Here is a 288,358-nt window from a genome sequence, read left to right on the forward strand (position 1 = left end):
GACAAAAGTTATTTATATAATAACCAAACGTTTCACAGTGCAATCGATAAAAACCTGCATTAAGTTATCATCATCTTCCTAGCGTTGTCTCGGTTTTTCGAAATAAGAGGTATGCTGCAGTAATCCCAAGAACTGGCTTAAGCACTAGTTTTTACGTAAGCCTCTGCCGTCTGCCCTTCCAATGCAGAGGGGAAACTAGGTCTTGTCTAGGTCCAGGTCTAGGACAAAGTGCCAAAAATATGTATACACTGCCTTAATACATGGACAATAAGGTCGTGTATACATATTTTTGGCACTTTGTCCGTATCGATATTTTTATACGTGACTGTACTACGTACCGGGATTTGAAATACGGTACATTTTATAATAAAGTATATTCTTAAGGTAATCCTTACGTTTGCCCTCATAGTTTTCTAATATATTATAGGATTATCACCCACATTCAACAACAGGTCTTACGATATGAAAAAATAAGTTATATTCGATAGAAAATCCCCAAAGGATTGTATTTATTTCTGTTAATACAGGGTGATTCGGGAGACGTTCGAGTCGGTTACTTTACTAGTTAGTTGCTTTACGTGTTCATTTTTGGATTGAAAACAAAGTTTTAAATTATTATGGTTAATTGTGTCGAAACTTCAAGTTCTATTAAAAAAACCATGTTTACTAAAAAAAAAAACCGTACAAGTGCGAGTCAGACCGCCGGAGTCGCTCACCGAGAGTTCCGTACTTTTTAGTATTTGTTGTTATAGGGGTAACAAAAATACATCATCTGTGAAAATTTCAACTGTCTAGCTATCACAGTTCATGAGATACAGCCTGGTGACAGACGGACGGACGGACAGCGGAGTCTTAGTAATAGGGTCCCGTTTTACCTTTTGGGTACTGAACCCTAAAAATACATAAACTAGACAAATTAATTCTTAAACAAAAAAAATTGAATGAAAAAATAAGTACTAAAACACAACTATCATCTAAATCCATAACACAGCCTTCGTCACAAGCATAGGTATTAAACGGAATCCGCAACAAACTTCGTCCAATCTACATCAGTGATAATCCTCCACAGGCTTCGGCAAACATGAACTTCATGTTAATCCCCGAGACGACACATCCCTGGCGTAAAAATTCCAAAAATACTGGCCGCATTACCGCGCTGTGCTGCCAGTGATATTTGCTGGACGTTATGAGCCAGAACGGGGACCCTAACCTCGCTCTCTTAACCGCTGTCCCAAAAAAGAAACAAAAATATCCGCTATGCGCGCCGTGTCCAAGACTACCGTCTTCTCCATCGCTTGATCCAACCACCTAGCGAGAGTCTCTCAAGGTGTTTGCTCGAGACTCTTCGCTATGAGACCGTTCGCTGACACGACTATCGGGACAATGATCTTCGAATCCGAGGACAATCAAGGGTTCTTCAAAAAAGGAGTGTACAGTTTCTTTAAAGGGTCGGCAACGCGCATGTAATACCTCTGGTGTTGCAGGCGTCCATAGGCTACGGTGACTGCTTACCATCAGGCGGGCCGTATGCTTGTTTGCCACCGTCGTGGTATTAAAAAAAAAAAACAACATCCCCATGGCGGTTATCTCGTGAGCCAAGTCTAGGTACTTACTGGACTTGTCCTTCTCGGCTTTTACGAGATTATGAGCTGTGTTATTATTATTATTCTGTCCCACGCTTAATATATACCTGAATTAAATCTATAATTAGATCTTTGGAGCTACAGCATAATTGTTATCCACGTTCAGGTTTCAAGTTGATGAATATATTATATATTTAAGTCTTTAAGACCCCCACATTGTGTACTGTTTATTACGTAGCTATTTCTCGGTAACGGCGGCCTTGCCTAGTCGGTACTCACCCGAGCCTAATCTGGGTTTGAATCCCGGACATTTATTTGCGTGTTTAATTAAGTATCACTAGTATTTGTTCCTGGGTAATGGACAAAACATATATTTATGTCAGAAGCACATGGTTATACATAGTTATAGGCTAGGGTTTCCTAATTAACCTAGAAAACTTTAATGACACAGCAAATAAGTGGCTTCAGTTTTATGTGACATATGTTTTGATTGTAAGTTATTTTAATTTTTTTAATGCAAGAAAAATACGAATGAATGGGTACTATAAGACCCAAGAAATATTTAATGAGTATAGAATTAGAATAATTTACTGTATACATCAAAATTTAATACATTTATTTTGGATCAGATCAGAGACTATTAATAAGAATGCCATTAATAATGTCCTCGTTTCGTCTGTTCCATACCAATTTTCATATAATTTATTCTAACGACTACTTTATAAAAGTGTTATTGTTACTGACATTTTTTTATGAATAAATAAAATAAAATACTTAAATAAATATTATAGAACATTAATACACAAATTGACTAAGCCCCGCAGTAAGCTCAAGAAGGCTTATTTTGTGGGCACTCAGACAACGATATATTACATTATATATTTATTATAACGAGCCTATTGTGTCCCACTGCTGGGCAAAGGCCTCCCCCCTCTTCTTCAACTCATCCCGGTTTTGAGCTACGACCGGCCAGTCCCTCAAAAAGGAGTCTAAGTTATCCCGCCATCGCCGACGAGGTCTGCCAGATCCCCGGTTTGACTCGTGGGGCACCCAAATATACACACCCAAAACTCAGGAACAAATATCCGTGCTCATCGCACAAATAAATGTCTATATTTACCGGGATTTGAACCCAGAACCATCGGCTTCATAGGCAGGGTCACTGGGCCAGGAAATGGTCATCAATTTTTTCCGTTAATTTCTGCAGCTCTTCTATTTCTTTCACAGCCTAGAAACTTCTTAAAACATCTAGATTCCACTATTCTTAGAAAAATAGTTCCATATTTGAAGTGAAATAACTTATATTTAGCGGTGCGTGGAAGTTCACGTGCAGATATAAGCGCGGGCCGCAGTGCGCGGCGGCAGTCGGGTCGTGCCGGGCGCGAGTGTGACGCGAGTCGTGAAAACGCTGGTAAGTTTTTACGAACTTTGCTAAGCATTTTCCGGTCATAGAACTTAATTATAATCAGTACAGATAGTGTGTAGTAAAATCAGATGACAAAGCATATCAATATTTACGGAGAATTGTGGTTTGAGCTTTTATCAAGTTTTTTCTTGAATAAAATTTCGACGAAGATTAAATTAGAGTAGTTATGAAATATAAAAACAACTTTGTATTTTAATTTGTAAATAGGATCTGGAAAACGATTTTTAGAATTTATATATGGTATTAAAAAGTTTTTTAGTTCTTCCATACGTATTTTGACCCAGAAATTAAGAAACGCTTAGCACGATTTATTTAAAATATATATTTTTTAACATTTCAAACTTGAGCAACTCAGAGTATATTAATACCTTGTTTTAACAATATAGGTAATCGTATTTTCCAAGTAGCGATTTCTGCCATTCGCCATTTTTACCACTTTTTTTCTCAATAGCTTCCTTTCCCGAAAGTATTTATAATGATTCGAATATTTTGCTATTATATTTATTTTTCAACAGGTTATTTTTCTGCTCGGATTCGTGAAATACTCCCACTACATTATATTTGTTTAAAATCATATATTTTATTGTACGATTTTCATCCACATAACATTAAAATAAGAAAAGTTACCCGAAATTATGCGAATCACTAGTTAGAAAACCTATAAGAAAAATAAGCTATTGAAAAATAAATATACATAATAGGAAAAAAACTAATGGTTATATAGAAATACTTTGGGAAAGAAGCTATTGTGGCAAAATTTTATTGATGTTTGCGAATGGAAAAATCGCTTGCAGTAAAATTAGATTTTCAGGAAATATCTTGATTATTTTGTTACTAACCATGCTATGGAATGTAAAATTTCTGAAATAAATAAATCGGATAACCGCCACACCCCTGTCGTTTTGTCATTTTATTATAATATTTTCCTATTTTGGGTATCTAAACTGCATTATTGACCGAGCTAGCGCGAAGAGCGAGCGCAACATCTCCGTTTCAGCTTGGCAAACATGTTTTCTTACGTCCGGCCGTTTTCCTCCACAGGTCTTATTCCTCAACCGATTCTCGTGAAATTTTGTGAGTAGGTTCGGGAATTAGCTAACTAGAATTATTACTCGATTTAATTTTTTTCCAAATGGCGGTGCCATGGAGTCTTGCCTGTCGTACAGATGAACCGAATAATTCGGCCGAATATTCGGTTCGGTAAGATCTGAACCAAACATTTGTCCGAATAGACAGTTTCGTCAAACTCCATATACGGCCCATCTCTAGTTTTCACCAAGTGCTCTATCGGCTACAATTTACATTTACAATTATACACGTTTTGATTGGTCTGGCTGTCAAATTAACCTGTAAAGAGTTTGATGACTTAGATAGTTCGCAAAATACGATGTTCGCCGATATGTTAAACAAGCGGCTATAAAAATAATGCAATACATAAAATTGTTAATAAAAATAGTGTGTACGTAATGTGGCTTTACAGGCCAATTCGAACATACACTAATATTAGAATGATCTTTGAATCATGTTATTTATTTACCGTGCGTCTGGCCCCGCCAGTATACATATACATACGGACAAATACAGTCGACGTCAAAGATAAGTGTACGTTTTTCGCCATATTTACAAAGCAGTAAGGTCTTCTTATTCGTGTACAGGGATCAAACTTTTTAATTAAATTTTTGTCTGCCAATGCTTTGCCACTTCTAGCCCTCTGGGTGTAGCCCTCGGGAGATCTTCCTCAATTCACATAGTTGAGCACAAGGAACATTCGATCATGTGTTTTGTTGTTTGGAGGACTCCACACTTGCAGAATAGAAGCAGGTGTTCCGCAGCTGGTATGCGTAACAATGTGCTGTTGAGTTGTGAGTTCCATGATTTGAGGCGAGCCTCCTAGGGAGTTTGGTGCTGCAGAGCTGAAAGAGAGGAGTAAGGTGCAAAAGTGTAAACATATCTTTGACGTCAACTGTAGTCGTACGAGCGAAATGCACGATAACTGAATCAGTTCAGTTAGATGTCATTCTGATATCGACGTAAGTTCAAATTGGCATTTTGGAATAGTCACCTGAAAAATAATTTGATTTTTCAAAGGATATCAGGTTTTAACATAATGCCATATAAAGTCTGAGAAGCTGCTGAACTGCACATTCGTTTATTTAGAAATGTAATATTTTAGTAATAAAATATGGTAAAAACATATCTTCAATTATTTTTAAATTAAGCCCAAACGAAATAGATTTGAAGGGATCGTCATTCGACGCGACAAGTATAACGACCATAGTGCTAGGTTAGACATTTGTCTGACATAAATATTTAATCATTAGGTACCTATTATAAATGATATGTTTATGAAAGTTAGCACCTAGCTAACTTTCATAAACATATCATTTTAATGGCATCTCCTCAAATACTCGTAGTTATTTCATGAATATAATTTTACTCAATTAATTTTCACTTTGATATACTTCTTAATACCTACTAACAAGTATATCAAAGTTTGTGCTGGACAGATGGATAAAAGCCTTAAATTGACACAAAAACACCCCCGCGCTCTATTTATATCGTAGAGGATAAAATGCAAAAAGAGGGTCAAAGGATAACATTTTAGCATTTTATGCAAAAAGTCTAGTATTCTGGACGTCGCTGTGGATTTAATATCTGTACCATCGCCTGCACAATATCTTCCACAACAAAGCGCACAAAAATAGGCACCAGATATGTGTGACACCCCGCGTCCTAACTAGCTCTACAATAGTATTTTGTGCAACATATACATAATAGGGGTTTTTTTTTTAATTGATGGGCATAAGTCGATTTTTGTAAATAGAGGCCCGAATAATATAAATACCTAATAATGTGCTGATGCATACAATATTCTTTTTCTACTCGTCGACTATCATGGTTGAGTTAAGGTTTCGTATACCAAACTATAATTGCGTACCTTTCATGGATGGGCTCCCAACTCAACTATAAAATATCACGTGCCGTCGCGCTCCCATAAAATGAGGGACGGGCGGGCGGGGGCTCGCGCGTATATGTATTTTTGTCCACTTAGTTACTTACCTATTCTCATTGCTTTAGGTTTTATAGTAAAAAAATATTATTATTGATGACTCGTAGAAAAAGTATTGTATACGATAGTGATATAATAAAGCTTTTCAATCTCGTACCTCACGGTGCTCGACTGAAAAGCTCTCTATTATATCACGATTATATAAAATACAACACTTAAAATGATAAATAAATTAAAATTAAAAGCTACCAGTACAATAATAAATTAATTTGGTTTCGTAGATCTTTGCCTAGAAGGAAGCATTGCAAAAATACAACAGTTGTGAGTTGTACTATATTGTATGAATATTCATAATAACACTGCTATTAGAACAGCGCCGGGGGGGTCTCATAGCCTAATGGGTTAGTGTCCTGCCTACAAAGCAGGAGGTCCCGGGTTCGAATTCTAGTAAGTGCATTTATTTATGTGTTTATCATAAATACTTGTTCCTAAGTTATAGATATTTTCTGTACATATAAGTACATATTTAATATACCTACCTATGTATTATTATATTTATCGTCGTCTAGTATCCACAACCGTCCTTATAATATTTATTTATTTATTATGATGAGACGCGCCGCGCTTCTAACGTAGTTGATTTAGGGCGTCCGCAAGCTCGCACGCGTGCACGGAGCGGGTGGGCGGGTTGACGAAAAAAATTTACTTACAATTCCACCCGCGCGCGGGCGCTCGCTCCGGGTCCAGCGTCCGCACAAGCTGACGGACGCCCTTAGATATCACTGGTAGTCATTCAATTGACAAATAGAAGTGCTGGAGTACAAAAAAGAGTCAAAATAAGATTACGTTACATAATTTTGCGAGCTATTGCAGGTGACTGTACCCGGAACTTCCATCTTTAATTTTATTCGGAGTTCGGAAACTATTTTCGTTTCTTGGGTTGTAATTTCGTAATATTGCAGTAATTGGAACAAACAACTCATATTGTTATCATTATTTCTATTTTTATTCCCAAACTTGTCGATCGTAATGGGATTAATTTATGTACTTTTACTAGACTTTGACATTTTGCATATACTAAATAAAATAATAAATAAGTATTGGAGATTCTTACACAAATTGATTAAGACCCACAGTAAGCTCAAGGTTTGTGTTGTGGGTTCCTTGGACATTGTGAAACAGACCCCTAATCTCTCAAGTCTCAATGATATCCGAGCAAGCGAAAGATTTTAAAATTTAATCAACTCTACCAGCCAACAATTCATAATTTGTCATTTTTGTGGATAAAATCCATTTATTTTTAGTACCGCTTTTTTATAGCAAATTAATTATTGCGTAGGTATAATCTTATACCTTTAAATGAGCAATTCTTGTATATATATATATATATTTCTGTGATCTCGGAAACTGCTCTAACGATTTCGCTGAAATTTGGTATATGGGGGTTTTTGGGGGTATACAATCGATCTACATTAGTCGTATGTTTGGGAAAACGCGTGTTTTCGAGTTTTCATGCGCTTTTATTTCGACTCAGAATATGGTCGCTAATTTCGTATTGCCGGCCACTGGCCGTCTGGTCCAGCGGGTTAAGACGCGGACGGCTAGAAACGAGTGTTACGGGTTCGAATCTCGCCCGGTGACTAACTTTTGTTTTTTTTTTATATTCAAGTTTATATATATTTTTTAATTTTTATTGTTTTAGACAAGTTTAATTTAGTAAAAAATGTACCTAGTTAAGATTATCACCTATACACCACCATATTACAATAAATAGTTATAATCGAGCAAAGCTCGGTCGCCCAGGTACTTATAAATAATATAAATAAGGACATCTTACAACAATACATTCTTTTCTATTTCCAACAAGATCTAATTTAGCAGGTTCGAAGCTACCTAATATACTTATTTGCTTAACTTTGACCTTTAAAAGCTCCTTCATTGGATTCTTAAGGAAACAAAATTACCTACGACCTGCACGCCAACCTGATCTCGAGTAATCTTCTTACTCCGACCAAGATTTTTCACTTTTAGAGGGATCGGATTGGTAGGACCGACGGGATAGTTCTTTTAAATTTTTTATGTAAACGTGGAAGACATGGACAGTCGCCATCAGATAAACACGGTGTTTATAAAGTCCGTTAATTTCAAGGGGTACATTCCCGAGCTTAATAAAAAAAAAAAAAAAAATAATAATAAATATCTTTATTCAGTAATAAAGGACAAATATTTGCTTACGTTTTTGTTTACAATTACATACATATAGTTATTAATTAACTTAGCAAGTAGATATAGCACAGTACAGTTACATGGCCAACTCCAGTCCCTAAGTCAATAGAATAAGGTGTTCAATTGGTCAATTAACTGCACTGTTTAGATTACAATAAAATAATATATGAACAACATTTCATGAATAAAGTAAGCTACATCAGTGCCCCTAGTGTAAATTTTGTCGATAGCGAAACGTGACATACGCGTTTGCGTTAAGTCTCATTTTGTATGGGTTTTTGAACAGCGCGCCAAGCGGGACGTTTTGGAAAGTCAAAAATCTCATACAAAATGACACTTAACGCAAACGCGTACGTAACGTTTCGCTGTCGAAAATATTTACACTAGGGGTACTGTTCCCCGTACTAGTATTAAACTGTATCACGGTGGAAACAGGATTCGCCATCCTCTATTTTCAATATGTTACCAATCAATAAGCAACATCATGTTATCAGTTAAGTTAAATGTTACCCGTAAACGTGGGTCGCTTGACAAAAAACCGGATTCCGATGCTAGTTGCAGTAAGTGTAAACATGTAGTATATGCAAAAGAATCACAGTAATCTTAAATTAAATAATAGGCACATATGTAGGCAACTTTCTTAAAGAAAACGGTATTCTAATTAATTCAATTTCTTCGCAATGATTTATTTTTATCTGATATGGCCTTCACGAGCGTGTACATTTGCCTTAGGGCCTGTTTACATATTGATTAGTGTTTAGTATGAGTTTATACATTTGCTACTAAACGCAAGTATTATCTCGGACGATCGATATTCGAAGTGTCTTTATATGTAAATATAATGTCCGTGTTAAAATAAAGAAATTAACTACTTTTTACAAAAAAAAAACTCGATTCGTAACCTAATTTCTTGACTTTCACTAAATAGAAAATATCAAAACGCAGCTTAAAAATCTATAGCATTTTTGTTACAAAAAGTTAAAATATGAAAATTGCTAAAAGGCGCAATTTTATTTATGATAGAACTCTTCGATTACTTCTTTGTTAAAACACTAAAAATCTCTCTGTTTCTGTTTATTGGTTCTGTCTGGCCCGATGGTTGACTGGTATAGAATGCCTTAAGGCATTAAGTCCGCTATTTGTACTATTTTTGTATTGTGCAATAAAGGTTAAATAAATAAATAAAATATAGATTCAAAAACATGATATCCGCGATCCCGGGCACGCGCCGCCTTCTCGCTCTCGCTTGCGCCCAGTGAGGGAGAGAAGAACCAGAACCCACGCGGCCTACACGTTACCTATATTTAGATTTCTTACATTGAAATGTTAATTAACCATTTCACCCAGAAACCTTAGAAACAAACCAAGTGGTCTATTTAAAACGTCGTGAGACCCATACTACGTAGTATGGGTATTTTTATTATATACACCTACTAGTAGGTCAGTAAAAATTGAAACTACTCTTTTGCTGTAAATTTATTTATTTATTAAGAGGCTGTCAATACCTAAAACGTGCACACTGTCTATTTGTATCGGAGTAAATGAGATAGCACTGTCGCATGTTACTGGGCCTGAGCAAGGGTATAATAAGAATTATTTAAATAAAAAAAGTGGATTATTATTTATTAGTGAAATATTTTACTCGTTAGCGGTTTAGATATAAATGTTTTGAACTTGTGATTTTAATTGCAGACCCATAAGTCAAAACAATAAAGACATAGAACCGTTTAATTGTGATTTTAAGACCAATCTTTGCACTTATTTTCTATCGAGCTGATTTCGTTCAATCATGTATCGAGTACAACCACGGTCTTTGAAATATAATTAATATGAACATATATTTTTCTTACTTGACTAAAACAAATAGTCTTTCTTAAAAAAACTGTTTAAGTAACATCAATTTCAAGGACATTGGGTGTTGACAGCCTCTTAAGTCCGCCCCTTGTCACTGTATATTTTTTACTGTGCAATAAAGTTTAAATAAATAAATAAATTTCAATAATTATTGTTATTTAAAGGCCTCGGCCTAGTCTGTAACTCTGTAATGATTCCGCCTTACGGCCTAGCATAACTGCAGCCTATCCTTATATCCTCCTGATGTAAGACCGAGCCTTAAAATTCAAAATTTGTCAGTGACGTTTGAATTTACAGTGTAATAGTTATTTGTTTTACAAGGTTGCCCCCTTGTAGAACAAATTGTTGTTGTTGTTGTTGTTTGAACGCTCGTGCTAATATTGATACCCGAGCAAGTGAAAGATTCCAAAATTGAACCACGACCGTAGCGAGTGGTTCGAAAAGTGGAATGTTGGAATCTTGAGCGTTGCAAGTATTCCAAGGCACGAGGGTTAAACTTTGCCTCTGAGTGAAACACTAAATTTTTCACCACACCAACGCGTGGAAACTACTAACTACGAAATACCAAAAAAATCTAAATAAATCAGATCCAAATGAATGTAAAAAAAAACATTCATAATCATCAGTTAAAAGTAAATTCTACTAAGTAACATAAGGAAACAACTAAAAATGTACATCTGACTACTTTGCCTCACATGTGGATAAAGTGCAACTTTCTCATTCGTTTTTGAACAATCAAGAGGGCCAGGGGAGGGAGGGTGTGACCAGTTGGTGCGGTAAAAAGAGTTGATTTTTTTTTTGAAAATGGAACGAAACAAAACAAATGCAACTCTGTTCCTATACTCTTCTATTACTTGTACTTTACTCTTCTATTGAAAATGATATAATTTTCGTCGCACTTAAAAAGTTATTTAGGTAGGACCGTTCGCCTTATAATACTAATATACTTATTAATTTTATCAAGGGCGCTAGCCAGGAACGCTTACAGATAAAAAAATAATTCATCAATAAACAAGATAATAAGCAAGTAGGTACTGTCAGAGAACAAATATCATGTGTATTATTATTAATGCTGGTGTTTTAAGTGTTATTTAACTCAAATGCTTACTTTACAAGGATTTAGTTTCTTCGTATTTTACCGATTTTGGGAAAACCTTTATACAGGACGTTAAATAATAAGTATACAACTATGTCTGTAATCGTTTTTGATTCATATTATAATTGCTTGTCTATAACACTTTTTTAGCTTTCTGGCTTATCTGTTTTATATCAATGAAATTATACGGATGGTAATTGGCTTTTCTTCTTCTTCTTTCCATCCTGTTACCTCTGCTGAGGTGTAGCGCTCGAACCATTTTCTTCCACTAACTCCGGTCCTGGGCAGCTTGGGTAACCTCCTCCCACCCCATCCCCAATACACCCAACTCTTGCTCCACGGAACGGCGCCAAGTAAATTTAGGGCGACCATGTTTCCGTTTTCCGGGCATCTTCCAGGTCAGGGCCACTTTGGATAGGTGGGTGTCAGGCTTCCTGAAGATATGGCCAATCCAATGCCATTGGCGCGTTTGGATCTCCTCGTGTACGGGTGCTTGTCCGGTAATTCTCCATAAGTGAGCGTTTGTGATCCAGTTTGGCCAAAAGATGCGTAGAATTTGCTTTAAGCATTTGTTCACAAACACTTGGAGTTTTATTGTTAGATCTTTGCGGACAAACCAGGTTTCGCACCCGTAAAGTAACACGGCTTTTACATTTCAATTAAAGATTAAAGATCCTCACTTTGGTTTTCTAGTCAGGGTAGAGGAGTTCCACACTGGTTTAAGCTGGCTGAATGCGGCTGGGGCTTTGTTTATCCGAGTTTCAATGTCGGCTTCCGTTCCTCCGCTCTGGTCGACAATACTACCCAGATAGCAAAAGCTAGCCACCTGGTCAATCTCAATCAATCCTGGTCGATTGGCTTTTAGGAAATATTTAACTGCCACATGAAACTCAATATTATATCTGTGACTGTGAGTTATCGCTTTCCTTAGTGGAGGAAACACGAGAGATATTAGAAATTAGAAATGAAAGTTATCCTCACATTTGTTGTTGATTATGATTACTTTAGTTGCCTCATTATTGTTTGACAGTTATCAGTTATCACTAAGTTGTTCGTTTCGGAATGAAGCTGTAGAAGTCTTAGCGTCTGGTTCACTAAGTCTGAGTAAAGTATTGCATAGCTAATTAACAAATAAATTAACTGCCAGATAAACCTTACTGCAAAACTTATCACTTTTTGTATCAGTTAAGCTTATTTGAAGATTGTACGATGACTTTATTCTTCAGATAAGTGGCAAGTAGCTTATTCGGGACTTTACTTTGACATTGTGAAACAGACCCTTACTAATGCTGAAATAATTAACTAAGTTAGTACTAAAATTGGTACATGCAACATGAGATAAAAAATTGCTGATGAATTTGACATACCTACTAAACATCAAATTATTTTAATAAGAACAGGTTTAGGTCAGAATATAATAGAAACAATGATTTGCTTACATTATTTTGAGGCCATTGTTAATAATTGTGATTATGTGTACTTATGTGGAGGTATGATTATGTTTTAATAAGAAATGTTATATGTTATTTAAAAGTACCTAATGAAAGTGAATAAGATGATGAGTACGTAGCGTAGTTATGTGAAAACAACTAGATGGTAGAAGGTTACTTTATATATTTCCGATTTCAAATAAACAATGCAACAGTTTGATAGACTAGGACTAGAAGGCTATGTCAGAAATGTTTACTGATTTCTATTAATTGCCATAAAATAAATTGTCAAGACTTCAGGTAACGATGTTGCCTTTGTTTTATTGTGTCTACTTTCTTGGTTTAATATATCAAATATTTTGAGCTGATAATGTTTGTTAGTAGGTCAGTTTCATAATCCAAGATCAAAATAATGTTTCTAAAATGTTGTTTTTTTTCTAAACACGAATCTTAAATTTCAGTAACACGTTGTATTAGCAACATTCTTAACCATCGGTGTACCTTATGCATTTCCCATAAGGTTTAAAATTGCATGTTAACAGTGTACACGAGTTGAGTGTTTGTCAAACTTTCGCAGCGATAGGGGTTGGCAGGTGCAAAAGGGTGCGCGAACATGACGAACATGAGTCATTTACCCTCATCAACCTTAACTTGGAAAGGCAACGCTTGTCGTCGATTTTATAAAAACAAAAGCTTAATAAGTTCAATGAAAACTATAGCGAACATCATGACCAGTACAGTCAGCGTCAAATACTTTGTAGCAGTCAAAGTAGCCAAATAGTTCGGTACACCATACTAAATATATGGTGTACCGAACTATTTGGCTACTTTGGTTGCTACAAAGTATTTGACGCTGACTGTACATGCGTTTTTGAGTTGTTGCAAAACATCTTTTCTTAGTAAAAACACGTACAAAGCGGTGCGAAGTTAGTCACTTATGCTTGTAATGTACATGATACTTACTAATAGCCCCCGTTTAGCCTATTCTGAGAGAATGGTAAAGGTATTGGAAACCCCATTACTGAGCATGGCCTGACATGCTCTTGGCCGATTTATGGTGTCTCCGGTTTGCGGTTTCCAATACAATTTAAATCGCTAAAGACTATAATTATGGTACGATAAACACGCAAAACTAAGCCCAGATGCGGCGATAGCCATTAAAATTTAACCATTTGGTTTCCTCTGAAACCGTTAATAATCGCTGGACATACATAACATACATATAAATTTAAATAGCTCAGCTTGAAAACTAAACATAAAAGCAAGTTTGTGCTAATTTTGAACTCGCCGGCTTCGTAGCTTTAGCTACCGACTGTGCGTCCAGTTTCTGATTGACCGAGCTAACCGCGAGGTTGATCGATACGAGGAAGCTGTCAGTAAATTATGAAGCGGCAAACATTCATTGAGTTAAGGTTACATTCGTATTGTGACGGTTACTGTTGCAGCATTGCGACTGCAGGAAACGTTAAATTTATTATCAATATTAGCTTCTGCCTGTCAAAAATTTGCCCTAGATACGATATGGATTAGGTATCTATGCCAGTGTCGAAAGTGACGTTTCTTCAAACAAAAACGTAACTTTTGAGACCGACACATCCGATCCATATCGTATCTAGTGCAGATGACGTATCTTAAAGTTCGAATCGGGCAGACAGTCTGTAACATCGCTTTGTTTTGTAGCATTGCTACATTTGCTACCGAATGTTTTGTAGCATTATTACCGAATGTTTTGCTGCCAAATTTCAAAATCGATGTCCGGATTTTTGACATATACAGCAGCAATGCAGTCGGCAGCAATGTCACGCTGCAACTCTGGAGCAGTGATGCTGGTGCAGTTATTTTAGTTATTCGCATTACGAACGGTACCCGTCTCAATCCGAATGTAGCCTTTAGCTGCAGGCCCTCGGGATGGCTGCATTCAAATACATAACTGTAATTAACTAAACAAATAGGCTATTTAAAGTTAAACCTAATTTGCAGTTGCTAGTTGTTATACTATAGATATACTTAGGAAAATGTTTCATACAAAACTATCTTCTGCCCACAACTTGGTCTGCGTGGAATACCTAGTGATGATGATTGTAAAAATTATCCCATATCCCTCCCTGAACAGCACACTATCTCCGTCACTTTCATCTCATCGGTTCAGCGGTTTAAGGGGCTATGTCATTTTCGGCGGTTTTCAACCAAGTGTTTGGTGAAAAATCAACAACAAAGTTCGAATCATGAACCACTTAGTAAACTCTGCGACGATCATCATCTTATAGAAAAGTTTTTTTTTCTGGATGACATAATGCTTTGATTGGAAATAATAGGCAAAATACTAAATTACAACTATAGTACAAATTATATTTTTTTCGTAGGGTTTTACGTTGTTATAATAATTTCCGCGAATTATTAAAAAAAAGGCCGGTTTTCATGATTATTATTGTTACTTCCAATATTATTTTGTTGCGAATGCAACTTATTATTGTATAATAATCAATGCAGTAGCTAAACGCGGCCGTCGGGCTCGGCTAGTATTCGGAGGTTTTTCAAAAGCACCAATAAGAACGCTCCACATATTCTAACGCGGCCAATTAAAGGCACCTAAATTTAAACCACCTTTTGTACTGATCAAATATTGCAAATCACTCTTTCATCATCCTCCATACTATCAACACCCACTTTCTACATTTAACCGTTTTGGCAAGAACCCTTGTAAACCAGTACCTTTTGGAAGATTATACTTCACTTTATTATCAATCGAAGTTTTATTTGAGTCGTCGACATCCTGACCTGCACGGCGGCCAAATTTTTTAGTCAAAGTTACAGATAATTTTCAAACAATGTCAAGTAATGCAGAAGAATTATATAAAAATATCCAATATAATTGATCTACAGTTATAGTTTTCCTCTAATTTTCATTATCTTATTGACTGCTATTATATTGCGCACAACTGTAATTACATTTACAGTACAGTCAGCGTCAAATAGTTTGTAGCAACCAAAGTAGCCAAATAGTTCGGTACACCATATATTTAGTATGGTGCACCGAACTATTTGGCCACTTTGACTGCTACAGAGTATTTGACGCTGACTGTACATATGGTGCTACTTTATAGCACTAGTGCGAAAATTAGCATATTACGTTACTGTGACGAACATTTAAAGGGTCATATGTGCTGTAAAACGTTGTACGATACATGTGCGAATAGGTAATTCGCAACTCGTGTCGATTTAAAACACTTCCTTCGGTCGTGTTTTAATTTATCGCCACTCGTTTCGAATTTCCTATTTTTCGCACTTGTATCGTAATGTACTATTCCCACCCACTGCCACTGTCTTCAAAATACTTCTTGTAATTTAACTATATTAAAACAATTAAATAAATACAAAATGTATTGTTGTTTTAAATTGGGTAATTAAGGGTTCACCATATTATAAAAGGTTTGACAATAAAGGTGAGGTCGCCTTTCGTATTCGTAGTATACATTGTTGGGTAATTATAACTCCACTTCAATGAGGTTCCTACGAAAACATGAAATAAATTAATAACGTTTCAACATGAAAGAAAACATATTGTACCCTTTTAACCGTATAATTTTAAGGGCGTTAATAAACCGTGTAATTGTATAACAGCCATAGACATAAAGAGCTACACTACGTTTTTTTAGCATTACAAATAATTCCGTAGAAATAGACATTCAGGCTTTTATTAGGGTACCTACCGTATTAACAATGAAATGTAATCATAGATTATTTATTTTACATAAATAAATAATAATAATTTCAAACCTTAAAACCACATGCTTACGTCTGCTGAGTTCTTTTCAATGCTAAGAAATCCTAAGTTATTGAGTCACTTAATATTTCTCTAGTGACTTCATCGATTCAAATCATGATTTTTTAGGGTCCCGTACCCAAAGGGTCAAACGGGACCCTATTACTGAGACTCCGGTGTCCGTCCGTCCGTCCGTCCGTCTGTCACCAGGCTGTATCTCATAAACCGTGATAGTTAGCCAGTTGAAATTTCTACAGATTATGTATTTCTGTTGCCGCTATATCAACAAATACTAAAAACAGAATAAAATAAATAATTTTTCCCAATCTCGAGGTTCGTCAGGCAGCCCCGTCGGGCGGGTCAATACTTGGATGGGTGACCGTTTTTTTATAGATAATGGTACGGAACCCTTCCTGTGCGAGTCCGACTCGCACTTAGCCGGTTTTTTTTACTTTCGCTCCACAGACATAAAGTACGAGTGTATGTGAAATTAATCTGATCAGTTCAAATAACTTAGAAAATTATGTCTTAAAAAGAGCTAGGCGCCATGTAAAAAAATTCCTTCTAAGAAAAAATTTCACAAGAAAACATTTCATGTACTGAAATTTTCGTTTTCCATTGATTGTTGGTGATATATAATGGTATATAAATCTATCATAAAATATTAGCCATGTCATAATAATAAAGAAAATATAGATAAACAATAAGCGTTTCCAGAATACGAGAAATGAAAAATTTAAATGGAATGGCTAAGTGTAATAGTGTGGTGGTAAATGAAATGGCTTTCTTTCAATATTTCTCAGTATTGTTTCAATATTGGACGCAATTGCGAAGAGCACGCGATCAAAATAACTATTGTCTTGAAATAAGTTGTGATCAACTATTGTCATAGAGGAGCGAAAATAAGCAGCATTTATTAGCATTTATCAGCTATTTATTATCTCCGTTTCACAGTATTTCCATTTTGTGTGCAAATCTATTTTTCTTTCTCTAGCTTTCAGGTGCTGAAATGAGAACAAACTCTTCATATAACATATTTCATGAATATTTTAACCTGAAATTACTTTTGTAATTTTGAATATTGCCTGAAGGCCGTGCCTCTGTGGGATATTGCGTACTAATGGTGTTTATGTATGGAAATGGATGGATAATTTATATAAGCAAGGAAAGATGCAAAGAGGCTTTTTACGCGGTTATCACATTATGTACTATGTATACATTCACATAATTATGTGTGTATAGCAATGTGAATATGTGATGTAGTACTCTCACATTTACTACGTCATACATAAATATATATATGGAAGGTAGAGGTAAGGTATGCGATCTCCATAGGCAGAACTGATGCAAAAGTGTCCAGTTATTAGCTATAAATAATAGTTCCAAATCTCTCCAGAGTAGCGCTAGAGTAGCTAAAAACCGAGACATTAGGATGCCTTTCGATCAGAGATGTGCTATGCTGTGCTATGCTATGTTTTCATACATTTGAAACGCAGGTCCAGCTACAGCTACGTTAACGCGCGCAGCTACGTACCAGCGTAAGCATAGCACATCTCTGGTCGAAAGGGACTCTTATTGACGGACTGAAGTGCGCTGTCTATGATTTGTTTTTTTTTTTCAAGCCACCTATTTAAGGTTTTTTGATGACACTTTTAGGTATATGGAGATTCCATTCCTTACCTCACCTTCCATAATATATATATATATATATATAGCACTGTGAAATCGTTTTATGGTGCGTCACAAATTAGTGAGTATTTGGATTTATTTCCAGCCAGATGTGTTTTAGATTAGCATATTTTTACGCGCGTATACGGTCGTTTCGGCGGTACGAGCTTAACTATACTCCACGCGTTACATTTTACTACATTTGGTCTTTACAAACATACGCCTACGCTCGTATAAATCGCTAGTCTGAAACCGCTCTTAGGGCGATTCGCCAGAATGACAACTTTTGTCGGTGATGTGACTTGGACAAATCGGAAGATTATACCGTGGAACTTAATGCCAAGTTACTAAATGTTATCATGCCAAATACCGCCTTTTTATGTAGATAATAGCGTCACGTACGTAGCGTAGACAATACACTCCTGTTTTGGGGCAGTCGTGTAAAAATAACGATATTTTCCCGATTCGCCGGATTCTTGTTCCGTTAGGTTCTCGTCTAGTCGGATCGTGACGTACTAAACTAAATCTAGCAAAACTGGAATCCAGCAAAATAAGAATCCAGCGGATCGGGAACCCATCAACATAGCGTCGCGTATAAATAAAATAATCTTTCTCGCGTCGTCCCGGCATTATGCCACGGCTCATGGGAGCCTGGGATCCGCTTGACAACTAATCCCCAGAATAACCGTTGGCACTAGTTTTTACGAACTTTGCAAATTCACAAGATTATAATGTGTTAGTCAATTAGTGGTAACCCGTACTAGCACGTTATAATTTCGCGGTTTTTTTCTGACAGGTGATTAGTGATCACGTGTCTATAGAAAACTGAAGTGTCAGACGCCCCGGCCCCGTCCCGGACTGTTGTAGCGCGAGTCATCCTTTAGTTCCTTTACACTTTGCTTTATTTAGCATTAGAAAGAGGGTTTATTGTTATTATTATAACCTGATTGGCGATTGGCCCTAGTCACATCTGATGGAAAGTGAAGATCGAGCCTACGATGGAGCTCACCGGTTCAGTAGTAGCCTAGGTATTCATTCTTGCTTTAAGGAGACCGAGGTCATATTTCTCAGGGAATACAGATGGCGGGAGCGCATTCCATTCTTTAGCCGTCCGCAGCATGAAAAACGAGACAAATCTTTTCGTTCGGACAAATGGACCATTTACCTACAACGAAAGGGTGCATTCGCTCCCCGCGCCTGGACATCCGATGATGGGAAGGCTAGGGGGATAGTCGTGTCCCAAGCCCTTTATTCGAAAAAATTGCGCCACTTATTTTACTTAACCGAAAACTTTTTTTTTAATATGCCTAGACTTTATTTCGTCAGTATGGCTTAAAAGAGAGGGATCTCTTTGTCATATATACTACTCTTTGTGCAAAGGGGAAGATGGGATCACGTCGTAAAGTTCTTGTGCACGCTCTCCGGAATATATCGATATAACAAGTGACTCGACGGCGATGTTAGAGGGTACCTAAACAATCTTCATGTGTCTTTTTATTAAAAACGCTATTAACGCTAGTAAAGAAAAATAGTACGACGGCCCGATTCATTTTTTTCCTATTTTCTAAAGATATATTTTCTAATTTCCTAAAGATATCGTATCTGTAGGGCTAAGATGGTTGGCTCTTTATCATTAGTCACCATGCCTGTCACGTTCTAACAAGTATGCAAGTGCGAGAGTGACGCATAATATGACAAGTGATAAAAATGCGACCATGATACCGCCGCTGGATTGGATATATGTCAGTGTCAAAAGTTACGGGTTTGTTTGAAGAAGCGTTTACACAATAAAAGTATGATTGCGAACTACCTGCAAGTTGACACTCCGTTGTCCAGTGCCGGGGCGAGCAGCTGGGTCGCACCGCATACGATCACAATCTGTATTTTATTTACCACCTTGTCATACAACGGAGCCAAGACGTCACAATATCGTAACTTTAGCAAATGTTTGACGTATCTTAAAGTTCGAATCCGGCCGCGAGTAACACACGTATGAAACCAAAAGAATGTAAATGATTATATATGCTATATAATTGTTACATATTAGCAAAAACTTATTTAAAAAAATTATAAAAGTCACGACAAGATCGCTTGCCTATTTTCTAATGTTAAAAAACGAAGTATAGCGAAGTAATATTTTTGTTTTAATTAATTTGGATTTCCGCAAAGTAACGCCTGATTCTATTAATTTCATTTTCGTCCCCGACACTTTGAAGGTTCGAAATATTGACTGTTAACGCGAGGAATGCCGAAGGACCAGAGGAAAAGCGCAGTCCAAGAAATACAGAGGGACTATGGCTATGAGAAAACTAAAAATGAGAATAAAATTAAAAAGATGTTAATTATGAGGCCGACCGTACCTGGGTATAGATTCCGATTTGTTAACGGCGGCCGCCGTATTTAATTTTTGGTTCGTTCTTCTCTCTCCTTACTCCTTCACACTCACGTTTATCACTCTCGTTTATAATAATTATTTCATCGTATTATTTTATTCATATTATCAGGAAAAAAGTATATTGATTTTTCCCTTCATTGACGTTGTCCAACCATTGACATGTATTTAAATTTTTAGCTTCTTTGTTTTGCGTTTAAGTAGGTCGGCAAAAAGGCGGGTGATATGAGAATAAAAATGAGGTTGAATAGAGTAGATAGTATGAAAGAAAAGCGAGCGAGATGGATGAATATGAATGATAATGAATGAAAAAGGGCGCGAACATTTCCCCCCGACCTTAAAGGGTTCCTTTAAAGGAAAGAAAAACTAAATATAATAAATAATAACCCTTATCATCAAATTAAACGAACATTCACAATAATATAGCGAAATAATGAACTAAAGAAAAAGTATTATTCTAACGAAGTATACTCCTATTAATTATTGGTTAGGCAGAGGGCATAATCGCACGACAGGACGGACGAAACTTCCTTTATTTGTCCTGACAGTGACAACGCGGGTTGAGCCGTCCTTCGAAGGATGTACTGCCTCTACGACGCCTAAAGGCCATGAAAATGGCGGCGCATTATCTACTTTTATGACAACCACTGTACCAGTTACGATAGGAACTGATGGCGTGGTCCATTTAGCTCGAGACTGCAACTGATGCAGATATTCTGCACGCCAACGTTGCCAGAAGGACTGCACTATCTTATCCAGAAGTGCATGTCGGTCACGCAAATTACCTGACTCGACCAATGGAGCAGGTAAGGACAACAGCGGAGCAGTGTTGAGGAAATGAGCCGGGGTGAGAGCTGAAGGCTCAGCGGGATCACTACTCAGAGCTGTCAGTGGTCGCGAATTTACAAGGGCCTCTATCTGCGCAAGCGTAGTCAGAAGCTCCTCATATGACAGTATTTGCGTACCGATTACCTTGAAAAGGTGATTTTTTACTATTTTCACCATGCTTTCCCATGCGCCTCCGAAGTGTGGAGAAGCGGGAGGAATGAACTTCCAATCAATGCGGTTCTCCGCGAGCTCCATCTCCAAATGTGGACGATGACCGTCTAAAAACTTGTAGAGGTCACGCATGTAAGAGTTGGCACCGGTAAAATTAGTCCCATTGTCCGAATATATGCATTGTACGGGGCCACGCCGCGCCAAGAAGCGCTTTAAAGCAGCCAAAAAATTGGCGGTACTCAATTCCGTCGCTATCTCGATATGAAGGCAGCGCGTCGTGAGGCAAGTGAAAATGCATAACCAAGCCTTGCGACTCTTGACTCCTCTGCCTCGAGTAGGAGTGTACTGCAAGGGACCTGCATAATCACACCCCGTATGTGTAAACGGTTTATTCACTTGATTCACGCGACAGCTCGGTAGGTCTGCCATGAGCGGGAGAGACGATTGTGGATTCGCTCTGAAACACGTGTTGCATTTGGCAACGCGGTCGCGAATGACACGACGAGCCGACAGTATCCAATACTGAAGCCTAAGTATAGTCATTAATGACTCAGGACCAGCGTGCAAATGCTTTCTGTGGAAATAGTCGACGATCATATTGACTACATGATCACGTCGTGGAAGCACAATTGGGTGTTTCTGCGAATATTTCATGTCAGCATTTGACAGCCTGCCTCCAACACGAATCAGCCCGTCTTTATCTAAGAATGGTTTAAGCTTTTGCAAGGCAGGTGAGCAATACCTTTTGCTCTTTATTTTATCAATGTCGTCGCTAAAGTGTTCACTTTGCAACGATGAAATAATTTTACCCTCAGCGAACTCTAGGTCATTTCGGGAAAGTGCTGAGAAGCGCGGTTTCGGTTTAAGAATGCGGTACACGTATACCACGATGCGCAATAATCGAGACCACGACGATATTCGCTGAGCGAGTGAATAAAGTGGTGACTCTGACACATCCGTAGTTGCAGCGTGTGCAAGAGGCTTAAGCTCCGGCACTTCACCGATGGACTCTCGATCGAGCTCCCTTAAAGGCCATTCCGATGGATGCTTGGAAGCCCAAGCCGGTCCCGTGAACCACAAAGGATGGTCCACGAGCTTAGAAGGCGTCAAGCCACGGGACAAGCAATCCGCGGGATTTTCTAAGCCCGCCACATGATGGAAGCAGTTGGCCGGAATAGCTTCGATAATCTTAACTACCCGGTTGGCAACAAACGTTTGCCAGCGGTGGGGGGATGACTGAATCCAGCAGAGAGCAACTTTCGAGTCTGTAAACGCGTAGACCTCGTTAATGTTATAACGAGGTTCGAAGTTATCTTGCACCTTCCGCATGAGCTTTGCCAGGAGGACCGCAGCACACAGTTCCAATCTCGCGACGGAGACTGTTTTAAGGGGACAGACCTTCGACTTGGAACACACCAGCCGAACTGCCACTTCGTCTCCCTTTAGAACCTGAAGGTATACGACGCCTCCATATGCACGCTCGGATGCATCACCGAAGCCTAAAAGGTTTATAGTACAACCCTGTGCTACTCCAAGATGGCGCGGTATTTGGATTCCATTGAGCTTTGGCAACTCCGAACAGAATCGTTCCCATAAATCCACAATATGGGGTGGGGGAGTCTCATCCCAGTCGCATTTGATCAACCAAAGCTCCTGGATGAGGAGTTTTGCGTATAAGACAACTGGAGCTACTAAGCCCACGTTATCCCATAGACGTGCGGACAAGATCGTCCTTTTAGTGCACGTTGAGTCTGGCTCTGTCACCTTGAAATGAAAGTAATCACCAGATTTATTCCAACATAAGCCAAGGACCTTTTGGGAGACCCCTGGGTCGATTTCAATGTCTACGGAAGCCCGATGCGAAGCAGGTATTTCGCGTAGCACGGCGTCTGAATTGCAGGTCCATTTCACAAGATCAAATTGACCGCATTTGAATAAATCAATCAGCTCCTTAGCCGCGGCGATAGCAACAGACTCATCCTGCTGCTGCGAGTCATCTGACATAATGCTAAAGCATACGTCATCCATGTATGTACAAGAGGACGCGATCGCCGCTGCCGTTGGGTACTTATGCCCGTCGTCTGCAATTAGCTGACGGACGACGCGGAGCGCGTGATAGGGACTCGACTTCATACCAAAACACACGCGATTAAATTCGTATGTGGTAATGGGATCTGCCGGGCGGAATCTATATAAGATTCGTTGAAACTTGCGTTCCGCTTCGCGAACACCAATCTGTAAAAACATTTGGCGACAATCGGCCGAAAGCGCTATTTTGAATAAGCGAAAGTTCAGAAGGATTGAAAACAAATCCCCTTGAAGATTGGGCCCTGAGTGCAAAACGTCATTCAGCGACAGACCTGTGCTTGTCTTGCTACTCGAATCCAGGACCATGCGCACTTTGGTCGTTGATTTGTCCTCGCGTATGACAGCATGGTGAGGAATTATGTATGCGACAGCTGGAGAGGCCTTCATGGAGATAGTTACCTCCGATATGTAACCCTTACTGACGTATTCACGAATGATATCGTCATAGGCGGCACGTAACACACTCGATGACTCTAGCTTTCTTTCAAGGCAAAGAAAGCGCCTCTTAGCAGCAGAATGCGACTCTCCGAGCTTGAACACGTCATCTCGGAAAGGCAATGCGACAGTATATCTACCATTAGCGTCGCGCGTAGTGGTGGCGCGAAAATAATCCTCGCATTCAAGGTCATCTTGACTTTGAGCGGGCGGAGCGGATATTTCCTCAAGTTCCCAAAACCTTTTGAGAAGGTTGTCTGTGGAGTCTTGAATAGAAGTACAACATGCTGAAGTATATTTACGCGGTGACTGTAAAGCAGGGACCGAACCCATTAAAATATACCCCAATACTGTCTGAATAGCCGGTGGCAGATAGTCCACATCGCTTTTAACAATGTGCGGCAGTAACAAATGTGGAAATATAGTTGCACCCACCAGTACATCAATTGCGACGGGCGTATCCAACGTGTCGTCAGCCAAAGGGAGGCCATGAACATGTGTGAGGGTTGACATGTCAACCGGCACTGATGGCAAATCGTCGGTGATGCGATCGACCACAAAACTCGAAACGTCAAAGTTGACGTTTTCGTCGAATCGCGAAAATATTTTAATATCTGCGTTACCCATAACAATTTTTTTAGTTTTTCCAATGCCAAATACAGCGCTTGGCTTTTTATCAAAATTCAAACCTAAGCGCTTACAACACTCCTCAGTAATGAAGTTACTTTGTGACGCGGTGTCAAGTAAACATTTGACGACTTGCGTGCCACCCTTATTATCGCGGACGATAACCTTTGCGGTGGACAGCAATACCGTATCACACGAAGATGTTGAGTTTTGTTTTGACATCTTATTGTTAGAGGCCGCTAGTGCTTGAGTCACGATAGACGTGTTACAAGATGTGCTTTCCGGCGGCGGTGAAGACGACTTAGCTACGGCGCTCGCAGATACACTTGACACATCAGACGTCGTAGCTCTTTCATCCTTGTCTTTGTCAAAATGCAACAGAGTATGATGCTTTTGATGACAAACTCGACATTTCACCTCGGAATTGCACTCGCGGGTGCGGTGTTTGATACTTAGGCAGTTAACACATGCCTTAAGCTCTTTAGCGCGTTTGAAGCGTTCGGAAGGCGTTAAACTGTTGAGGGACGGACATTTAAATAAATGTTCATGAACAATATTGTCACAAATACATTTAGTAGTGCTCGCGCAAGCAACATAACTTTGTAGTTTTGGTGCGGCACTACGCGGCTGAGACGACTTAACACCTTTTTCGCGCGATGGATTTGCTGCGGCGGAGACGACGACGGTGCTTGGTTGCACATTTTGATAAATCCTAAACTGACTCTTCATAAAATCTGTCAAATTGCGGAAGGTAGGCAATTTCGTATCTCGGTGTAACATTTCAAATGCTCGAAGAGTTTCCTGGTCTAGCTTCTTTAATGCCATATGAAGGAGCATGAAATCGCATAAATCATCGAGCTTAAGCGACTTAAGCGCATTCGCAGCTGTGACAAACTTATCGATGAATGTTTGAAAATTAGACGAGGAAGCGGGACCATTAATCTTTAAATTGAGCATTTGATCCATGTAGGTCGAGGCAAGAGTGCGCTTGTCTTGAAATCTGTCAATTAGACTATCGATGATAAGCTGATAGTTTTCAGCGCTCGGAGTTATACCCGCGATGACGGCTTGAGCTTTTGGTGACAATTTCCCAATAAGATAGAAGAGCTTCTCTTCATCAGTAAGCGACAGATTTTCGTGCACTCTGGATTTAAAACTAGCGTAGAAAAGCGGCCAGTTACGTATATCTCCATCGAACGCTACCAGTTCCATCGTTGGCAAAGAAGGTCTGGCTCTCTCCACTATAGAAGGCAGCGAAGAGGCCGGCGGTGCGGCTGGTTGCAGCCGCTTAACCACTCTCCTGATGCGGCAGTACAAATCTTCGAAGGCTATAATCGGCTGATAATTAGGGACAGCAGCCGCCCTAGCTCTTAGCAACGTACGATTATACTCATTAACCACCTCTTTGAACTCTGATCGGAGTTCGTCGATAGTGTCAGCAGCATCAAGGAAACTCTCGCGACTGGCTAAATCGGTATCGACAACTAGCGATTTTTTGTAAATACCCTGGACGAGTTCAAAGAAGATATTGCGTTTTGCTTCAAGCATCGACAGCTCGTCTTCATAATACGCGCTGTCGACGCTTTCGATATTTCTTGTATCTTTCGCCATAATGCAGGAGACGGGTTAAGTAGTTTAATTTTATTTATGCGGTAAAACAATTTATGTTCCTATGAATAAGGATTAACTCTTATAAACGTATACCTAAATTGCGGGTGCGATTAAGAAATTATATTTAGGTAATTAATTTATAAGGGCGGCGCGGCGAATAGTAATACTCATATAAATAAATACCTAAACTGCGGGAGCGATTAATATAGAATAATTTAGGTAATATTTATAAGGGCGGTGCGGTGCGGGAGGAGAACGATTAGCAATGAATGTATGAGGAGAGAAGAGGGAAAAGAAAAGAGAATCCGGTTCGAAGACCAGAAATGTTAACGCGAGGAATGCCGAAGGACCAGAGGAAAAGCGCAGTCCAAGAAATACAGAGGGACTATGGCTATGAGAAAACTAAAAATGAGAATAAAATTAAAAAGATGTTAATTATGAGGCCGACCGTACCTGGGTATAGATTCCGATTTGTTAACGGCGGCCGCCGTATTTAATTTTTGGTTCGTTCTTCTCTCTCCTTACTCCTTCACACTCACGTTTATCACTCTCGTTTATAATAATTATTTCATCGTATTATTTTATTCATATTATCAGGAAAAAAGTATATTGATTTTTCCCTTCATTGACGTTGTCCAACCATTGACATGTATTTAAATTTTTAGCTTCTTTGTTTTGCGTTTAAGTAGGTCGGCAAAAAGGCGGGTGATATGAGAATAAAAATGAGGTTGAATAGAGTAGATAGTATGAAAGAAAAGCGAGCGAGATGGATGAATATGAATGATAATGAATGAAAAAGGGCGCGAACATTGACATTACGAGTCCGTCTTACAACGCATCTCTTGGAAAACTCATTCCATTTTTTTACCATACTTTCGTGCAATAAAGTCCAAAATTACACGATACACGATTTTATAAGGCTCACTCGGCAGAAATTTAATATACATTATAATATTGTCCTGTTTTCGTGTTTCGCTGTGTAACAATTAATTTTTCATCACACTTGCTCGAAAAATATCTTATTTCATGCAGGTGTGCTGAAGGATAAAGGCCTATTTTGTTCCCGCGGGAGTTATGGATGGTGAAAAAAAAGCTGTAACTCCCTAGGAAGTTATAGTTTTTTTATTTTATCTCACTTATTCATACAAACCAAGTAGCATAAATGAGTTTACTTTTAAAATATTGACGTTTATAATTTAATATTTTTGTTTATGTTTAAAATGATTTAATTTGATTAATTTAACAGCCGTTTAAATATTTTTACATAATTTTCAATCGTGGCTGAATGCCGATAAGGTCTATGCCTTCGATGCCTCACCTGCCAAGAAATTACAAAATGGCGGACGAATGTTTGATATGTCACCGTATTTAAGAATTATTTCGCTTAAAATTTAGTTTTTTCTTCGCAAGTGTGATGAAAAACATTGTGTGGAACTCCGGGGGTAAGAATATTGCAAACTCGGATCTTTAATTCCCTCGTATCCGAAATTTCTCTTATCCCCTATATTATTTATACATAAGAAAGAATACAGCCCCAACAGTAACCTGTCTAATAATAGACAGGTTACTGTTGGGCCGTCTTGCGTGGGACGATATTTCTCCACAAACAAAAGTAATCCTAATCTTTTCGTCACGAGCAATTAACATAAAGGGGATGATCTTAAAGGGGATGCTTACCGTCAAGGGCTCTAACTGACGACTTTTCTCGCGTAAAGTGGCATATACTGACGACAGTTTTATTTAGTGAGTCATCATCATCCTCTAGTGAGTAACAGGAGCAAATAAAAGACATTAGTTAAATCAAATTTATAAAGTTATTTCGACGACCGGTCTGGCCTAGTAGGTAGTAACCGTGCCTATGAAGCCGATGGTCCCGGATTCGAATCCCGGTATGGGCATTTATTTGTGATAAACACAGATATTCGGTCTTGAGTTATGGGTGTTTTCTACATATGTAAACTTAAATGCCATACAAAGTTTTTTGTAATCGGTCTTGTTTTAGAGATAATGGCAACTCTTGTGAAAATTTGTTTCTGTAATAACTTAGTGATTTTTTTGCTAACGCTCCCACTATGTGACTTGGTTTAGATATACCTACTGACACACATTAAAATTTTAAGATAACCCAATTATTATCTGTTAATAAAAAAACTATTGATTCGTTCTAATGTATTTTTTTCAATAAAAATAATTCTACGGATTACACTCACGTATTCCGAAACACGTCGCGCGAGTGACTAAAAATACGTGAATGTAATCCATTTTTGCTACTTATGTCCTCAGGAATGCGTGGTTAAAATCGATCGGCTTTTACCAACCCACGGTGTATAAGTATGTATTGTATTAAATATATATAACGTATGTATATCGTAGCCTAGTACCCATAGTACAAGCTTTGCCTAGTTTGGGGGTAGGTCGATCTATGTACGATTGTCCCCAAATACCAATTGCTTTATTAAAGGCTGACCAGTAATATATGATCACGCGCCATATTGCAGAATTTCATTGGAACTAAAATTTTCATACTAGAGATATAACTATACCTCCGCTGTACCGCCGCACTCCTACCTACAATTATTTCACTAAACTTAATCCAGTAATATAACTATATCACTAAACTAAAGACGTATTATAGTTATATTCCTAGTAAGATAGTAATGAATCGCTTTCGTATAACTATGTTACGACATATAATTATATCCCTAGGGTTATAACTATATCCACTGATTTCTTTACATTTTACTATGTTTTTGTGTTCAGGTACCATCGCCCACACTGTTAACTGCCCATCGGTGGACCTTATTACAAAAGGCATAAGGTCCACCGATGGACAGTTAAGTGTTTCTATTTGTACCGCATAATGTTACGTCCGCCGCACAGTTACGGCATTTGAACTCATTGAATAGCTTTACGCAGTCACATTTGATGTCTATTTATAGCATTATAATTATATTTGTTTCCAGTTCTTAAGTTTCGTGACAGCTGTTAATCAGCAGAATTACGACTTCAAAACTTGTCACAGAACAGGAAACATGTTTCGACTTTCGGATTACGAAACGGATCAAATAATCCTTGTCGTGCGATGATCGACTGAAATAAAAGCAACTAGAGAACATAATCATATTATTTTATTAAATATTTTTTTGATTTGGATTTCTAAATAGTCACACAACTATACATAAATCGTGAACTGAAATAGATGTCATATACTCCCTCCGGTCGCCGAGGCCGGGATCGAACGTGGCTAACGTCTTTTCCACTCAGTCATTTTTTAGGGTTCCGTAGCCAAATGGCATAAAACGGAACCCTTATAGTTTCGCCATGTCCGTCTGTCTGTCTGTCTGTCCGAGGCTTTGCTCCGTGGTCGTTAGTGCTAGCAAGCTGAAATTTGGCATGGATATATAAATCAATAAAGCTGACAAAGTCGTACAATAAAATCTAAAAAATTAATTTTTTTTAGGGTACCTCCCCTACACGTAAAGTGGGGGTGAATGTTTTTTTTCGCTTCAACCCTAGAGTGTGGGGTATCGTTGGAAAGGTCTTTCAAAACTAATAGGGGTTTCCAAGAAACATTTTTTGATAAAGTGAATATATTCGGAGATAATCGCTCCGAAAGAAAAAAAAAATGTGTCCCCCCCCTTTAACTTTTGAACCATAGTTCCAAAAAATATGAAAAATATCGTGGAAGTAGAGCTTAAGAAAGACATTAAATGAAAACTATAGCGGACATGATCAGTTTAGCTGTTTTTGAGTTATCGCAAAAAGTTTTCCCTTCATAGTAAAAAGACTTACTTTAATTAGGTACTGATTATGCAAATTTGCCTATTTGTTTAACTCGGGTGAAAGGTACCGTTTCATCCCTTGGTTAACAATTTACTATACTTTAAGCTCCAGTTTAGCTTATTGTGACGGAAGAGTAACTACGGAACCCTACACTGAGCGTGGCCCGACATGCTCTTGGCCGGTTTTTATTCTTTATATGTCGCAGGCAAATTGTATGATTCCGCCTTTTACAAACGGCTTTTACAAATGCCCTACCCGAGTCTGTGTTTCCGCATGAGTACAATCTGTGTCTCTTCAAGTCAAGGCTAGAGTAAATAGGTATCTCATAGGTAAGCGTGCTCCACCGTAGACCGCATCATCACTTACCATCAGGTGAGATCGTGGTCAAACGCCTGCCTATCGTTATATAAAAAAAAAACGGCATCATCATTTTACAAACATGAAACGTTATACAAATTACCGAAGGTAAATTGTAAGAAGCCCGCAGTTTGTAAAGTACCTTATTTATTTCTTTAAACTTTATTGCACAAATTTACAAAAAAAAGAATACGAATGGCGGACTTAACGCCTTGAGGCATGCTCTACCAGTCAACTATTGGGCTAAACAGAAACAGTTAGTATGGTGCAGGATTGTGAAGAGTTGATATGGAAATAGACACAAGTGATACCTTACCTAGTGACATTAACAGCACCGTTTGCAATTTGCCACGGCATTTTGGTCGAATTAGTTCTTTATGTTGCCACGCGTGGCGCTGTACCTCAAAACAATGAATAACGCTGGGGGTCCATCAAATCTGGAATTCGTCTTACTTATTCGGGGCGCGGGGAGTGGTGTAGGCTTTTGGATCTAGGTGGCTCTGGAAATGCACAAGAGTACCCTCGTGTAACGAAGCACGGTCACTACACTCGGCTCCGCAGCTTCGGCTTACAGCCGCTCTCCTCGCTCGTTCCCGCGCTCCGTCATAGCGGGCGAGGGCTGCTCTACCTCCGCGCCTCCAATTTTGCAATTGCTCTCTAGAGGTAGGACAGACAAGACCACGGTTGGTGGAGATATAAGATCTATTTCAGTTTACGAAATTAAGTCAGTTAAAAGAATGTTACCCTGGAAAACTGAACACCTCTATAACCTTTACCTTTTGAGCGGACTAACCGAAATAAGGAGGTACTCAATTCGCTAAGCGAACTCGATGTTGTTCTGACATTGGCTTTATTTATTAACAACAAACTGTAGTATAAATATGCATAGTAAATTGTTACAGTATAAAAATATATGAAGCTCTTGATAAATAACAACGTTAATCATTAGGTAGGTACAGACAAAAAAACAGTACCATTTCGTACCTACAGTGACAGTCAAAATGAAAGTCACTAGGAATAGGGACCTCATACATTACATAGGTACTATTTTCACTATGACAAGGTACGACATGGTGCTGAAATTAAAGTCCTTGACCGCATGCGAGGATTGTTTTAGAATTTTAATTTGTTTCGTTATTAAAAATTAAAAATGATTGCTCAATCTAGTATTTCAATGACGTAGGATCTAACAAAAAACCGGATGAAAAATGATGATTTATCGTTTTAAATCGATCACAGCGCATCCCACACCGCTTACACCGGAGCTCGCTAAATGGACGTATCATTTCCATCCCACTACATTAATTACTACGGAGTTTTACAATTTACATACGTGTGTTGCAATTAGTAATGCGATGAAACACCTGGGTAGCAGGATTAGCTTTTAAACCATATTTATTAAAATGCTTACATGGATAAATAAGCCTGGTAAATAACTAAATATACTGGATGTAAACCATGATCTCATCCATAAATGTACCTAGTTATACTTCTTGTATCTACACAGTTTATACAATGAATATTTCTGATTTCTAAAACTGTGTCGTGTCAGTCGTGTGCATAATTATTAGGCCAGGTTTGACTTCTGATCATATAGTTATACTCCTAGGCGAGTAATCCAATCCTAGAAATCGCTGAAATCGCAAACTGACGGCTAGTTCAGATTTTTTGATATGTTGTTTGGACCACTGCCAGCACTTGCAGTACTCGAAAAACCGCGAAATTTTCGCATCCGTTTTGGTTTTCTAATAAGCGGTGGTGGCCCAAAAAGCGGTGGTGGCGGAATGGATATGATGTCCGACTTTCAATCCGGAGGTCGCGGGTTCAAATCCTCGTGTCAATGAGTTTTTCGGAACTTATGTACGAAATATCATTTGATATTTACCACTAGCTTTTCAGCGCAATAAAACATCGTGGGGAAACCTGCATACATCTCCGACGAAATTTAAATGTGTATGTGAAGTCCCCAATCCGCATTGGGCTAGCGTGGGGACTATAGCCCGAGCCCTCTCGCACATGAGAGGAGGCCTGTGCCCAGCAGTGGGCCTTATATAGGCTGAATTATTATTATTCTCAATATAAATCCTAAACTATGCGGTTTAGTGCTACATTTTACGGCTGATTTTTGGACATACGTGTTTGAGAAAATAATTTAAGCAATAGGAAATTGGATATTGAATTCAAGTTAAGCAAAATTAACGTCAATCCATCCTGTATAACATACCTGCTCAATTTAAAACCTCATTAGCGATCACGATATTGCAAATATGAATATATAATACTGCAATATCCGCGCCTTTGAAACTTTGGGACACAATTTTAAAATGATTGTCACTGAAAGTGAAAATATGTATAATTAATTAAAACTTTGATTAACTGGATGTCATGGTTATTAAGTAAACAAGTTGTTTGAAATAAATAACACTTTTTTTAACGAAAACTTTCTGAAAACGGAAGGAAGGAAGATTTTTAATTGTTTTTTTTAAGGAAATGAAATGACTTGATGTCAGGTGACATTGCATTTTTATTTTTTAGCAAGAAAATTATCGAGAGCTAGAAGAAACAAAAACATTATGTTCACTGTGTTTTTAAATAAAAAATGGTCGGATTTCTGAAGTTACACTACGCATCCTTCTGGATACTTTTGTTTTCAATGCAGTCCACTTTTAAAAAGCAATTTATCTCACTTATTGCTCTTTTTTTAATAAATTAGGTTCCATACCGAAGCACCAATGGGCAAATTGCTAAATATTCTCAAAAATGCAAGGGAAGTTTCAGGAAACTACACAAGAATTTAAAGCAGGAAACTTGCGTTCCAAAAATTCTTGCGGGAATATTTAAAAAAAGTATTATTAATATAAGTACTTGTAATACTAACAATGTTATGGACCTATGAAATAAATATATTGAAATTAATTAGATAGGTAGATGAAATATCTTCTATTTCCTGTATCTAAAAAGGTCGTGATATGTTAACATTGTTTGCTAAATCAAAATTTCTTAGAACTTATCCTATAAAAAATTGTCAGCTTCGGAAACTTCTCCTTGGTAGATATAGTGCATAACTAATTGCCATCGTGTTCACAGACACGTACGAACGTGTATTGCTCCATTTCAGTCAGTCTCAGCGCAAAAAAGTACTGAGGTTGACTGAAGTAGCATGAAAAATACGAACGTTTCCGAGAAAATACGATGGAAAACAATTATGCACTATATCTGTTTACCGAGGGGAATTCGGTCGGCAGTCTGCACTAACAATGTTCATCGCTTTGATGTCCGTCAGCAGTAATGGTCGCAGATACCATCTCCGCCCACTTCGTGACGTCTAGCGGTCATGACCTACGTTGTTTTGCGTCTGTATGTTGGGAAAATGACAAAAATAACTTGTGTTTTAGTAATTAAACGATTTTGGCGCTTTGTGCGATCTCGATAAAAAACGTCTACGACTACTTACTACTTAATATCGCTTAGGTACTTAAATCAAGTAACTAAGACTAGGAATAAAAAATAAAATCGGAATAAAAATTAATATAAAATAGAATCGGGCAATGCCCAGTGAAGGGTCCCGTATTTACCATTCTGTAAGATTAGGCTAAGCGGGGGGTTAAGAGAGGTACTCTGAGGTACCGCGTCTAACTAGAGAAGACTTTTTGCAATAACTCAAACACGGATGTTCGCTATAGTTTTCATTGAGAGTATGTAGTAAGCTCTTGTTTTACGATTTTTTCGTATTTTTTCTTTGCTTTTAAAGTTATTGCTTTTTATTTTCTTTCAGAGCGTATATTTCCAAAAATATTTACTTTATCAAAATATGATTGTTTGAGACCCGTATTCGTTTATTCAAGGATATCATTGGAATGAAACGAAAATAAAGATAATAGGAAGTTATTTTCGTACGCCAAAAGGCACATCATAGCTGTTCCTTGGAATACTGAGTTACCACCTATTTATGTACTTGTGATGAACGAATAAAGCATTTAAATTGAAACATTTTGCATGGGAGGTACCCTAAAAAAAAATTGCAGCTTTCTAGCACTGACGATCACGGAGCAAAGGCGTGGACGAACAGACAGGCGAAACTACATTATAAGAGTTCCTAGTTCATTACTATATGAACCCTGAGAAGGAAAGTCAGGAGAGATTTTGTGTAATAATCTTGTTGACACATAATTTGCGATGAAATTTATGATTTTTAAGTAAATATTATTACCAGATCGAATTTGTTTCATCTGTATTTGTTGACTGATGAATTTGATTTCCATAATCTTTCACGGTCGTCGCTTGAAAAAAACCTATATTAGGTAAAAGCTAACGCCTATTTTTATACCTAAGATTTATTTAACATTAAATTATAAGCTTTACGTGTAATTTTATTGATTCAAACTTATAGGTTGGTTTTTTTTTGTATTCACATGGAACTTTCTTTCCTTATTTCTAGGTATATAATAATTAAAACTATCAAATGCATTCAGCCCCTGCAATCGAATTTCTCATATAAAAAAATAAAGTAACAAAAAAGGCCCGTAGGAGGAGGTACGAGAACATTGGGAAATATTAATAATTAATAAGTAGATACAATTTGAGCAAACTACATCTACACGTAAAGGTCTTTTGGTAAATAAGTAAACTGTAGGCAAGGAAAATAACATGTGTGTTTGCAGGAAAAATGTTACTTACATACTTAAGTATACATACATATATACAATTATATAAAAAATACTTCTGAATTGTATCCCTACAGTACCTACACGATAATATGGTACCATCGAGATGATCTGATGATGGAGACAGGAGGTAGTCGAACTCTTTGTTGAAACAACGCAACGTAATTGTCTTTGGGGTTTTTAGAATTGTCCGCGGTAAGAAAAGTACAGTCAGCGATAAAAGCTTGTACCAAAACTGAATTTTTTGCCAAAAACGTATTGTATTTTCCAGTCCACTAACCTTACGTGTTGTGGATTCAAGCCGGCCATTGTTATATTAAGCTCAAAAGTGCCCATGTTTTTTAGGGTTCCTTACCGGCCTGTCCGTCCGTCCATCTGTCTGTTTGTCTGTCCGTCTGTCACCAGGCTGTACCGTGAACCGTACTAGTTAGAAAGTTGAAATTTTCACAGATAATGTATTTCTGTTGCCGCTATAACAACAAATACTAAAAAGTACGGAACCCTCGGTGGGCGAGTCCGACTCGCACTTGTCCGGTTTTATCAATTTGTAGTCTGTCCATTTCTCACACAAAATGTTCATATACATGATGGCTTCCCTTTTGCGCTCTTCAATTATCATTAAGCGTCATTCTAGACATGTGATTAAAATATACAATGGTCTTAATTACAATTGTTTATTTTGCTTAATTATCTCCGCTGCTTTGAGCTGTGCTAAAATGTGTACAAAAGACTTCACCCATTCGCGATTCTGTCTCAAGTAATATTACAACTTAATGGTTTTCACATTTAATTGTTTGTATGAATTATTTATTTTATTTGAATCACTCATAAACACTAACTTAACCTAACAAGTGTTATACTTATCTCATTAAAATAACTACTAGATATTATGGCCCGTAACTTTATTCGTCTAGAGGCGATGAAAAGCGTTAAGTATTTAACCTCAGGGGGCTACATTTAAAAAAAATCCTTTCATATTGGAACATATTTGAATAAAAAATGTTTTAATGTGTATGTCGTGCGCTATTTGTCAGTAGGTATAGGTATCTATTTTTTATTATTATATAGGATCAATGCATTTTCCCTAAGCTAAGCCCCTCAATTAAGCCGCATGCTTTTAAAATAATCAAAAGTGTTTAAGTTTTAATTTATCCCATATTTTAGGCTTCACATGGTTATCCTAACATAATGATTAACAAAGAAGTTAGAGAATTTCAAATGAACACTTTCCTCTTTGGTTATCAATCGCCTGCCAGCTACACGAGTGTCACTCATAGTGATATCGATAATTATTAACTTACATTGATAATATCGAGTGGCAGCTATGACAATTCAAGGAGAAGCTGAAAAAAATTGTGGCTTTCCGATACTTTGGTTACGACTTCCTAGTTCCATTGAGTACTTCTACTTTTTTAATTTCCTTTACTTATCTGGTTCGAATTCATATCTATTTATATTATATATTGAATATTTATTTGTTTTTATTTATATATATATGTATGCATTATTTTATGGTTATTTTTCTATGTATATTTGTATCAATGTGTATTCAAAACGTGCATTTCATTAATTTCAGTGATTGTATACTTTGGTTTGTTTGTCATTCATTTACCGTTACTTCTGTTTTACTCATTTCCTCAAAGGTTAACTGGAAGAGATCCCATACAGGGATAAGTTCGCTTTTGTTGTATTTAATTTACTCTGTAACTGTGTTTTTCGTGTTTTTATTTCTATGTACAATAAAGTATATACATACATACAATTAGGTATTTATTGTGGGGTAACCACACTTCGGGCCTTTATTTGTTTTATTAGAAAAATTGCAATAATTAAATACAGCTAATTTTAACAATGAGGCTAATGTAGTATACTATCTGGCATGAACTGAGCCACCCGCAATCAAGTGTTTTGACCCTGTATATTTGGAACATTAAATATTGTAGTAGATACAGAAAGCCAATTTAGGAACTCACAGTTAGTGGCATAAGTACATATATATATGTAATACTTAAATAATGGACCCTAAGGTTACGCACTCTCGCCACCACATATTACCATGAAAACAAAACTCATACAAATTATAGATTACTTATAGTGTTTTGCTGAAGCTGGAGTTTTTACTAATGCTGTTACATATAAATAGTTTTTTTTTTAAATATTTATTATTATTATTATTAATAAATGAGATAGCTTAACCCTCTAATCTTTTAAAGCCCTAAATCTATAGGTACAGTATTTGACATTATTATCCAATGTTTAAGTATATATTTATACAATTTGAGAAGCTATGCTTAGAAAAGATTTTACCACTGAACCCAATCTTATTCGTCGCATTGTTATGTCTATGATTTTTATTTGCAACTCCAGATAGTTAATTTTGGCTATTTTCTTTTCTCCCTTTCTATTCCACCCACCTTTCTTATAAGTTATTATACTGCCGTCTCAATTACAATTTAAAATATTGATTAAAAATGAACCTAACCACTTTTGTTATAGAGTCGAAATTCCCAGAGACGCTCAAAAAGCTCATTCACGAGAGGATTACGGAAACAATTACGCAAACTTATCATCTGATGAGGCGTCTATATGTCCCTTCTAGAGTTATGGACCTTACAGCGTGGGTGTAAGGTCGGAAGTTGCTTGATTGGTGTAATTTCTTGGCTACCACACGGGATTAGATAGACACGGTTCGGGTGACGACACAATGCATAACACCTTTCATTTAGACGGTGCGAGAATTCGCATGCGTTTCATTACATTGCGGTGTTTGATCGGTCGGCTGAATTGGTTGTAAGTTGTAACCTCAATAGTCCGCAATGTAACTAAAATCGCATGCTTGTTCGCGTGCCGTCTAAATCAGCCCTTAGTGTGGGTGTCAGGTTACTTTTAGCACGTCACTAGGGGTGTTACCGCGGCCATTGAAATCCAAAAATAAGTTTTTGGCACAAGTTTCATTTTTGGTACAAGCTTTTATCGCCGACTGTACTTTTCTTTCCACAGACAATTCTAACAAGTAACAATCCCAAACACAATTTGCGTTGTGTTGTCACGGAGTTCCCATGTCCACCTCCTGTCTTTATCATCAGATCAGCTCCATGTTATCATAATATTGCATTAACATATCATAATATAGCATAATATGTATGTAAAATTTCAGTTAAATCGGAAACCGGGAAGTGGGTCAAATTTAGCTTACAAGATATAACCCACACAAACATACATAATACTTACCTACTGTGTGAAAATTTTAATGCGGTTCACAGAATACAAATTTACTTACCAAGTTTCAACAGTATAGTTCTTATAGTTTCGGAAAAAAGTGGCTGTGACAGACATGACGAATCCATAAGGGTTTTTTGCCATTTGGCTACGGAACCCTAAAAAGGTGGGTTGTTGTTGATATTCAAGATGGCGAAGACGTGTCGAGTATATTTTTTTGTGTTTTGCTCATTAATGTTGTTTAAAGTGTAGTATTGATAGCTTATTATGCAGTGAACTATCATGGAAATGTGCAGCTAATGAAAAACTAATCTTGAAACGCGTTCCATGTTTTAATCAACTCCCGGCAATCCATCGTGGATTTTAGTAAAGTCCAGCTATCTTTTGACTAAAAGCTACTACCGAACAACGTCATGCTCTACGAGCACACTTTAAAAGTTACTACTGAACAACGAACTTGACATTGGCAAAATCATCACAGATTTGATGGAGGCCATATTTTAATTTAATTAATTTTAATTTATTTATTTAAGAAACAAACAGTCTTTTATAGTTACATATAACACAGGAACTTTTCTTAAAACTAGACTTACAGTTTCCTTAATGAAAATATTTTAACATCATGCTTATTAAGTAGTTTCTACATAGTAAAACAGAGCTATTTGTGCGCGCAAAAACAAAACACAAAAACTGAAAAGAAAAAAAAAATTTAAAAGAAGAAGAATAGAAAAAGGTATTTAATATAACTTATACTCATCATAAGTACTTCCTTTATTCAGACAACAGTACCCCTAGTGTAAATTTGATCGACATCATAACGTGACGAACGCGTTTGCGTTAAGTCTCATTTTGTATAGGATTTTGAGTTTCCAAACCGTCCCGCTTGGCGCGCTCTTTCTAAATCCAATACAAAATGAGACTAAACTCAAACGCGTAGTCACGTTTCGAAATCGAATTTATTTACACTAGGGGTACAGATCCAATATTTGTTAGTACCTTAACTACTTACAAGTATGGATGGTATTCATCATCATCATCCATAACTCAGGAACAAATAATTGGGATAAACGATTCCAAACCCGGGACCCCCTGCTTCGTAGGCTACCATAACGACTATATACATTTTTAACAAGTAGAAACACATCTGCGAACGATGCTATTAAGTTAAGAATAAATTTAAAAGTGGAAAAAATACTGTCTTGGATGAGACTTGACGGCTTCTGGATCCAGCGCTCTGCCAACTGATCCACCTTAGTCAGCGAATCTTTCCACCATATGGGTCTAGGGGACCTTAGCGACTCAAGACAGTAATTTATTCACTTTTAAATTTATTCTAACCATAATAACATCTTACGAACCCCTCAATTAACCGGTAGGTTTGTAGGTAACAAATGACCTGAACAAAGTTGAGAGTCTGTCCCAAAAAGTTCTGAATAGGGAAGGTTATTCCGGTCTTAAACTTTACTTTTATAGAAACTATCCGCTAAGGCCTAAGGGCGTCGTGTCGCGACCCTTGGATTTGCATAGTGGAGCAGTTGCGGACCATCCAATTAAATTACAATCAGTGTTTAGGTGCAGATGTTAACGAGACTGTATTACGTCAAACGGACTTCCGACCGAAGGGTGACACCCTTTGTCGCACCCACCATGTGTCGGAGGTTTTTTTTTCTTTCGGAGCGAAAATTTTCTAAAATCTAAAAATAGTTATTGGAGACCCCTATTTGTATTAAAAGACCTATCCAACGACACTACACAGTAGTATACGCCATTGGATTAAAACGATAAAAAAATACGATTTTTGTAGGTTTTGTAAAAAAAAGACTTTATTTTACCATTTTGTCGCCATATTTGATTTATGTATCCATGCCAAATTGCAGCATCCGAGCACTAACGCCACTAACCATCACGGAGCAAAGCCGCGGACGGACAGACAGACGGACATGGCGAAACTATAAGGCTTCCCAGTTGACTACGGAACTCTAATAATAATTCCTCACATCAGACCACGGCACGGGTCTCGGAATAATCAGTGAACATACCTAGCACATGTAATGATTAAATCGTCGATCACTCATAATGACAGATCGTTCGGACAAATTGGGGCAATCGAACTGTATATTAGTATCTATGCTAAAAACATCTTATTATTTATATAGGTAGATAGGTACGCGAGTAGGAGACGAAGGAACGAGTCTTTGCCAAGAAACGACGCTTCTAAGCTCGCTTCAAAATAATTCAAAGCCCTGCCCTTCAGCTTCATCATCCGACATATGGAGATATTGGAGGGTCAAACAAGCTCTTGAGTAGGCGGAAATAGGCTTCCCAAATCTCTAACAAGGAAAGGTACCCAACTGTCCGGTTCCGATTTGATTTATATTTATTTATGTTATAGTGTAGTCTAAAATAACAGACACGTATTTTTAGCTGTCCAAACTCAACCTATTGGGAGAAATTGTCCTCCAAAGTACTAAAAATTTACTAAATCTTCTAACTCCTATACATAGAAAGTGATGCTCAAGCAAGTTGCTTAGTTAATGGCTGGTTTGAGTATATGTTTGAAAGCAGCAAAAAATAATGAGCACGTGTTTTGTTATATCGGCTAAAACTCATTTTTTCCTAAAAAAATCGACATTCGAAGTTTTATAATATCTTATTGCTAAAGTTACACATAAAGACGGGTGTTTTTTTTAGGAAAACTTGAGTTTAAGCAGATATAACAAAACACGTGTACATTATTTTTTCCTGTTCTTAAACATATACTCAAACAAGCCATTAACTAGCAAGTTGCTTGAGCATCACTTTCTATAGGAGTTAGAAGATTTAGTAACTTTTTAGTACTTTGGAGGACAATTTCTCCCAATAGGTTGAGTTTGGGTAGCTATAAAAAAAAATACGTGTCCGTTATTTTAGACTACTATATAACATATATAAATATAAATCAAATCGGAACTGGACAGTTGGGTACCTTTCCTTGTAAGATAAATTAATATATGAGTCGCGTAATTAATAAATCTGATAATGTACGAGAAAAGAACTCAATAAAAATGGCCTCCGAAAAAAACGCAAATTAACACCGTGCCGCTCTGCTGCTTTGCTGCCATCCTTTAAGATTACGACAGAGCGTTCGGCAGGCCGTGCAACGTAGCTTCAAGCTTCCAAGTGTTTTGAACCGCGTGCACTGAGTGAGACCACTCACATACGGTTGTATTTGTTTGCTATGGACGTCGTGGACGTAAGGTTACAATCAGATGGTGACTACTCTGCTGCAGCCTAGCATTGATCCTTAATAAAATGAGTGACAGAAAAATTGAGTTGATATGCGTCTCGCATTACTGTCGCGATTAGACCGTTTACACACATCAACACAATTTTTCAGTAACATCTCCCGCGTCAACGCTGTTACAACGTTGTAAATGTAACGCAGCTGCAGTCGCCATCTGAATATAGTAAAATTAATCAAGAGTTAAATATAAAGAAAAGACGCTTACTGCGAGGAATTTCGCAGATTGACCCGCCTTTTCCAGTCTAACAGGACAGATCACTACAATATTTAAATGTATAGTAGACGAATTGAATCGGATCAGACTAAAAATCTGTTGATATTCAAAATATTTCTTATGACTAATTAATCAATAGTATTATGTTGTTTGTTAAGTCAATTGTGTTCCAGAAAATGATGTGCCACAGCCGACTGGGCGCCGTGTGGGTGTTGCTGGCGGCCGCTGCCGCTGTCGATCTGTACGAGTTGGCGCCAGAATTCGACAACGAGCTCATGTACCAGGTACTAGAACTTAATTAACCTATATAACCCTTTGATCGCCAAAGACGTAAACTGACGCGTGGCTGCAGCCAAATATCAACCTTCGTGCATTCCGGCACGCGCACGATAGGCGTGGCGTTCAGAGGGTTAACATCTAATCCTAATATTATACACCATGCTCACCTCGGTGTTACAATCGGATGACACCCACGATGTTAGACTACCACACATATATGAAAGGTTAAGCACGATAGTAGAGCGTGATGCGTATTAGAGCAAAAAAAATCATTGTCGAAATAAAAGATAAATAAAAGGTCGGTCGGGATTCTTATCATACACATACAACAGGTTAAGGCAGTGTCTTACCTGAGCGAATAACTCGCGACCGCGAAGCAGCGCGGCGCGGCGCGGCGCGGGTGAATTCAATCCTTTGATACCTATGGAAGTGTCCTACGTGGGCGATCTCCGAATGCCGTTGGGCCGCCGCGCCGCGCCGCGCTGCGTCGCATTCGCTGTCACGCTCTTACCGCTAGGCCACCGCTCTTACATCGTAAAGATAAAGAGGTAACAGAAAGACAGAGTTTGCATTTATTTTGATAGGGATTTAACTTTCAATTTAGTTGTATAATATTAAATATGTTCAGTCCTTAATGGTTATAAATAATTAGTTATCAAACTAATCTAAGGTAACTCATTACTCCCATTAGCAACAACTTCACCAAACTCAAGTTATAAATGAGCAAGAAGTTATCATAACTCTTTCCTAAGTAAAAGCTGTTTGGATTAATAATATTAATATAGTTAAGTGGTAAGACGCATTCCGCATGAGAATATAGTGGAAAATTGAGTTAGTATACGGTAAATAAATATCACTCTAAGTAGAGCCAAAGAGAATTTGAAATAGAGGTGGATTGTCAAAGAAAACTTTGTAGCAACAGTAAATTTACTGCCATCTTTCGACGCATGATTAGGACGCCATTTGACTTTGATTCTTATTCTTTCACTGATATGTGTTAAAGGGTCTAGCAGGCTAAGCGAACAAGAAGTGCCCCTAACGACGGATTTTGTCGATATTTCTGGTAGTGTACTGTTAGGTCCTAAGTACCCTCCATGCTTAACATCAGACCTCGATTCTCTTTTGTTTGCGAGTTATTCAGGATAACGTAAAATAATTAGGGTATCATTGAAAGTGTCATATTTTATAAACGATTCAAGTTACGTGAACCAAACAAAATTATATTTGATAACAATAAAAAAAACTACAAAATGCATATTTTTTACCAGCATCCTGTCCTTAAACTTCATTGCAAAAAATAAAAATATTTTTTTCCTTTCTATTTTTTTTTACTTTTCGCGGAGGTACACCTCCAAAAAAAATATGCATGAGTAGCCACTAATTCCCACTACATACACATATAAAAATATTTGCACAAATGTTCGTGCTTCATGTCAAAAAAAAAAACGATTCTCCAATAAGTAGTCACTGGCATTATATGTACAGATAGAAGTACATCAACGATGACGTGTCAGCTTTGATAACATCTGACACATAATATTATCTGCATTTGTTTTTTGCATTTTGTAGTGGAAAATGGAAAACATTAAATGCAAGTCTTGTAAAAAAACATTAAAAAATATCCGTGGCAAACAAAAATGCATAGAAACAGAGCAAGAGGCTGATTTATATAGCAAATGCAGTAATATGTTAATTTGCATAAATGATTTATTGTGTGGTAAGTGTCGACTTTTAGTGTATAAACATAAAGCAGTAGGTTGCAGACGAAGAGCCAGCATCGCCAATTGTTGTGCATGTACTCACAGAAGTTGATGCTACTGCTTTATGTTTATACACTAAAAGTCGACACTTACCACACAATAAATCATTTATGCAAATTAACATATTACTGCATTTGCTATATAAATCAGCCTCTTGCTCTGTTTCTATGCATTTTTGTTTCCCACGGATATTTTTTAATTTTTTTTACAAAACTTGCACTTAATGTTTTCCATTTTCCACTACAAAATGCAAAAAACAAATGCAGATAATATTATGTGTCAGATGTTATCAAAGCTGACACGTCATCGTTGATGTACTTCTATCTGTACATATAATGCCAGTGACTACTTATTGGAGAATCGTTTTTTTTTTGACATGAAGCACGAACATTTGTGCAAATATTTTTATATGTGTATGTAGTGGGAATTAGTGGCTACTCATGCATATTTTTTTTGGAGGTGTACCTCCGCGAAAAGTAAAAAAAAAATTGGAAGGAAAAAAATATTTTTATTTTTTGCAATGAAGTTTAAGGACAGGATGCTGGTAATAAATATGCATTTTGTAGTTTTTTTTATTGTTATCAATTATAATTTTGTTTGGTTCACGTAACTTGAATCGTTTATAAAATATGACACTTTCAATGATACCCTAATTATTTTACGTTATCCTGAATAACTCGCAAACAAAAGAGAATCGAGGTCTGATGTTAAGCATGGAGGGTACTTAGGACCTAACAGTACACTACCAGAAATATCGACAAAATCCGTCGTTGGGGGCACTTCTTGTTCGCTTAGCCTGCTAGACCCTTTGTGAACAGAATGGCGGTTACTCCACCGACAAGAGCCAGGCTCTTAAGAATTATGATGATGACCTTATAGTTAAAAATAAAATAGCTGTGATATACGGACAGACAGACGGACTGACATACACATGGACCTAACGAAACTATAACGTTTTGTCAGTTTGGCTACGGAACCCTATGATGAAGGTGAAACACAAGTTTTTTTTTCAATCGTTTAGTATTAAAACGATTAATAACAATTAGGTAACAATTTAAGCAACGATGACGAAGATGAGACGGAAGGGTATAATGCTCGAGCGACTGAAAAAGTTAATATAAGCTAATTAATTGAAAAAGATGAGCTCGATAAAATGTTGTTTTCTAAGTGGGACTTCTATTTATACGTAAGTTATCCTTTAGGTAGCCGGGCGCTTCAGTTGACGTTTAAGGCAGTCAAAGGGTTAAAAGCTTATGATTTATTTTGCAAAATTCTTCATTGTGTCATAAAATCATCAAATATCAAACATTTATTCAGCAAATAGGCCACAGGGGCACTTTTACATGTCCATTTTTACAAACAATAAAAATTACAAAAAACAATTACAAATATGGAATCGATGAAATAATAAATACTTTATTAGAGATGTATACTGTCTCTAATTACACATTGTCAAATTACACAAAAAAAAACTATAAAAAAAAATTACACAAAAAAAATAAAACCAACAAATACTAAAATTCTTTAGAGATGTATAAGTCTCTAAGTGTCAAAGATAAAATATAAAAAAAGATATTAAATTATCCTTAGAGATGTAGAGGCTTGGCTCCAAGGCTTGAATTCTTATAAAAATAATTAAAAGACAAAAAATTAAATCAGACAAGAACCGAATGAAGTGTCTCACGTTAATGTCACTCAAAAGTAAAGTTACATACTTTAACATAACCTGTACCCCGTGTAAGCTTAAACAGACCGGTCTCCACAAACAGCACCCGTTCACGAGTATGACGTGTATCTCAGCCATCGCATCCCTCAACCTTCATTCGGGAAAGTGGCGACCCGATCAACGACGCCACCGTAAGTAAAGACTTTTAAGCGAGCATGATATAACATCTCTATTATTATGAGTATACCAATATACCATCCCATCTCAAAAATCTAGCATGTAATTCATAATTTTTTTGTATCAGTTACTCATATTGCATGTCCTGTAGATGGTCGGTTTTTTATCATCTATCATCATGCCTGTCACGTTCTAACAAGTATGTAAGTGCTATAGTGACGCATGACAATTTTACTTTACTTTATTTTACTTTGCTTTACTTTACACGACAAGTAATAAAACTGCGACCATGATACCCTCGCTGGCCGGTTTTGCCCACGGCGACGTTCGTGAGCTCTCAGGTAGCTGACATAACCGATTTTAGAGATCTTTTTAGTATGTACATATTTTAATATTAAATATTAACTACCGTCGATAGTAATGACAGTAGACAATAGTAAACGAAAGTTTATGAGTACTTAATGCCGCATCAATTTGTGAACACCGCGGCCGCTCCGATAATTCCAATATATCTGATGGCGACAAACTCACTGAGCAAACCGGAGTTAAGGATGACTCATGCTACAACGATCCGGGCTCGGGCCCGAGGTGCCCGACACTTCAGTTTTCTATAGAAACGTGATCACCGATCTGTCATAGAATACTAAGTGTCGGAAGCATTGTTGGCCGAACGTTAGTTGCAATTAAAAGTAGATTTTTTGATATTATAATAACCAAAGTTATTATAATATGTAAAGCCTACTGTTAACACTAGACACTTTCAGGAATTAACAGTGTCGATGTCTACAAAATGCCACCTACACTTTTTTATGACAAGTGAAAGGTCAGCTAGAAATACCTAATCTAAATATAAAATCCGATAAGTACGAAAATCACGTTTGGATTTGGGAGGGATAGTCCGGTTTCCTGACGATGTTGTCCTTCACCGAAAAGCAGCTGGTGAATATCAAATGATATTTCGAACATAAGTTCCTAAAAACTCATTGGTACGAGCCGGGGTTTGAACCCGCGACCTCCGGGTTGCAAGTTGCACGCTCTTACCGGCGGGCCACCAGCGCTTCCCCAATACCCAATATTATTATTATTCATATTCATTTATTTCATTATAATTAATTTGTACATTTTTGTTTTACATTTGGTCAAGTAGGTACATGATACCCTGCTAAGTTGTACAATATAGGATTTTAAACTATAATTTACATTAATTTCGAGAAAATAATTAAATGTCTATTACCCGTATTGACCTTAACAAATACCTACAAACATATCCTTTCCCATAATACTTATACATCCAATTAATGTTAGTCCACAAAGGAGTTCTCGTAAGAATTTTACCAATATTCGCTGGGTAACTTCAAACAATAATTATAATGGGTAACAAGTCGGTAGGCTTACCGAGTTACATGGACAATAGCATATTTATTTTCACCACACCAACTGGTAAAGGCCCTCTTGATTGTTCAAAAAACTAATGAGAAAGTTGCATTTTATCCACATGTGGGGCAAAGTAATCAGATGCAAATTTTGAATCGTTTCCTTATGTTAGCTGGTGGAATTGACTTTTAAATGATGACTTTGGAATCTTTGGATGATAAATATTTAATTAAGTACGTACATTTTGATTTGATTTGGTTTGTTTTTTTTTGGTATTTCATAGTTATTATTTTCCTCGCGTTGGTGTGTTGAAAAATGTTGTGTTTCACTCGGAGGCAAAGTTTGTTTAACCCTCGTGCCTTGAAACCCTCGTAACGCTCAAGATTCCACTTCTAGAATCACTCGCTACGCTCGTGGTTCAATTTTGGAATCTTTCGCTCGCTCGGGTATCAATATTAGCACGAGCGGTTAAACAACAACTTTGCCCCCTTGTAAAACAAATAACTATTATTTATTTAATCTTTATTGCACAATACATGAAAGTACCAATGGCGGACTTAATGCCTCCTTAAGGCATTGCCTTAACCATAACACTTATGTAACAGGCAACGTGGGTTACCTAGGTACTTGTCGAATGGGAGCTTGGAAACTGTATTGAAATACCTGTTAATGTCGTTCCAAAACAGTTATATTACTTCGTTAATAAATGTCTGTGGCTGTCCGTAGATTGATAGACGGACATGATGACAGACGGGCATCAGGGTTTCATCGCGCCTAAAATAACTTTACATATACTTTTTGTACACCCGTAAAAATTTGCGCGCCCTGCATTTCACGTCAAAATCATAGTGTACCAACCAAGTACAGTCAAGGTATTAAATATCGATACGGACAAAGTGCCAAAAATATGTATACATCACCTTAAAATTGCCTATATAATAAGGTAGTGTGTATTTATTTTTGTCACTTTGTCCGTATCGATATTTAATACCATGATTGTATCAACCAACCTACGTGTTTTCTTTTCACATTGATTATTGGATTACCTGTGTTAATGTGTGCTATCTCTTTTACAGGACTCCAAAGACATAGACACGGGCCCGCTCAGACACCTTCGCCGGGATGACACGGAGACGACACGACTCAACGACCTGCTGTTGTTCAGACTGATCAAGTCGCATCTGCGAGGGTTACGGACGGACCACAGGTTTAGATATTTTTTGGCCATCAATAACAGATAAGGTGCCGCTCAGACACCTGCACCCGGACGACACGGAGACGACACGACTCAACGACTTGCTGTTGTTCAGACTGATCAAGTAGGATCTGCGAGGGTTACGAACGGACCACAGGGTCCACAGGTTTGGATATTTTTTGGCCATCAATAACAGATATGGTGCCGATCCGATACCTGCACCCGGACGACACGGAGACGACACGACTCAACAACCTGCTGTTGTTCAGACTGATCAAGTCGCATCTGCGAGGGTTACGGACGGACCACAGGTTTGGATATTTTTTACCTGAGAACCTACCGCGACCCACGTTCGACGTGTTGCCTCTATGTCGCACTTGTAAACTCGTACGTCAGTGTGACGGGGACGCAACACGTCGAACTTGGTTCGCGGTAGGCCCTCTGCACCCGGACGACACGGGAACGAACGACACACGTAAGTATTATAACTAAGGTGATGCATTAACTATATTAATCTAAATAAACTAGTTTGGACTTACTGTTGAGACTCTGCTGCCGCCGAAGTGCAAAGCTTAAGCTAGCTTCTTGTTTCATTCACAATAATAATTGAGAAAACGATAATGACAGCGTGATTTCTTTGTTCGTTAAAGCGGCCAGTGGCCGCACCTATTTAAAATTATTTATATGTTTATTACTATAAACAAAGTCATAGCCATACCATATACCTATTTCTAGGTATCGTATCGGTAATTCAATTCAAATTCAAAAAATAAATCGTTTGTGATATACTTACTCGTAATTTATGGATGACCGCTTACATATCTGTTTCAGAATACACAAAGACGCGCCGACGGGAGACATCCCAATGCTGGGCGACTCGAACATGGCGAAGAGATTCTTTTTAAGCGGGAGGCCGCAGCAGCGGTGGAAATCTAAAAAGGGGAAGGTTATAGGTAAGTGTGCAAACCAAAGAAATTAATACATACTAGGAGAAAAACGTTAACTCTATACAACTTACAAGATTTTTTTTTTTTTTTTTTAATTTATTTAGAAACCAAACAGTCGTATAAACATATCAACAATGCAATACAAACGATGTACCACAACATAAGGAAAATACAACAAAAAGACCTGGAGGTTCATAAATTATAAATTATGTTAACTGATATAAATATAGTTATATAGCTACTTAATGCAAATTTTTGAATCTGATAGAAAAAATAACTGATATCTGTACTTATATATTAAAACAACTTACTTTTAACTATATCTTTTAGACTAGCCAACGAATTTTGAAAACAATCTACTTCGAATAGATTTTGATTATAGTAACTAGGAATTCGTCTGAAAAAGGTATGCCTGGAATAGTTTTTGACCGAAAAACTAATATGAACTGTTTCATATTATAAATTTAATGTCCCTTTCAAAAGTTTGTTTATACTACTAGCGCTCTAGTTGTATACCAATGGAATTAAAATTGACAACCGATTTAGCTTGGCGGATGGAAGGTGGAGGTAAGGAATACAATCTTCATAGGCAGAACTGTTGCAAAAGTGTCCAGCTGTCAGCTATAAATAATAGTCCCAAATCTCTCCAGAGTAGCTAAGAACCTAGGCGTTATTGATGGAGTGAAGTGCGCTGTCTATGATTTGAAATTTTTATCAAATATTCGAGGTTTTGTAGCGCCACCTATTTAAGGTTTTTTTGACGGACACTTTTTGGTACATGGAGAATGTTTATTATATAGCCTGACGTTTCGAACGTGACGTTACGTTCGTGGTCACAAACAAAGCGAGGCGTGGCGAGGAATTGTATCAAAATCTTGCTGCGCGTGTTTTGTGAATTACCCGCACTTGATCTTGATTAATATTCACTTGTACGCTAGGGTTGTCACTTTGCCTACACACAACACCCACGACATCCGATGGTATGTGTTGAAATGTTTTTTCACCATTATATTTGCTAATCACTGGATTCCACGAAGAGGAAATTCCGCGTCCCTCATTTTGATTGAAATATCTGTGTTTTCTGATTTCAATTGCTTCACGTACTTTTCTGCTGTAGTAAAGACGTTCCGTATTAGTTTTAAAATTATAAAAATGAATGAAAATCGTGTTGGTTTAAATGAATATCCTTCTTCTTGCTCGCGTTGTCCCGGCATATTGCCACGGCTTATGGGAGCCTGGGGTCCGCTTGACAACTAATCCCAAGATTTGGCGTAAGGCACTAGTTTTTACGAAAGCGACTGCCATCTGACCTTCCAAACCAGAGGGTAAAACTAGACCTTGTGGGGATGTTTTCCTTCACCGAAAAGCGACTGGTAAATATCAAATTACATTTCATACATAAGTTTCTAAAAACTCATTGGTACGAGCCGGGGTTTGAACCCGCGACCTCTGGATTGCAAGTCATACGGTCTTACCGCTAGGCCACCAGTGCTTTGTAACCACCACACCAGCGGTTTAAATCAATATATGGAGATTGTATTCCTTACCTCCACCTTCCATAGCCTGGCGGACATTGATAGTAATCCATATCAGGAAGCTAATAATCGTGGGATCGAATCCCGGTGAAGGGATTCCTTTTTGTTATTTTTTATGTTATGTTTATTGGATTAAGGTTTTCCAAGACATTTATTTTTCATTTCAACAAACGAATAACGGAAAAAATATTATTTAGTTATTCAAGAGGATTTTATTAATTTAGTTAGACATACGTTCCATATTTTTAACTAAAAATGTAATATTTTATTTTTCACCCCAAGTTACTGAAATTACTAGGTACATATAAAAATCTATATTTGTTCACAGGATCGCAAATGGTGTGCTACTTCAAGCTGTGTGCGTTCAGAAATCCCGCATAAGACGACCTCATGACATCGATTATCTATTAAATCAAATCTTAAATTTATGTATGCATTATGTACGTATCTACGAGGATATTTTGTAAATCGTCAATTCGTATCTTTCATCGATATGTGATTAAGCAAATGAAGATAAATAATAAGTATTAATAAAGTGATTTAATGATCTCAATCATTGTATACGTGCAATTTCAATTTCTATAGAAAGGATAAACGATAAGAAAATTTGTAGGTACCTAAAAAGGCAACTAATATGAAATGAAGGGCTTGACTTTGAACATGAGCCTTATTACTGACTTTTATAAGTAGACCCTGAATTTCAAAGTCACCCCATATCACACGGGCAACCAATTGAAATACAGAATAGATTTTTCACCACACCAGCTCGTAAAGGCTCTCTTTATTACCTATATTATTAACTTGCATTTTATCCCCAAGAGTGGCAAAGTAATTACAAGATGCCAATTTTGGGTTGTTTTCTCATGTTGGCTGAGAACCGACTTTAAAGTGATGATTTTGAATGATAAATATTTAATAGCATTCATTTGGATTTGATTTGTAATGTTATACAGTTAGTATTTTCCTTGTGTTGGTGAATAATCCTCGCCTCGTACCTCGTGGTTTGTTTAACCCTCGTACCTAGAAACTCTCGCAACCTTCAAGATAGTAAAGATTCCACTTTTTGCACACATACACAGTGAAATATCGATTCGATTTTGGAATCTTTCGGTTGCTTGGGTAACAATGTTAGCACGAGGGGTTAAAGAACAACTTTACTCCTTTCCGACTATTGATTTATAGTCATTTTGATCTAAGAAAGAGAAATCTAATTGTAAAAAGTGAATCTTAGTATTTTAATGAATGTAGATAAAATAATAGGTATAATCAGTATATATATTTAACATTCGTTAATGTTGTGTTTAAGTGTTAATTTTATTCAATTTATAAAAGCAAAGGAATTGTATGTCTTGTTCGTTAATAAAGGTGGTGAACAAGCTATTCCATTTTTTTTAATACATATTTATTATTTTCCTCATACATAGTTGTAGCTCATGAAATACGGCGTTTTGTGAACAAAAGATTGTCTTTGGTAGGATTAATCCTTAGGACCCAATGATGAATATATATAAGAAGTGGAGTCACCAAGATTTTTCGGGAGTGGGAGGGAGTGCTCAACTTTATTTTATAGTTTACCTATATCGTTTAAGCAAAATCATCCAATCATCCAAACGGGAGGTGGAAGTGTGTATGGGGAATCGATAACTGCTGAACCGGTTTAGATGAAATTTGGCATAGAGATAGTTTGAGTCCCCGGGAAGAACATAGGATAGTTTTTATCCCAAAAAATATCCCTTAGAAGTGAAAAGGTAGGTCACTAGGTGGAAATCTGTATGAGAAATCTACGTCGAAATCTTTTGAAAACGATACCAAACTTGACTCAGAACCTAAACTTAAACAATTATTAACCTCAGACGTCACCGACGCTGAAAACAGGCTTGATGCTAAAGCTAAAATGCTTACCACAAAGAATTTCGTACATAGACCCGCCTATTGGTATCTCTATTGCACGTGCATACTTACTTATATTGCTGTCCCGCTCGCACAGTTAACAGGTGAAACAGAAATATAATTAGGTACGCGCGTGCGATAGAGACAGAAACAGACGGGTCGGTGGACGAAATTACTCGTGCTAAGCTTCCTTTCTATTGGGCTATACTTGCCGCCAAAACTAAGTGGCGAGTCAGGTCATAATGCCGTCTCTTTCACTTTTGATTGGTCTCAACAAGGGTAAAGGAGATAGCATTGTGATCTCAGTCGCCATTTAGTTTTTGCGGCAAGTATAGCTAGGTGAGGTTGCGGCCCGCGCGGTCGAATGCCGATGGCAACACTAGCGACTCCGCGGCGCTCCACTACAAGGAGCAATCGGTATTCGTTGGTGGTTTCAGACAGTAGTCCTAATACTGGTTAGTCCGACATCCTTCCTGGTTCTCCGGACCAAATTGGAATGCGTAAACAAACGCATTTTCCCCGAAGTTAAATTTCGAATTTGGCGCTAGAACCCCACCGCTTTTAATAGCACGAAAGGGCTCCATATCCATTACAACAAATCGCATGCGTTTTTCCGTTCGATTGCCGACTAAAGTAGGTGTAGGTAATAAATTCTGTCATGCGGCAAATGATCGAATTCCACGAACAGCGCTGGTCGCAGCTAATTTCCACTATTTCCAGTAAATTTGAACGCAACCCATGATGCAACGTAATCAGCAGGTTGCATTTGAGACTTAACACTCGTAGAGCTGTTGTGAGTTCATGTTATCGATATCTATAGAAAAAAGACAACTTAATTCAGTACTTAGATGTTATTTATGCTTTCCAGTGCTATCTATTTAAAACTGAAGTTTTTCTTCCATATTATTGGCTGAATTATACCATTTGTCATTTAATTACATAAAAATATAAATATTAATTGATTGACTATTCCAAAAACATTGAATTAAAATGTTGGTTTTAATATATTGTGAATATTAGGTTTTCCATCAAATTTTTTGTATATAGAGTTAAGACCTTGGGGCTCATGGCAAAAGACATCCTTCAAAATTACTTTTTTTTATAAATATTGCAAATTCCTATTATGTTTAACGCCAATTGTTTTCTTTTTTTGCCAGTATTTGACCCCCTTGAAAATAAAAATATGCTGGCCCCATCCCCCCTGTTTATTATTTATTACTTAAAAATCTAAACTAACTTTAATTTGTTGGTAATGATTTATTTTGATTTTATTCTGTAGTTTTTATTAATAATTCAGGCTAAAAACCCACTTTCCGAGTCTGACACGAGTTTTGGACTGGTTAAAAGCTGACTGTATCAATAGGTTTTCAAAGTATATATAATTTGTGCATCTTTGTGATCTTGCGTAGTAACTACCACTCAAAACTCCCACCCACCTCTTGTAAGAAAAAAATAAGACATCGTTAAATTTATCAAAAAAAAAACCTGCGGAGTGGAAAAATGTAAAGTAATATTTTAAACCATATTACTTATAAATAAACCTACAATATATAAACCTTTATATAAAGGTTTATATATATATATATATATATAGGTTTATATATTGTAGGTTTATTTATATGTAATATGGTTTAAAATTTGACAAAAGTGTCGATATCGATACCGCTGTATCGATTGCTTGTCATGCTCTTGCATCAGCATCACTAGCTAGAGCTACTAGAGCTAGTATTGTCAAAGTTGCAGTCACGGTTGGTAGTGTTAGTAGCTAAAATGTTTTACAATTATTAAAATACGCGTTGTTACTTAATGATAACCAAGTATTCGATGTCTTAGAATAGAAAATACCCTCCCGTCATAGTAAGATTATTTATGTCGCGCGTTTCTTCAGTGATATTACTAAATTAGGTTAGGTGCGGTGGTGTCAAGTTCTAAAGGTTACGAAAACTACGAAAATGACTTTTCCCGAAGGTCCCGGGTTCGCTAATTACGAAGCCGTGCAGCCTAGGGCCGAACCGGCCAACGGAGTTCGTCAGGCCTATAAAGTTGGTAAGTTTTTTTAAAATTTTATTGATAAAAATTTAGACTGCGGTTTACCGCGCCGCGCTAGATTTTTTGGTCAAGGTTTTTGTCGCATTAGTGACACGTTGCCTTAGATATAACTGTAAAATTGTCTAGAAATGAGAACCATGTGCTTTTCTTATTGAGGTTATACTTTTTATATTTTCGCGCAAAAATATTGTGGTCTCAAGATAAGTTAAACAACACCGATTTAATCTTTCACGATTTTAATACATTATTACGTATTAACACGCGATTAAGACTCGTTTCTTTAATGTAATAATGGTTAATAAGTTAATAATATTAAGATAAGTTACAGTTTACAAATGACATAGATATTGGTATGGTGGGACTCTAAAACCTAGGCATAGGTATCATTAATACTCTTGATATTGTTACAATTTAACAGCATATAAAGTTTGCTCAAGACACCTGCCACAAGTTTGTCATAGAACTGAAGTTCTAATTTGTTGCTATGTCATCCAATTGCTGGGTCCATTGGGTGACATTGTTGTCTAGGGTGAACAAGTATAAATGATTTATCTATCTATCTAAATATGCTGGGTTGCACTGATATTTGGTGAGGGGGCATTCATGCTGGTGACTTTCCAGCCACACCTATGCAGAAAGTCTGGATGTCTACCCCAACTGGTTTATAGTTGATTTTGCTGGCCCCAACTTTGCCTGGGTTTGCCTGCCACAGATGTCAACTGACACGCACAGCCCAATATCAACCATTTTGCATTCCGTTAAGGTTCACAATGTTGTGTTGCACACAACACAAGCATTAATGATAAAATGAACATAATAAACTGACATTTATCCCATAATCCAAGGCACAATATATCTTAACAACTTCAATCAATGGGAAATACTATAGTTCTCATTAACCTTGGTAAGATAACATATCGCTTAATTGTGGGTTTCCATATTGAAAAGTACCTTATACAGTTGCCATAAGACACTTTTTGATTCTATAATAACCATTTTATGTGACTTCCTTCCTAGTGTTTAGTTAAGTTTTTTTTTTAAGTTAATGTTCTCACTCTGTAGTTCCTGACTTTGTAATATGAATTAAAATATGTATTTACATATTATAAATATTTGGAGACAATCCTACACACATCACCCTCGCCCCACAGCCACACTAGGAGACAATATATATATTGTTATAGTGTCTCCTATATGTACATAATAAACACACAAACTATAGCCTTTACTAGAATTTGAACTTGGGAACTCCTGCTACATCAGCAGGGGACTACTGACTAGGCTATGACGCCATTATAATTTACTTTGTGACAGAAACATGTAACATGCCCCAATAGTATATGAAAAGATTTTTCTAGTTGGTGTGTATTTTTTTACAAAACACAAATAAAAACTAAATTAGCGATAAATACAGCAATCTACTTAAAAATGAAATTAATCTTAAATAAAACTATATTATAACTAAATTATAGCTAGCAGGCAAGTAAACAAGTAAAAAAGGGGGGGAAACGTGCACACAGTCGCACTTCACACTGACTACTTACAAAATCCAATCTGTAATGACGACACAAATACGTACATAGAAAATGACACATGTCAAAGACAAATCTTGCACACCTCGATCTCTTTTTGTGTACGGATGAGTCACGACATGCACCGCCATAGGAACAGTTGTGCCAATGCTTTGGCAGAGGGGAAATAGTATGAATGCCGTCTCCCTTTCCTGTGTTGCTCGAAGGTACATATATTTTTAAAACACAAAAATGACTACTGAAGTTATAAAAAGAACAGCCTGTCTAAAAGGTCTACCTGTGGATGCCATAATGTTGGCTGTATTACCACTTAGTATTGTCATAGTTTTAGTTCTTGTTTTCATCATCATCATTTAGTATTGTATGAATTTTGGACTTTACATTAAGGTCCATTTTTGGAATTTAATTACCCAACATCTTAAATTATTTAATATTACCTCGGTAAATACAATTCACGTAGGTAAATACAGGTCAGTGGAAGAAAATGGTTCGAGCCCTACACTCTAGCAGGGGGTAACAGGATGGAAAGAAGAAGAGATGTAAATATAAAGTAGATTTACTTTTAACATGGACTAAAACTATGTAAACGGATTATATTGCATAAAATTTATTTAAATTTATTGTATAATAATTATCATTTTATTTCTTGAATAACTATCTTGTTAACCAAAGACAATATTATCACAATTAAATCTTATAATACGGAACCCTAAAATTTATGCTCAGTCATAGTAAGTCATAGTCAAAACTCCTAAGTCATCATTCATTAAGACATGCACCCAAATATAATATGCATAAGCAGCATATATGATTTGCCTGCAACATATTGGTGTCAAGTGAAACTAACAACAACTGATTATCAATGTACATTATATTATTGCAATAAGGTTTAGAATCGTTAGTTATCTACATACCCTAACCTAGGTCTTAGCTAAATCAGCAATAGTTTAGAATAGATGCATGCTCTAGCTGCTAGATAGTCTAGATTTAGATTGTACTTATAGATAGGTCTAATATAAGTCAGTTGCATTGTAAAAGGTTTTAAGTTTAGTAGAAATGCTATGAGAGAGACTTTGGATACTGAGTTATCAATTCACTTTTGGATTAATTTGTCTTGATACTAATTTAGGCATAAATAAATTTTAAAGGTATTACTAATAATTATTCCTCTTGTACTTATCGCAGAACTTTTCAGTGGACCTTAATCTGACCTTAATTATATATTATCAATGAGGTTTAGAAATTGCCAGTGAACATTAAGGAAGATAGTACAAAGAGGGTACTGTGTCCAACAGTGTACTTATAGAGATTTAATAACTGATAGTAATTACAGCTTCCAAATCAACAATGATTTCAGTGAACATCTCAAGGTTGTGTTGTATTGTATAGGTTGTTACTTCGGTAGTGTTGAGTAGTGTTTGAAGTCCTAGCACAATGTGTGAGTGTGACAGTTGTGTCAGCGATGCTTCTGCTATTATCTGTGATGATACTAGTCCCACTGGTAAGTGTTCATGCTGGTTACTTGGTTCAGCCAGCAGTTTTATGGGTTCCCTACCAAAAAGGTACGAAAGGAACCCTTATGGTGCGATTCTGTCCTTCCGTCTGTCTGTCTGTCTGTCACATCACTAAATATCTGGAGAACCACTTAAGCTATCAATTTGAAATTTGGAATAGTTATGAACAACGGTAACCTAGAAAGCCTTTAAACAAAATTCGCTCGATAAAAACATCTCGAACGTAGATCCACAAATACTATTAAAAGCGTTCGGAAAAGGACCTGAACTAACTGCACCTTAACATGTTTTCTTCAGATATTTTTACTAGTTCTCCAATGACCTTAAAACTTTAGTCTTTTGAAATAGTTTGTGCATTCGTTTTTGCCCAAGACTTCGTTAAACTGCTATGCTATACCAGCTCTTTTAGTAATCTTCCCTACTCTCAGTCGGCCCCTGTTTTTCAAACCGGTTTTATTTCGTCCTTCTGGCCCTACATACTATTCGCTATTATAATACAGCCCTTGTATTTCGATAGTACGGTCATTTCTGATAATATCGATACGGACAACGTGTCAAAAATATATATACACTAACTTAATATATGGGCAATAAGGTCGTGTATTCATATTTTCGGCACTTTTTTCGTATCGATATTTTCAGACCTGACTGTACATTTTTGGCGAATTTTTGTAACAGCGCTGTGGCGCGAGTTTCGATTTTATTGATCCAAGTAATAATAATGGGTTAAGTTTATTGGAGTCTTTAAAGCAAATACACTGTTAACGACCACGAATTATGAAAACTTCAGACCAAATCTCGAATGCCTAGAATTCTCGGAACAATTTAAGTTGTAAGTTGTTGCGTTGGAAACCGACATTCTGTTGGTAGGCTGGTATGGCTTATAAAAATTAAAACAAACTTCTCCACTGTAGGTACAGTCGAGCTCATAAATACATTTCTTCGCCTTAATCCACGGCAATAGGGTAAAAAAATGTATTCATATTCAATGAGCATTACAAAATTACAAATGCTGTGGTAAGTATCGTTAAAATGATGGCATTTTAACGATAATAATGGTAATAACGATTATTAATGGTAATAATTCGATGCAAACCAATTAAATCTCGAACCGAGCGGGCTCCGTCCGTAGGCAGTTAAAATCGGTTGTCTCATTGAGTTGATTAGCCGCCGATTCTGCCGAATTGGCGACGGGAGCCCGATCGAAACGCTCGTGGCGTGTGTTACAGACATGTGGCTCATGTGGTTCATATGTAAGTGGAATTGGAAATACGGTTTAATACGGTGTTAGTACGTTATTTATAAGTGGAAATCGGTTTTAGTTAGTTGTGAGTTAAGATAATACTGAAATGAAATTTTGTAGAGTTCTAAAAGAATCGTTGGTTGTTTAAAATCTGATGGTGCCAGGGTGAATCTTCCGTTCCACTTAACCTGCAGCTTGCTATCTTAACCCATATGTAGAGTTCTAGTACCTACTGTAAAATATGACGGAGTGACGATAGTAATGATACACTGAAAAAAATAGATAGCCGAACTGGTTTTGTAACTTTACTAAATAACTAAATTACGGTTATAAGAAAATAAACTTTGCATAAATTTACAAACTTATTTTGTAGTGTATACCCAGTACCTGAACACTGATAGCCAAACACGGTTTTGTAACATATAACACATAGTTCGCAAGTCCCAATTTTTGTGTAAACAGTAACCAAAATTTTGTTACAGTTATGCAAACGTTTCTTTCAGTGTATTATTCGTGTTTATAATGTGGATTAACATACAGTCATAGGGACAATGCCGGATTTAGAGGTCTGGAGGCCTCGGGCAATAAAGGAGTGGAGGCCCCCTGGCCCCAAATTTTTTCCAAATAAAATGGTAATTTTACCGAATTCTCTATTGTGGGGGGCCCCTCTTTGTGGAGGCCCCGGGCAGTAGCCCCGGTTGCCCTCCCCTAAATTCGGCCCTGCTGATAGGGAGTTCGAAATTTACTCACGCATTACTATTATTATTATTACAAACACACGCACGCTAAAATCTACGCCACGGAACGCCACGTTTCGCACCTGAAATAGTGGCACACTTCCTCAGCTCGAAGTTCCGCAGACTTGGTGCGCGAAAGGTAGTCCTTTCTCCTATAGTCTGCAGGCTAATGATGACAATGTTTTTCAGGTGGCGTCAAAGCGGGCGCAAGCCGCGCCTTCCGCCTCGCCTATGGAGTCCTATCCCGCCGAAAAGCCGCAGAAGAGGGCGCAGCGCGCCTTGCCCGTGTTCTGTCTGCCTTGGACCTGACTGCACTGGGTGTCGGCAGTACCCTGGGTGTCGGCGTCTACGTGTTAGCCGGAGATGTTGCTAAGAACTACGCGGGGCCGGCGGTGATACTGTCCTTCCTGTTAGCCGCAGTGGCGAGTGTTTTTGCTGGTGAGTTAGTACCTGAATATCCTTTAGATGTTTTTCTTAAAAGTATTTGTAAAGGACTTAAAATCACAGAACGCATTAGCTAGGTTACTCTGCCTTGCTGCTCTGTGGTGTCCGCCCGTGTTCTGTCTGCCTTGGACCTGACTGCACTGGGTGTCGGCAGTACCGTGGATGTCGACGTCTACGTGTTAACTGGAGATGTTGCCAAGAACTTTGCGGGACCGTCGGTCATACTCACACCTCTGGAGTTGCAGGCGTCCATAGGCTACGGTGACTGCTTAATACCATCAGGCGGGCCGTATGCTAGTTTGCCACCGTCGTGGTATACTGTCCTTTCTACTATCTACTGTCTGCAGGCATTTCTGTTTTTTGTAACCTACGTCATGACTCTGTAACACAGCTGTGTTTACAATGTTTTCATGCGCTGCGCTTGTACAGTACCAGAAACGTCAGTAATTGGCGTACATAGGAAAACACTCTGTATATGTTACCGTTGGACAAACATTAATTGGTAATTCAATGTAATTATTAAACTGCATCTAAAACTGAAAATGGTATTGCAGTAAATATAAGATCTAAAGTATTCTGAACAGTTACGACTTCTATTCGTTTAGAATTCTAGTTTGACCTCTTTCTTATATTAAAAACGTGACGAAATGTTCACGTTTCACTCCAAAACTAGCTGGTCGACTCAGCAAAAAATCTGAAACGTTAAGCTTTATTGAAATGAACAAGTCAGCGCACACGACAGACAGCGAGGCAAAGATGTGATTTGATTTCTATGCAATATATTTCACCAACACTTTCGCCGAAATCGAGCAACACAGAATTACCTATTTACCTTTAGGTACCGATATCGTCTGTTTATAGTAAAGTGAGCTTTAATAGAGTGCAGATAAGTTTCACTTCTCCGAGAGCGATGTTCGACGCATAATATGTAAGACTTTTGAAGTCACAGATCGTTATCGCCATAGAGCGTTTTTACGATCAAGAATTTTTAACAATGTTGCTGTTTCCAATTAATTACTGAACATAGTTACAATTCGCTGTTTGCAAAACAAATATTCTTTGCATCTGTGTGAATGTATGGCAAAAACAACGTAAAGGTAGTATGTACAAGCCGATGTTTGTCAAATTGCACTTTCACTTTCAGCTTTCCGGGAATGCTAGGCTGAATTCGAATTCTTCCACGGGTAGGCGTAATCTATAACTGTGTCTATCTAATCGATTTGCACATTTACACGAGATCAACTTGTGCTTTATTGCGCGTGGACAAGGTACACAGTTAATAGTAGATTGTTAATCAAGGGATGAAATGGGATGCCTTTCACCCGAGTTAAACACTCTACATTTCGAATACGAGGAAAGTAAAACACATGTGCATTAAAAATACACGGTTAAGTATAAACTTCAGTAGTATTTCTCGAGGGTAGTTTCAATTAACAATTTAGGTAAAAATCGTTAGGTATTTATGGAATGGGGAATTAATTATCAGAATGGAAATTGTACAAAAGACCTTAAAACTAGCATGCATATTATACAATATTATCTTAAAACGAAAACTTATGGCTGCTTTGCATTTCGCAACCCCGCTGCGTCAGAGAGCCGGCCGCGGATTCGCCGGAACTAAACATCCTTCGGCCAAAACTCCTCCTTGGTGAAGGTCGCCAGACGCAACGAATTCATGTAACGAACGTGCGTCTGTTTCAGGTCTGTGCTACGCCGAATTCGGCGCTCGCGTGCCTAAAGCTGGCTCGGCGTATGTGTACAGCTATGTGTGTGTGGGCGAGTTCATCGCCTTCATCATCGGGTGGAATCTTATACTGGAGTATATTATAGGTAAATTAAATATGCCTGTTTGAATGTACTTTTGTACCTAGTAATGCTTAACTACTTTAGCGATGTTTTGATTCACAAGTGGTGGTGCAAATGCCTATGACAATATTGGAAATTAGTAAATATCGCCTACCGAACGTGAGAAAATACGAACTTACGAAACCCACTTCAGAAAAGCATGTAATTAAGTAAATAATTAGCCGCGTGCATTTGGCTGACGCAATTTTAGCGTTGTAAGTGTTTCTGTAGGCTGGTGGCCTAGCGGTAAGAGCGTGCGACTTGCAATCCGGAGGTCGCGGGTTCAAACCCCGGCTCGTACCAATGAGTTTTTCGGAACTTATGTACGAAATGTTACTTGATATTTACCAGTCGCTTTTCGGTGAAGGAAAACATCGTGAGGAAACCGGACTAATCCCAACAAGGCCTAATTTTACCCTCTGGGTTGGAAGGTCAGATGGCAGTCGCTTTCGTAAAAACTAGTGCCTACGCCAAATCTTGGGATTAGTTGTGAAAGCGGACCCCAGGCTCTCTTGAGCCGTGGCAATATGCCGGGACAACGCTAGGAAGAAAAAAAAAGTGTTTCTGTAGGCGTCATGTTAAGAATGAATCAGAGATCTAATAGCATCTCGGATTGCAAACTTCTTTTAGGGTGTGAAAATATATTACTATTAATGTGCAGGACCCTAATTGTACATATAAAAAGAATAAATGAGGAAAATAGTTAATTAAATACAATAAAAGCGATGCTATACTCTTTGAGCGAAATTATAATTCATAAAACAAATTGGTTTTAAAACATAAAACAAACAAACAAAAATGATTTTGGAATCTCACCGACATTTTTTTTGTCCAGGCGCCGCTTCGGTAGTGAAAGCCCTCAGCGAATACTTGGACTCGCTGCTGGATAAAGCTATCTCCACCAACCTGCAGGCGATGATGCCTTTGGATTCTCCACACTTAGCGCGATATCCGGACCTCTTCGCATTCTCCGTCATCATGCTGTTCTCAGGTGTGTTAATGTCTCCTATTGTGAGCGAATACTTGGACTCATCACTGGATAAATCTATCTCCACCAACCTGCAGGCGATGATGCCTTTGGATTCTCCACACTTAGCGCGATATCCGGACCTCTTCGCATTCTCCGTCATCATGCTGTTCTCAGGTGTGTTAATGTCTCCTATTGTGAGCGAATACTTGGACTCATCACTGGATAAAGTCATCTCCACCAACCTGAAAGTGATGATGCCCATGGATTCTCCACATTTACCGCAATATCCGGACCTTTTGGCGTTCTCCGTCAGCATGCTGTTCTCAGGTGTGTTAATGTCTCTTATTGTGAGCGAATACTTGGACTCCCTGCTAGATAAAGCCATCTCCACCAACCTGTAGGCAATGTTGCCCATGGATTCTCCACATTTTGTGCGATATCCCATTGTCAATGCCTCCCTAACTGGGAGAAAACTGGTACTTGCTGCTGAATAAATTATTCGTATCTATTGGATAAAGCCCTCTCTGTCCTCAGACAACCTATCCGCTTACGTATACATAAGTTGAAGTCAATGTTCGTAACTCATTTTGTTACAATGTTCCTTATTCTTATAAATATATTTCTATTTCTACATTACTTTTGGTCATGGAAATAAGCACAAAAGCCGTTAAATGTTTTAATGGAGTTGTTTAATATCTTACAGGATAACGTTTCCCCTGGTCTTTACAGTTACATTGACTTGTCAATGTTGTATTTAGAGATCGTGAACCACTGTACTGATATTGACTGTTTAACAACGACATAATTTACGAGTTCGAGTCAATAAAATGGCGGCTAACAATTAGAGCTCGTTGCCTCAATTGAAATGAACCCGCCTGATTAACCGTTGCTGGGTCTGATTCTTGCAGATTTAACCGACGTACGTAGAAGGTTATATGAAAGTGAATCTGTTATTGACTGTTACCGTTAATTGGGTTATAATATAACTGCAATGTATCACAGGAGTAATCAAATCTTTGCGAAAATACACGACAGAAAATTACCAAGAACGTTTTGATCGATTTTAACATAAACCCATAACAAGGTGGTGGATTCATAATGACGTTACTTGGTGCATTATACTAAATTCATACTAAGAGATCGTGGTGACCTGTCAGAAATAGTTGCTGTGGATACTGGATCAACGTTGGTTACTTTCGTAGATCAATATATTTGAAGGTTTTCATTGTTAAAGCGAGGTGATTAGTATTTTATATCGAGTAATCAAGGTTCCTTGGCGTTGAAACTCTTAAGTCCATGAGGTCCCAGCGCGCACAAGTTGTCTGCAGAAATCGCGAAGCGCCTGGTTGAAGTAACTGATGACTGTAGAGCTGGCGGCTTCCTCGCACAACGTATCAGCATTGCGATACAACGAGGAAATGCCGCCAGCATCCTTGGTACAATGCTTCAAGGGCTTATTTTAGATTTAAGCTAGTTATAGTAATACCATTGTATATATCTATTATGCATTATGTAATAATTTACTTTGTATAAATATTTAAAGTTTTTTTTGTTTACAGTGGGTCTCGCATTCGGCGTGAAGGAGTCTACCAAGTTCAATAACTTCTGTACCGGTGTCAATCTATGCGTCGTACTGTTCGTTATAATCTCTGGCTCTTTCAAAGGTAGATTAGCATTTTAGTAGACAAGTTTATGGGTTTACTTTTAAGATAAAATTTCAAACTCAAGCTAGCAAATATAATTTTTTCGAGGCTTAAAAGTTAATTTTTGACCGGGCTAATAGTTTGTGGGGTATTTTTATTTTATTTCTGTATTCATTTATAATAGCGCTGGTGGCCTAGTGGTAAGAACGTGCGACTTGCAATCCGAAGGTCGCGAGTTCAAACCCCGGCTCGTACCAATGAGTTTTTCGCAACTTATGTACGAAATATCATTTGATACTTACCAGTCTCTTTTCGGTGAAGGAAAACATCGTGAGGAAACCGGACTAATCCCAACAGGGCCTAGTTTACCCTCTGGGTTGGAAGGTCAGATGGCAATCACTTTCATAAAAACTAGTGCCTACGCCAAATCTTGGGATTAGTTGTCAAGCGGACCCCAGGCTCCCATGAGCCGTGGCAAAATGCCGGGACAACGCGAGGAAGAAGAGATTCATTTATAATAATCTAGTATTAACATTTTTATTTTTAGTCAGCTTTATTTTAATCTACCGTTTCTGTACAATATTATATTGTAAATCATTATCAAGAATTATTTTTCTCAGATATTTTATGCGTAAGTATATTATGTTTTAGGAAACAATCAGTCACTCCAGATTCCAGTTAAGGCATACATATTACTATTTTATGCTAAACAATTTCATTAATCACATATAATGTTCCGTAGCTGACAGCAAGAACTGGCGTATCCCCGAATCCGAGGTGCCTAAAGGAGGCAAAGATTTCGGCGCCGGCGGGTTCGCGCCCTACGGCGTCGCCGGCATCATCAAGGGTGCTGCCGTGTGCTTCTACGGCTTTATTGGTGAGTAGTATTTCTTTTCAATTACCAAAATTGGCGTAGCCCTTCCTATGCTATGATCTTTAAAGGAGGCAGATTTTGGTGGCTTCGCGGACATTGTCACAGGTGCTGATGTGTGTTTTGGCTTTATCGGCGAGTACAAGTCTTATTTTTAGTAACCGTCTCATCTTCCTCGCGTTGTCCATTTTGCCACGGCTCATAGAAGCCTGGGGTTCGTTAGATAACTAATAAAAAAAAACACGGCATTTTTTAATAGTTTTTACGAAAGCGACTGCCACATGACCTTCCAATCCAGATGGGAAACTAGGTTAATAATTTTAGTAACCAAAAATTAAATATGAAATAACTTGGTACCTGATTGGCGCATTTACCTACGATACGATACGATCATGATACGTCGGCTTCATGAACATTACCTATTGTTTTTTAACTGCGTACGTTATTTTAATGTAATTTTAATCATTTTATTGTAATATGGATCATTTGTTAACTGCAATAAAGAATTGAATATGAATAATATGAATATTAAAAGCTGGGTCGACATCGAATCTTATAAATTACAATTAATGTTTCCAGCTTGTTTTTTTGTTTATTTTTTTAATACTACGTCGGTGGCAAATAAGCATACGGCCCGCCTGATGGTAAACAGTCACCGTAGCCTATGGACTCCTGCGACTCCAGAGGTGTTACATGCGCGTTGCCGACCCTTTAAAAACCTGTACACTCCTTTTTTGAGGAACCACATACTGTAGATCCTCGGGAAAACCTCGGCACTTCGGCAGGTAGCTAATTCCACAGCCGGAGGAGCGTTCGCGGGAGGAAATTCCTCTTAAACCGCACAGTGCGTGACCATTTAGGTTCTAGGGTGTAAGGATGAACACCCTGCCGACGGCGAGCGGTGCGGTGATAGAAAGTAGCCGTGGGCATCATGTCAAACAATTCTTCAGAGCACAGCCCATTGTACAAGCGGTAGAACACACACAAGGAGGCAAAGTCTCTCCTTAGACTTAAAGGTTCAATGCCGCTTGTGAGTTTGGGATCGTCGATTCGTAATGATAATGTATGATTTTCCACCCAGGCTTTGACTGCGTGGCGACGGCGGGCGAGGAAGCGAGACGACCACAGAAGACCATCCCGTTTGCCGTCGTGGCTTCTCTACTGGTTGTGTTCCTGGCGTATTGTGGAGTATCTTCCGTGCTCACGCTCATGATGCCGTATTACATGCAGGTCGGTTGAAAGCAGGGTCTGCATAACCGAAAAATAACGATACCTTTATATAACGGTATGACGTCATACCGGTTTAATCCGAAACATTTAGGTAGCCGAATAAATTTATTTCGCTACCGAAAAATAACGGTACCGTAATTTTTTCCGATACATTAACCGCTTTCATAAAGGTACCCTATCAGCTTAGGCGTTGTTGCCAAGCCGCCCGCGACTTGCGCCTACTTGGTTCCTATTGGATGAAGCTGTCTATGTAAGTGTAAGCCCGTAACCCCTTTTGATTTTATTTAATACTATCAGTTTGGCTATAATAACGGTTAAGGTATATACCGGAAAATATATCGGTACCGTTATTTTAAAACGGTAGCGATACCTTTATATCGGAGCCGCGCGGCCTACCGGTATAATGTATTGGTATCGTAATTTTATACCGCTACCATACCGTTATACTGTAACCGAAATCAGTCTCTGGTTGAAAGAGGGCTACCATTTTAGTGCTCACCAGATGGTGCCACTGTAGATGGTGGTCTAAGTTTGCCGTTTTTAAAACCTGTTTAATTTTGCATAAGTATATTTGATTTGGCAGTTTTAACATTTTACTTATTGAAATACGGTGGCGAAACGTCCAAGGCACATATTTTGACTAAGGTGTAGAGTTTGTGAAGTTAGGGCTTGTAGAGTTAGAAGCTTGGCTCTAAAAGAAATCTGATAACTTTTTGACAGTGCGAGCCTTATGGTTTCGTGTTGGCAATATTTTACATGAAAATGTTTTTGATGGGATAAATTATTAACTGGAATAGATGTCAGGACATTCCATAGCGTAAATTGAACAACCAATTTAGCTAGGACCCTGGCTCAACAATCGCGGAACGTGAATGTACAGAAATCTTCATACTAACGTAGTCACCATTTTTCTCTCTGAATATTAACATTATTGAAAACGTTTTGACACAATTGGACGTACAGTCAGCATCAACAGTAGCGGATGAAACAACGCGCCAAAAGTATCTGACATCCCGGATAACTTTTCCAAATATAGATAAATCTCTAAAATTTACATTCAAAAGTAAATCTTTTACAGTCATTGTTCTACATACAGAACCACCACATTTTGTTAAGCTGTTACAGAATGGTAGATATGTACTTTTGAAACCTTGTTTGATCCGCTACTTTTTATGCTGACTGTACATCAAATTGTGTCAAAACGTTTTCAATAATGTTAATATCCAGAGAGGAAAATGGGGACTAAGTTAGTATGAATATTTCGGCCGGTTGTCCTCTTTCGTCGGCGATGGATTGCCAGGCAAACCTAGTTCAGTTCAGTGTCTTTATTGGTAAAAAAATAATATTTTAAAAACACTAGAAAAACACGCTTATGATACGATATTCCATCATGCCAGTGCCTATCTTCCGGCTTCATCATCAGACCTTGAAACCTAATCGTGGTCAAAGTTAATTACAAGACTTCTAACAAATCCAAACACAGCTATGATACGATGTTCCATCATGAAGTTCCAGTTCATATCTTCCAGCTCCATCATCAGATCAGTTCGACAGTACCATATTATTGTATTTCAATTTTCATGACGCTACGATCCTTGGAAGATGGTTAAATTTGTTACCATAGTTAGTTACATACAGGCCTAATAAAAGCGTGTTAAAAATATTTAACAAGTCACACAATTAATCGTAATTGTGTTTTCAGGACGAAAAAGCGCCCTTCCCGTTCGTGTACGACCAGCTGGGCTGGCCGTGGGCCAAGTACGCCGTCAGCGTGGGCGCCATCTGCGCGCTCTGCTCCAGGTACATACGTTACACAAGACGTACACAGGATGGATTTTTAATCATGCGATGTCTCTTCTTTTCAGCTTGGGTGTTCTGCAGGTCGCATTACATATCTGATTTTCGTGAAATGTTGTGAAGAGATTCGAAATTTTCGCGACAAATCAAAATACTGTCGTAATACGCTGTATCTTTAGGTATTTAAATAAAAGTAAACAAAATCTACCCTCAAATGGCTCCTTAAGCCAGTTGAGGGTAGATGAAAACATTACATGATCAAATAATGTAGGTTAAAGTCAGGTCGTTCAGTGACAGATCCAGGCGGTTTTGTACTTGGTTGGTTTACCAATATATGTTATAACTACCCGAAAATATACAAATTGTTTGTTTAATTTTATTTAAGTACCTAAAGATACGGAGAACTATCGATATCGATAAATAAATGATTCTAACCCTAGCTAGATTACGACAGGATTTTGATTTGTCGCGTACCTTATAGAAAACCGCAGCCAAATAACACTAGACCCTACTCATAGTGTTGTGTTCCTGCCGGTGAGTAAGGTTGCCAGCTTCGAGCAACACCGGCTTCCGACACGTCGGAAGGGAGGAGCCTAAGCGATATCTGACCGAACAAATCATTCTGTCATTTTGGGGGGGGGGGGGGGGGGGGGGAACGTGCACACAGTCGCACTTCTCACTCGCTACATACAAAATCCAATCTGTAATGACGACACAAATACGTAGAAAATGACACACGTCAAAAACAAATCTTGCACACCTCAAATCTCTTTTTGTGTACGGACGAGTCGCAACATGCACCGCCATAGGTACAGTTGTACCTATGCTTCGGCAGAGGAGAAATAGTATGAATGCCGTGTCTCCCGGTGTTGCTCGAAGGTTGCCAGAGCTCACGAGGGTGTGGAGTGTTAGGGTCGGCAACGCGCATGTAACTCCTCTGGAGCTGCAGGCGTACATAGGCTACGGAGACTGCTTACCATCAGGCGGACCGTATGCTTGTTTGTCACCGACGTACTTTTTTCGCCAATCCAATTGTTTTGGATAAGAAATAAACCGAAAAAATAATGCTAAGCATGAAGTGTTTGCATAAGTTTGGACATCGGCTTTAAACTATTCTTGATATTTTGTTTTCATGTCATGTTTCAGTTTACTGGGTGCAGTGTTCCCTCTACCCCGCATCATCTACGCCATGTCCTCAGACGGTCTACTGTACCGCTTCATGGGCCGCGTCAGCGAGAGGTTCCAGACCCCACTAGTGGGCACCATGGTCGCTGGGCTGTTCACAGGTACCCACACATACATTCCAAGCTGGTATAGTCGTTCGTTTTGTTGTTAGCCCCAAACGGCTAATCCTTTGTCTATAGTGTTGTATAGTGTGTTTGACGACCGGTTTGGTCTAGTGGGTAGTGACCTTGCCTACGAAGCTGATGGTCCCGGTTTCAAATCCTGGTAAGGGCATTTGTTCGTGTGATGAGCATGGATATTTGTTCCTGAGTCATGGGTGTTTTCTATGTATTTAAGTATTTATAAATATCTATATATTATATATATCGTTGTCTAAGTACCCTCAACACAAGCCTTATTGAGCTTATTGTGGGACTTAGTCAATTTGTGTAATAATGTCCTATAATATGTATTTATTTATATATTGTATGTAAAACCGCACGTGCTACTGCGAAAAATAATTCTAATTAGCACCTGAGCGAGGGCTAGTATAGCGCTCAAATAACCACTATAAGTGCGCTCCCCGATAACGCGCCTTTGTGACGCATCCTGAGGACACATTTTAGACTGGTTCTGTAGCGTACCACTCGCCTGCACTCTGTAACCGTAGTGGTACCACACACAGCCTCGCAACATATTTTTCCATGAGTACATTTTGAATCTTATTGCAATTCTCATAGAGTCGTAATTCAATAACCGGTTAAAGCGAACGAAACTTTTTTATGCAGGTAAGTAGCACGTGCTGTTTTACTTACAATAGACAAAGGTTTAGCCGTTAGGGGCCAGCTACAAAACGAACGACTATAGTCGAAACGAATCTATACACAATACAGAGCGTGCATGAACTGTAGGGGGCAGCACAGGAGCCCCATGTTTATTGGCGTGAAGTGTAAATATCAAGTTTAGGTTTCAATGTACGCCACAAGATGACAGACCCTCCGACGGGCATGGTCCCTATAGCCAATTCCCCGAATGGAATTTCCTCACGCCGAAGCTCTGCATCCCCATCACGATCTGTCAGATTTTCCTTGACTATAAACGTCAAGATTTGAATTTGAAAGGTTTGGAACTGGTATTGAAGTACCTGTTAATAATAATATCTTACCCAAACCGTTATATTATTTCGTTAATTAAAAACCGGTCAATTTGTTGAACGCGAATTAAATAAATTGTTCTCTCTCCTTACCGGTAAGAAGAGGGAACGATTTTTTTTGGTACGCGGCGAACGATATAATACCGGTTATTGTCGGCTCCCGGACACTCGGTCACTCGTTTGCACATGTAAAAGAGATAGCGACACTTACTCGTTCTATCTTGCTTCGATATTTTAAATTTAAACAGTTATTTTTTTTTATACCACGACGGTGGCAAACGAGCATACGGCCTGCCTGATGGTAAGCAGTCACCGTAGCCTATGGACGCCTGCAACACCAGAGGTATACATGCGCGTTGCCGACCCTAAAATCTTCCACAAACAAACGAATTTAGAATCAATTTGTATCTCAATAGAACAGATATTCAACCGGTAACCGCAAACGGAAACGAAATCCATCTAGTTTCCGGGTGAATGAATGAGAACGGTTAGAAAAATAAAACGGCTTCCGAATCTTGCCTCTCCAGTCGGCTGACGTGTCTTTTCTCTTCTTCCTCGCGTTGTCCCGGCATTTTGCCACGGCTCATGGGAGCCTGGGGTCCGCTTGACAACTAATCCCAAGATTTGGCGTAGGCACTAGTTTTTACGAAAGCGACTGCCATCTGCCTTTCCAACCCAGAGGGTAAACTAAGGCCTTGTTGGGATTAGTCCGGTTTCCTCACGATGTTTTCTTTCACCGAAAAGCGACTGGTAAATATCAAATGATATTTCGTACATAAGTTCCGAAAAACTCATTGGTACGAGCCGGGGTTTGAACCCGCGACCTCCGGATTGCAAGTCGCACGCTCTTACCGCTAGGCCACCAGCGCTTTTTTTGTCGGCTGACGTGTATGAGAACGAATTATAATTTGCAGGCACACTGGCTATGATCTTCGAGCTGGAACAGCTGATCCACATGATGTCCATCGGGACTTTGCTGGCGTACTCCATGGTTGCCTCCTGTGTGCTATTGCTCAGGTAAATCAAACACGCAATTGACAAACGGTCTACCTATGAAGCTGATGGTTCTGGGTTCAAATCCCAGTAAGGTGTGAGATGAGCACGGCTATTTGTTCCTGAGTGAGGCCGGTTGTAGATGTCCGGTGTTTTCGCCGGAAACCGGACCGTGTTACGCGACTACGTCCGGTTTTGTACATGGCTACCGACAGCTACACCCAAGCAAACCAGACATCGTCGCCTAACCCGGACAATTGTCCGGCGAAAACACCGGACATCTACAACCGGCCTCATGGGTTTTTTCTATGTATTTAAGTATTTAGGGCTTGTGCACAAATCACGCGATGTTTTTTCGGCTACTTTTTTGAGAATTGTCTCGATGTGTATTAGTTACTCGTGGAAAGAAAAGTACAGTCAGCGATAAAAGCTTGTACTAAAAATGAATTTTTTGCCAAAAACTTATTTTGCTGCTATTTTCTACTGACTGAAATAGCTTGCCTAACCATACTTTTTTATTTTATTTATTAGGAGAACAAACAGAGTAAAATGTACATAAGGTTCTATTAAAACTAACTTATACATAAAACATGCATTTTCCTCCACGACAGTTCTCAACGAGATACACAGTCCAGTTCAGTTTACTTATTCTAATTATGATATGAATATCTATTTTCTATCGGCACAAACTATTGCATGTTGGTAAACAAAAACAAACACATTATAGCATCTTATGTGTAAAGGCTATATTTACAAATAACAATTTAACACAATAATAGTACATTACGATACAAGTGCGAAAAATAGGAAATTCGAAACGAGTGGCGATAAATTAAAACACGACCGAAGGGAGTGTTTTAAATCCACACGAGTTGCGAATTACCTATTCGCACATGTATCGTACAACGTTTTACAGTACATATGGCTCTTTAAAGTTTCGACATAGTTACATAATGTGCTACTTTACGCACTAGTGCGGAAAAGTAGCACCATATGTACTGTAAAGAATATTTACTTACTTACTTACAATTTGTTGCAGGTACTCGCGCAGCGTGCCCGCCCACAAGGCCGCGGAGCCGCTGCAGCTGTCGGCGCGCGCGGCGCTGCGCCAGCTCGTCAACGCGGACGGCCGCGCCGCGCCCACCCGGCTCAGCGCGCTCACTGTCAGCGTGTTGGTTACCCTATATGGTAAGATATTAAACATACTTTTTTTTTTCTTTTTTTTTGTGACATGTAAATTGGCTTTGTTTTTAATTTTACTTATTGATTATCCTGATACTAATTGATTGTAATTTTTATCTCATTGCATTGTTAATTTTATTTTTATGTATATTTTGATACTGATTCTAATTTCTGATCTTAATTTTAAATGTAAATAGGCTTTGTATTAATTTTTATTGTAATTTTAATTTTAAGTTAGTTTTAACTTTAATCTAGTTTTATTTTGACATGTAAATTGACTTTATGAATAAATGAGTATGAGTATGAGTATGAGTATGAGTAAGGCTGTAGCCACTAAATCTGCCTAAAGCAACATTAAAATACAATAAATAAATTAATAGTTTAAAAAACTATAAAAAAACCGGGTAAGTGCGAGTCGGACTCGCGCACAAAGGGTTCCGTACCATTATTTATAAAAAACGGCAAAAAAAATATGGGTGTTATATGGGAGCCCCCCTTAAATATTAATTTTATTCTATTTTTAGTATTTGTTGTTATAGCGGCAACAGAAATACATCACGGTTCATGAGATACAGCCTGGTAACAGACGGACAGCGAAGTCTCAGTAATAGGGTCCCGTTTGACCCTTTGGGCACGGGAACCCTAAAAACACGCTTTTATAAATGTACGTAAAAACCAAATAAAGTGGCCTTTCTCACAAGTGCAAACACGTCTATGATACGATATTCCATCATGGAATGCCAGTGCCTATCTTCCGGCTTCATCATCAGACCTTGAAACCTAATCGTGGTCAAAGTTCATTACAAGACTTTTCTAACAAATCCAAACACAGCTATGACACGATGTTCCATCATGAAGTTCCAGTTCATATCTTCCGGCTCCATCATCAGATCAGTTCGACAGTACCATATTATTGTATTGTCATCAGAACTACATACAGCTGCCGATTTTCATGACGCTACGATCCTTGGAAGATGGTTAAATTAGTTACCTTAGATTCCATTATATACTCGTAGTTAGTTACATACATTTTGACGACCGGTTTGGCCTAGTGGGTAGTGACCCTGCCTACGATCAATTTGTGTACTAATGTCCTATAATATTTATTTATTTATACAGGTCGACCTAATAAAAGCGTGTTAATTTTTAAAAAGCCATGAATATTAGGAGCAGATGAAGTCAAAATGTTATTAATTTGTAAATACGAATCGGCATCTAGGGGGTCACCCATTAATTACATCAAACGTTTAGGGGGTGGGAGGGGTCAAGAAAATGTGACGGGGGGGGGGGGGGGTCACAAACTTTGTGATGTCACTTTGACTTCATCAGTAACCGAAAATTTATTTAAATTGTTTTATTGGCTGCACAGTTAAATAACAAGTTTTTGGAACAGTAATCGTTTTTATGCCTCTAAGTTTTATTTCCGAATCAGTTTTGGGTTCAAAATTTCTAATACATATTTCTTTAATTAAAAAATATGTTGATATAATTATAATAATACCTAATTCGATTTGCGGACATCGTTAAAAAAAAATGCGAAAAATGTGGCGTCACACCAAGGTTGCCAAATGTGACCAAGTGACAAGGAGGGGGAGGGGTAAAAAAACCTAGAAATTCGTGTGATGTAATTAATGGATGACCCCTAGTTCGTACCAACCAACGAACACCTAAAATTGTTCAAAAAATGAGTAGAAATTAATTTCAAATTGTCTTCCTCAGGTATCTGGTGCTTCATAATGATGTCGTGTGTGAACCACTACGGCACTAGAGTATGGTCGGAGCCGGGCCCGCTGGCCATGTTCACCGTCGGGACCATACTAGTGCTCGCCACACTCTTCGCCATCTCACGACAGCCCGTATCAGAGAAGAAACTCGCTTTTTCGGTAACTATGAATAGATATTACATTTATAGAAACACACATACACAACGACATACACACACACACACACACACACACACACACACACACACACACACACACACACCCACACACACACACACACACACACACACGCGCACATACACACACGCGCGCACACACACACGCACACACACGCACACGCACACGCAATTGTCCAAAATTTAGACAGTGTCCGAACAGGTTTGCTTTAAAAAAATCCTTAAGTGAGCACTTTGCTGGCAGTAGTGGAAAATCTTAGTGTTTCTGCTTTGTAAGTTCATCTGATTTCATACATATGTAAGTATATATATTTGTCTCAATATGTTCTTGTAATAGTGTTCGTACAGGTACCTAATTGTATCATCTATACCTCATGTTTTTGCACCGCCTACAACTTTGCCTAAAGGTTGACTGCTAGAGAATGCCTTATGGCCTTAAGTTCGCCTTTTGTACAGTGTGTTTTCTTTTGTGCAATAAAGATTAAATAAATAAGCTCATTAACGCTTGCGTTGATTTCACCACAATCCTCTATTAAGACGACGATTCTCTTTATTCAGAATCACTCTTTGTGAATTAAGTTATATTTGATGCCTCACCATGGCGCCCTATATGAAGATAGCATTTAAGTTATTGGTCGAGTTGTTATTGACGGCCGCAATATGATAGAAGGTTCTTGTAGGCATAACTTTTGTCAATTTTAGCTGTTTTTATTTTCTTATCTCTGACCGCGCAATGTCACAGATTTAGATGAAACTTACTTTGTCTTCGTATTGGGCGTAGTGCAAGAAAATAGTCGTCAATTTTTAAAATGGTTGTCCTAATTCTTTTCCATGGCGCAAGGGAGCCTGGGGCCCAATACCTTGTCTGGCCTTCAAAACCAAAAGAAAACTGTTTTCTCCTTTTTAGTTTTTTTTTTTGCCTAAAAGCGAGTAGAAAATAATATTTTGTACGCAAGCTGCCTTAGTAACTCTTTTAAACTATTACAAATCCCTCAGGTTCCGCTGGTCCCATGGCTGCCAGGTCTTAGCATCCTTATCAACGTTTACCTCATGTTGAACCTGGACTACATGACGTGGCTGCGTTTTGCTGTTTGGATCGCTGCTGGTAAGGCTATAGAAAACATATATGTAATGACATAAAATACATATGTATCAGAAAAGAAACTGAATATTTATAACTACTTTTCTAAACTACAAACCCTTTTTTTAGGGTTCCGTAGTCAACTAGGAATCCTTAAGTTTCGCCATGTCCGTCTGTCTGTCCGAGGCTTTGCTCCGTGGTCGTTAGTGCTAAAAAGCTGAAAAGTGACATGGAAATATAAATCAATAAACTTTGTTGAATAAAATCATTTTTTTAGGGTACCTGCACGTCTTTACGTCAGGGTCTTTACGTTTAGGGGGGGGGGGGGGGGTGTTTTTTTTGTTTGAACCCTATAATGTGGGATATCGTTTGAAAGGTCTTTCAAAACTAATAGGGGTCTTCAACAAACATTTTTTGATAAAGTGAATATATTCGGAGATAATCGTTCCGAAAAAAAAGTGTCCCCCCCCCTCTAACTTTTGAACCATAGGTCAAAAAAATATGAAAAAAAACGTGGAAGTAGAGCTTAAGAAAGATATTAAATGAAAACTATAGCAGACATGATCAGTTTAGCTGTTTTTGAGTTATCGCAAAAAGTTTTCCCTTCATAGTAAAAAGATGTACTATCCACAGTTCATCCCTTGGTTAATAATCTACTAAACTTTAAGCTCCAGTTTAGCTTATTGTGACGGAAGAGTAACTACGGAACCCTACTCTGAGCATGGCTCGATATGCTCTTGGTCGATTTTTTTTATCTTTTTCTTGCTATAACTTGCAAGCTGTCTATAGTCAGGGTTTGAATAAAACCAAGTAAATTGTAGTATAAACTAAACTGATTTTTAAATGAAAAAATTACATTGCCTTCCAGTCGCCCAGAGACCTATAAAAGGGTATTTCGTTCTATTCTATGTTGATTCATAATGTTAACAAATCTAAATTACGTGTGTCTTTTAAAATTTTGATGTATGGGCGGCTAGAGTATATTTTCAAAGATGCCCATTTGTCTGTCTTGTGCTACTTTTCAATATGTATTGTTGGCGACAAGCTCGCCGCCGAATCGAATTAACTCCACAGCAACAGAGATGACGTCCACCGTCACGTCACCGGACCGGTTAGCCAGCGACGAGGACCGGGGCCGGTCCGCTGGGGGACGGTCAGAATCGAAATAACGGCTCGCGGAACGCACACATATCGCGTCGCGCCGAAAATAACTATTAAAATACCTTTGTAACTACCAGTAATTAAAATAGTGTTTACAGTCCGCTCTAGTTTTATTCAGCAGTCTAGATATCCTAGATTCAATGTACTACACGAATTAGGCACTGGACGCAACATGTATAATGAAATATCTGTAAATATTTGTAGGTCTTCTAATCTACGTGACGTACGGCGCGTGGCACAGCTCGGAGCGCAAGCGCAGCGCCGACGTGCAGCTGGCGGCGCTGCACGCGGACAGCCGCGCCGCGCTGCTGGCGCACGGCGCGCTCGGCTGACCGCGCGCCGCCGCCGTCGCCAGCCCCACCGGTACCGTGCTGTCATTTGTATCCAGTATTTAATATCTGTAAACGGCCTGTATCCTATATTTCTAGTTAGGGCTTGTGCACAAATCACGCGAGGTTTTTTCGGCTATTTTTTGACCCCCCCTCCCCCTTGGTGATATTTGGTGAGGTTCTTGGCGAACCCCCCCTCCCCCACATAACCTCGCGTGTATTTTTTTGTTTCATCTTTATTTTAAGATAAATAGTATTGTATAGAGCAAATCTTGTTTAGACTGGCTATTTTGAAATTCCAATTGAAGATTTACGTTTAACAAAAACGAGAAAGTATGTGGTAGAGAGGTATTTTTTTCTTACTTTCGTTCACCATAAAAAAAAATGATTTTTTTCGTGCCCCCCCCCCCTATCGAACTTCGCATAACTTGTGCACAAGCCCTTATCAAAAAGCGATCGGTAATTTATACAAACGAAGCGTTGCTAGTGACTTCTTTCTAAAAATATTTTTATTAGGTACTTCTTGAATGTTGAGTAGAGGAAGTTAGTATAACTGAAGTAAGACACGTTAATGTTAAAACGGTAAACCATGAAACTACTCTAAGATATGTAGTTTTAATTTTATGTTGATTCAGTTCAGTTAATCTCAGTTAAATCTCACACGTTATACTCGTTTATTGTTCCTAAAACGAACAGCGAAAGTATTTTTCGTTATTTCCTATCTATGGCTGTTTAGTTAGATATCGCAATGCTTCAATCTTGTTTTTTTTAAATCCAATTTTTTTGGTACAGTTTCTATGTAAGTTTAGTTTTTGACATAAAAAGTAATGTTTACCTTCTTATTTAAATCTGTAAGTTAGTTTCAGATTTTGTCATATTACAGCATATTTTAAAAAGATTCGCTGTATAAAATATATGTTAACAAATTTTAATTATGGCCTACAAATACAAATTCTTTCGTGAATCTCTTGATGTTTAAATGGCTGGCGTTTATGGAAATAACATTTGTGATTAAAAACTATTAATTATTCGGATTAGCACTTCTGTGAACGGATCTTAATATTCTTGAGGCGCGAAATGTAGGCAGTGCATTTAAAATAGGTATTATTTTAATGTCGCTTTTAGATGAGTTGCTGTTATGACCTAAACTAAGTAATATATAATTATAGACTAAGCCTCATATATCATTGTTTATGCTTAAATCAAGTTTTGCGAGTCCCACTGCTGAAGGAGGATTATGGTTTTTCAAGCTTATGTATGTATGCATGGAAGGCTAATTCTTTGCCACGACCTACAGCCTACCTTTGATGCGGGCTGTACACACTCGTTGAGACACCCAGAGACAGGCCGAGAACGAGTGTGTACATACTGCTCCCTTCTCGTCTCGCTCTTCCTCGTCTCATCTCGCGGTTCTCGGATTGGATCGGAGCGTTGCCGAGACTCTCGGCAAGAGGCTCTCGACGAGTGTGTACAGTCGGCATGAAGAATACGATGTTATTACATTTGTCTATTTTGTGTGAAATAGGCTGTGAAAAAAGAAAGACTTTGGCGTCAAAATGAATGTATAAAAAAATTGCATTTGGGTTTTTAAATTTTTAATTCGACTTGTTTTTGTAGCGGCTTATTGAACATATTAAACCTAGCTAGTAAAGCAAAGGTGAGTTATTTCAGTATTACGTAGAATGTGGCTGTGAAACAGCGTTATTTATTATATAATTATTTTATTTATAATGCTTATGATGTAAAACATGTCTCAAGTTGATCTTGAAGGGCTGTTTCTTAAATAATAGTTTGTAAGTTTTATTTAAGATCATTACGGGGATGTGTGGCTTAGGGTGGTATTCGACCTGTCCAATTTCTTGGTCCAATGTGTATTTGTATCTCGCATTTTGCTCAATGAGAGAGTGAGACGCAATGCACATTGGACAAAGAAATTGGACAGGTCGAATACTATCCAATATGGGTAAGTGTGGCTGGCTTTCACATTTCGGCCTGTTTGCAAATTGATTAATACACATTAACTTGCGTTTGATAGCAAATGAATGACCTCGCATTAAACACTAATCAATGCGTAAATAAGCCCCAATATGAAGGCCAGCCGCACTTACCCGTATGCCACACTTAGCCGTATTGACCTTATATGTTACTTTTAAAATTTAAATATGTAGTTAAGACATATGAAGTTATTTTTGGTACAGTAAGTCAGATATTTCTGCGCAAGATGTTATTGCAAGCGACTGTACAATTAATGACTACAACATACTCCTGTCAACGTTCTGATCTGTTAATTGTACTTAAAATGTATCATTGTACTTACTCCACCTTAGAGTTTCTGCGATTCAGTGCTATTTCAAGGTCATACATTTTAATAAAATTATTTCTAGTATCATAATTTTCTGTTGACATTGATATTCGCTTCCTCTTAGTTTTAATTCGCAATTGTTTATGCGTGTGTATTGACATTGAATACAATATTGCTGCAACATTTTGTCGTTTCACTTACACGCCTGCGGTTCATTCACCTTGTATTGTATGCACGACCGGTCTGGCCTAGTGGGTAGTGACCCTGCCTATAGGGACCCTTGAGGGTCGTGTCATCTTGTGGCCTGAATCGGAAACATAAACATGTACGGTCGCGGTCGGTTCCCTAACTTAAGTAACCAAGTAGCCATACTAAGTTGTATAGAAAAGTGGATACTTATGTTAGGGAACCGACTGTACATTGACACTTCACGCCAAAGCAAGTGCTGCCACCTACCGTTCAAGTACATTTTCTTGGCTCAAATACATGAAGAGTACAAATGACGGACTCAATGCCAGAAGGCATTCTCTACCAGTCAACCATGAGCCAAACCGCAAGGTCCTAATTGGTGCAGGGTCAGAACACAAAGTAAAATGACAAAAAATATCACAAAATTGTATAAAATTATACGTACATAAATAATATGATACATAAATATGCATACATACATACATAAATACATACCCATTGTGAAACATCATGAGGACGACCTTTGAACCTTGTCAAACAGATGCTTGCGCAACATGCGCTTGAAGGAGAATTTGTTCTGGACTTGTCTCATAGAGAGAGGAAGATCATTCCACAGCCGGATTGCCTGAATGTTGAAGGAATTCGACATGAAACCTGTACGATGTCGAGGGACAATAAGTTGAAGGCTACGGGAGGTTCGGAGATCGGTGCCGGGGCGTGGAGTAACTAATTTGAATTTGGAACGAAGGTAATCAGGGGCTGAAGGATCAAATAAAATTCAAAACAAAGTGCAGAGAATACGCAAGGATCGACGTTCACGAATAGGGATATATTTATGAGGCCAAAAAAGGAAAAGGTGAGTTTAGATCAATTTCAAATATATTTTTTTTATATATTTGTACAAAAAAATCAAATGTTATTAGTAAACTTCAAACATAAATTGACAGAAGCAGCTCGATTCAGGCAACCAATGTCACTGACGGTGGAAATATCGTAGATAGATCTTATTGGGATCATAGCGGAATCGAAATAAACGTCAATTTTGACATGCTGTTTAGTTATCGATCTTTTAAATATCTTTCCAAGATCTTAAACGTGTCTTAATTATTCGAATCGGGCCGTTGATCTTATATTACCGTAGGACATGTCAATTTGTGTAAGAATTTTGCACATGGAACGAGCAAAAATATATGATCTATGGCTTTACTAAAATATTATCTCAGATATTTTTCGTACTTGCCGTTGATATCCAGAAATAAATAAAAACATTCAATTCACATAATATTTATTAATTTTCGACTTTATCAAATCACAGTTTGTTAAATTATTCTAGTTAATTATTATCATTATAATTTAATGATCACATGATTCTTACCATTACTATCACAAACACACTTACGATCACAACACATTTTTATAAAATATATAATTAAGTAATTAAAATATAAAGTCATTTAATGACTATTATTGTCACAGAATAGTTGATGTCCAAAGCTAGGAGCAACTAATCTCATAATTATATTAAGGTCCAATATTAATTAATAAAAAAAAAATACTACCTACAACTACATTAATAAATAGTGACGTAATTTGTATGAACCTTTTTTTAAGTGTTCAATTTAATGTATGATATTAATTTATCTTTAATGCGTTTCATGTCAGCATTTATTCAAAGCACTTGTAATACCGACATATTACAGAAGAAAAATTGTGCCACAATTTCGATACAATGTTTCCATGTTTTTCGGAATTAAATGCGAAAAAATTAGAATGCTGACGATAATGTACATGAGAAATCCAGTACGTTGAATGGCAAGACTTGAATGAAATGAACTTTAACGCTATGGATACAATTAAGGACCACTAGTAATAATTATACTTATTTCGCGTGAGTCTATTCCTGAAGAAGTGTAGACAAAAAGCGATCCATAATATCAAAGAGAATTTGAAATAGAGGTCGATTGTCAAAGAAAACTTTGTATCCACAGTAAATTTACTGCCCTTTTTTCGACACATTATTAACACTTCTAGAACTCCATTTGAGTTTTATCTTTATTCTGCATAATCTCAGGATTACCTCAAGTTACCAAAGGAAAAGCGGTGTCTCCCAACACAAGCATTTCTTTTGCTTACAGGGAGACTCCATCCCTTTGATTATAATTTACGTGTTTTTGTTGAATAAAGAATTTTGTATTTTTTTATTGTATTTGTATTCTTTCACTGATATTACCGGGCATCGGCTAAAGGTTGTGGCGTCATACCTTTGGCCTTTGATCTATTAAATGGCGCAACCTTTTGACACATCAGTGAAAGAATAAGGATCAAAGTCAAATGGTGTTCTAAAAGTTTTAATCATGTGTCGAAAGATGGCAGTAAATTTACTGTGGCTACAAAGTTTCTTTGACAATCCACCTCTATTTCAAATTCTCTTTGATAATATGAATGGATCTACTGATTGATAAGATATTCTTATACGATTTTTATGCGAGGGTTATTTCCAAGATCCTAATATTATAAAGGCATATTTACTTGCGTTTTTATTCCCTTTTCGAAAGTTAAACTGATATGGTATGTACAGTCGAGGAAATTGATTCTTTAGCAGTTAACGTGTCACGTTACAATGGACAGTTCTTACCATAAGTATGTACAGCCAAATTTACTTGAACCGCAAGTTGCTAAGGAATCAATTTCCGCGACCGTACCTGAGAACTAGAACTAATATACCTAATTATTAAGCTGATTCATTCATATTGTCACAGTTTCAATTTAAAACAGTATCTATTCTAAATTCCTTAGAAATACTTAATCATCCCTTGTCAAGCACTGTTAATAATTCACTTAAGGTAACGGCACCAATGTTGGACACTACAACAAATGTTAAATTATGAGTGTTTTATTTTCATTCCTGTACAATAAAGAGTTTTACTACTATTACTACTACTACTATAAATTTATTGCAAGGAAAGATGTTACGGACAAGTAATTATGAGGAGCTTGTAAGGCACTTTATCCGGGATAATAATGAAATAATCTCAAGTAACACGATTTATTATTTACTTTCAAATATTACTGCATAAAGTGCCTGATTTTTAACATCGTGCTTACTTCTGTAATTCTTTCTAATCCTACAAAAAACCAAATTACACAGCAGTTCAATGATTATCAATTAATTCAAGACGTTATTTTATTTTGTTTTACAAATGAATTGTGCTTTAAAATAAGAACTAATGGTTTTTTTTAAATACAATCCTTGTCCATTACTGGTGCCGTTAAGGCAGGATTCCACCAGTGTGCAGTACAAGCATATTCAGTATAAAAAAGCTCGTGCCGCACACTGGTGGAATCCCGCCTTTACGTTATATTATAGTAATTTATGTTTATTCACCCTTTAACACATTTAGGGCCATTTGCACCATCCCACTAACCCGGTTAACTGGTTAAACCTGGAGTGACCATGGTTACCCGTACAAATTGACACTGGGTTAACGGTTTAACCGGTTAACTCCGGGTTAGTGGGATGGTGCAAGTGGCGCTTACATTACTAACATACCTACAGGTATGCATATCTTTTCCAACCTTGTAGAAACAGGATAGAAAACTTCTACATTATTATCCTAAAAAGTCTACGTGAAAAGGTCCCAAAAGTATAAAGTCCTAAGTAGTCCCTCGATCAGAACTTGGTGGTCACCTGTTTGTCCTCGGATTTCCCGTTGCTCGTGGGCACACTAGTCTCGTTCAGAGAACTGTTCCTCACGCCGTAGAAGAAATATATTGCGTATCCTGGAAAAAAGTTAAATGTCAAATGGACCCGGAAACTGATTTCTAGTTCGTTCATAGAATCTAGACGCCGTTTAGAATTTGAGGACTACAGGCCGAAGAGTTAATAATTAAGCTATAAAATTAAATTAAGATATGAATAACGAGAAAATATAAACTTGATATTAAAAGTTGATGCCAATAAGAAGCGCTCTGACGTCCGACTATCAATCCAGAGGTCACGGATCCAAATCCTGACGGAGTCAAATTCGGAACTTATGTACGAAATATCATTTGATATTTACCACTGGCTTTACGGTGAAGGAAAACGTCGTGAGGAATCCTGCATAAATTCAAAGGTGTATGTGAAGTCCACAACCCGCATTGGGCCTGCGTGGGGATTATAGCACAAGCCCTTTTGCGCATTTATATAACGCTGTCTTGCACGTCATGAGTCTGCCAAATGTGGTCTAAATAAAACTTAAAGTTGTCATTTAAACTTGCAACTGACAGGGGGCATCTGTCTCTACAGTTCATGCACGCTTTCTATATCTATTATATACAACTCACCTATAACCAGCCACACGATGAAGCGCACCCAGGTCTGATAGTCCAACTGCACCATCAGATACACGTTCATACACACGCTCAGGTACGGAACCAGCGGTACGAGGGGCACCTGATAAACAGTAAAAAAATAACAATCATATATAAGCAAAAACCTTATAAAGTACTCATTACAATTGGTGACCCACTGAGAGGCTTGACTATTCCTTACCAAAATAAACCTATCTTGTATGAAAAAATCCCTTGTATGATATCAAAAAGACGAGCGACCAAAAGAAGATCACTTGCTTCGAAATAGCACTATATAATTTATGAGAATGAATGAAGGTTTAAATTGCATTCATAAATACTAAAAGAGGGTTAATCACGTTGAAAGTGAAAATTAAGTCTTTTATTCTTTAATTTAGCCATAGTAAATGTAGCTTATATTGATAATGCGTAGGTATTTTGGTAAAGTAGTTACGTAATGCGTAGTTCTTTTAGTAAAGTAGTTACGTAATGCGTAGTTCTTCCAGAAAAGCAGCGTAAGAAAGAAGGGCGTTAGAAGCTGTTATAGGACTTACTTTGAAGCTAAGATGCGCTGTACTCTGTCTCGGCTGTCGATACAGAATTATTAGCAGCACTAGAAGGGCAGCTCCTAAAGCTCCCAGCGCCGCGTCCAGCGCGCCTCCGTGCTCGTAAGTTAGAAGACTGCACGTTATCAGAGCTAGGACGACTGTAACAAACAATAGATTGTGATTTATTATCCATTGGAATATCTCTAGCAAAACAAGTAAATAGCGAGCTGCAGAATTGAATTTTGCGACTATATTTGTCGGTACATTAGGGAAAATAATCTAACAAACGTATGTAGGTTTAATGGATTTGTGGAGAAATACATATTGAGACTTAAAAACTGGGCCGCGAAGATTTACTTATATGGTATAATAATGGATTTGGCGATGTAGATTGAGATGGAGAGGCTGATAAGTTTTAAATGCCTCTTGAGGCCGAGAAGGTTGAAGCCTCTGATTGGCCTCGATGTTACTAACACAGTATAATGATGGAGGATGTAGCAAAACAAGCCAACAAGTAAAGTGAAGGTTGAATCTCTGTTTGGAGTAAGTAGTACTCACATAGTATAATAATGGAAGACTTGGCGATGGAGGATGACAAGTTTGTAGGCCTCTTGAGACCGAGCAGGTTGAAGCTCTGCTTGGCCACGGAGTACGGCGTCTCTGGCACGGGCTTCATGCTGGTGATGGAGAGGTCTGGCTCCTGTTCATATCTGGAATACGTCATTAATACGAAAGTTAGTAAATGAGTCACACAGCCGATCTATGCACCTAATAACCGTGTAATGAAAGGACTTGTGGAAGTAATCGCTCATGTGCGGTGTAATCGTAAAGTTTGGGCTGTCACCACGCGCGTCAGTACACGTCTTTTCTTCACAGAGCTAATGAAGGAAATAAGCACAAGGGCGTAGCTAGCTTGTGAACTAGGGGGGGGGGGTGGCAAGCTGATATCGCCGGAGGCCTAGGGGGCGGAGGGCGACGCCGCTGAGGGGCATGTAAAATTTTAACTCTAGGGGGGCAGACCCCCTGCCTGTACTTGCCCACGCCCATGAATAAGCACTCATAGCATCAGTGCAAGTTTAAGGATTACCTTAGAATGAGGACACTGGTGGCAACGATGGTGTAAGCCAGCAGGGTGCCGATAGACATCATGTCGATTAGCTGGTTGAGGTTGAACAACGCTGCCATCACCGCTGCAATAAACAAGTTGATAATACGTATTTAGTAGGTACAATACCTATACAGGTATAGTATGTGTGTGAAGACACCCAACGAAATAGATTGGAAAAAAACACACATGAATAGAAGATACATCCCAAAAAACTTGCAAACCTCAAGAGAGAGAGCATACTAATAGTAAAATATAAGTAGGTATTATAATTTCAAGTAGGAGATCTTTGAATCAACTATACCCGCTCAGGAATGTAGCAAGAAGGGATATCTTAGTCCAATTCGTGGATGTCACCAAAGGCCTGAACCCCATCGCGGCCCATGACATACAGACCTCTTGGTAGAGGAAACATGGCGTCATGTGTAGCGCCAATTGACGAATATTATGCTTACCTGACAATAAGCCACTGAGGAAAGTCGCCAATAAAGGTGTTTTGGTCCACCCATGGATGGTCGCTAAAGGCCTGAACAGCACACCATCGCTACCCATAGCATACAGTACTCTTGGCAAGGGAAACATGGCACCGAGCAGGCTGGTGCAGAGAGCAAAGATGGCACCGATGGTCACGATCCATTTGATGACGGGGAGGCCGGCCTCGGTGAACACGTGAGGGAAGGGCGCGTCCGCATCCTGGAAAGAACATAATTTTATAGGTTACATATTTATGAGTAAAACGACGCCAACTCCCTTCCCACGTGTTGTGGCATAAAGCCGGAACAACGCTAGGAAGATGATGGTTTGGTTTGGCTAGGAAAACGGCGTCAGTATTACTATTACAGGCATTTCAGCTACAAGTATTTTTTGTAAGTTGCCATCGCTTTACATCTGCTCTACAAAACTTGAGTTTTAGAATTTAAATAGGGAGTGTGTATGAATTTTAGGAGACAGCAGCAAAAGTTATTTAAGTGTCTAATTTAAGCCAAAAACCTACAACGTGCAAGGGAGCGTTCTTGAACTGTAGGCAGCACAGTAAAGATATTGGCGTGAAGTGTCAATGTCAAGTTTAAGCTTACATTTTAGGTCACAATGTGGGATTGGTCGTTCAGAGAATTGGACGTTCGAGGCCAGAACCGGCAGAGGAGCATTCGAGAAAAGTGTTGGGTACGTGACGCAATTTTTTTACACTTCTGACAAAGCTAAGAAGCCAATATTTGGCACGATAACGTTGGATAACTTGGCTTTAAATTGAACGGTATGTATAGATCGTGTTATTCACCATGACGCGAACCTTGACTCGTATTGTTATATTATTAAAGGTTAGATTTGACAAATTTGCGCGTCATCGTGGATGACACGAAGGAGTTCTGCTGGTTATTAAGGTAGCTGCCATACGTGTCACGTCTCCAACAAAGACTTTTTTGTGGAAGGCCCCCAGGCCTTCAAAACTGCACGTTCTCTACAAATACTCGCAAGAAAGAGCCATAATAAGTCATTAAGTCCTTTTACGGTCAAAAAAATGGGCAGTCCCAGTTATTGCCTTACAAAAACAAATGACAACTGTCGAGTCATAAAAACGGTTACCTTGAGGAAATAAAAACATCGTTAATGTAGATCATCTCGTTTGTCACGGTTGCGATAAAAAACGTTCATCTCTGAACAAGGTCGTCTGTGCTAACTACCTTATTGGAATTTCAGAGATCGCCAATTAATTTTGTACTCTGTATTAATGTAGAAAAAGCCATTATGCCTTTCTTTCACACTTACCAAGACCAGTAGAAAAATACGGACTCAGTTATCAACTCATCGTCTTGTTTGACGAATACCTACATGATTGGAACTGCAGATATCACACGTGATATATGATCAACTGATGATATGTGTAGTTTCTTGTATATTTTTAGACAACTAACCTGCAGGTAATACGGCCACATCATAGTCAATACGGTCGCGATGCTGAAGTAAGACACGAAAATCACCACCAGCGACATGACAATTGACAGCGGTATATCCCTTTTCGGATTTTTCGCTTCTTCGCCAGTCGTAGCCACGCAGTCGAAGCCAACGAAACCGAAGAAGCATTTAGCAGCGCCGGCCATGACGCCGGCAATGCCCCAGGGCATGAAGCCGCCCGCGCCGGCCTTGTCGCGGTATTCCTCGGGGATGTCTTCCAGCTTGATGCGCCAGTTGGCTATGTCGCCTGTGAGAATGGGATGTTGAGTATTTTACGTTTTATAAATCAGCCATTTAATCTTAACCTCTACACGTCTAGACGCAAATAAAAATGACAATTTAAAATTTAGTTGGTTTTGACTAAAATTACTATGAATGCGCTCCAAAGGTCTGTAAGCCGGATTGTTACTTACTGTACGGAGTATTCGTTGACTTCCGAATCTTCGGATTAAAAAACAGATAACATAATAGTACAGTCAGCATCAAAAGTAACTGATACGACTACGCGTCGAAAATATATACGTATCAGCTTAAAAAAAATATATGTCTCTTTCTTTTTTTATTCGCCTACTTTGGTGTCCTACTTTCTCCACTCGACCCTGTCATCGGTATTATATGTCTTTATATGAAAAAAAAAACAGGGTGGCAGATACTTTTGGAGCGTGGTTTCTTCTACGACGTCAGGTTCATCTCTTTTTAGGGTTCCGTAGCCAAATGGCAAAAAAACGGAACCCTTATAGATTCGTCATGTCCGTCTGTCTGTCCGATTATGTCACCGCCACTTTTTTCCGAAACTATAAGAGCTATACTGTTCAAACTTGGTAAGTAGATATATTCTATGAACCGCATTAGGATGTTTACACAAAATTAGAAAAAAAACAATAAATTTTGGGGGTTCCCCATATTTAGAACTGAAACTCAAAAAATCTTTTTTCATCAAACCCATACGTGTGGGGTATCTATGGATAGGTCTTTAAAAATGATATTGAGGTTTCTAATATCATTTTTTTGTAAGCTGAATAGTTTGCGCGAGAGACACTTCCAAAGTGGTAAAATGTGTCCCCCCCCCCCCCCGTAACTTCTAAAATAACAGAATGAAAAATCTAAAAAAAATATATGATATACTCTTCTTCCTCGCGTTGTCCCGGCATTTTGCCACGGCTCATGGGAGCCTGGGGTCCGCTTGACAACTAATCCCAAGATTTGGCGTAGGCACTAGTTTTTACGAAAGCGACTGCCATCTGACCTTCCAACCCAGAGGGGTAAACTAGGCCTTGTTGGGATTAGTCCGGTTTCCTCACGATGTTTTCCTTCACCGAAAAGCGACTGGTAAATATCAAATGATATTTCGTACGTAAGTTCCGAAAAACTCATTGGTACGAGCCAGGGTTTGAACCCGCGACCTCCGGATTGCAAGTCGCACGCTCTTACCGCTAGGCCACCAGCGCTTTTTTTTTTTTTATATATGATATACATTACCATGCAAACTTCCACCGAAAATTGGTTTGAACGAGATCTAGTAAGTAGTTTTTTTTAATATGCCATAAATGGTACGGAACCCTTCATGGGCGAGTCCGACTCGCACTTGGCCGCTTTTTTTCTCATTTTTGTGCTAATCATACACGACGTTATATATATGTATATTGCGTAATACAGTCAACAACCCTACTGGACTTATAAGTACACCCTATTGTCCTTATTGTGCGTGTGTTATGTTGCTGTATGTTCTATTTTTTTGCGACAGTAAATTACTTTTGATTTATTTATTTCATTATACTAATATACAACGGGTGCGATCATTATACAACGGCATTAAGGTTCTAGTGAACACTAGATAAAGTTTCGTCTGTATGGTATAGCGTTAGGAAATTAATATCTATCTAGGTATACTTACTCTTGACGGCTCCAGCAACGATGACAATTATGACAGTCAGCATATTGAGAGCCGTGAACACGTTGTTGAGTTTCGTAGACTCTTTCACTCCCACTGCCAGCAGTACTGTAACAAAATACCATCATTGAAATCTAATTAAGTAATTATAGGACCCAGGAAGATAGCAATTGCGTGTGTATGAATACCATAAAACATTTCTGGAGCAGAATATGTCTTTAAGTCACAGACTACAAGAGAGGTAGACTACAGCGGAGTGTTATATCGTGATAAAAAAATATAGAGGATTTTCCTTCCACTCTGACATCAGTCATCGCCCGCGCCATGCTGTTATTCGTCAGGCTGTTCATGTACTTCGCCATGCCTTTTAACATTAAATGTACTTACAAGTAATCATCAGAACCAGCGCAAACGCGAAGAAGTCCGGATACTCTCCCATGAACCCGACGTGCATGGGTGCCCACTCAGTCATCGCCCGCGCCATGCTGTTGTTCGTCAGGCTGTCAATGTAGTTTGCCATGCCCTGAAATATTAAACACCGCTTTAAAATCACAGTAATAAAAAGTATATCTTATACTTTAAAAAACCAGGTATGTCACACTGCTTCTCAAAAGTTGAAACGCAGTAACTCTGTATGCATTTCATACATATTAGTTACCTCATTTCTCTTTTAAGTTTTACAGTAATAGGTTCATTTATCTAATTCTAAGGAGGCTCCAAACTTTTAGAATCAACGGCCAAACTGCACTTTACACTGGACAAAACTTTAACCACTGTCGCTAACGTAAATCACGCCTGTCCGTCCTCTGTCTTTCTGAGGGCCGGATTCAGCATGTGACCAGCTTGCCATATTTTGAAGACCCCTGGCCTAATCATCAAGATATTCACGACATATTTACCTTATTTAAGTACAATGTTGAGAGTTGCTTACCTTTGCCACGCTAGCGGTTCCTATCACGTACTCCAAAATGAGGTTCCATCCAATGGTGAAGCCAACGAACTCGCCGACGCTGACGTAGCTATACACATATGCGGAGCCCGCTTTGGGCACTCGGGACGCGAACTCGGCGTAGCAAAGACCTGTTGGAAAGAGGAGTTATATAGTGTAAAGATGGAGTCTCTTAACTGAGAGATTCGGCTGTATTACCGTAGCGTAGCCCGTACTTTTGGAATACGGAAAGGACGCGGAAGAGTCTAAGGCTTAAAATCTTAGTTATATCGTTCCATTTCTCGGCCCTGATCGTATGGCCTTAATACAATGACGGCCGCGAAATGGAGCTACCTATATAACTAAGATTTCCAGGTTATGGTGTATGCATAACATATTCGGGTGCATAATACAGGGTTATTCAGGAGACGTGAGCAGGATCAAGCTTGAGCATTCAGTATGTTATAAGCAACTGTTTCGTACCAGTATTTGTGAGATTAACGTTCTTTTATTTTTTACTGTTAAAAAAAATGCTTTGATTTATTTACGCCATGTATGGTCACCCTCTTTGTTTTATCCATAACAAGTGACAAATTGAATGTCATCTGCAGGGCTAAGATGGACGGTTGTCTATCATTTGTCACCATACCTGTCACGCTCTAACAAATATGTAAGTGCGAAAGTGACGTATGATATGACAAGTGACAAAAACACGACCATGATACCGCTGCTGGTTACTTTAGAAAAATTGTATCTCACTAAAGTGTGACATTTTGTTTTCTTCATAATCAAACTGCTGTCATAACGGTTAAAGAGGTTTTATCTTTCTTAATTAAGTGTTGTAGGGTGTCCATGATTGTAGATTATCAAATTTGTCCTTCCCAAAAAGTTAAATAACAGAAATAAAGCGAGATTGTTTTACTTAAATATGATGATTAACGGTTCATTAACATTTACTGATTGTGTATGCTTAGTCCTGCTCACGTCTCATGAATCACCCTGTATATTCTTTTGTTTCACGCTCAATGAAATATTTAGAAAAATCTGTACAACCTGTCTTATAGACAAGTGCAAGTGCTCTACGTAGACAGGCAACTTTTGAATCCGATGTAAAACATATCCAGCTACGAGATTACTTTGTAACTAATTCTTAAAATTATCTTAATTGACTGTGTTTATGGTATTTAAGACGCAATAACATTATTTTGTGAAGTATCTGCATTACTGTAAGCCTTTTAAGCCGCTACGCACTTTCCGTTATTAAGATAGCGGTTTGTTTGGTATGATATCACTTTTAAGATTTATATTACTGCTTGCACTGTTATATTAAGCGTTTAAGGTAGGTGGTGAAAGATTAAGTATACCCGGGTAAGATCGGATGGAAGGTTAGATCGTATGATCGTAATTGCAAAAGTTAGTTTTTAATGATAAAAAACCGTACGTTTTCAACATATCCAACTTATTCTCTTTGCTTTAGATCTGGAATTAGCTATAATTATATTGTTTTTTTTTGTGACGTCCTTCTAACTCTCCGAAAAATAGACCGGTCTTACCCGGATGTACCTTAAATTCTTGAAACCTTAAAAAAACTTACTTTACTCGTATTAACTGAAAGTAATACTCCTTACTTAGGGCACCAACTGTCGCAACTGGCTTGACTATCATATCATATCATGACCACTTTCTCTTTAAAAATGCGACATCTAGGGCTTTTAATCACGTTACATTTTGGGCTTTTTTTTTTTTTTTTTTAATATAGGACATTATTACACAAATTGACCAAGTCCCACAGTAAGCTCAATAAGGCTTGTGTTGAGGGTACTTAGACAACGATATATATAATATATAAATATTTATAAATACTTAAATACATAGAAAACACCCATGACTCAGGAACAAATATCCATGCTCATCACACGAATAAATGCCCTTACCAGGATTTGAACCCGGGACCATCAGCTTCGTAGGCAGGGTCACTACCCACTAGGCCAAACCGGTCGGTCAAATTTTTAATTTGAGGAACTTCATCAAATGGAAACTTACCAGCAAAAGCTGACGCTATAGCAGCGACCAAAAAGCTTAACGTCACAGCGGGCCCGGCGACCGTCTTGGCCACTGCCCCAGCTAGCACGTAAACGCCAAGACCCAACGTACTGCCTACACCCAGGGCAGTAAGGTCTAGAAGCCCTAAACACCGGGCGAGTTTCGTCGAGTTGTCACCATCGTCGAGACGCTTGCACCGGCGGAGGACGTGGAGGATGCGCGCGCAGCCCATCTGGAGAAAGAAGAAATGTCTATTAAATCACGTTGAAAGGCTTGATCTTTATAGGAAAAAATCGTCGCTTTAGGTGAGATTCGAACTTGAGAATCTAAGACAGCCAACAGGCATTTGAAAACCATTATAACTTAAAGTTTACGCGAGGATACGGTAAGCAATTTAATGAGGTTTGAGATGAATTGTGTTGTTAGGGCTATTATGTGTCTTGTCTTGAGGCAGATTTTGCGATACACTGAAGGTATTTAGGTACGGTCACAGACTTTTATTGTTGATGGTCACTCCTTCAAGAACGAATTGAGTTCATATTATTAAATAGGTACATTTAAAATAAATAGAATAAGTGTAGTGTGTATATATGTACCTAATAAATGTTACATTGTTCTCTATGAGTGTCTCAAGAAGCATGTTTCTAAGTGGTTTAAGGCTGTTTCCACCGGTCGGCGCGTCTTCAATTCGCGTGTAAACTTGAAGATAGCGAAAAGATTAAATCATATCTAAAGAACGCACTTCACATCAAACATCAATGTTAGAAAATCACGACTGGTTTATTGACCTGGAGGCCACTTAAAAATTTTGAAATTAAAATGATAAATTTACACCATTTAGACGGTGTCTGTTTGTTATCATTCGCCTGGTTAGATTCACTTTTGTACAAATTTTCTATCGATATTCAGAGACAAATACTTATTTCTCTTTTTTTTTTTCAAATTAGTACGCAGCGTGTGCTATTAATGCTTGAAAATGGAGACCTAGGCTTTCCGAGACATTTTTTTTTTAATTCAAAAAATGACATGTCGCGCGGGTTTTATTATTCTAAATTTACAGTAGGTGGCGGTATGACCGCGGGCCAGGAGCGTATTTCGTCAGTCATCGCCTCCCGGCTGATACTTTGTCAGATGATAGTTTAGATGTTGTTTTAAATTAATAAACCGGTTGTATCGCGGTGGAAAGACCGTCAGCTGTAAAATGAACATGTAAAAAATATGCCCCTTCCCACTTTATGTGCGGCAAAGTATGCGTAATGTGTAAATTGCGTAATCCATTGATGGCTTTTCAGGCGTTAATGCAAAGTTCCATGAAGATTTGTTATTGCTAACATTAAAAGGTATAGCGCTTATTTTTACATGTAGCATCACTCACAGCATCAGTATACGTCCGTGATAAATATACACTATATATGTAAACAAATCCTAATTCCTGATGACTCAACGTCATGGTATAGTAGCGTGACATATTAAGGTGCCGTAGGTTCAGAGAGCAAAGTTTTTGAAAAATCGTACCGCTTTTTTAGCTGATTATATGGTTGCCATACATTTAATATTTAGCTAATTATATTTCTGCGATTCAAATCCTGATTTTTTGACTTTCGCGCGATGGAAAAAAAAACACGATCATAGGTCTAAAACGCACTTTAAAAATTTGTAACAATTTATGCACAAAAGCTTAAAATATGAAAATTGCTTCTAAAAATTCGAGGTAATTCAGCAATTCCTTTATTATTTTTACGCTTCCGTACCTCGAAAGGAAAAAACGGAACCCTTATAGGATCACTTTGTTGTCCGTCCGTCTGTCTGTCTGTCAAGGCCCTTTTTCTCGGGAACGCGTAGAGGCATCAAGCTGAAATTTATATCAAATCTCCAGGTCTACTCTCCCTTGGGGCTGTGAAAAAATCAAACTTCTAAGCCAACGCAATCAAAAGATACAGCCGTTTATGCCGCAAATTTTCGACACTCGCAAGGGAATCAAAACTTACAGGGTACTTCCCGTGAACTCAGAATCTTGAAATTTGGTACGAAGCTACGTCTTATAGCACAGATAAATGAAAAATTGCGAAAACCGTAACTTTTTGCACGGAACCCTCGCCCTTGGCCGGTTTTTTAAAACTTACAACAAATTAAAATTCAAAAACATGATATCCGCGGTCTTGAGCATGCACATCCATCTCGCTTACGCTTGCGCTCAGTGAGAGTGAGAAAACACGAAGCTACGGGGGCTTAACATAAGTACTTATCACGCCACGGTAAATAATGCCCCGCGCATGGTAGCGGTTACTGATGTCTTTATTCTTGCAACTTCGATACTTTCACACTGTCACATGTGTGTTGCCGATCTTATTTTTATTAAGAGTCTTATTAATGTCTTTCCCATCACGGAACAATGGTGTTCCGGACCTTTGGGAGGCGTGCGCGAAGCCGAAACCAACACGTAGAGGCCCTTTTGACACTTTAATGAAATGTAAGGGGTACACCTTGCGGATGTTGCAATTAATGTCATGTTTACTAAAGCGAAATAATCAAAACCAATATCGGGCTGCATTTAGGTACCATCGTCGGTATAAATGTCGTCGATAGTTAGTTGAATTTTCTTAAGCTTTATTACAATGACATATAGCCTACCAACAGTCAGTTGCCTATACACAGATAATTGTATAATACATAAATATAGCACTACATCAAACATATTTTCTAAAATTCGATGAGCTACCTACACATATCGGCATTTTATACCTATTTGATAAAAATAAACACTTTGAAATAGTGTTTCTTTATATCAAAAACCAATAAAAAATAACATAACACGTTTACCTTCGTATTTAGTGCATTGGCGCGAGGACTTACCTAACTACAGCAGGTACCACATTTATAAATATTTATAAAGCTGTCCTGTCTATAAATACATGTTTGCAGTGGGTTTGACCTAATCGCAAAACCAATTTTTTATCTATTATAATACCTATACGAATCCTGGGTAGTCTAGGAAACTTGTCCAGGTAGGAGACGAACCATTTTATAAAAATACCGACCAAGTGCGAGTTGGACTCGCCCACCGAGGGTTCCGTACTTTTTAGTATTTGTTGTTATAGCGGCAACAGAAATACATCATCTGTGAAAATTTCAACTGTCTAACTATCACGGTTCATGAGATACAGCCTGGTGACAGACGGACGGACGGACAGACAGCGGAGTCTCAGTAATAGGGTCCCGTTTGACCCTTTGTAACCTAAGTGTCTTATAAATATTATATATTTACGAAAAAATGATCTGATTTCTGAAATTTCAAGAAAATATTATTACGAGCTGGGGTCGAACCCACAGCCTCAGGTATAGACGGGACGACGCGACGCATATAGGATGCCTTACCGCTAGGCAGTGCCACGTAATTTACTGCTCATTACATAATATGCAAACTAATTATAACATTACTGTATTTTTGGTTATAATCGTGTTGTCTTGAAAAAGTTAGTTGGTACCTAATTAAGTAGTAGGCAATTGACGCAGTTTTAAAAATATAGGAAAGATTGTGTAAATTTTACTCTAATTAAGAGGCTGTCAATACCTAAAGCGCGCACACTGTCTATTTCTATCGGAGTAAATGAGATAGCACTGTCGCATGTTACTGGGCCTGGGCAAGGGAATAATAAGAAAAATATTTAAATAAAAAAAAGTGGATTATTAGTGTAATATTTTACTCAACCACGGTTTAGATATAAATGTTTTGAAATTGTGATTTTAATTGCAGACCCATAAGTCAAAACAATAAAGACATAGAACCGTTTAATTGTGAGTTTAAGACCAATCTTTGCAATTATTTTCTATCGAGCCGATTTCGTTCAATCATGTATCGAGTACAACCACGGTCTTTGAAATATAATTAATATGAACATATATTTTTCTTACTTGACTAAAACAAATAGTCTTTCTTAAAAAACTGTTTAAGTAACATCAATTTCAAGGACATTGGGTCAGTTGACAGCTTCTTAAGCTTTTACTTATTTCTATAAATTATAAATGTTAGAAAATACTTACGCCTAAATAAGAATTTTCACTAAAACAATCTCCTGAACTCATTAATTACCGATTAACAAAAATTAAAATAAATAAATAAGGAATGTACAAATCACAGTGACAATTCACCAAACAGTGACAAGAACAAATGAAATGTGTCTCGTCATGAGCTGTTTGTTTCCACAATCTCATCGCCTTATCCCATAGCAAATACTATTTCTTAGCAAAATTTATAATGATTTCACTGTCTGCTTTGCGTTATGTCTGTTAAAACGTCTTTAGGAACTGTATTTGTTCTCTAACATAAACTTTCCCCTATTTTTTTATACTACAGCGGTGACAAACAAGCATTTGGCCCGCCTAATAGTGAGCAGTCTCCGTAGCCTATAAACGACTGCAACTCCAGAGCTATAGACCCCTGATTGCGAATGGGAAAACCACTACAAGGATGACGTCCTCGTAAAGCTAGGTTATGGCGTCGGTCGTAAGACCCGAAAATGCTGGCGCTGGTAAGATCTCAGCGGAACTGGAAGCATTGAAGCATTGGCAATTTTCCTTACTTAAATGACGTCTATTTCAGTTTATATTTTTTAAAGTAGGTAGGCAGTGGAGCGAATAAAAAATATTAAATAACATAATTTGTTTTTTTTGCCAAGTTATTTCAGAAAACCACTTCAACTGATGGTTGAATGCGCAGACTCATATAATATTAACCAATATCAGGGCTCGGACGGGTCTACCAAAATGTATTTCAATGCATTCCTCTATTCCCCTGGCACAGGCAATATTAAAGCTTAAAAGGAGGTTCCAATCACTAACTTGAAGATGATTTATTTTTATTTATAAACACTTCCAAAAAATTGTTTGCCAAAGTTTTGTTTTGTATGATTAGCGCAGTAATTTAACAGCACAGCGATTTTCGATGATTCATAATAAGTATAATAACACTGTCCTGTGTATAAAAACTCACGCCATTGTATTGTATTGTATTTTTACGCAATAAAGTACAAATTCAAACTAATTTTCCGAACGCTGATACGGCTGTTTCGCTTGATGCAGAAAACTGCGGCATCATTACTTCGGTTGCATGTGGCTCGTATAACCCTATTATTACAAGTTTTCTGTAATAGAGACCCATTATCACGCCCAAGGTCGTCCATACATTTAGCATCATTACATGCCAATACGCACATTACCTTGTATAATAAACTATAACTTGAGTCCTTGACATAATAGGCCCTCGAACTTTAAAATCGTAACTTAATTTGATAATGATTTGGCATGCCTTACACTACACTCAAACCCACCAGATAACTTAAAAATTCGCGCACTGAACAGTTCCAGAAGAATTTCCTACCACAAACTCACCACTTAAACAGTTAGATGGTTGGGTTGGCAGTCCTCAACTGAGCGTTTCTTCAGAAACTTCCTGTCTCACACAGCTAAACTGAGGAATGAACTGTCGCCTGCGGTATTTCCGAACCGACACGACCTTCAGGAAAAGACCGTACCCACCTTAAATGCGGCAACGCACTTATAACCCCTCTGGTGTTGCGGTTGTCCATGGGCGGCGGTAATCGCGTACCATTATGCCACCTATATCATAAAAAAAACGCTACGCCTGTGGGCTGTGTAATGAAATCAAACCTCTGCCGGGGTTTTTTTCGAAGGGCTACAGTATGAGGTACTTCAAAAAGGAAGTCTGCACGTGCAGGTTCTTAAAACGTCGACATTCCTAGAGTTTATGTTTTTTTTAACCAGACTTGGGCTGTATACTTCTAGAGCAGTAGAGCGATTAGGCTGTATAGGGGAAGGTAGCCTGAGGATAATCCAGGACCAGGATACTCCTTCCGCGTCACACTGGAATACTCCTCTTGAGTCAGCTCCAACAAGATCAGTTGAGCGACTCAACCCGATCTGGTCGTGGACAGCGAATCGAGTTGAGCCCGCGGTTGTTTTGTGTGATATAAACGCAGCGTGGAAGTTTTGTCGCTGGTTCGCTATATATCCTAGCCGAGAAGACTCCTGCAAGAAACTAAGCGAGGCCCTACCGCTGTCGGAGTGATGAATGGTTTATGATGTTGCACGGAGCTTGTTTGTCACTGACGTGATTTTACATACAATATGAAATCTATATAGTGCGAACATTGTCAAATCAAGTTAATATGTTCAGTTTGAATGCTACCAGGACTACCCAAGCATGACCACTGACAAATTGAATTAGCTCCAGCTAAATCACAATTGGATATGTGTGACAAATTGCTTCAAATTAACAATGAACCTATTCGACTCGAGTCATGGTATATTTAGGATGTTCATTCTATAATGAACGCGCGGTTGAGTTAGGTAAAATATTTTTCAAAATGTTTATATTAACTACTGGCAGACTAAGCCTTGCTATTGCACGCATCCACAGATTCATAAAAGGTGTCTCAGGAGGATAAAAGAACAAAAATATCCAATCTGAAATTTGATTCGGCAGAGTTTAAAAAAAAAACTTTTATAGTATTTTTTTTATATACCATGACCAAAACCACAGCATTTTCTAGTTTTGACATATCTACATTATCATTATACAAACTAACCAAGCTAATAAAACAATAAAGAAAGTATAAAGAAAGTCGTGTTTCATTGTTGGATCACAGGATTTTGCCTAGCAAACATCGCTTACCAACTTACCTATGCCATCATCGCAGACTTGTTGCCACGAATAGAGGTAATGTTCAACTCGCTTCTTTAACTAATTGTAGATTTAATCTCTTTGTAATAAGCTGTATGCATGTTCAATTGACTGTATCACAGCCTGTTAGATTTGTCATCTTGTGGTATACATTTATAAAATTGCCAGAGACAGGAACATCGACCTATGAATGTAGGTATTGTAGGTACGTCAATACGTACGTACGGTACTTTATTGTAGAGGGAGACAGTGTCTGTTCTACATTACAGGTACTTGTGTGGCAACTTTGTTTAATAAGGTTTTAGCAGATGTTCATTTTCTAGTACATACGGTGAAATTGCGCATACCGGTTGTGGCCTGTGACACGGGCAAATAATTAAAACATGTATTGTACTCCTCAAACGACATAACTATTGAAAATTATGATGTCTTTAGATATTCTCTTTTTTATACAAATTAAATATTATTTTCAATGTAAGCTATCATCAGTGTTTTTGACGTTGCTTGTCACGCTTTAAACATAACAAAATTGGCAATACATTGCGTCTTAGAATAACATTTAAAGTGTAATTAAAATCAAAACAAGTTATTTTTAAAAGTCGCTGAATAAATGTTGTACAGTTGAGGAGTAAGTGCAGTTAAATCACACCCAGTATATTGTACAGATAGGGAACTTTATCTAATTATTTACAAAATGTTATCAAAATCTAACGAAAAGAAACGACAGCATGATAACAAATGAGTTAAATACCAATTTCATAATTTAAGAAGTGCCGGTTCTTGATTTGGTTGAATCCTTTTGTTCTTGACATGATGAGTTGAGGTTCCAGACGCCTGGATCAATTTACTCAGGTGTAAGTAAAAAAACTGATCTTCTAATTCAGTTGAGTAGTATGTAATTGTTTCGTGTAGTCGTTTTTCGGTGTAGGAAAACATCGTGAGGTAACCGGGCTAATCCCAATAAGGCCTAGTTTACCGTCTGGGTTGAAAGGTTAGATGGCAGTCGCTTTCGTAAAAACTATTGCCTGCGCCAATTCTCAGGATTAGTTGCCAAGCGGACCCCAGACTCCCATGACCCGTGGCAAAATGCCGAGACAACGCGAGGAAGTAGAAGAAGAGTATGTAACCGTTCAGTGCTAAAGGGACCATTCGACAAAAAATTTTTTGAGGGTCGACCAACTGTTTAGAACTTAATTTAAATTTTTAAGCTAATCGCGGGGGCTTACAGAGTCATTACTTAGTCCTACCTAACCATATTCGATAGGTTAATAGTACGTACAGTCGGCATCAGATATATCGGAGCGGCCAAAGTGCTCACAAATATCTAAACACGCCATATTGTCAAGGCGTTAGGGTGCGTTTTAATATATAATTGAGCACCTCTGCAGCTCCGATATATCTGATGGCGACTGTACACCGCTTACGAGCTATAATAGTAAAAATAATGAGAATGAAGCATTGAAATTTGAAATGTTTGTCGTTGAATACCTTTATACTTCTAAACGAGGTAATATTTTACCTGACGACCAAGGCAAACGACATGCATTGTCGATCCAATTGACTTTAATCTCAGAATTATCCTGTTTACGAGGCTTTGACCCCAATATTAACCTGATACTCGTTCTGTTTGTACCTACCTTGATTTTGATATTTTTTTTTTGTAAAACTTTCTTAAGTTGCTGGCTTTAAGAAAGGATGCTATCGCTATTAAATATGACTGTCCCGCGAGGCCCGCCAATGATGACGGCGGTCAATGACACTGTGCGCGAGGGATAGTAATATATTTATACGCGTGCGATAGAGAAAGGAACTGGCGAGTCAACGTACGAAATTCCTGGTGCTAAGCGTTCTGTCGTAAGAGTTGCTGTTTCATTGTACGAGTATGTGTTTTATTTCTTGAGGTGATGTGTAATAGAGTTGTAAATTCCTAGAGCCGAACCAATCTGACTCTGTACAGTCACGTCTGAAAATATCGATACGAACAAAGTTCCAAAAACATGTATACACGACCTTATTTCCCATATATTGAGGTGTATACATATCTTTGGCACTTTATCGTCAATAACTATATTTTCAGACGTGAACGTACATACTTTTCAATAATAAAGTGACATATCAACATAAACGACATTTTTTTTTTCTTTCAAATTGATATATAAATACATGACGTTTATAATGAGGCTACCATACTAGTCAGGTCAAAGTGGGGGCGAGGTTAGCCTGGTCCAACATATACACTTTAATGAAATAACATCATCATCATCTTCCTCGCGTTGTCCCGGCATTTTTGCCACGGCTCATGGGAGCCTGGGGTCCAATTGGCAACTAATCCCAAGAATTGGCGCAGGCACTGGTTTCTTGAAAATAAGTTTAATGAAATAACAATTCTTTAAAATAAAACTCTCTGTCTTTATTTAACAAATAGCTCTCACAACAGTGAGGTAAGATTGATAGATCACGTCACGTTAAATTTGTACATAACACGCACTCATTGAATTAGATAACTATGAGGCAATCGTCTAGCAAAAAATACCGACTATTACAATGATAGTTATGAGTATTCAACGTTTTCAGTGTAGGCTTATAAAAAGTAGTACATTATTTAGTAGTAGTTATTTTGACGACCGGTCTGGCTTCGTGGATAGTGACCCTGCCTATGAAGCCGATGGTCCCGGGTTCAAATCCTGGTAAGGGCATTTATTCGTGTGATGAGCATGGATATTTGTTCCTGAGTCTTGGGTGTTTTCTATGTATTTAAGTATTTATAAATATTTATATATTATATATATCGTTGTCTAAGTACCTTTTTAAGCTCAATGAGGCTTGTGTCAACACAAGCCTCATTGAGCTTACTGTGGGACTTAGTCAATTTGTGTAATAATGTCCTATAATATTTATTTATTTATTTATATTTCCAAATAAAGGTGCACGACACACCATTACATATGCATGAGTTAGACGTAAAAAAGACAATGGTCTAAGGTATATTATAAGGAATCCTCGCCTGTTATTTATTTCTGATAAGGATTATCTATGAGCATTCTATTATTCAATAAAAAAACTTAAAAACTAAATCTAAAAAAATTACAATATTATACACTAGGGTCGACAGGTACCCGGGTAAATGTGCCCAGCACGCTGCTGGCGTTACCTCTTTGGACGGCCAACGAAATATGCTGGACCAAATATGCGCCGGACCTGGGGTCGCCACTTTTTTCTTGGAGGCATTGACCCAACTTTCTTATGAATCTTTTAGCATCCGCGCACCAAGGGCCACTGGTCTCAACGGCTACTGGTACAAAATCGAAGGTTGGCTCCAGATTTGAGTATTTAGCCCGTTTTAATTTGGCGGCGTATAATATAATCATTTTCTTAGATTTAGTTTTTAAGTTTGTTAACTACTATACAAACACATGTAAATAATTTTTTAAGTCTTTTGTTAAATTATAATAGCAAAAAACTTGGTAATCCATTAGTAACCCAAGAATTTCATTTGGCAGAATAATCTGTTCGTTTAAACAACTTTTACTCGAGTAAAGTTTTTTTACGTTTAATTTCGAATAAAGTAACAGTTCAATAAAATGTTGAATATGTAAGACATAATATACTCAGAGCCTCACGAGCTTAGCGCAACAGTCGCAACACATACCGAAATTGCAACAATATTGAAGAAGTATTATTAAACATGGAGGCTGATTCTCTTTTAGCAATTTGATAAAAGTTTTTCTTATTTTGACACGACCGTGACCGCGAGCATAAATCAGCGTTAGCGGCTATCGCTGATTGGTGCTGACAAAATAAAATTACGAATCGTCAATTAGTAATTTCACTCCCACTTATTGGTAGTGGCCTTGACATTGCAAATATGAACGTAGGTAATATATGATCGTTATCATGTAATCAACTGCAGCTGGAAATATCCTCGCGCCCATATCCTGCGTCTCAGACATCGCTATTTTTAGATTACGGTCATGTTCATTTGATGTAGTGCTAGGGGACGGGTTTGTGGGGTCAATGGAAATATTTATGGATTTAATTTTTATGGCACAAATAAAAAATCTTAGAAAAGGTGGAAATTATGCTAATGAAAATATCTTCACGTTTAATAAAGCAATGAGCGAATCCTTAATTTGTAATGGTACATAGTTTTATAGTCTTACTAGCATAAATTAATTTTTAATCGTGTAAAAAAAAGAGTTATGCATTAATCCATAGTTAAATTCATTTTAATCATTTTATATATAATTTGTAATACATTTGAAAATTAATTGTATTATTTAATCAAGGTCGACGGTGAATGATCAGTAGGTACCAATAAATAAATCTACCGATCAATCTATCACCTTATTATAAATGCAATATTAATAACTCTACCTGTCTGTCTTTTTATGTGTTTTTCTTTTTTTGTTTTTCACGGTCAAGCTGTAGGTTTTCATTAAATTGTATGGACAAAGACAACTTTCGTTTTGAAAATTTACTTTTGTTTAAACTGACACAGTATCCCTACGCGGGCGGAGCCACTGTACCAACTAGTATGTGAAAGTAGCTAAAATCGTCACATATCTTCTAACATGTATAAAGATTATCATAATACCTATTACGATCAATGGCATGGTTTATGCCAATACACAGCTTCCTTAAATAAGAAAAATATGCAAATCACATTCATAAAAATGTGGGTTTAGCAAAGATCACTAGGTCAAGTTTGTTTGTGTACTTACACTCGGTTTGTTAACTTATTTGCATATGACCATTAGTTAACGTGTTTAATGAGGTACCTGATATTAAAGACATTATTGGTCAGTGGCTACATACTTTTTGTGTGGTCAAAAAGAATAGGTCAGTGAAAAGCTTGCCATACACATAAGGATATGCCTGCGCAGTTTTGCCAGTACAGCAACTGCACAGGCAAAACTGCAACTGCACAGGTAAAGCTGGCTAGAAAACTGCACAGTCGAATGCCACATACGCTCCTTTTTACCTGTACAGTTGGCAAAACTGCGCAGGCAAACCCTAGTGTATATGGCCAGCTTAAATGCCATGGAATCTGCGAAATCTGCTTTTGATTTTGACCTGACTACGGCTAAGAGCGTTTTCACAAGTCTGATCCGATATCGGATGTAGGATACGACTACAAAGAAATAAAAAGTGCCTTTTATATTTTTTATACATTTAATTATTGTTTGTTGTTCAAAAGAAAGCGTTAATGCAAACATAAAAGGTCTTAATGCCATAGGGCGTTTTTTGGCAGCTGTTTTTTTCCATAGGTCATCCGATATGGACAAAGTGAAAACGCTCTAAGGCAAAAGAAAGCGTGAATTTTAAGAACCAGTGTATGAACATTGAGTAGGTTTATATAAATGTCCACCGTAGTGTCATATCTACTTATACTGAACCAACTTAAAGGGACACTATGGTTGCCATACGTTCCTGTACGCCGGGAAATGTCCACGTTTGAAACATGGTTACTTTCTTACACGGAACGTGCGACGAATAATTACACACCAATTGTTTTTATGGTCCAGCCGACTTCCAAAAAGGAAGATTTTTTATACGAAAAAAAAAATATTGTATTACTTGTTTCTTGCAGACTTTTCGATAACATGTATTTTTCAAAGTTTGTGATTAATATCCAATAAAAATGCAATTTGTATCAGGCAGGATGGACTATCTGTTCATTCGTTATGGGACAAAGAGACATTACCACATCCATAGGTACTAAAAGATACTCAATAAGGGGACAATTAAAAGGACTTTGGCATTGAAACATTTTTTTTTACACATTGATACCTTGATACATATGGACTTCCAATTGAAACTCTCGTGGCGTATAACTAAATTAAACGACGTGTTTTCCGTAAAATGGTCCTACTTTGCTCCCCTGGCGGTAGCTATATGATCTTGTTCAAAAAAGGACTTAACGTCTAATATATTCAATCATAATATTTCTATATTGTTATTAATTTATATACTCAGATAAACAAAATTGTATATATATTTTTTAGTTGGCGGGGCCTATTAATTAAGCTTACAATAGGGTGACTTTCCGCCTTTAAGTAAACTATAGGTTGGAGCAAAAATTCCCCAAGCAATGCGTATCTTTTGCTCCTTATTCATTGCTTCAGATAATATATAAAACAATATTTCATAACGTTGATTTACCGATAAAAATATGTTACATAAAATGTTCTTCTTCATATCAATTCGTTTGAATATTTAATAATAAATAGTTTAAGAATATTCAAAATTTCCTTAAAGTGGAGCAAATATTGGAGCAAAGTAAGAACATTTTACAGTAACTAATATCTACTTTTTTTTAGGAATAACCCCTGTCGTAACTAATAACTAATTTGTATAGATGCTGTAATGTTAACATTCTCATTCATCAATCAGTACCCCTAGTGTAAATATTTTCGACAGCGAAACGTGACGTACGCGTTTGCGTTAAGTGTCATTTTGTATGAGATTTTTGACTTTCCAAAACGTCCCGCTTGGCGCGCTGTTCAAAAACCCATACAAAATGAGACTTAACGCAAACGCGTACGTCACGTTTCGAAATCGAAATTATTTACACTAGGGGTACTGATAAATATTGGGATAATTATAAATACAATTAGTTATTGAACTATATAAGTATACAGTGCACTCGTGTCGGCGCCATGAGAGCCGAGCCGTGTTACATTTATTTGGACACTACATACCAACGGCCCGATTCAAGTTCTGGTTTAGTTAAATTCTCATTTAGATATCGTTTGTATGTAGTATAATTGACAGAAGCAGCTCGATTCGGGTAACCAATGTCACTTTGACGTTAGAAATATTGTAGAATTGTAGATACTCGTAGATCTTATTGGGATCACAGCGGAATCGAAATAAACGTCAATTTTCACAAAGTTGTCGATCGTTTTAATATTTTTCCAAGATTTTAAACGTGTCTTAATCATTCTTCGAATTGGGCCGCAATTATTTTATTAGTACAACAATTTTATTATTGTACCTATTTCAAGAAATTTCAGTTTACGTCAGCCATTACCTTGAAGATGCCAATTTTGAGTTATTGAAAGGTTGTTGTATAGCTGAAGAGTTATTTAATTAGTAATTGTACCAATATTTAATCAGCAGCCATCAAGTGGTAAGTAAACAAAATGGTTTTGTAGAAGGCAAATTGTAATACTTTGGATGTAGGATAACTTATAAAACTAATTTTATTGAACAATGTAAGTAATATGTAAATAAAAAAATCAGTTTTCTTTTTACTTTATACAGTGGTCGTAGCACAGTCACGGACTTCTTGCTTGTCAATACTTCTTCCTCACGTTGTCCCGGCATTTTGCCACGGCTCATGGGAGCCTGATGGGGGTCCGCATGACAATATGTATGAAATGTCCAATGTCAAGTAAACCCTAAATGGCTTAACAATTAAAGTCCGTGATCCTTCTACTACATGATACTAAACCTTCTAATATTATACATGCGAAAGTAAATCTGTCTGTCTGTTACCTCTTCACGCTTAAACCACTGAACCGATTAAGATATAATTTGGTAAAGACATGTCGTAGTTTTTATTAACCTTCATCAATTGACATATATGTAAGGACACGTCTTACGGGCAATAATAATAGGGCCAGTACACCGGTGTCACGCACACGAATTCGAGCCAATCGTGCAGTCTAACGCCACAACGCGATTGGTTGATGAGTTCGCATCACGCGCGCGGTTCATCGCAACTAGTTGCTTTAGACTGCACCATTGGCTTGAATTCGTGAGTGACACTACTGAACTATTTAGCGCCATTCTTAGTGCCCGTAGGGCCCTTCCTTAGATATATGTCAATGCCTTCATCATTATTCCACACAAAACCCAATATACTATATAAAACAGTTATGTAGATGCTTAAAGCTGCGTTTCCACTGGAGATGTGCGAGGATGCGTAGTGAGGGATATGTTTGTTAAGAACCAATGGAATCATTTCATTTGTTTTCTTCGTTAAGAGTGCAAGTTTTTCTTAGCTTTACCTGATGTTTAGAAAAGTTTCGATAATTTTTAGTACCTACAAGCTTTTATCGCTGACTGTACCTACTTTTCTTTCCACAGGCAAATAATACTCAATACAAGCACAATAAGGTTGCGTTGTTTTATCACAGAGTTCCTATGGCTAGCTCCTGTCTCCATCATCAGATCAGCTCGATGGTACCATAATATTGCATTGTCACCCGACTTACATGTATGTGTCGCAGGCGGATTGTATAATCCGCCGTATTACGTACATTATGGCTAGCCGTTATCAAAAACAGGGCCGTTTTGAAATGCGGTAGTTCAACTATTAACCGAATTGAATGCGGCCGAATGAAAATCCGCCGGAATGTATTCGGCGCCAAACGTTCTTTCAGCCGCCTCTTTGACAGTTTTCATTTCCCATTTTTAACACTCGTGACGCTGCCTGACATAACAACAACTTTTTATTTAGTAGGTACCTATAGTAACTATGATAATTCTTGATTAGTTGATTTCCTTGCCAATGTGCGTGTGTTGCCAAAGTGTGAATATCGTTAGTAGAAATCTGTTAGCAATTTGATTTTCATTTAAACATTGTTTTATTTGTGGGCCGTATTTACGAACGTATCACAATGAGAATCTGGCGAATCGTGGAGCCGCCGCATTTCCAAGTGGCCCTATTTTTGATAAAAGCTAGCCGTAATATAATACGGCGGATTATACGATCCGAATACGACATATGCAAATTTTCTGCCTCATCGGAAACCGGGAAGTGGGTCAAATTTATCATGCAAGATTTGACCCGTACAACCCGTACATGCAAGTAAAAGTTTGTCAAAATAGCAGGACGCAATTCATTCAGAAAAATATCTGCTTTTAAAGGCCTCTTTATATTTAAATATTATTATAATTCTTTCTAACATTAAACATTAGCATACCAGTTTCCATTGTTCCGGTGTTATTCACTAATAATAGTTTTTTTCTTATACAAGCGTATCATAATAACACTACGAACGAATATAATAATAATTCAGCCTATATACGTCCCACTGCTGGGCACAGGCCTCCTCTCATGTGCGAGAGGGCTCGGGCTAGTCCCCACGCTAGCCCAATGCGGATTGGAGACTTCACATACACCTTTGAATTTCTTCGCAGATGTGTGCAGGTTTCCTCACGATGTTTTCCTTCACCGAAAAGCTAGTGGTAAATATCAAATGACTTTTCGTACATAAGTTCCGAAAAACTCATTGGTACGAGCCAGGATTTGAACCCGCGACCTCCGGATTCAAAGTAGGACGTCATATCCACTCGGCTACCGCCGCTTTCGCTTCGGCACGAACGAAAATTAAACAAATTCCTAGTTTAGGAATTCACATTGATATTCTTTGGCTCTTCTTCTTTAATTAATAATCAAACGAACTTACCTGTGAAGTTTGATTACAATTATGCGAGTATCCAAATCCAAGACAACAAATATAATTTACTAGCAGCAGTACACGTTATCGTGCAGTCCAAGTCACACATTTTAGAGATTATAGTATTTAAAAAACAAGTTCGCGCTGTCCCTCTCACTCGCTACGCTGCGTTCCTGCTTCGACATCGCTCCTCCAGTACTCATTATTTCAGAGTTATTTTTGTGTTATTAACAGAGACTATTTTATTTTCATTTTTGGGGGTGGGGGGGCGGGTCTTTGTTGTCTTGGATTTGGATACTCGCATAATTGTAATCAAACTTCACAGGTAAGTTCGTTTGATTATTAATTATACTTCGTATCCAAATCCAAGACAACAAATATAATTTACTAGCAGATGTTCAGAGCTTTGTATTTAAATTCAAATCCTGAATGCGAAAATAAAATAAAATATCGATATCAAATCAGTATGTTACGAACATACTGATATTATTGATTTTGACTAAAGAGAACAACGTACCACCTAGAAGTTATTAATTTATATCCAATTTAAATAATTATTTATGTATCCACATAGTATAAATGTAAAATGTATGTATAGCATAATAAAATTAAGGAGTGAAATTGCTCTTGGTATTTAATTTCGTTAATATTAAAAAAGTATAAAACTTTCTTTGATTTCACTGTAGTATATTGATAAAGTTGTATATATCTTAATATTCACAAGGTACAACTATTTTTATGTCATTTACAAGCCAGGACGCCATTAAGTGTAAATGTGTTTTCAAGCTTTAGTTGGCTCTAAATAAGTTTTAGATGGGCATTTTCTGTCTGTAACCATATAAACAAACCATTTTGTATAATTTAGAATTTACCAACCATTCTCTGGATGTAATTACAACGGAGACAAACAAGCATACGGCCTGCCTGATGGTAAACAATCACCGTAGCCTATGAATGCCCGCTACTGCAGAGGTATATTACATGCGCGTTACTGACCCTAAAATATAATCTAATTTTATGTTACGACACTTTAAAGTTAATTTTGAATACAGCAATCAATACTTTCCTCGGTAAATAGCCTTTGAGTGAGATAGATAAAGGAGAATTTTTTTTTTTTTTTTTTCATTGTAAAGCTACCATAAATATCAAGGCTATATGTAAGTAATTTAAAACTAAGTCTGGACAATTACTAGTAGAGTATCCTGTAGGTATTAAGTATTTGAAACTTATCACTTTGAAAATATAGATGGACTAATTTTAGTTATTACCACAGATCAAGAAATAGTAATATGATATTATTTATAACTAAATAGCTAATCTCATCTGCTTATGCGTATCTGAACGATGATGGCTACTACTCTAACAAGTGGCAAGGAACTTAGGTAGATTATGTGTTGAGTTATGATATATTTGTGAACAAAATATCTGGCATGACTTGTAACTTGTACTTCATTTTAAGGAGTAACATTTTTTAACGTTACCTACAATAAAACTGTACAGTGTGCATTGCGACGAAAAATGAAAACTATTTAAGCTTTCTTTTACAGCAAGACAATATGACAACCCGAGCATTTACATTTCAGACAATAATAATGTTATTGTTAAAGGATTTCAACCCTTTATTGCGATTATTAATCTAGCTACTTAGCGCAAGCAACTGCAACACGTGGCAGCATAACTCTAGTTGCATGGTTGCACAATTTACAGCACTTATTTCGCGTCGCGGGATAGTGCATCAACGGCGGTTCACCTCTTGTTGATGCGGCGATGTTCCCCTGAAGTTTGGAGCTGAGAATCCGTAAGTAAATTGTACCGGATTTATTACATTAGGCTCGTTGATATGGTATATTCTTGACAGCATATCAAAGCTGACGTTTGAAGTTATTAGGAGTATATAACAGCGTGATATGAGTACGAATCATAAATTTGGGTTAAAGGGTTTACAGATATATTTTTTCCTATATGTTGTTTACATACAGCATTTCTTTGTCAGTAAGGGCAATGACATTGCGTACATTTTGTTTAAGGTATTTTAGGCCGCATTAACACCTATTAAATTACCTCAGCGTAACAAGAACCTCCTATATATTTCATTATTTTTACAAGTCCTGTAAATTTTAGCTCAACCTTAAATATTTTTGCTCTTTAGTCCCTTATATTTACATGCGTAAAGCTACTTCCAATACTATTAAAGTCTTCAATCATTACATTGGCATCAACACTGTTATAGTAGAGCAACGTTATATATCTTTGACGATATCATTTTGAGATATGTATAATGACCGACTGTAGACCGAAGAGCGAAGTGACCGAAGAGCGTAGCGACCGAAGTGCAAAACGACCGAAGAGCGAAGCGACCAAAAGGAGCAAAGCAACCGAAGAACCAAATGACCGAAGCATTATAACCTCGACACTTAAAATGAAGCACATATAGCCTCGACGCTGCGGAAATGGAGGCCTCGATACGATTATTGTGGAATTGTATAGTACATATAACTTAAAGTGCGGCATATATCTTCGTCACTGTGACAGCTGCGACAGCGGACCCCTTGACACAATTATTGTGGAGTAATGATAGCATCCTCACTATGACATGGGGCAAACTTAGCCTCAACACTACGACAGCAGAGCCCTCGACACAATGATTGTGGAGTAATGATAGCCTCCTCACTATTAAAGTGGGGTACATATAGCCTCGGCGCTGTGAAAGCGAAGCCCTCGACACAATATTGTGGAGTAATGATAGCCTCTTCACTATTAAAGTGGGGCAAATATGGCTTCAACGCTGTGAAAGCGGCGCCCTCGATACAATGACTGTGGAGTAATGATAGCCTCTTCACTATTAAAGTGGGGCAAATATAGCTTCGACGCTGTGAAAGCGGAGCACTCGACACAATGGTTGTGGAGTAATGATAGCCTCATCACTATTAAAGTGGGGCAAATATAGCTTCAACGCTGTTAAAGCGGAGCCCTCGACACAGTGATTGTGGAGTAATGATAGCCTCATCACTATTAAAGTGGGGCAAATATAGCTTCGACGCTGTTAAAGCGGAGCCCTCGACACAATGGTTGTGGAGTAATGATAGCCTCATCACTATTAAAGTGGGGCAAATATAGCTTCAACGCTGTTAAAGCGGAGCCCTCGACACAGTGATTGTGGAGTAATGATAGCCTCATCACTATTAAAGTGGGGCAAATATAGCTTCGACGCTGTTAAAGCGGAGCCCTCGACACAATGGTTGTGGAGTAATGAAAGCCACATCACTATTAAAGTGGGGCAAATATAGCTTCAACGCTGTTAAAGCGGAGCCCTCGACACAATGATTGTGGAGAAATGATAGCCTCTTCACTATTAAAGTGGGGCAAATATAGCTTCGACGCTGTTAAAGCGGAGCCCTCGACACAATGATTGTGGAGTAATGATAGCCTCATCACTATTAAAGTGGGGCAAATATAGCTTCGACGCTGTTAAAGCGGAGCCCTCGACACAATGATTGTGGAGTAATGATAGCCTCATCACTATTAAAGTGGGGCAAATATAGCTTCAACGCTGTTAAAGCGGAGCCCTCGACACAATGATTGTGGAGTAATGATAGCCTCATCACTATTAAAGTGGGGCAAATATAGCTTCGACGCTGTGAAAGCGGAGCCCTCGACACAATGGTTGTGGAGTAATGATAGCCTCTTCACTATTAAAGTGGGGCAAATATAGTACCATGTCGACATCTCATTTATAAGAAAATATCTATTTAATATGTGTTTTAATTTTGAACTATTAATTAATGTGCATTATAAAATTACATTAAAACTTTAATCAACACAGTTAATACCGATTTTCTGTTTGATGAATATCTTGTTGCACAGTAAACCTAAGCTTCTAAGTACTCACGGAAAGGAGAATTATTATTAGACGGAGTCCACAATATTACACAAGTCAAGTATATCTTTCCATAATATATTTCATTTTAAAATTATATTATATTATGTTAATCAAAGCAGTCTAATAATAACAAAGCGGGTAACTAACTGATGATCAAATTTAGGAGGCGACCACATCGATTGGACCCAAGACTCGACGATACCGCGATGTCCGATTAAAGCCTACTACCTAATCCGTCATGATCCATACGATAGATTCACTATGGCCCTCATATGGGGCATGGGGCGCACGGTATCGGAGCACGCATAGCACGTCCCGTTTGTATACGTCGATTAATGGCATTAAACACTTTAAACTGTCAGTCAGACTAAATAGTCTTCCAATGTCTTATAGATTGTGTATTGATTGACATTACTCCTGTATATTTATACCTATAGGTATCCTCATAAGACGCTCATTAAACTTGTTGGTACTGTGTATGTACATTTGCATAAAGACGCGTTTTGTTATCATTCATAGGCACTTATTACCAATCGGCAAGGATTACCATTGTTATCTGTTTTATTGTATGGTAGGGTAGATCGGACATGGTAAAAGCCGCTTTCGTGAAACAATTACCTAGTATATATTAACTTTATTCAGATATGGTTTGTATATTTAAATCTGTACGCGAAAGCATCTCGTAAAAAAAAATTGTGAGTGAACATTGCATTTTATGCAATCATAAAATGAAATCTAAATAATATTATATTAGTAAATAATACTATAATAGTACGTATTACAATTATTTAAAGTTCAAATTGTAATCTATTTGTAGCCCCATACTTATTTTTTCCGTAATTTATTTATTCAAAAAAGAAGGTAGTTGTAGTAAGTGATTTCGTATGAACGTAAAAATTACTTACTTGATTTCTTAGGTAATAAGTTTATTACGCTAAACGAATATACCTACAATTTCAAATTGAAAGTTTAACTGCCATGTAAGTATGGCAAACGAGACTAGACTTGCCGAGCTGAATAAACATCAATTTTTCGTTCGAGGGTACGGCGGTCGGCAGTTCAAATAATGTTTTGATTCTATACTTCTTATTCAGCGCACAATAAACATTAATCGAAACACAATTAGGTACACATATTTAGAGGAACACTATTTTGGCGAAAATACGTGTGACTCGGACTAACACAAAAACATGTAATGAGTACTGGAGGAGCGATGTCGAAGCAGGAACGCAGCGTAGCGAGTGAGAGGGACAGCGCGAACTTGTTTTTTAAATACTATAATCTCTAAAATGTGTGACTTGGACTGCACGATAACGTGTACTGCTGCTAGTAAATTATATTTGTTGTCTTGGATTTGGATACGAAGTATAATTTAAGAGCAGGGCTGCAGCTGTGGGTGCAGCTTGATGAAGTTGTGGAGACAACAGAAGGTGGAGACCTTGGTCGATCTGAAGCCAGCCCTTTAGTGTCCTGGTACGACACGGCTCATACATGTTTCTTTACTTGGCTCATATAACTCTTTCTTGGTCTTCCCCTCCCTCTCCTTCCATTTATTTTCCCTTCTATGATGTTTCGGATGAATTGGTCGTGTCGTAACAGGTGGCCGATCATTTCTCCTCTTCTATTTTTAATAATGCTCATTAAGTTTCTCTTTTCCTTCACTCTTTTTAGGACGGCTTCATTGGTTATTCATATTCTTTATTTGTACTGATCATATATTGTCATAATTTACATTCATATATACAATGGGTACTTATGTCAGAAATACATAAAATTAAAATCATTGTAAACATCGAGAAAAACTAATAATAATTAAATTAACAATAAAATAACACTACGCCCCGTTCCAATACGTTAGGCTAAAGTATATTCATTGATTAAGGTATTTAAATAATAATACTAGCCTTCCAGGAACTCCTTAACTGAATAAAACGCCTTTTGGATCAGGAAACGCTTGAGTTTTTTTATAAAAATTAAATCTGAGCCAACATCCTTTATATCAGACGGTAACCTGTTATAGATGCGTGGTTACTATTTTTGTCCAACTTATTCCTTCCATCCTTCGCCGACACCACATCTCAAATTCTTTGGCTACGAAAGCGAACTACCCGATATTGTTTGTTGACACAGCTAGTTTGTAAAACAGTATTTACAAACACGAGATTGCTTTCGATCTTACGAATGTGATTCCGTTCTGATTAAGTGTTGGAAACTAGGTTTTTTGTTACCGTGTACTATATGTATAGAAGAAGCACATTTTTATTTATTACAAGCACATTTTTATATTTCGGCGAAAGTTGTTTAAGACAATCAAGTTTCGAATCGATTAAGTTAAAGGAGAAAGGCCTCAAAATTGCCATTCGTATTTTTGGCAACATTATTATGACCTAAAAATGCGCCACGATTTTTTTAAACTTGCTGACTGAACCCACGGCTACACAAATTTGCCGTAGTTGGGTAAAGGATGACTCACGCTGTCACTCTAGACCGGGCCGGGGCCGAGCCGGAGCGTCCGACACGTCATTTTCTATGACGGCTGATCGGTGATCACGTGGTGATTTCCATAGATAACGAAGCCGGAAGCTCCGGGGCCTCGGCCGGGAGGTAAAATTGGGAGAAGTGTTTCTACTTCTACTTTTATACAAGGTGTAACAAAAATAATGGGGATCCGTTTAAGAGCATAATCAGTATCATGTTCTGATTAGGAAATAGTAAAAAAATTTTTTTGATGCGACCTATTTTTGGTCTTTGTATGGATAGTTCACCGAGATTGACGATCTGCACCATAAAAAAAAATGTTCGTGTCAAAAAAAATTTCTTCTATTTTTTTCCTAAATAGAAGATACCGGAGGGAATTATACCTCGTGATCGACCACACAAAAGGAGAAAACGTTTTCACGTCAGCAGCTGGAACAAGGGTAATTTGCTACTTAAAACAGTGAGCAAAGTCGCATTTTGCTCACTGAGTGAGACAAAATAACATTCATGTGACCTTCATATTCGAATGTCATTTCAACGTGCGGGGCCTAATACAAGTTCGAAGTATTCGGATTCTATTGTCTTTGTCCCCTTCACGTCATTAGCAAAAAGAAAGAGACAAAAAAGTGCATACGTAATTCAACGATATATTGACGGTTTATAATAGACCCCCGAAATAAGTCAGACCGCATCGTTCCAAAACACCCTACGAGTCTTCATTCGTAATAATTAATTAATGAAATAAAAGTTTAAAATTTAATAAAAATACCATATTTTACGTATTTTATTATACAATCAAAACAATATACTTATACAAATTTACGCAATTGTTACGCAGTAAATAATTCTAGGTACTTAACGATTTTTAACGATCCCTACTATAGTTGACAAATAGTAGTATCCGCAATTCGGACCGTAACTTACAAAGTTTTTTTTAACAAAAAAAAGTTGACGATTGAACTGTCAATTGATGTTCGTTAATTCATTATTTTCGTATCATTTTATTGAAATCTCCTTCGTTTTGTTTTATTGCGGTAATTAAAGTTAATTGTTAGAATACCTTCAGAAAACATGAGTGAAATAGTGATGAAGACGGATTACATTTTTTCAGGTTGTATTTTTTGATGGCTGACTGACGTGAAAAATTTTGTGTACTACACGAGATCAAAGTTATTTACATCTCGTGCGCTTTTGAGTCCCTTACTGCGCTCAAGATTCTAAATTAGATAGATCTATTATAGAATCTTTCGCTTGCACGGGACTCAAAACAAGCACTCGAAGAAATATCAAACTTTGCTATCTTGTTGTACAAATAACTATTTTCTACTTCTAAAAATTTTCCATTCTTCATGATTTTTAGTATGTTATTGACACAATTAAAAACTAGGTTTATAGGTTTTTCCTTTTTTCTGAAATTTGCAAAACATTTTTTTTTAAAGCGAAACCTATAAACCTAGCGCATATTATGATGAAGCGATCGACATCAAAATCAAAGTGATTTGTTAAGATTTAGTTAGTGTAAACCGTTTTCTCCCGAAATGGAATTTCATAGAAAAATTACCGTTATTTAATTAGATTACAAAAACTATTCTTTCCTCTTAAACGCATCGCATCCCCACTAATTTTCTTACACCTTGCATAGAAAAGTTGCAAAACAGAAAATCAGGAAAATTGTCTACACTAAATGATTTCCTTGAACTATAATATGGCTTTGCTTGCTTCGATAAGATGGAAATACCCTAGGCTCAGTTTGGCAGCCTAGGTGCGACCAGTTCTGCCCTCCTAGAATCTAGAAACATCGATGATCTAGAAAGTAGTTATGTTAATATAATATTACCAATCGTTGAAAAGCCTATACTGTGTTAAGACGATGTTACTATTCAAATAGGTTAAATACATTAAAGTCTCCAACGGTTATGATTGCTTCAAACTTTTTTTATAGTATCAAGGTAAAAATATGAAATTCAATAACTGACTTACATAAATGTATTTTAAACGTTTGTACAGTCACGAACTTTAATTGCTGAGCCATTTTGAAGCTGATAGCCCTGGGTTCGAAACCCGATTAGGGCATTCATAGGTATAAATGTTAGGTAAATGTCAGGTATAAATGTTAGGTAAATGTCAGGTATAAATGTTAGGTAAATGTCAGGTGTAAATGGTAGGCATCTTACAGATTGTCCCCAAATATTTGTTTATTTATTCTATTTATCTTTTATTTAAGCACAGTTTCGTAAAACTGATATGGGTTTCATTTTCTGATAAAATCTATCCTATCTGTGGACAGATACGGTTACAATTATGAAATGGTGTTAATGATGTCCATTTCAAAACATTCCATAATCGACGAAATAAGTCCTTCATGCAAGATTATCAATCTGTAACAAATAACCTGTGAAAACTTGTCAAATAACTGTTGACGGCATAGAGTATATTTAAGATACTCTAAGGTTTAAGGTTTTTGCTAGTCCTGGTGGCAGAACACTGCAGTAGTACTACCTTTGTTTAAAGCAATAATAAGGACTATTGTGGACGTGCTATTATGGTTTCGATAAGTCACAGAATCTATTGTTGAACTACATGGTGAGTTGAGCCATGTACACGGTGAGCCTCAGTTACCCGACAGATTAACCACGTACGGTCAAGGAATTTGATTTATGTGCCACTTCGAGCAGATTACCGTCGCCTATCGACATCTGGACTGCAAAACCAGAAGGTTACTTGCAATATTTCCTGCTTTAAAGGTGGTCTTTTTTGGAAAGTTTCCTTCAAAATTACACTGTAAAAAAATATTATCTATCGAGCACACATTAAAGTGATTTTCATTAAGATTAAATGCTTTATAAAATTCAACAAATGTTTGAAAAACAGTAAAATACATAACAGTTACGGTACCTGTTTGAACATTCTAAGTATTGAAAAACAATAAAAATAAACGAACAGTCACTACATTTAAGCTACTCAAAACAGTAAAATTTACTGTCTTTTCGGAACAGTAAAATGAACTGCTTTATTCGATAGGCTCATATGTAACTGTTTAATGCAATGTCAATTGTTTTAAATTGTTTTTTTTTCTCAGTGTAGCTTAATATTTTTGTACACTTTGCTCTTCTCTAAAGCCAAAGCGAGGTTGCTATCGTTTTCCTCGTCGGGAAGACCCCGCACCAATTTAGATGCTTTATCACGAACACGTGTACTTTGTAAACTATGTTGTTTTAATTTACGAGTTATATGACATCAGTTTAGTTGTAAAATGTACTTTTTATTTACCCATTCTATTACACATAAAGTGAAAGACACACAAACATATGTTATACCGGTAATGAAAGGAAGTCATCCGTAATAACTTGTGTGTCTATTCTCCGACCGAAAGCCGTTTTTTTTGCTGTACCTGAAGGTTTAGTTTTGGTCCAGTTTATAGTGATTTTTATTCCCAAAATCAGCAGAGACCGAAATTTCGGTTAGTCAATATTACTTATGTATCTCACGTGTCAAAAATGAACTCTTCCACCCCCCTCTAATTTTTAAATTGTGAGTTCAAAGAAGACATGATTGGTTAAGCCGTTTGTGAATTTTTAAAACCCTTTTATGAGGCGGATGATTGTGGCGCGAAGGCACTGCTTTCGATAAATAAATGCTTGGTATGTATGGAAACACTGCATATACGTTACAATTCCACTAAGAACATATTTTTGAAAGAATGAAAGAAAATACATTTTGGATAAGTACTTATGGGTGTGGAAAATCAAGATAAAACACTTGCGAATTCCACGCCGATGAAATTAAATAAATCTCTGTTTATTCTTAAGCTCAATGGGATTGGGCGGGACACATCTGTAGGATGCACCCGGACAGATGGGCAAAAATAGCGACCGTATGGGCACCACAGATCACCCGAGGCAGAGGAAGGCCAAAAACGAGATGGCGAGACGATCTGGACTGATTTCGTGGCGACTGGCGGGTGCATGCACAAAGCCGTGACGAGTGGCGGAAAACAGGGAAGGCCTTTGCCCAGCAGTGGGACACAATGTAGGCTATTAAAAAAAAAACCTAAACTAGAAATGCTCGTAGTATATTACGAGCTTACAACTAGTTAGCATGCGGCGTGCGTTTGGATAGAAAGGAAAAGACGCTTGGTCGGCCTTCGTTTCGGTTCCGCTAGGCATTGTCACACTCGAGGCTATAGTCTGTTCAAGTATCAAGTTGCATGGAGACAATCAGTCGTCATTCTATATTATGTGTTAACCTCTTATGTGTGTATAATAATGATTCTGACCGTAATTTTTGTCGTCTGTATACTTTTTCTTCGAGAACTATTTTTTCTGCTCTAGACAGCACAAACAAAGTTCGAACTGACGGTTTTTCACCACCACACACATGAAAGGTTAACATAATAACCAGTGTAAATAACCAAACATTTACTTCTTTATGCGATAGCAAACGAGCAGACGAGCCGCCTGATGGGAAGCAGTCATCGTCGCCCATGGAGAGAAGCAACATCACAGGAGCCACCTAAGCGTTGCCGAAACTTGAGAACCTTAAATACCTGCTTCTTGAAGAATCCCATGTCGTAGCGCAAAAGGAAATACCTCAGGAGGCAAGTAATTCCACAATCTACACGTTCTAGGATGAAACGAGCGAGATGCTACTTGAGGGCCACCTAAGATAGTTAGCTTTTTATCGTCTATCACATGACCTTCGCTTTCTAACAAAGCGAGAAAGATGAGACAATAGACGATAATATACAACCATAATATCTGTACAGAACTCATTTGGAAGAAAGTTCTTCATCATCATCATTTGCTTGCCCTTATCACTTGGGGTCGGCTCGGCGCAGCATGTCTTTTTCTTCCATACCTCTCTCTCGCCCGTCATCTCATCATTCACTTGCGTTCGTTTCATATCATCTCTCTCACAGTCCATCCACAATTTCCTTGGTTTCCTTTCCTCTTACTTCCCTCCTCATTCATTCGTAATACCTTCTCGTCACATGACTTTCATCTCTCCTTTATCTACTATGGGTGCAACTTTCAAACTTCCTCACCTGTGCTTATTCCTTATGCTAGGTATCCATTCTCGTTAGGACACACAACCAGTTTAAAAAGGCTCGCATCTCGTAACTTTTGTGTTGCTTTACATTGCGAGCCGAATTATTTTGTATTGGGTAATATTTTCATCGGACACATCGGATCTCAAGCTGACCCCAGGATCCCATGAGCCGTGACAAAATGCCGGGACAACGCGAGGGAGAAGAAGGGTAATATTTTCATTGTAATTCTAAGCAAAAATTACCTTAATAATATAGATAATTCTTAGGTCCTAAGCCAACTAACGTTTAAATATTCGCCTGTATTGAATTTACACATAGATATATCTCTTTTTGTTCAAATTAGACCTAGACCCTACTACTACTACTATTACTAGACCCTACTCATAGTGTTCTGTTCCTGCCGGTGAGTAAGGTTGCCAGAGCTCATCGAGGGGGGCCGGGTTTAGGGTCGGCAACGCGCATGTAACTCCTCTGGAGTTGCAGGTTTACATAGGCTACGGAGACTGCTTACCATCAGGCGGGCCGTATGCTTGTTTGCCACCGATGTAGTATATAAAAAAAAAGTGAGAAATCAACTGCGTTAGCACAATGTAAAATTAATGGCACATACAATCGTATAAAATAGCTACTTATATTAAAATTAAAAACTAATATAAATTAAAATATATCGAAATAAGGCCCCCGCGGCATTGTGCCAAAGATGCTGGCAGGATTCCCTCGCTGAATGGCAATACTTATGCGCTGTGAGAGAAAGCTGCCAGCTCTCTGGTCACCGGTAGAATCGATGAGCCTTTTACTTAATTCCTTGAATATTACCTTGGCGCTTGGACCCCATGGCCCTAGTGTCTCTTTTTGTTAAGTTACAAGAGGTAGATACTTTTAACGCGTAATCCGATCCGCTACTTTTGATGCTGACTGTACTAAAAAGTGCAAAAAAATATGTTGAAAACGTATTACGTGTTACGCGTTATATATTACGACTTAAATTTCAATAAGTGTTGATAGTTTTATGCAATCGCCAATGTTGTGTGGCTCTCACTTAAGGAAACGTGCATTTGGTGTTGCAACGACAACTAAAATGGAGCGAAGTTTAATTATTCCTTCATTCATCGGTAGAATACAGTGTTTGATAGTTGAAATAGATAGTTGCGGCAGTGGGTTGCCAATTTTGAAATATAGTAATTGGAAATTGATTTGGCAACCCAGCTTCTACGCGCGACTTAATCTGCGTGGATTTATTAATATATAATATTATGTAGTGATATTGAATAAGTTTTTGATAAAAAAATAATTTTTGGTACGCTTTTGTCGCTGACTGTACTTTTCTTACCACAGGCAACTAATACTCATAGAGACAATTCTAAAAATCCCCAAACACAATTAGGTTGCGTTGTTTCATCTCAGAGTTCCTATGGCCACCTCCTGTCTCCATCTTCAGATCAGCTCGATGGTCCCATAATATTACGTTGTCATGTCACCCGACTTATGTAGGTGGGTATATAAATTTTCAGCTCAATCAGAAATCGGGAAGTGTGTCAAATATAGCTTCCAAGATTGAACACTAACAAAATAATATACTACTAACAGGGCATGTTAAATAAAAGCTTGTAAAAAAGAACGGGGATCAATATGTAGGTAGAGTTGAACTAAGTTATAACTGTTATAAGAAACAGAGCCCCTAGTGTAAATTTATTCGATTTCGTGACGTGACGAACGCGTTTGCGTTAAGTCTCATTTAGTATGGGATTTAGAAACAGCGCGCCAAGCGGAACGTTTTGGAAACTCAAAATCCCATACAAAATGAGACTTAACTCAAACGCGTACGAGTTACGCCATCGAATAAATTTACACTATGGGTACAGATTAATAGCATATTAATTATTAACTCACACTTTATACCTACTGTTCAAAAGAAAATGATTTACGGATTATATTACATTCTTTATTTTTTCTATAAATTTTTGTCAATGTTATCAATGAAACAGTGATCGTCAACATTATTAAATGTTTGATTGTGTTAATCATTTGCGAGGCACTGGGAATATTATTAATAAACCTTAATAATATTCTCATTATTATTAAACCTTAATTATTATTAATAAACCTTAATAATATTCTCATTATTATTGAACCTTAATTATTATTAATAAACCTTAATAATATTCTCATTATTATTAAACCTTAATTATTATTAATAAACCTTAATAATATTCTCATTTATAAACTGAAATAAATATCATACACTAAAAAATATATTTTAGTTGAATATTCTCAGTGTCTCTACGTACAATTTAATCAATGAAATTAAAAAGTTAACCGTTTGTTAATTTAAGAATTAAATCGTTACATCAAAATATTTAATTTAATTTCCATTTTCACCACCTATAAATTAAAACGTCGAAGCGCTTCGAGAAAAGATAGGTAGTGCCTTTGCGCTTCGCTTTACTCGGCTCGGCGGAGATTATAGATAGTTGGCACTCCTCAACTATGCGCCGGCCCCATACTACCTTTATATTCATATTCATATTCATATATTTTATTGCGTCCATGTTCATTTGTACATAGGATGGTATTAAAACATAAAATAGTCGGTACATGACACCCTGTTAGGGCATGGCAATAATCTTAATACTAGTGGTGACTATTTACAAATAATAAACTAAACCCTTTGAGACAAGAGCGTATTCCTATTTACTTGTAGAAGGCAGCTAAGTCGTTTGCAACTTCTTTGGTATTGCAGGTGTCCATGGACGAAGCTAATTGCTTAGTCACTTCGTTTGCTCGTTTGCCTTCTACGTCATAAAAAAAAAACTGAAGCTAAAGTATCAGCTTTTATTTTATCAGTAGCTCTCTTATTATTCTTATAATTTTAATTGAAGTTACACTTAAATCTACAAAGCCTTATTACGTTTCAATAAGGTTTATAATGTTGATTAACTGTGCCCACCATTTCCCACGTGAGTGTTGCGGTCAGCTAAAACAATCAAATCGTGTGAATGTATCAAATATCATTAGAACTGAAGCGATACAGAATAAACTTCCCATCAGTTATTGCAATTTATACCTTAAATTGATTATAGAAAGTTGCTTATCGTATGTGATCATTTTGATTTGAAACAATAGGCAACGATTAAGTCATTATGTGGTTAGAGTTAAGATAAATCATTGTATTATGTACTTGTGTATGTGTAATTTTATTCAGTCCATTAGAAGATTATTGTAAATATCTATGACTATTAATATAAATAGCGTTGAGTAAAAATAACATTAGAGTTTTACCATTAATGGTGAATAAACTTCATTTTAGATGTTACCATAGTTACGTTCGCCTGGGTCACACATTAAACCCTTTTATGGCATTTAAGTGGTGTATTGCCATGTGTTTACTACGTGACCACCGACATATACCGGGTGTGGCATGTAACACGAGCAAAAAAATTAAATGTAGGCATGTACTCCTCAAACTAACCAACATTTGTTCAGCGACTTTTAAAAATGAAGTGTTTAGACTTCCTATTTTACATACAAAATAAATATTACCTTTCAATGTACACTGTCATCAGTGGAATTGACGTTGATTGTCTCGCTTTAAACATAACAAAATTCGCAATAAATTGCGTCTTAGAATAAAGTTTAAAACGTTCTAATAATCAATATACAATTTTTGCTCGTGTTACAGGCTACACCCGGTATAAGGCGAAGACAAGCGGAAATTATTGATATCAGGCACCTAAGTATTCCCATCTGTGCCCAGCGGGGACCATTTAAATTAACAGATATGCATTTATTCCACTAAACATAGTCTGTCAATAAAAATCTACTTGCCTAGTAAGTAGTTGATTTTACTTAGTAATAGGTTAGTAATAAACCACGCATATAATATATGAATATTTTGAAAATTGTCTACGTTACAATTGTCGTCTTCAGTATCCTTATCACGTTCCCAATGTCCTTACCACGAGTTTGACACTGACATATTTGCTAGAGACTGCGTAAACTAAGTCACAATGTATAACTGACGCTCTCTCGTAGTGACATTAGTGCAAGCGAGATGCACTGCGTTTGAGTTGAGTCGCTAGCGTTTAAGGCCGCGCAAAACTCATGCTAAGGCGAGGGTACTGTACCCCTAGTGTAAATAAATTCGATTTCGAAACGTGACGTACGCGTTTGCGTTTAGTCTCATTTTGTATTGGATTTAGAAAGAGCGCGCCAAGCGGGACGTTTTGGAAACTCAAAAGCCTATACAAAATGAGACTTAACGCAAACGCGTTCGTCACGTTATGATGTCGATCAAATTTACACTAGGGGTACTGGTCTCTGATAAATTGTATTGCCAAGTTTTTGATTATCATGTCATTATATTTATTAAAAATAAAAATACGTAATATTGCTACCGTCACCGTACGTACCTGTTCTAGTGTAACATGTTGTTATTAAAGTAACAATTTATACATGATCAATAAACCCCTAAATTACAAAATTAAAAACGTTTTCTACTCAAAAAAATATTCATACAAATAATACTGACGTATTTTTAAAGTTACTCATCAATTATCTGAATGAATAAAAACCTTAGCGAATGCTAATTATTTAAGATTATAATTGTGATGATTTATGAATTCTGTTACAAAGAAGACATTACCTAAGATTCGCAGAAACAATAGGATAGAAGCAAAATAATGCGCAGGCGACGCCAAAGATAAAAATATGTTTTTGTCGTTTTACTACAGATTAAAGTACTACAGTTATTTATTCTACAAGGAGGCAAATATGCTAATATTGATACCTGAGCAAGCGGAAGAATCCGAAATTTTACGTAGTGTGTGGTTCGAAAAGTGGAATCTTGCGCATTACGAGGGCCGTAAGGCACGAGGGTTAATTGCTCCGGAGTGAAACTCAATTTTATTCACTCCGTAGTAAAGTTTGTAAAACATGCTAAGAATAAGAATGAGAATTGTTTATTTAAATGCTATTAAATATGTTTCAAAATCTTCATCTTTCAAAGTCATTTCCACCAGCCAACATGAGGAAACAACTCAAAATTTGCATCACATTACTTTGCCACTCTTGTGGATAAAATGCAACATTCTCGAAGATTAAAGAGAGGTTTTACGAGCTGGTGTGGTGAAAATATTTCCCACTGCCATACTTTACTATGAAACTGCCCAACTTTGCATTGGATGCTAAACGTTGACACCGTTAAAACATCTATGAAGAGCAAAATGAAACTTTGCAAGCTAGAGTCAGACCAAGATAAGTTGGCAGCGATTTTGGCAACCCAGACAGTGCAGTGTTATTTTAAACGTCAAACTTTTATGAAATTATGATGTTTTATGAACACTGGCACAAGCTAGGCTATCTAAATCGCTGCCAACAAGTATAATCTATAGGTAAACTATGTATGGGCAATTTCTCAGTAGCCATCTTTACCCACTAAGGTAAATTGATATCCATTAGTCAGTAAATATTTACTAACTATAATTTGTTTCCAGACGTTGTAAACCAGCAGTGGCAGTATGGTTCCACTTTTATTGCTTGTCACTATGCCCGTCACTTCGCACTTACATACTTGTTAGAACGTGACAGGCATGGTGATAAATGATAAAGAGCCGACCATCTTAGCCCTACAGCTATAGTTAACCAAAGTTAACAAGCTAGTAATAGCACTAGGGAGATGGCTATCTCCCATCGCGATTCGTTAAAATTACTAGTTTCAAAAGTTTGACAGTTCTCTAAGTATACATCGATATTTAATGATACCTAAAAATAATATAAATCGTCATAATACGACGTATAATATGATAATTTTAAATCACAAAGCAATAAATGTCGCGTGCGTGTTGAGTTTCTACAATTCATCAAATAAATTTACTCAGGCATTTGATTTTTAGAACGAATTGCGATTCGATTCAATGATTTCACTGGCAAAAATTTAGAAATACTTACTTATATATGTATGCAAAATATAATTTTTGAATGGTTATTTATTTAAATATTATTAATATAAATTTGTGTTTCGGATATATTTTTTTAAAGCTTTATTGCACCTAAAAAGTACAACAGGCGGACTTTATGCCTCTAGGCATTCTCTACCAGAACAACAACAGGATTCGAACATCAAAAGGATTTCATTTAAAAATAGTAAGACCTAGATATTTTAAGGTCTGTCCTAGTGTGTGTATACTCGAAAGCTCTAATCAAAAGGGTTCAACAGCAAAACTGCTAAGGAGCTTCTAGGGCTCAAAAGACAAGACCTGCGCGGTGACCAGAATATTGACTGGACACTGTAAGTTGAACAAACACGTGTTTCAAGTTGGAATGCGACATGCAGGTTCTGCCAGGACTCAAAGGAGACTGCAAGGCACATTCTCTGTTCCTGTGGACCACTAATGTCAAAAAGAAGTACCTACTTAGGGCGGCACATATTGCAACCCTATGAGGTATAGAACATTACGGCCCAAAGAATCTGGAACTTTAAAGAGCCGTCACAATAAATCACTGGTTGGTCGAAGTGGCACTCAAAGGTCCGCAACACCCCCAGTAATAATAATAGTGTGTAGGTAGTTCAGACAAGTAGAATCCAATTTGATAAACAAACATATGTTTCCGAGAAAACAAAAAAAAATTCAAAACACCAGCTATGAAAGCTCTTTACACTTCAAAAATCAATAAAAAAAATTGAATTTTTTGGTAGCTTTCGTTGGTTTGGGTTTCAACATTAGCACGACTGTAGCCGCCGTGCAGGTCAGGATCTCGACGTATCAAATAAAACTTCGATTTATAATAAAGTGAAGTATAATCTTCCAAAAGGTACTGGTTTACAAGGGTTCTTGCCAAAACGGTTAAATGTAGAAAGTGGGTGTTGATAGTATGGAGGATGATGAAAGAGTGTTTTGCAATATTTGATCAGTACAAAAAGTGGTTAAAAGATGCTTCTAATTGGCCGCGATACAGAATGTGTGGAGCGCTCCTATTGGTGCTTTTGAAAAGCCTCCGAATACTAGCCGAGCTCGACGGCTGCGTTTAGCTACTGCATTGGGAGTATTACAACAACGACTAAATAACTATTTATTATTCTATTTAGGCACATTACAATGTTCTTAAAAGGGAGTTTTCAGAAAATAGTATATCCAACTAGCGTAAATTATTAAGAAAAGTTAAACGCTGTCGTATGAAATCTTTATGCGAATCAACTTTTTGCCTTGTTTACATTGGAATATCGCTTATAGTTTATTTTACTACAAACACGACAGACTTTATGGAAATAGGCTGTTTTGAAAATTATACCTAGTATTTTTATTCCATCATTAGAGATATTTAAATGTCAGACCACTAACATTATCGATATTAGCGGCATCAGACAGACATCGCTAAATATACTTTTATTATCGTATTTTTATACGAATACGTCAGAGGCTCCTTCAAAGTTGCACCCATAGGGGATAAGCTGGTGGAGAGACGAATGCGTTGGTTTGGCCATGTTATGAGAAGGGACGAAGAGTACCCAGTCAAAAAGGCCTTGGCTATCCCGGAAGAGAGAAGAGGAGGAGGGCGCCCGCTAGCTACGTGGTGGACAACCGTAGCCAAAGATCTGGAACGGGCACAGCTGAACACAGAGACAACCCAGGACAGGTGGTCCTGGCGCCTAAGGATGAGGAGAGCCGACCCCAAATGAAGGGATAAGGCACTATTTCGCGAAGATTCTAAAATGTCTAGAATAGCATCGATAACAGTTTTTGCAACATTCAACTAAACTTGTTTATTCCATCAAAGACATGAACATGACAGATATAACAAGTACGAAAGGTATTTATGTGGCATGTTTCTAGTATGGAGTTTAGGCTTTTTAGTTTTTAGTAAAAGACTGACAGACACAATAAGAACTCGATTAGTTACGCCCGCTATTGTTGCTTCAGGTGCTAATACATAGTAACAATGTCATGTGACAATTCTAAACTAGGCCTTATTTAAAGGGAATAAAGTACTATAGGCTTGTACTATAGTTGTTTGCAGGTAATACAAATAATAAATTACATTATACCATTTGCTGATGCTGGCGTTAGGCTCTCACGCCTAGCGCGAACACCGAAGCTTGCAGATTTCGGGCATCTTTCTCTTTTACTCCAATTAAGGTGCAGAGTGACAGAGATAGTTGCTCGAAATTTACAAACTTCGATTTTCGTGGTTATAGCTACATCGATATTATGTTGATAGACATTTAGCGCCAGCTTATGTGACCCGATGAAGTGACATTAGACGTTTTGAAATTGATCTTAAAATTAGACAATCATCTCACACACAGGCAAATGAAGTTTCTAAGTCGACCAATTAATTTAGTCATTTAAGGGCAACGACTAGGTATTACTACTTATATGACTATGTATGTAAGTAAGTAAATATTATTTATTGCACCAACAATTATACATTGTACATACATGTAAAACTACAAATGAATTTTAAATGAAAATAGAACCAGGTAACAACAGGCGGTCTTATCGCTAAAAAAGTTAGTGGGAAATGTAGAACTCATACAAAAGTCAACAGCTAGTGCAAGGAGCTGGTATTATAACTAGACATAGGTTATGGGCGATCCAAAATAACCTTGTACAATTTGTACAAGTTGCCTTTAATTGCGCCTAGAAATAGATACTTTAGTGTTTCACAACGAGTATATGACAAAGATGAATGGAATGCGATTTTTTTTCAAAAATAAGGTATAGAAATAAATATGCAGGTATTTTTTGTGCTCCTTATGTATGAGTATAAACCTATCTATAGTTATATAGTATCATTCTTAAAGGCACTATTTTTTTGTTACCATTTAACTCGTCCTAAAAATGAGAATCACACATGAACATAGAATAAAACCTATCTATACTTTTTTATATACTACGTCGGTGGCAAACAACCATACGGCTCGCCTGATGGTAAGCAGTCTCCGTAGCCTATGTACGCCAGAGGAGATACATGCGCGTTGCCAACCCTGTACCCGCCCCCCCTCGTTGAGCTCAGGCAACCTTACTCACCGTAACAGGGGACTGAAAATTGGCTCTTATTCGTCATTGTTGTTTTATTATTCTATGTCAACAAGAAACTAATAATTTCGCCATCTATCTACTATCAAGTCATCACTATAACTTAATGATGTGATGTCATTTTGGGTGGGTGAGCAGTTTCCTTTCAGCGATCGTTTTCAGCGGTGTTCAGTGTTCAGTGCCCGGAACGGGCGCTGTATTGCAACTGTTGCAAGGTCGCGGTCGTTACAATACTTTGTGGTCGGGTATCAGTGGCGGCGCGTCACAAACATACATAGGGAACCCGGAGCTAATTTTGCTTTCCATGAACCGATTGTGACAGTACTCAACGGGCTGAAATTAGACAAGCCGTTGGGAATCGAGTTCTTTGAACGATCCGCCACTGTCGGGTATATTACAGCTGATGTTGATGTTAATTGAATTCAGATTCAGAGTTTTAATTGCTTACATATGGTATTTAAAATAGGTCTTAATAATAATAAAACAGAAATAAATGTTTAGTCATAGAGACATGTAGCGAAGTTAAAGTTTATAGTTTCGACGACCGGTCTGGTCTAGTGGGTAGTGACCCTGCCCATGAAGCCGATGGTCCCTGGTTTTATTCGTGAGATGAACAGGGATATTTGTTCCTGAGTCATGGATGTTTTCTATGTATTTAAGTATTTATAAATATTTATATATTATATATATCGTTGTCTAAGTACCCTTAACACAAGCCTTATTGAGCTTACTGTGGGACTTAGTCAATTTGTGTAAGAATGTCCCTATAATATTTTTTATTTTTATTTATTTATATTACTTGTTAAATACAACGCAACTGAACGGGAGGTCAAATCAAACTTACATTCTGATATCAAAATGATGTCAATTGGTTAACAATCGCCCGTGCGTATCGCTTGTGCCAATATGTGACGTTATCTATGAAAAGGGACCTTATTGCCGATGGCGCTTCCGCCGTTATAAACGGTGCTCCGATACAAATACAACGCTGCGCGACGCAGTGCGGCGTAAGCGCCATCGACAATAAGGTCCCTTTTCATAGATAATGTCACATATATATGTACGGACAATTACAAGCAAAAAGCACGCGTAAATAACCAAATGACTACATTTCTTTATCAAAATATACGTTCGAATTGGGCTGGGTAATTCCACTAGACTGTAACGTCAGTTACCAATTCTTTCGTGTGTACTTACATTAATTAAGCAAATTTAAGTGTCTGTATGTCTGGCGTAGCCCTACAGGTACATATCTGGATACTTAAATTTGATTAATTACCTAATGTAAGAACACACGAAAGAATTGGTAACTGACGTTGCAGTCTCGTGGAATTACCCGGCTCCGGGTTAAAACCTCACACACGTTTCACCTCGCTAGAAATCGGGGCAAGTTCGCACGTCCGCAGTCGACGCACGCATCTTCCTTCCGTCTGTCTGCCTGCGTGCTCTGCATGCTGTCACCTGTTACTCAACACGAGGTAAATGTGCGTAGCGTAGGTCACATGAATTGATGACGCTGCAAGGGTTAATCCCTGATCGAGTGCTGGTTTTGAAACTATAAAAAAAAACCGGTCAAGTGCGAGTTCGTTTTACTCGCGCACCGAGGGTTCCGTACAAACTTTGAATTATCTCGTGTAACTATAAATGCGAAAGACTTTTGAACACAAGTACCTATACTAAGTAGTAGTAAGCAGATATTTTTTTTGGTCCTGTTACGAAACAAATCTGAAACTTAATTACGTTTAAGTATATTATACGTACATCCTCACACATAGATATATGTGATGATTATTGTGATTATGAAATTATGAATTATGAATTATGAATTATATAACATTATCTTTTTATTTTTTTCTTGTACATAATTTTTAGGACTATAGATGCCAATCTATAGTCCTCCAGATCGCCAGATGAGGTTTGAATTGAGGATTTTTTTCAGTCTTGCCCGTGGGTTAAATGTTTTAATAATGATAAATGATACTCTTGGACGAGTAAACCAGATGATACTAGTTGTATGCTTAGATTGGAATAATTGTAGGTTTAAGTACCTAATTGTAATGTAAAGGCAATTCACAGTTATTCAAACAGTTTAAGAGTATACGTCTTAGAAACAAAATAAATTCGTTGCCTTCCAAAACAGCATTATTTAGGAAAAGTATATTTGGTATGGCTCCAAAAATTTTTAATAAAATTCCGAATGAGTTAAGAAATACAGATGACATGATTAGTTTTAAAAGTAAATTATTTAAATTTTTAGTTGACAAAGCATATTATAGTATGAGTGAATTTTTGTTAGATGATTATTAATGGTAACTGGGCACAGCATGCAGTCACAGTCCTTGAATGAAAAATTGTACGCCTTACGGCACAACATAGTGATACGATGATGATGTATATGGGACCTGTACTGATGTATACATACCTATGTTGGACAAATAAATGCTTTTGACTTTTTTTTTGTAATATTTAATTTTTTTATTCAAATTATAAAAAAGCTCTAGCGAAAGATGAATAATGGATTATGTATAACAGATTTTAACACTTACGTCACTCTGTCTCGATGTAGGTAAAGTAAAGCAATTACATAGGTAGGTATCCGTAATTAATCCCAACTAGTTAAAAATGTCACTTACACAAGACCATTCATAGACAGAGGTGATAATAAATGTATGCCACGAGACTGTGCTAAATTTGCACTTAACCACGTTTTCAATAGCATACTTATACGCTGAACACTAAAAGATTGCCATTAGAATATAGACCTTAAGCCGAAGAGACTAAGTAGAAATTGAGTGTAGTAGTAAAAGTGATTGTTGATAATATGGTCTAATAGTGAAATCAATTAAGTAATATATTTAAAAGTAGGTGAAGAGTGACTCTTCCGTTGGCATTCGATATAGATTATCTGTGTCTTGATTACGATGTACGTCTAGTGTGAATGATTTAGATTTATTTATTTTATGACATAAATTACAATTTACACACATCTCAGGTCACTAGGTGACTTCCCGAGGAGAACTGGACACTAAAAAATAAAGGAAGGAAGGAAGGAATTGAGTAAATATACAAATTCTCATCAATTAATGTTTACAAAATTAATAATTCACTCTTTTTTTTTAATGGAGAGGAGGCAAACGAGCAGACGGATTAAGCATTATTCATATGTTTGGTTTTGATAGAAAAGAATATTAAAGTTTTTGTGGATATAAATAAAAATTTATTGTATTAATTATCTATCCAAAACAATTATTGTTTTTAATGTACGTTCCTTAAAGATATGTAAATAAGCGGTGTGAAAATTTATTTGAAATATTAGTACCTATAGATATATACTTTTTGATTGTTAAACAATTGTTAAATGTCCAGTTCGTGTTCTGAAATATATTTTACCACTACAATTATTAACGACATTCTCCGCCGGTCTCTTGCCAGCGTCAACGTGCCAGCTCTACTCGAGCCCCCCGGCATTATAAGAGATGATGGCAAGAGACCGGATGGAATGACACTAATTCCGTGGAAGTTGGGACGGGTGCTGGTGTGGGACGCCACCTGTGTAGACACCCTAGCCCCGTCTCATCTCCACGGCACTTCTGCTAAGGCTGGCGCGGCGGCAGAGGCGGCCGAAAAATTAAAAAAGACTAAATATAGGGGTCTCGGCACCGAATATAATTTCTTACCATTTGGCGTCGAGACCCTTGGTCCGTGGGGTCCGAGCGCCTTTAACCTTTTTAAGGAACTTTCGAAAAGGATTAGAGTGGTCACCGGTGACCGCAGAGCTGGCAGCTTCCTCGCTCAAAGAATTAGTCTTGCGATACAGCGAGGAAATGCTGCTAGCATCTACGGCACCATGCCGCAGGGGGATAGTTTTATTTTATTTTAAGTCTATTTTTATTTATTTTTAGATCTAGATTTTAAGATTTGTAGTTTAGTTTTTAGTATATTTATAAATAAGTTGTATAACTTAAATAATGTAAATTACATATTATATTTGTGTATCTTTAAAAATTTGTATAAGTATATTATATAGATGTGATGATATCTATATCCAAAAAATGGTGTATTTAAAAAATATCGCTGTATTCAAGAAATATTTTTCCGTTGGAGTCTCAGGATCTCCGAAACGTGTCACGCGTGAGACTAAAAATATTTTAGTTTAACCGTGAAATTCATTATTGTTTGCACAATCCGTTCTAACTACAGGAGGTACCTATTAAACGGAATAAAGTCGATCAACGTTTGCAATATAAAATAAATTAATCAGATACGCAAACCTAAGTATTATAATTACTACTTAGAGAAAATTAAATAATAATAATAATTCAGCCTATATACGTCCCACTGCTGGGCACAGGCCTCTTTTCATGCGCGAGAGGGCTCGGGCTATAGTCCCCACGGTAGCCTAATGCGGATTGGGGACTTCACATACACCTTTGAATTTCTTCGCAGATGTATGCAGGTTGCCTCACGATGTTTTCCTTTACCGAAAAGCTGGTGGTAAATATCAACTGACATTTCGTACATAAGTTCCGAAAAACTCATTGGTCCGAGCCAGGATTTGAACCGGCGACCTCTGGATTGAAAGTCGAACCTCATTATCCACTCGGCCACCACCGCTTTTTTTTTTTGAGAAAATGACTACTGTTTAATTTTAATTTTTAAGCGGTCTTATCAATGCGAGGAAAATTGAAGAAAAATATCTTTTCTTGTTACTATTTCCTTCTACTCGTAACAATCATAAACTTGTTCAATAAAATTTATTTTAACAACATTATAATTTATATAAAACAAAAAGTTACTCTGAAACTGATGCAATTTCCGCTGTACGTTTTATCGCCTGAAAAAACCGTAACACTTACCGTAAACTCAACAACCTCCAATTAAAACAAAACACAATCACAAACAAATCCACACAATTGGTTAAACAGACTCACGAATTCCAAATTTGAAATTTAAAATCGTTCTAAACCCGCGCCATGATGAGTTTGTAACGGACAACTTGCGCGCGCACGGTTTGAGATCAGACTGACTCGAAGGTTGCGCGTGCTACTGTTTTTACTTTCGCTTTGCTTGTTGCAGTTATTATGGACTTTATGCTGTTGAGTGTAAGGTTTAAAATGGAGGTTAGCAATGTTTGTTTTGGGTTTTAATGTTTGAGTGGTAGTGTATCGGGCAAGTTCGGGGATGATAATGTTAACCTAAATTTTGTTTTTTATAAAAAAATATTTTGTTAGGTACTGCGTTTTGCGCACATGCACTGTTAATGTAACTAATATACTTACTGGTTCCACGCAATGACCCAAAATGACGACGAGCTCACGGAGAGATCTCCACTCTATCGCCCACCGATATAGGACGGCGACCAGTCGGTCGACCCAAATGTGCCCTCTTTACAGTAGGTACCATCTTCACCCATTCCTTCGAGGTGGCCCAGCCAACAGAGACGATGTGCTTTGGTCTCACCCATTATATTCGGTTCGGCTATGAGTTCTTGGATTTCCACTACGACTAATATATAGACGTTATTATATTTGACCAGGCCAGGTGTTCTAAAATACATATCTGAACTTGTACCCACGTTAACAACTCGAGAATAGAGGTGTGTACAGCTATTTGTGCTAAGTCCACGTTATGCTTGTAGACTGGATTACCTAAGCTATTTTAGTGTGATGATTTTTGTCATAAAATGCCTCGGCTATGATAAAAAAATATATTGTCAATAATATCTACTTATAACGCCTATTGCTAACGTTATAAGTAGGTAACTTGTTCTTAATGAATGTTTGAATACAATACAAGTACTCTTTTTTGCACACCTATCTAAATACAAAACAACACAATAACGAAAACAGCATCAGAAGTAGAGGTTAGGCTGTTGTTTACAACAGGCGGTCAGCTAACTTTTTAGCTGATCTCTTCCAGACAACCTTTAGGTACCTAGCGGAAATTGATGTTAGTTGATGTTGCAAATCCAATAAAAGAAATCTATCACTAAATACACACAAAAAAGCAATAAAAATTAGTTTTACAAATCAATGAACTATAATTTAAAAATTTCTACATATACTTGGCAATTTTTCTACTTCATCGGTTTCATTGATCTTTAGGCACAGCTTTAGTTGATCAATTTAATTAAATAGCTGCAAGGAATGAAAGGCCAATAACGACGTTTATAGACCGACAAAATAATAAAAATATGTACAGTACACGTTTTAAATTTTATCCCAAAGAAATAAGACATATAATTGTAAAGTTGTTTTATATGACCTCGATACTAACTTATTATAATTATTGAGAGCAAAATCATATGTCCAGGAAGTTAAACATTTGTACCTACTAGAGTCCGGCCAAGATAAGTTGGCAGCGATTTTGATAGCCCAATCTTATCTTGGTTTGACTCTACACCCTATAAGAAAACATTACGAACATACAATCGTTTAATGCGAACCAAACGTACAGTCAACCAATTAGAATCCTAGGCCACTATAGAACCTTGTCGCTTTAACTACTATAGATAGTATAGATACTTGACAAGCATCACTCAATAAGCACTGTCGTAGAAGTCATTATGGCATGGTTCTATAGTGGCCTAGGAATCAAATTGGTTGACTGTACCTACTTGTTACAATTCTATAATAGGAACACATCACACATCACATATGGCACCCCAAAAAAGATATTGCGAGTATCTTATACTTAGATCATAGAGATAGAGAGTGTCATAGCATAAGAATAAATTAAGTAATACCTACATATTGTAGTACCTATTTGACATGTAATTTTATATTATTAATAAATGATGATTATGATTATTATGATAACTTGGAAGTTATACAGTCTTTGGTACTTGGTTTGCAAATGCAGTTCTGCAATCAGACAGCGACTGTATAAGCACGTATGATAATAAAAAAAACCATTGCCTTACGAACCACCTCAACGCTTAAAGAAATACTGACGCAAAACATATAAATCTATGTCTCATACCAACGAGACGTGTACTGCAACAGGTACAATTGTATTAAGTTCTATTAACCTGCACTGATTGAAACAGTGACACTCCACGCAACGTCACAGATCAGGGAATTACGTCACAAACTGCCCATTCAATCATATAACTTTAAAGTCTTTAAACGAGCAATTCTTGTATATACAATGTGTAATCGTTAAGTGTTTCATGCAATTATTCCGTAAATATTAAGTTTAAACGGCCATAGGTACATTTAGTATGACGTTCGTTAAGTGGTTTCATTGTTTACTGTACGATAAGGTATAGAAACAGGTATGATCAATTGTTTACGTGATTAATTTGTAATTGTAACATTATTTTGAAACAACGACTTAATTCTCTCAATACAGGGTGATTTCGGGGTCGTGGAGCAAGATTACAAGACATCATACAGAATTCAAAGATGAGCCTAATGATGTTGCTCATTATTTATTATCACCAATAATTATGATTATCTTTCAGATGACAAGTAGAAAAAAACATTTTTGCATACAGTTTGGTCACCCTACTCAATGTGACGTCTTGTCGCTTTCCATACAGCGTATGTCAAAAGTCGTAGGGTGACCATGATTACTTAGTATAAGATAAATTTTACTTGAAAAATAATAAAAATTAAACTAATTATATTTTAATCAAATTCTACCGTATGATAACGTGGATCATGTATAGAGTAAAAAAAAGTGTTTCTGGATCGAACGACGACCCAGAAATCACCTGTATACCTATTTTCCCGGTTACCGAGATACAGGCTGCGCCTACATTTTTAGGGTTCCGTAGCGAAAATAGCTAAAACGGACCCCTTATAGTTTCTTCATGTCCCAGTCTCTCCCACCTATTTTGTTTATTCACTTTGTCAATCATCCTCATCCAATCAAAGCTACTTTGTCATCAGGTGATAGGATTTCCCTCTACGTCCAAGGAATTATTAAAGAAACCACTGTAACCCGACCATTCATTCTTTCTACGATACTCACATCACTTCTGATCATTAATAGCTCTTATGTCTATGCAAAAAGGTTCACAATTAAATAAATAATTAACGTATTGTTGATGATAACGTCATGTCACACGGTTACGCCAGGTTAAGGAAATTGCATTGAAAATATTGAAATAAGTATACCTAATTTTTAATATAACTAATATGCGTTATCCTCATTTGAACCTCTAGCTGTCAGAGGCGATGACTAAGGTTTTTGTTCACGTTTGACGCGTGAAAAAAAAACCAGGACCAAAATATCCTAAACAATGTGTAATAAAAGTATAAGATTTTTGCCTGTTTGTACTAGTTTTTATATCTGTTTAGGCTGTCAAAAATGCGTCATTTGCATTATGGAAGGTAGAGTTAAGGAACGCAATCTCCATAGGCAGTGGTCAGCTATAAATAATAGTTCCAAATCTCTTCAGAGTAGCGCTAGAGTAGATAAGAACCGAGGCCTTATGGACGGAGTGAAGTGCGCTGTCTATGATTTGATTTTATTTTCAAGTATTCTAGGTATTGTAGCGCCACCTATTTAAGGTTTTTTGATGACACTTTTTGGTATATGGAGATTCCATTCCTTACCTCCACCTTCCGTAATTTGCATTATGCGTTAAGGTGGTTCGATTTTCATACAAAAAACAATCGCTATTTATTAATTCATTACACAATATTATTACATAAATAGTTGCGCATCTATCTACTTTCGAATATTCATTTGCGCTAAATTAATAGAAAAACTTTGTTTCATACAGAAATCATGCAATAATGAACGTTATATTTTTATAAATTTTACTCATGTGTGTGTGACAAATGTCGTGTACATATACATTGCGGCGTTGCCACTCCATGCTTCGGACGGCCATCGGCGCGACGTTGCGATGTTTGACGCGTTTTTAGCTGACTCTGTCGACACTGACACTCAGTGTGACCAGGCGTACGATAATTGTCGTACATGTACGATAATTTGGGCCCCGGTATGACATAATGTTCCAAAGAGCATTATCGTACACTAAAGTACTATAATTTCAGCCCTTGGATGATGCCACCTTAAAAGTCTAGTAATTTGAAGCAAAATATGACACTTTCTCTCAGAAATAGGCTAAAATTAGCATATTTTGGGTGTTCGGCTCCTTGGTGTAAGTTTAAAGTTTAAAATGTCTCAATTTCCTGTATACCGCTTGAGTCTATCCCAAAAATACACAAACATAAAGAGATTTTTTGCGCAATTTAGACGAAAATTGTCTTTTTTTTATTATTAATTGGAAATTTAAGCTTATTTTGCTAGACATTTTTAGGGGCTGCCTTTTTGATTGGCGTACGATATTTTTTTCAACGGTACAATAATATTGACACTCAAGTACGATAATTCTCTTCCGCTCGCCTGGCAACACTGCTGAAACTTGACAGGACCTGGGGGCCTACCGCGAAAACCTAAATTCGCAAATTGCGGGGATCTTTCTCTTTTACTCTCACTAAGACGTAATTAGAGTGACAGAGAAAAATGCCCGAAATTGACGAATTTCGATTTTCCCGGTAGCCGCCCTGGTGCTTGACGTACTTGATAGAAAACAACGCTGCCGCATGTTCTGAATTGGGATTTTATGTGTTTTTGGATTGAAAATGATAGCAACGTCTAAATCAAGTTACAAAAATCATCGATATTCTGGTCCGCGAAAAACCAGGAAAAGTGTAACTGTAATTGGAGTCTACAAAAATGACCAATTCATAGAAAATATGACCTAGAAACTAGTTCATTTTTATAAAACTCAATTTTGCCCGAGATTGTACTTAGGCGAATACCTAAGGGAGCTAAGTGTATTGATCTTGAATAATTAGTTGGCTAATATATGACTCCAACATGATATGGACATTTACATCATAACTATTATACCTAGTTGGTTACTAAGTTCTGTTACTCGATTTCTTTCTTTCTTCCTAGCGTTGTCCCAGCATATTGCCACGGCTCAATGGAGCCTGGGGTCCGCTTTGACAACTAATCCCAAGATTTGGCGTAGGCACTAGTTTTTACGAAAGCCACTGCCATCTGACCTTCCAACCCAGAGGGTAAAACTAAGCCTTGTTGGGATTAGTCCAGTTTCCTCACGATGTTTTCCTTCACCGAAAAGCGACTGGTAAATATCAAATGATATCTGTTCTGAAGTTCTGTTACTCGATTTGCAACCTCTTTATTCCCGTTAAAACAAATGCTACCGAAAAAATAAAAAATGGCATAATGTGGTGGATTTGTGAGCTATAATTATATACCACACATAACGCTTATCTCGTCGTATCTATAATGAATTGGGGCCTAAAAGAGAATCGTATTCCAATTTTTTGAAACGCTTGTATTACTTTCTATATTAACTAAAAGTTGCCTTAAAATTCAGCTTTTATACTAAAAACGGCTTTAAATATGTTAAATTAACAAAATATATTTTGACAGATGCTTTCGCGCCCAAAACGCTCTTTGAAAATTGTGTGACGTCACAGTTTATGGTTTGACACATAACTACATACACACGTAGAAGATACGAACTGTCAACTGATATTTGTCATTTGTTGTTAATCGCCTAACTGTCAACAGTGTCAATCCGAGAGTTGTGACGTCATCAGAATCTTCAATGACGTTTCGAGTTTGGTCACGTGACGTGTGCCAAAAGATATTTTAAATTCAATATTTACAAAAATATGGTCATTACAGGTCCCCTAAAAGTAGTTTAACGTGTTCTTATAATCCAAAAGAATTTATTGGGATACAATTATGCCCTAAGATTTGTAGATGGAAACAACCCTATTGCGTTGCACAAATGTGGGCACCCGCCAAACATGATTTTGGGTGTGTTATACTCAGGGCTAACACAGATTCATTTAAAGAAATGAAAAAGGAAAAAGGTGTGAAAACCGGAAACTGGAAACCGTTCTCGAACCAATAGTGAAGCCCTTAAGCCACACCCTATTTCAAAACCAGCCATGGATCTTTGAACAAGACTCAGCTCCTGCACATAAGGCAAAAACAACTCAAGCCTGGTTTCGAAGGAACAAAATTGACTTTATTGCCCACGAAGACTGGCCGTCCTCTAGCCCGGACCTTAACACCCTGGATTATGCCATATAGCAGGTTATTGAGGATAAAGCCTGTGCTAAACCCCACACAAATCTTAACTCCCTCAAGCGGGCCATAGTTAAGACAGTGACGGAATTAGACATGATAATCGTCCGTGCAGCTATTGATGACTGGCCTCGTCGTTTCAGGGCCTGTGTCAAAGCCAGAGGAGGCGATTTTGAATGATATTGTCATATGTGATTCCTGATTTTGTGTACTTCATTTTACTTATTATTTTATAATATATACTTTATTAAACTTTCGTTGGTATATTTTATGTAGATAAAGATTATTGCAGTAACAGAATTTAATAACCAACTAGGTAGAAAACAATGCAATACATAAACACATAATAAATTGGATATGATGTGATCCGTTGAATGAAATTGACAATAAATAAAATAAATAAATAATTTTCTATCCCTAGGCATTGTGTGAAACTTCTAGTTGTGTCAAAATATCGGGAAATCAATAATATAAACAAACATGGTAAATATCTCATTTCTTTTTATAATGGTTATAAATAGAAGGCCATGCAATTTTGTAACTCACTGTAATTTAATTAAATGTATCGTAAAAAAAGGTTTTAATTCTACTGTAAAATAGTACCTACTTTTTTAAAGGCTGGGCAGTAAGGGAAAACAGCGTTTTTTTTTTGAAAAAAATACCGGAAAATCTGACTTACAAATTTGGACTTTCTTAGGTTCATTCTACTTAGAATCTTCTCCACCCTAGCATTAAAAAAAGATATCCTAAAATATCCATACCATTACGTCACATTTTAGTGTGAAAGAAATTTCAGTGTAAAACTAAAATTTCAATACAAATTTTCGGGTTTTTATAGCACGAGGATTGATTATGCTAGTGATTCTGAGTTGGAAGAACCCAAAAATATCATGATGTGTGAGAATCAGATTATTAATATTTTTATGGAAAAACGCTCATATTTCTCATAAAATAATTTATTAATAATAGGTACTTGATAATACTGATAACAAAAAAAAAATTAATGAGTCTCGAACCCACATCCTCTTGCATGTATTTCCACGTACATACCGCAACGCTATTGAAGCCTACTCACGCTGTGCCAAATTGTCTACTACAAGGATCCCAGTACGACTGTTTGAATGTGTGAGTGATAGTTAGAAATAGAGTCAAGAAACATTCTGTCGACATTAAGGGGTAGTTTTTGTACAATGAAGTGTTCAATGTTTGTTTTAATAGTTCAATATTTATTTAAAGAGTGCGCTAAACATAATTTACAGTATAGAAATACCAAAGACTACTCCACAAAAAAATTAAAACTCAAAATTTGCAATTGTGGCGCCATCTAGTGAGGTTTAAGCTTTGGGTAACCTAGTCGAACCACCTTAAGTACTTAGATAGATAGATAGATAAATCATTTATTTGGCAGCTGCAAAAATATACAATATAAAGCGCGTCGCAATACTTCACGCGTCGCAATATTATATTGTTTATGATACCTACAGAGCAAAACGTTAAACACTAAAATAATTAGGTTTTAATTTAGACTTTTAGATTGATTGATAAGTGTAAATGAAAACATGAGAGTAACCAGTTAGAAATAATTTTTGATCGAGCGTTAGCGAAAATCTCCGTTTCAGCTTTGGTAAAAATGCTTTAGTACGCCCGGATGTTCGGAGGTCGCATTTCTCCACCAATCCTCGGGAAATTTTGTGAGCAGGTTCGGCCATTCATCATAATTCTGCCTGGCTCTTAACTGCACTATGATAATGACTCATCGTAGTACCTAACGATCCGATTCAAACGTCAAGCATTTGCTAAATATACTATATGGAATAATCCATAAACTTATCCATATCTAAATATGTCAGTGGCCAAAGTGACGTTTTCGCTTGAATAAACAAACGAATAAATAAACGTTTGACAAATCCGAATCAGGCCGTCAATGTTTTTTTATTTTTACATTTTTTAAGCTTATAAAACTTATCGCGAGGTCTACACTGCTCATAGAGCCACTCGAACTCAAAATAATCTTCAGTTTTTGAAACTTTCTATATTCTCATTTTTTTATTTTTACGTGCAAAAATTTAATAAAAAGATAATTGATTTCATTTTCAGAATCTGGTGTTAGCCTGATCTAACAGTCTTATCTCTATGTTGAAACAAGCCTAGAAAGTAGACCTAGGCACACACGGCATGACTTATCAATTATCATTTCATTATCTACACCACATGTGTTGTAATGGTTAGAAAGTTGTCCAATTGTTGAGATTTGTTGATAGTTGCAGTTTTACAATAAGAGGTAGCATCCGAAAAACGAAAGGTTTATTCGGATACTTCCGAAAACGGACTCCGATATGATGGAGTTATGGGAATTACCAGTTTAAATTTTATAATACAATTCAGAGAGCAAACTGCTTTAATTTGTCTGATATACTACTTAGATCCAGGCATCTGGTAGTTTTTTATCGCTGGAGGCCAGAATTGATTGGTAGGGAAAATGTGCAATTTATGGAGATCATTTATAACCAACTATATTCTGTCTTTTTATTCCGTAGACTAAAATGACATTTCATGTGGTACTAAGAAATGTCATGTCTTACATATGAAACGTCATTTTAGTCTACGGACTAAAAAAACAGACCTTAGGTACGACAATATTAAAAGAAAGGGTAAGTTTGACTCGGGTGTTCCACCGTAGCGTCGAAACAACCGAGTCAATTTTTACAATGAGGTGTCAAATGTAGCTCAGATAAGGTTAGGGCTCCTTTACACGATGGCCCATCGGACGCCAGTCTTAAGGGACGCAGCTATTATGCAGTGGAATGATATAGCAATATCACTTGCTCCCTCTACCGCATAAATGCGTCCCTTGGAGCCATTACGGGTTTTTTGTTTAATTTCAAAAGAGCTTCCAGATCATTTGATCTAGTGATAAGTAAAACCACGTAAAACAAACTAGGAATGATTTCGTTGCTCTGATACCTTATTTCGAGACTAGCTCTTTGTCTATTTGCATTACTGTATGTTACATAATGTTCGTAAAATATCGGTCAGTTTAAATAATATAATTTGCCTGTCAGTCAACATTAAAACCTACGAGTATGACGGAACAATTCGGTAAGCTCCATTTTCCATAACTTTTAGCCATATAAGTGGCTTGTTTTATTGCTAGTGAAGAAAAAAATGGACAATTGCGAGTCGGACTCGCCCACCGAGGGTTTCCTACAAATTTAACTTTTTTACTATTTTATAATTTTGAGTTTTTTCCCGTATTTGTAGTGTTAGAAGATATTATATAATTACCAAATTTCATAGTTCTACGTCAACGACAAATACCATTTGAATTTTTAATTCCCTTGAGAGTGTCAAATATACATTTTTTGCGGCATAAACGGCCACATCTTATTTTTAGTTTACTTAGAAGTTTGATATAAACGTCATATTTTCATTTTCATATTTATTCTATAATGTTGACATTTCCTCACTTTGTCATCGCAAATGCCATCCATAAAATTTTGGAACAGAAGAGCCTTGTTTTAGGAAAAAGAGTGACCTAAAAAATAAATATGTAAAAAACAAATATTCGTGATCTAATCGCGTGCTGCGCGTGCGGCTACAAAACCTTCACCTTCTTACAGCTTATGTAATAGCATAAAGGCACATGTGCCTTTACAAAGTGTATGTAGTTGAGTACATCCGTTTATTGGAACTCTTTACTATATTTAAATAGAGTAATGATAACTCCTTACGTGGATACACTTGACCACCGTATTATCGTTGCATAATTTGTTGAATAATCAATTTATACATTTGTGCATTGTGCACGAACATAAGTATATATTCTTTAGTGTGCACTACATAATAAATAAATTGATATTAGATCAATTATATTACCTAATAGATTTGTATTACCATTAATAACTTCTGTTTTATTTCAAAGAATGTGTTTTTATTGTAATCTCAAAAAAAATCAAGAATAATAAACACCCACAAAGGAGGTTACACTGTAAAAAGAAAACTTAGTGAGAATAAAGTGTCACGAAATGGCCTCATCTCAGATCTCAGGTCAGCTGGCGACTTCCAGCGCAGATCTTTCGTGCTATAGGTACTTTAAGTATAAACCATTGGGAATTTTCTAAATAGGTACTAAATTATAATTTATATGACAAACAGTGATCCAAGCAAGCGTCAGAGCCATAAAATCCACGACGCACCTAATTAATATTGCTAATATTAATTTACCAAGCAATTAAACCGAAGCTAAAACAATATGACGCGTCCGATGACATACCTGCTATAGTAAAAACTATTGACGAATACTTTTCCTTTCCACGCGAAACGAATTGGCAAAGACTTATGTGGCAGGGAAATTCTCACAATGATCCAGTGCGCCTTACTAAAAGTACCAATCTTATTTTCGATGACGCAGGTTTTTTTCATTTTTAATGCTAACACATTTTGTAGTACGTTTTTCATGTAGACATCGCAATCCAAAGCAAAGGGAATCCGAAGCAAATTTTTACGCTACACCCTTATTTATTTATACAAGGAATTCCAACAGCTATAAAAGATATATTAAACTTTTGAGATAGTAATACAGAGCCAATTATAGGAACACGGAAATAGAAACGATACCTTTTATCGGTACTTGAGACTAAGACTAAAATAATAAAAAACGGGATACATATGTACCAAAGTCGTTAACTTTTACTGTATTTTTCGTCTTGACGTTTTGTTTCTATTTTTTATCGAATTCTAATCATAATTAACAACATAGGGTTATTTTACGGGGGATTTCGATGAAATATATAATAGTTAACGGCCCGGGTTATATTCCCGGTTTTCGCGATTTAAATACTCATCGAAATGAAACGCCTGTAGACATTTTAAAAGCAATTTCAAGAAAACCAATATTAATCGGTCAAAATAATTGTCGTCATAATTAAGGCGTTAATCATAAACCTGTCAAATCTAAACTAACCATTTTGACATTTCTGTTGTTAGAAAGAGACAAAAGTTAACAGGTTTGTAAGAAGTTTCCAAGTTTTTTGAATAAAGGTGTTTAAATACAAAAAAGATCGCGAGTATCGAAGTTTGAATGAAGTAAGTATATTATTATTGATAATTGTATCATATTATTGATTAACAAATATAAAAAAAAAAATCAATCGACAAAATAATTACCCAATCTGCTTACAAAATTTCACAAATTAATTCAGAAATGCGACTTACAGGCAGGGACACCAATCAAACATAAGAAAACATTTTTGTAAAAGTTGAAACTGATACGCTTAGCTCGAGTTTCGCACTCGCTTAGTCAATGGAAACTATGAAATTGAAGGGCCAAAAAGCAATGTCTGCATACACGTCCGGGGATCGATCCCGGATCATCGCTGTTACCACCTGTTTCTAAGCGGCTATTTGCCAACTGCGTCACTATAGGATATACGTAAGTTGGTGTATAGGCTATTTATTCTCGAGAAAGAATTTAAACAAAAGAGGGCCTTGACAGAAAAATCTTACACTGTTTTTCGCCTAGCCCCCATTCGCCAACCGTCTCATAAGGAACATTGTTCTAATAAAAATGCATTTGTTGAAAATATAGTTTTATTACCTACACAAAAGTTTTATAATGTGTGTATGTGCATATAGAAGCACATTATCTGTACAGCTAAAATAAGTGAATCTGTCTATGTAAATTTATAGGTAACGTTAGGTAATTGAATTTACATGAAAATTCCATATAAATAGAGCTTATGTACACTACTATGAACAAAATTGGCAAGTTTTAGCTATGAAACCAGTTAAAATAATGGCCCGCATTATTTTAACTAAAGCTTTTGGCGATCTTGGGCTCCTGTATAATGAGTCCATAATTATTTTCTAATATCACCAAGGATATGATTTCTCTTTATGTATACGTTTATGTTTCCTAAAGCTCGATGGATGTGCAAATGTTTTATTGCAGATTTCGCACTCGAATGGCTTTTCACCGGTATGGACACGACTGTGTAACTTTAGTCCAGAAAGTATTCTAAATTCCTTTTTACAGACTTCGCATGTGTATGGTTTCACCCCACTGTGAAGTCTACTATGGAGATTTAAAGCAGATTTATGTGTAAATTGCTTATTACATACTGCACAAGCATGCAATTTTTGCCCAGTATGTATCAGCATGTGGCTTTTAAGATGTGTTCTCGTTCGAAATGGTTTGTGGCATATTTCGCACAAGAAGGATTTCTCACCAGTGTGCGTTAGCTTATGAGCTTTCAAGTTACTTTTTAATGTAAAACCTTTGTTGCAGACTTCACAGAAATGTGGCTTCACCCCCATATGTCCATTCATATGTCTAGACAGTTCGCTTTTACGTAGAAATTGTTTCCCACATATTTCGCAACTGAATAATTTATCACCAGAATGGGTCAGTACATGTTTCTTTAAAGTCGATTTTAGTTTAAACTCTTTATTGCATATATCGCATGAATACGACATGTTACTTTCAGTATGTATAAGTGAGTGTGTTTTCAAGTTACCTTCTTGTGAAAACTGTTTTTGGCATACATTACAAGAATATGGTTTTTCACCAGTGTGTACACGCATATGTTTTATTAAATAAGCTTTTTGCGTAAATCTTTTACCGCATACTTCGCAAGAGAATCGATAGTCCCCTGTATGGTATTTCAAATGAGCGTTTAATGTACATTTTTGTGTATACCGTCTGTTACATACATCACATTTATAACGTTTTTCTCCTGTGTGTGTGACTTTATGAATGTCGTAACGTGATTTGAGTGTGAATTTCTTGTTGCAAATCTCACAGGAGTATCGATAATTGTCCGTATGAGATTTAAGGTGACTGTTTAGGTATCCTTTTTCTTTGAACTCTTTTTTACATATGTCACACGAGTATAAATTATCCACTTTGTTATCTTCGGTAGTGTCTTGTGTTTCATTCTTAGGTTCAGTTTCATGGTCATGCATGTGGGTTTCGAGGGCAGTTTCTTGATTGAATGTTAGTTGACAGATGTGGCATGTACGTTTTTCATGGGTGGCGTCGGGATCTGTCGTTGATTGTTCCAACAGTCCTGAAAAAAGACAAATGATAGCCACCTTACAAACAAATAATACTAAATAAATAAAATAAACAATAGAATATGTAAGTAAAATTATGTAACGAATCGTATAAATTTAAGTCTAAGTTACTTGTACTAAAATAACATAAATAAATCGTGTGTACTCGCTTAACTTATACAAGTTTTGTTCAGTTAGGGATCCATGTTCATAACACATTTTTCACTAAACAAAAATAAAACATTTGGTTCAACTAATTACTCGTACATGTTACGGTAGGAACCCTTTTTCAGTGAAATTGTGTTATCCCTAATTAAAACTAGTTTTCTAAACGGGTTTTTACGGTAGCATATATAATGATAAAGAGTAATTGGGCATACAAATAGCACTAATTATAAGGTTTTTGAGTTTATACTCTAAATGAATTGTTATAAAAGTATCACAATTAAAATTCAAACATAGTGATGTTTACCAAAAAACCGGACAAGTGCGAGTCGGACTCGCCCACCGAGGGTTCCGTACTTTTTAGTATTTGTTGTTATAGCGGCAACAGAAATACATCATCTGTGAAAATTTCAACTGTCTAGCTATCACGGTTCATGAGATACAGCCTGGTGGCAGACGGACGGACAGCGGAGTCTTAGTAATAGAGTCCCGTTTTTCCCTTTGGGTACGGAACCCTAAAAAGGCTAAGTACTTACGTGATGCTAAGTCACCATAGCTTTCTCGGTCATCACACCTCTCCATCTTAACAGAGTGCTGGTCTCCTGGGCAAAAAACAAAACAATATAAGTAAGAATCTTAAGATTGTCCCAAATAAAGATTATACAACCTTGAGAGGTTTGATGACTCATATGACTTTAAAGAGTCACTTACGTGGGATATCTTCATCACTTGACATGTCTTCATGAGACATCTCAGACTTGAGGGCTTTTTTGTCTAGAATATAGGTATGTTAAAAATATATGCTGAAAAATCTAAGAGGTATTTGATAAAAATGTAAACTTTTGCAATTGTAAAAAAATGTTTTTAACTATATTTAGTTTTACCAATAAGGGGTCATCCATTAATTACGTCACATGTTTAGGGGGAGGGAGGGGGTCAAGAAAATGTGGCATGTTGTGATAAGGGGGAGGGGGAGTCACAAACTTTGTGACGTCACTTCAGCAGTAACCAAAAATTTATTTATATTTTTTTTATTTAATGTACAGTAAATTAATTTTTTGGAACAAAAATTGATTTTATTCGTGTAATTATCTTTCCTAATTGGTTTTGTGTTATAACATTACTGATACATATTTTTATTGAATTTGTTTTATTAAAATAATAATATCTAATTAGTATTGAACTGTGAATATGACATCTCACCAGGGGGTCAAAAATCTAGAAATTCGTGTGACATAATTAATGGATGACCCCATAGTACCTATAAATAATGTAAACAAATCAACTGCTCATTTGCAGTTGTTTTGCGTATTAGATCATGTTTCTTCTGAGTTTAAGAAGAAATGCAATTATCAACAAGTCACAAATGGAACATCCTTGGTGATAGTGCAATACCGAGTAACTAACAAATGCAGTCAGGTCCAATTGCCTTATAGTATATTGTTTGAATTTCAAACTCTTTTGACTTTGCCAGTTCCACAGTATTGCACAATCCCAGACAATATGCTACCTTATAAAGCAATAATCTAAAGGGGACATAAACAGCTTACTTTTTCTATGCAATATTTTTTCCATGTAAACGCGCAGTTCTTTCTGGCTGCGCTTCACTTGCTGTTTGAAGTCACTCGCATTACGGAGACGGCAGACACACATCTCACAGATGCCACAATCATCATTGCCCAGGGTAAGCTGCAGAGCAGAAATAGTAGTACTCATTACCAAGTAAAAGCATAGTGTTACACAACCGGATATAAGAATCAAAGGAGACTGTAATGCACAATATCCGCTCCTGCAGACCACTAATGTCAAAAAGAAGTGCCTACTTAGGATTAGGAGGCACATGTTGCAACCTTATGAGGTACAGAGCATTACAGCCCAAAGAATATGGAATTTTCTATACTCAATGGGCATTAGTAATCAACTTTAAGCGGCCGTTACAATAGGTTGATGTGGCACTCAAAAGGCCCGCTAACATTACAATAATAATAAATAATACACAACCATATACCTCAACTATTTGAATTTCATTTACAAACATAATTAATAATTATAGGCAGATTGAAGACACCAATCGGACTCAGGAAATAGCTATAACCAATAGGCGGGTCCGGCCCGCGCGTTTTCCTCGCCTGAGCGCGCCGCATCGGCCGAGACACGTCTACACTGGCCGGTTTGTGCGTGAGTAAATTGCCTTGCGCGTATTCTCGCTCTGTATGGACCCGCCTAATGATGATTCAAGAAAATGTCTTTAGAAAACGCGCTAAAATGTATTATCTACACCACAATGACCTAGTTATGATTTACTTATGGATTATTAAAATTGTATTTACATCTACATCGAAACAATCGGTGAGCATATCAGAATATATCTCAGTTCTGCCGAGATGTGTGTAGAGAGTTTTGAGACCCTTGACTGGCGGCCGTAGCAGGCAGCAGCGACACGCTTGAAGTACTTCCATACCATCAACATGTTCGAAATGTATCATAACAATAGTCAAGTAACAAAGAACAAGACTATTTGGCGCTTTATGAGTTTAAAAAGTGATTCAAAGTCCATTTAAACGCGTATCGATTGTAAATGTATTGGAATTTTGATAGACAATTCTGACAATTTGTTTTGACAATGACAGAGGCAGCGCAACCACAGACTAGATAAATTAGGCTGTCACATTGCTGTGATTCTTGCGCAAAATTGCGCATTGCGCACTCTATAACCCTGAAAAATGCTCAAAGCAGCATTGTTTGATTGTTTCTTTCAAAGAGAGACTTAATTTAAACAGAAGAAAGAAATCTTATCTGTTCCAGTTATTGAGTCAGAGGGCCTACCGCAAGTGACGTTCGTCGTCCTCGTGTTGCCTTCCTGTCACATTTGCGTACGAATTTATAAGTGCGACAGAGAGGCAACACGACGAACGTGGTTCGCGGTAGGCCCCCCAGACCAAAGTATTGATGTTAAAAAAATAATTTTGGTTGTCGAAATCAAAAACGTCCCAAGGCTGTCAGTGTCTTGTCCCCCGCCACCTCACCGACATTGTATGTCTATGTCACCGACATTCTTAAAAACGTTGACAGTTACGTTCCGTTATACAAGTATATTAAAAACACAGTGTTGAAGATTTAAAGTGAAGTGTTTTAAGTTTTAACAAAAGCGCATTCTCTGCCATACAACTCTTTAAATAATGTGTTTTGAACATTACAAAACAAAGAGTTGGCTTAAAGGACTCACATCCAGGCCATAAATGTAAAAAAAAATGTCAGTGTCTAAACTGTCATATAATTAGTTTCATGAGTCAAGTTGAGAATGTATTTCAATTTTATAACATTAATTTAAGACTGCAGATGCTGATATAGATAAAATGAGTGATTTTGTAAACGCTACGGAGGCGGCATCGCTTGCTGTTCGATTTGATCAAGCAGGAAAGATCGATAAAGCGGTAGAATGCTACAGAACAGCGGCAAGACTATTGGATAGAGTTCGCGATCAAGTTCCTCCAGAACGACAAACAGAACTACGTGATAAAGTTCGAGAATATCTTCAGAGAGCTACCCTCTTGCAGGAACAAAAAGGTAATTTACACGTAGGTGTATAGTTTATGAACCAACACAGGTTTAAATCTAGTGCGTTTTTTGTCAACATCATTGGACCATGCATTGTGTGTTGATGACTCACGCAAAGATGAATGTTGGAAAGATTTTTATTGACTTAAGAACGGTCTATGGACCGTTATCTGGCCTAAGATATGTGCATAGAAATTTTTATTTACTAATCATTTGGTGTAATTTATAGTTAGTATATAATAGTTTTCTTTTAATATTCATTATGGGAATACATCAATTTCTGAAATGAGAAAATTAAATAAACATGCTACTATCATAATATCAACATACATACTACAGATGAAACTGATATAAATTTGTAATTACAATTTTAGCATGTTTGTTATGGAAATATAATAAATGTAAGGTGTTGACACCAATACCTGGCTAAAGATACACATCTAGCACCATTTAATGAAAAAAAAGGTCTTCTATTTGATACATGGAATGAGCTATGGGCTAGACTAGTATTCACATTCCATATCTTGGACAGGTTGATTTTAGGGAAGATTACCTTTTTTTGGTTGAATGCTGTCCCGTTAGCCAGTGACAATAGTAGTTAAGCTTGTTAGAAGAAAATATTATAGGTATTACATTCTGCTAAAATTTTAAGTAGATGACCCAATATGAAAAAGGTATAACTGCTGTCAAAATGTGTACTGATTATTTGAAATATCATAAAATAATTAAACAGTGATTCAGGAAACTGTAACCATAGCAATGAAAAGTGGATTTACCCTTTATGCAATGCTTCCTCAAGAAAGCTTGTCATAAGTGTTGAAAGATATTCAATATTACTTATAGTAAAAGCCATAAATCTTTGCTTTTGTTAGAAGTAATTTAGAAAAGCCCTACTGGTACCTAAAAAGTTACTTGTTAACTTTCCAATTTGTTTGTTATACTAATGATGTGTCATTTTGAATATTTATTTTGAATATTGTGTTAACCTTCATGCTGCACATGGTCATGGCCCCGACAGAAGATCAGCACTAGCCTGGCTAGGCTAGCACCGTGCTGAGTCGGGACCATATTGTGGCTTATATGTTAAGTTTTGTTACTTGTTGTTTTCCACTTTTGTTTTGCCACAAATAAAGACTCTACTGTAAATATGTTGTCACTAAGCTAGAGTATTTGGTTGCACTTCATAAGCATTATTTCAGACAAGTCCCAGCAAGCTGAGAGTGAGCGGGGGCTGCAGCAATGCTACTTCCTCTTGCAGCAAGCCCTGGATGCAGATGAAGCTGGTCTTGAGGATCTGGCGCTGCAGTTGTACACACAGGCTGTGGAGCTGGCTGTTACTATAGTGAGTGACTATAATACTAGTACTACTACTTTGGACCAATTTCAGCCACAACGACTTTGTGTTCTGGAGTAGACATTTTTAATTACCGTTAACAGAGTGTATAAGTTGCACTCTCTGGTGCGCTTTTAGATCGCTCGCGTACCCAACCTTCCTACTAAATTTCCGAGCGCATTTTAGGTATGTCAACATACCACCTACATAATTGTAGGAAATAGAGGTTGGCGGCCAAGCCTTAAGATCATCTCGCTTAATGTAAAACTAAATGTAAATGACTATAATTAAAATGTATGGTGTGAGAGGCAGAGGTGTTTTTCAATATTTGACGCCCGTGCCAATTAGATTCGCGGTCCCATTAAGTAATGATAATGTATTTCATTTAAGAAAAATCATTGTTATGACCTCTTTGCAGCTAGCCGCCCCTGTCCAAGACCACCTTGGCCCTAAAGTAAATACGCCCCTTTTGCCTCTCAAGGCTTGAAAGTTGTGTAGCAAGTAGAAATGTCAGAGATATATACAGAACAACATAATGAACATATATATTATAGATTAGATACAGAAATAGTGTAGAGATTTCTCCAGTTGTGAATAAATTATCTATAGGTTTTTATAGGTATTTACTTCGTTATTTGCATCTCTCGAGTGCCTTAGGACATTAACAACAGAACACTTTGTTATTTGAAAATGGTTTGTAGTGAAACAATTTTAAACGCAGCTAATCATCTTGTTTTAGCAAATATTATAATTAACAATAGAAACAATATTCCCCAATTATTTCAATATTCCCATGTGAAAGCTGAAATAAGTCATGAAACATGGGTGAATCTACTAGTAGCAATCACTTTATTGTACATGTACGTTCAAATAATTTAATTTCAGTACCATTTCGTATCTGTTACAGGGACTATCAATATGAAAGTCGCTAGGGACCTCATACTATTGTCACTATGACAAAGGTACAAAAGGATCTCTTCCAGCTAACCTTCAAATAGATGAGTGAAAAATTAAAAACATTCATGCGTTTATTGTGTATTCTAAAAAAAACTAAGTATGTATAGCCAATTAGCCACAGCTCACAATCTCTGAAAACATTTTTTTTTAAACTACGTCAGTGGCAAACAAGCATACGGCCCGCCTGATGGTAAGCAGTCTCCGTAGCCTACGTAAGGAGATACATGCGCGTAGCCGACCCTAAATACTCTGCACCCTCGTTGAGCTCTGGCAACCTTACTCACCGGCAGGAACACAACGCTATGAGTAGGGTCTAGTGTTATTGGGCTGCGGTTTTCTGTAAGGTGGAGGTTGGAAATACCGAGTCAAAATTATAATACAATATTAATAACAAATCAATTACACTATTATTGTCATTATAAATTGTACAATTGTTGATGATGTTGATTTTGATTCTAGAAATCAAGTGACCCAGACATGCAGACTAAAGTTAAGAACCTGGCCAGACAGGCGCTGGACAGGGCTGAGGAGCTGAAGGGCATCAACAAGATAGGAGCCATGTCGATACACGAAGCTAAGAGGCCGCGTAAGTATCACAATGTGTTAATAATTGCATTATCAATATTACTCAAAGTACCAAAGGACTACCGTTTTTGTGCCAACCAGTTGGCGCCACTTTAGGTGGTGGTTCAGAAAAACTAATAACATTTATTGAACTGTATCTAATGTTTACCATGAATATTCAAAAATAGAAAAAAAGATTTACCACAATTATGAAATAAGGAGTGAAAATTCGCGATAAAAAGCTTGTTACCCCCAAAAATACTATGTATTTGACATTTTGTCAGACCTCCGTCTACTCTAGCGCGTGGCGAAATTAAACGCGTTAGCCCTCATTGCACTATTATATTATGCTACGCAAGTACAATTATGTTGGTTGCCGGGTTAAGTTTGTATGTTGTGAATGGAACAAAAAAAAATCCTTCATTTTTTCCCTTTATTTATAAATAACGGTTAATTTATTCTATTAAATGTATGTTGGCGGCCGATTGTAACATCAGGCAGATCGTGAAACTCCTAGGCATATCGTGAAACGTGAAAATCATTATCTCCTCTGAGTGGACGGAGCCCCGCTACGCGGGGCCCCTATTTCTGGACAGTTTGCTCGGGCATCTTAAACAACCTAACGAACCTATTCTACCTATCTATATTGGTTCAATGAGACTACCGTACACAGGAACATTACGATCTGCCTGATCTTACGATTGGCCGTCGATATGTATAAGACTTCGTGTCGTGCGTCGAGATGTCGTACTTCGAATTTGAGAGCTGGTGTATATGGCGCTGTTGAATTCGAAGCACGGAAAGTTGAGGTTTGACAATTCAAACTCGGGACCCGGAAATCGACTTATACAATCAGTGACTTATTTTCTAACATTGTAATTTTCATTAGCAGACGTTTCTTTTGGCTGTACAATGTGCACAATTACTTTTGTTAATATTTCCTGAAAGGAACACGCTGGTTTCTCCTGACTTATTTACTTGTTTCAGTACCGAACAAAGCCCAGCTGCAGCGAGAACAGAGTGTACATCTCAAAGTGAGCGGGAAGCAGGTCTACTCCAACGAGGAGAAAGAAGTTCTACGGCAGACGTCCAACATCAACAACAACTGCTTTCTGCCGTTCATGGATATTGATCTATCAGAAAGGTAAGTTGACTGTAAGAATGTAGTAATAATTGTTGATTACCTCGGAATATTGTTGAAATATAGATGAGGAATGTTTTTTTTATTTTCTTTGTTGTTTTTTTATTTTAAATATTATAGGCCATTATTATACAAGTCCACAGTTAGCTCAATAAAAGGCTTGTGTTGTGCGTACGTAGACAAAGATGTATATCACTATGTTAAAACCTATGTATATAGAAAATACCCATAACTCAGGAACAAATATCCGGGCTCATCACACAAATAAATGCCCTGACTTCACACATCGCACATCAACTTCATAGACAGGATCACTACCCGCTAGACCAAACAGGTCGTCAGAGAGGTTTTTGTGATGATTTCTGAATTTATGATCTGTGAAATGAAAACAAGGCTGAGGTGGTGAATTAAAAGTAAAGTATTTAAAGGTTGTCTGGAAGAGATCGCTCTTTAGCGATAAGACCGCCAGTTGTCTGCCTCTTTTACTTTTCTGCGTCTTTTACTCAGGTGTGCCAATAAAGAGTATTCTGTCTATCTATCTATTTTTTTAACCTTATGTGTGTGGATCTATAAGATTCCTCACCGAATTTGTAGACATCTTTTTGCATTTTTTTCGAGAACGATGTTTTCTGCTCTGTTTACACAGCAAAATCGAGGTGTGGGCAGACTATTTTTGACCATTAGACACATAAAAACTTGTAATTTTGGTAAAACAGCTTAGTAAGTACTGGTACACAATTCCTTCTATAGTTTTATATCGAGCACTCAATTGCCTCCGAGCTGGTCTTCGCCTGTGAGACATGGAGAGTGACAAAAGGGTTGACACACAAGCTACAAGTGTTTGTAAATAAGTCCCTCCGGTCGATCCTCCATCTGGCCGAAGACCATAAGAAATGAGGGTTTGTGGAGTATGTGCCGACAACCTCCGATTGTCCAAGAAGTAGCGCGAAATGGAGATGGATCGGATATACCATTCGAAGAGGAGCTGCGCCAGTATCGCGTTTGAGTGGCGGCTCAAGGCGGAAAGCGAGCTCGCAAACGCCCCGTACACACCTGGAGGCGTAGCGTCGAGAATGAGTTGCGAGCCGTTGGACTGAGCTGGAACGAGAACAGACGGTTGCTCAAGGATCTTGTGGAGGCCCTATGCACCTCCGGGATGCCCTAGGATCAACAACAACAACTTAATTGCCTACAACTTTCTTTTCTCTCTTACAGATTCCAATACGCCATACCTTTCGAAGACCGAGCGAGCGAGCTAAAGCTGTCGTCCAAGCAAGCGAGCGAGTTCGACCGCTGGGTGCGACCGCACGAGATTTGCTCAGACCCGAAAATGATTGTTGGAGATCACGTTGACTGCTTTAGCATTAAACAAACAGTGAGTGTTAAGAATGGGGGATTACAGGCTTCATTCGATTCTAACATAATTTTTAGGTTATCTACACGGTGCCCGTGAGCATTGCGAGACATTTTAACTAAGCATTCCTGGTAATATTTAGAAAATAAAATGTCATATAAAATTTTCTGGATTGGCGGGCCTAGTTTCAGAGATAAATAAATGTTTTTCGAAATGATTATTTCGGCATAAGTCGGTACAAAACACATTTTTGACTGCGGTATTGCCACTTTGAGGTCTAGTTTGGACATACCTATTGATTGACATCGAAAAATTAAAAAAATATATTCGAGAGGCTACCCCCATAAAAAGAAAAAACTTGTTAGTTAATTTTAGGTTATATGTTTATCAATAAAAATTACGTTTTATGTACAGGAGTGTTCAAAAAAAGGAAAAAAAAAATTTTTTTTTGTCGAATTTCACAAAAAGTCATACAACATTTTTTTGCTTCTGTTGCCATCAGGAATGCACCGTTAAAATCCCTCGCAATGCTCACGGGCACCTTGTATATTCTAAATTTTTAGATTATCTATATTTCCAATGAACTATAGTATCCCTTAAACCAAATTGTTGTAATATTACTATCTCTTTCACTCTTGCTACGACCGTGTGTATGAGAAGTTTCACTACCCCGGTCGTCAGTTTGGTTTGCGGGTAGTATAGTAAAAGCTTTTGCTTAGACGATTTTGCTTAGAGATTTAACATTTTTACGTTGGTTTCCAGATAGTATCTGACTGTTCATTCGTGGCCTCGCTCGCCGTCAGCGCCCTCTACGAGAAGCGGTTCAACAAGAAGATCATAACATCCATCATCTATCCGAAGAATAGGAACAAGGATCCTGTGTACAATCCGTTCGGGAAATATATGGTCAAGTTACATCTAAATGGAGTCAGGAGAAAGGTTAGTCTATGTAAAAAATGGCTGTGATGTACGGACAGACGGACGGACGCACATGACGAAACTATAGGGACCGTGCGCGTTGGAGGGTCTGCCATCTTGTGGCCTGAATCGGAACCAAAAACATGTACATTTACACGTCACGTGTTTTCTTGTGCATAGTAGGTTCTGCCATCTTGTGGGCTACATTGGAACAATAAACATTACATTTACGCCTCGCGCCAAAAATCTGACGTCTCCTGTGCTGCCTCCTACAGTTCATGCACACTTCCTATAAGGGTTCCGCTTTTGCCATTTTGGCTACGGAACCCTAAAAAGTAGTTTGAAGAAATTTGAGGATGTATGAATTATCTAAGATGATTTTTCAAATGATATTGTTTCCTTTATGCGTTGGTTACACTGCTACGAACAGTTGGACACAGCTTTATACTCGTATGTAAGATGGCCAAATGTCACAAATATAATGAATATTCCGTGAAATAGCTTAAACAGGATATTTTTTTATTATTATTTAAACTTTATTGCACAAGTACAAGTATAACGTACAACAGGCGGACTTAATGCCTTGAGGCATTCTCTACCAGTCAACCACTGGGCCAAACAGAAATTTGCTAAGGTGGGTGCAATGTGAAAAAAAAAAAACCAAAATTAAATACTTAATAATTCTCAAAATTGCTAATTAAATTTATGGCATTTAATTTTTTATTTTATTTATATTGTTATCTAAAAAAGCGGTACGATTTTTAAAAACTCCGCTCTCCAATCCTATGGCATCTTAAAACGACCCCCAGTTTGAAAAAAACGCCTGTAACTCCTCTGGAGTTGTAGGCGTACATAAGCTACGGATTCTGCTTACCATCAGGCGGGCGTATGCTTGTTTGCCATCGACTTAGTATAAAAAAATACAATACAATACAATACAAATCCTCTTTATTGCCAACCTCTGAAAAAAAAATGTACATGGAAACACATAAAAAACATGAAGATAGAGGTAAACAACAGGCGGCCTTATCGCTACAGAGCGATCTCTTCCAGACAACCTTTTCAATACTGCCAACAACCACACTTATTTTGCCTACAATACTGCCAACAACCACACTTATTTTGCCTACAATACTGCCAACAACCACACTTATTTTGTTTCTAGATTATTATAGACGACCGGCTCCCATACAGCCGTTACGGCAGACTGTTGTGTTCGTACTCAAGCAACAAGAACGAGTTCTGGGTGTCGCTGCTGGAGAAGGCTTATATGAAGGTTATGGGTGGATATGACTTTCCAGGATCTAATAGTGTGAGTACATACATACATATTACATATTATAGGACATTATTACACAAATTGACTAAGTCCCACAGTAAGCTCGATAAGGCTTGTATTGAGGGTATTTAGACAACGATATATATAATATATAAATATTTATAAATACTTAGATACATAGAAAACACCCATGACTCAGGAACAAATATCCGTGCTCATCAGAAGAATAAATTGATAAATAATTGATTAAGGCTCCGAAAATAATATAAGCAGTCGACTTTTAGAACTAGTCAAAACTAAAAACATTTTTGGACCCGGGTACGTCCTTAAACTACGTCCAAAAGAGAGGTATGGGCACTGTGAATGTCATCTCGCTTTGTGTGGTAGGGCACAGATTAGCAGATATCATTCTAGATCTAGAGCAGAGCCCAACTGGGGAAGTACCTTCACCTTACAGAAAACTGCAGCCAAATAACACTAGACCCTACTCATAGTGTTGTCTTCCTGCCGGTGAGTAAGGTTGCCAGAGCTCAATGAGGGTGCGGAGTGTTAGGGTCGGCAACGCGCATGTAACTCCTCAGGCGTCCATAGGCTACGGTAATCGCTTACCACCAGGCGAGCCGTATGCTTGTTTACTACCTACTGAGGTAGTATAAAACAATAAAATAAAAAAAGGTATCAGTCTTTCTTACGTGACCCAGGAGAGAACGAGTATTGTAAAGTAATGTTTTTGTTTATATTTTTCAACTTAGGATGTTATGTATTTATATGGATTTCCTTATTACGGATTTATATTATGACAATTAATTTAATATTAGAATATCTTTACTGTAATGAATTATTTTCAAGAGTGACCCAGGGGACACATCAAAGCGCTTCCCATAGTATGTATTTAATCTTTAGTACACTATATAAAATTGTAAAAATGGCGGACTTAATAACACACGCGCATGTAACTCCTCTGGAGTTGCAGGCGTACATAGGCTAAGGAGACGGCTTACCATCAGGCGGGCCGTATGCTTGTTTGCCACCGACGTAGTATATAAAATAAGGGTTCCTAGTTGACTACGGAACCCTAAAAAATGAGCTATAATTTTGCACAGAACATAGATCTGCACGCGCTGACGGGCTGGATCCCGGAGCGGTGCGCGATCCGCAGCGAGCCGGATTTCAACAGCGACGCCCTCTATGAGACGATTCGGACAAGAATGCAGCGAGGCGAGGTAAGATTAGCATTATAAGATACAATTTTTTTTTATCCTTTCAATGTAATATCAATAGATTGGATATAGGTGCTTTTCAGAGCATCTTAGCTGTACCGACATCAGAAGAGGCTAAAAAGATATTTTAATATATGTACTAGATTATTTTAAAAGGTACAAGTCCCATAACTAGACATGTAAGAATACTAGAATAAGGTACGATGGGGCTGGCATAATCATGTAACTGATTTAAGTCCCTAAATAATAAATAGAAAAAAAAATGTAATATCAACCTTCGTGTATTCCGTTGAGGTTTAAATTCGCGCGGTGTATATAATAGTAACCGTTAATTGATAAGGAAATACATAATTATTCATTTATTTTCAATTTTCAAATAAAAAATGCGGGCGTGACGTTCAAAGGGCTATTGAACTATTTGTTGAACGTCAACATAGTAAATGTTTGTTGTTATATCGATTTAGGAACAAAACTCAAATGTGATTCTAGGGTAGATATAAAAAATATCCTGAAAACATAGTATTATAGTGCCACGCTACAATTTGTTTATTTGCAGTCAAAAGATTTAATTTGTGACCCGTTTTGTACCTTGCTACAGTGACAAACAATAGGGACATACTATAGGGAGCGTGCATGAACTGTAGGAGGCAGCACAGGAGCCGTCAGATTTTTGGCGCGAGGCGTAAATGTGATGTTTATTGTTCCGATGTAGCCCACAAGATGGCAGAACCTACTATGCACAAGAAAACACGTGACGTGTAAATGTACATGTTTATGGTTCCGATTCAGGCCACAAGATGGCAGACCCTCCAACGCGCACGGTCCCTATTGTCACTGTGACGTGTTGGCACTGATTGAGTAGCACGTTATTATTTAGCGGACTAGCAAAGTAACATTTTTGTTTTAATTTAAATGCATTACCGCAGTAACACCTGATTGTATTAATTAACCTTTACATGATTTAATTAGTTTTCCAATAAATGATACTACATCTATTGAATGAAATAATGAACGTTTGTTGTATTTGCGCAGGTACTAGTAACGGCGGCAACAGGCACGCTGAGTGACGCGGACGCTGAACGCACGGGCTTAGTGCCCGCACACGCGTACGCCGTGCTTGACGTCAGACTCGCCAACGTAAGTATTTATAGATCTACCCCTTAACGGCAGCGGCGAGCATAGGTTGGAGCGAGACACGGCGATCCGACCTTTCGTTCCCACTTATGGCCGCCGCTCGCCGCTGCCGCCGCCGCTCGAAATCGTGACCGGGCCGTAGCTCTGACGATTGTTTTTGTAAGGAAAAATTAAGGGTAAATTGCTTCACGTATAGTCATAGAACTAATCGATGTAGATTGTAGTCTCATTTGAGAGTGACTCAAGAGACAATCGTGGCATAAAACACATTTACAGTACATATGGTGCTACTTTACCGCACTAGTGCGAAAATTAGCATATTACGTTACTGTGTCGAATATTTAAAGGGCCATATGTACTGTAAAACGTTGTACGATACATGTGCGAATAGGTAATTCGCAACTCGTGTCGATTTAAAACACTCCCTTCGGTCGTGTTTTAATTTATCGCCACTCGTTTCGAATTTCCTATTTTTCGCACTTGTATCGTAATGTACTATTTTAGTAGTGTTACAGGATTCGATAAAGCCAATATTAATTGAAATTACTAATTATATGAACCTTGATTTTTTTATACCACAAAGGGGCAAACAGGCATACGGCCAGCCTGACAGTAAGCAGTCACCGCAGCCTATGGACGCCTGCAACTCCAGTTATATGCGCGTTGCCGACCCTCTAAAAACCTGTACACTCCTTTTTTGAAGAATCTCATACTGTAGACCCTTGGGAAAACCTCGGCAGGGAGCTCATTCCACAGCCGGAGCGTCCGCGGGAGGTAATTCCTCTTAAACCGCACCCATGCGCGACCATTTAGGTTCTAAGGTGTGAGGATGAACAGCCTGCCGACAACGAGCGGTGCGGTGATAGAAAGTTGCCTTTGGCATCATGTCGAACAACATATTCACCATCTGCCTTAAAATTGCATAAATATAAATAAATAATAAATATTATAGGACATTATTACACAAATTGACTAAGTCCCACAGTAAGCTCAATAAGGCTTGTGTTGAGGGTACTTAGACAAAGATATATATAATATATAAATATTTATAAATACTTAAATACATAGAAAACACCCATGACTCGGGAACAAATATCTATGCTCATCACACGAATAAATGCCCTTACCAGGATTTGAAATATATTTATTTAACTCATCTACGTTGTCATTGAAATGGACCAACAATATCATTATATCTATAACAGTGACTTCGTGTTTCTATCAAACGTGTAATTTTTGTCACCTGACTAACATGATATATACCAATAGACCAATTGACAAGCAAATTGCAAAAAAAATATTATTCCAGGGCGTGAAACTCCTAAAGCTCAAAAACCCCTGGTCCCACCTCCGCTGGCGCGGCAACTATTCCGAACTCGACACACAGCACTGGACCCACGACCTACGATCTCAACTCAACTACGACCCGGACAGCGCGGCGCAATACGATAACGGCGTGTTTTGGATCGACTATGCGAGCATATTGAACTTTTTCGACGTGTTTTATCTGAATTGGAACCCGGATATGTTCCAGTACACGTATTGCATACATCAGTAAGTATTTTACCACAAATTTTGGTGCAAATCATGGTTTCAAAGCGTGACCCAAGAGACGTAACCATGGCAAACAGGTACATGAAATATACACAATATTAATTCACTTTAGTCTTCTTACTGTAAACTACTAAGACCTGTTCACTATTGGAGCCACAACATGCTATTATCAACTACGACCCAGGACTCAATGTGATATCGAGGTGTTTTGGATTGACTACGTATACTGGTATATTGTACTTCTTCGTTTATTTGAATTGCAACCCGGACATATTCCAGTACATGTATTGCATCAGTAAGTATTTCACCACATGAAAGTCTGTTTGGTGCAATGGTCCGTTACCACACTAAATTCTTATTTGGTGCAATTAAACCATTGTTTCCAAGTGTAACCCAGGAGACGTTACCATGGCAAAGTTGCAGTACTAGCCCAGGCAACGAATGCTCACAAAAAGTTATAGCGGGAAGTGCTTGGAACACAATATTTGACTTCGTAACTTCGTTTGGACTAGTTAGGAGGTAAACAATATCAAAAGTCCCCGGCCATAACCATGGGGTTGAAGGTCCCATTTTTTCGATTATATCTCGGAAACTATGCGTCTAAGCGACATGTCCACTTATAAAAAATTTAAGTTGATTTTTATTCGAAGTTTATTTGTTTTTTTTTTTTGATATTTTGTATAGTTCTTGAGATATCCGCTCTTGAAAGTTTATTTAGGGCTCTCAATTTTATCTTAATAAATAAAATAAAATAAAATATTTTTATTTCAAAACTACTAGAATTCCATAAAAAATTGTTAGTACCATCGTTATAGCTAGGGGTTAGTAAGTACATTAAAATCAAATCATATCCAAACATAATAAGAATAATAAATAATTAATAATATTGACATAATAACAATGAAATCATGATTCATAGTAAAATAAAAATTAGTTGAAATAATAAATACAAAAATAATTAATATATTAACATGTCAAATTCAAAATAAAATAGACTAGAATAATAATTACAATGTCAAAATTTACTACTTTTATTCATATTCCCATAAATAATGATTTCATGTCAAAAGAGCAATAGGTTAATATCTACATCAGTTACCTATGTATATCTTTTTGATACGTTCACCTCCTAACTAGTCCAAACAAAGTTACGCAGTCAAAAATTGTGTTCGAAGCATTTCCATGATGCCATGAATGGGGTGTTTTGGACAGACTACGCAAGCATATACATTTTTTTCGAATATCAATCTAATACTTAAACGAAAATCGTTTTTTGAAAATTAAAAGTTGACGACCGGTTTGACCTAGTGGGTAGTGACCCTGCCTACGAAGCTGATGGTCCCGGGTTCAAATCCTGGTAAGGGCATTTATTCGTGTGATGAGCATGGATATTTGTTCCTGAGTCATGGGTGTTTTCTATGTATTTAAGTATTTATATATATTTATATATTATATATATCGTTGTCTAAGTACCCTCAACACAAGCCTTATAGAGCTTACTGTGGGACTTAGTCAATTTGTGTAATAATGTCCTGTAATATTTATTTATTTATTAAAGTTGGTAAGTTTTGTTCCAGAAAATGGGATGCCGGCAACGGCCCGGTGAAGGACGCGTACAACATCGGAGAGAACCCCCAGTTCTCTCTGCGCGTGCACGGCAAGGGGGCCGTGTGGTTGTTGCTGACGCGACACATCACGCAGATCGACGACTTCCGGGACAACAAGGAGTACATCACGCTGCTGGTGTACAAGAATAATGGGAAACGAGTTTATTATCCATGTAAGTACTGACTACCAACTACGCAAGGAAAGACCTAAGCCCTCCCACGTGTATACATACAAAACGGGCGGGAAAATCTACTGCTGTGAATGTGAAAGGGTGTTTAAGAGCAACTAGAGCAAGTTTGGCCTAAGTTCGACGACCGGTTTGGCTTAGTGGGCAGTGACCCTGCCTACGAAGCTGATGGTCCCGGGTTCAAATACAGGTAACGGCATTTATTCGTGTCAGCATGGATATTTCTTCCTGAGTCATGGGTCTTTTCTATGTATTTATAAATATTTATATATTATATATATCGTTGTGTAAGTACCCTCAACACAAGCCTTATTGAGCTTAACGTGGGACTTAGTTAATTTGTGTAATAATGTCCTATAATATTTATTTATTATTAGTTTGGTCTGGCCAGCCACATAACAGGAAAAACCTTGATTGCTGAGGTCGCCGTCATCGAAATCGATGCGGACGATTATATAATATATATATATATATATATATATATCCGTCTAAAATTCATTTTTAAAAATTTGTAAGAATGTTTGCACAAGTCTAAACATAGGATAAAGGTCAATTTAAAGAGTGCCAGCTTGTATCTTTCACCTGAAAGATACAAGCTCACTATGAGAGAACATATAGACATTACAGCAAATAAAGCTTTTAGGTGCCTTGGTTTTGTCTTCAGAGTATGCCGCCCTATGATTGACCTGTCCTGTATTAAAACTGTGTACTACGCGTATGTGTGCAGTATACTTGAGTACGCCAGCACTGTAGTGTAGTCTGAGCTGTAGTTGTCCTTATCGCACGCACGCACTCCCGCCCACCGCAACGCGACTGAAATATACATACATACATACATACATACATATAATCACGCCTATTTCCCGAAGGGGTAGGCAGAGACTCCGGATTTCCACTTGCTACGATCCTGACATACCTCTTTCGCTTCCTTCACTTTCATGACATTCCTCATACACGCTCGTCGGTTTAGGGTGCTCTTGATCTGGCCTTTCTTCAGGATTTCCCCGATTTGATCAGAGAAAGTCCGCCGAGGTCTACCCCTTCCAGCTCCCTCTTCTACTTCTCCCTTATACACGCTCTTTGTTAACCTTCTTTCACTCATTCTTTCCACGTGTCCAAACCATCTCAAGATACCTTCAAAACTGAAATATAGCTTCAAAATTCGAGATTTGAAAAGTTGCTCAGCTAGGAATTGCTCTTAAACATTTGATGTTGTCGTAGACGACCCTCCCCCCCACATCGACGGTGTCCGCATCAACAGCCCGCACTACCTCTGCAAAATCATCGTCGGCGACGCCAGCGCCGACAAGTACACGCTAGTCGTCTCGCAGTACGAGAAATCTCGGACGATATACTACACGCTGCGGGCCTATGCGACTTGCCCGATTTCGATGGAAAAGTTGGAGAGCTATCGGCATACTAAAACGGTAAGATATAGGTTAAGTTTGGTAACTCACTCGCAAAATGACGTCTAATTTGCAAAATGTCCGATGGCAAAATGATCCTTTCACAAATTGTGTAAATCTTGTGTGGTAGGGCACAGCCAGTGGATGTCATTCCAGTTCTATAGCAGAGCCCAACTGGGGAAGTACCTCCACTAGACCCTACTCATAGTATTGTGTTCCTGCCGGTGAGTAAGGTTGCCAGAGCTCATCAAGGGGGGGCGGGTTTAGGGTCGGCAACGCGCAGGCGTAAATAGGCTACGGAGACTGCTTACCATCAGGCAGGCCGTATGCTTGTTTGCCACCGACGTAGTATAAAAAAAAAATGTCAATTTAAAAACAAAAAACAACAATGAAATAAGTCCAATTACTTTTTTTTAATACCACGTCGGCTGCAAACGCGCATACGGCGTTTGGTGGTAAGCAGCCTCCGTAGCCTATGTACGCCTGCAACTCCAGAGGAGTTACATGCGTGTTGCTAACCCTAACACTCCGCACCCTCGTTGAGCTCTGGCATCCTTACTCACCGGCAGGAACACAACACTATGAGTAGGGTCTAGTGTTATTTGGCTGCTGTTTTCTGTAAGGTGGAGGTACTTCCCCAGTTGGGCTCTGCTCTAGATCTGGAATGACATCTGCTGTGCTGTGCCCTACCACACAAGGCGAGATGACATTCACAATGCCCATACCTCGGGTAGTCCATAAGATGGCAACTTTGACTGGAGACTCGATGCCAGAACTATCACAAAACAGGTACCTAAATCTGATAGGGACTTTTTTTTATTTATTTTTTTTTATGGTAGAGGAGGCAAACGAGCAGACGGATCACCTGATGGTAAGCGATTACCGCCGCCCATGGACACCTGCAACACCAGAGGGGTTGTAAGTGCGTTGCCGGCCTTTGAGATGGGAGTACGCTCTTTTCTTGAAGGTTTGAAGGTCGTATCGGTCCGGAAATACCGCAGGCGACAGTTCATTCCACAGTTTAGCTGTGCGAGGCAGAAAGTCAGACTAAACAAGTCAGGGCCTAAGTCGGCCGTATGCTTTTATTTTTAAACGACTTCAAGATTTCAAAAGGAGGAGGTTCTCAATTCAGTTGTATGTTTTTTTAATCTTTGCTACTTCATAACTCTGTCATTTCTGAACCGATTTTGTTTGTTTTTTATTGAGTTTATATATATACTGATCGGTCCCGTTTTTATCAAAACTCAGTTCTGATGATGGGATTCATGAGGAGTCCAGAGAACTCCTCAAATGTGAAAGGCATACATATAGTGATTTTGGTATTTTCATCAACAAATCAAGCGTTTACATTTAAAAAAAGTGACATTTGATGAAGTGGAACTGCTGATGATGATCAGAATGGAACTCTTCAACGACGCATAGTTCACGTTTGGCGATTTGTCCTCTTCACTGTTTTAAGCAAATTACATACATTTTTAAGACATTTTTTTTAATTTCATTGTATGAAATTCAAAATCAACAATAATTTTTCTTTCACCGGTCTCCCTCATTGAAGTTGTTTTTTTTTAAATCTTATAATAATAATAATTCAGCCTATATACGTCCCACTGCTGGGCACAGGCCTCCTCTAATGCGCGAGAGGGCTCGGGCTATAGTCCCCACGCTAGCCCAATGCGGATTGGGGACTTCACATATACCTTTGAATTTCTTCGCAGATGTATGCAGGTTTCCTCACGATGTTTTCCTTCACCGAAAAGCTAGTGGTAAATATCAAATGATATTTCGTACATAAGTTCCGAAAAACTCAGGTCCGAGCCAGGATCGACCTCCGGATTGAAAGTAAGACGACATATTCACTCGGCCACCACCGCTTTTTAGGGTTCCGTAGCCAAATGGCAAAAAACGGAACCCTTATAGATTCTTCATGTCCGTCTGTCTGTCCGATTATGTCACAGCCACTTTTTTATCTTAAAAATGATTATATTTTCAGATCGCCGGTGAGTGGGCGGGGCGAAGCGCCGGCGGGTGTGAGAACCATCGCGACACCTATAGGAACAACCCCAAGTAAGACGTTCACTTGAAATTTATTATTACATTCTATAAAGACGCAGGTTTCCTCACGATGTTTTCCTTCACCGAAAAGCTAGTGGTAAATATCAAATGATATTTCGTACATAAGTTCCGAAAAACTCATCGGTACGAGCCAGGATTTGAACCCGCGACCTCCGGATTGAAAGTCGGACGTCATATCCACTCGGTCACCACCGCTTGAACATATCTAAGAAAAAATTGAAAGAATTGAAGAAATTCAAAGGTGTATGTGAAGTCCCCAATCCGCATTGGGGCTAGCGTGGGGACTATAGCCCGAGCCCTCTCGCGCATGAGAGGAGGCCTGTGCCCAGCAGTGGGACGTATATAGGCTGAATTATTATTATTATTCTATAAAGACGACCGATCTGGCCTATGAAGCCGATGGTCCTGGGTTCGAATCCCGGTAAGGGCATTTATTAGTGGGATGAGCATGGATATTTGTTTCTGAGTCATGGATGTTTGCTATGCATTTCAGTATTTACATATTATATTATATTGTTGTCTGAGTACCCACAACACAAGCCAATTTGTGTAATAATGTCCTATATTTTTTTTGTAAAGTATTATTTTTTGGAAGCCTAGTACTTGCACTACACTCAGCTAAAAAAATTGATTAAATGCATAAAATAACTCTAATGTGTATATATTTGTAGCTGTTTTGTAAAATAATGAAACAAATATTATTATAACGAGACTTATTAACGTATACATAATTGTATGCTTTATGGCATCGTAGCTCTTAAATGGATGAACCGATTTGAGTGCGGATTTTTTTAAACGTCATATTAAATTGCTTAATTCGCAAAAACTACATGTGATAATACCATAGATTCTGCGAAATAACGCCTATGTCCGTTTACGGCGTAAACGTACATAGGCGTATACTTTATGCATATAATATAATATAAACTTTATGCTCAAAACCGCGGGCCTAGTTTAGCAATTTAAATGATTACCCCCTTATTCATAAACGTGCACTAAAGTTACGATGCCGCTGATCATCGTTTGTCCCTTTCCGACGTATTGGTATGATGGAAAGGGACAAACGATGATCGGCGGCATCGTAACTTTAGTACACGTTATGAATAAGGGGGTTAATGTTTATTCTGTTGCCAGGATCTACATCACCGTGCCGGAGAGCAGAGTGCCGTGCCGTGTGGTGGCGCAGCTGAAGGGTCCCAAGCAGTACCAGATGGGGATGGACGCGAGGGTCGAGGCCCTCAGTGACCCCGGCGTCACTGCTCCCTTCGTTAAGGAGTCCTCGGGCGCTTACAGGTAAGAAAGAAAGAAGTAAAGAAAATTGGACTACAAAGTAAAATATATATGATAAGTTAAAACTTATCAAAGAAACCTATAAACAAATCCTTTACAGTATCTTTACAATAAAAAAAAAACCTACCCGTAGTTCTATAACCGTTATTTTTTCCTAAACAAGTTTTATTTTTAGCATTTTTTTCACAACTACTTTATTATACACCGTGGGCCAATTAAACCCCACAGATTTTAAAGGTGTATTCTTGACCGCATTTAGAGACTAACCCCTTTATTCATAAACGACTACTAAAGTTACGATGCCGCTAATAATCGTTTGTCCCTTTCCATCATACCAATACGTCGGAAAGGGACAAACGATTATTAGCGGCATCGTAACTTTAGTAGACGTTATGAATAAGGGGGTAAAATGTCATACAAAGTATCCTAAAATCGATCTTGTTTTAGAGATAATGTCATTTTTGTGAAAAATCATTTCTGTTATAACTTAGTGAAAAACGCCTTTTAAGCTGTGACGCTGCCACTATGTGGCTTGGTTTAGACATAGCTTCTGACAGACTATAAAGTTTTAAAGTGAGCTCGCAATTTTTACCCGTAAATAAAAAAACTTTACTTATTCGTTGTAATGTTTTTTTGGCGAATTTGACCAAACCTCATATAACATTTTTTTACTCCTTATGATCTAAGGAATATCGAATGCGTGGTTAAAATCTGTCGGGTTTACTTGGCCCACGGTGTATAATAAAGTAGTTGTGAAAAACAATGATAAAAATAAAACTTGTTTAGGAAAAAATAACGGTTATAAAACTACGTGTAGGTTTTTTTTATTGTAAAGATACTGTAAAGGATTTGTTTATAGATTTCTCTGATAAGTTTTAACTTATCATAGTTATGGTTTTGGTCAATTTAGTCGTGTATTTTTAAATAGATTAATAAGAATAATTTTGCTACATATAGTGCTACTTTCCCGCACGCGTGCGGGATTGAGCACTTTCCTTGCATATGTCGAAACTTTAAAGAGAAATATGTAACGTAAAATGTTGTATGATACACGTGCGAATAGGTAATTCGATTTAAAATTTATCACCAGTGCGAATTTCCTATTTTCTACACTCGTATTATAAATAACTATTGAATTAATGCGATCATCTAAAAAATAGTCGAACGACAGATCTGGCTTCAATCATAGTTTTTTTTTTGTTTCATAGTGTCTTGGGTTTTTTGACTCAAGATCCGTTTTTTTCTTAATTTTTAACTGGACTCCGTCATTTAATGTGTTGGTCTTGCAATAGCTTTGATCTAATAAACAAGCGGCCAAGTGCGAGTCGGACTCGCCCATGAGGGTTCCGTAGCATTTCTGACGTATTCAAAAAAACTACTTACTAGATCTCGTTCAAACCAATTTTCGGTGGAAGTTTGCATGGTAATATACATCATATATTTTTTTAGTAGGGTAGGTTAGGGTTCCGTTTTTTGCCATTTGGCTACGGAACCCTAAAAATGATGGTAAAAATCAAGGTTTTATAATGTTGCCCTTAATTTTTTTGTATTGAAAAGTTTTGTTTTTGTTATAAACCAATGCATTCGTCCACAGATCCGGTTTCGTAGTGTTAGAGTTACCAGTTCTCCCGGCCGGCCGGTACGTCATAATGCCGTCCACGTACTACCCGGCGCAGGAGGGGCCCTTCCTCCTGGAGCTGCGCTCGACCATAGAGCTGGCGTGCGAGGCGCGCGGCTAGGCGAGGCGGAGCAGGACGAAGACTGACAATGCTATATATTAATATCAATAAATTGAGAAATCACTGATTTAAACTTTCAAAAATTTTCCACATTATTAAATATTACACGGGACTTAATCGGAGGGGCGGCTTCAAAAAAAGGAGTGTACAGGTTTTTAAAGGAGACGCGCATGTAACATCTCTGGAGTTGCAGGCGTCGCTGGGCTACGGTGACTGCTTACATCAGGTGCGTCGTATGCTTGTTTGCTACCGACGTGGTATAGAAAAGAACTTGTATTGAGTTTTAAAGGAGATGGGCAGATTTTTATAGACACCGGCTTATGAACCAAGAAAAATAAGCGAAATACCATGGAAAAGGATTTTTTATAAACTCCATTTTTTTTGTATGGAATAAATATCAAATATCAAACATTTATTCAGCAAATAGGCCACAAGGGCACTTTTACATGTCCATTTTTACAAACAATAAATTAAAAAAAAAAAAATTACAAATATCGAATCTATGAAATAATAAAGATTTTATCTATCTATCTATTTATCTATGGCGAGACTTGTCAAATGTCTGTTTATTTTTTTTAAACGAATAAAAAACTAAAATATCGCACACAAAACCATCGACAATAACAAAACCTTCATGATTTGCGACACAGGAACTTAGTATCGAAAAAAAAACTATATAGTAACGTTTCAACTCGCACTACTTTTTGCGGCGATAACTTTTTTCACACAAATATTTGGGACTACCTGCTATAGTAAAAGTTTTACAACTTAGAATAATCTATCAGTGACATACCGCTTGCCCTTATTGGTCAAATACGCTAATTTGCCCACTCTCTTTTACCTCCGACGTTTCGAGGACGGCGTTGTACCCGTGGTCTCAGAGAAGTCTCGAAGAATATAAAACTCAATACGCGATTAAGTCCCGTTCCTATAATTTAATAATATTGATTATTTCGTAAAGATTAAGTCTTAAAAGTACGCTTCCAATCGCAAGAAAATGGCAGCGCAGTGCCGCAGAACGCTTTGCTACTAAGTTGAATGTCGATATACTAGCCAATTGATTTTTCTTGCAGTAACGCTGTTGCAATTGGAATATTACCTTAACTTGTAACAATGACATTATAAAAAATCTTGTCATTGGTCTAATATGAATCGAGATATGAGATTTATTTAATATTATGGCCAATGTGGGAAAGACCGGCATATAACATTTTTACATTAGGTACTTAAATAAAATTAAACAAACAATTTGTATATTTTCGGGTAGTTATAACATATATTGGCAAACCAACCAAGTACAAAACCGCCTTGATCTGTGACTGAACGGCCTGACTTTAACCTACATTATTTGATCCTATAATGTTTTCATCTTAACTGGCTTAAGGAGCCATTTGAGGGTAGATTTTGTTTTCTTTTATTTAAATACCTAAATATACAGAGTATAATTAGGAATACCGTCACAGGGAAAAAAACTCGTATTTGTACACGTAATTCGTTCAGACACAAAGGAAGAACTCAACTCCTTAAAGAGTTAAAAGCGACGAATAAGCTTGTAGACGGTCTTTCCTTACTTACTTTCTTTCCCACATTTACCTTATTTAATATCACCATTTGCGTCCAAAATATGTAATTTATGAGTGTTACCGTCAATAATGTAAACTGTCTAATGTATTTTATATTACTATCTCCTTTATAATTTATAGATGAGACATTCAATATTAGACCATAAGCCACGCATTTAAGGTTGTTTTTGTCCTTGCTTCTCTTCATACCGCCTAGTCGCATTTTCTCACGTTTTTACTGCACTCTGTGATATGAAACTTTGAAGTAATATTTTAATAGTCAAAGCCACCGCCATACAATCTAATCGCTCACATTTTAAAACGACCTGTAGAACAAGAAACTTAGTTAATTATACGGTTTCACCCTTTAACTTTAACTTCGATTTTATATGGCAAAAATGACCCCCTATAACAATGGTTTTAAACTTAATTTCACAATGAAAGGGTTGAATTTTCCGTAATAACCGTTAAAGGGTTATCTCACGTATTTTTACGCCTACAACGACAGCGCAGGCCCGCCCCCAAGCAGTTATCTCGTCGCGCGCCCAGTGTGCTGCGCGGCGAGCAGCAGTACGCGGCGCGCCGCTACCGTGACCGCTACTCGTGCACCGTTAGTACTTGAAAATGGAGATCTAGGCTCTCCAAAATTGCCGCGCGAGTGACTGAGAAATCTTCTTGTTCTTCCTCGCGTTGTCCCGGCATTTTTGCCACGGCTCATGGGAGCCTGGGGTCCGCATGACAACTAATCCCAAGATTTGGCGTAGGCACTAGTTTTTACGAAAGCGACTGCCATCTGACCTTCCAACCCAGAGGGTAAAATTAGGCCTTGTTGGGATTAGTCCGGTTTCCTCACGATGTTTTCCTTCACCGAAAAGCGACTGGTAAATATCAAATAACAATAGCGCGAGTGACTGAGAAATACGTGACTTAAACCATATAAGTTTAGTCTAAGGGGCTGTTCCACATGACCAAGTAAAGTTCTGAATGCTTATTCTATACTTGCCACTTATCTGACGAATAAAGTCGTTTGCGTTTCACAATCTTCAAATAAGCTTAACTGGTAGATAAATACCTTCACAACTTAAGGTAGTTTTATCTGGCAGTTAATATATTTGTTAATTATCTATCGAATACTTGGACATTATCAAACAGGCCCTTAGTATGACCTACGACGGTTAAAATTTTAACACGAAACTTGACAAAACATTAAAGTAACATATAGAAACATTAAAGTAACATATGAAAACATTAAAGTAACATATTTACATTTAGGTCTGCGGTGGCAGGATGGTTCCATTTTTATCACTTGTCACTATGCCCGTCACTTTCGCGATTACATACTTGTTAGAACGTGACAGGCATGGTGACAAATGATAAATAGCCGACAATCATAGCTCTACTGGTATCCTTTTTCGTTGCTAGACATTGTAATACAAAGAAAACTGAGCGAGTAGAAGATTTATCTTCGATTGTATGGCGACGACTAAATTGTTGTGATTCAAATCACAAATTAGTTGCAAATTTAAATCTAAAATATTTGTAATGTTTAAATTATGGAAATTGTATTTGTGTTTATTTTTGTGTTAATTTTATAACAAAAATATTGACAACAAAGGTAGTATTTTAATGAATCTCGAAAACAGTTTTTTATTATAATTAAATTAAATTTTTGATGACGAACGTTGAATCAATCTCTTAAAATGTATACATCTAACAGTGGGTAATTTTTTTCTTGTTTTTTTTTGTGTGATATTTTTTAGTTTGTAAGCATCACATTTAATGAAATTGTAAAAAAGATTTTTATAAAGATCGTTAATAAATATTTTCATACACATTGTTTTTATTTTATTTTTGTATTATGAAAAAATAAACCCAATTCTAATTCTATTAAGCGGAGCGTCGAAATGTTGAAACGTTATAAATGTCTCTTTTTGATCCAGTGGTTAACTGGTAGAGAATGCCTTAAGGCTTTAAGACCAGCACCATTTTGTACCATTTGGCGTTGAAACTAGGTCCACGGGGTCCCAGCGCACACAAGTTATTTGCAGAAATTGCGAAGCGTCTGGTTGACGTAACTGGTGACCGAAGTGCTGGCGGCTTCCTCGCCCAACGTATTAGCATTGCGATACAACGAGAAATGCCGCCAGCATCATTGGAACAATGCTTCAAGGGCCTATTTCAGATTTAACCTTTTAAACGCCTATCGTACGCGGCGCGTAATCGTGAACCTTGGCGGTACGCATGAAGGTTGATATTGGGCTGTAGCCGCGCGCGTCATATGACGTCTTTGGCGGTCATAAGGTTAAGCTACTTATCTTATTAATATTTTTTATAACTTTATACGAGCAATTCTTGTACATTTATATATTTTCCCAAAAATCGATCTAGCTAGGTCTTATCTCTGGGAAAACGTAGATTTTTGATTTTTTTTATATTTTCCGATGAAAGCTCGGTCCCCCAGATAATATCTATTAAGTAAATAAAGATTATATTCTTAAAAAAAAAAAAACAATACATGAATATCAGATCTACTGGATGGAAGACATGGGGAGTGGACCGAACGGGATGGTCTTATGGAACTTTCAGAAGGAGTAGCAGAGAAAGCGCTATTATTGTTTGTCCTAACCATAGTCTCACTTTTCATTTGTGCCTACTTCTAAAAAGTACCAAGTATTATTGTTGCCCACCAGTTTCTGGTGGGTAACATTACAATGAACCCAATCAAATTATGTAGGTGGCTTTAGGTGTGTTGTCAGGAATGTTAAAACGTGTTTTTAATTTCGTCGCATTGCGTATGTTCTGTCCTTCACGGGCGCGGACACGGACGCTCTTAACACTAGGCCACGAGCGCTATATATCGAGTATATCGATTTTATAAAGTTGAATAGGGTTTCCAGTTCAAATACATTCGGAGGAGATCAAAAACCGGCTTTCACACCCCATGAAAATACTTCATTTCATACTCTCCTTTATAAACTAACATATTCCACGCCATTTTCCACACTAAAGTACACTAAAATAGGGTCGCTTTCTTTGAAAAATCGCATACTAATCGACCTATTTTCACGGCACTTAAGTGTACGGGCTGACGGTATCAAAATCCACACGTAATCTTAGATCAAATACTCGTTTGCATAATTCCGACGTGCGATATTGAACTTTATGGCGCTAGTAATAAGGAAGTTTGAGTTGAATACACGACCCTTTTGCTTATCGTCGTGTGAAGTGGGTGGCGCAAGTTACAGGAGGCAGTGGCATTCAAAATGAAAGTATTTCTTTACTTATGCCTGTTATTATTACCGAATTTTGAATTAAAAAAAAAAACGGTTGTCTGTAAAGTCGGTTTACTGACGATAGTTGAACGTGACAACGTCATAAGAAAGTTTCATTTTTCAAAAGACAATTTTAATTTTATTTGTTTGATAGATATTTTGTATGGATATAGAGAAGGAGGTAAATGGAAATCACAATTGAATTGATCAAGTTACATTTATTTGTACGCATAAATACAATTGCTGCCGAACGCGGAGGCCGATTGTGCCTCTTGGTCGCTCGTTGCGCGCTCTCGTTTGCACTTCAAGCCTTAAATGGAACGCCTCAGAGCGAGGTAACGCCGCATGAGTCATGTTTTTTCGTGCGTGCTGCCGGCTCCATCGAATTATAAGACGTTGTCACGTCAAAAATGTTAAATTATAGTTCTCTGTTGTCCGTGTGGAAAGTGTTAACTTCGTGTCGTGCGCTAAGCGAATTTGCCGCTCTCCGGCTTCGTTGAACAAAAAAATAGTAGGAGGTATTCAAACCTCGGCCAGTAAATAAGAATATGAATAGAGAATATAAAGAATATATTTATTTCAAGTATTTGGCATTACAAGAGCAGCCGTACATTGATCCCCACACTAGGCTCAGCCTGTCACGTGGGAATCTCAGAGAAGTATCGAAATGGTGCGGTTCTTATTTAACAGAATATAATCATTGTTAAAGCTAAATTATATATAAGATTTTTTATTAAATGACTAACTATGAAACCAAGTACAAAGACAGTTAAAAAGGTCTCAGTAAGTTGTATGTAAGTGAAAGTGTTTATGTGAGGGTATGTGTGTATGTGTGTGACTATGTATGTATGGATATGTGCGTGTGAATAACTACGGAATGTGTGAGAAAACAGTAGAAAAGAAAAGTAGCTGGACATGTTATTCATCTTTTGGGATCAAACTCAATTGAATATTGTCGCGAAAGAAAGAAAGCTTCAGATCACAAATGTTTGTTGACCTCGGTTTCGCGACAGCCAACAATCACGTGTGATCTGAGACATTTCTTACTCACTAGATTTTAATCAGTTTGCGAAAAACCTTAAGCTCCCCGCTGCCTCTCATCATTTAGCCAGACCAGAGTAAATGTTTTATAAGGGTGTGCATCAAAATTTAATTCCGCTGCGATGTAGCCGGCGGCAGTTTTTCCCGTCGCGAGAATGTTTGATATAAGTCTTGTGTGTTTATTTGTATTAACTTGACATTTGCTAAGCTAAGATAAGCTGCCATTTGGAGTACTAGCGTTGCGCGTTATTAGCATTGTTTTATATGTGTAGAGTTTTCTTTATAAATTTACAAAAATAGATTCTGCTGAAAATTACGTTTTTACAACAATTATTTATTGCCTTCTGTACTTATACAATGGTCTCAAAGTTTTTTGTTCGTTTAAAAAAGGACATTTGACGAAATTATTAAGAAAAATATTGTCTTATAATTTATAAATATATTCTCAAACAAAACAAAAAAGTATTTACATCTTAATATTTGTGATAGTCTCCTTCGAAAACAGGCAAAACATAAAGGTCAATAGACGTATTGACAACGCCTGGAAGAGCTTCTGGCGCTATTGAAGGGTGACCTTCCCCTGGGTCTCTAGCGCAAACTCATCGACACGTATTCTGCCTATCCTAACCTATGGCGCTCAAACATGGTCGTTAACGGAGGCTCTAAAGTCCAAACTCAAGGTTTGTCAGCGAGCGATGGAGCGCAGTATACTAAGGTGTTCGCAGTACTGATCGAAACAGCAACACGGAACTGCGCTCCAGAACTCAAGTTGTAGATGTAAACTACCTTAATATACGGGCAATAACGCTGTGTATACATATTTTTGACACTTTGTCCGTTTCGATATTTTCAGACGTGACTGTACAAGCCTAATTTAATACGAAGCTACACCAATCTAGTGGTATTCCTAAATAAAATAAATAAATAAGTTTAGTAACGATATCAAACTAGATTAGATATTATCTCCTAAACTTGGTCGTAGCATTTTAATGGCGTACTAAAAGAGTTTCTCTGTTATGTATAATAGAGGCAATAATCTATGTTTTATTATCTCGACGGATTGTAAAACAAAATCGGTTCAGCGGTTTAATCATGAACTGGTAACAGACAGACAAAGTTACTTTTGCTATTATAATAGTACAGATGTCTTTTAAGCCCTTTTTCTTTCGATCGACATATTTATAATAGTGATATTGTGAAAAGTTGAGGAGGAATGCAACTTAGTTGAGGTCGTAAACGTGGGCGATGTGGGAATAAAAATAAGTGTGGAGGTTTGCTTGTATTTTTCACGGCTTAGTCCTTGGAAATACTGCTGTATATAAATAGGTAGTAAAAGTTATTTCGTGTGGTGGTCCCGGATCCATTTTATTTATTTTACTAGAATTAAATATAGGTAAAGAAATCTTTTGGAGAATATTAAAAATAGTTAGGTAAGTATGGTAAGTTTAAAAAAACGTTTATTCACGAATCATGCTTACAACTAATAACATAATTATATTATTTTATCAAACTTCAGCCTTTGCTGCATGCGCAGCCCTATATTCAATTAACAAGAGCTGGACCTTCTCTGGTATATTTTAAATATTTGGTATATTAGGTGTAGCAAGCTAACTAACAGACAAATCGTCTGAGGGTAAGTAATTACCGTCGCCCATGGACATCTGCAACACCGGAGGGGTTGCAAGTGCGTTGGCAGCATTGTATTATGACAGAAATGTTTTCTTCAAGACTGGTTGGTTGTAACGTCCAGAAATACCGCGTCTTTCATCAATTCGTTTAGTTCGAAAGTTTCTTGAGAAACGCACAGTTGAGGACTGCCAATTAAGTGGTGATTTTTTTTTGTATCAATAAACATTGTATATTTACTTAGAATATTCTCTGCTTAATTTGGCTCAATAATGGTATGGTGATAATGTATTCTGTGGTCCGGGTGCCTACAATTGTATACGGAATTCCTTCTCAGGCGACTTCAGCCGCAGATTACTTGCCTACTCGATGAAGCATACTTGTACATCACACACATCACACATCGAGCTAGGTACCTAATGATTCTCTGACAATTAATTCGCAGATTATCGATTCGCAGACAACGATTCGCCGAACAACGTTTCGCAGAGTGATTCATTTGTAGATGTAACTTTAGGTCGACTAACGTTTATATAGCAAATTTCATCGAAATCGTTAAAGTTGATCCGAGATCTCCGAAGTGTATTAATATAGTGTATTTAAGAATTGCTCCTTTCAAGGTATAAAATTTTATGGTCATTTGTGTTAATGAAAATCAGTATATAATTAAATGTATCAAAACCATGTTTATCCGACTCAAACTAAAAGTTGTTGTGTAGGTTAGTCATGTCCTAGTCTAGCCATAAATAAGAGGGAAGTTTTGTTAATCAATATTAATGCCAAATGATTATTCGACCTATTGAGTTTCGACCAATAGTTTCTCGGCTGATTGGGAGAGTTACTAAATGATTATTCTACGAAAAGTAAATATGCGTATCAATGTTCTGCGAATTGACTACTTGTGCAAACGACTATTATGCGTATTGACATTCTGCCAATCGTTACTCGGCCAAAAAACCCGTCTGCGAATCGTGTCTGCGAATCGAAAATCTGCGTATTGTTTGTCGGAAAATCAATAGGGCACCCATCGAGCTACACCGAGTCACGACTCTTGAAGCGCGATCACGACGCATCGACTGCTTGAGACCAATTTAAACATACATTCCGATATCGAAATAATGTTATTTTTTATAATATATATGATTAAATTATCACCTCTACTAAAGTATATACTCGTAAGTATATAAATATATTAAAACGGGTCTCTGATGTTTATAAAGTCTAAAATTGCTAGTCATGTTTAGTGGTGTAACAAGGAGCCGCAACAGCGCTAACACGTTGGCTGGCCGACGCAGCCTGTTCTATATACAAAATACAAAAAATACAAAATAGTTTATTTGGTTTAACTTATATAAAGGGCTGGAATCTCCCATTAAGTATAACAATACTTGTGTCGGGAGACCCCGCTCTTCCATTAGGAAATAGGGTAAAAACAACAAACTGTACTTAACTTAATTAATATACAATTTACAAATCTGATTATTATTTACTATTATAATTTACAATAAGTATACAATTTCAGACCCGATTCAATTGTGTTATTACAATTAAGGATCTATAATATTTTATAACAATAGGTAACACTATTAAATTAGATTTTAAGAGTAAGTGTTTGTGTGTGCGTGTGTGCGTGTGTGTGTGTGTGTGTGTGTATATGTGTGTGTGTGTGCGTATGTGTGTGTGAATGTGTATGCGAGTGGGATTCATAATAACAGTGCCTCCGTTTCTTTATATATATGCTACTTAAGTACAAAACAAAACTTTTGTTAAAATAGCGAGCGATGCATTTTAATGATGCAGCTCGCGCTATTTCTTTGTACCACGACGGTGACAAACAAGCGTGTAGTCCGCCTGATGCTAAGAAGCCACCGTAGCCTATAGGACAACTCTAGTGGGGTTACACGCGCGTTGCTGACTTTTCATTACTACGCGTTATAAGGATTTTTCCTTGAAGCACTGGAAACTTTATGGTACCGATCTTTACTGCTACCAGCATTACTGCTGCCAACGCTACGATGGTGACAAACAAGTGTGTAGTCCGCCTGATGCTAAGAAGCCACCGTAGCCTATAGGACAACTCTAGTGGGGTTACACGCGCGCTACTGACGTTTCATTAGTACGCGTTATAAGGATTTAATCCTTGAAGCACTGGAAAGTTTAAGGTACCGAGCTTACTACATTTTAGTAAGCTTAAACAATAGTATATAAAATATTTGACTTAATAGCATCACAGGTTAGATCAATTTATTTGTAAATTATTTAAATAAGTCTCTTTTCAATAATTATTGACTAAAATAATCTATAAAGTGTCTGATTGTGTTAACTATGCGCGCGTCCAGCCGTTTGAATACTCGTAACTGTGTTGGCTACCTACAGGACAGGCTTTGCCTAGTGTAGGAACCATGTAGAATTTAGTCCTTGTTTATGTTATTCGAGTACCTGCTTATCGCTTATGCCTAATATTTATGCCCATTACAGTGCCGGATTAAGACATTTTGATGCCCTAAGCATTTCTAGACTATGGTGCCCCCTCATCAAGAGTACATTGAATTTTCTTGTTAAATTGAGTGACGTTTATTGCCGCATTACTGCTGAGAATAGAATTTTCAATCCAACACATCATTTTATCACGGAAATTGACAGTACTGCAGCAGTAATGTTCCAACAGTATGTAAGGTCAAGTGTTAGCAAATTGAAGATCGTGCTTCGCATAAGGCCGGAGGCGAGCCAACCAATGTCCAAGTGTGAGAAGACATAAAAGGCATAGGCCGTTCTCCGCACAGGGTTTTGCAACCTCTAGAGCTTTCCTGCGAAGCTCATTCATGTGAGAGCAAAGGCAGAGCTTCAGTAGGAGCTTAGCCATTAGGGGACTTAATAGGGTAAGATTTAAAATTACCACTGACCCGATGTTTCAAAAACTGCGTTGTCCCCATGGTCTCGGAAAAGACTGGGTAAAGTCGACATCAGTATCTTGACGTTGGAGGTAATTTTAGAACTTAATCAAACGCGATTAAGTCCCGTTTTCTTAAATAATAATATGTCACAATTAGGCCAATAAAATCAGTTTTTTTTCGAATTTGGTCCTAAAATGCGTGTAATCCGAGTTTGCTCCATTCCTGGAGGTGTGCATAAATGTTTCCTCTTTTTCAGTTTTTTTGCTTGAAAATCGAAAACGGTACGTCCGGCGTAAAATTTGTTCTAATTATGATTAAAACTGATATCTGAGGATCCGAAATGTAATTTAATTATGTTCTTGTAATAAAACATTGATTTATTGAAGGTATTAGTAATATGTATTCCTAGTCTAAATTGTATAAAAAGGTCGACATTTTTTATTTTTGGTAAAATCATGTTAAAAATCCAAAAATGCGTTCTTACCAGTGTATCCACGAACTGTCCTATGTCCTTCAAAATCAAGTGGTTTCGAAAGGAAAAAAATATCTCCTAAGAATCCCAAAATGTATGCCCCCTGGGATGGAGCAAACTTGGATTACACGCATTTAGAATGGAATTAAAGTATTAAAACATTTTCCAGCTTGCTGGGAATTAATTCCTCAAAACGCTATTTTTGGATTTAATTTGATTGGCCTAAATCGTGAAAGTTTAAATCAGTGTTTTTAAAGGCAAAGTATAAGGCTGAGCTTTTCATAAGGCTGAACGCGCTGAGCGTTCGATCTGCGCTTACGGATGAGGCATGGATGAGGCCAAAGGTCGAGCTGGAAGAAAGCATTTGAATTTGACTACTGGCGAGGCATGAATGGCTGAACGTCCGGAGCGTCCGATCGCGGTGGGTTATCATACAATACAACTGATGGCGAGGTGTGAGCAAGACAGAAGGCCCAGCTTCGAGAGAGGACAGCTTAGATTTGGATCCATGTTAAGTGAAAGTAAGGCAGTTTGCACAAAGTAGAAGGCCTAGCGTCGCATAAGACCTAACGGCGAACTGCAAAAGAGTGGCTTGAAATCGAACCTATGTAATCACGGTTCTCCTACTGCTCGGCCTTTGGCTTAAGTGGAAACCAAAACTTAATAAGTTGCTTTTGGTTTTGTGCCTTCGCGGGGCCCTTTATAACAGTTTGACAATTAGGTCGCAGGATCGTGGTTCTGCAGCAACTCGGCCAGGCCGACACATCTGGCGTGCAAGAGAGCAAAATTCGCTACAAAATCGGTAATCTACGTCGAGAAAATATGTTGGCCACAAGCCCGACGGTAAGATATTTTGGCTATTAGCTTTGAGGGCCTCCGCGAAGGGTTGGTGATGTGCTTACGTGTCCTCACTCTATTACGACCCTTCGTTATTAGATGGGTACTTGCACACGTCAAAGTCGACAAAAAGTTTCGTGTACATAAGTACTACGACTGCGATGCAGCCTGCGCGTTTTTTTCCTACGATTTTGGTGCCCCCCTAGACGTGGTGCCCTAAGCAAGTGCTTATTTTGCTTAATGGTTAATCCGGCACTGGCCCATTATCAATCCATGTACTGAAATAAATAAATACTTTACTTTACTTTACTGCTACCAGCATTACTGCTGCAAATGCTACCGCAAATATCAAAATCGATGTTGCTGGATTTTTGATATTTGCCTACCAATTTGAATAATGCCTATTGCAGTCGGCAGAATTGTCGCGTTGCAATACTGCAACAGTGACATACAGATTAAGTAGCGGTGCATTGTAGCTGTGGTCTGATTCCCCAAATTGGCGCTTCTCTTAAACGCTTTAAGAATCGTCTATGGGTGGAAGTCTGTAGTGAGTATTCCTAGTTCGCAGACCGCAGACAATAAATATTAAGTTTCACTGTGTTTGCGGCCAACACCGGACTATATTAACGGTGCCCGCCACAACTTTATAAACGCTTAAATCGTTTTTGTATTGGATTTGTAGGTGATTTTGGTCGGTCTGAAACGTGAGGAACGTATCGTCGGCTGAGAATACGTTTGTGCCATATCCATTTATGAGCAAAATCTTTTTTAATGATTCCTAGAATAACAAAAATTGACACTAAATAATATAATAATAATTCAGCCTATATACGTCCCACTGCTGGGCACAGGCCTCCTCTCATGTTCTAACTACTACCTATTAAACGGAATAAAGTCGATCAACGTTTGCAATATAAAATAAATAAATCAGATACGCAAACCTAAGTATTATAATTAGTACTTAGAGAAAATTAAATAATAATACTAATAATTCAGCCTATATACGTCCCACTGCTGGGCACAGGCCTCTTCTCATGCGCGAGAGGGCTCGGGCTATAGTCCCCACGCTAGCCCAATGCGGATTGGGGACTTCACATACACCTTTGAATTTCTTCGCAGATGTATGCAGGCTTCCTCACGATGTTTTCCTTCACCGAAAAGCTAGTGGTAAATATCAAATTATATTTCGTACATAAGTTCCGAAAAACTCATTGGTACGAGCCAGGATTTGAACCCGCGACCTCCGGATTGAAAGTCGGACGTCATATCCACTCGGCCACCACCGCTTAAGTATAAATAAAATAAGAGGACATTATTACACAAATTGACTAAGTTCCACAGTAACCTCAATAAAGATTTTGTTGTGGGTTTATAATATAATATATAAATATTGATAAATGCTTAAATACAAAGAGAACACCCATGACTCAGGAATATCTGTGCTCATCACACGAATAAATGCCCTGGTAGGATTTGAACCTGGGACCATCGGCTTCATAGGCAGGGTCACTATCAATACCTATCCACTAGGCCAGACAGGTCGTAAAATTAATATTAAGACGCCCGCTTGAAAACGACTCATACTGCCAGAAACGCAAATTACCTGATACCCATATGTTTTCCATGCAAACGTAATCTCCATTTTCCTCCCTGAATATAGACATTACGTAAAATATTTTTATAAATTGGCCCACAGGATGCACTTAATACCCGTGTTATATACCTATAGTATACCGTGTATGTGTGTGTGTGTGTGTGTGTGTGTGTGTGTGTGTGTGTGTGTGTGTGTGTGTGTGTGTGTGTGTGTGTGTGTGTGTGTGTGTGTGTGTGTGTGTGTGTGTGTGTGTGTGTGTGTGTGTGTGTGTGTGTGTGTGTGTGTGTGTGTGTGTGCGTGTGTGTTTGTGTGTATAGGTACCTAGCTTCAAACACAATGCTTTTTGCCTGTCAATAACCTTAATTATCATAACAATGTCAAACACTATTACCCAAACAAACTCGTAGCATACATAACGACCCTGTTTGTCCCAATAGGCTGGATAAAATTTAAATGTACATAATTTGGCAACAAATGTTAATGTCGGCCGTAAAACGAGTCACCATGCTTTGACCGCTCCGCCTCTGAGGCCGATTCTGATTTAACTACTTGTCAGTTTTGATCTTATTTTGATACGAGCTTGACGATCGCGAACGCTGAAAATGAGCTAAACACCAATCACCAAGACGATCGTTAAGTAATTTTACAGTACAAATGGTGCTGTTTTACCGTACTAGTGCGAAAATTAGCATGTTACGATACTGTGTCGAACATTGAAAGGCCATAAACGTTTTACAATACATGTGCGAATAGGTAATTCGCAACTCGTGTTGATTTAAAACACTCCCTTCGGTCGTGTTTTAATTTATCGGCTCTCGTTTCGAGTTTCCTATTTTCCGCACTTGTATCGTAATATTCTATAACAGTACATATGATGCTACTTTACCGAACTAGTGCGATAATTAGCACATTACGTAACTATCTAGAAAGTTTAAAGAGCCATATGTACTGTAAAACGTTGTACGATACATGTGCGAATAGGTAATTTGCAACCCGTATCGATTTAAAACACTCCCTTTAAATTTTAATGTAATGTAATGTATTATAATGACACGAACGAACGGGTCTACCGCGATGTACTACTACTACTACTTACTCCGTTGGCTCAGCGACCCAAAATGAGACTTGGCCTCCGACACAAGACAGCGCCACTTTTCTACCGCGATGTAATTTCATTATTTTTAAGTACCTTAAATCCGACGTGGTTATAGCCGATCATCTCATTAAATAACTGGCCCTGCAAAGTCTAGCATTCATAAGTCATACCAAAAAGATTCCCTCGTATGTTCCTATTACTAACCAATTAAATCTAAACCTTATGTTCAGACTATAGGGTTGATTCCTAGTTTTATTCTTGTCTTTTATCTTTTAATCATTAGTTTCATTCTCAATGCAACGGTGTTATTGTTAAATATTGTCATAATCATAAGTGCTTGTTTATTGTGTAATTTGTAATGTTTTAAGTTAGCTATTTATACGTTGTATTTGAGTGAATTTTCTGTATTTCTTACACAATAAAGTTTCTTTAAACCGAAACCGACATATAAATTCGATCATCATGGTCGTGTCAAAACCACTTCAAAGCCGTTAAATTGTTAAGTTAGAATCGGCCCCTGTTTTTTGACCGCTCGGCCCTGTTTTATTTGCCATAAAGCCGTTAGCATAGTAGATAATAGCGGAATCGGTAGGGTAATTAAAGAGCTGGTTTAATGTTGATGAGAGCTACCCTTTATTGTCTACATGAGTCATAGGTACAAATTCTACACGTGAAACTGATTTTTGATATATTTTTAGGGTTCCGTACCCAAAGGGTCAAACGGCACCCTATTACTGAGACTTCGCTGTCCGTCCGTCTGTCACCAGGCTGTATCTCATGAACCGTGATTGAAATTTTCACAGATGATGTATTTCTGTTGCCGCTATAACAACAAATACTAAAAACAGAATAAAAAAATATTTAAGGGGGCTCCCATACAACAAACATATTTTTTGCCGTTTTTATAAATAATGGTACGGAACCCTTCGTGCGCGAGTCCGACTCGCACTTGCCCGGTTTTTTTTAGCAGAACACTACTCAACAATCATACTGGAATATTTCTTTTTTATTAAATAATATAAAGGTAAAAAAAAGTGCATCGTTACAAAACTATATCTTAAAACTCTCGTACCATGGAAATCTATAACAAAATCTTTAATTTAGTTTCCTTCCATAAATGTGAAAAAAAATTCTATTCCCGGCGGCTCTTAACTTATACATCTAACACGAGAATATTATAATAATATTGTTGTGTAACTGTCGAATAAAATATAAAATGCGGAACGTACATTAAGACACCCGTTCAATGTTATAAGTTCTTAGTTTCCCGCTACCCATATGGAAGAAATTGCTTTTTAGCTATAAGACCGCCTGTTGTTACCTACTTTTTAAGTTTAGGTATTTAATTTTCTGTTTATTTTTAACTATATAGTGCAATATATAGTAGTACATTGTGCAACGAGGGGGGTAAGTGAAGTTTTGAATACGAGGGTGGTAATTAAAGACCCGAGTTTGCAATACTTTTACCCCCGGAGTTACACACAATGTTTTTCATCACACTTGCAAAGTAAAAGCTAAATTTAAAGCGAAATAATTCTTAAATACGGTGACATATATATCAATTATTCGTCCGCCATTTTATAATTTCTTGACGGGTTAGGCATCGAAGGCACAGACCTATCCGGCATTCAGCCATGATTGAAAATTATGTAAAAATATTTTACGCGGCTGTTAAATTAAATAATTTTAAACATAAACAAATATATGAAATTATAAACGTCAGTATTTTAAAAGTAAAACTCTTTTATGCCACTTCGTTTGTATGAATAAATGACATAATAATTAAAAAATAATATAACTCCCTAGGGAGTTATAGCTTTTTTTCACAATAATAATAATAATAAAGCCCCCAGGGCAGCTTGTGGCGAGCTGAATGGGAAGTGACGTCCCTTGGGTCCCATACCCCCGAGAGTCGGCCAGGTCCCTCTCTCCGGCTTGCCTTGATTGGCCGGCTGGAGTGAACACTGAGCAGGGGCCGCAGGATTCTCACCTCTGGCTTGCCTTTACCGGCCGTCCAGAGTGGGGTGTCAGAGCTATATGCTCGCAGGGTGGAAGTGAAATTTGCATAAGACGCGAGATGGCACAGTGGCTGCTTACAGCCACTGGGTAGAAAGCGGCGCACACCTCTCCACACCCTGAGCCGCTCACGCAATGTTGTCCCCTTGTCGCTCCGTGCGAGCGGCCGTTTTCGGGGACCCATATTGTGAGTTGGCAAGTCACCACCTGCCCATTTTGTCGTGTTTTTAAAAACATATGATCAGGGCAGGTGCCATAGTATTCTCCATAGTCTCGGTTACCAGTCCACTTGCAACTCAACCCAATAGCCCGGTTTATTTTGGTACCCTTTTTTTTACAATAGTCCTACACTAACCGGGGCTTGTCCTTGGGTGCACTGCTATAGTGTGAACAGGGATAATCGTCGGTTGGTGTCACATTACATTTAGAGTAAATTGTCTTATTACAAGGGGCCTCTACGTGTTGGCTTCGGCCCCACGCACGCCTTCCAAATGTCCGGGACCCCATGGTCCCGAGAATTTGTAAAAGACAGACAATAATAATAATAAAATTCTTTATTGCACACTACATAAAAAACAGATACAGAAATTGATAACATATACACATTGGTAGGTAACAACAGGCGGACTTATCGCTAAACAGCGATCTCTTCCAGACAACCTTCAGATAGTGAGATGGCGAACGAAGCGAAGTTAACGGGTGGTGCAAAAAAATAAAAATAAAGAAAAAAGTAGTAAAAATACAATATAATACATATACTACACATATAATCCATAACTCCCGCGGGAACAAAATAGCACTTTGCCCTTCAGTACACCTGCATGAAATAAATGAAAAGAATATTTACTTACTTACTAAGGTCAACCTACTTCAATTTAAGTGTTTCTTGTATATTAGGATTAAAGCAAAGTACAATGAATGTTACAGTATATACGATAAATTAAAATAACTGTGAGACCTGAATAAACCTTTACACTCAAGGAAATTTCATCCTTTTTCTCAAGAAAATAAGATCAAATTCGTAAAGCAGAGAGAACTTAGTTTATTAAGTTACCAGGTTATTACGTTACAAATGCTTGCCGAGTATACTTGCACTTCGGATGAAGGTTCCCATAGAATATTTTACCATGAATGTAAAAATATATTTCTTTCGCTTTCGCGTTGCCGTACCTGTACCCGTCCCACATTTATTCCTATTTCCGTTCTCACTCCCAGACACCTGCCAGTCCCAGTGGGAGTCCCGTCAAAATAACATTATATTATATGTTTAAAATAGGAATATTTGAATTTGAATGAACAAGTTCAATTTATACCAAGAAATGGCTCAACGAGGGGGGCGGGTTTAGGGTCGGCAACGCGCATGTAACTCCTCTGGAGTTGCAGGCGTACATAGGCTACGGAGACTGCTTACCATCAGGCGGGCCGTATGCTTGTTTGCCACCACGTAGTATAAAAAAATGGACTTGTCCTTGCTAGCTTAATCATTCGGAACACAAGGGTCACAAGGTCAGATATAGAGTAAATTAAGTACATTGGAGTAAGTAGTAATTTTAAAATTTCGGGACACTTCTGGATGCGACTAGCCCAGGACCGGGGTAAGTGGAGTACACGAAGAGAGGCCTATGCTCAGCAGTGGACGACTGGTGGCTAAAAATTATGAATGATGATGAGTAATTTACACGCTGTATGCAGAAAGGTAAAGCCGATGAAAACCCGCGTTAGACGAGGTGATCTTACTTGAGCTCAAAGATTTATAACAATTCTCTTTGCTTGAGATAGTCTAAAGTGAAAACAGCTGAGTTTAACGTAGTCAAAAACATTAGTCATACGATGGATTCGTCCAATTGACTCACACACGTCTCTAAACTACTGAAAAATTTCTGTCAGACTCCACTCACACACTCACTTTCACAAGAAAAAAAAAATGACGAAAAAGTAAAAGTCGAAAGTATTCTTCTTCTTTGTTCTTTCTGTGAGTTCTGTCAGATGATGTCAGAACTGGAAATGGAATAGCCTAGACTGTACACAACTTTTTAAATACCAAGTCATTAAAAAAGGTATTAGAAAAATTAACTCATTTAATAAATGAACTCGCTCGTGCTCGCGCAACCAATAGGAATACTAGGGCAGATTAAGTGGGAACTTACACGCTACATGCAGAAAGGTGAAGCCAGTGTAATCCCGCTTTAGACGAACTGACCTTAGTTGGGGATCGGGGATAGCCTAGACTTTACACAGCTTAGTTCAACTTAGTCGTCCAAATTGGTCTAAAAATATTAACTAAGTAGGGCAGAAGTATGGTTTGTGGCCTCCTGTATTATTACCCTTTGTGACCATTTATTGTCTAAAATAAATATAAAATAAATTTATTTATTTCAAATGGATCAATTACAAACTCAATTAGTTTCCATATAAAGCTATAAAAACTAAAAAAAAGATTATTTTAATATATTTATATATATATATTTTATATATTCACTAAAATTTCAACTGGCCAGAAACGGTCTTAAAGTGGCCAAAAAGGGTAAGGGTAAAAAAAAAGTTCAACCCGAAATCTTTTAGTCAAATCTCATATAACAAACTATGTTGTCACCATCTATACAACCTGTAACAGTTGGCAACCCCATTATCTGCGCTATTTAGTCTGTGGCGGCCATTTCAGAGAATTTGCAAACTACGACTACTGCGAGTAGTTCGCCAGAGTAAGTATCCAGTAACACCGCTCGTATTTTAGAAATTACTTCACCTGCACACGGATATATGGTTTAATCTGTTGTCTTAACATCGTGAATTCATTTAAACAGCATTATGTTGTTTAAATAAATACTTTATGAAATTATTATATGATATTCTTACACAAATTTACTAAGGTCCACACTCCACAGTAAGCTGAATAAGGCTTGTGTTGTGTGTAATAAATAGATAGACAGATAAATAAATAAATATGACGGTAAAAAAATAAAACTAGCACAAAAGAAAATAGAGATAACGAAATAGGAATAAGCACACACAAAATTGATTATTAATAAAAAATAAAATTAAATAAAAGTAACTAGGTACCTACATACTGTGTACGTTGCAACAGGACAAAGGGTCACGGCTCAGTGATACCCTTTACTCTTTCGAGTAAAGCACTGGTTTACTGCCGGAACCCAGGTCACAACAGATGTACTTTAAATAAAATGAGGGTATGTGTGTGTTACATGTAAATCTGTAAATAATAATAAATATTTTACAGTACATATGGGGCTACTTTATAGCACTAGTGCGAGAAGTAGCATATTACGTTACTGTGTCGAACATTTAAAGGGCCATATGTACTGTAAAACGTTGTACGATACATGTGCGAATAGGTAATTCGCAACTCGTGTCGATTTAAAACACTCACTAGTGCGAGAAGTAGCATATTACGTTACTGTGTCGAACATTTAAAGGGCCATATGTACTGTAAAACGTTGTACGATACATGTGCGAATAGGTAATTCGCAACTCGTGTCGATTTAAAACACTCCCTTCGGTCTTGTTTTAATTTATCGCCACTAGTTTCGAATTTCCTATTTTTCGCACTTGTATCGTAATGTACTAATAATACATTCTTACACAATTTGATTAAATCCCACAGTAAGTTCAAAGAAGGATTGTATTGTGGGTATTTAAACAACGATATTTATATAACATAATATATAAGTACTATAATCAAATCAAATTAAAAACAATTTATTTCGAACAATGTCCATATTGTGTTAGTAACATACAAATACTTAAATCTAGGGTTAGTATAACACGACATTAATAAAAATTCCTACATAAAGGGGCATGTAGCTGCACCCAGTGCTTCAGCCACGGTGAGTCCCACCGGTCGGCCAACGTGCACAGGATGGTATTCGAGCTGGCGCGCCACCGCCTCATCAGCGAGCTACAACTCTTCCTGATGATCGCGTGTAACTATGTAAATCATATTTTATTATACAATAACATACATAATGGATATATACAGTGGTGTTACTATAACTAGCTTTAACCTGAAGAGAGTGGAGAGGTTCAAATACCTGGGGCATATCCTTACAGAAGATCTGAAGGATGACCTACCTTTTGACGACCGGTTTGGCCTAGTGGGTAGTGACCCTGCCTACGAAGCTGATGGTCCCGGGTTCAAATCCTGGTAAGGGCATGTATTTGTGTGATGAGCATGGATATTTGTTCCTGAGTCATGGGTGTTTTCTATGTATTTAAGTATTTATAAATATTTATATATTATATATATCGTTGTCTAAGTACCCTCAACACAAGCCTTAATGAGCTTACTGTGGGACTTAGTCAATTTGTGTAATAATGTCCTATAATATTTATTTATTTATTTATTTATTTATTTATTTATATTTATTTACCTAGGCCTTGAGAGGGAGAGAAGGTCGATGGCGGTGCATGGTAATATGATTGCCCGTAGATTTGCAAGGTGTAACGAACAAGTCAAAATGACGCTTTTTAAAGCATACTGTCAGACGTTCTACACCTGCAGTCTGTGGGTAAATTTTACCCAAATGTCATACAACGCACTGAGGGTCCAGTATAACAATGTCTTGAGGATGCTGTTGCGACTGCCCAAGCACTGTAGTGCATCTAGCATGTTTGCGGAAGCGCGAAGTGATGACTTTTTCGCAATCAGACGCAAGCGTGTTGGATCACTACTTAGGCGAGTGCGTTGCAGTGGCAATAGCCTCCTCAGGATATTGTCGGAAAGCCTAGACTGCCCTATAACAAAATACTGGGTCGAAGTCGCCATTGGAAGGGCCAAATAGGAAGTTTTTTGTTTTTATTTTGTGTGTTTCCTCAAACTAACATAGTTATTAAGTCTAGAGTATAAGTACTAACATAATATGGATCTTTGATCTGAAATAAATAATTTTTATTATTATTTATTGATTTATTTAATCTAAATTAGGTCCTTGAGGCTTTGTACCCAGGAAAAATACATGGTAATAAGATAGTAATAACAACTTTTAACTGTAAGAACATCAAGACATCCTTTAAGACCGTGCTAGACCTCACTGCTAGTTCACATCTAATCCTTCTGCAAGAGACCTGGCTGATGGAACATGACTTGAACTTTGTACATTCAATTAACACGTCATTCGGCTGCGTGGCAAAGTCCTCGGTGGACTCGTCCGAAGGTATACTCCGTGGAAGACCATACGGCGGGCTGGCCATCATGTGGAACAAGAAGTTGTTTCCTAATGTTGTTCCCGTTACTTGTGCGAGCTCATTTTTAGTGATTAATATTTATATGCCCGTTGATAATAATAAGAATGTCGAAGAGTTTACGGAATGCTTAGCGGAGATTAGTGCTATTATCGACGATTCGGAAGTTCAAATTGCCTACATCTTAGGTGATCTGAACGCGCACCCAGGTGCGAGGTTCGGCAAACAATTGGCCGAATTTTGTGATGATATGTTGTGGGAATGTGCGGATTACAATAAATTAAGTAACGATTGTGATATGTATACTTTCCAATGTGCGGCCACCGGCAGCAGGAGATGGTTAGACCACTGCGTGACGACCAGAGCTGCTTGGGACTCAGTGGTAGACGCGTACGTCACTCATGACGTCACGACGTCTGATCACTATCCATTGAGTATTGTATGTAATATTTCTGGCGGTGCTGTGGGACTGACCACCTCCCGTATATCTGATTTATTAAAGTATGTAAAATGGGGCGAGAGGACAACTAGTCAAATAAATACTTATGGTGAATTTTGCTATAATAATTTAGATTTATTTTCGAACTCTTTTACGTGCGACTGTGATAATGTTTTACGCTGTGTGCATTTACAAATGTATTACAATACCATTGATGATTACTACAGGCATATTATCGATGTACTCCAAAATGCAGCTATTGTGAGTTCTGGTACATGTGAACAGAGACGCCATAGGAAGGTGCCCGGTTGGAACTATCACGTCAGAGACAGCCATGAGAAAGCTAGGATGTACTTTCGGTGCTGGACGGTTGCCGGAAGGCCCTCTAGCGGTACTGAATATGATAACATGCGCAAGAGTCGTACATTATTTAAAAACAAACTAAAATGGTGTCAAAGAAATGAAGAGAGTATTAAATTGAATATCTTAGCCTTATATAGAAAAAGTAAAAATTTCATTAAGTTCTGGAACGCAACTAAGAAACTAAATTACAAGCAAAGTTTACCTGTATCCGTGGAGGGTTGCCAGGAACCGTTCGGTATCGCCGAGCTGTTTGCGCGGAGATTTAAGGTGAGCCCTCTGACAGCAGAGCGTGTGCTCGATAGTGAAGCTAGTCACGATGATCACGTCATAGAATTTACACGAGAGGAAGTCTCAAAAGTCATACTGAGTATGAAACGTGGTAAATCACCCGGACACGACGGGCTCAGTATCGAGCACATACTCTGGGCCACTGATAAGATTTTCACGCATTTGTGCCGTCTATTTAATCTATGCATTAAATATAGTTATTTACCTGAGGCATTGATGCGCACTACTGTAGTACCAATTGTCAAGAATAAAACGGGCGATCTTAGCTCTGCTTCTAATTACCGGCCTATCTCATTAGGTACTATAGTAGGTAAAATACTAGAGCGCCTCCTTCATCCTGAGCTGCTTAGGAACATTAAAATTGATGATGCGCAGTTTGGTTTCCGCCCCGGTCTTTCAACAGATGCCGCTATTTTCAGCCTCAAAAGTACCGTCAGCCACTACACTTCGCGCAAAACATCAATCTATGCATGCTTTTTAGATCTCAGTCGCGCATTTGACCTCGTCAACTATGATATCCTGTGGGCGAAGTTACGTGCATCTCGGGTGCCTAATGGAGTTGTTAATCTGCTGAGATTCTGGTACGGAAGCCAAACAAACATTGTGAGATGGGGCGACGCAACCTCTAGCAAGTACAGGCTAGAATGTGGGGTTCGTCAAGGGGGGGTTACCTCTCCGGACCTGTTTAACCTGTACGTGAATGGCCTGATTGAGGAGCTGAGGAGCACCAATGTCGGCTGTCATGTAGGAAATGTTTACGTCAATAACCTTAGTTATGCGGACGATATGGTGCTGCTCAGCCCCTCAATCAAGGGATTGAGGCGGCTTCTTTCGGTCTGTGAGCATTATGGTAATGCACATGGACTGAAATATAATGTTTCCAAGACCGAGATGATGGTATTCGCGTCGGGTTCTGGGCCGGATAGCGTACCTGCGGTGTATTTAAATGGGTCGTAAATCAATGTTGTTAAGCGGTTCAAGTATTTAGGACATTTGTTGACGGAACGGCTGCAGGACGACGATGATATTGAGCGCGAGCGGAGGGCTCTCGCCGTCAGAGGCAACATGCTCGCTCGACGGTTTTCTAAGTGCAGCAAGGATGTAAAAACCACACTCTTCAAGGCGTACTGTTTAGGCATGTACACCTCCCAGTTGTGGATAACGTTCACGCAGAAGGCAATGAGCAGAATAAGAGTTCAGTACAATGACGTGTTCCGGGCTCTTATGCAGCTGCCGCGGTGCTGCAGCGCGTCGGGCATGTTCTCGGACGCGGGGGTCCCCGACTTTTTCGCGGTAACGAGATCCCGCGTTGCCTCGTTCTGGAGGAGACTGCGTCGTTCCGACAACAAAATACTTGTGGCTGTTTCTGACGATATAAGGAGTCCGGTGTTTAGGCGCTGGATTTCTGTTCACATGGATCAGAACAAAAAATGACTGCACATACCATGTGCAATTTTAATTTTATACTTAATTCTAATTTAATTTTAACATGAGTGGCACCCCTTTACAGTGTCAACTTAGTTTAGTTTAGTTTTAATTTAGTAATAATAACTTTGTATGCACTATGGGTACTGACTGCCTGAAATAAAAGCCTTTTATTTATTTATTTATTTATTTAAGTACCTATTACATAGGAAACACCCATGACACAGGAACAAATATTTATTTATTTACCTAAACTTGATTGCACAGTAAAAATATACAGTTACAAAAGGCGGACTTAATGCTACAAGGCATTCTCTACCAGTGGACCTTTCAATCAATATTTTTGCATCACACAAATAAATGCCCTTATCGAGATTCAAATCCAGGATCATTGGCTTCGTTTGTTCGTTCGCTACGGAGCGTCAACGATTGGCATGTTGGCTACGCGGGCAGAGCCGTTAACTTGTATCGTATTGTCCTCAAAAGTATTATTTTTTTGTAAAACGTGTTTCATTATGGCAACTTAATTTTGTAATAAAGGTTGCTAGAAAGATTGCCTCTTAAATTACTATGTTCATATTTTCACGATTTTATTGCCCATATATTAAGGTAGTGTATACATATTTTTGGGACATTTTTCGTACCGATATTTTCAGACGTGACTGAACAGTCAAGGTATTAAATATCGATATGGACAAAGTGCCAAAAATATGTATAAGAAGAAAGAAAAGAAAAATAAAGAAGAAAATAAACGACCTATTGCCTATTAAATAAATAAATAAATATTATAGGACATTATTACACAAATTGACTAAGTCCCACAGTAAGCTCAATAAGGCTTGTGTTGAGGGTACTTAGACAACGATATATATAATATATAAATATTTATAAATACATAGAAAATACCCATGACTCAGGAACAAATATCCATGTTCATCACACGAGTAAATGCCCTTACCAGGATTTGAACCCGGGACCATCGGCTTCATAGGCAGGGTCACTACCCACTAGGTTCGTCGTCAAAGGTTAAGCTATTAAGGTAGTGTGTACATATTTATCACTTTGCCTGTATCGATATTTAATAACTTGACTGTACACTCCTTGAATTTGAATAATACTAGGTCATCGGTAATCGGGTTATAATATGCTTCAGTGAAATTGCGTCTAGACGAACTAATTCACTTGTGTAAGCAATTTAGCTTAGGAAAATAAACTGTCTGCCCTACTGCCCATTTCTAAAGCGTAGTTGATGATTTTAACTTTTAACACAATAATATTTCAAATTATTACTTACCTGTGGATTGCCTGTCATTATAAAAATAAAATAGTGTCTAAGTATATGTTATAGGTTTCTTTCGCAGGTTAATAACAATAAACTTAAATTTTAAAATAATCCCGTGTAATTTATTTTAAGATTAGTTTTATTTAGTTTTTGATTTATATTTTACGTTTTTAGTAATGTATTACAAATTTAAAGTTTGTTACCTACAAATGCTTCAGAATTAAAAACGTAAGATCAAAAAAAAAAAACATTTTGTCTTTGAAAATCAAATCAAAGAAAAAAACACACGCTTTCATATAACTTGCCCTGTTTGTTAGTGTTGGTGTTGGTTTGATTGAAGCTAAATTTGACCGACTTCCCGATTTTAGTATGAGCTAAAAATTTTCATACAAATGTAAATTGAATCAAAAGGCAATATTATAATGACATGGATGATAAAGACAGAAGGTGGCCATGGGAACTCTGTGATAAAACAATGCAAATGAATTGTGTTTGGGGTTGTTAGAATTGTCTCGATGAGTATTAGTTGCTTGTGTGAAAAGTACCGTCTATGATAAAAGCTTGTATGAAAAGTGAAATTTTTGCCAAAATGCCTGCTGTCGCCTGCGGTATTTCCGGACCGATACGACCTTCAAACCTTCAAGAAAAGAGTTTACTCCCATCTTAAAGGCCGGCAACGCACTTACAACCCCTCTGGTGTTGCAGGTGTCCATGGGCGGCGATAATCGCTTACCATCAGGTGATCCGTCTGCTCGTTTGCCTCCTCTACCATAAAAAATAAAATAAAAAAAATCTTATTTGTAATCCTACCGACTGTGCCAGTTTCACGCCAGAAAATATATATATATGTATATTATATATTATACATTATTGTCATGAATACCGCACATCGAATCGACGTGTAGTGGTAAATGCGGTTAGAAGGTTACTATAATTATGTGCTACATGTCAAATATATCAACAATTATTAATATTCCGTTTCAATAATTAGACTATTAATAATGTTTATGAAACCAAATAATGTAAGGTTTTAATCCGGCACAGTTAACATCAATTTAAGTAAAAAGCATATAAAATTTATAGACACCTAAATATAATCTAAATACCTTTTTATATATTATAAATGTAGATTATAGTTTTTGAACAAGTCATGCAATAAAAATAATAGTTTTCATTCAATACACTTTTCTCTTTGTATCATTTGTAATCTGTTTGGCCTTCTGGTTGACTGGTAGATAATTTTTGGCATTATGTCCACTATTTGCTTACCTGGTTAGCTGGAAGACATCCCTTTTAGAAATAAGTTGGCCTTTGTACATAACATTTTTTTTGTATAGTTTTGTCTGTTTTATGTTAACCTGTTTATGTGCAATAAAGTGGCATACATACATACATACAAACATATTTGTATGTTTTTGTATGTTGTGCAATAAAAATAAATATAAATATTTATAAAAGTCAGATACTTAGTTGTGAAAGAGACGACAGGCTTCAATTGACTGTCTCGGAGACTATTCCCAAGAAATAAACAATTCAAAAGTTAATAAATTACGTTTTGATGAATCTGTAAAGCTTCATGTACCTATAATAAAGCCATTCAAATAAACTTCACTAGCATAGCAATGTAGTCGTAACATTTTTTTTGTCTTTCTATATTCTTATAATTTGAAATTAAGGGAGGATCTAATAAGTTTTTGTTAAGGTGAAATTCCAATATCAACTGCGGCTGCATTATCGTCGCAGCAGCGTTGTTGCCGCCGGTGTATTGTCAATTTACTTGATAAAATGAGTGACGGAATCGCGGCAGTAAGGCGGCGGCGAACGTGACTCATTTTATCAAGGAAATTGATAGATGCAGCGGCGGCAATAACGGTGCCGCGACAATAATGCAGCTGCAGTTGACATCCAAACGTCACCTTTAGCAACAATATAATAAACAGTATAATAAACTAAGCTTAGTTACTTACTTAATAAGTTTTTGGCAAAAATGTAATTTTTGGTACAAGCTTTTATTGCTGACTGTACTTTTCTCTACAGGCAACTAATGCTCATCGAGACAATTTTAAAAACTAAAAACACAATTAGATTGCGTTGTTTTATCATGAAGTAGCGATGGCCACCTCCTGTCTCCATCATCAGATCAGCTCGATAGTACAATAATATTACATTGTCACCCAACTTACATTTGTATGCAAATTTTCAGTTTCATTAGAAATCGAGAAGTGGGTCAAATTTAACTTACAAGATTTGACCCGTACATACATAGGTACATATTGCAGGTTAATATAAAACTTGTAATAAAGTGCAAACTCATCGACATACACATGCCTATCCTAACCTACGGCGCCCAAACGTGGTCATTAGCGGAAGCCCAGAAGTCCTGATTCAAGATTTGCCTGCGAGCAATGGAGCGCAGCATACTAGGAGTACGCAGGACCGATAGGGTTAGGAACACTGAACTGCGCTCCAGAACTGGTATCACAGGTGTTAAGGCCGCTAAGCTTAAGTGGGGTTGGGCGGGACACGTCTGCCGTATGCACCCGGATCGGTGGGCCAAATTGGCTTCCGAATGGACACCGCAGATTAGCCGGGATATCCTCAATGCATTTGCAGCGACTGGCGGGATGGAAGAAAGAGGATGCTTTTGTCCAGCAGTGGGACACAAGATAGGCTATAAAAATACAAATTAATGTCGGTTCAACGTAAGAATCCTATTTGACAATTTTAAACTGTAGGTCTTAGCTTTATATTATACTAGCTGTTACCCACGATTTTATCCGCGTAGATTTATTACCTTATACACTCTTTCATCCCTGTTTTATTCCAATTAAGGGCAGAATTTTCAAAAGCACTAAAATTATTTTCGTAATTTCTAATATTTTCCCTTCTTACTAATTTTAAGTTCCTAAGTAATAAATTTGAAAAAACCATTGCCGTTCACAAAATTTAAAATAAAACTTAAACACCATACAGACGTTTCACCTCTTTTTAACCCCCTTAGGGGTTGAATTTTTCAAAATTGCTTCTTATCTCTTGTACAACGTACACTTTATAAAGACAAACTACTGTGCAAAGTACAACTTTCTAACTTTTGTAGTTTCGGCTCTGCGTTGATCAATTAGTCAGTCAGTCAGGACACCGGCATTTATATAGGTACCTACATTGGTTGAAAATAAGGTATATTTTCATCTCGTTGACGTCGTTGTGTGTATAAAAAGTTGCGAATTACCTAGGTATATAAAAACTTATTTCAGATAATATTCATTTTATTTATTTAAACTTTATTGCACGATATAAAATTATACAAATGGCGAGCTTAATGCCTTAAGGCATTCTCTACCAGTCAACCATTGGGTCAAACATAAACTTGTAGTTAGTGCAGGATTTTATAGGTTTTGAGTATTTTTTTTTAATCCATAATTCGTAATTCAATTATTCCTCAATTATTGAGGTCTTAATATATATGTAATGCTTATTTTCTTCACGTATTTCTGAAATTTGTTACCATTACATCTATTTAACACTCTCCGCACGATCTCGAGAAAAATTAATATCAAAACAAGCGAAAACATGAAACAAATTATCTTTTATATTAAAACCTCTGGCACAATAAATGAAAGCTTGAAGAAACACAATTTTATTCACCGCCACTTATAATTGTTGTTCATAATGACAACTTTATTCCAACGTATTAAAGTAACATTTTGAACCGCGTGATAAAAACGATGGTATGTTTAAAATGGTGAGGCGCTGTAACTAGCCACTTTGCAAATCAACACCTAAATATCGGCTCTTTACATTCGCAAGATCGTATCTATTTAGCGTAGTCATTCAAAATTCAAACGTATGTCTTTGATATAAGGTTTTAAATAGAGTATACGTTTTAATTGAATTTTATGTTTACGAAGCTTGTGTCTGGATATATTAGGCACTTTTTCGTCGGCTCTGGCAGAAGACTGATGGCTCATTTGGAAGTGACGTGGACTGGTAATCGGACGGCCTGCGTTCAAATCCCGGCGCCAATAACTTTTTCTAAATTGGTTCACGTCGGATTGCGGTGGTTTGATAATAAAATACCTTTAACGACTATGGGCTTAGTTTCTGTATAATTTGGTCGTTTGACACATATTATCAGTTTGGAGGCTTTGGCAAGCCATCGCCCGTTGTAATGATATTAAGTATATGACTATTGAGACCGTGAGTTGAGTGCTAATTTCATTGGTTGTCATCGCATCCCGGGAAGAAGTAAAGGGCCGGGGGGAAGTGGTAAAGGGCGATTTGTAATGGCTCATCTACACCATCAGAAATGATGATCAATTACAGAATGGGCGACGATTCCATCGTGTGGGCACGCGCATCATCATGGCCGCCACTTCTTTTGATGTTTGCCCGAAAACCAACAGTATGGCGTTTACGCTCCATCATCGCCTCCCCACGATCGGGATCTCCTGCAATTGCCCATCATGGCCAATGGTGTAGAGGAGCCATAACGAGCCCTCGTGGACGTCAGCTGCCGCTCCGTTGGTGGACTGAGAGGAGCTGCCCAAGTAGCACAGACCTGCTGTATAGTAGCTGAATTATTGTCCAGAACAGAACCTTTAGCTGTATAAACCAGCTGAATAAGAGTGTTAGAGGCGCTGTAAGTGCTGATATAACTCTATTTTGGGCACAAATTAATCAGCTGTCAGCTGAATAATTGGAAATATTGCACTATATCAGCATTATATCAGCATTACTAAAGGTAACAGTCACCCTAAGAGCTGAACATTGACTGATTAGTGGATCACGTGTTACCTATTTACAGCTTAATGGCTGATTAATAGAGTCCTTGTTGCCCTTTTTTCAGCACAAAGTACTTAAAAGGATTGATTTAACGCTTCTAAGGAGTTGAGAATGCATAATTGGGACGATTGTGAATATTTATTGCTCCACTCCTTTATTATTTTCTTATATTGTTAGCATGAACTATTTCGTGACGTGATGTTTATAAAGAAGGTGCAATGAAGGTGTAAACGTTAGTTTTGGTACCTAAGTACAACATTGATTTTATTCTCATGTGTGTGAATTTCAAATGGGAAAGAAATTTTATTGTCAAATACTATATGAATGTAGATAAATTTTACACGCGCCCCCAAAATATCACTGTTTACTTGAAAATTTTAGTATTAAATAAGTCGATGTTATGAACAAAGAATACTTTTTTATTCATAATACTCGTATAAATTGACGATACACAAATCCGGTGTCGTTTTCGTTGACTTAATTAGGATAAATGAATAATATATAACATTGAAATCTAAAAAAAATGGCAGATCACTAATGTGTACCGTATTAACCACGATAAAATGGTAGAAGCTATTTCAGTGTTCACTCGAGGTACATTGACTAGTACTGGGCTGTCTAAGTGTCCACTCGTAGTACATAAGTCAGCAAAGAGCTGACACGGCGAGATCTTGTGTCAAACAAATCAGTTATAGATTTGTGTATAGCATAATTGTGGGCCGCATTGTACGCAAATAGTGGCACAGTTAGCAATGAACTACTAAACTCTCCGTATGAGTTTTAGGGATTTCAAAAATTCTCTATTAATTTTTCGGCGTATTCCGCCAGTTTTCCTTTTCTGTTTCCAGATCACAATGTCGCCACTCTGGTGGCGAGTAACTAATAAATAACTATGAGGCGATAAAAATGTAGTCTATAAGATCTTATTTAACTACATTAGCAGATTAATAGCCCACGCTGGTACAAGTATTCAGCTCCAATTGGGTGCACAAGCCACATGTGATCTAATAACCAGCAGTTTGCTGTAATTCAGAAGTATATGAATTCATCCAAAGCGATCATGGGGGCTTTATAAGTGTTATTATAGGATTGCATGGAATAAGCTGATTAACACTACTAAAGTTCCACTATATGCAGCCAGGCGCATTATATCATTGTTAATTGATATCACTGAATAACTGATTGCAAGCTCGCCGTGCCCTTCACTCGGCTCCATAAAATTAAAAAATCATTCATGGGTAATTGTGTGAGATTTTATAATAAACTTCCAAACCATATTACTGAGTTACCAATTAATAAATTTAAGAATTATGTAAAGCGTAAACTTATTTCTAAAGCTTATTATACCACACAAGACTACATGAATGATAAAACAACGTGGGATTAATTGTGATTCGAAATGATTAATTATTTATTATATTTGAATAATGATGATGAAATGGATATTCCAATGCATGTATTTCCTTCGTTGTTTTTATTATATTTGTTTGACATTTAGAATTTATTCTAGAAACAATCTAGACTAGTATTTTTTATACATTTTTTTTATGACTATAGTTTGTGAAAGTTTTAGTATTAAATTTGATCTATGAATTATATTCATTAGTATTATATATGGAATAATATTTACAACATCAATAAATTGCTCTGATAATAAGATTAAGATAATTATATGTAATACTGTCTTACTATTCATAAGTGCTTGTTGCTAGGCCTACATGAATAAAGTATATTTGAATTGAATTGAATTGCAATATAGTAGTTCACATGTTCTTTCTTAAAATGCAAGCGTCTAAGGGTACACTTGTGGTGTCTTATTCAGAATATAGCTTAGTTAAAGCCCACAAAAATGCGCCAATACAGCTTACAGTTCCACATTTCAGCTCTCAGTTCCATTAATTGCTAAAAGCTGTATAATATAGAACTGTTTTCCCATATTAACGCTTGCAGCATTACAGTTGTGCAGTGGTGATGCATAATAACGTTATTATACAGACGATAGCTTAATTTTCAGCTATTGCAGTTGGGATGTCATATTATAACTCTATATAAATGCTAAAGTTACCGACGTGAACAGTTTGTGACACCTTATAATGCAGTTTTGTGCTACTTGGGTGTAGCTTGCAAATAGATAAAAAAAAATTGTCATCGCATCCCGGTAGAAACATTTTTAGATGATAGTTTAAATAAATAAAATCGTCAACCGGTTGTATCGCAGTGGAAAGACCGTCAGTTAGTCACAGGGACATGAAAAAAAATAGTCATCGACATCGCACCCCAATTGAAACTTTATTGTTTATAGTTCAGACGTTATTGTGGATAAATAAAATAGCTAGATGTATCGCGGTGGAAAGAGCGTGACGCAGAAGCCTGATGGGAGCATCTATCACTTTTTTTATGATATAGGAGGCAAACGAGCAGATGGATCACCTGATGGTAAGCGATTACACGCGAGGACATTCGCAAAACCAGATGGGTTGTAAGTGTATTGCCCGCCTTTATGATGGGAGTACGCTCTTTTCTTGAAGGTTTGAAGGTCGTATCGGTCCGGAAATACCGCAGGCGACAGTTTATTCCACAGTTTATCTGTGCGAGGCAGGAAGTTTCTGGAGAAACACACAGTTGAGAACTTAAATGCAAAATGCAGGTTTTAAAAGCAACAGGTCACTATTTTATCACCAAAGTGGTTAAGGAAGATGTATTAATCATCAGTTTCTGCTCAATATTTTCATTTATAATAGGTATCCCACCAAAAACATTTCATGTAAAATGTTGCCAAAACTAACTTACGCATATAGATTTGTAGTAGGTACTTTGCTTTTACTCTGCAAGTCTTAATTTTATAAGCCCTAGCTCTATAAAACCAACATCTTGGTCAAACAGTACGGCTTGGCCGTTTAGCTGATGTCACACGAACACTCCCACAGTGGACTTGTAGTACAAAGTAGTAACACAGGTCTTTAAAATTCTGACAGTGTCCATATCCCTTCGTGTGTCAGACGCCATTTTGCTCATGTCCTAGCCATTTTTTCTCCTTCCGTTGCGGGAATTCGACTAAAATACCTATTTACATTATTTAGTTAAATAGGTTAGTTACATGTATTGCCCAATTTTTCTTTAGCCACAAATCGCCGGAGCGGTCCATTAGGTCTAATTCACTAAATGTGTAGTCTGTCCGTTAGGTCTAAATTCCTAAATGTCCATTCTTCAAAGGTCAAATTCCCCAAATGTCAAATCTGTAGGTAATAAAACATTTCCTTCGCAACTTAGCTAGCCGGGAGCTCCGCTTCGTAGGGCTCCTATTTCTGGGCGGTTTGCCCTTCGGGCATCTAAAACTACCTAACGAACCTAACCTACCTACCTACTTTTTTCCCCAAAATGTAATGTTTTCACGGACTTCACACCTAAATCAATAGGTAGGTAGGTTAGGTTCTTTAGGTAGCTTCAAATGCCCGTAGCGCAAACCGCCCAGAAATAGGAGCCCCGCTGGCGCTAGGTAAGTTGTGAAGGAAATGATTTAATACAGATTTTAAAATAGACTTTCAGGGAACAGACATTCGGGGAATTAGACCTTCGAAGAATGAAAAATCGGAGAATATAGGCTGTTAAGGAATGGACATTTAGTGAATTAGACCTAATGGATCGTTCCGCAAATCGCTACGATAACGTTACGTTCCACATAATTATGACGTCGTGTGTCATCGGACACAAATGACGCGTGCGATATTCGCCACTCCATCACTGTTCCGAAGAAATGACACCATACTTTATAGATCGAGTGTCAAAAATATAGAAGCGACAACCAGTTTAGAATTTCATTATTTAATACGATATACGATGTTTATATGATGTTTTTATTTTTACGTTATGAGAAAACTTACATATTTAAATAAACAACGGCATATTAGGTATCTTTTCTTGCTTAAGCATTTGGGGAAATTAATTATAGAAAGTTGACCACTCTTTGCCGTTTTTGGCGGTGGATGCTCTCTCAAAATTCTTCTTGTGAAGGCCATTTTTAGTTAAGTAAAATGTCCACACAAGTGACAAATTTTACTTTAAAATCTTGAAGTAAATTAAAAGCGTTGCGAGATCATCGGTATTCAGCGTTTTGGGTGCTAAACCGCCGGATATCAAGTCAGAATCGTAATATGGATATGCCACTAAGCGACTATACTGATTAAACTGTTAAAAAAATATATGGTTATATAAGGTGTTACTTTACCGCACTAGTGCGATAATTAGCACATTACATAACTATGTCGAAAATTTAAATGGCCATATGTACTGTAAAACGTTGTACGATACATGTGCGAATAGGTAATTCGCAACTCGTGTCGATTTAAAACACTACCTGCGGACGTGTTTTAATTTATCCCCACTCGTTGCGAATTTCCCATTTTTCACACTTGTATCGTAGTGTACTATAAATGTAGATAATATATTTATAAAATTTATGAGTAGAGTCTAGTGTTATTTGGCTGCTGTTTTCTGTAAGGTTGAGGTACTTCCCCAGTTGGACTCTGCTCTAAATCTGGAATGACATCCACTGGCCGTGCCCTACCACACAAAGCGAGATGACATCACAATGCCCATACCTCTCTTTTGGACGTAGTTTAATGACGTACCCGGGTTCAGAACATATGTCTTACCTACATGTCCTTTAATTTATTAGCCCGAGCAAATATCTTATGGTACAGTTCGAATCCAGATGACACCAGCATTACTACAGCAGACTGCATTACTGCCGCAAATATCAAAATTACTGTTTCGGCAAATTTGCGGCAGCAATACAGTCTGTAATGTCGTGCTGCAGCACTGCAGCGGTAATGTTGGTGTAAATTGAATCCGAAAGGTAAATTGAAATTTTAATTGAAATCTTTATTGTCATATTGTGAGTTACAATGATCTTAAAATTATGTCAGGGTAGAATCATTACAATCAACCGCGGCGTACAATGTTAATACTAAAACTAATCTTACAGCTAAATAATTATACAAATATTACATGTGATGCGAATAAAATGATCGGTACTGTGTCAATAGGTAAATTAATAAATAATATGTCATACTAACTCGACGGCATAAAGTGGTCCCTTATCTTATAGTAAGCTTTGTCTAAGCACCATTTATAAAGTTTACGTCCGAATTCAGGCAGTTCAAGTATTTTAATTTCATTAGGCAAGTGTGACTAGACATATAAAATACACTCTTTCTAAAGTAAGCTGTTTTGTGATCAGATAAATGATAGATAGATAAATCATTTATTTGGCACATCAGTACCTCTCATCCACCAGTACCTTTATGACTATGTAGGACACCAGTACATTTTAACTGTCTACGATTCCATTCTCATTTTGTTGGGCGTCAGTCTTCCGTGACTACAGCTAGTGCACGTAATGAAACGTCATATAAATCAATAAATAAATAAATATTATAGGACATTATTACACAAATTGACTAAGTCCCACAGTCCCAATGAGGCTTGTGTTGAGGATACTTAGACAACGATATATATAATTTTTTATAAATACTTAAATACATAGAAAACACGCATGACTCAGGAACAAATATCCACGCTCATCACACGAATAAATGCCCTTGCCAGGATTTGAACCCGGTACCATCATCATCATATAAAAGGTAAAATGTGAGATTCCACGTGTGACGTTCTCATGAAACGTCACAAATAATTAAATTTAATCGCGTTAGACCCTTTAATGACATTAAATATACGTACAAACGCGAGAGTTTAGTTTTATATTTTTAGTTACCGTATCTATTCTTTCTTTATTTTCATCTAACCTTTATGGACGCGATGGACGATACAAAGATGATATAATGCAGAAATTATTCGCCTAGATGAGGATTGCGAGCATTTGTCCGTGTGGTGGGCCTATTTATAATGTGATTGCGTTTATTTGTTGTGCCATCAGTTATGGCCCACCATAACAGATTTTTTGTCTAATGGCCAAACTAAATTGACGACCGGTTTGGCCTAATGGGTAGTGACTCTGCCTACGAAGCTGATGGTCCCGGGTTCAAATCCTGGTAAGGGCATGTATTTGTGTGATGAGCATGGATATTTGTTCCTGAGTCATGGGTGTTTTCTATGTATTTAAGTATTTATAAATATTTATATATTATATATATCGTTGTCTAAGTATCCTCAACACAAGCCTTATTGAGCTTACTGTGGGACTTAGTCAATTTGTGTAATAATGTCCTATAATATTTATTTATTTATTTATAAAAAATTGAAATGTTACCGTATGTTAGATATTAATATCTAAGGTATGTAACTAATAAGGTAGGTATAAGATAAGGTAATGTTGGTATGTAAGGTATGTAAGTTATACAGATGATACGCATTGATATCAATATCGACTAATATGATAACTCTGTATGTATGTTCGTATATTATCTCCTCACGTTTTGAAGATAGTTTAAGGCCCGAAGATGGAGGTGGGCAAAATCTATAGTAGTATAAAACTTTCAAAAATTAAATCGACATATAATGTCTAATACACACCGTGTTTTTTTGATTTCCGTTAATTTCAAGGGTGCATCCCTGAGCTTAAATTAAGTAACTTTCTCAAACACACCGGTATTCTAATTAACTCCATTTCGGAGATAATCAATATTTAATTTTTATCTTATAAGGCCCTTACGAGCGTGTACGCTTGCCTTAGGGCCTGTTTACATATTGATTAGTGTTTAGTATGAGATAATACATTTGCTACTAAACGTAAATACTATCTCGGACGATTGATTTTCGAAATGACATTGATATGTCACAGTTTTCAATTGTTTGGTTGAGTTAAATGTAATGCCCGTGTTACAACAACGCTATATGCAACATTTAATTACTTAAAAAAAAAGAGTTTTTTTTATTATTATTAACTATGCCATTCAGGTTCCCTTATCGTTCTTACCGATACCCCGAAGTTAACGGAATTCAATAAAAACACGGTGTATATCTATCGAACATGCTCACAAAATTTCAAGAGAAATGTGACCTGTAGAGGAGCCACTGCCGTACAGTCGGAAAGACACTATAATGAAAATATTTTTGCCTAAGATGACGCTTCTTACGCTTTGCTCTTTCTTTGCGCTCGCTCTGTCAATTAATAGGGAAGTAAGAATAGTAGATACTACAATAATCTAAAATTAGTTTCAGAATTTAAAATATACGGAAGGTGGGGTAAGACGGGGTAGCGAGGTAAGATGGAAACCCTACCAAAATAGATAATGCAGTGTCACTAGGAAATGTATTTTAAAGCCATCTGACGGTATTTACGGTATTTAACAGTACTTGTCAGTGTCACAAAAAGTTTGTTCGGAGGAGTACACGTTTCTAATTGGTAAGTTTAAAAAAAAAAATTAAGTGGTTCTATCTAACTATTGACGTATATAATATATGATATACGAGATGACATAGTTTTTTATTGATGTTTTTTTATTTTACTATTCTAAACTCATTAATTTGTTCCGGCTTGTTTTGATTTATAACCTCAAAAAAAAAAAACTTATAAGTTCAGTTTGGGAAAGATGGGGTACCTACTTGCAGGCAAGACGGGGTTAGCTATCATTACTGCTTCTCCATATAAAACAGAATTCGAGCAAAGACAAAGCAGTAAGAAACCGAAACCAAAGGTAACAAACAAAAAGAAAATAAAAAACAAACAAACAAGAGATCTAAAAAAGCCAAGAAAGCTGATTATGGAGCTCAGACATCAGATGACGAAGATACAGAATGTCTGTACTTCCACGGCTTGTATTCCAAGTCAACTGAAGGATGGATCACTTGCCAGACTTGCGGAAAGTGGGCACATGCATTGTGGCTGTGCAGGAGTGGAACGATAGGTAACGATGACGAAGCTGTCCATATCTGCCCGATTTGTGCAGATGACGACGATTAAATATTCTGGCTACGCCATTGTGATAATTTCATACATTTTTAAAATTAATTTAAGTTTATTTAAATATCTCATACACACAACTAGAACGCACCTCTTATATATTTTATATATGGCAACATCCTTTGTCCTATACCCCCACCCTCACCTTAAACCGCCAGTGCAAAATAAATATCCCATCGCGCGCGCGCCCAAAAACTCGCACTCCTCTAATTAAAACTCAAAATACATGTGAAAAAAAATACTCCAAGAAGATCAGTGACATCACTTTTAACGCTGTGTATTGTGAACAATCAAATTTTCGTGTTTGTGGTGAAATACGAACTCAAAATTGGAGTCGGCGGGATATGAGCTATTCGAAGGTGAGTCCCTGCCCCTCCATATTCTATACCCCATCTTATCCAAGGGTGTACCCCGTCTTTCCCTATAGGTGGGATAAGTAAGTAAGTAAATATTTTTTATTGCACCAACAATTATACATTTTACATACATGTAAACATGGGATAAGATGGGAAGATTTAGTAATTTTTTTTAAGTTGATATTTCTATGAGAAGAATTATATTTTTTCGTTTTGGCTGATTATAATCAAAGGAAGAAAGACTGATTATTTTCTAAATAAAAGTTCCTACATTGTGCAATTAAAAGCGGAGGATTTTATTTATGAGATACCTTAAAGTCCCCATCTTAATCCACCATCCCCTACTTACTTTATGAAACAAATTAACCCTACGGCCGCGTGGTCCGACAGTCTTGTCCGACAGGTCGGACGACAAGGAATCTTAATTTCTCGCTATCCGACCACTCGGACTATAAGGAATTTTATATTCCACAAAGTTCGATAATCGAAATAGTGGAATTGTGGAATTCCTTGCTGTCCGACCTGCCGGAAAATTTCCGGTCCGAGTGACTATAAGAAATTTTACAATTTCTCGTGGTTCGATAGTCGAAGTAAGAGGAATATACAATTCCTTATAGTTCGAGTGGTCGGACAGCGAGTAATTAAAATACCTTGCCGTCCGACCTGTCGAACAAGACTGACGGACCACGCGGCCGTAGGGAAAATTAAAATCTTGTAGGTACATGAAAGACAAACGTATTAAATGATATAACATTTATTAACACCTTTTTTTTTTTTTTTTCATTTATTTTTCAAAGGCACATATACATAATCAATTTTAAAGTTATTCGCCAAACTGCTTATGCGGTTTGTTGGCGAGACAGCGCTCATTTTTTACATTTATATGCACCTAAAAAGGTACCGTACTTAACCCCTTTCCATTTTGACTTAATATTATGTATATACATGCTTATCAAAATTATTACACGTGTTATTCAAATTGATGTTGATAGTTTCGAACTAACGATCATACTAAAATGACAAATATCACGAATTCAATCTCGATTTCAATGCGTATTTGTTTGAGGCTGAAATCACGCTTAAACTATTAACGACGGTTGTTACAGAAATCTGTGTTATCAGGTAGATTTTGAAATGCCGATAAATGAAAATGAAAATTGTTTCATTTGTTACTTTAAATAAATTAAATTAATGTTTTAAGTTTCTCGTTACCGATACTTGCCCGTCAGAATAAAGCTACATAATATGATAATGCTTAAAATATAAAACAATTGCATATCTGCTTACGTGAGAAAATGAAAATACGTAGCCAGTTAGGTCATGTACAAAATACAATTTCATAGTTACTAGTCTTTATAGGAGAATAGAATTATGCTGTTCTCTTTAAGAACGTTCTTTGTTTTGTATGGGAAACATTCTCGCTTGAGAATGTTTCCTTTAGTAAACTGAGAAAGCTTTCAAGAACGGCACAGTTCTATCGACGAAGAAAACACCGTGAGGTAACCTGTACCCTGTACCTATACTTTGTATCTTTACAGTGAGATTCAAAGAGCATAATTATAATCACTACGTTTTAAGAGACGGGACTCCCATACTAGCGAGTGGAATCAGTTTGTTTCGCAAATCATTACCAAAATGTACGACAAAAAACTGTCAAAGAACCATAGTACCAACATAAGCGATTTAAATAGTGTAGTACGCTACACGCTTGCGTTTCTTATCGATATCGATAAAATGGGATATATATGGGAAGAAACATAGACATCTGTCTACAAATTTTGTACTCGAAATCAAGTTAGGATCGAGTCCACATTTAAGTTGTATGTTATATTGACGACCGGTCTGGCCTAGTGGGTAGTGACCCTGCCTATGAAGCCGATGGTCCCGGGTTCAAATCCTGGTAAGGGCATTTATTCGTGTGATGAGCATGGATATTTGTTCCTGAGTCATGGGTGTTTTCTATGTATTTAAGTATTTATAAATATTTATATATTATATATATCGTTGTCTAAGTACCCTCAACACAAGCCTTATTGAGCTTACTGTGGGACTTAGTTAATTTGTGTAATAATGTCCTATAATATTTATTTATTATTTATTTATTTATTTATTTATAGTCGATAGTTGTATGAGTGGACTAATACGTGGTCGAGCTTAATGTGGATCCGATTTTTTTTTACACCTTGTAGTTCTTCTCCACTAGGAAGGATTAAAGTAGCACTTTTCTTCCCTACTAGGAGGGATCAAAGTGACACTTTTCTGTTCTAGAACACGTTTTTATCTCTTTTTGCATACTTTTTAGGTTAATTATCAACAACCCTTTATCAATGCTCTAACTTTTTATATATTTATATGTCTGTTAATCATGAGAACCGGTCTGGCCTACTGGGCAGTAACCCTGCCTATGAAGCCGATGGTCCCAGGTTCAAATTCTGGTACGGGCATTTATTTGTGTGATGACCATGCGTATTATTTGTTCCTGAGTCATGGGTGTTTTCTATGTATATATATATCGTTGTCTAAGTACCCACAACACATGCCTTATTGAGCTTACTATGGGATGTTGTTGTTGTTGGAAGGTGTTATATCCAAGGTACCAGCACTGATTACAGGTGAGCAAGATCCTGATACACTATACAAGGAACTGTCGAATGTGATACATGACGTCCACAAGAATATTTTTAAAACAAAGACTCTAAAGCAAGGATCACTGAAAACAAGGTTTAGTGAATGGGCCACAGTGGGCATCCATAAGAGTAGGAATAGATTGTATGACCTGTATGAAATGAGGAGCATTAACCATGAAGAGAATTTTGCAGAATATGTAAGAAAATATTCAAAAGTGTTTAAGAAAGTCTGCGCCGCGGCTAAGTCTGCCTTTATAGGTCAGAAAGTCAGGTCAGCTGACAATAAAGTAAAAGCTACTTGGACTGTAATAAACACTGAAACTGGAAAAATGAAACCCCGTGATGGCCACTACAGACTGAAAGTTCAAGACCGAATATTGTCTGCAGACCTGGATGTTGCTGGCGCCTTTCAACACTTTTTCACCAACATAGCCACAGATGCTACACGGAACTTGAACTCCTCTGTAGCAAAGGCTGGTGTTTACTTAGATACAAACAATGTCAAGAAATGCAGCATGGAATTATACTTCCAATATACTGACCCCCATGAAATCATTAAAACGTTCAAGTCCTTGAAATTAAAGAATACTGAGGACCTTTGGGGGATCTCTGTGAAAGTCATGCAATCTGTAATCGACGTAGTGGCACCGTATTTGGCCGATATATTTAATGCTTGTGTTAGAGAATGTGTATTTCCCGATCTGATGAAGTACAGTAAGGTCATTCCTCTATTTAAAGCGGGCAGCAAAGATGATCTTGGAAATTTTAGACCTATTTCAATACTTCCTGTTCTCAGTAAAGTGTTTGAAAAAATTTTATTAAACCAATTGCTTCGACATTTCAACTCGAATGAACTACTTCAAGATCAGCAATTTGGTTTTACAAGAGGTCGTTCGACGATTGATGCCGCCTCTGTACTAATCAAGCACATATACGACGCCTGGGAACACTCGCTAGATGCTATAGGTGTCTTCTGCGATCTGTCCAAAGCATTTGATTGCGTGGAGCATGACACACTTCTACACAAGCTGAAGCACTACGGTCTGTCAACGGAAGCTCTAAGCCTTGTTAAGTCTTACTTAAACCAAAGAACCCAGAAAGTGGTTGTAAATGGAACGGAGTCTACTGGAATGACTGTAAAGCTCGGAGTTCCACAGGGTTCAATTTTGGGTTCTTTTCTCTTCCTTGTATATATAAATGATCTGCCGAACCTTGTAAAACATAAATGTGGGATAGTCTTATTTGCTGATGACACCTCACTAATTTTCAAAGTTGACAGGAAACTGAGCGATTATAGACAAGTCAATGAAACTTTGGAAAAGGTACTAGAATGGTTCACAGCAAATAACTTACTTCTTAATGCGAAAAAGACGAAATGTGTCAAATTTTCGCTGCCGAATGTAAGAAAATCTGAAACTATCATCACATTAAATGGCGAAACGCTGGACCTTGTCGAGAATACGGTTTTTCTGGGCCTTACTTTAGATAGTAAACTGCAATGGGCCCCTCACATATCTGCCCTGGCGAAAAGGTTGAGCTCTGCCGCGTATGAAGTAAGAAGAATCAGGCAGTTTACTGACGTGGAGACAGCTCGCCTAGTTTACTTCAGTTACTTTCACAGTATTATGTCTTATGGCATACTGGCGTGGGGCAAAGCAGCTGACATAGAAACTATCTTCGTTCTTCAGAAGAGGGCAATCAGATCTATTTATAACATGGCTTCTCGTGACTCACTGAGAGAACGATTCAAGGAAATAGATATTCTCACAGTAGCTTCACAATACATACTAGACGTGATAATGTATACGCATAAGAATATAAAGTCCTTTAAGAAACTGTCCGATATCCATAGTTATAATACGCGAAATAAACATAAGTTAGTAGTCTCCAAGTTTCGTCTACAGAAAGTTAAAAAATCGTTCATGGGAAACTGTGTAACATTTTATAACAAAGTACCCTTAGAGGCATGGAACCTGCCCTGTGCTTCATTCAAGCAATACGTCAAAAATGCACTTCTCAAAAAGGGATACTATAAAATAGATGACTACTTGGGAGACACAGAATCATGGCCAAGTATCCAGTCTCAAAAGCTGTAATAGTTTTGCGTGCAGTGTCCCGGAGAGGCATATGGCGCTGTTGTTTCTAGCTGTTCAACCTTATGTATTAATGTTTGTTATGTTTTAGTTATTTTGATGATGACATTGACATATTAAATACATAGTAGTTATGTATTCTGTAGAACTAGTTTTAAGATTGTTAGCTTAACAGTCTCTTGACGTGAAATATGTATTTCATACAATTTTTTATTTTTTTTATTCTTTGACATTTGGAGAACCTTTACACCTCCAAATCTTATTATTGTGTATTATTATTTTTCTCAGACCGTGGGGACCTTATAGATCTCCAAACTTAATGTATTAACCGTGGAGACTATACGTCTCTGTCACAGCCTAAATCCTTCAGACCTATTAGTCTAACATCGTTTCTACTCAAAACGATGGAAAGAATCATCGATCAGCACATTAGAGCCCAATACCTGGTGGAAAGACCACTAAGTGTAAACCAGCATGCTTACCAAAAGGGAAAATCTACGGAGACTGCCCTACTTGACCTGGTTGACAAGGTGCAGAAAACCCTAGAGGACAAGCAAACCGCTCTATGTGCGTTTCTTGATGTAGAGGGTGCTTTCGACAATACACCCACAGAGACCATACTTAATGGTATGAAATCAAAGGGTGTTGACGAAACCACCACCAGATGGGTACATAGCATGCTCTCGAACAGAGTAGCCACTCTGACCCTCAATACTATAGAGCATGAATTTTATACCACAAAAGGGTGCCCACAAGGAGGCGTTCTTTCCCCTCTATTATGGACCCTGGCAGTGGACCAACTTCTTGCAATTATGTCAGGCCAAGACTATGACACACAAGGATATGCCGACGACCTTGTAGTCATCATCAAAGGCCCTTGCCTCCACACGATATCAAACCTAATGCAAGGAGCTCTAAACACAATATTCAAATGGTGTAGAGAAAATGACTTGTCCATTAATCCGAGCAAGACGGTAATAGTACCATTCACAAGGAAACGAAAGCTCGAAAAGCTCACAGAACCAAGACTTAATGGACAAACAATACCATTCTCAGACGAGGTCAAGTACCTAGGGGTCACTTTCGACCAAAAGTTAACTTGGAACCCTCACCTAAGAAATATTATACAAAAAGCGAAAATGGCCATGTGGTCATGCTGTCGAATGGCAGGAGCAAGATGGGGCATAAGACCCAAAATTGCTATGTGGTTATACACAGCGGTTGTGAGGCCCATAATTACCTACGCCTCCGCAGTCTGGTGTAACAAAACCAACCAAAAGACGGCAATAGAAACTCTAAACAGCCTGCAGCGCACGGCTTGTTTAACAGCAACAGGCGCCTTCTCCTCGACACCGGGAGCGGCCCTAGACGCACTGCTGGATATTATACCACTCCACTTGCAGGTGCAAAGGAGGCTAAGCAGTGCGTCTACAGAATATGCACGCTAAACAGGCCAAAATGGCGCTCTCAAGCATTAACCAAACTAAAGGCCTGGGTTTTTGCAAATAGAACCCTTAGCATGCCCACCGATGACACGCACACTGAATGTCAATTTACTAAACTGTACACAGTAGAAATACCTCCTAGAGACAAATGGACCAACAACCAAATGTACGTCGAAGAGGGAAGCCATATTTGGTACACGGATGGTTCCAAGAAAGGCATTGATGTAGGATGTGGGATCTATGGTGAGAGACCTAAGCTCAGAGCCAGCGTCAGCATGGGCACACAGGCCTCAATCTTCCAGGCTGAAGTCTACGCCATCAACAAATGTGCGGAGATTAACCTGGATAAAAACCTACGACACCAACATATCTACATCAACTCAGACAGCCAGGCTGCTCTGCTGGCACTAGAATCCCTTGAGTCAAACTCAAAACTAGTCCAGAACTGTAAAACAAACCTCAATGCACTGGCAAACTCCAACAAAGTCACACTTAGATGGGTACCAGGGCACTCCGACATTAACGGAAACGAAGAAGCGGATGAACTTGCTAGAAAGGGCGCAGACACACCCCTGGTCGGCCCAGAACCGTTCTGTGGAATCACAAAACGGGATGCATATTCACTGCTCAGCAATTTAGAAAAAATAAGGGCAAACGATTGGTGGAAGTTCGTAAAAGGACAAGAACACTCGAAAGCTCTAATCAAAGGGTTCAACAGCAAAACTGCTAGGGAGCTTCTAGGGCTCAAAAGATACAAAGCCTGCGCGGTGACCAGAATTTTGACTGGACACTGTAAATTGAACAAACACATGTTTCAAATCGGAAAGAAACAAGACGCGACATGCAGGTTCTGCCATGAGTCAGAGGAGACTGCAATGCACATTCTCTGCTCCTGTGGACCACTAATGTCAAAAAGAAGTACCCACCTAGGGCGGCACGTATTGCAACCCTATGAGGTACAGAACATTACGGCCCAAAGAATCTGGAATTTCCTGGATTCAACGGGCATCAGTAATGAACTTTAAAGGGCTGTCACAATAGACCAATGCCTGGTCGACGTGGCATTCAAAGGCCCACAAACTACAATAATAATAATAATACGTCTCTGTCATATTGTATAATATACTTGACTTGGTACATACTAGTTATGTACAGAATGTAGCATTAGTTTATGAGACTGCTAGTTTAACAGTCCAGACGCGGTTTATTTATTTAGTATAAAGACTTTACACCTCCAAATTTTATTAGTATTAGTACTCTGACATTGGGGACCTTTTACATCTCCAGATTTAATGTGTTTTTAACCATAGAGACTATACATCTCTATTGTATTGTATTAATTATTTATTTTAAGATTATTATAATGTAATGTTTACCCAGGTATTGGCTGTTGTATTTATAAATATTGTTATGTATTTTTCATGTCACTATATGATGTTACTATAAATGTTGTATTGACTTGTAAAAGAGCCCTTGAGGCCTACTTGCAGAATAAATTTTTGAATTTTTTGAATTTTGATGGGACTAAGTCAATTTGTGTAATAATGTCGTATAATATTTTTTGTTGATCATATAAAGAGAGATTAATTTACTTACATTTCAGGTTAATATATTAAATAATAACCAGATTAAAAAGAATATGTTAAATAATGACCATTAATGCATAGATGATAGATAATTTTCCACTGAAAATTTTTGACGAAATAATTTTGTGTCATATTGCATGCAAGTTCTCAGGAAATTTCACATATTTTATTTAATTACTTACACTGATATACAAATAAACATACAATTATCGATAGTTTTAGTACATCCCTAGTTCACAACTAAAAATACAATAGTGGGTACTTATTATTAATAATATACAAATTGTTTCCAGCTTTAACAGCAACACAGGTGTATAAATGACGCCTACGTCATTAGTTACATCGGTTTGACTAACGAGCGGCCATTGTCACTGGATTTGTATATTCATTATTACAACGATTTGTTTTTATGGATAGCTTAAGAGTAAATATAGCAAAACATGTTATCTTTAATTTTGATTTGTTATAATTATAAAAAAAAGCGCTGGTGGCCTAGCGGTAAGAGCGTGCGACTTGCAATTCGGAGGTGGCGGGTTCAAACCCCGGCTCGTACCAATGAGTTTTTCGGAACTTATGTACGAAATGCGAAATGTTATTTGATATTTACCAGTCGCTTTTCCGTGAAGGAAAACATCGTGAGGAAACCGAACTAATCCCAACAAGGCCTAGTTTTACCCTCTGGGTTGGAAGGTCAGATGGCAGTCGCTTTCGTAAAAACTAGTGCCTACGCCAAATCTTGGGATTAGTTGTCAAAGCGGACCCCAGGTTCCCTTGAGCCGTGGCAATATGCCGGGACAACGCTAGGAAGAAAAATAATAATAATGAAGTGTTAAGTATGTCGTGTTGTATCTCTTTTCTGTACTTACCTATAATTTTTCTTAATTAACCATTTGTGTACTGTATGTAATTTAATTTTGTTGATTATATTATTTTATTTTGGTCTGTTACCTGCCGTGATTTGGCTCACGTGATGGCCTCATCGGAAGGTCAGCGCTGGAAGTCGCCAGCAATATGCTGAGATGAAGCCATTTCGTGGCACTTTATTTCCTTTTACGTTTTTCGTATATGTTAATTGTCTTGTGTATTTACGAATAAAAATATTTCTATTTCTATGTTTGGGTTAAAAAAAATTTAGTATAAGTTATGCGATTTTCCAGTGGACATTATAAAATGAATGGACTTTAAATCCTAATATTCTTCCTGGATCCTATGGTCATGTGCCAATCTTCTACTTCATAAAAGCTATTTGATTGAAATCTCAGTATACTCGTATATGTAGTAAATTTATCCAAATCGTTAACTTTTTATTGCCCACATGAAATACGTCAGTTTTCCTAAACGTTTTTGACCCATTTAAATAATATTACGTACACGCCAACGTCATGAGTACAAGCTTATAGGGAAATATTTAGATTTTAGCCTTTTTAAAATGATTAATCTTCATCTCCCATGACAACTCTCCCAGACTCCCCTAAATACGAACGTCGACATCAAAACATCAATCTTAAAGTGTTAGACAAGAAAGAAACATCGCACCATCTAGTTAATCTTTTAAGAAAACTACGCCAATAACTATAAATTACCCATGTTTCTTCATCCCATTTCTTCCCTAGGGCGTCGTAAGGGAGGACAAAAACCGGGTTAATTCCGTTCAGTATGATAGTGTTGGCAGTAACCCGAGAACTTAACTTTATTTTTGGTCTCAAGTTTTTTTGAAGTTTTTCAAAACTCGGAGTTTCCCAGCGAGCCATGGAGCGCAGCATTTAGGTGTAAAATAAACAAATCTTACCCGGAACACTAATAGCTCAGAAAACGGCCACCAGGGTGTACCTAACTCGAATCGGCTGGTCGTGTCTGCCGCATGCTGAGGGAGCAGTCGGATAGAGTGGCAGCCTCAAAACGGGGAGTCGGCAGACCACGTCGGCGATGATGGGACGAATTAGAATGGCCCATTTTGGAATGGCCGAAGACTACACAAAACCAGGAGGAATGGAAAAAGCGAAGGGAGGCCTTTACCCAATGGGGGGCACAACAGGCCCTCGATAATCGATATAATCGGTATAAGGCTCCAATAAGGAGCCTTTTTGTAGGCCGACTGCATCTGCCCCAAAATTCAATTTTGAGTTTTGGGGCAGATGCAGTCGGCAGTAATGTCGCGCAGCAATACTGCAGTCGTAATGCTGGTGGTGTAGTCTGACTCATAACGACACCGTACTTTCAGAGAGCTGAGCGCTGTTTCGATATCTAAAGAGAATGAAAGCCAAGAGCGCTTTAGTTTACGGGTGAATTTTTGACGCGCTCCATATGCCATCGAGATAATATTTCTCTTAGTTTTCAAACAACGAACGTATTTACTATTCTGTACATTTCCGTAAGAAAACAAAATGGAGCCAAAATACGTGAAACTCCACGTATCCCGAGAGACATGTACTTTAAAACCTTTTATCCGACGACAAAGTCGCACACCCATTTGCTTAATCTAACCATTTCCAGAGCTACGCAGTCCTAGGCATTTACTACGAAACAAGATGGATGATCAATCACAGCATGAGAACTAAACGTACAACGATTTACAGCCCACTTTTACATCCATTGCTGCTTTAATAAGAAATTTTAATAGTAAAATCCACTGTTGACGCGCAATGGACTTGTTACAAGCGATAGATTAGAGATGATGTAATTAATGTGAAAGATCGCCTGGTTACTTTATAAACCTCATTTATTTCACGTCCACTAGTTTCAAATTTGGACTTTATTTTCTTAATTTTTAGGTTGATTTCTGAATAACGAGTGGTAAAGATAGGATTGTGTGAAGGTTTGGTTCGTACAGTGATAGGTTTGTGGGTAATGGGGACTGAGTTGATCTGATGTATGGTGTACGGTCTATTGGTTGGAAGACAGTGAGATATCGTTGTTGACGCAGTTTAAAAGGAAGCCATTTTACGCATTTTGTCAAGCTTGTTAGGAATGTTCTAGATCAAAATGAGGCTTTTTATTTTAATTGCCTCTTTGAGTGCTTAAGGCCCTATTTCACACTGGCCAAGTAAAGTAGGTTATTGGATAGCTAATTAACAAATAAATTAATCGTCAGATAAAACTTAGCACTTTATCTACCAGTTAAGCTTATTTGAAGATTGTGAAACGCCAACGATGACTTTATTCGTGGGATAAGTGTCAAGTAGCTTATTTAGGAATTTACTTGGGCATTGAGAAACAGGCCCTAAGTCTGATATGGAAAACATTATGGTTAGTATGTATTCTAAGACAATACCTACTCATACACTACATATAACATTAACTATATTGATTTAGATACAGAAATCGAGTTTATGGCAACATTGGCGACCTTGTAGTTGATGCCAAGCATACCGATTTCTTTTTTGGAGTCTTTTTCATTCATTCTTAGAAAATATTCGACTCACGACTAAAAAAGATTGAGATCCTATATCCACAGATTCCTACAGTACTTTTTTAATGATATAATATATTTAAAAAAATCAAATTTAATCTGTTTATTTCATAACAAAAAACATGCATTTTTTCTAACTACTAATCTTAAATCAAAAAGATATTATAGCTTTAACAAAATTATATAGAGGAGGCCATATTCGAATGTATATTTCTTAATGATATAAGAGGCAGATTAGCAGACGAATCGCCTGATGGCAAGCAATTACCGTTGCCCATGGACACCCGCAACATCAGAGGGATTGTGTGTTGCCGGCAATGAAGGTCGTCGTACAAGATCGAGTCGAAAACCCGCTTCTTGAAGAATCCCATGTCGTAGCGCATAGGAAATACCTCAGGAGGCAACTCATGCCACATTCTGCACGTCCAAGGAAGCCCGCTTATTCTTGTTGGATTTTTTAAATTTATTTTGAGATGCGTTCTCATTGTAAGCCCTCCTACGTGTACACATTCAACGCAGCTGGCCAAGTTTAGTGTTACGCGTGTAATAGAGTATTAAGAGCATGTTCGGCCTTGACAGCCACATTAGGGCTCACGCTAGACAATGAAACGATTTATAACATTATCAATATATAACATTGGACACAGTTGACAATAAATGAATGTTATCTTATTTATAACATAAACTAAGTGTTTAAAAAAATACGTGTGTAACGCTTGTAAATATAAACTTGAGCGTCTGGTTCAATTTTCACCGAATAAACGTATTTTCGAGTAAACAAGTGCAGATTAATTGAATTCATAGCCAATCACTTAGTTGGATTGGAATGGTCGTGACTGATTGCGCGGTTGTATATGTAAACAATTTGTGTTGAAGGAATGGATTAAATTTAGGCTGTTAGAGTATTTCAACCAGTTTTGTAATAATATACCGTGGATTGAAATCAGGGAAAAGAGATTTTCAAATTAATTGATAACTAAATAATATTAGGATACTTACATGTACTAAGTAGGTATGTACGAAATAGAAACTTCAAAAAGTGAGAAATATTCCAAACTCTTTAACTTGAACCCTTTAAGCTGTATAGAGTCGTATTAATGGTAGTTTTCAGAGCCATAATGCAGCTTCTAATCAGCCCTGAGCTATTTAAATATCACTGACAGCTATTATACAGCTGTAGGACCACGAGTGTGTTTTTATAAGTGTCTTTTTTTTATACTACGTCGGTGGCAAACAAGCATACGGCCCGCCTGATGGTAAGCAGTCTCCGTAGCCTATGTAAGCCTGCAACTCCAGAGGAGTTACATGCGCGTTGCCGACCCTAAACCCGCCCCCCCCTCGTTGAGCTCTGGCAACCTTACTCACCGGCAGGAACACAACACTATGAGTAGGGTCTAGTGTTATTTGGCTGCTGTTTTCTGTAAGGTGGAGGTACTTCCCCAGTTGGGCTCTGCTCTAGATCTGGAATGACATCCACTGACTGTGCCCTACCACACAAAGCGAGATGACATTCACAATGCCCATACCTCTCTTTTGGACGCAGTTTAAGGACGTACCCGGGTCCAAACACACAGAGCGTTAAATAGAACTAAAAGTGAGAAGCTATAGAGCTATCTGTGCTACTTGGGTCGTATAGACGATGCGAGAAGTCGCATGCGACTTTACTTACATTCGGGACTACTTAGTTACAACCAAGTCGGGGATAGTGCAAATAAATACCATGTAAAAAATGCAGTAGGGTCCAATTACCTTGTACATCGTTTGAATTGCGAACACTTTCGACTTTATTATTCAGATACTAAATATCACACCTTCTCAATGAGTCTTTGGAAATGCCGTTAACAAATCCTTCGAAAAATTTATTCAGGTATGCAGCGTTGAAGTGTGGAACTGGGGCCCATTTCTCAGACGGTATTAGACTAATATTATTAGTCCACGAACTGTCAAGTCGTATGGGTTACCATGACAACACAATAATATTAGTAATACCGTTCGAGAAATGGGCCCTTGGTGGTTTATGGTGGTGTTTAACAAACAAAGTATGTACACCAGTCGCGCTGAACAATTTTTGAATTTAGATTCATATTATCATACGTACCTCAAGTAGGGTACGTTGTATAAAATTCAACAGCAATCACCATTCTTACTTGGACAAAAATATCAACTTCAATTTTACAAGTAAGTAAGTACCCAGCTTCAATAATTGGGCAAAATTTCAACCACGAAAACAAAACAATACTAACGAAATCAACATTTTGCGGTTCTCTGTCAATCCTGTGTGACGAGCTATATAATGAATGAATGATGCACCAAACTTATCTTTGCTGTCAGAACAATAGTAATCTCATAAAATTTGGACCTTATTCGTATACATATAAGGGAGGCCACTTATTATATGGGAGTGGGATAAGTTGGTCAAATTATGAACAAGTCGACAAGTTTCAGTAATCGCATTTTTAATGAGAAACAGTTGGGATGGAGATGAAACCTCAAGGATGATTTGAGATGAATTCAAGAGGATTGGCCCTTCGTGGTTTTCTTTATCAAGAATAAAGGCCAATTAGAACGTACACTGACATCAGAATATTTGAATCATGTTATTTAGTTATCGTGTCTCGCCCGCGCCAATACATGTACAGACAAGTACGAGCGAAATCCACGCCAAAGCGAAAGAGATGAGCGAAAGCCTTGTGGTGAGCTGTTGGGGAGTAGCGACTCCACGTACCCGAGTGCTTCTGGGGAGTTCTGTTACCCGCAAGGAGGGTGGATGGGACATGTTTCTCTGCCTCTGGCTTGCCTTAGCCGACCGGCCTGAGTGCAGTCGTTAGAGCTTTAAGCTGGGAGTGAAAGATGCATTAGATGCGAGTTGGCACAGTGGCTGTTAACAGCCACTGGGTAGAAAGCGGCGCACACCTCTCAACACCCCTGAGCCGCTCACACCGGTGTTGCCCTTGAGCCATCCTAGATGTCGCTTTTTGTGGGGGCCCATCTTGTGAGGGCGACTCACCGTCTGCCGCAAATAAAATTGCAAGCGCATGCGCGACCCGACTGATGTATTATACGAGTATGTATATTTTAATAAATGTATATTTAATTAAAATGTGTTAACTTTTATTGTGTTCAATACATGATAGATATAAATAAATAATTTCTACAATACTTTAGATGTTGCTTCTATTGAAGACCCTCGAAACGAATCGAAACATGTCGCAAAATTATTCCAATGAGGTAAATTACGGGAGTAAGTAGTTTAAAAATATATTGTAAATATTTTTTCATGACTAAAGAATCCTAAAAACGGAATAGCGTTAGTTAAAACTAGCTAATATTCTCATCGTATTAGTTTTCCCATTTCACACTGTAAAACCTCAGCCAAGTGCGAAACTCCGCGATACTAATGATATTCCAGGCTGAAACTAACTGGGGCTCGTATTAAGCGGATTTGTTTCTATTAAGCCGTGGCCACGGTGGATGGGCCATAGACTTAAACAAAGCGGTTAGCGTTTGAAAATTTTGCTTTGGACGCTATCTGCACTGAGAAAAAAAACCATTTAAAACAATTTAAATTGCATTAATGCTTTAAACAATTAATGCCATTTCAATCATACAGTCCATATGAGCCTATCGAACAAAACAGTAAATTTTACTGTTCCGAGAGACAGTAAATTTTACTGTTTTGAGTAGCTAAAATGTAGTGACTCTACGTTTATTTTTATCGTCTTTTCAATACAAATATTCAAACAGTTAACTTTACTGTTTTGTATTTTTTTGTTTTTTAAACATTCGTTGATATTATATAAAGTAGTTAACCTTAATGAAAATCATTTTAATGTTTGCTCGATATATCATATTTTTTCAGTGTGGTGAAAATAATGAAAGTAATAGCGGGTGTCTTACCGTATTAAGAGTCACACGAAGCTAGCCGAAGGAGTTACGCTTTCATTTTAAAACGACATGTTGAAATAACTTGAAATTTGAGATGAACATTCAAATAACTTAAATGTTCACGCCAATTTAAACTATTGTGAAACATACTAACATTAAACTAATCTTAAGGTTTACATTCACGTATTTTTAGTCATTCGCGCGGCAACTTTTTCAGAACCTAGGTCTCCTTTCTCAAGCACTAACCAGTGCGAGCTGCGTTCACGACGGCCGTGCTTCACGTACTGTTCCGCGCCGCGTCGCATGCTGCGCGCGCGCTTAGAGAACCGGTTGTTATGTACGACAGCGCAAGAACTCCCCCAGCACGTGACTGTAAACCGTAAAATGAATTTAAGCTTCATGTTTTCAGTGTGTCGTTTTAAAATGAGAGCGCAACTTTTGATTGTATGAGAGCGGGTCTCTGGCGGTGGGTTCGTAAAACTAAAGGGATTTTTCCCAAATGTACATTGTATAGTTCTGTCTGCTTTGCTTGTCATTCTAGCCTTTGTCGCTTTCTTTTCTTTTATACAACATCGGTGGCAAACAAGCTCACGGCCGGCCTGAATGTAAGCAGTCGTCGTAGCCTATGGATGCCAGAGATATTACATACGCGTTGTAAACCCTTTAGAAACTTGTACACTCATTTTTTTAAGAACCCCATACTGTAGCCCTTTTCTACAGCCGGAGCGTCCGCGGGAGGAAATTCCTCTTAAACCGCACAGTACGTTATGTGATGCTAGCATTCTGCTTTGATAAGCCTGCTGTATTTCTGTGACAATATTAGGTGTATAATGATACTTTATCTGTTATATCCTAATCGATGCCGAGATAGAGACGGATTCTACGTATTCGACGCTTACCGCTCCGCTCATCGCCCCGCTAGTCATCCAATCCCCAGCCGTTGTCACCCCGGTAATGAGCTGGCGACAATGCGCTTTGTCTCACATACGACTGGCTTTAATTATGTAGGGTTTTTAACTAACCCGAGATACATTTTCTAGAAAAAATTGCAATAAGCCTATGGGAGTTTTATTTTATAAATGTACTTTATATTTCAAAGCGTAAAAATATATATAGTGAAATAGATAACGGAGGCCGAAATTTGGGACGGGTACCATCGTGGCCGGTCGGCCTCGGCTGTCCTGTATCAAAACTAGTAAGGCACTTTTTTTGTAAATTTGTTTTTTATCTTATTTGGACCTAAGTACCTTTGAGTTTTTCAGAACTTATGTACGAAATATCATTTGATATTTACCACTAGCTTTTCGGTGAAGGAAAACATCGTGAGGAAACCTGCATACATCTGCGAAGAAATTCACAGGTGTATGTGAAGTCCTCAATCCGCATTGGGCTAGCGTGGGGACTATAGCCCGAGCCCTCTTGCACATGAGAGGAGGCCTGTGTCCAGCAGTGGGACGTATATAGGCTGAATTATTATTATTATTTGGAGGTCCAAAGATGAGGTAAGGAGGTGAGGTTATGAGGTCTCCTCATGAGAGGTAGGTACCTCTCATGAGGAGTTATCATCCGAATACAGACACCTGCTTCGAAATCGCCATAAATACCAGAGATTTCGACACCGCCAAACCTAGTTAGTAGCATATCTAGTGACGGTTTTTTTAGTGATATAGGAGGCAAACGAGCAGACGGATCACCTGATGGTAAGCGATTACCGCCTCCCATGGACACCCGCAACACCAGAGGCGTTGTAAGTGCGTTGCCGGTTTTAAGACGGGAGTATGCTCTTTTCTTGAAGGTTTGATGGTCATATCGGTCCGGAAATACCGCAGGCGACAGTTCATTCCATAGTTTACCATTGCAAAACTCTGCTAGTCGTAAATCCCATGTTACTGCAAATAAATTAAATGAAACGAAATAAGGTAAGCTACCCCAACAACTTATTCAAATGATGACGTTTTGCAAAATTAATATCAAAAGCTTTAGGTTTAGGTTTTAATATCAAAATATAAATATTTGATATAATATAAAATGAATATCAAAAGAACATCACAATTATTTAATTTAATTTAATTTTTTTTCCATTTTATTATTGACTATTATTGCGCTTTCATGATAATGAATTATATAATTATAAAATACCTGAGTAATGCCGCATGAATCCAATTAAATTAAGATTTATATTATTATAATGAATTTTATAATGTATTCTAAAATGATGTACTTAATGACAAGTTTAATTTAGTTTATTATTTGTAAATAGCCACCACTAGTATTAAGATTATTGCCATGCCCTACCAGGGTGTCATGTACCGACTATGTAATGTTTTAATACCATCCTATGTGCAGTCAGCTGCAGAGAGACGTGACCCTGGATGTGAGACATACTCGTACTAAGTTTTGGCGTGGTCATCCAGCCTTTCTTAAAGTCCTACGTCCCCTAGGCCATTGGATAAAGCCGAAATGTACATATGCATTAGGATATTTAGAACCAGTGTACAAAGTATCATAAGAACCAGTGTAGCAGTTTCGAAGAAATTAATAAATTACCATTTTTTACTTTGGAGCAGCCTACGGTATGTGTTAGTAGCTCCTAAGGTAATATCCTCAAAGAATAGTATGGAACCTTCTTCGACCTTTTTGATTATCCTTTTTATTTGTGACACTAATAAGCTTCTGACTTTTGAAAAATGTGATCATTATCAAATATTTCGAACAAATTGTCAAAAACACCGCCACAGATTAACACAGTGTGTTTCTTTTTGTTGTCGATTATTGAAAATAACCTTTGCACGATTTTTTTTAATCTTTTGTTCTAATTTAAAAAATATTAACGTCAGAGCATTCCTGAGAGTAACCCTACGTGGGATTTCAGGGTTTGTCCAATGGCTAAGGTCACCCTGTATACATGATGTTGGCGTTGAAGATAATAATATTAATAATTAATTTGAAGGAAAGTAAAGTAAAAGTAAGTCTAAATACTTCATAATTTTCAAAAGTTGTTAAACAAAAGTTTTATTGTTTGAGGAGTACAAAGTAATTATGTTTTAATTATTTGCACGTGTTACAGGGCCCAATAACAAACTGCGATTTTAATGACAATAAATAAACAAATTAAATATTAATAATTATAACAAAACATTTTAAAAATAAATAACTCAAATTCTGGTTCCGATAATTACTAGTTTAACATTTAGTAAGGCCATTAAAAAGGGCGATATGTAACTTTTCCAATTTCCTATTAAGTAATAAACTAACGAATGGTCTTGTTATCTATGTCTACCAGCACGTGAACGACATGGCCTTTTTGTCACCATGACGTCTCGCCGGCAGACTAGATGGCAGACAACCCTACTCCCTAGACAACCCCATCATACATTGTGTTGTTGTAGCTCAAACGGATTAGGCAGCGTTTTCGCAATTTAAACAAAACCTTAACAAGTTATACACCGTGTTGTTATTGAATTGCGTTAACTCCGGGGTTTCGGTAAGTACGTTTAAGGAAACTAAATGGCATAGTTAATTTAAAAAAATATTTTTTTTTTGTTTTTTTTTTACTATTTTTATTTTTATAAAAAGTAACTAAATGTTGCATATAGCGTTGTTGTAACACGGGCATTACATTTAACTCAACCAAACAATTGAAAACTGTGATATATCAATGTTATTTCTAACATCGATCGTCCGAGATAGTACGTACGTTAGTAGCAAATGTATGAACTCGCACTAAACACTAATCAATAAGTAAACAGGCTCTAAGGCAAGTATACACGCTCGTAAGGGCCTTATAATATAAAAAAATATGATTGATTATCTCCGAAATGGAGTTAATTAGAATATCGGTGTCTTTGAGAAAGTTACTTAGTTTAAGCTCAGGAATGCACCTTCCTCAAGAATCACTCTATAGATAGATGAGTCGTATGAAAATCCGTTCAGTGGTTTTTAGTTTTGGAGTAGTTTTATAAGATGTAGTGAATTGACATTTTTCCTTAGATTTGCGGATGCTAGGTTGCGTGACAGTCGTGCACATAGCGAATTAAAGAAAACAACATTGTTTCCATACTTCTGGCCTGGGGTGTTACTATTAATATTTTCAATCTTGAGTGCACATAAAAGTTGAATAGACACATTTTCCCCTAGCAAGTGAGAGTAATCGGCCTCGCTCGGCCTCTCACTGCTATTTTTGTTTCCCCGCTTAATAAATCCGCCGTATCTAATCCCGGCGACAGTATTGGACTCTTATCTGCATAGTCGGCTCGTTTGCACAGCTTAAATATCAAAAGAAACTGCATTTGATGAGTTCAGTGCAACAGTCATCTCATCATTATCCCGTCCTGGCCGGTTTCGGCCTCGGCGACTGATTTTGTACTGGCCAATGAGAATGACGATCATGAGCTCTCAGGTGACTGACGTAGCCTATTTTCGCAGTAAATGTACGGCTACACTTACCGCAAGTCAGCACTCCTCCGACAAAATTGTAGTTTATGACCGCAGGTGGTCGGGCTTTTAACTCGTCACGCTTTTCGCGTCGAGTTCCACTCGCCTCTGCTCTTGGAAGGCTTGCATTTTTGTACTCACTGGATATCTCCACTTCGGCCGATCTTGTGCCGAACTCTCCCAGTGCGATGGATCAATGTCACAACTCCGTATCTGACGTTTCAGCACATCTTTGTAGCGTAAAGTTGACCGCCCTGCCCGCGTAGCCAACGTGCAATTCGCTTACGCTCCGTAACGATCGAAAAGCAACTGTCACTGTCACACTAATATGGAAGACGGATAGAGAGACACAAAGCGATTCGATGTCGAAGCGATAGTGATTGTCACCTTGGCTAGGCCGGCTGTTTCCGTTTACCACTTTGCAACTATCTACTATTCATTAGACGATAGTCACAAACATAAACTCAATGAGGGGGCATGTTTTTATTACCTAGTTCCTATATCTAAAATTCGGTCGCCATCAGATCAGCTCGATGTCAACATAATATTGCATTTGTTTTTTTTTTCATAAAGACCTAGATATGCAAAAATTCAGTCCAAAAGAGTTGCATGAGGTACCTACAAAGAGTCGGATTAAGCTAACTATACTCTACTTTACTTTACAATGACAAAGTCTGGAAGTACGTCGAAAAACGTCAGTTTTATATAAAAAATGTGATATTTTTGTGGCTCTCTACACATTAACACGTCAAAGTCAGTGCATTTGATTTGACAGACTCTAGTTAGCTATATACCAAAATTGCAAGAATAATAATAGTTTATAAATAGCAAAAACCTATGTAAGCAAACATTTATTTCTATATGTATTTATATCGCCATCTTAAATCCAACTACGACAGTTGTTTGTTTGGGACTAAGTCGATCAGTGTGAAGTTGCCCACAAATGTTTACTTTATTTAATAAAAAGGACTGACTTCAATCAGTTACACTTTCTCAAATAATGTTTTAGTTACCTACAAAACAATGGCAGTCAAAACATTAACAGAGGCGATGGCTATTGGGAACACTTGGAGCGAACTCATGCGCGAAGCTCAAGACCGATCCAAGTGACGGCGCACTCTGGACTAGGAGACATAAGATAAGTCAACTACAATAATAATAGAACAATAATAAGTAAGTCAATTCAGTCAAAATAAATAAATTCAAAGTCCAAAGTTCCAAGCTTAATGCTTGAAACTTTGGACTTCGAATTTCGAATTTGAAAGCAAATTTGGAATGAGTGACGGATTAAACGCCATAATAAAATAAAATAAAAAGAAAATAAACAGCCTTTTTTTCTTGAATTAATACATTGCAAATTCAATTTCAAAAATTTTAATTATTCAAGAACCCCACTTCCACCGGTGAAGGCCTCCTTCAAAACTCTCCATGTATCTCGATCCTTGGCCACTTGTATCCAATTTGGGTCGTCAATTTTGGTGATCTCATTTTGCCACCTCAAAGTCGGTCTTCCTTTCCCTTTTTCCTAGAGGTCAATTCCATTACGTTACCCTTGCTGTCCAGCGCCTGTATTGGGTACGTGCTACATGGCCCGCCCACCTCCATTGAACTTCATAAACGTCATTTATCAAGCAAATTGACAAATACAATGCCAGCGTTAAGGCCACAGCGACAACGTCGCAACAGCCGGCCTAGCCAAGGTGACAATCGGTATCGCTTCGACAACGAAACGCTTTGTGTCTCTCTATCACTTCTCCATATCAGTGCGACAGTGACAGCTGTGTTTTGAAGTTTCGATCGCTACGGAGCGTAAGCGATTTGCACTTTAACTACGCGGCCAACCTTAAACAACTCTTGTCATACGAACGTCACCTTCAGACTTTTCTATTAATAAATTTTCATTCACGTAGCACTCACAAATAAACATTATTGTAGTGTTCTTTCTTACAATTAGTAAGCTGCTTCCATTGGTAGTTATTTTTTACGCCGCTGCCTCCGTATTACCTCGCTGGATAGCCAGGTCTTAGCATATAACGGTCAAACAAAATGGCGCATAATGTTCCACAACGGCCGTCACTTGAGTTGTTTCAGCTTATTGGAATATTTAACTTTTATGTGTGGAAAGTATTACCAGAGGTTGGTAAGTAGAAAAGAACGATAACCTTCATACGTAAAAAGCCGCGAGAATCGTCATTGTGTCATGATTTATTTATGTTTACATTAAAGATAGCAGTTGAGTAATAATTTTAACATGCAACATTTATGGATTACGCCGATAAATACATAAAGGGTAGTTGGGAAAATAACATTATACTACTGGCAACCCGGGACACGGATCAGGTTGGACAGGCTCGTTCACTTGGGTCGAGGCAGTCAAACAGAACACATCGTGAAAGATCGGTCAGATCAGAGTACCTGCAAGTACCTCGATAGTTGTATTAGTAATTGGTAGAGTAATCATACGACAATAGCCTTCACAATTGTCCTAAACGGAGTAGTGTGTGCTGCGTCTCGCACACAAATAAACTTCGGATGTCAAATGCAGTAGCATTAACCGTTGCGGCATAGTTGTTGAAAGTCGCTAGATGTTCAGTTGGAACGTTCACCACACACGTTAAGGTTGTAGGTCTTTGATTTTTACTAGCATTTGTTCTTTTCTTAATAAAATTACATGGGCAGGATTACATTTGGGTGGGAGTCACTATATGAGAAGGTAAATGGGGATATTAAAACAGTGAATGTGAAAGCATCGAGTAGATATTCTTACTAGTTTTATTTTTGTTCAGGGGCTCACCTACTAAGTTTTTGTAATGTATTGAAAAATCTTTATTTTCAGGTAACATTTGGCTATAGCTTCTTCTTCTTCCTCCTGCCCTTATCCCACGTTATGTGGGGTCGGCACAACATGTTCTTCTCTTCCATTCTCCTCTATCTTTCGTCACCTCAGCACTCACTCCTTTCTTTCTCATATCCTCTTTCACACAATCCATCCATCGTTTTTTGGGTCTACCATCCGCTCTCCGTCCATCAACATTCATTCCTAACATTCTTTTTCCTATATGGCATTCATCCCTCCTCATTAAATGCCCGTACCACGCTAACCTACCACTCCTTATCTTCTCCGCTACCGGTGCTACTTTCAAACTCCCCCTTATATACTCATTCTTAATCCGATCCTTTCTCGTCACTCCACACATCCATCTCAACATTCTCATTTCTGCTGCGTGCACTCTTCTTTCATCCGTCACTTTCGTCGCCCAGCATTCTGATCCATAGCATACCTACATATTGTTGTCATGATTTATTAACATTAGGATAGCAGTTGAACAATAATTTTAATGCTGTCCTGTGCTAACCACCATTTAAATATTCGCCCGTATTTAATTTATACACTGTATAAAAGCAGAATGAAGCTGAATAGATTGGACTCGTCCGCTGAGCCGCGGTAATGCAGATTAAACCGATTCATTACCGAAGAGATCCCGAACCAATTTCATATCCAGTTTGTACAAGGGGTCGGCGGATTAAGCGGTGAACGGACGTATGTGAATATACGGCTGTTTGTATCTTGATCAAGTATGAAGTATGAAGCAAACAGCAAAATTGAAGTAGTAAAGTTAGTAAGTAGTACCGTAAAATCATTACTATAGTCTGCCAAGCTATTTTCGTCAGTCGAAAAGAGCCTTTTTCTACGGACAGACTTTTTGACTGGCTATTCGCTATGTGCACGACTGTCACGCAACCTAGTCTCTGTCAAGTCTAGCGGAAAACGTCAATACACTACATTTTATAAAACTACTCCATAACTAAAAACTACTGAACGGTTTTTCATACGACTTTCATCTATCAATAGAGTGATTCTTGAGGAAGGTTTAGGCCTATAACTTGTTAACGCTGGGTTGTCTCACTTTCATGGGTTTACAAAAAAGTCCGCGATGTTGAATGTCTATATTTTAAGCTTCTGGAAAAATATCACATAATATGTGGCATTTGCAAAGCTATTTACACGGATACAGTATTAATAATTATCACCTAATACCATACAATTGAAATGAATATTTCAGGAGTAATCGTAAATTAAAGTTTCATTTAGAGCCATATAACTTGTACGAAATGTTAAAGACGCTATCCTCAGTTAGTTCTAATTTTTACCACCTTACGCGCTGGGATCGCTTTACTTACCCCCCACCATGCACTTTGCACGGTCTGAACTCTGAATATAATCCAGCGGCGGTATCATGGTCGCATTTTTATCACTTGTCATGTCATGCGTCACTTTCGCACTTATATACTTATATGAAAGTGACAAGTATGATGACAAATGATAAAACATCGACCATATTAGCCCTACAGTACTACAACTGTGACCCACGACGTGACGATAATTTACCTACCAATGTACCTATTGTACCTGTTGTGAGTCTACTGTTTATAAAAAAAATATATAATAAAACTTTTTAGTTATAAGATATATGACATGTAAACTGTATTGTATGTTTATAATTAAAAATCTAAAATAACTTGAATCGTATATTAGGTACCTTCTACCTACCTGAAAACTCCACCGGTGTTGCTAATCAAAAGGAGGTTTGCCCACTCAACATAAACAACACTCAACAAAAAAGGAGTGTACAAGTTTTTAAAGGGTCGGCAACGCGCATGTAACACCTCTGGAGTTACAGACTACGGTGACTGCTTACCATCAGGCGGGCCGTATGCTTGTTTGCCACCGACGTGGTATAAAAAAAAACATAAAACTCGGATATGTAGTTAGCCTTTTAACCAAAAGAAGTTGTACGGTCCGATTCGAAGAATGAGATACGATAACTATAAGTTCTGGTTTAGATCTTACTGGGATCACAGCGGAATCAAAATAAACGTCAATTTTGAAATGTCGTTTAGTTATCGATCTTAAAAGTGTCTTAATAATTCTTCGAATCGGGCCGAAAGTACATGTGCAGATAGTTTTGAGCATCTAAGCTGCTCTGATGAAAAGTTAATTATTACATCTATTGGTAACTTCACAGAATTCGCAATCGCTATTTGTCAAACAGCTAAATTTGTCTAACTCTTAAAACCTGTTAATCACAATTACCGACAATCAATTCGTAATTAACGAACTCCAGAGCTTAACAGAGAGCTCACTCTCAGCACTAATTAATGTTAAGTTGCAGAAGAAATTCGTGGAAAAGACGGAGTTCATAATTATATCGTAAAGGTAACTGTCAGAGTTCCGCGGTGGCAGCGCTGGTTACAGAGGAGCCACTTTTAAATTTAGAACAGCAAACAGGTTATAACCTTAATATTTGTAAGTTCATCTGAGTTCATATATATATATATATATATATGTATGTATATGTAAGTATATGTATTTGTATCAATATTATTAATATATATGTATGTTTATGTATGTGTATTTTTTATGAATGTATTGTGTTCGTACATGTATCAATTGTATCACCTATACCTATGTTTTTGCACCGCCTACAACTTATCTGCTTTGCCTAAAGGTTGACTGGTAGAGAATGCCTTACGGCATTAAGTTCGCCTATTGTACAGTGTGTTTTCTTATGTGCAATAAAGATTAAATAAATAAATATCGATTTTAGGTTGAGAAGTATTCTTAAGGGTGGGTTTATAATCTTTAAGATCTGTTTATACATAACTAGTAGTTCGCCCCGAACTTGTGTTGCAGGCGCCCATAGGCTACGGTGACTGCTTACCATCAGGCGGGCCGTATGCTTGTTTGCCACCGTCGTGGTATATAAAAAAATAACTTAGAGCTCGCGGTTCGCCAAAAAGATAGATCATTGAATGCACCTACTTGGTGGGCAAATCGAAAACCGCGATATCGTCCGGCGAACTGGTAACCAGTGGGCCTCTTTTCAAAAATTGCCTTAATAAACTTATTTTGAAAAGTGACAATGATATGACCAGAGAGGAAGAAGAGATAGGTCATATTTTTATTTTTTATTTTTTAATTTATTTATGAAAGAGAAGTTACATCGGGTATGATCACTTATCTGCCAAACTGCACAGGAGTTTGTTGGCAGAAAACTTAATCTACCCTCCAACATTGTTAAGTAAGTTATTGCTTACTTGATTTATAGCTATATTTATAGTGCGAGTGCGATTTCTTACAAAAAATTATAATAGCTTTAGATAGGCAGACTAGATAAACATTAAGCTAACAATAACTATACATTATTATTACTTACTTACTTACTTACTTACTAAACATTAGTAGCAATAACAGACTAACTAGGTTTGTTTACCTATTTAGTCAGTCTGTTACTGCATTGTCATGGGAACAGTAGGTATAGGTGCTCGATTTCATTTCAACCAGACACTGGGAAAACCGCGCAGGTTATGACAAGCTGTCTTAAAACACCATCTTCATCACACTAATGTTACGGTTAAACTCACTATTTTTTGTCGCTCGAGCGACATGCTAACTTTTGCGCGGCAAATCATCTTTAGTATTTAAATTAGATTTATTGGATTGAACACGCTGCTTTTAGCTTCGACAAGTTCCTAATTGCCAATTAACAATGGAATATCCACAGGCTTCCGTTACTTTTGACTTTGCAGAAGCCAAACTAATTGTTTTTAACGAACCAATTGTGGTTTTATCAAATCAATTCGCCAAACTGAATTTATTATATGACACGGAAACGTTTCAACAAAGGCGTTCTTCCGACGAAATTTACTGCGGTTAATTAATAACAAATTTTGTATAATGAATAATCAACCAACATTGTTTTGGTTAAACATTAGTGAACCAAATCCAAGACAACAAATATAATTTACTAGCAGCAGTACACGTTATCGTGCCGTCCAAGTCACATATTTGTTGTCTTGGATTTGGATACTCGTATAATTGTAATCAAACTTCACAGGTAAGTTCGTTTGATTATTCATTATACAAAATTTGTTATTAATTAACCGCAGTAAATTTCGTCGGAAGAACGCCTTTGTTGAAACGTTTCCGTGGGTTCACTAATGTTTAACCAAAACAATGTTGGCAAATTTTCATTTTACAAAAAACGTTTCACCAAAGTATTATTTGGCAAATATGTTATTCCGCAAATGTATCATATTACAAAAAGTCACTTGACAAATAATCATTTAGTAAATAATACATTATTACAATATGTCAAAATACAAAGTATCAATTTTATATTTTTCATGTCACCTAGTAATATGTTTAGCAAATTTATACATTCACCAAACTTTGAGGGAATAATTCTGCATGGTTGCAATTTTCATTTGGGCCAGATTATTTTGAGGTAAGTTACTTAGTTGCAAGACAAGCAAGCAATCGCTGCTTACATTTTTCGCGTTGTTAAAAAAAAAAACCTCGAAGCCTAAGGCGGGAGCTTCTAACCTAACCTATCCGAGTCGGATTGCCCCGACAGGTCTGGCTCGCTTACAGTTTATTAGTACAGAAACACATGTCAAATAATACATTATAGCAAACATTTTTTGACCAATGATAGATTTATTTGTTAACTTTGTTGTTAAATAATCATTTGTCAAAAAGATCTGTTATGAAATGAAATTTTATTAGTTAATTATTTGGTAATAAGAATAATTTGTCAAAAATATTGTTGTAAAAAATTGATTTGCTAAAATATAATTTTGCCAGTAGTTGGTTGCCAAGTGTCAATTTGCTAAACATCTTTTGGCCAAACGACAGGACACCCTTGGATTTGGATAGGAAGTATAATATATGACGGAGGCAGATCGTAAGATCAGGCATATCGTGAAATTCCTAGGCATATCGTTAAACGTGAAAATCTTTGTCTCGTTCCCCGAGTTGACGAAGCCCCGCTACGTGGGGCTACTATTTCTGGACAGTTTGCCCTTCGGGCATCTGATGCAACCTAAGCTACCTACCTATCTGTCCATTGGTTTAATCTGACTATTACCATCAAAACATCACATAGGGACATTACAATCGTCTGATCTTACGATCGGCCGTTAACATACAGTGATTTTAACAATGAAATTTTAACAACCGTTCATACTCTACGTAATGATTTTTTTTAATTATTTAGTTAGATGAAGCGGTGGTGGCCGAGTGGATATGACGTTCGACTTTCAATCCAGAAGTCGCGGGTTCAAATCCTGGCTCGTACCAATGAGTTTTTCGGAACTTATGTACGAAATATCATTTGATATTTACCACCGGCTTTTCGGTGAAGGAAAACATCGTGAGGAAACCTGCATACATCTGCGAAGAAATTCAAAGGTGTATGTGAAGTCCCCAATCCGCATTGGGCTAGCGTGGGGACTATAGCCCGAGCCCTCTCGCACATGAGAGGAGGCCTGTGCCCAGCAGTGGGACGTATATAGGCTGAATTATTATTATATATTATTTAGATAATTTAGATATTTTTTTTATTTATAGGTCACAACTTTTACTACGGGACACAAGTCGTAATCGGGAAAAAAATTTGGCTGTTTTATACATTCCGGGTATTGTGATGCCGCTGATTTCTATGGGACAGCCATAATTTTTTTCGCGTTTTCGGCATTGGTCCCGTATCCGACTCCCGACCGTTTTCGGCCACGGCGACTGCTTCAACTCCTTTTTTGGCGTTCATGTGCTCTCGTGTAGCTGACGTAGCCGATCTTGTTGGCAAAGACCCGAGCACAACGGGCACGAGCGGACACCATCATTATAATCACCACCGCTGGTGGTCGGGCTTTCAGCTCATCCCTCTTGTCGTCCAGTTCTGTTCGACGACGGGATTCAAAAATATCCGTATGTTTCCGTAGAATAAAGACCTATAAAGTCACTACGAAGTATATGAACGGTGGTTAAAATTTCAGCGTGTATAAAAATACCCTGCCTACGAAGCCGATGGTCCCAGGTTCAAATCCTGGTAAGGGCATTTATTCGTGTGATGAGCTTGGATATTTGTTCCTGAGTCATGGGTGTTTTCTATGTATTTAAGTATTTATATATTATATATATCGTTGTTTAAGTACCCTCAACACAAGCCTTATTGAGCTTACTGTGGGACTTAGTCAATTTGTGTACTAATGTCCTATAATATTTATTATTATTATTAATACCTTCCTAGTTCATTAATATGTTTTATTTTGTACCCTTTCAATACTTAATCACTTTAAATAAAATATCGTTTAAAGTAAAATCAATTTATTAAGTTTATTGTTTTAAAAAGATAAAAGACAAATTTATGTGGCCATAATACTATGCAGGTAAGTATCAGTATAAAGACTATCCTAAAGTCAGTATTTTGTATGACAATAAGGGAAGCAAAGATACGACTGATACGAGTTAGATAATAGTTCCCATAGTTAATAACCACATGATTATTTTTAACAACGATTTTTTTTTGTATTAATTAAGTAAGGGTTACCAAATGAGATATTTTTTTATAGATAGACTGATTAGATCACTAACCCCCTCATTCATAAACGTGTACTAAAGTTACGATGCCGCTGATCGTCGTTTGTCCCTTTCCATCATACCAATACGTCGGAGAGGGACAAACGATGATCAGCAGCATCGTAACTTTAATACACCTTAATGAATAAGGGGGTAAGTGAATACCGAGATTTAATAAGAGTTATTTGAGTTCTAAATGCGTCGTTTCTGGCGCAAAATGAGCGCCATCTCTGTCAGTGGTACATTCACTTCCAAGTAATGGCTTCTTTCCAAACCATCGATGCATACTACCACCACTATGCATATAGCTATTATAGTTGCAGAGACATCATCTTACCCTTTCCGTTACATCTAGTTACAGATTTTCGGAATTTTCAAGAGGTTTCACGTTTAAGAGAAACATTCGTAAAAAAATTGTGATGTACGGAACCCTTGAAACGCGAGTCCGACTCGCACTTGGCCGGTTTTTTTGCTAACGTGACACAATGCTGACCAATTAAACCGTGCGCATTCGATTTTACATAACAAGTGAAACCGAAAACACTCGCTTTCAGAAACCGAACACATCAACGTTTCACGTTACTCTTTCCAATAAGTCCAATAACCGCCAGGGTCGTTATGCAATATGCATGTCCCAGAATTCTAGAATATCCCAGATCACGTAATATACACGGCGTTTCACGAGAACCCGAAAGATTTTAATAGTGTATTTCTTATCATATTTAAAGACTAAAATGTCTTATAAACTTTTATTTCACTACATAAAATATTAAATTGATTTACAGTACATATGGTGCTACTAGTGCCGTAGCCGCACTAGTGCGATAAATAGCACATTATGTAACTATGTCGAAAACTTAAAGGGCCATATGTACTGTAAAACATTGTACGATACATGTGCGAATAGGTAATTCGCAACTCGTGTCGATTTAATTTATCGCCACTCATTGCGAATTTCCTATTTTACGCACTTGTATCGTAATGTACTATTAAAGTATTAAATTGAATTTCGTAGAAACAGATCATTAAGTGTGCATCACGAACTCAGCATAATGCTGGCTAAAAGCGTTCTACATAAATCGTCAAATTTCTATGAAAATAATAACTTTGTTCTGTCAAATGCAATGTAACTCCGGGATTAACCGGTTAACCCTGCATGATGAGGGATGGAACCCTGTATATTGGCTAACCCTGGATGGCGCAAATAGTGTAGTAGTGTCAGACGCAGACGCTAGCAAATATATCAGTGTAATACTATTTGTAGCCGTAGTTTACGGATATGATGTCCGTTTTTGTCTACGTGACGGCATGATAAAGACAGTACGATGTACGATGTTAAAACTGACGGTTTTATCACGTGGATATCATTCATCATACGCCAGTAGAATTGGCCTCCATATCCGTGTTCCAGATATATTCCGGAACTCGCCAGAGGGAAACCTCCAATAATGGTATTTCAATTTCGACGTCTGTGTATAAAATGATTTTGCGGGTAATGGCACCGGACAGTTTGAATTTCGTTGAAAAATGTGTTAGGTAACTTTTTGTTTCGTTGTTTTTCTTGGCAAAGTTCGTGATTACATTTCGAGTTTTTTTGCGGTTGTTTACGCCTTGTTGTTTTAAATTTTGTTCTTGTTATAAAGGAAATAGATATAATAGTAAAATATATAGCCTAAATAGCGTTGGTAGCCTAGCTGTAAAAGCGTACGACTTTCTATCCGGGGGTCGCAGGCTAAAATTTCGATTCGAGTTTTTCGGAACTTATGTACGATATATCATTTGATATTTATCACTTATCAGTAGATTTTCGATGAAGGAAGACATCGTGAAGAAACCGGACTAATCCCAATAACTTTAATCGATCTTTTTCAAAGTAGAAATGATATCGATACATATTAGAATCTAAAATGGTTTCGGCATTCATTAAAACAAGCATTTATCTTCAGAAAAAGCTTTAGAACATTGTAAATCTTCGTTACTTTGTATATATCTAATCTAAACAGTCAAAAATAATTATTTATAGAACTTTCAATTGTTACAGAATTAGGTTTAAAGATTAAAAGTTTCAAACATCTCAAGTATGGGCGGCTGATCCATTCTGATTTGGATACTAAGAATAAACGTTGATAATTCGTGAATTTGTGAATTCTAAGCTCGATTTTCAAATAAGAGTGGCTTTTATTATACCGAACTGAATTTGTATTGTAATTAGATTGCGAGAACTATTTACACAAATAAATTAAACTAAATCTGTGGGAGTAATAATATGTATTAAAACTTCCTCTCAGAGCATATCGCTCGCATCGATGCCGTGCACGCCTGCTAGCGGACGCCCTAAGTATGCACAGAAGTCACAGTGAAATGAACTTGAGATCAATTTGTAAAGTATGAATGTCAATCCTAGGTATTGATCCGACGATCCTGTGCGGAGCGGATCGGTTTTTTAGCTCACCAGGCAGCGCTCTCATGACTCAAAGCCAAGATGTCAATTGTATATTTGTTATGTATGCATGTTTGTGTGTGTGGCTGCGCCCACCTTAACAGTTACCGCTACAATATACCAGTGCGATTAGAGCAGCCCGTGGTTTCACTCGTGTCCTCGTACTCCTCACTGGCGACGAATCGGTTAAATCCCACGTGTTTCGCGATAAAATAAGATGTCTGGTGCTAATTTCGGTGTGTTGGATACCTTTGATCATAACGTTCAAAGTTGGAACAGCTACAAAGGCCGATTACAACAGTATTTTATCGCAAACGATATAGATAATGCGAAAGATGCAACGGGAATAAAAAGACGGGCCATCTTACTAACGGCACTCAAGGAAGAAACGTACAAGCTCACAGCTGATTTAGTCTTGCCAAAGCAACTGGACAGCGTGCCTTATGAAGATATTATAAAACTTCTGGACAACCATTTCACACCCAAGCGGGTTGGATTCGGCGAGCGCCACAAATTCTACGCCGCGGTGCAGCAGGCCGGTGAAACCCATACACAATGGGCCGCACGGCTACGCGGACTCACCGCTTATTGTAGTTTCAGCAACGTGGAAGAGGCATTACGCGATCGGTTTATCATGGGTTTGCTTCCAGGCCTTGAAAAGGAAAAATTGTATGCGCAAAACATCTCCGAGTTGACGCTAGCGAAAGCGGTCGAATTTGCCGAAAATATTCGCTGTGCGCGCGCCGGGGCCACTGCAGCTGGCATTACGCCTTCGTCGGGCGACGTTTACAAAATCGCGTCAAATAAACAACAAAATAAGTCTGACGGGAAAGTGAAGTGTTCAACATGCGGCTATACTAATCATAAAGTGTCGGAGTGTCGGTTCACTAATTACGTATGCAAAAAGTGCAAAGTGAAGGGTCATTTAGGTAGAATGTGCCCTAGTGTTAAATATTTGGATATTAATTACGATGGCGAGGACGACGACGGTAAGTTGTACAATATTCGTTCTGTTAAGGGGAAACCCATGGTCGAAACAGTTTCTATTCAGGGCAAAGACATTCAATTTGAAGTAGATACGGGGGCTGCCGTTTCTGTGATATCTCCAAGTTTTTATAAAACGCATTTCAATAACATTCCATTGTCACCTGCAAATAAAGGTCTGCATGGATATGCGAGTTATAAATTACAGTGCGCGGGTATGCTGCAGTTGCCGATCACGTATTGTGGTGCTACCCATACGTTGGATATATATGTCGTATGTAACGGTTCGGCTCCGCTGCTGGGCAGAGATTTTATTTCTAAATTTAATTTGGAATTGGCCCCTATTTATTGCAACAATATTAATGCAGTTGAACAAAATTTCCCACAGCTGTTTTCGGACAACTTAGGGTGTTTCAATAAATATCAGGTTAAATTAACTTTAAAAGAAGGTTCTAAGCCTATATTTTTTAAAGCACGCCCTGTAGCTTTCGCCTTGCGGGATAAACTAAGTAAAGAAATCGATAGGTTGGTCGATTTAAACGTCCTTGTTCCCGTAGAACATTCAGAGTACGCTTCTCCAATTGTACCCGTACTAAAGCGTAATGGTTCCGTACGATTGTGCGCGGACTACTCAGTTAGTATTAACAAGCAATTAGTCATTGAACAATATCCCTTGCCGACTGCTAACGAGTTATTTGCTAAGTTACATGGTGGACAGAAGTTCTCTAAACTAGATTTATCCATGGCTTACAATCAGCTGATGTTATGCGAGGAATCTCAGAATTTAACTTGTATAAATACGCATCGCGGATTATTTAAATATACTCGTTTAATTTTTGGGCTTAGTAGTGCTCCGGCAATTTTCCAACGCGCAATGGACGAACTACTCGCGGGTATGGATGGCGTGCTGTGCCTGCTGGATGACGTGCTGGTCACGGGTCGAGACGACCAGGAACACGTGGCCAGGTTAGTTAGTGTCTTACAGAGGTTACAGGACGCAGGCCTAACCTTACAAAAGGAAAAATGTGAATTTTTTAAGAGTGAAGTTAGCTACCTAGGCTATGTAATTAACAAAGACGGGTTGAAAAAATCTGCTGATAAAGTAAAAGCGATTGTTAACGCACCTGTACCTGACAGTGTTAATCAACTTCAATCTTTTTTAGGGTTGGTTAATTATTACAGAAATTTTGTTCCCAGTGCGTCAAGCATTTTAAGCCCCTTGTATGATCTGCTAAAGAAGGGAGTTAAATGGACTTGGAACACCGTTCACGAAGAGGCTTTTAATAAAATCAAAACATGTCTTGCGTCCGATCAAGTGCTAGCGCATTACAATCCTGAAGCCCAGTTAGTTTTGACAGCTGACGCGTCACCGCACGGACTAGGTTGTATCTTGTCGCTAATTGATTCGGATGGCCAGGAAAGACCTATTTCCTATGCGTCACGCACCCTGAATGCCGCTGAGAAGCGATATTCTCAAATTCAAAAGGAAGCCACTGCCCTCGTCTTTGCAGTACGTAGGTTTCATCAGTACCTGTACGGTAGGTCCAAACCCTTCATATTACGAACCGTTCACAAACCTTTAATCTCGATATTTGGACCGCACCGGGGAATACCGGAAGTCTCCGCGAATCGCCTACAGAGATATGCTATTTTCCTAAGTAGTTACAACTACAAAATAGAATTCGTTCGTAGTGCAGACAATAGCGCGGATTACTTGTCTCGGGCTTGCGCGCCAGAAGGGGACGGGCGGGGGAGCGCGGGGGCAGCAGATACGTGCTGCGAGCCCGGCGCCGCCGCCGCTGCCGCCGCCGCAGAAACGAGCGAGCGTGCAGCATATGTGTGTTTCGTGGTAGAAGGTAGCTTGCCAGTGACACTACAAGAATTACGCGACGAAACACGCAAAGATGTAACTTTGTGTCAGGTAATTAAATATACGCAGGAAGGGTGGCCTAAGAAAATAGATAATTTAAAATTAAAGCCATTCCATTTATGTAATACAAAGCTGTCTGTGGAAAATGGATGCTTAATGCGTGGGCATAAGGTCGTCATTCCTGAGAATTTACGGTACAAAGTTTTATCAGAATTACACGCTTCTCATTTAGGGATCGTGAAAACTAAGGCGGAAGCCCGTTCACGGTTCTGGTTCCCAGGAATAGACGAAGCTATCGAAATGTTAATAGGCACTTGCGACATATGTATCCAACTACGGCCGGCACCAGCGCGCGCGCCACTCGCGCATTGGAAATTCCCGCCACAGGCATTTTTCCGATTACATATAGATTTTTGTGGCCCAATAAACGGTCGATCATACTTAGTGATAGTTGACGCTTATACCAAATGGGTAGAAGTGTTTGACATGAATAGTTCAACCACTTCCACCGCTGTCATAGAAAAGCTATACGAATACATGTCTAGATACGGCCTGCCTCACACTATAGTAAGTGACAATGGAACGGCTTTTTGTTCACAGCAATTTGTTGATTTCTGTTCGTTAAATGGTATATCACATGTGACGTCACCCGCCTACCATGCACCTAGCAACGGGCAGGCCGAGAGTTACGTCAAAGTATTTAAAAGGGGATTAAAATCTTGTTTACTTTCGAGCACCAGTGTAAAAGATAACAAAATTAAATTACTTAAATATATGTTCGATTATAGAAATTCCATACACTCGACCACAGGGTTTTCGCCTGCACAGCTTGTTTTTGGTCGAAAATTAAGATCTCGACTTGATTTGCTGAATCCCGTTATCTTGCCGCCGTCGTCATCGTCTATCGCCTTATCTGATGTCGTTGCAAAAAAACAGTCCTTGCAGAATAATAAACAAAACAGAAAAAGTAAACCAGTTTTTAAGCAAGGTGATGTAGTATTATATAAACAGTTTAAGGGCAATAATAAATGTGCTTGGGGTAAAGGGATAGTTGTAAAGAAAATAGGACGAGTTTTATATAAAATAAAAGACATTTCTTCTAATTTAATGGTAAAAAGGCATACAAATCAACTTATGCCACTGAAAGGGACGATTACCAATCGGAATGCAAATGAATATGACGACATACCTGTAACGCCTGTACCGATGTCGAGACACGTCGATACGCCACCGCCAGCGCCGTCGCCTCCGCCGCCGCCATCGTCGCCGCCGCCATTTCCGCCGTCGCAGCCTTCGCCGCCTCCTCCGCTAGCGCCGCCGCTGCCGCCTTCATCGACAAGTGAGATCCTAGTTACTAGGCCGGTTTCACCGCCACTTGACGACGAAAACGAGGCTTCATCTGCGAGTACACCTTGTAACTCACCATCACCTCCGACGGTTCGTCAGACAGGAAGCCCATCATATTTCTATATGGGGGAAAAAAAGGATGATCGAAGACCAGAGATTGTCGCCCGAGCAAGGCAACATGAGCATCCGGCTCCAGCGATTGCCGCTGCCTCGGACGAGGATGATTTCCAAGAGGCGATCGAGGAACCTAGACCAGGCGAGCCTCTTAGGGACCCACCACCAGTGGTGAACCCCAGAACAAGATTGCGTAACCGTCCCAAGGTCAATTATAAAATATAGTTCACTATAATATAGTTATTTAGAGATACTACTTATACTACGGGAAGGGAATGTTATGTATGCATGTTTGTGTGTGTGGCTGCGCCCACCTTAACAGTTACCGCTACAATATACCAGTGCGATTAGAGCAGCCCGTGGTTTCACTCGTGTCCTCGTACTCCTCACTATTTATAGACAAATGCCAAGCCAAATGTAAAAATATGTCGACTTGACAGATACAACGAAAAGGGACGTGGTTATTTTAATAAAAAAAAATCAAGTTTAATTTGTTTTGATTTTATAGACTCAACTGCGCGCAAGTTTACAACAACGTCAAATATTGTACTTAAACGTGTCATCGACATTGTAACAAGTTTGTAAATGGTTATTGGTTAATATTCAAAACTACTGGCGGGCATAATAATATATGTTCGGTGCAATGCACTTTAACACGTTTGAAGCCTCGTGCGGCGCGTGCGTCTAGACAGAAAAAGAAGCGTTGCCGCAAAAATTTACAATAAACTGACTTTTAGTGTACTTTTCGAGACCATCGCGACCGGGGGCACTGTTTAACACTTACTTTTAGGGCCTGTTTCATAATGTCCAAGTCAGCAAATATAATTTACTTTTTTTTTTATACTACGTCGGTGGCAAACAAGCATACGGCCTGCCTGATGGTAAGCAGTATCCGTAGCCTATGTACGCCTGCAACTCCAGAGGAGTTACATGCGCGTTGCCGACCCTAACCCCCTCCCACCCTCGTTGAGCTCTGGCAACCTTACTCACCGGCAGGAACACAACACTATGAGTACAGCGAACAGTATGAGTGAGTGAGTATGAGTATGAGTACTAGCAGCAGTACACGTTATCGTGTGGCTTGGACGGCACAATAACGTGTACTGCTGCTAGTAAATTATATTTTGTTGTCTTGGATTTGGATAGGAAGTACCTATAATTTACTTGGAAACTGTGAAACAGGCCCTTACTAACATAACATTTTCATTCTTAACATTGTAATACAATACACATTTTGCTACTCTTCTCCGGAAGTTTTAACATCAACGCCAACCCGCATCCCGAACAATATGTGTCAGTCAAAAGTCAAAAATATACCGAGAGGGTTGTCTATATAGCAGGGTGTTCTATAATTTAGCTCGGCACGGTGTACCGTCAGCCTTTCTTTGGCTGACTGATCCCGTCAGCGGCCGAATTGGATACCGTCAGCCTTTAATCCTTTTTCTTAAGCTCGGGCACAAAGTGTACTCGGACAAATTTAATTAAGCCGAGCTGGAGGACGCTCGCGATTTGAAGTGTCTAACGTATTTGGCAAGGAGTTGGGATTCGCTCACTGGCTTTAGGTCAAAACTAAAGTTGGACTTTGAGTGTGGATAGGTTTAGTATTTGTGCATTCGTGATATTATGCACTTAACAATGAACTGGCTATAAATTAATTGATACCTCCGATCTCATATAATTGTTACGAATCTCGGGATTAACAATACCAATTTGATACACATTTTTAGTCGAAGGTAAAATTAAGGCAAGCTGAACAAGCAAGCGAAACAGCGCACATAATTTACGAGTTGGGGGCTATTCATACAGTAATTTCATGTTATGTAGGTTATGGACATGCTTTCATTGTCAATAGTGACTGTTCTTCAAAGAAATGTCATCATTGGCAGCTGATAGATGATATAGATAAACGTGTTATAGGGACTGTACGCGTTGGAGGGTCTGCCATCGTGTGGCCTGAATCGGAACCATAAACATATACATTTACACGTCACGTGTTTTATTGTGCATAGTTGGTTCTGCCATCTTGTGGGCTACATCGAAACAATAAACATCACATTTACGCCTCGCGCCAAAAATCTGACGGCTCCTGTGCTGCCTCCTACAGTTCATGCACGCTCCCTATAACAAGAAATTACTATCAGAATAGACTTTATGTAAAATATAATCAATTGACAGAGTTTGGGGCGGATTGACAACGGAGGCTTTTAGTAATTTCAGGTCATTGTATGCATGCACCCCAAACTTGTACAAACGCTTCGCACGATTACAAATAGCCTAACTTATATTGGAATGATTCCCGACTCTTATATACGAACCCAATAAAAATTTCGATAGCGAGATGTATGAATCGACGCGGCCGGTTCAACGCCATCTAGCGTGATATTGGTTAACCTTTTTGTATGAAGTTACTATTGTATAGGGTATAGTTAGTATCGGGTACGGAACCCTAAAATTTACAGGCCCATCGTGTCTAAGCCTTAGATTTAAGCCTCAAATTACGCGATATAAATGATTTAGTATCCCCGGCATCATTTTCAAGACGTCATTATTAGCTTTTAATTAAACAATTCATTAATTAGAGCCAGACCGGCTTGAAAGGCTTTGGAACCATTCCAGGGAACATTTAGATTTTGTGAAATTATCTTAGTCTTGCTTTAATTTTGTAGTTATAAATTTTAACACAAATACAGTTTGTCCCTAAAAACACAAGATTATTTTCATAGTTATTGAGATAAAGAAAAAACCCACTAAATGTCTATTACTTCCCTCACAAGCTTCGTGCGGTGTACCGTATCTTTCGTCTCCTAATTTCCTGGCTTTCTCCTCATCCCACCTGGCATCTCCCTCGCACTTCGCATTGGAAAATTATTTTTTTGCAATCGTAAATCTGCCGCTGGACATCCTGTATAATAAAAAAGCGCACTTTTATAAAGTTTTTGTTGTGGTTTGATATACCTATATTATAAGTGCGACAAAAATAGGTAGTTATTTTCTTAATGTGTTACTTATAAGAACATACCACATGAGAAGTTGAGGAGCTCACGAAATAGGTGGCAAACACAATTTCAACTTACATGGACCTCCAAAGTAATGCGGGGCTGAAAGGTCCGCGGAATAAAAAGTCCATTCAAACAACGAAGTAGACGTTATAAACTATAAGACTGACAAGAGCTTAAAAGTGACCAAGAGACCAGAGTCAATCAATCATGATTGCATTTGATTTCACCTCCAAAGGATAGTGTCATATTTTAAATCCACAAAATAAGAATGATCGTGGAATTTAGAATCAAAAATATTTGGTTAAATGAATTTATTACAAGTTACAAGTAAGACAAATTACATAATATAACAAAAACAAAGAAGATACATACTAAAATATATCTAATTAAAAACTAAACCTAAATATATCAGACCTTAAATATAAATATAAACTAAATATGTATAAAATAACTACCTACCTATTGGCTACCGGGCCGCTCCCGATGCAAAGGTGCCCATCACGCTCGCTGCATTGCGATGGATAGCCTTTGCATCAGGAAAAACCCAGAGCGGGGGTCAAGGCCCCTTTCTAGCAGGCGACGACCCAGATCCCGGAGGAAGGACTTACCCTCAGCGCACCAGCACCCCGAAGTCTCCACAGCGAGAGGAACGAATAAATAACCGCTCAGCGCCGAGTATTTATCTCTTTAGGGTTCCGTAGCCAAATGGCAAAAAACGGAACCCTTATAGATTCGTCATGTCCGTCTGTCTGTCCGATTATGTCACCGCCACTTTTTTCCGATACTATAAGAGCTATACTGTTCAAACTTGGTAAATAGATGTATTCTATGAACCGCATTAGGATTTTTACACAAAAATAGAAAAAAAACAATAAATTTTGGGGGTTCCCCATACTTAGAACTGAAACTCAAAAAATCTTTTTTCATCAAACCCATACGTGTGGGGTATCTATGGATAGGTCTTCAAAAATGATATTTAGGTTTCTAATATCATTTTTTTTCTAAACTGAATAGTTTGCGCGAGAGACGCTTCTAAAGTTAAAAAAAATTGTGCCCCCCCCCCCCTGTAACTTCTAAAATAACAGAATGAAAAATCTAAAAAAAATATATGATATACATTACCATGCAAACTTCCACCGAAAATTGGTTTGAACGAGATCTAGTAAGTAGTTTTTTTTTATTACGTCATAAATGTACGGAACCCTTCATGGGCGAGTCCGACTTGCACTTGGCCGCTTTTTAAGGGACGCCACGTGCTCAGCAGCCGCTCCTGCCGACCGCATAGTGCGGCTAAGATGCGAGGCGGCAAAAGTACAAATAAATTTTGGTTAAATAGTGTTATTTTTCCGTTTGTAATTTTTCCTACTCCTCTACTGTTATCTGTCATTTATGCATTCATTAACACGAATATAAGAACATACATAAAAGGTTTCAAGAAAAGTCTATATTGTCTATTCCTCATAAAAGCTCTTGTGCTTTTAATCGCTATAACGTTACTGCGATTATTAATGGCTACCAACCTAACCTAAGTGCATTGCTGCCAACTTACAAAATATTCATTTGGTTGCATAGTAAAAATAATTACTTCATAAGTCAGAAACACGCATATGACACCCGTAATATATCAACACCCATAGACTACGAAGACCGCTTAGCGTTGCTTGTTAGTCTCCGTAGGCCCGGGGCGGGCTCACTGTAACTCACGCCACTCGCCTTTTTTGACCCTTCTTATACAACTGTTGCATAAAATACTATTAAAACGTCATTGAAAATGCTAATTTATTTAATTTGAAATCTATTCTGTATCATATTTGGGTGTTGTAAAGGCCGCCATTCAGATTGTAGTTTGATTTCCAGCTTGACCGAGGAATCTGCCGAGCACCATTTTAATAGAAGTATATATTTAGAACAATTGATATAAAATGTAAAAAAAACCACGCGACAGTGATATCTTCCATTACAAGTTTTGCGCGGCGCTCCATATCAAATGTCCCCGTATTATTCCCTGGCTTTACGACCCCTCTGAATAAATCTTATTATCTGTGGACCTTTCAGCCCCGCCCTACCCTACGTAGCGCTCGTCTACGAAGTTCGTAGCGGCGTAGCAGGTCTACGTAACTGAATTATAAGTCTGCTTGCTCGTAAAAGTTTTCATGATTTCAGGATGAAGAAAGTTTGTGATGGTGGGTTAACACGACACAAACCTGTAAACCTTTCATATGTCCCACTTGGTTCTGCCTCCGACTTCGTCTGCGTGATTATGATGATGATTGATACCAAAACTGTTCTATCATGAGGAATTCTAAAACTTCATTATGTTCGATCGTTGGATGATCGAACTAAGTGGAATAGGTTAGATTTTTTAAATCTTCATCCCACGCAGACGGTAGTTCCGACACTAGTAGTAAAGCTAAATCTCAACCCACCCGAAAATGGTATTTTATACAAACATATATATGTACATCAAATCATACAAATACGTAGCTCTTTCAGAAAACATATCGAATTCTTACAAAAGGAAAAGAAAATAAAATTAATAAAGAAATAAGAATATACAATATAAATCTGATTGATTGCTATGAAATACCTACATAAAATATCGTATTTAGTCCTTATATTTGACGTATCTTAAGAGGGAAGAATAGCTTCGCAATTCTAACGAAATAACGGTACTTAACTTAACGGTAAACCTAGTTTTTATTGTGTCGATAACATACTAAAAATCATAGCGAATGGAAAATATTTAAAAGTGGAAAAACGTTATCTCTCTTTCTACAGACGGGTACGTACTTCCTATACTTCCCTCTTAAAGTTCGAATTGGGACACAAATATAAATCATAGAAACAGAAAAGAGGACCTAACTAAGATGACAATCGTTGGTAGAAAACGCCAAAAAAACTCAAATATGGAAATAGTCAAGTGACTTTTTGTAGCATCTTTGTTCCCATAATTTTTATTAAGGAAATAGTCAAGTGACTTTTTGTAGCATCTTTGTTCCTATAATTTTTTATCAAGGAAATAGTCGTGACTTTTTGTAGCATTTTTGTTCTCATATTTTTTTTGTAGCATCTTTGTTCCCATATTTTTTATCATTTGTCGTTTGTCGATATGCGATTGGCATCTTGGCATCTAGGCCCCCAGTTTACATGTTATGTGAATCGCACAGTGACATTCTAGGGGCTTTTATGATGCAATAACCGAGCGACAGTGTACAACCGTTTTACTGCCGTCACATACCGAACTGGCTCCACATAGATAATTATGATATATCACTCCTTAAGAAGGAAGAATAGCTTTTGAATCTAACAAAGTAACGGTAATTTTTCTATGAAATTTCATTTCGAAAGAAAACGGTTTGCACTAACTAAATTTTAACGAATCACTTTGATTTTGATGCCGATTGCTTTAGCATAATATATTCTTTTCACATGCTACTTCCCTCTTCAGAGGAACACAATATTTTTTCAAAAATGCGGAACCAAACCTAGAATATATTATGCTGAAGCGAAGGATATCAAAATCAAAGTGTTTAGTTAAGATTCAGTGGAAACCGTTGTCTCCCGAAATGGAATTTCATAGCAAAAGTACCGTTATTTTGTTAGGATCGCAAAACTATTCTTCCCTCTTAAAAACCGTGTTTTTTTTTAAAGTCAGTTAATTTCAAGGGTCAGGACCCCTTAAACTAAGCAGGAACTTAAATTAAGTACTTAACTTTCTCAAAGAAACCGGTATTCTAATTAACTCCATTTTGGAGATAATCAATGATTTTTTTATCTTATGAGGCCCCTACGAGCGTGTATACTTGCCTTAGGGCCTGTTTACATTATTGATTAAAGTGTTTAGTATGAGTTTATACATTTGCTACTAAACGCAAGTACTATCTCGGACGACCGATATTCGAATTGTCATTTATATGTCATAGTTTTCAATTGTATGTTGGAATTCAATACGAGTCCTTGTTACAACAACAGACAGTATTACTTTTATCCAAAAAATAAACAAATACAAAATGAAAAAAAAAACTTCATTCAACTTTTATGAAAAAAATTAATTTTTGGTACAAGCTTTTATCGCTGACTGTACTTTTTTTCACAGGAAACTAATACTCATCGAGACAATTCTAAAAACCCCAAACACAATTAGGTTGCGTTGTTTTATCACAGAGTTCCTATGGCCACCTCCTGTCTCCATCATCAGATCAGCTTGATGGTACCATAATATTGCATTGTTACCCGTCATACATATGTATGCACATTTTCAGCTTCATCGGAAACCGGGAAGTGGGTCAAATTTAACTTGCAACATTTATCCCATACATACTAACAGGGCAAGTTAAATAAAAGCTTGTAAAAAACACCATATTATCAAGTATTTCCAGCTTTTTAATTCTTTCGTTTTATTTTTGTGATGTTCATCAAAGACTACAATTATTGACTATTAGTTGAAGTAGCATTTTGGCTTATGATTTTCGAATTGCATTTGATGCGACCTTGACGATCGTCATGGTGGTGTGTATCTCACACATGATTTTCACTTCGCATTCACCAATCGTGAACGATATCTTCAAAATCATAACACGATGCTACATCTGAATCGGTCCCTCCTAATCTTAAATTCAACACCACATAAATACAAACACAGAGTGTTGATAAAAATAGACTGCTGGTCTCACCTGATCATAGATATAAGAAATAAGGAGATTTATAACGAAGCATAATTTCAACGAGTCTCGCTGTCTCCAACTGTCCCCCACCACATCATTAAAGGCGTGGCCAGACAACCAACTCACGCGCTGTGATTGGCCAAACCGCGCGGTGTAGGAGCCTACAGCGGCGGCACTAGAGTGAGGACAATTCGATAGAGCTATCGATATTTTACATGTTCTGAACATGAGTAACATGACCTTAGAGTTTTGACATTTTTGTTTTAAGTAATAATTGCCATAGACTTAATTTATATTTCTTTAAATTTTTGACCTTATTTACGAGCTAAGAATTTTAAGGTACGTGTAAGGTATATTAGTTGATCCATAAATTCTCTCACAAAGGTTTTTACTGATAAAATGTAATACAAAGCTTTTAATTAAAAAAAAAAAAAACATGTACCATGATGCGAAAGCTTGTTTATGCTTAACTAATCAAATTGGTTTAAATTTTAGTCATTATTTGATGTAATGTTTGTTTAAATTGTTTACTTTGGGATTGTCATTAGACGCGAGCGCTTCATTAAAAAAATAGTTTCAGTTTATTATAGCATATTTCGTCACCAATTGAAAGCAATACCAGCATGTTACATAGAGTTATGAAGAACTGCGAAAGCAAGTTATAGTAAATTATATTGTAAGTATAATGCACCATTAAATAAGCTTTTAAATCATATGTACCAATAATAAGGAAAGAGTAATCATAATTATCAGTAAAAATCTTTCTGATAGAACTTTTGGATCGACTAAGTATAACAATATACTATTATTTTAAACATATTTATATTCTATCGTTATATAAATGAGGTGAAGTGTAACTGGAAACATTTTTCTTGAAAATGATCCAAACAAATAACACTTTTCTCGTTCGTAAACCAGTTAGGGCCCTCTACCTGTAGCATCTATCCATTTTTTTAAATACTGGAATTTTTCGGGAAACTGAAAAAAATTGCAATCATGAACATATTTGATTATACCTAGTGCAGTTATTCGAATCGTTGCTAAGAACCTGAATAAAATATACTTATAGGTATAAACTATAATGTTATAAATAAATTGTACTTAATTAAATCAGTTTATTTTTTGGCTTACCTATTCGATTTTTAATCCAAATTAATAAGTATTAAATTAAACATTAGGTGCATATAAAATAATTGTAAAATTTTATTTGAAAAATAATTACTTTCATACACACTATATCCAAACATTTTTATCGATAACGCTCAAAGATAAATTATATGCACGAGCACCACTCTACTTCGCGGCGTCAATGAAGGGAGCGATTGGCGGTCGTACCAAGAAACAATAATGCCCCTGTGAATATCGTTAGCGGTTTAATGCATTGCGCCGTTGCTATGGACACTACAAATAGTTTTCCATGCCAAAGCGTCAATGTAGGATGCATAGATAAATTGGCACGCGTTTGTATGACAACATGGTCTGACTCAGAAAAATCATATGTCACTGGATTTATTTGTTAAAATGTGTGGTTTTATTGACTAATACGTGAAAAAAAATGTGGTATGTAACTCCATGATCCTTATAGTTTTTGGATGCACTCCTATTTCGACACAAAATAACGCTATAATTCGGCATTTCAATAAAATTGACGCGCACATTGTTCAATGACAGCTAATTTGCTACTGTCTTACGGCGGGCCGGTATGGCCACGATGTGGCCATGTCGCGGCGACACGCGCCACGCCTCCGTCAGCCATCTAGTACTTTCTATGATCTGAGCACCTGATAAAGTAGAGAGTACCTACACTGAAGACAAATAAAAGCGGGTGACTTTATATAGAATTTTGCATGCAAACTGACCAGCTTTCTTTGCTTTTGCGTGTACATTAGGCTTGTGGTTTACCCGCGACCGCAGAGGCGGTGCGTTAAAACATTACTGGGCTTAATGGGTCGGAGTGTAATCAAAATATTTTACATGAAAAACGTTGGGACAAATTCAGAAGTAAGCATGCAGTAGTAAATATTATATTCCAAAGCGCAAAATTAAATAAAGTAAAATTTTTACTTCGCATATATTTTCCAAGTAGCATATTAGGTGTCAAATTGGTGGATCGAGGAACACCACGCTGCGCTCCAAGACACAAATCATCGATGTAGCTCGGAAAGCGGCCAAGCTAAAATGGGATTGGGCTGGTCACGTCTGTCGAATGCCGAATGAGTTGTGGGGCAAAGTCACTACAGAGTGGGAGCCCGAAATCTCGAATCTTGGATCTGGCAGACCTCACCGGCGATGGCGGGATGAACTGGCCAGACATAGTACTAGACAGAGATCAGTGGAGAGATTGGGGGGAGGCCTTTACCCAGCAGTGGGACACGACAGGCTCCAAATGATAATAATAAAATATATTTTCCAATGTGTAAGTATTGCGGTATTTCCGGACACATATGGCCTTCAACCCTTCAAGAAAAGAGCGCACTCCCATTTTAGGCCGGCAACGCATTTACAACCCCCCTGGTGTTGCAGGTGTCCATGGACGGTGGTAATTATTTTGACGACCGGTCTGGCCTAGTGGTTAGTGAACCTGTCTATGGAGCCGATGGCCTCGGGTTCAAATCCTGGTAAGGGCATTTATATTAAGAAGCTGGTGGCCTAGCGGTTAGAGCGTGCGACTGAGTTTTTCGGGATTTATGTACGAAATATCAACACCAGTCGCTTTTCGGTGAAGGAAAACTTCGTGAGGAAACCGGACTAATCCCAATAATAGAAGGTCAGAGAGCAGTAGCGTTCGTAAAAATTGTAGTGCCTACGCCAATTCTAGGGGTTAGTTGCCAAGCGGTCCCCGGCTCCAATGAGTCGTGGCAAAATGCTGGGACAACGCGAGGAAGAAGATGTTTAAGTACCCACAACACAAGCCTTAATGAGCTTACTGTGGGACTTATATTTGGGTAATAATGTCCTATAATATTTATTTATTATAACCATCAGGTGCATCATATGCTTGTTTATCTCCGACGTCATAAATTATATATAAAAAGGCAATATTATTATTATTTGTTAAAGCTGCATCACATATGCAAGTAAAAGCATTCCGACAACGCATTCAAACAGATTTATGTCCCTCTGTCATGAAATCCTAAATACATGGTTTTGCCTCATTAACCTGGGAACGTCTAGGTGGATCTGACGTCCAGATCTTTCTCCATTTTTCATTTATATTGAACCCACGCTCCCGCAGGATTTTTGCTGTTTCGTATGGTAGATTCCGAGATTTCAGGCGGTGCTTTGGTGGGTGTAGAAACTCTTGATAACCGGGCAGGTTTAGCGTATGGCAAAATGGTATTGTTTCGTAAGGAGGTAGAATGTGGATTAAAGCTGGCATCCAACGAGTAGGCGTCGAACAAGTTCAATGCGTAATTAAGTATTAACATCAGTATTCTTGGTTTTGTCTGAGTTTTTTCTTTCACTTTTAAAATATGTTGCCAAATTTTAAATTAAAGTTACACCTTTAGGTTGATATTTGTGTTAATTTGGGAGCTTTTGGTATGCAATTTTTTCTGTAATTCATTGTTATACTGTATAAAATCAATACTGTTATACCGTATAACGTATAACTTATACGTAAATATTACATTATATGACTAAATACTGTGACCACATTAAATAAATAAATAAATATTATAGGACATTATTACACAAATTGACTAAGTCCCACAGTAAGCTCAATAAGGCTTGTGTTGAGGGTACTTAGACAACGATATATATAATATATAAATATTTATAAATACTTAAATACATAGAAAACACTCATGACTCAGGAACAAATATTCATGCTTATCACACGAATAAATGCCCTTTCCAGGATTAGGGTTAAATTTTCTCTTCCGGCCACGTGGTACTGGAATTTTAATTTCTCTCTGTACGACCACTCGGACTATAAGGATTTTTATATTCTAATTAGTTCGACTACATTCATATCAAATTTCATCAAAATCGGTTCACCGGTGTAAGCGTAAAGAGGTATAACAGACACACAGACAGAGCTACTTTCGCATAAACATCCAATAACAAGGACTAGTTATATAACCATATACATACATATAATATCTATGTCGTGTGAGGGCAGTAAAATAGCAGTTGTACACTGTCGCTGGCTTATTGCATCGTAAACGCCCGTAGAACGTCACGAACTCGCGACGCGTTCCTTATTTATCGCTCTGACATAAAGTCGAGTTCAATGGGACAAACAAATATGGCAGATTTTGTTAGCGAAACGTAAACGAAATAAATGTCATATAAGGCCTCGAGTGCCCAGGGCTGGACTCGAACCAGCGCCCTCCGTTTACGCGGCAGATGCCTGGGGGCCTACCGCGAAAACCGAAATTCGCAAATTGCGGGGATCTTTTTCTTTTACTCTCACTAAGACTGACTGACAGACTGGTTGACTGGTTGTCTGGTTGACTGGTAGAGAATGCCTATTGGCATTAAGTCCGCCTGTTGTACTCTTTTTTATGTGCAATAAAGTTTAAAATAAATAAATAATAAATAAATAAGACGTATTTAGATGTATTTGGAGGAGGTCTTTACCTCCAGAGGGGTTCTTGTAGAATAATTCACAGGAAAATAAACAAATAACAATAATAATAACGCTATTGTAATATTTTTTTTATAATAATTTTTAGTTGCCTTAAAAATTACTAACACACTTTTTTTCACGATAATAACCTACTAACAATAACTACTTTTTGTAACTAAATATAATATTACTGTAAACTCTGTAAGAAATAATGTCTTTTTTAATTTTTTTATTTCATTTAAGACGTATTTAGAGTGACAGAAAAATGTCGGCAATTGACGAACTTCAATTTTCGCGGTTATAGCCCTGAACTGCTCGGTCACCTGGGCTTGGTGGCATAGGTCGAAATTTTCAAGTTTATGACAATTTACGAAGGCTTGTGGCGCCCCCTGGCCATCTCTAAGGTATAACAGTATGGTTCGACCTCCTAACCGAATCAACTTAGGTCAATCGCTGCTCAGCCGGCATAGCCAAGGTGACAAACGCTATCGCTTCGACAACGTATCGCGTTGTGTCTCTCTATCGCTCTTCCATAATAGTGCGACAGTGACAGTTGCGTTTCAATCACTACGGAGCGTAAGCCATTTACACGTTGGCTACGCGGCCAGGTGATTGGTAAACAATTTTCTATGAAAATATTTTAATTTATGGTTTTTTACAAGTACGAGTAGACACACTACTATTTCAACTAAAATCGTTCTCGCTTACGTTCAGTGAGAGTGGAAAAAGAACACGAACCTACGGGGACTTAATAACTTGTTACTGTTTTAATCTTATTTTGATACGACCTTGAAGATCGCTCGCGCTGATTGATTGATGCAAGTAATTGATGCAAGTGACTGATGAAAGTGATTGATGCAAGTGATTGATGCAAATGATACAAGTGAATGATGCAAATGATGTAAGTGATTGATGCAAATGATGCAATTGATTAATCCAATTTACTGATGCAAGTGATTGATGCAAGTGATTAATGCAAGTGATTGATGCAAGTGATAAATGTAAGTGATTGATGCAAGTGAAAGTCGTGTGTGGGATGCGCTTCAGTTCATTACCATAACAAATTGTTAAATATTAAAATCAACCTCCTGAAGTAGAAAAATAAGTAAATATTTTGTTAAAACACGTTGGAGTGGACATTTTACGTAGTGCGATGGTCGTTAAAAATCACAGTTTATTAGAGAACTACGCGGCCACTAGTTAATTTGACCTACACTCTGCCATCTGATAATTATTTATTAGAGCTTCATGCTGAATAGTGACATTTAAGGTAACTTAAACGACCTTGACCACTTATTTGCCTTGAGAGTCACACGATCCTTCCACACTTCACGATTCGAACTTTAAGCCACGTCAAAAAATTCCTTAAGATACGATATGGATTGGATATGTCAACGTGTTTTTTTTTTGAAGAAACGTCACTTTTGACACTGACATATCTAATCCATATCGTATATTTAGCAAATTTTTGACGTATTTTAAAGTACGAATCGTGCTAATGGTTGGTACCCAATACAGTTTTCCAGCTCGGAGGCACTGACCAACCACAATCACGGTTAAAATTCGGATGACGACTAATTTAGATAGCCTCTCGTACTTTTCACTCCTCCCTCTAACGACACTACTCGGTACAGAGTGAAAATAGATAACTAATTTATAATTTATTTTCTTATTCTGTCATATTACTAAAAAATTTTTTTTTTTCTTAATTTTTTAATGATATTATTTGATTCATTTTTCTTTTTACTTGTTGACATTTTTTTGGTTTTTTTTTTCTCGTATTTTTAATTTTTTATAGACAATTTTTTTTAAATTACTATTCATGTTTTTATAAATTTTTGGGCTATCGATTTGAGCGGGCGATTTATTTGAATAGTTTTAATATTTATTTTTGATATAATTATTTTCTGTATGCATGTGCCGAGATTTAAGATTTTTCAAACACAATGTAATATTGTTATTGAATAAAAATGATAATGATGATGATGATGATGATGAACTAAGTGACCCGTTTTTATTATACAGGCTGATTCATAACACGTGCGCAGGACCAAGCCTACACAATCAGTAAATGTTAGTGAATCGTTCACCGTCATATTTAAGTAAAACAACGCTTCCTTCTGTTATCTGACTTTTAATAAGGACAAATTTGATTATCTACAATCATGGACACCCTACAACACTTAATTAACAAAGATAAAACTTCTTTAACCGTTATGACAGCACTTTGATTATGAAGAAAATAAAATGTCACACATGAGTGAGATACGAGTTTTCAAAAGTAACCAGCAGTGGCAGCATGGTTCCATTTTTATCACTTGTCACTATGCCCGTCACTTTCGCACTTACAAACTTGTTAGAACGTGACAGACATGGTGACAAATGATAAAGAGCCGACCATCCTAGCCCTACAGACTCCGATGAAATTCAATTTGTCACTTGTTATGGATAAAACAAAGAGGGTGACCATAAATGTCGTAAATAAAATAAAATAAAATTTGAACAGAAAATAATAATTTATCGTTAATCTCACAAATACTGATAAAGCCCGACCAGAAATATATGATCATTGTCAAGAGGGCGCTGTTATTTTCATGTATAGGGTGACAGTTCAGTTTAGTATGAAAAATTTAGTTCCAATGAAATTCCGCAATATGGCGCGTGATCATATGTCACTGGTCAGGCTTTACGAAATAGTTACTGATAGCTTACTGAATACGCAGGCTTGATCCTGCTCACGTCTCCTGTATCAACATCAACCTGTTGATATTTTTAAAAGTATTGCGTAGTCTTTTTGTAATGCCAAAAAACGAAGGAAAAACGATAGTAGTAGTAGAATTTAACGAGACACTTCAGCTTGCAAGCGTCCATATCTGCAAAGTTCCCTCACCCATGCTGTTGTCTTGATCACCACCTAAACGTAAAATAAGATTTGTAGTACGGTCAGAACCTCTTAAACGTCAGTCAGTTATAAGTACGGACAGTAAAACAAATGGAAAGGCCACTAATAAAGGCGATCGTAAAACAAGCCCAGACAACCGTTTATGGAACCGGCTTCTACTTGAAATGGTTTCTTTCTGAAGATACAGAGGCACTTTAGAAGTTTTGTTTAATTGGTTGGGTATTTTCTTTTGTATAGTATATTTTATTAACCGACTTCAAGATTTCAAAAGAGGACGACTTTAAGATTTGAAAATTATTTTTTTGTTTGAATTTATATATATACAGATTGGTCCCGTTTTTGTCAAAACTCAGTTCTGATGATGGGATCCATGAGGAATTGAGGGAACTCTTTAAATGTGAAAGGCATACATATAGTAATTTTTGTATTTTCTGTAACAAATCAAGCATTTACATTTAAAAAAGTGACATTTGATGAAGCGGAACTGCTGATGATGATCAGAATGGTACTCTCCAACGACGCATAGTACACGTTTGGCGATTTGTCCTCTTCGCTGTGTTTGTTAAGCAAATTCGATTTTCAAGACAAATTTTTGTCAAGTTCGAGTTCTGACGATGGGGTCCATGACGAATCGAGGGAACTCCTCAAATGTTAAAGGCATATATATATATATATATATATATAGTGATCTTAGTATTTTCACTAACAAATCAAGTATTTACATTTGTAGAAGTGACATTTGATGAAGTGGAACTGCTGATGATGATCAGAACGGAACTCTTCAATGATGCATAGTTCACGTTTGGCAACTTGTTCTCTTTGCCAAGCAGTTAGGTTTTCAAGGCAAATTTTTATATTTCTGTCCTATTTAGTTTTAAAAAAAATAATGATGGTGGTTTATTTCATGCATGGTGTGAAATAATTTATCTTAAATACAGTCGAATACCCTATTGCGGGTATCTTACCAGTCAATCATAGGGCAAATCTGAAATGTGTCAAGGTGGGTGCAGTGGCAAAAAAAAAACATGTTACCTCCTTTTCTACATAATTAGGCGTAGGACGCTGTCTTTTTAATTTCATTTTATGAAATCTAAAATCAACAATAATCGTTCTTTCACCGGTCTCCCTCATTGAAGTCGTTTTTTTTTTTTTCTTAAAAATTATCTATGCACATATCATAAAATACGCAGATAAAAAATCGCAAAGTACGGCCAGGATAAAGATAAACTATTTTGTTAGAACAAATTTCTTATATGTCTATAAAAATAATATCTAAATATATAAACTCTACTCGTTTTTAAGATACTGCGCTAAAATATCAGGGTGCGTAGCCAACCTGCCAATCGTTAACGCTCAGTAGCGTAGCGCAGTCACCTCTCTCTATCACTCTTCTATATTAGTGCGACAGTGACAGCTGCGTTTCGTTCGCTACGGAGCGTTAACGATTGGCTCGTTAGCTGCGCACCCAAGAGTCCTTAAAGTCCCGAATCGATTCCTTTATTGAGTATTTTCAAGCGCAACTCAAAAGGACTCGAGCCTTATTAAGGTTTAGTCAACAATTTAGAAAATCGTTATTCGTTTAATTATAAGTTTTTTTTTAAACATATTTAATACAGGTAAATTTATTTAGGTCAATACAAAAACAAAAAACTTAAGACTAACTTAAGTCTAGTCAAAATAGTTTTGTAAATTGTATCTTAATATCAGGAGAAGTATACCTAGCCCATTCATTTTACATGACGACATTGCTTTTTTTTTATAATAAAGTTCTCTGAAAAAGACTTCAGTCTCTTCAAAAAACTCGGGCCTTAAAAAAATTGAAATGAACTTGAGTTTTCACTTAAATAATTATTATACGAGTCTAATACGCACTGACATATCTAATCCATATCGTATTTTAAGCAAATGTTTGACGTATCTGACAGTTGGAATCGGCCCGATAATCGAGTTTTAAAGCAGACATTAATCGACTCGAGTCTTAACGAACACTATTTCAGCCTTAGTTTATGGACCATAGTACCTACTTCATCTACGTAGTTATAACGGTGTTCATCTTAATATAGTGAAAATTCACTATTCACCCGTTAATACTAAATGCGCGAAGTCTCGGTGCAAAATCGAAGCACAATTTCATTATAGTTAGCATATCTTATTCAATAAGCAGGTGGCTTCGTCGAAAGGACGGCGCTAATAATTTTCATGTAACACTTTATAGTACGAGATCCGGCAAAGGATCTTATTTTACGGTTTAAAGGAAGCTATGGAAACTTAGCAGGAGACAACTCCAAATTATAACAGGGGTGTTTACGGGCCATTATGGGGCAAAGGGGTTTTGGCCAGGATGGGACACTCTGACAACACCGATTGTCGAATGTGTGGTGAAGAGGAAGAGACAGTAACACACCTAATGTGTGAATGTCACGCCCTCGCCAGACAAAGAATGAAGGACTTTGGAGCAGGCTATCTGGAACCAAAGGAATTCAAAAGGCTACCCATAAGCTCCATCATCCGACACATGGAAATGGTCAAAAAGGCTCTTGAGTAGCTAATGGGTCTTTCCTTAGGGGGCAACTACACAAAAGATCCCTATGGGTCGAAGTGTATCCGCAAGGGCCCCCGGTAATTAGAAGAAGATAAGATAGGTGCGACCAGACCGCAGCTTAAAAAACGGTCACGATACGGAATCGCAGTGACGCGTCGTATGCGTACCGTTTTTGACGCATGCTCCCCACACCGCTGCTTAAAATACGCTGACGCACCGTAAATTGATCTGCGTAAAAATCGCAAAAAATATTACACGGAGATCTTATGGCAGACACCACACCGGTGACGTAAAAGATGCAAAGATTTGCGAACAAAAAAGATTCGCATGAAGCACGTCACTGCGATTCCGTACCGTCACCGTTTTTTAAGCAGCCGTGTGGGGAGCATGCGTCAAAAACGGTACGCATACGACGTGTCACTGCGATTCCGTATCGTGACCGTTTTTTAATCTGCGGTCTGGTCGCCCTTTACTTAAGTCCTAGCTCTGCCCGGAACTTCGTCTGCGCGGAAATGATGATGATAGATAAAAATTGACTTTATCATTTCCCGGGCCTCAAACTGCATACCAAATTTCATTTAAATCGATCCATCGGGTTAAGCGTGAAGAGAACAGACAGAGTTCCTTTCGCATGAATAATATTCCAGCCATTTGGCTTTTCGGGGTCTAGACGGGATTGGTCCCAGTCCCAGGCTCAGAACCGAAGATGGACTCTTTTTGTAATTCGACATTCAGATACTTTATATATCTCTAAGTAATAATAATACTTTAGTTTGCATTAATATTTTCAGTTAATTGTATTTTATAATTGTTGATGTGCTTCTTTTTTCTTGTATGTATATTCCATGTTGACGTGGTAAAAGTGCCCTAGTGGCCTATTTGCTGAATAAATGTTGAAGTTGAAGTTGTACTCTTTGCAGAGTGTCGTGGTTAACTGCTGACATTAGGCGCAGATGTTGCTTGCCGTACGATATCTCCCCATTTTTGCGGTTGGAAGTAATTATCAATATTATATAAGCGAATAGTTTGTAGCCATACGATTAAATATGTAAATGAATAATATTAGTAGGGACTTTTAGTTACTATAATTGCTATGTAGAGTTTAGGGTCTTTTAAGCCGATGTTGGCAGTTGATGCATCGATGTAGGCAGCGGGGAATGTCAAGTCAAAATGATCGGTCTCAATATAGAAAGTTTTATTTTGATGCGGCATAGGATGTAAGCTCATAAAGTAGGTTTACATTAATCCAACTTTAATTTCCGTATTATAAAAATTTTGGAATACATTATTCATATATTTTTCAACACAAAAAACAACTTTTATTTTTTAGAAAAACTGGTAGCATGATCGCACACAACTTAAATTTATTATTTGTGCACTTGCATATTTTGGGACATTGGAATGAAGAAAGCTTCTATGTCAGCCATAAAAAAGTCATGCAGTATGTAATGATTTGATGTATGTAGTCTCGATCTGTCCAATAAAACATATGTTTTGCCGATTAATAGGAAATTGAAAGTATTTTATTGAATGTAAGATGAAAGTAATACGATCATGATAGGGATCTCAAACTACAAAGGGATAATAAAAAATAATAAAAATAATAATAAAATAAAATTTATTTCGTGAAAAAAAACACGTATACAATTTTTACAAGATAATGCCATTTAAAACTATTAATATATTCCGTTTTAGTACGAAACAAGTTACATACGACGCTGGCCTAACTCAAAATGGTCTCTAAAGGCACAATATGTTATCTATTTACAAAAGACGGGTTATAAAGGAAGCCATCAATTTGGGCTAGGGGCTAGTAGGGGAAAATTTACAATTAAATCAGAAATATTTGTTGTGAGAAAACGTTGTACCTTCCATGTTTTGAGTTTAAATAAACTGGGTTAAGAGGATACGGGAGCTGAGATTTAAATATTTTAGGTGAATATATCCGTCTCGCTAACGGAAGCGGCTCCTAAAACTAGTGCGATAAGGACAACGCCAGGTTAGGCGAAAAATCCTGCGTAAAAATCTCAAAAACGATGTTTCGTACTCGACTGTTTCCACATCCGAATCATAGCCAAATGTAACGAAATTTTGAAATCTAAATGGCAATGAACGAATGTCGGACTGTTTTGATTTTTAGACTAATTCATGTCAATTTTGACTACCATGGTTCTCTTTGCGGCCTAGTAAATTAGGTCGTTATTGGAATATTTGAAGTGCACTAGCGCCTTAAGAAACAAAAATATATAAAATAAATCAGTCCGACACAGATATTACTAATTATAATCTGTGTTGAAAAATGATTGCTCTAGCTTCAAAAACCACGAAGAAAAACTCGAGTGCGTTTGTATTGACAAATTACCACTCCAGGTGCCTCTTAATAAAACTGCTTATAATATGTGCGTATAGTAGTGTATGTCACTGTACATAATTAAGCATTAAACAGTTGTGTAATAATATTATGAAACTCGCTTTCAGTTTTCACCTCGTTTTATAAACCCACACTCGTATTTTAATGCCTTTCATTATGTAGCAGTCAGATGGGTACTACAATAATGATTTTGTAAAATGTACACACATGCAAAAGGGGCCTTTAGCCTACCTTATTAACTAGAAGTACACTTATAAAAATCAGTCAAGTGCGAGTCGGACTCGCACAGGAAGGGTTCCGTACCATTATACAAACGGTCACCCATCCAAGTACTGACCCCGCCCGACGTTGCTTAACTTCGGTGATTGGATGAAAACCTCGAGATTGGAAAGAAATATTTACTTTATTCTGTTTTTAGTATTTGTAGTTATATCGGCAACAGAAATACATAATCTGTACAAATTTCAACTGGCTAACTATCACAGTTCATGAGATACAGCCTGGTGATGGACGGATGGACGGACGGACAGCTGACTCTCAGTAATAGGGTCCCGTTTGACCCTTTGGGTACGGAACCCTAAAAATGGGAGCCAATTTTCCGAACACCTGTGAGGTGATTGATTTAGTTTCATCTACTCCCAACATTATTGAAATGGAAGGTATTTTTATTTAAGCAAAATGTGGAGTATTTTTATGTCATACGTTATAGGTACGTTAAAAAAAGTGATTTGCTCTCTGTTATGCCTAAGATTTAGACAAATATCAAATTGAACGTGAATAGTGTCAGCCTAGAATGTTCTTATTATACATATACTTTAAAATTCATTATATTTTCCTGTTTTTCAGTGGGAAATAAAAAACCTATTTGATGTGACGAATACATTTAGATGTACTTTTATGTTGAAGACTAATAGTTTATGGCTACGATTATTGAATCATAATTTTATCGTCTATTGCGAATTTGCGAAAAAAAGCGGTGGTGGCCGAGTGGATATGACGTCCGACTTTCAATCCGGAGATCGCGGGTTCAAATCCTGGCTCGTACCAATGAGTTTTTCGGAACTTATGTACGAAATATCATTTGCGAGGAAGAAGATGTCTAAGTACCCACAACACAAGCCTTAATGAGCTTACTGTGGGACTTTCATTTGGGTAATAATGTACTACCACTACCACTAGCTTTTCGGTGAAGGAAAACATCGTGAGGAAACCTGCACACATCTGCGAAGAAATTCAAAGGTGTATGTGAAGTCCCCAATCCGCATTGGGCTAGCGTGGGGACTATAGCCCGAGCCCTCTCGCACATGAGAGGAGGCCTGTGCCCAGCAGTGGGACGTATATAGGCTGAATTATTATATTATTATATTGCGAATTCATTTTGTTACCATTATAGGTACCTATTCTTCGAGCTTTTAGAGTCGAGCCATGCATGGCATTTGCAATAATAAAGTATAATAAGATATATTATACAACGGTGGCAGAATGGTTCCATTTTTATGATACGAACTCATGATACGAATATATGGAGTGTGGAATTAAAAGGAGTGATATCTCTTATGGTAGAACTGTTGGAAAAGTGTCCAGCTGTCAGCTATAAATAGTTAGTAAGTAATTAGTAAGTAAGTAGTAAGCTATAAGTAATTAGCTAAAAATAGTTCCAAAACTTTCCAGAGTAGCGCTAAAGTAGCTAAGAACCTAGGCGTTACTGACGGGGTGAAGTGCGCTGTCTATGATTTGTTTTTTTTTTTCAAGTATTCTAGGTATTCTTGTGCCACAGGTTTTTTGATTACACTTTTTGGTACATGGAGGTTCCATTCCTTACCTCCTCCATAGTACGTATACTTATGGCAAGGTCTACCGCTCACAGAACCACTAGTATTAATTTGGTCAAGTTAGCCGTCAACGTCTTCATGTATAATCCAGTTCCCATTATTCCCTATTATTTCTAGATTATTCCGCGTTGTTATGCATAGCCTGTATTAACTGTGGCAGCAATGAATTGCAAATGGTGTTAGTGACTTGAAATGAACGACTCCGGGGCTGGAGCTTAAATAATTAAATCTAGTCTAATTGGAGACTAGCCAATTGAGCATTCCATGGAAACGGTAAGTTTTTCATCTAGTCTTTTAACAAATTCAATTATTTAAGCAATGCCTACTTGTAGTTGTATTGGCGTTATTATGAGTAAGCACGAGTCGCTGACGGAGAGTTTGCTTTAATGCCGAATTTCTTTGTCAACTTACGTATTGTTGTAAAAGAAGACCATAAAGTTTTTTAGGAATACAAGCGGCACAAGCTTAAAGCCCCTTTTAATTATTAAAACACTAAAATGAAGCCAAACGAGTACCAGGGTTGAAAAGTCAGAAAAATTTGTGCAAATTTCCTGAGCTGGATTTTATTGAACTGCGTTTTTAGGCCATGGTAACACGTTTGGCGTCGAAAAATGTTAGTGAAATGTTTTATTTGATCAATTTTCATTTGCTGGATTATTTTTCTAAACTCTTCAATATGACATAATGTAAAAGCAACTGGATTCGGTTAGGTTATATTGATAACCTAATTGATGATCAGATTTTCCCAACCGAGGTGGGTTCTAAGCTCGTGTTCCTTATCTGCATACAAGCAGGACCTCAACATACATAAGCTCATACACGAGATATTATATTTGTAATACATGTAATTATACTGGAACGAAGCTGTTTCAATTTAACACCCAACAGTTACTTACATGGCGACCCTGCCAGGGTTCAAGGTTTTTGAGCGCGCACGCAAATACGTATAAAGTACTGTAAATGCAGGAGGCTGACTTAATGGTTTTAAATTGCCAAAGGTATGTAATTTAAGTAAATAAATAAAATATTATCGTAATGGATTTAAGTACTTACTATTTATTATCACTGTGTTTATACACACATTTAACTCACCAATTACAAACGCTTGCCTTACTCGTATGCAATTTATAACGTAAAACGTGTAGTTGTAAACAAATTATGTAATATGCAGGTTAGTGTTTAATTTGAGAACTCCTTTCCTTTTGCTGGTTAAATCAAGACTGCCCTACGGCCGTTGCGACTATTCCCGCTACTTCAAGGGTCATCACTGTCGGCCAATCAGAACGCCGCGCCACCATTTTAGCAGTGCCCTGATTGGTCGACGTGCCAACTGTCAAGTCTTGGTTTAATCATTAGACTCACTTCTTTTACTAAATAAATCAGATTATTATTAATAAAGTACAAGTATATGTAAATAATTTGTTATTAATTATATATAGCTAACAGTAGGAAGGTAAATACGAATGAGTGTGGCTGTGGGGTAAGTGTGACTGACCTTCAAATTGGGACCTGTTAGCACATTCAATATTGATTTCGAGTTTTTACATTTGCCACATACGCGACTCAAATAGCAAATGTATGAACTCGCAATGAACACCAATTAATCTGTAAATATGCCTTAATATATTACTGATAATATTTATTTTTTCAGTTAAATGTTATTCATATAAATCAATCTAAATGTGAAATCTAGCCACACTTGACATACTTCTTTACTCACACAGGCAGTTATTTTAATCACAAAATAGAAATTAGTACAAAAGTACTAAAATACAATTGAATTGCAAATGGCCGCTGACTTGAAATGAATCGCGACGGCGGGGCTGAGGCTTAAATAATTAAATCTAGCCCGATTGCAGACGATGCAATAAACGGGTTCCTAGTTGTATTGCGTTTTTTAACACGACAAATAAAAGATGTTGACATTTTCATTTTCAACTTCTAAAGGCTTCTTTCTGCAAATTATAAAATTTGGCTTAGTTACCTAATTAAGTATATAATATTTAGAACAAAACTTCCGTGAGGCACAGACATATTAAACACATATATTGGATATTTGACGCTCCCCAAAACGGAGTGAAACATGTCGAGTGATTTTCGACTTTATATTTATGAACATTTTATTTTTATTTTTGATAATTTATTTATTCCTTGAAATGTCCAATGTAAGGCTTTTTATTCATTTAAACGAGATTTCACAGAATGTTAACAATAAACTATTTGACTGTGCATATAAAAATTCTTGGCTTATTTAGTCTGGTATACCGAATTATTTGGCCACTTTGACTGCTACAAAGTATTTGACACTGACTGTACGATTTAACCAACTCGTCGGCTAAATCGTACCGGCTAAAATGCGTTTTGACTATGTTAATTTAATCCCAGAATTCTCATCTTCACAGTCAAACACATTTATACCTACCTCCAAAAGAAGATATCCACGTTTAAGTAAAAATTGGTACGATATAACCGACTCTCCCCTAAGCCTGTCAGTAAAAACAAAACGAATAAAAAAAGTATAATACATGCCGTTACAGTAAAAACCGCTGTATAATACATTTTCTTGTACAGTCAGCAACATTCATCTTGATACAATTTGAACCTTATTGCCTAGCAGAAAAGTAGATATATTTGTTGCTGCCTATACCTGGCTCATTTACACTCGCCCCTGCCGCAATTACACCGGCCGTTATTGTCTGACGGCCGGGCCACGGAACCAGCGGTTTTGCACTTAACATTTTTATATACTTTTTTATCCTCTATTGATTTATGCAAAAAATGTGTCCGATCGAAAAGGGATTTGTTTTTGAAACCGATGGTTCGAATTAGTTATAGTTAATTGGAACATTATTCTTGTGACGAAACCTACCGAAACCGATACTATGGTTGCACACTAGCAAATAAATGACGCATTAATTACGTCAAAGTGTTCTTGGTTCTATGCGCACGACGACTCAAGACGTTTTAAAATCTTCTTGGTTGTTAAATACCTACTCTTGCTTACCTTGGTTCTGCCTATGAGGCTGGACGTCCTAGATTCGGATCCCAATGAGAACTTTTATATTTTGTGTGTTTACCACGAATTACGTGTGTACGGTACGGTCACATTTGTTCACCCATTTACGGTTCATGCAAATTTGGTTGCTTATATACTAACGCTATGATATCTCCAATGTAAAGTAAACCCCAACAATTAAAGTCCGTGAGTGTTTTTTTTTTAATTTTTATACCACGACGGTGGCAAATAAGCATACGGCCCGCCCGATGGTAAGCAGTCACCGTAGCCTATGGACGCCTGCAACACCAGAGGCGTTGCCGACCCTTTAAAAACCTGTACACTCCTTTTTTGAAGAACCCCATACTGTAGCCCCTCGGGAAAACCTCGGCAGGAAGCTCATTCCACAGCCGAAGCGTTCGCGGGAGGAAATTCCTCTTAAACCGCAGAGTACGCGACCATTTAGGTTCTAGGGTGTGAGGATGAACACCCCGCCGACGGCGAGAGTACGTATTTAAGTCATTATTTAGACTACAAGAGGATGTTACCTTCGAAACATCAGAACAAATAATAAAAGAGCTCGCGATAAGGATCCCTTTTAGTTTAATAATTTTAATTCCAAGAATTTCATCTTTCGTGGCCCCAACTTTCATTTGCATTTCAACGCTTCTTGGTCAAACAAAGAAATAAATTTACGAGTTCCAACCAAACATCTTCCAACTCTTCATTTAACGGTGATCGGGCTCTTTACCCGACGACGGCAAAACCAAAAGGGTTATGAGGTTTTAATATATACAGAATGATCTGTACATTATTTAGTTTTAGTAGAGTTTAGCTTTTGAGAAGCGCTGGTGGCCTAGCGGTAAGAGCGTGCGACTTGCAATCCGGAGGTCGCGGGTTCAAATCAAACCCCGGTTCGTACCAATGAGTTTTTAGGAATTTATGTACGAAATATCATTTACCATTACCATTTCCATCTTGGGCGTAGCACACGTGAATCCCTCACTACGCTCAGGATTAAATTTTGGAATCTTTCGCTTTGTTTAGGATTAAATGTACGCCCTCACCGCAATATTTCATTTTGATCCCTTGTCACACAATCTGCTATTTTTTGCAGTTTTATCAATTTATCAGATTGATATAACATGTATGAACTCACGAACATAGCCCTCGGCAGCGTAAATACAGCCTTAATTTACTTAGGGCGGATTTTCTCTAATAGAATAATAAATACCTGAGAATGGGTCTGAGTGGCTGATATCAGATTTTACTGTCGATTGGACTACGGATTAGTGTGTATGCATAAGTAAAAGTAGCTTTTATTTGTTAACTTTATTAACCGACTTCAAAAAAGGAGGAGGTTCTCAATTCGACTGATTTTTTTTGTATGTATGTTACTCGATATCTCCGAGAATCGTGAACCGATTTTCAAATTTTTTTTTGTAATCGAACGGGTATAACCCCGAAATGGTCCCGTTGGCACCAAGTCGGGGTCTGATGATGGGATCTTAGAGAAAACGAGGGAACTCTTCAAATGTTATAGGTACATGTATGGCGCTTTTGGTAATACGTACTGTTTAACACAATTCTTGTCATAAAATCCACTGATTCTATTGGAAACGCTGGAATACGGCTCCCGTATTTGAAGTCGGTTTTATTTTTTTACATAATTGGTTAATATAGAGGCACTACAGTAACTGTACAAACATTAAACTAAATTAATAACTAGCTTAAATCAAATATAGACCCTTGAGACATTGTACCAAGCATGCTGACGGCATTTCCTCGTTGTATCGCAATGCTGATACGTGGTGTGAAGAAGCTGCCAGCTCTTCTGTCACCAGTTACGTCAACCAAACGCTTAGCGATTTCTGCAACTTGTGCGCGCTGGGACCACATGGACCTAGAGTTTCAACGCCTTTTATTACCTCCGGATAAAAAAAAGGTTTATTAAATAAGGAAAGGTCAATAAAGGTAAGTGTGGCAATGTACTCGTAGCCTTCACTTGCCTTCACATTGGGGCTTGTCCACACATTGATTAGTGTTTGCGAATTCATACATTTGGCAAACGCAATGTGTGAACAGGCCCAAATATGAATCAACACTTACCGGGATCGACCTTACTTAAATTAAACCAATTGGTACTGGTTCCCAAACTAGGCCTAGCCTGTAGCCTGCAGTCAAAAGTGACATTACGGTTGAAAAATGTCACTTCAAGACTTGTCACACTGACAGATAATATCCACAATAAATCCAGATCAAATTCATAACCTGTTGGTCAATCAGAATAAACCTCCCGTATAACATGTACTATTCTGCGGTATCACTTACAATCATAACTTTCTTAGACTTTTGTTTTAAAAGTAAAGAAAAAGAAAGAAAAATCTTAAGTAGCTGATGTTTATCGAACGGACACGGTTAAATTATTCAAAACAGTGTTATAACTATCAAATCTGTTTGTGGTCGAATGGAAGAAAACTGAAGTGAGCAAATAAGAGTAAAAGTATAGGACAGTTTTAGCTTAGCTTGGGTATTATCGATTAATTGTTTTTTTAATGATATATAAGAGAAGAAACAAAACCATTATGTAAAACTTTAGTTCGTTACTTAAAAATTGAAGGTAATAAAATATGTGTACATCGCTTGCAAGTTACACAAATACGGCTACCATGAGTTTAGCACTGACATATTCGCTAAAGTCTGCGTAACTTTCTTTCTATACACCTCGCTCGCACCAATATGCCAGTACATAATACCATAATAATATTATGTAAATTTCAGACCAGGGTCAAGCTCGTGGTAAGGGTACAGTTATCCGCGATCCCGACCAGTGTAACCTGCATTGAAACGTCAAAAATAAAAATAATCAAGAATTCGCGATAAACCAGATATAAATCTGTTGTTATCAGTTTACACAGTTGTATTCTTCCGATCACTGTATATTTTTTAACAAATATTCATACAGCAAAACAAAAATGGCAATGCTTGGGAGGAGTTACTATACGTGTATACCCATTGCGTATTTAACTGTGATATTGGTGTTATCAAGATGATTGTTCATGTTAAAGTTTATTGCTTCAATAAGTAAAATTCACTACAGATATCAATTACATTAAATTTAACAAAAGTTATTTCAAACTCTATTTTAGAAAATTGTATTATAATAATATTTATATAAATTAGCTATAGATATAGTTAAAATATCAAAATGTACCGTATAAAATAATAAAATGTCAACTGAGATAAACCCGAAAAACTCCGTTAGGAAGGAGCGGTACAGTCAGCATCAATAGTAGCGGATGAAACAACGCGCCAAAAGTATCTGATATTCTGGATAACTTTTCAAAATATAGATAAATATCTAAAATATACAAAGTAAATCTTTTACCGTCTTAATTGTTCTACACATAGAACCACCACATTTTGTTAAGCTGTTACAGAATGGTAGATACTTTTTAAACCTTGTAAAACCTTGTAAACACACACACACACACACACACATACACACAGATATACACACACGCACGCACGCTGTTTTTTTGTTTCTGATGTTCTAGATTATTTTCTAATATTATTATAGATTATTAGTAATATTTCCTAATCTTTACATAGATTGTGTATATAACTTTCTTTACAGTATGATTATAAATAACACCCGTCTAGATATAATACATGTATAAAGTATATAGAGACAAATGGAAGGTAACTGGTACTTATAGCACAGGTTCATACCTATTTTAAGTATCAGCGAAAAACTCTTGGACTATGAATCCTATGTAATATATTATAAGAAATTATGTATTAGGTGTAAACTTTTGAGGTTAATAAACTTATCTTATCTTATCTTATCTTGTTTGATCCGCTACTTTTGATGCTGACTGTACCCCCTAACACAAGTATTGCTATACTTACCAGGAGGTATCCATTACCAATATTGTTTAAATTCTACTAGATACCAAATAAGCTTTTTTTTTCTATTCATAAATACTTATTCAAGCCTCTAAAAATAGAACGTGCTATTATTATCCTAGAGAGCGATTTGCAGGACTCGAAGGACCATGTAAAAAGGCCCAAAAAGAAAAGCACCCTTGTTGTGCATTCCATTTGACTATGAGAAAGTTTCTTCAATTAAATAACTTTCTAATTAAATCCATTTCGGAGATAATCAATAATTTATTTAGTCTTAGAAGGCCCTTACAAGTGTATGCACTTGCCTTAGGATCGATTTACATATTGATTAGTGTTTAGTAAGAGTGTGTACATTTGCTACTAAACGTAAATACTATCTCGGACGATTGATGTTCGGAATGACATTGATATGTCACAGTTTTCAATTGTTTAGTTTAATTAAATGTAATACCCGTGTTTACAACAACGCTATATGCAACATTTAATTACTTTTTATGAAAATAAAAAAAAAATATTTATTTTTAAAAATTATCTATTACTTTCCTCTAACGTACTTACCCTTAACCCGGAGTTAACGGAATTTAATAAAAACATGATGTATAAGTACAGTTATTTATGTAATAAATTCAATAATGGTACAACTGTTAAAAAAACTTGACAATATTTAGTACCGGTCAGACATCATGTTTCTCGGAAAAATCTTAACACCGCGAACTAGGAATGTCAACACACGGTACAGCGACATCTAGCGGGCAATTTGACAACTAAAATTAACTTCTTGCAAACAGAACTTAGAAATACATACAGAGTATGGAGTGTGGAATTCAGAGGAGTGACATCTCTTATGGTAGAACTGTTGCAAAAGTGTGCAGCTGTCAGCTATAAATAATAGTTCCAAATCTCTCCAGAGTAGCGCTAGAGTAGCTAAGAACCTAGGCGCTATTGACGGAGTGAAGTGCGCTGTCTATGATTTGATTTTTTTGTTCAAGTATTCTAGGTATTGTAGCGCCACCTATTTAAGGTTTTTTGATGACAGTTTTTGGTACATGGAGATTTATTTCCTTACCTCCACCTTTCGTAATACAGAGGTTGGACAATAATCTTGTTATGAAACGGTTATCCACTCAGCTGTAGAAAGGCCCCTCGAGGTTTTGAAAGGTTCGAGCAGTTTTGAAACTATAGCTGTACAGGGATAAAGGTGAAATTGTAATAGGAACTATTTACCTACTTTCCACCCCTGGGGGTGATAATATCACTGGAAACATGTTATGGAAATCATCACCTGCTGGTTCCGAGATTGTGTTTCAGTTATTGATTTTTTCATACATTTTCTGTAATTATATCAAAATGACGGGAGAGGAGATTTGTATTGTCAGTTTTTAACTTTATTCTGAAATAATAAGTTTTTGGCAAAAATTTAATTTTTGGTACAAGCTTTTATCGCTGACTGTACCTTTCTTTCCACAGGCAACTAATACTCATCGAGCCAATTCTAAAAACCCCAAACACAATTAGGTTGCGTTGTTTTATCACAGAGTTCCTATGTCCACTTGTCCTATGTCTTGTCTCCATCATCAGATCAGATCGATGGTACCATAATATTGCATTGTCACCCGACTTACATATGTATGCAAATTTTCAGCTCAATCGAAAACCGGGAAGTGGGTCAAATTTAACTTGCAAGATTTGATTACAAACAGACAACGGTCAGGTGAAAGTAAATAAAAGCTTGTAAAATAGATTATCTATGACTCAGAGTTAAACACATAATATAGTAATCACACATTTTGATAAAAAAAAATCTTCTATTAACACATTGAGTGCTGGGAACCCGCTCGTTGGGTTTTTTGTTCGTAGTCGCTTTCCTGGACGCCAGGATCGGCTACGAGCGTAGCGCTACGAAAAACGTTGGCAGTGAATGCGTTAAAGTTTGACGAAGGTAATTCTACGATGACAGAGTGTGGCAACGTCATTATTAATGTCAAACTTTCATAAAAGTATGACGTAATGCCACTCTCTCAATGTTTTCTATTCAAGTCTATTGTATTTCAGCCTACATAAAAGGTTAAATAATATTAATATTTGTCATATTTATTAAATAAAGTATTTCTAAATACAAGATAAACTTTAACACCCAGTCCCAACTACAACACTAAAGTCGGTTATGTTATTTTAACGCACCTAACGAAATCTTAGCACCGTGTAAAGTACAGTCGGCAACATTTTACTGTTCCGTTTACGACTTATCCTCGGCGCTCGTTTCCTCACGAGGGTCGTTAAACGTTTTAAGATGAAAACAATCGCAGCGGACTGTATGAGAGTACACTTGAATTAATATGAAAAGTTTGAATTTATTTGGCTAGAAAATTTGTCTCTAAACACGTACCTTATAGTAGGTACAGTCAACCAATTTGATTCCTAGGCCTAGTGGCCTAAAAACCATGAACCATGAACCATTCCATAATGACTTCTACGACAGTGCTTATTGAGTGATGCGTGTCAAGTATCTAGTAGTTAAAGCGACAAGGTTCTATAGTACTAGAACCTTGTCGCTTTGACTCAATAAGCACTGTCGTAGAAGTCATTATGGCATGGTTCTATAGTGGCCTAGGCCACTGCCTAGGATTCAAATTGGTTGACTGTACCTTCAAGAAAAGAGCGTTACTCATTTAAGAGGACTCTTTGATATTTTAGGTGTCGATAGCAATTACTGCTTACCATCAGGCGATTTGTCTGCTCGTTTGCCGTTCAAAGCTTCAGGGATTATATACAGGTTGTTTATTAAGTCACCTGTAATCTTTTACGTGGTGAATATATAGGTCATACTGAAGACCGCTAGACGTTCAGTCGGAACGCTTTAAGTAGGGTCGTTATGATTTAAGAAGGAAACAATTGCGGCGAACTGTACCGTCGCTATGAAATTGGGTGTAAAATGCAGCTTTGAAATTTTATGTTGCTAGAAAGGTTTATTTCGCTTTTCTGAAGATATTGTGAACATTAGGTCAGGGATTGTGTTTCTAGTATCTTATTCAGAAATCAAGGTTGTTTAATGAAGGCAAAGACGTAGTTTAAGACGATAATGGACGACCCCATTTTTATTTACCTTCTGGATATTAACATTATTTTTGATCTCCCTGGATTTCAAAGGGCCTATTAATCCCGGTCTTTTGATAGACTTGCGTGGGGATATAGATCCAACACGTAGAGGCCCCTTGGAGAGATTTAATGTCATGTAGAACGCCTGCTGGAACCCATTCACAGGGGCAAACAATAGATACCCATGAACCGGTCGCAGCAGGCATTGGGACTATTGTAGTAAAGTGAACAGTAAAACGGTATATGGATTGAAATTTGGGTGGACAATGAGACTGGGTTATTGCAAAGACGTCCGGACACCTGTCCTGCCGTAACAAAGTTTTCACTAGTTATCGAGGCAGGCGGTGACTCGCCGCCCACTAGATGGGCCCCTGAAACTGCCACCGTGAAGACGACCAGGAGCAACGCCGATGTGAGCGGCTCAGGGGTGTCGAGAGGTGTACGCCGGTTTCTACCCAGTGGCTGATAACAGCCACTGTGCCAACTCGCGTCTTATGCATCTTTCACTTCCACCCCCGGAGCATATAGCTCTAACGATTCCTCTCTGGACGGCTGATGAAGGCAAGCCAGAGCTGAGAGTCCTGCGGGTCCCCTTGGGGTCCACTCCGACCGACGAAGACACGCCGGAGACGGAGACCCTGACCGACTCTCGGGAGTACTCGGGTCCGTGGGGTCGTTACTCCCCAGCAGCTCGCCACAAGCTGCCCTGCGGGCTTATTTTTGATATTATAAAGAATTATTGTATCATAAAAAATAATGAATAGTGATTTTTTTTAATACTACGTCGGTGGCAAACAAGCATACGTCTGATGGTAAGCAGTGGCCGTAGTCTATGTAAGCCTGCAACTCCCGCCGTTGCCGACCCTAAACCCCCCCCCCCCCACTCGTTGAGCTCTAGTGAATAAATTTGTCACCTTACGCCCATGTGACGGTAGCGAAACGGCCAGGCCACATATTTTGACTAAGGTAAAGAGTTTGTGCAGTTAGGGCTTGTAGAGTTAGAAACTTGGCTCTACAAGAGATCTGATAACTTTTTGACAGCGCGAGTCTTATGGTTTCGTCTTGGCAACATTTTACGTATTGGATTCATATTAGATTTTTTTTTTAGTATTTGTGACGTCGCGTCAGTAAATGCTATGTTTTGAGTTAAAGCAAAGTAGTGATACAATGTTTGCTGAATTATTTTAAAACGAAAAATAAAAGTTGTGCTTTTTTTTAATAAAATCTATGAAAGTGTGTTCATTAGGGCTTAAACTAATTACCCTATGATTATGGTATTGTATTAAAAATACACGCTGTATAACACCGAAGATTCCGAAAAAAATATTCTTAGTGTAAGGCCTGAGTGGACGCTCAAAGAGGAGCGTTTAGCGGGGCGTGCAGCGTGGCGTCGGGCCCACAAGTGATTTGAGCAGCGTGCACTATGACCTCTCCTATACGTTTGCATTTGTTTGCCATGCACGCCGCACGCCCCGCGCCGCACGCCCAACACCAGCGTCCACTCAGGCCTTACACTTATTCGTGTGAGCCAAATAAAAAAAATCTTTACAACATCAAAAAAGAAAGCTCCTAGTATCTCTAGGCTCCGAATCCACCTTTATTAAACCAACCGTCCTCACATCGCCTTATGAAGGACAAATTTCACACTCGCCGCACCTCCACATAATGTCTCTGGTATTCCCAACTCCCTGACCACCGAAAGGATGTAACTTCGCCACTTTCTACGCAACATAAGCTCGTTCTCTACTACTTATCTTTCACTGCTATGTCACGTCTAAAAAGATGTAAGCGGCGTGTATATCTAGCCAATTTCACCACCAAAGACGTCAAATGACGCACGCGGCTACAACCCACTATCAATCTTCGTGCATTCCGACAAGATTCATAATAATGCGCCGCGCACGATAGGCATGGCGTTCAAAGGGCTAAGTGACATGTGGTGTTTTAGCTAGAATGGACACCGTTTAATCGTACAGCCTTAATCCCTTAGGCCGGACCCAGTTCTTTAGTAATGTGACACGTAGGTTTTGGGATTTAAGAAAGCTTAGTCGTGTGCAAATAAATCATTTGAATTGAATTGTAGTCGACGTAACTATAACTAACTATTGTGGCGCAGTGATCCAAAGAGGGTCTTGGCGTCCAAAACGAGAGAACGCCACCTGTCCCGATCCTGTGCCACTTCCTGCCAGTTATCGGCTTTGAGTTGGCACAGATCCGCCTGTACACTGTCGCCCAAATAACGGTCCGATTCGAAGAATGAGATACGATAACGATAAGTTCTGGTTTAGATAAGTTCTCATTTAGATATCGTTTGTATGTCGTATAATTGACAGAAGCAGCTCGATTCGGGCAACCAATGTCACTTTGACGTTAAAATATCGTAGATAGATCTTATTGGGACCACAGCGGCATCGAAATAAACGTTACTTTTGACATTTCGTTTAGTTATCGATCTTTCCAAGCTCTTAAACTTGTCTTAATCATTCTTCGAATCGGACCGTAAGTTCGACGAAATAAGGTAGCATAATTATGTCGTCTTATTACAAAAAAAGGTAGCTAGGTGTAAGTATAACCATTAAAAAAATTTGTGCTGTGGTCTTCATGAGAACGCGTTAATATATTTTCTTGTGTAGGTACATACATAGAAGAAAATCATGTGTTACTAAATATATACGATATTACATGCATGCTAAGATTATGCCTATTTATTTTCTTTATTTAACTTTATACAAAATAAATTATTCAATTATCAGTGTTATTTAGAGCACAACGGGGGTGCGAATTTTGCGGCTACGGTGACTGCTTACCATCAGGTGGGCAATATGCTTGTTTGCCACCGAAGTAGTATAAATAAAATTATTTATCTATCTGTACACCTAGTTTAAATTTATTCGATGGCGTAACGTTACGCGTTTGCGTTAAGTCTCATTTTGTATGGAATTTTGAGTTTCCAAAACGTTCCGCTTGGAAAGTCAAGTCAAGAGGGTAAAATTTCAAAAAATCCTGTACAAGTGTAATTCTACCATATTTGTTTATAGTTTTAACGTCTATTGTACATTAATACGTACAGTCAACCAATTTGATTCCTAGGCCACTATAGAACCATGTCATAATGACTTCTACGACAGTGCTTATTGAGTGATGCATGTCATGTATAGACTAGTTAAAGCGACAAGGTTCTATAGTGGCCTAGGATTAAAATTGGTTGACTGTACATGTTAATGTACAATAGAGGTTAAAACTATAGACAAATATTGTAGAATTGCACTTGCACAGGATTTTTTGGAATTTTACCCTCTTGACTGAAAATGGGGTTGAGAGTTTTCAACTTCTACACAGAGAAGTATCGGGCGGATGCTAATTAATTATAATCAATATACAATTTATCTCTGACTGATTTGATGACCCGAACTGATAGCAAAAATAACAGAAAACAATACTCTCCAACAGAAACGGATTCGTAAACAGAATAATAATTTCCAAAACAATACACATTGTACAATCATCTGCGACTGACATACAAAAATAAACTCTATTCTTATTAACAAACAGTCCAATTTCAAAAACAATATTCATTGTATTATCATCTCTGGCTCTGCCATACTAAAATGAACTTTATTTTGTCTTCCTACAGTCGTTTTTCCATTGTAGGTTCTAGCGATAAATTTTGTAAGCTTCTTTGACAGTTTCCTTTATTGAAAATGTCAGTTAATTTCGACTTAATTATGAACTGTCAGCTATAAGACTATGACGGCTGTCAATGGGTAAACTTTGGACGCATTCACGAGTACACGTCCAATTTATTTTAATGGAAGCTGTATTTCAGTGACGTTTTGTTATTATTATAATTGCGAAGGGTAGAGGTACTGAGAACATTCTCTTTGAATGCAAAAGTCCATCAAAAAACCTTAAATAGGTGGCGCCACAAAACCTAGAATATTTGATAAAAATTTCAAATCACTGACAGCACACTTCACTCCGTCAATAACGGCTAAGTTCATAGCTACACTAGCGCCACTCTGGAAAGATTTGGAACTGTTATTTATAGCTGACAGCTGGACGTTTTTGTAACTGTTTACCCATAAGAGAGTTTTGTCCTTACCTCTACCCTCCCTAATTATAATTTTGACGTTTTCTACGAATTGAAAGTCGTGATTGAAATGGAGTTTCATTCTTTAAGAAATGACGGCTTCGGCCTTATTTTGATATGACCTTGAAGATCGGTCACTCTGATCAGGCGTGAGATGCGCGCCAATCACCAAGATTATCGTCAAGGTCATATCAAAACCAGTTCGAAACCGTAACTAGTTATTAAATCTGAATCGGGCTCGTTGTATTCTTAGAGACAATTAAGTCAATTCAGATCTCATTTGTTATCGAAATTAAATCTCTTCAAATACTAAGTTGGAGAATTTATACTACACACGATCATCTTACTTATACAAGGTGTCCAGTGGCAGATTTCCGATGGCAAAGTTTGATGTAATAAAAAGTTAAACAGATAAACCATAAGTAGGTATTTATGAAAAGAAGATGAATGCACATTACATTTTTTTAAATCACATTTTCTCAATGTCGGTCTTCGTGTATGCACTTTCCAACCTTTTCCACATATTCCCATATGAATAAAAAACTTCTCGCGGTAACTGAACTATTTGAAAACCCTTTTTATGTCCCATTCCTATGTCCTTAATGACCTATTTCTTAACTGAAAATAACAAAACCGGTTAATATTATGGAATAACCAAAATAAACCCGAATATAATCTCAGAACTTACCCCAGTCAAAAGAGTTAAATGTATTCATTAGGTACGAAGGTTCAGACTTAATAATCATCATTACAAGTTTTTACATTATTCTGTTAGGACCATCATTTGCATTTCCAAAATGGCCGTTCAAATTAAGCAACCTCGTACTTTTATAAACTGCTTTACTGTTAAATCAACCTTGACATGTAAAATATAGGGTTGAGTTTTGAAATAAGGTTGTTAAATGACTATAAACTTGGTTGTTGGAGTCCACAAAGGGTTTTAAATGTGGTAGTTTTATGGTGTTACACGTGATTAATAACACGGACATTTACCCTTTGGTCTGTTTAGTTTTAATAAAACAGTGTACGCATATAAAATAGTCAGAATATGGAAGTGTCTAGGTATTCAATTTGCTATTTGAAACATTATATAACCACCCACCATATTTCTGCATGCTGCTTGTCGTATTTTTCAGTCTACTGATCTTAGTATGTAGCACATTTAAGCGGCCGCTAGCGGCCGTTATAGAGTCTTGAGTGCACATTTTTGGGTTTGTTGCCTGTTTCTTTTACACTCATGAAATATACATACATATACGTGATGGCGTCCCATTTGCACACTTCCATTATCTGCAAGCGTATTTGGATGGCCACGGCAGCAGCATTACTGTTGCGACATGACTGATGCGGCTCTAACACGGGCACTGTTTCTGACACTTTCCTTGATAACAACGGACGACGACATAAAGCTACATATTTAGGGTCGTTCTAATCTCATTCCCCTGGCTATACCTGTTCAACAATTCCCAGGAGATTCCGCTTAATTTTTTTGGTTGTAGACGGAGAGAGAGATTCATCCGGAATATTTAGAACATACACTAGAAGGACAGGGTCCCGAACGAGAGGGTGCTTGAGCTTGCTCAGCTGCCCAGTCTCTTTGCGCTGCTAAAGCAGAGAGGAAGGTGCAAGACGTCGGACACATTACCAAATTAAAATGGAGCTGGGCGGGACATGTTGCCAGGCAGAGTGATGGCAGGTGGGCCAAAATGCTAACGGAATGGTGGCCGCTTTCAGACGAAAGGAGTGCCTGGCGTCCGTTGGCTCGTTGGGTGGACGACATTCGGAAGACCGCGGGTCACTTCTGGATGAGATTGGATCGGGACCGGGATAAGTGGCGTACTAGAAGAGAGGCCTATGCTCAGCAGTGGGCGATCAGCAGTAGGAGGAGCTTGCCGAGGATAGAGACAAGTGGCGCAAATTGGTGTCTGACGGACGTAAAATTCACGATGACGCTTGGTTTAACCATCGCAACTAAGCGTGCCAAGCGTCATCAAAGCGACATATATGTGTTCGCCACGGGAACATTACACCTGGTTACCACCACCGAAATTGACAAATACAGCGAAATATGTTTTAGCGCGGATCTTTTGACAATGGGAGTGATATTTTGGCGGTTTCGTGGGAATCTGCCGAATCCCGCACCAGGGCTATAGCCGCGAAAATCGATGTTCGTCAATTGCGGGTATTTTTCTCTGTCACTCTAATTACGTCTTAGTGAGAGTAAAAGAGAAAGATCCTCGCCATTCGTGAATTTCGAGCAAAAACAGAAAACTGCGTCGTCTATATGATTTTTAGATATTAAGATTTTGACTATTGCATGTACAGTCAGCGTCAAATACTTTGTAGCAGTCAAAGTGGCCAAATAGTTCGGTACACCATACTAAAACTATTTGGCTACTTTGACTGCTACGAAGTATTTGACGCTGACTGTATGTTAGTTTGTAAGGTGTGTATATGTATGGGCCTTAATTGCGTGAAATTAAATGATATTTAATTTATTTTTTACCTATAATAGTAAAGTTTGAAAACGAAAGCACTTTAAGGTGAAAATCGTTTGTAAGTCGAAACATCACACTAGGAAGTAGTTCTACCCTCGATCCGTCATAATTTGGGCGGTTCATTTAGATATATCATCCCCAGCCTTCCCCTGGTCTCTGAATGGGTTAAATTTGAGTCATTTCCGTAATAGCTCCCCTGTGATTACGCTGTTATGGGGCGTAGTTTATTTTGAAAATAAAAACGTTAGGGAGTATTTAGCATACTATAACGGCTTACTAAGAAATAAAAAAATCCGGCCAAGAGCATGTCGGGCCACGCTCAGTGTAGGGTTCCGTAGTTACTCTTCCGTCACAATAAGCTAAACTGGAGCTTAAAGTATAGTAAATTGTTAACCAAGGGATGAAACGGTACCTTTCACGCGAGTTAAACAAATAGGCAAATTTGCATAATCAGTACCTAATTAAGTCTTTTTACTTTGAAGGGGAAACTTTTTGCGATAACTCAAAAACAGCTAAACTGATCATGTCCGCTATAGTTTTTATTTAATATTTTTCCTAAGCTCTACTTCCACGATTTTTTTTTTATATTTTTTTGACCTATGGTTCAAAAGTTAGAGGGGTGGGAGACACATTTTTTTTCTTTCGGAGCGATTATCTCCGAATATTTTCACTTTATCAAAAAATGTTTGTTGAAGACCCCTATTAGTTTTGAAAGACCTTTCCAACGATATCCCACACTGTAGGGTTGAAGTAAAAAAAAAATTCACCCCCAATTTACGTGTAGGGGAGGTACCCTAAATTTTTTTTAGACTTTATTGTGCGACTTTGTCGGCTTTATTGATTTATATATCCATGCCAAATTTCAGCTTTCTAGCACTAACGACCACGGAGCAAAGCCTCGGACAGACAGACAGACAGACAGACAGACAGACGGACATGGCGAAACTATAAGGGTTCGTAGTTGACTACGGAACCCTAAAAAGTAGTAAATAGGTACCTACATTCTAGAGGCTCTGTGAGCTGTAGACCTCGCGAGCATATCTTAACACCGAATAAAAGTATGGCTCCGCCATTTCGAAAAAAAATAGCCAACCGAACCGAACCGAATGGCCAAAAAATAGTACATTCTGTAACGAGGGGGATAAGTGCGGATGTCGGGAATTATCACCCTCGTATCCAATATTCTTAGCCCTGAAGTTACATACAATGTTTTTCATCACACTTGCGAAGAAATAACTAAATTTAAAGCGAAATAATTCTTTTAACATATGGCCTCCTTCAAATCTATGATGATTTTGCCAATATCAAGTTCAAGTGTCATTGTTTTGTAGTATAAAAGTACCTCCACCTTACAGAAAACAGCAGCCAAATAACACTAGACCCTCCTCATAGTGCTGTGTTCCTGCCGGCGAGTAAGGTTGCCAGAGCTCAACGAGAGGGGGGGGGGGGGGGGGTTAGGGTCGGCAGCGCTCATGTAACTCCTCTGGAGTTGCAGGCGTACATAGACTGCGGAGACTGCTTACCATCAGGCGGGCCGTATGGTTGTTTGCCACCGACGTAGTAAAAAAAAAACTCCGGCGGGAACAATAGAGGCGTTTGTCCTTTAGTACACCTGCTCGAAATAAGATGTTTTTCGAGCAAGTGTAATGAAAACTATTTAATCATCGAACTTGAACTTGTACTAAAATAGTACAGTCTGTAGCAGGTAGCAGCCCTGCCCACAAATAATTTACCAATAAATAATAAAACCAATCCGTGATAATTATTTACGATCAGCGAAATGGACGCTCGCAGTTCAATCTATTATTCAAGCACTATTCAATAGCAAATGTTAATTCACATTGCATAAAATATGTAACCAAAGTTCAAAATACCTTTGACCTTTTACATGTCTCGGGTGTAAATGGATTAGTTGCTACCATTTTTTTTATACTGATTATGTTACAAAATTCGTTGACAAAATTTCAACTACGGCATATTTTAGTTTATTCGGAAAACCAACAGCTTAGAGAAGTAGAGGAAGAAGGAAGCTGGCCTGGATGGATAACATTAAAAGCTGGACTCATATTAATGACGCTGCCAATATGAGCAGAATGGCAAAAGATAGAAATAAGTTCCGAGAGATGGTCGCCGACGTCAGATGATGACATGGCACAACAAGAAGAAGAAGAACAGCTTAAGTAAACTGAAACTAGATTAACATAAATGTATCAGAGAAGCCAATTACAGGTTTCCACAGACAGGATTAGCACAAAATTAAAGACTTTACTAACACCAAAACATGCTATGAGAAAAGAAAGAAGTAATTTGATTCTTATTTAAATCAAGAATTAAATTAAACCTATGCTAATCTTCTGTAGGCAGGGGAGCAAAGAAAATAGATGCCATGAGGTTTTTAATTAATTAATTTTCTTTATGCAATAGGCAGCAACCGAGCAGACGAGCCGCCTGATGGGAAGCAGTCATCGCCAATAGATATGTCCAACATCTGAGGAGCCATTTAAGGATGACTCACGCTAGACCGTGCCGGGGCCGGGCCGGAGCTTCCGGCGGATCGTTTTCTATGGAAAGCACCACGTGATCACCAATCAGCCGTCATAGAGAATGACGTGTTGGACGCTCCGGCCCGGCCCTGTCCCGGTCTAGCGTGAGTCATCCTTTATGGTTTAGGTTGGTAAACCTTTGGGAACCCTAAATATTTATATAGCCCTCCTTGCCGTGTCCGACAACGGCAACGTATGCGTAGGACGGCTTAGGTCGAGACTTCAGGTGAAGGTGAATCCTCAATACCTGCTTATTGAAGATCCCCATGTTATAGCGAAAGGAAAATACCTCAGAAGGTAGCTAATTCCACAACTTCCACGTTCTGGGCAAAAACCTGCGAGATACCCGCTTGTTCTTGGTTTGCCACTTGTCAAGGAATTGTGGGTGAGCTTTGTTTGTGACGACCGGTCTGGCCTAGTAGGTAGTGACCCTGCCTATGAAGCTGATGGTCCCGGGTTCAAATTCTGGTAAGAGCATATATTTGTGTGATGAACACGGATATTTGTTTCTGAGTCATGGGTGTTTATATGTATTTAAGTATTTATAATTATAATATATTATATATATCGTTGTCTACCTCTGTGTACCTACAACACAAGCCTTATTGAGCTTACTGTGGGGCTTAGTCAATTTGTGTAATAATGTCCTATAATATTTATTTATTTATTTATTTCTTAATTTTATCAACCGTTTGCGTTTGTGTATCAAAACTACAGGAGAACTTTTTGAAGATACACTTAAGAGGGACGTATAGGTACCACGTGATCGACAAAAAGAGCAAACGTTTTTCCACTAAATTTTTTTTTCCAATTTATAGTTATATAGCTATCCATGCCGTGATCGGCAACGGCGAGTCTAGCTTATTATTACGAGCGTGAGCTCTAATATGGCTCGCAAAGCCGAACCTACTATAGGTATTAAAAAATCTATCGCAGGTGGGGCAGTAAAGTTGGCCAAGTGTATAACAAGTATAATTATAGGAGGGTTTCGGCCGGGTTGTACGTATCTGACGTTTCGCGTCAAGGTCAATGAGACGAGCGTTTTCTAAGTTCTTTACGCTCGTTTTGACACGACAAGGCCATTCTGGCCGCAGAGAACCATACTTCTCCCATTTGTCAGGTCATTTATAGTTATAAACCCAATGAAAACAAGGTTTATAGGTTTTTTTTCATTTGCTAAACAAAAAAAAAAGATTTATTTTTTCAAAAAAAGTGAAACCTACAAACCTAGACTATTTTAAGCTGAAGCGATCGACATCAAGATCAAAATTATTTTTTAAGATTTAGATAGTGGAAAACGTATTCTCTCGAAATGGAATTTCATAGAAAAATTACCGTTATTTGTTTAGATTCGAAGAGCTATTAAAGATAGTTTATTATTCAAGTAGGCATATTACAATGCGCTTATGAACGTCAAATAAAGCTACACCGGCTCTAACCCTACACCTCTGACTCGAGAAGATTTAAATCCCCCCTCAATTGTATTGGATTCTTCCCTCTTAATATGTTATATACGAAATACTTACTTAAAAATTAATATTACCTAAATTTAAATTTGTCCAAGAGATTTGTCCACGTTTTTATGATTTTAAACTGGTTTTAGTGGTTGGCGTGAATATCACGACTTTAATGCCCTGATAACACGTACCAAGTACGGAGCACAGTGGCGAGGGAGTGCCTCGGCCGAGTGCTCGGTTTGTGTGTACTTTGTGACAAGTACTCGGCCTAGTACTCGGCCCAGCATACTGACGAACGAGTCACCCAGACCTTGTTTTGTTTATTAGGCCACTAGCGAGTTTTTTCTATTCATGTTGAGGCACTGAATCTCTTGAAAGTGAACTGGGTCGTCAAGAAAATCAAAATGCGTGTATACAGTTGACGAGTCCCACCCTACTCGGCCGAGTACCAATTTGCTGTCTTGCCACTTTACTTGGTACGTGTGATCAAGGCATTACTCAAAGATTCTTATTACCTAAATTGAAATTGGTCTTGGAGGTCAATTTTAATTTATCAATTTGTCACGGTTTTGATATGACCGTGACAATCGTCTTGGATATTGGCGCGCATCTCACTACAGACTTTCACTTCACTTCAGCCAGTTCCAAAATAATCGTCATCGTTAAATCTGAATCATTCTAATCTAGTGAAGCAAATATTTTGATTTCTGAAAGTAACATATCCTAAATACTTGTCGAAAATTATCATAATTTTGTGGAGTTTTGTGTTACAGGCTAATTTACATGAATAATTAAGTGGCGATCGACTTGTTTTAATTGCCGTTTATTTGCCTTCATTATGTATAATTGTCTATCAGCGCCAGTATCTATGCTGTCCGTGAGGGATACCTAACTTTTACAGTACTTATGA

The 288,358-nt window shown here is 37.6% G+C and overlaps 6 protein-coding genes across 8 annotated transcripts; 4 read left to right on the plus strand and 2 right to left on the minus strand.

The window, feature by feature from the left end:
* Positions 1–1,110: 1,110 nt before the first annotated feature.
* LOC133523947 (uncharacterized) lies at positions 1,111–51,214 on the plus strand. The gene is made up of 5 exons (XM_061859670.1): positions 1,111–2,994; positions 41,902–42,012; positions 48,061–48,191; positions 49,011–49,132; positions 50,990–51,214. The coding sequence occupies exons 2-5, from the start codon at positions 41,905–41,907 to the stop codon at positions 51,040–51,042; spliced, it is 414 nt and encodes a 137-aa protein (XP_061715654.1). The 5' UTR covers positions 1,111–2,994; positions 41,902–41,904; the 3' UTR covers positions 51,043–51,214.
* A 3,059-nt stretch (positions 51,215–54,273) lies between these two features.
* Positions 54,274–79,874, plus strand: LOC133523948 (cationic amino acid transporter 2). Its single transcript, XM_061859671.1, has 14 exons — positions 54,274–54,597; positions 59,816–60,064; positions 61,772–61,900; positions 62,751–63,059; positions 64,445–64,549; positions 65,271–65,405; positions 66,481–66,629; positions 68,332–68,429; positions 69,573–69,712; positions 71,658–71,760; positions 72,776–72,924; positions 74,638–74,801; positions 75,815–75,923; positions 77,265–79,874. Exons 1-14 carry the CDS (start codon positions 54,504–54,506, stop codon positions 77,390–77,392), a joined length of 2,061 nt encoding a protein of 686 aa, XP_061715655.1. The 5' UTR covers positions 54,274–54,503; the 3' UTR covers positions 77,393–79,874.
* Positions 79,875–83,447: 3,573 nt separating this feature from the next.
* LOC133523949 (cationic amino acid transporter 3) lies at positions 83,448–134,266 on the minus strand. Of its 2 annotated transcripts, none has more exons than XM_061859674.1 (12): positions 134,090–134,266; positions 92,681–92,912; positions 90,641–90,789; positions 90,097–90,232; positions 89,713–89,817; positions 87,779–88,065; positions 86,321–86,558; positions 85,848–85,950; positions 85,319–85,470; positions 84,767–84,918; positions 84,207–84,315; positions 83,448–83,660 (listed from the first exon to the last, which is right to left on the minus strand). In XM_061859674.1, exons 2-12 carry the CDS (start codon positions 92,910–92,912, stop codon positions 83,551–83,553), a joined length of 1,773 nt encoding a protein of 590 aa, XP_061715658.1. In that variant the 5' UTR covers positions 134,090–134,266; the 3' UTR covers positions 83,448–83,550. The 2 variants fall into 2 exon arrangements, with proteins under 2 accessions (XP_061715658.1, XP_061715657.1); XM_061859673.1 differs by lacking the exon at positions 134,090–134,266 and adding an exon at positions 96,722–97,203.
* An 11,629-nt stretch (positions 134,267–145,895) lies between these two features.
* LOC133523957 (zinc finger protein OZF-like) lies at positions 145,896–150,312 on the minus strand. 2 transcript variants are annotated; one of them, XM_061859687.1, is made up of 5 exons: positions 149,873–150,308; positions 149,093–149,231; positions 148,254–148,316; positions 148,079–148,144; positions 145,896–147,391 (listed from the first exon to the last, which is right to left on the minus strand). In XM_061859687.1, exons 1-5 carry the CDS (start codon positions 150,026–150,028, stop codon positions 146,196–146,198), a joined length of 1,620 nt encoding a protein of 539 aa, XP_061715671.1. In that variant the 5' UTR covers positions 150,029–150,308; the 3' UTR covers positions 145,896–146,195. The 2 variants fall into 2 exon arrangements, with proteins under 2 accessions (XP_061715671.1, XP_061715673.1); XM_061859689.1 differs by lacking the exon at positions 148,254–148,316 and having other exon boundaries at positions 149,873–150,312.
* A 487-nt stretch (positions 150,313–150,799) lies between these two features.
* LOC133523956 (calpain-7-like) lies at positions 150,800–174,253 on the plus strand. The gene is made up of 15 exons (XM_061859686.1): positions 150,800–151,109; positions 152,300–152,442; positions 153,850–153,976; positions 154,942–155,098; positions 156,311–156,470; positions 157,212–157,388; positions 158,533–158,679; positions 159,750–159,869; positions 160,899–161,003; positions 162,310–162,554; positions 164,132–164,334; positions 165,571–165,776; positions 167,746–167,819; positions 168,963–169,121; positions 170,713–174,253. Exons 1-15 carry the CDS (start codon positions 150,899–150,901, stop codon positions 170,855–170,857), a joined length of 2,379 nt encoding a protein of 792 aa, XP_061715670.1. The 5' UTR covers positions 150,800–150,898; the 3' UTR covers positions 170,858–174,253.
* Positions 174,254–239,561: 65,308 nt separating this feature from the next.
* LOC133523950 (uncharacterized) lies at positions 239,562–244,603 on the plus strand. The gene is made up of 2 exons (XM_061859675.1): positions 239,562–241,651; positions 244,453–244,603. The coding sequence occupies exons 1-2, from the start codon at positions 240,880–240,882 to the stop codon at positions 244,464–244,466; spliced, it is 786 nt and encodes a 261-aa protein (XP_061715659.1). The 5' UTR covers positions 239,562–240,879; the 3' UTR covers positions 244,467–244,603.
* The last annotated feature ends 43,755 nt before the right edge of the window (positions 244,604–288,358 follow it).

The sequence above is a fragment of the Cydia pomonella genome, chromosome 13 (genome assembly GCF_033807575.1).
Source record: "Cydia pomonella isolate Wapato2018A chromosome 13, ilCydPomo1, whole genome shotgun sequence".
NCBI classification, from domain to species: domain Eukaryota; kingdom Metazoa; phylum Arthropoda; class Insecta; order Lepidoptera; family Tortricidae; genus Cydia; species Cydia pomonella.

Bases quoted from the DNA above. Each gene is read 5' to 3' on its own strand.
- LOC133523947 (XM_061859670.1), top strand. From the start codon at position 41,905: ATGATGTGCCACAGCCGACTGGGCGCCGTGTGGGTGTTGCTGGCGGCC. The intron at 42,013-48,060 runs GTACTAGAACTT...TCTCTTTTACAG, and splicing joins ACAACGAGCTCATGTACCAG to GACTCCAAAGACATAGACAC. The intron at 48,192-49,010 runs GTTTAGATATTT...TATCTGTTTCAG, and splicing joins GGGTTACGGACGGACCACAG to AATACACAAAGACGCGCCGA.
- LOC133523949 (XM_061859673.1), bottom strand. From the start codon at position 96,763: ATGAGTTCAGGAGATTGTTTTAGTGAAAATTCTTATTTAGGC. The intron at 88,066-89,712 runs GTAAGTATACCT...CCATTCTCACAG, and splicing joins CGTTGCTGGAGCCGTCAAGA to GCGACATAGCCAACTGGCGC. The intron at 83,661-84,206 runs GTGAGTTGTATA...ACTTTTTTCCAG, and splicing joins CATCGTGTGGCTGGTTATAG to GATACGCAATATATTTCTTC.
- LOC133523956 (XM_061859686.1), top strand. From the start codon at position 150,899: ATGAGTGATTTTGTAAACGCTACGGAGGCGGCATCGCTTGCTGTTCGA. The intron at 151,110-152,299 runs GTAATTTACACG...GCATTATTTCAG, and splicing joins CCTCTTGCAGGAACAAAAAG to ACAAGTCCCAGCAAGCTGAG. The intron at 164,335-165,570 runs GTAAGTACTGAC...ATGTTGTCGTAG, and splicing joins GAAACGAGTTTATTATCCAT to ACGACCCTCCCCCCCACATC.
- LOC133523948 (XM_061859671.1), top strand. From the start codon at position 54,504: ATGACTTTTCCCGAAGGTCCCGGGTTCGCTAATTACGAAGCCGTGCAG. The intron at 61,901-62,750 runs GTAAATTAAATA...TTTTTTGTCCAG, and splicing joins TATACTGGAGTATATTATAG to GCGCCGCTTCGGTAGTGAAA. The intron at 74,802-75,814 runs GTAACTATGAAT...CAAATCCCTCAG, and splicing joins AGAAGAAACTCGCTTTTTCG to GTTCCGCTGGTCCCATGGCT.
- LOC133523957 (XM_061859687.1), bottom strand. From the start codon at position 150,028: ATGATACATTTCGAACATGTTGATGGTATGGAAGTACTTCAAGCGTGT. The intron at 148,145-148,253 runs GTAAGTGACTCT...TTTTTTGCCCAG, and splicing joins AAGTGATGAAGATATCCCAC to GAGACCAGCACTCTGTTAAG. The intron at 147,392-148,078 runs GTAAGTACTTAG...GTCTTTTTTCAG, and splicing joins CTATGGTGACTTAGCATCAC to GACTGTTGGAACAATCAACG.
- LOC133523950 (XM_061859675.1), top strand. From the start codon at position 240,880: ATGTCTGGTGCTAATTTCGGTGTGTTGGATACCTTTGATCATAACGTT.